General features: G+C 43.4%; 3 protein-coding genes across 8 annotated transcripts; 2 read left to right on the top strand and 1 right to left on the bottom strand.

Annotated features, from left to right (window-relative positions):
- The first annotated feature begins 63,146 nt into the window (after window positions 1-63,146).
- prmt6 (protein arginine methyltransferase 6) lies at window positions 63,147-66,527 on the top strand. The gene has a single exon (XM_056433890.1). The coding sequence runs from the start codon at window positions 63,967-63,969 to the stop codon at window positions 65,074-65,076; it is 1,110 nt and encodes a 369-aa protein (XP_056289865.1). The 5' UTR covers window positions 63,147-63,966; the 3' UTR covers window positions 65,077-66,527.
- Window positions 66,528-76,311: 9,784 nt separating this feature from the next.
- ntng1a (netrin g1a) lies at window positions 76,312-173,836 on the top strand. 5 transcript variants are annotated; one of them, XM_056433888.1, is made up of 8 exons: window positions 76,312-76,978; window positions 83,493-84,138; window positions 125,302-125,945; window positions 146,059-146,231; window positions 157,251-157,277; window positions 163,506-163,673; window positions 165,493-165,627; window positions 172,154-173,836. In XM_056433888.1, exons 2-8 carry the CDS (start codon window positions 83,890-83,892, stop codon window positions 172,384-172,386), a joined length of 1,629 nt encoding a protein of 542 aa, XP_056289863.1. In that variant the 5' UTR covers window positions 76,312-76,978; window positions 83,493-83,889; the 3' UTR covers window positions 172,387-173,836. The 5 variants fall into 5 exon arrangements, with proteins under 5 accessions (XP_056289863.1, XP_056289860.1, XP_056289859.1 ...); XM_056433885.1 differs by lacking the exons at window positions 163,506-163,673; window positions 165,493-165,627 and adding exons at window positions 160,768-160,812; window positions 161,882-161,938; XM_056433884.1 differs by lacking the exons at window positions 163,506-163,673; window positions 165,493-165,627 and adding exons at window positions 160,768-160,812; window positions 161,879-161,938.
- Window positions 173,837-193,324: 19,488 nt separating this feature from the next.
- Window positions 193,325-281,625, bottom strand: LOC130206052 (guanine nucleotide exchange factor VAV3). Of its 2 annotated transcripts, none has more exons than XM_056433753.1 (27): window positions 281,218-281,625; window positions 267,861-267,977; window positions 242,151-242,209; window positions 241,998-242,063; window positions 239,434-239,542; window positions 238,285-238,377; window positions 236,902-236,970; window positions 235,368-235,471; window positions 235,090-235,189; window positions 234,648-234,743; window positions 230,406-230,474; window positions 229,604-229,690; window positions 229,393-229,478; window positions 227,704-227,836; window positions 223,741-223,850; window positions 221,113-221,214; window positions 218,676-218,767; window positions 216,884-216,906; window positions 215,673-215,691; window positions 212,740-212,870; window positions 210,572-210,637; window positions 209,820-209,854; window positions 209,358-209,474; window positions 207,181-207,268; window positions 206,481-206,610; window positions 199,328-199,479; window positions 193,325-196,984 (listed from the first exon to the last, which is right to left on the bottom strand). In XM_056433753.1, exons 1-27 carry the CDS (start codon window positions 281,422-281,424, stop codon window positions 196,940-196,942), a joined length of 2,505 nt encoding a protein of 834 aa, XP_056289728.1. In that variant the 5' UTR covers window positions 281,425-281,625; the 3' UTR covers window positions 193,325-196,939. The 2 variants fall into 2 exon arrangements, with proteins under 2 accessions (XP_056289728.1, XP_056289730.1); XM_056433755.1 differs by having other exon boundaries at window positions 238,285-238,374.
- Window positions 281,626-288,358: the final 6,733 nt, after the last annotated feature.

The raw sequence follows: 288,358 nt of genomic DNA, 5'->3' as shown, positions 1-288,358 counted from the left end.
ATGTGACCGCTGAACGCCATCACACATTATGAATCCCCACTTGAAGAAATATATATATATATATCTCGGGGCGTTCGGACTGAGACGCAGATGTTGAAATCCGGTTGAAATTGCATTTCAAACCCCCTCCACATGAGGTTTGTAACCAACATGCAAAAATCACATTCCATGTGCTTTATGCTGTTCAGACTTTTTAAAATTAATCTGGATATGCCAACATTACACACCTCCTGTTGACACCCTGATGCAGATTGAGTCGACATAAGTGTGTGTTGGTTGTCGTTAAAAAACAGTCCTTAGGGGTACTAACAGTTTAATTTCAAACACTTTTCTCAGTGTCTTAAAAGCTATTTTACGTCTTGAAAACGAAATAATTGGGGATGATAAATACCCAAATTGTATGATTTTCTTTGTATGCGTTAGCATCGACGAGCTGATCAACGTATACACGGAGCAGACACATGTACAGAAAGCTGACAACCTCATAGTGCTCCCTCACATTATCACGTTTCCTTGAGCGTTAAATGATACATTTGAGCCCTGGGATTTGCGAGTCGTGTAGTTGGGGTAACACCGCGCTGTGAACTCAGGGCTCTCAAGTGTCACGCATTGAGCGTGAGACTCACGCATTTCGGTCTTAAGTCACGCACTCCCGCCACACATCATATTTCTCACGCTGAAAAAACTCTCGGCTATTTAATGTTTTAATGTGCCGCAGCGCGCAAACATGAGCTGGCCGCGCTGCCCTCACCGTGGGGGAATCAAGCGCTCCCCTGGAGTTCTGCTGAACTGACGGAAATGTCACTCTTGCCTCTCTTCAAAACTTGAGAGCCCTGGAATTATTGAAAGTAGCTACTTCACTGCGGCGGTCATGACTGAATGTCTGTCGGGTGCGTTATAGTTGTGCTGGTCTAGAGGATCACCTGCTCGTTTACTGAAAGTTAAAACAGGTGTGCATCGTTACACCCTGAGGGGAGGGCCCAGGAGAGAGGAGGGGTTGAAGGAGCAGTCAAAATATTCTACACTGAATAAGATGGCACTTCATGGAATGTGTGTGCTCCTAGGTAACTTAAGACTTCATGAAATAAGTATCATTGTTCTATAATAATAATAATGGTTGTGTAGTCTCTGAAGGCCTGCAACTCATATCTCCCCTGTGCTTAGCTAAGCAGGTGGTTCCAGTTTAAATGAGGCTGAGATGATGGTAGTTTGTAGTGGCAGAGACTGCAGGTTACTGTTGATCTCATTTCTGTGTATGCATATATATTTGTTCTTAATAAAAAGAATTATCAAATTTTAAACATCAATACTCTTCTCACGTTGCTGTGCATATGTTTTGTTTCCTCTGTATATTTAGTATTTAGTATTGTTATTGTGTTTTGTATTTTATTTTTTATTTTTTATTAATGCTCTAATGTGCACCCGCTGCTGTTATTCTGAAATGTACCCACTGTGGGACTAATAAAGGTACCCTCTCTATTGCACATTTCTAACTCTGCTTTCTCCCCGGAGTCCTTTTGACTTCACGTCTCATCGGGTCATCGGACCCGATGAGACGTCATAGATCCTATCTGCCTGATGGAGCATCGAGGTCTGGATCGTGGGATGCCTACTACCAACTACGCCCTGTTGAGACTCCGCCCACTCCTCCTCTCTATCTTCATCTGCCTGATGGATCGTGGAGGTCTCCATTGTGGAATATACCTACTCCCAACTATTCATACACTCTGTCATATTCATAGAATGTATTTTAACTCTAACTCTGTCCTTCTGTACGCATTACATCTATTGCACCTGTCCATCCTGGAGAGGGATCCTCCTCATGCTCTCCTGAAGGTTTCTTCCCTTTTTTCACTCTGAAGGGTTATTTAGGAGTTTTTCCTGATCCAGTTTTGGGGCTAACCTTGTTCACTTTAATCAGCAGGTATCAATAATATCAGGCATCGTGGTAGTGCACCATCACACAATCATCAAGAGGGCAACATGAATAAAGTTGCCAACATATTTTGTGTCCATCAATGAGTTTTAACATTTTCCTTTCTCATACATAAGCTGATTTTTAAAGATAAATTCAGCATTGTCGACATGCATGTTTGCTCACGGTGTCCCTTCACCTTAGGTACCTCAAAGACAACAATTCATCAACAAAATGGAAAAAAACTCCAAGTACCCGATCACACCTTTTTCTGTTATATGCAATATACAAAGACTAGACTCTTTTTATTAGGCCCCCTCTCCCCGGGATCATGTCCTCCGAAGTGCGCCTGGAACTGCTTTCCAAATGAGATTTCTGTCCCTGTCCCCTCACGAATGCCAGTATTCACAAATAGTTTTCACAAATTTCCCAAAAATACTGTGGTGTACTGTAATTTAAAACATTAGGATGTGGTTTAGGGCCTGCTGTTGCTTCAAATGGGCCAGCCCACAATGCGATGCTGACTACAGTACACAACCGTATTACATAAATTCAGCAGATTAGTGTGGAATTGGCTGTAAATGAACAGTGATTGTTTACAGTAGGTCCTAAACATCCCATTAGATTTCAATAGGGGACAGGGATGTCGTATGTGTACAGATTGTAAAGCCCTCTGAGGCAAATTTGTAGTTTGCAATATTGGGCTATACAAAATAAACTGAATTGAATTGAATAGATGTATGAAAAGAAATATGTAAGCAGAATATGTCGAGGAAACTATGCAAAGACTGCTCTCTATTGCCGAAAACAGAGCATTTACTTGAATCCGCAGCATCTTGCTTCCAAGTGAAAGACTTCTAATACCCCCCGCAACCACTGACCACACACACATACATACACACTGAAAATATGAACAATTGTAGGGGCCACAGGCCACATGCACTTTAAACAAGTCCACAACAAAACCGTGAGGTGAAATGAGATGTAAAGACTTACAGAAAGACCGCTAAAAAAAAAATCAATCATGGCCTTTATATCCACAGCTCCAACTCCAAAGTCTCCTGCTGCTTGAGTGCCATGGGCTGTTCTCTCTTTACTTCCCGCGGACATGCCCCCTCCGGGGTGGTAGAATAGTCTGAGTGCATGGCAGAGGTCACTACCTACCCACCTGTATTTCTATCAGTCACAACAGCTCTGACAAGTCTGAGAGAGAGAGAGAGAGAGAGAGAGACCAATAGTTTTAGACATTGCAAAAGATATTGTGGCGACTGAGCGGCAGACGGGTGATGGCATGGGAACGGCGCAACATCTTCATTTCCCCGACGTTACTTTAAATGTCAATTTACATCTCTCGAAAGGATTTAAATCACACGTAGATCATAAGATTCACATGTACACCCTCCATTGACAATGGGGATTTATATTATTTTAATTAACAATCACAGAAAAACACACGTGTGAACCAGGCGGATGCAACCAAAGGCTCGCACCACGTGGGTGTCTCAGATGGAGACGTCGTCTAGATTACGACGGGAAATGTTTCCATCCGACTGAGCCTGCGTACATGGAGGAAGTCCAAAGCAAAAGCACACAGGGGGTTCTAATAATGTGTCATATATAAATAGAAATTCAACATAAGTGTGATTATTACAAATAGCAGCATGTACTGACAGCTACACTGTATTTGAGAGTATGCTGCTGGGCTGTGACCACACAGAGTCAAGAGCACACCGTCTAAAGATCCCAGTGAGGGTCGTGTTCAGCTAAAACATTAGAGACACTTCACGACGGCTGCTTTCCCTCTCCGCTCTTCTTCTTTTTCTCTCCCACAGACGGACATACAGCCGTTATTATCACTCCCGTATACCAGAAATATGCAAACCGGCAGCTCTCGCCGAATTCCCAGAGCCAAGAGCCCGTCACACCAATCAAATGTCTCGGTTGTATCCAAATACTCAGAATAGTAAAAATATGAAAGCCTGTCGATTACGATGCTTTCAAATGTGGAGTAATTTAATAATTTAGAGGTCTAGATATGCAGCCTCTGCCTGCTGTGGAGGACACTGACTTCAAACATTGAATCTTGAAAGAAAAGTTGACATGAAAAGAGCTGTAGTACCAACTCAGTCTTTTGATAACACCAATTACACTTCAACATAATATTTGTTTTTCTTTCTGTTTTTAATTTTTAACCAATGCACGTGGTAACCTGCAGCGCGCGTGGTGCAGACCACTGCACTGACCATTTCACATGCGGTAAATTGGAATCAGGGCCCAGTGAGGGGCCCTCGGGGCCAAACTCTACCAGGTTGCTGGTCTCTTCCTCACCAAGCCCGTCTCATTCGTAACATCGGGAAATGTCACCGGATGGCTGGTTGAGTAAAAGAGGTCACCCTGGCTCACCAGTGGCGCGGTTCTGGGAACCTGCAGCTGGAATGTAGTAATGGAGCGGGCTCTGAATATTGTTTCACAATTTGTTCTAATAGCCAAGTGTTTTGTATTGTTATATTTCTGCTCTTTAGCACAGAGTTGCATTTAAGGAATTAGGCAGGAGCGAACGACATACGTCGGGAGTGGGGGCTGGGTTGGGATGAGGAGGAAGTGAGGGCGGGGGGAAAGTCCTTGAGAAGGATTCTAGTAATATTACATCACTCTTTTTGTCTTCTAATTGTGCTCCGTGAAACACAATGAGAGGAGAGGAGAACTCGGAGTGGTCCACGGCGAGCGACGAGAGAGCGATAAAACGAGGCCCTGGATGTTGTGACAGAGGTTGAGATGAGATGCGCTACCTCCGGAGAGACGGAGAGGACACTTAAATGAATTCCTACTTTACAAAGCTGTCTTCAGCATCTCTCGTGTCACCCGACGAGTGAACGAATCACTGTTTTGAGGCACTCGCAAGAATTGCCGCAACCTGTCGTGCCGAAAGGGGGAGGAAAGCAAGCCCTCTGCCACACGAGTTAGGGAGTCTTTAAAACTGTCACTCGGATGAAATTCTGTCAACACATCTATTGAGCAATAAGCAGCCGTGGAAAGTGCTTCAATATTTTCTTGCAGGTTTGAAGCGGAAAAATAACAGACAATATTGAACAATAAGTAAATGACACAGGGTCATATTTGCTTTAATAAAACCATTTCCAGCACCTGCCATTCAGCTGAAAGGTTTGCGGTGTACGGCCTTGGCACATATCAATTTTGAAAAGTGTGATTGAAATAACATGCGGGTGTTATTGCATCATCCAAAAAGGTAATTGAGCTCCTGTGTTTCTCGCACTCACGGGATAAATGTCAGACTGCCCATCTTTTCTTTACCTTAAATCTCATGAGTTTTTCTCATGAAGTAAAAGAAAAGTTTACTCATAAGTCTACTTTTTCTGAATACATATATGGCGAATGGGGACTATATCTTTATTTTAACACACACCGGATCAAACTGCACTCGACCTGCCAGCAGTCAGACCAGGGTCCAGGCACACGGCACAGCTGGGTTTCAGTGGCTATCGCAATGTGGACAGTGTTGTTTAACCCCAAAATAAAAATAAAATAATTTAGCATTATATGTATTTAAGTGGAAAACAAAATGGAGACAGAAGTGTGGCAGACAGAGATATTGAGAATGTGTAATAACATGTTAATAAATGTATACATATAAAAAAACTATTTTAAATGAGTTAAATTAAACAAATAATGCAAATAAATAATAAAATTACTTTGATCTCTTCTGTTTATAATAGCAGTATTAGTATTAGACAACATTAATGTTGTCGTGTACAGCTTCATCCGAGGGACACAGAACATCTCTTAAATCATCATTACACACTGCTGAAACCGGTCACTGTGCACCTTGTCAGTGTTTAGAGGGTTACTGCGTTGCAGCAGAAATAGCAAAACATCAAAGGCAACTGATTATTACGAAGAAAAAAAGTATGATATTATTATCATTGGTGCGCATTTGTCATTAATTGTAAGAGCAGCTGACAATGATACGTTGATTTCTGGCAACGACTCTATGGGACTTTTGTAAAGCAGGAAAGCCGGTGAAAAGAAATTAGACTTGTGACAGTTCACTCATGCCTGCCTCGGTTCATGTGAACAGATTAAACATATGACGTGTTGGATATGTAAATAGAACTAATCAGCAATTTGTTTGATTTTCACACACAAAACGTGCAAAGGGATTTGACCGAGAGGCTGTTGTGAAACAAGTGGACCACACATTGGTCCTTGGACCATCCCACTTGTTTGTGATAAGAAGAATGACAATTAATATTTACTGAACAAAAACTATGTATGATATATGGATTCCAGAGAAAGTTTCCCAAATTCCGTGTGTTCCGTTTGAATTTTCCCAAATTATGTATTTTACAATTTTAAGCTAATTCTGACATTGTTGGGTTCAATCACTTCGCCAATTAATACAAATTCAACAATTCATGGACCAACGGTTCAATAAAGATGATGTAACACAACATTGCATCATTAGGTTGTTTTTTTAATACAGTCATCAAACTAAATTTCCCATCCTTCGGTAAAATGATATGCTCTAAATTTAGCCGTTGGCATCACATTCCTCATTCCTCTGGCCTCACCACTTGTCTCTTTGGCGGGATCTCCCCGACAGGTCAGATGCTCAGCCGTCTGTGTGATGCATCAGGGAGCCTCTCGGCCTGCGTCTTGGACCAGCAAGCCAACGCCATTTGCCTCTGATCCAAGGGCGGGTGGAACAAGATGTTTTGTGTGAAACACAAGCATAACATCATAGTTTTCAGGAAGAAACTATGTTGTTTTCAGACATTCTATCCGACGTTTGGCAAATTTCCACGATAAACTGCTTTTTCATCAATCATCAGTGTGGTGGAGTATTTTATTACAATCAAAACATCAGCCATGACAAGCACATTTTTTTGAAAATCTGTACATCGTAGCTGATGTACACGACTGACATTTTCTTAGCTTCAGTATGAACTCTTTTCCAGACACGTTCTGTAGTAGTGGTGTCTGCATTCGCTTTAGATTAAAAGGGGGTTTAAGGCATTTGCTGTCACCATGTAAATGAACTACTATGGAGGTGTGTGTGAAATTGGCTCTACTCTGAAAAGAATTGCGAACAGTTTTTTAGTGTTTTTGCCATTTTAAGTTTGCATCAATGGCATGTGCAAACAAATTGGTTGAAATACTATTCACGTGGACATAATTGCCACCATTTCTTGTAGATAGAGCAGTCTTGCACTACTTAAACAGTAGTTATAGTAACCATGCTGTGAGGTGAGTGAACATGTTGCCATAATATACGTGAGACTGAAAAGCCTGTAATAAATGAGTAATAGCTGCATCAAACGGAGGAGGGGAAATGCACCTTCCAAAGAGAAAACAATTAGCAGATTTTGGCTTAAGCCTAAAAGCCTTACCACAATATTACGTGTTGGCTCATGAAGACAATACAGGCCCAGTTGTGTGCGAGGGGTCATGGAGAAGGGTGGGTCTACAGAAAGAAGAAGAACAGCTGTGAACATTTCTGTAAACAGGAAGTATTGCCACATTTAAAAATAGATGGAAACTCACGTTCACCTGCAAGTGTACTCTCTCCATTATCTATTCCCACCCTGTCACATCTTTTCAATGACATCTATTAATGCAGGTTTAAGGCTTCGCACCCATTTCATGAATCTTTTTTTTTCTTCAAATGACTTCTAATGTCATTGTCCAACGTCTTTTATCAGCTTAACTAGCAGAGAACAAAAGGTCAAATCTCCGTGGGTGGTGGCAGGTGAATGTGATTATGGGATGTGTGTGTGTGTGTGTGGCAACATGTAGAACGTGAGGCTTAAAAGCACAGCCTATGTAAAACTCAGAGTCCCTTTTGCTAATCCACCCTTCTGATGTGACCAGATGATGTGGCGTCGCAAAGTCACTTTAATCAGTTCTAATGACGTATGAATAGAAAGGATGCGGCCCGAGCTTCCACCGTCTCTCCAGCTGTGTCCCCACTCCCCAGCACACATCAATGAGAGCGCAGCGATGAACAGAGCGCTGCTGATTCGTCCAATCGGAGACTTAACTCTCACTTTTGTCACTGGGGTTATTTTCAGTGAACAAGGAGAGGTGATTAAGAATATTTCTCCACAAGAAGAAACCGGTATCCAACCATGAGCAGACATATTGCCGCTGGCTGTCTTCACTAAACACTTGCAACCGGATTAGGAGGAAATCATGATCAAAGGTGGGGGGGATTATATTGGCCGTTTGGGGATGATGGGTAGTGGGCCAGGTGTGGGCCTCTGTTTCGCAGTGAGGCGCTGACCTAGATACCGACGGTCAAGTAAGGAGAGAGCCATCAGAGAATGTCGCCGGTAGCATTAATACAAATAAGTAAAGAGATCTTTCGTGACCTCTTTAGGAATCTGTGATGGCATCCCGATGTGACACACACGGGGCATTAATCAAATTGTTGCCAACATGCAGCTTTGGACATTTAATTCCCAAAACGCTTAGATACACAGTATAATTGAGCTGCGGCCTTGACAGACCTCTAGAGCTGTGCCAGGTTTCTTAAATATAGTGAGTGGGTGACTTGTCAGGTCAGCATGACACAATTTAATAGTCTTCAATGCCGGATACAGGCTTTTACTGTAATTCAAAATCAAAGAATAGCTTTGTTGTGTGGCCCGAAGCTTAGAGAAAAGATTTTCCTGTAAAGCTCCGACAAACGTTAAAACAATGTTGCTACTGTACCATCTCCAAATTAAAATGTTACTGCTCCGACTATCCTTTCATCCCCATGTATGGAGAGGGATTAACTTGGCAGAGAAGACTCAGACTATAACTCACCTCAGCCAAACCCCATCCCATCAGTGAAGGACAGGGCACAACCCCCCAAGTACAATACTAGTGTTACATTTGATTAAATAAAGTACATTGTTGCTGCATTCAATTGGTATTTACCTCATTATTTGTTTACTGTAATAAGATATATCCCACTCTGTTTGCGTTACATAAAGACTATGAACAAGGGGACCAGCTGTCATGGTTCTGTCGGAAGGTAACGAAGTCCAAACAGAACCAGCGCCTCTAAGGTTTCACGATTTATGATGTTACACCTGAAACAAAGGGTTAGGATGTCAGGTTGCAGTTTAACAGGGGCGAATGTGCTGAATTTCTTTTTTATCGTGGCCGGGAGCTGGGACTTCCTGAAGTCTTTTCACAGTGAGGTTGCCAGGCAACCAACAGACTTCTATTGCTCTGTAGGCGAATACACGCATGTCCTTAAATGCTGAGCTATTTCTTAGAGGTTCAGTTATTAAACACTCAAATAGATCCGATGAAGGATGTCGAGAGATTACGATTTGATAAGCGGATCCCAAACTGGGTTTGAATTTCAAGATCTGCTTCTGGACCTTGATCCAGCTGTGGGAAAATGGGAAGAACGTCCACTTCACACGCTGCTCCATTCTCTCCATTCAGAATCAGAATCAGAGTCAGAATCAGAAACCGTTTATTGCCAGGAATGTTTACACAAACGAGGATTTTTTTTGGCGAAAGGTGCAACATTAGACATGACAAACAACAATCAACGCGACAGCAACAGTGCAAAGTGTGTATTAACTTAAGTATAAGATAAGATAAAGATAAATAAAGATAAACAAATAAGATAGATAAAAAAAGAAAAAATTATTCAAGCCTGGAGGCGGCAGAATAGAGTCGTGGCTTGTGCCGTCGTGGACCACGGTGGATGAGAGGCGGCTTATCACAATGCAATATTTTACAGTCAGCTGAAGATGGGGGAGGGGGGGGGGGCATTTGATGCAAAGTGAAGCAACAGAACATTAATAAAATATGGTCTGTGCACGAGACGGCGGCTTCTGGAGGGTGCTGCAGTGTTGTCAGGTGATTTCCTAAATATTAAATCAATTCCATTTATGAAATAAGAGCCTTTCAGTGTTGGCAATTGCATGGCCCTGACATATCTGCCAGGACTCTTTGAAAAAAATATATATATATATTTCCTTTTTTTTAAATTCCTACTGAAATAAAAACATATGAATCTGAACCGTTAATTTACTGCTGTTGGCGAAACACCACTGTCAAATGACCGAAGCAACAGCTCTGTCTCCTTAAATTCAACTGCCAGCTCTGCATCTCCTGGATCGGGAACGTTCATCTGTTCTTCCTGGAATTGTGTGTGTGTGTGTGTGTGTGTGTGTGTGTGTGTGTGTGTGTGCATGCATGTGTCCTGTGATCCTCGGGCTTAGGTGACGGATGTTGGGACTAAATAACTGCGATATTTTCCTGGCTGTGTGCACTTCAAGTTATTGTTGAGTCTGATGTTATTTAGTTTTTCTTTGAGGACTTCTCTACATTTGACAGTGCTCATCAGTTCCACTGCATTATACGACCCCGCCGTGCTTGGCCTGCAGACTGCTATTATCTTGATGATTAGCCAGACATAGCACTTGCATCGGGGCCACAGAGTTCACATCCTCTCTCCTCAGACCACAGAGTTGTTTTGCCACTTTGGAGTCTCCTGACAGAATGTCACATGCATGCTTTTTTATTTATGTTTTTTTCTTTCAACAGTTGTCTCTGTCTGGCCACAACAGAATAAAGGCCAGATTGATGGATTGCTGCAGTGATGCTTGTCTTTGTGGAAGGTTTACTCATGTCTGCAGAGACACTCTGAGCCTCTTAGTGGTTGGTCACCTTCCTGACAAAGGACCCTGTTGCCTGGTGACAGAGTTTGACCAAGCAGCCAACTTCTGAAAGTCTTACTGAAACATACCATATAATGATCCACAAGGGCAATTTAAAATGACAACTTAATGTGTCTACAGTTTTGAAATGGACTGTTTTTTTTTCCCGTTCGCGACCGAGTTAAACTTCGATTTTATCTATGCTTCCTTCATTGACTCTATATTGAACTAAAGGGTGTTGGACCCAGCCCCATCTGCTTCCAGCAGGCGAGAGAGTGTCACTTTGAGGTGTGAGCGCTGCTTGAATCACGATTAATCCTTTTTGACTGCTGCAGGTGGACTCTAGTGAGGTTCTAGAAACATCTTTACCATACAAAGTGTGTACAGTATAAGCAGGTTGAATACTTTCTGAAGCTAATACATATAGAAAGAGAGGACACGGATGTGTTTGGCTGTGTGAGAGAGACACTTCAGATCCACCACTTGCACATGTCTTCAGACGTCACAAAGGCAGACATTCAACACATGCCATTATCTGCACCAAAAATTGCACAAATTGTATATAATCTTATTTAAGGGTCCACTCAGGCATATCCTCTGTTATACTGATGTTAACATCACCCTTCTTAGACTGAAACTGAAGGTACCTGTATAACGTGCCTGAGGTAAGAGGGTACCACACCCTGTAAATGCTGCATCATGAAGGGGACTGTGTTGCTCACTGGCTGAATCTAGCCCGTTAAAAAGTAGAAAGAAATCAACAAGGGTGTGTATTAGGACTGGGACAGTTTCTCGTTGATTAAATAGCATATATATCCCCAGGTCTGAGCAAAGTCCACCCACTGCGTGAAAACAAGACGAGGGTAGCAAGATAATGTTAGCTGGCTTACTAGCAATGCCGCTGTGACAGGTTGGAAAACATGCACACCTGAGCAGGTCAGAGAGCATCGTGATGTCATGGTCTGTTGTGCGAACATGATTGTTCACAAGTGAAATTGCGATCTTTTTCTCACTACAGTAAAGCCATTCCTGAGGAGAAGACACCAAATCACTCTCGGGATTATTTATCCCCCCTTTTCAGGGGTGTAACACTTCCTCCACACACATCGTATAGGTAAGCACATTGCCATCGGCACATCATCAGTTTGGAGACTTGATTCACCAGATGTTGTCACGTGCTGAGAGCTTAATGATCAGTCCACTGGAAGGACAGAGCCGACTCTTGCTGTGCTTTGATTGTCATACGACACAGGGGTTAAGTCTACAAAGATGGACGCAGTGGGGAGAGGCGAAAGGGAGATCTGATTACAGGGCGTCAAGATTCTTTAAATTATGATGACTCAATCTCATTATTGGACTGACAAAATTAGGGCCGATATAAAACAGCACATATTTTTTCAGGCATTTTCAACAATGAAATGTTGAAATTTCTATATATTTGGTAGAAATTGTCATTGTGCTGTTATTCTTTAATGATAGAGCATACATGTTACAATGATGGTGAGTTTTACCGTAAATCAACATCTGTATTTGCATGAAACAAATGAGATCATTCATGTTTATTTCTGGCATATCTTGCCCCCGTTCTTATCTTCCACTGTTGATGAGCTGGCCTACAGCTGAACGTTTTGAAATGTTTCTATATCAGAATAAGAGGTTATGCAATAATAAATCTGAAAAACCTACTTCCCAATAACATCCTCACTCTGAAGTGGATGAATGGTACCACAGACTTACTCTTCCTCCTCTCCCGCTCTGTATCCATCGCTCATCTTCTGCGTGGTTGCTTTGTGACTGGCATGTACTGTGATGCCACATGTGTAAAGAAGAAATGATGGTGGAAAGTGTGTTCTCCACCTCTCTGTTTACCAGCCTCCTGTCATTAGGACACTGCACATGAAAGCCATGACAGATATAAGAGGGGGGGAAACATCTCTGAAATGGAAGATTGAGTTTGCCTCCCTCGCCCGTTACCCTTTTGTTTGCCTTCCATTCCTCAAAAAGTCAGCGTAATATCCATCTGGCTCTCCCCCACCTCAGCTGCATCTTCTTCCATCTCGCAGATTTAAAGACAGAACAAGAAATGATTACCTTTGCCCAGACATATCGGGACCTGACTCCAGTGTAAACTCATTTGGAAAGCAGATGCTCATACATCATATTTCACTCACCAGAATACAAACGTGATTACCATGACACCAGCTGAACCATGAGTGGCAAACTTAGTTTGGGGACTTCCTACTTTGTTGATGAACTGCCACACTATAGTGTGTTCCACCTCAAGTACTGTGCAAGCTGGTCCGATCTGTGAAGACAGGACATTGCACTGGCACCCATACATTCCACAGAATTATGAGTTTCTCAATTCAAAAAGTCGCTTATAGCACTGGCTGCTTCCACAGACTAATATCATTCAAATGTTCCTCAGGCTGGATCATGAAACCGTCACTGGCAGCACCTCAACAGTGTTTTATATACTCGGGAAACACTTAAATCTTCGAAAAATGGTGAATTTACAGTAAATTTAAATCATTTGGACTTTGATACGCTTGTAATAATTGATTAATTATTGAGAATAAAAATCTTCTATGACACTATGGCAATATTGGGACTGTAAATATGAAGACACACTGGTGTAGATCCATGGTTTAAAAAGGTAACTTTCCCAGTGGGTAAGCCCCTCTAGGTCACAGATGACCTACTCAAAATGATGGCTTACTATCTGTAAGTATTGGATCCAAATCCATATAGTTTTATTAGTGTCTTCAGGGTTGGTGGGAACTAAATTACATTCAAAAGTCACGGCCAGAATTCCAGTGGTCGTGGCAGCATTGAATGAGTCTTTTCTTCCTTTTATTTCGTCGTTCGCTTCAAATCATGCCATCGTTTTTTACAAAAACACCACTGCCACCAATACAACACTGAAATATATTAATAATACATTCCCAATACAGCTTCTCTCGTGTTTGTTGCCTTTTAAATTTCATTTACACACAGCATTGATCATATCCTGTCCGTCCCTTTACAACATTTGGGTTTGTATGTGACTCAGAATGACAGCGAGCAGGCTAGGCTAATTAGCCGCCGCTCGGAAAATGGAAGCCCTGCTCGCTAACGTTGGGATTGATAACTCTGTGACTGCAGCACTCCATAAATTATGCTGGATTATGAATTGTATATGTACACAGACTCAGTAACATAGGGAGAGTTTAAATCACACATCAACAGACAGTAACATGGGCTCTGCTTCGAGGCTGAACTGAGACCCAAATTATTTGTTGCAATTGTCGTTCAAACTAAATATTCACGTCCGGGTGGAGAACACTTAAGCTTAATTACAGGTTGACTTAAAAATAAATGTGTAAAGTTGCAGGGCTCTCAAGTGTCACGCATTGAGCGTGACAGTCACTCATTTCGGTCTTTAGTCACGCACTCCCGCCACACATCGTATTTCTCACGCTGAAAAAAAACTCTAGGCTATCTAGGCGCGCAAACATGAGCTGGCCGCGCTGCCCTCACCATGGAGGAATCAAGCACGCCTCCCCGAATCCCCTGGAGTTCTGCTGTGAGGTGCCACTTATCAGCCAATCAAAAAAAAGAAATGGGCTAAACAATAGCCAATCAGAAAAAAAACGTGAGATATGTCACTCTTGCCTGTCTTCAAAACTTGAGAGCCCTGAAGTTGTGTCAGAACCAAATTAATCAGTTCATATTATATTTAGAAATATGAAGTTGTGTTAACATCGAATGGTGTCCACGGTTTTGAGATCCACAACGTTGAAGATGATCCTAATTCAAACAGCACTAGACACGGAGGACTTCCCATTTGTTGGGCTTTGTGAAAGAATTTCAACGAAGAACAAAGGGAGGTGAAGAAAAATGGCTTAACCTTGAAAAATAATTGATGATATTTACGTCAGTGTGTCACACATGTGCCGTGGGACTGTGCAGTCGTTCCACGTCCTCTTTAGCGTGTTACTTAATAGTAATCATCATTATCTCACAATGTTTCTCAGTCACCGCTTTCTTCCCATGATACATTTCTTCACTAATTGGAATGTCTTCCAGGATGAGAACACTTTTATCTACAAAGCATTAGTGCAGTTAATTGAACAACATGATAATGATGTTGAAAATACACCAATTTATTCGCTATAACCAGGCATTCAGGCTGAGAAGTAGGGTACATTTATATCCCCTATTTAAATGTTATATACGTATGTACTGACAATGTACAACAGAGCATCCTGATTACGAAGGCATCACTGTCTGGTCTGGTAACACAACACAGGCGGACAGGAAGTCATAAAGACACAACTTCCTTCCATGGACTATGTATGGGCAGCGCTATATATGTATATATATATATATATGTAGATATATATATGTATATATGTATATATATATACGTATATATGTATATACGTATATATATATGTATATGTATATATTAAAGCTCCAGCAACAAACCCTGCTTGACTGAGAGAGGCTGTTGCTTTCATAAAATCTTACGTCATCTTAAATTTGTTCACACGTTGAGTGAATCTGCTTGCGTCGTACCAGTGTGTTCACAACACACATTTGCTTATCGAGTCCACAGCCATTTCCACCAGATGTCAGGAGACGTTTACGTGGGCCATAACGTTTTTAATAGTCGGGGGAACGCAGAGTGTGAGATATGCCTCGACAGGCCGAGGAGAGTTTGAGTCATCTTTGTCAATGATCACTCAGATGTGATACAGAATGTGTTATGTGAGTGGTCATGTGTGCACTCTGGAGCTTTAACAATGGACACAATTTAATCACTCCTTCTTCTGAGTGAAGGCAGATTGAACGACATTAAAAAAAGTAGTAAAAAATCTAAAAGCCCTTTTTAAAGACAAACGTTTAGAAAAACGTGTCCGAGGCCTCGGTTTAGCCATCCATGTCTCTTTCTGTCTCTCAGGCTCCGTGAAGAAGGAATTAAGAGGAATCTGGTGCTCGCGGTGCCTTTGTAGTCGTGAACTAACTTCTATCCGATCCAGAGCAAAGCTCCACTTCCCCCCTGCTCGCCCCGCTCTCCCACCAGCTGTAGTAGCCTGTTAATCTGTACCCGCTCAGAGGCATCACACACAAACATGGAAACAACTTAACTGATGCTGAGAGAGAGAGACACTAACGATGAAGACAAGACAGCAAAATGAGTGTTAGTGAACACACATAGAAACTGTTTAAGTGTTGTGAACCAGTTGGAAAGGAATGAATCTGAAAGGTTATACAATCACCGACAGATGTTGAGGCCAGGATGGAATTGGTATAAGAAAAGTTAATGTGCCCCACCAATCCCCCCAATCCCCCCCATGCTGGAGCCCACAGGCAAATCATGTCAGTGATAGTCACTTATCTAATCTGTATTCCATATTTTTTCGTGCATGGCTGACTGCTATTGGACAGAGCACGGCGTACTGCAGGACAGGCCGAGTCACAACTGTTTCCTGTGTTTGAATCAGCGCTGCACTTTCTCACTGCAGCCACAAGGTCACACGCCGAGGACCTCTTGTCAGTGCCAGAGCTGCCGGGGGGAGGGGCGGGACAGAGAGTGAGAAAGAAATTGTGGCTAGAGAATTCTTATGAATAAGAAATGATACATTCATGAAAGATTAACCCCGCTCCGGCTCCGTACTGAGATTTTAGTTTCTGACTTTGTGTCACTTGCAATGTACCGTGGCCTCCGTGATGACTCCGGGTCCGCTGGACAGGCGGCTTCAGACTTTCTTTTTCTTTTTGCGCCATAAGCAAATGTCGTGGTGCATCAGTGGGCGAGCGGGACTAGCTGATGAGGTGAAGGTGTGTCTGACTCCCTGCTGCAGTGTCACTGGGAAAGGTAAGCCCTTCTTTCAGGAAGCCTGTGGCTCATTCGACATGTCCAGGGTAATGTCTGATATTTTATATTTTTGAGGAATTCAATTGTAACTGATGGAGATATGATGAAGCACCTTGCCAGGGGTTTAGCGCCCAGTTAAAATGAGTTTAGTCAAGGTTAATATATACTGCTCTTAAACAAATGAATGAATTGGCATCCAGTTGAACCTGTAGAATCGGGTCGGTTTTATAGTGAATGATGGAACAAGGCTTCATACTTTAATGTAATCAGCAGCTCCTGCTGTTTGTTGATTGTTCTACAAAAACAAGCCAAACAATATTCCTCATACATTCACCAAACGCTATTGAAAGCTCACAACCAAGAAAAAGATGTATGCCATCGGCCAAATGAGTCCCCGATGGACTGAATGGCTGCTTTTCATTATCATCGACAAAACCGAATATTTTCTATCTTGATACGATGAGAAATCAATAGATCGTCTTTTGTCTTACGCTTTTCCTTTCATATGCATTCCAATGTGACGCTTCCATGAATGTGGCATTGCATCTATCGCAGCTGAGATACGAGTGCACAGCGTGTAGGAATGACACATGTTGATGCAGTGCACCGAACATCCCTGAGCCTTCGCCTTCTCAGTCGGTGTTTATTTTCTTTAATTATAATCATGCGAATATGAAGTGAATAGAATTGAATAAACAAAGCCTTGAGCCAAAGCGTGGATTCTATTTACAGTGGATAATTGGCATGGGTATGTCTAGACTCGAGCCTATTAGACACAGCTTAGCCGACCACGCCGCCGCTGATACCATTGCTGGTATTAATCTGAGCAAATAATGAATGTGAGAATGAAAAGTGCACCTGAGGCAAATCTGCGGGTTCTCCCCGAGAATAATAAGCGGAAAACAAAGATGACAAGCTCTCCGCCGTGATGCATCGAGGAAGGTGCGCCGGTCACACGCTGATATCCACAACATCCGTGAAAAGATAGATGGACACCCCCCTCCCCCGCTCAACTCGGCCTCTGTTCGTGAGAAGGACATACGATTACGTAACATCGAGTCAACCGACTTATGAAACGGTGTATATTTACACAAACGTGCATGGTGGTCCACTGTGTGGCGTGTCAGACTTCAGGCCGCTTTAGTCTCCGCTCTCGATTGAATTTGGGGACGCTTACGCCCCAGTGATTGTTAACTTTGGCAAACTCGTATTTCCTTCTTCCTCAATCCTGTCTCCTTTTTAAACTTTTAAAGGGAGCGAGTCGGACAGCGAGAGAAGGCATGTCAGGTAAGCAGCCAAGCGGCGCTATTTCAGAGCGAAGTAACAGCCCTCCATCCCGTGTCAAAGGCCTTCCGACAGTTTCTCCGTAAAAGGTGAGAAGTGTGTGAAAGCCGGAAGGCTGTCGCAGCCTCAGCATGAACCTCCCAAAGGGCAAACCCCCGGTGCCGGGTGTCGTGGCTTCATTGCCATCACAGCGAGTGCGGGACTCCGCTTATTGACCCCGTGTGTCTCAGTGGGCTTTGTGACTTGTTGGTTTTGAATGGTGAGGCTTAAAGCCTCTCGACTGCCGGCCGGCGTGGCTAAGTAAACACGAAGCTTGTCCAAGTGCCCATGGGAAAGGTCTCTGATGGATCCATTGTTGAAGAGCCATATTGAGCTGTGGATTGGCCTGCGAGGACGACTTAAAACTATTACAATCTAGTTTATTTTTCTATTTCTCGACAAACTAGCACCACGCACATAAAGTGCACTCCTGTATTTTACAAGTGAAAAGGAATTCTGTTTGTTTTCTACAAAATAACATTTGCAGTAATACGCAAAACGTCCCCATCTGTTGTGTCCTTTTGCCTTGAATATTTGACTGCGTACTCAATATAGCACAGAAATGCACTCTTTGAAACACCACATGGAAATGTGTCCTATGACATCTCACGCACTATTTCCCCACAAGCACATGGCAGTGGAGACCGGCTGTGCGTTTGCCTGCAAGGGTCCAGTAACATAAGCAGTCACTTGGAGGGGATGAGGAAGCTGTTTTTAATGATCCCCAGAGACAAACCAATATATTTACCATAATCCCAAACCTGAGGGAGCATCAACTTCTAATCACCTCTATCTTCCATCCCCACTGCAGATAGAGATCAGCGCGCATTATAAACCTCATAAAGCACCGGGCTTTAAGATGAATCTCGCTCCGTCTCTGTACTGAATGGCATATACATACCGGAGGAGACACTGCTTTGTGGCTCAGTGTGTTTAATTAATGTTTTTCACACCATTTGTTTTCAGAGACATGATGTGATCATAATGATGTGGGAAATAAGTTTTTTTTGAAGAACAACAGTCCCCTCCCGTTGTGTACCCATGAAATCTTTGCACGGGTGCGTCGAACACTGAGGAGGGAGCTGGAATTAGAAAAGTATATTTTTTTTGGTCAAAGAACATACTGACTTCCAAAGACAAGCTTTGCCATGTTGTTTCACCCGTTTTTACCTTCATTTATTAATGCTCATTTTGAAAGCGTCGCATTGGAAACGCTGTGTGGAGTGAATGTTGATGAAACACCCTCGATTGTAAAACATAAACAAACATTGTGCTTTCTGAAGGTGTTTTTTGTCTTTGTCGAAAAAGAGTCGGTGTGCAAAACGGATGATGGAATCATTTCTAATGCAGCGAATATTTAACTCACGTGACGGATCGGCTGTTTCTGCTGTCAACGTCTCCTCAGATATTCCCATAATGTGTAGAAGCCTATTGTCTTCGTTCTCCACAACATGAAACATCAGTTGACATGAAATCACAACTACAACTTGGCCAGTTGAAACAAATTCCTGAATTTTTTCTCTCTCATATGGCGCCAACTTCTGGTAAAACTACTCTGGATGTATTAGCTCCAAAACAATTGAAGGAAACGCGCCTAATCTGCTTTTTGCTTAAAATTCACCTGAATATGGAATGGGAACCCATCCATTGTGGTCACTATAGCGACTATCAGTTCTTAACTATTTGCTATTTTGCTCCGCCTATAAATGGCGAGTGATGTATCCATTGCACCAACATCATTTTCAGTTAATAGAGAAGCGTTGGCATCTGTTGCAGTTAACCTCATGTTTGTCAGGTTTTTAACATGAAATATAATATGTTTGTCCGATCACAAGAACCTACATACAGGTGTGTTAATTTACCGGCCTCATCTCCCTCTATCTAAATCCAGGGTTGAGCCTCCATTGGAATTTCCAAATAACAAAAAGAGAGAAGTGGATTAGCTCTAAACCCAAACATCTTGCTTCACATTGCTCCCTCAGAAGCCTGTGCAGCAATGCTCTGACTCTTTACTCTCTTTTTCTGGCACGCAATCAATTGCTGTTTCCGTCATAAACCATAGAATAGATCCCGTTATGGTCTGTGATAGTCTCGTGAGGGTTTCTTCACGCAGTAACGACAGACATCTTTCAAAATTGACGGCATCATAATTTACTGACGATAAAATACGACGCAAATTGCATTTAAAGAAAATCATATTGGCTCGCAAAGTGGATTTTAGTGAGTATTCCATCTTTTTCTTTATTTTTATTTTCCTCCACGTTCACGGAGTCAAACGTGTGACATGAGTCATTCATCAGCGGCTCCGGCCATCATCATGTCATTTCCTTCAGCCTCAGAGCAATGAATGAGTGCCAGCCCCCGCCGGCTCGGATGGACCAATAGCTTTGGACTCGCGGCGCCTCACTTCCGTGCTTACTTTACATATTTACATGTAATTGCCTAAAATATGTGCAATTTAGTTCATCCAGACTATGAATAATTGATCTGGACTTCCTGTCCTGCACATCCACTATTAGCTGCATATTGTGCTCTGTAACTGTCTCATAGTGTGTGAGCGGGGCACTTCAACAGGTGACGGACTGTGGCAGGACGGAGTGGATCAGTACCAGGCCACGGGCCAGCCTTCACATCATGATGGGGACAAATAGCACACAACAGTAATTGGGTTATAGTTTGTATAAGGGGGAGAACATTCCTCTTCCTGGGGGGGAAATTGTTGGTCCACCATATTGGCAGATCAAGCAAATTAATCCCTTCTTTATTTTTAATCCCTTTCCTTATCATAACATTATAAAAATCCAGATCCCTCCCTCCTCTCCGATATTAAATTTCCCCCACAATATAACTCCTGGCTTAAAGAAAAAAAGGGACGTAACAAAACAGACAAAAAACAGAGCCCAGGCCTCCAGCCCTCGCAGATCGCGGCTCGAGTGCTCTTTGTTTTGAATTTATTTAGGTAATTTCTAATTCCTCCGCTCTGTGAGCCCGGACCACTGCAGCATGAATAATGTCAGGGGGCAGCCGGGCCTTGGTATCCAGTCGTTGACAAGCTGCTTAAACAGAAGCACATTGGGGAAAAAATAGCTTTCAAATACACTTTCATTCCTGTGTGCGGGGGAGAGGTTTAGGCAGGGTGTGTGTGTGTTTGAAAGAACTAGTTACTGCAAGTTAATTTAGACACTGCAAATATTCAAATATGGACTGTTGTCTTTATTTTTGTCACACATAAACAGCATCTCGTCACACACGTGATGTCTTGACATGTTTGTGCGTGCGTCCTGACCTCCTTCTCTCTCGTGGTCCTCTCGGTCCCTGTGGGTGTGGCTTCAGCTGCTCACGCTCCTGCAGATTCACTGTAAAAGCAATTAGTGCGTCAGTTTGTTGGTTTTGTGTCATGCCATTTCTGTTCACACGTGTCAGCTCCCACACGGGGGCTGTTCGGAGTCATTAGCTGAATAATTCTACAGTTTCTTTTCATGTTGCATGTAGATTTGAACAAGTATTCAGAGTCGACCAGACTAAAGCCCCTCGGTATGTGTGTTTCCCACGGGGTTTCGGATTCTCATGCCTCTTGCTATGAACTAATACAACATGTGAGATTAAAATTGTCGCTCTATAATTACCTGAGAACTCGAGCGCACAACCTTCAAAAATCACACGTGAACTCACTTTTCACCAAACTGAACTCGGACCTCGAAGATTAATGCCCGTCGCCACCAGTGGGTTCTACTGTTGACAGTCCGTTGGCAGCTCAGTGACGGGAAGAACCGGCTGTACGTCGGATCGTGTGAGCGCTTTCTGCGCCACCTCATGTTGTGGGTTAACTGGGACATTAATTGTTTGACTCCTTACAGAGGGCAGACAAGAGGAAGCCGCAGTACCTGCCACTGGTGGCGTGGGGCTGCTCAATGAAAACACTGCATCATTAGCACATCATTGGCTTGCTAAATGCCACGCGGCCACGAGGGGGGACGCTGACCCACCGGCACTCAGCTGAGATGCCCAGCTCTCATTCTGTGTCAGAGTCCTCTTTGACCTCTCGGAAAGGAACACTATTAACCTTCTGCGGAAAGGTGAAGTCCACGCGTTTCTGTGAGCGACATATGTACTGTACGTGTGTGTGTTACTTGTGTGCATGCACAATGTGACTGAGAGGATGGGGGGGAGGGGGAAAGAGAGAGGGAAAATAAATAAATAAAAAGTGCAGTGTTCTCGTAAATCAAGTCGAGGTTTAGCCAGTTGCTGCTGCCACTTCAATTTGTTCCCCCCCCCCTCCATTTGACGCATTCCATCTTCTCCTCTTTTAATCTCATCAACCTCAACAAGTGCAGCAGTGCGGGGGGGGGGGGGGGGATGAGGTCTGTCGATATCTCTCATCAAACAGGAGCTGCTCAAAGGTCTGCCTCTGCCCATGCAGCCGATGTAGGGATTAAGACACATCGTGCACAACCTCCTTGACAAAAATAAAAAAAGCCTCTCCACAGGAATAAAGAGATTAAGTCGAGAGTGAAATCTAATTCAAGGGGAATTGTTGAAAAGAGGCCGCCAAGTCGAGCTCTACGCTGATGCATCCGTCAGCTTTGTTGCGCGTTAATAGTTACAAGCTGGTGTTTTGTCAATGGGTCAACTCGCTCGATAAAACCAATGGGGGATTGAACACTGCACTTCACCACAGAATGTGTCGAGGTCCTCATAAATATACATTTCGAGAACGATTGTAAAATCTTCGAAACAATGCTGTGTAACAGTTTAGCTCCACGCCTTCCTTTTTGTAGTAGTTGTTTTCATCCTGTCACTAACTATCATGTCATTCCAGATCCTGCTTCCCATCTCGTCAGTCCAACTCCCTTCACCTGCCTCTGATCACTCCCTCGTTAGTCCCTCATTCCCTTCACCTGGTCCTCACGCCCTTCTCACCTGCCTCTGATCTCTCCCTCGTTAGTCCCTCATTCCCTTCACCTGGTCCTCACGCCCTTCTCACCTGCAGCCCATCCCCTCATTAGTCCCTCACTATTTAGCTCCCTCACTTCCACTTGTCCTCTGCCAGATTGTCTTGTGTTTTTCCGACCAAGACCTCAAGCGTTCCATAGTTTGATTATTCTGTCTGTTCCGATCTTGACAAACGCTTTCAGTAAATATTCTTTATTTGAATTATCTGTCTCCTGAGTTGTGCATTTGGGTCCACCCTAATCCCGTCGTGACATTCTGGAACCCCACTTTTCCTGTAATTATTCTCTACAGAAATGTAAACATACTAAATATTTGTCCTGTGTCAACCATATTTAAAGAGACATTGTGTATATATTTAAGTTGTCATATAGGAGGTCATCCTTGGAGCCTCCCTAAGGACCAATCAAGACATCATCCCTACAGGGCCAATCAGCAGCAGGGATTAGTGAGGCGTTGATCCAAGCTGATCTACTCTTCACAAAAGTATTTACAGGCTTTGAATTACCCATCCTGTTCCTGTTCACCTGAACATGGTTGTACAATGCCTTTCACAGAGTAGCTTGACTAACGTGTTAAAGCTTCCGTAGGCCCACCAGACCCGGTCATTGTACTGGAGACGTGGGCTGGAATGCCCTGGGATAGAATTGTGTATGTGTTGTTGTTTATTTGTTACAAAACTGTGTTCAATCTCTATTAGTGCTGAAGGTAAACACAGGCCCCTGACAGGGATGTAATGGGGAGTGAACCCAGAGTCAATGCACCAGATATCAAAGCCTCGCTCGCTTTCTCCCTCATATTCACAACAACAAATCTCCTCCAACCAGGAGCCAAGAGCAGTTGTTTTTGAGCAGCGCATGCCACAGTTTAATATTCGAAAGTGTCACAGAATCCTTTTCTGGATACCTTTTTGTAATTTTACGATTGCACATTTACTCTGCATTTAAAGGGAGTTTTGGTCAGCAGAAAAAAACACTTTGTGGGTGCCGGAAGTGAAGAGAACAGAGGACACGAGACTGGAAACTTTACAAAACCCAAAGACTGGAACACACAGTCATGTTTAGATATGTAACAAGTTATTTATTGTGGCTCCCAGGTTTTGCTCTTTGCTGTCCTTATTTTGTATACGTTCAAAAATGGATGCATACGAAGGGCAGATTTATCTGTATGTATGTGACAATTGAGTAAAACATGATTACAAGGACAGACTGATGACATCATGGCTGTCCTTGTAATCACGTTTTACTCAATCATCCTGATGCAAACATTAATTTTGATGTGAGTATCTTGAGGAAAATGTAAAGTCTGACATTTTTAAGTGACACCTTCCTTTAGTTTCTCCTCATTAGAACTACAACACAACACATTTCTGAAGCCACTCGATCCTCTCACACCAACAGATTGAGATGCTTCACAAGATCCAGATCATATTCTTCTTGGCACATCTGCTAGATAATGTGCAGCATTTACTTTACATCAACGAAGTGTAAACAACAGTCTGCACAGAATCCATATTCTCTTATTCACAAAATATTGGCTTTTGTCCCAGCTGCACTTTGTCAAACATTTGTGCTGAGATGTACTCCGTTCTTCTCGGGTATCTTTTACAGCAGCACTTTACCATTTCTTTTTTTTCTTCTCTGATTTTATCTTTTTTCACTCATCTTTCTATTTCAGCCTTGCCATGCAATTACAGCGCCCATTAATGTCTCTATTCTCTCCCTTTCCCTCGACAAAATGCCCCAGATCAGTGTCAAATGGGGAGGGGGGGGACTGAAATAGTCTCCCTGTGACATGCATGTAATATACCAGCCTTGAAGGATGATTCAATATTTATTCACAAATGTTGGAAAGCAGAGGATCGGAAGACTAGTAATGTTTCAAATGTCTTCTTTAGGTTACACCCGGGACAACGTTAGCTGCACTTTAACCACTTTGGAACATTCAATATATTATTCAAAAGAAATCAGGGCCACACGGTTGGAATATCTGGCAGAAGGATCGGATATTCTTGCCAATGCAGAACAACTCTGAATTTGAAGGGCCTTTTTTATGCAAGATATTGTCTTTTTCTCTCTCTCAGTTTCAACATGCCTCCGTTTCTGTGACCTTCAGAGACACCTTGGCATAAAGAATGTGTGTACATGAAGGGATGTTTACCAGTGACGACCTTATACATGCTGATGGGGTTTCGTGATTCCCATGAAGCTAGAAAATAAAACTCATGTTGTTGTTGTTGTGTGTGTGTGTGTGTTTGTGTACTCACCAGCAGACGCTTGCCAATAGGACTGGAGCCTGTGATCGTGATTCCTCGCACCGATGAGATATAGAAAGCACCCGGCACCTCTGGGATCGTGTCCAACCTGCACCAGTAGACGAGCTCTGGGGTTGTGATTCCTTCTGACCCTTCAGTCGAGACTCGAGAGCGGCGTGTCCTCAGCTGTCCTCGCATGCAGCGTTGTTTTTGTCACGTTATACTCGAGAGAGATTAGCGTGAACGTGAAATTCGAAAGAGACACTTTGAAAGGACCGTAAATCTGTGGTAAATTGAAAGCTTTTAAACGTAGCAGGTATATTATATCCTCTTGACAGTGCAGAGTGTGAAACAATCAGCTCGCTCAATATGTTGTCCACATACCAATGTTGTGCATACCAATGTTGTGCATACCAATCCAGCTGTATCATCTGAGTGTGCGGGGATACAAATGAATAAATAAATAAAGTACAAGGAGCGGAAATATCAACCCACAAGCTGGAATAACCTCAGAATCCACAGATCAGAGATTACTAACACGTCCCTACTCATTATACCACAAACTAGCACTGCACCATCCGGCTGTTATGAACCGTGAAACATGTCAAACATAGAGGCTATAGAGCAGGGGTCAGGAACCTTTTTGACTGGGAGAGCCATAAAAGCCAAATATTTCTAAATATATTTCATTGAGAGCCATATAGTATTTTTAACGTATAATAAATTAAATATGTCTTGCTTTTAATGCGACTTCTGGTGCATCGGCGCTCTGCGGCGTGCGAGACGGCGAGCCGAGAAGTGTGAACGCGACACGTAGAGACGATCAATAACAGACGTTTAGTTTAATAAAAGAACAAAGACGTCTTTAAGAAAAGGTCCTTAAATTACTTCTGCTGTAATCTGGCGCGATAGAGAAAATTACAGGGGGGCGGGTGTAGATTTTTTTTTTTTTCAACTCAAAATTGTCTGGGAGCCATATGCCGTCACCAAAAGAGCCATAGATGGCTCACGAGCCATAGGTTCCAGACCCCTGCTATAGAGGAACATGTGCCACCAGTTCATGGCCGCTGTAAAATGAGAGCATCAACTAAAAGGCATCGAACGTGACGTCCGCCTGTCATAAGCCTTTTTAAAAAAAAAACATTTAACGAAGGCAAACGGCTCATCATGTAAATCCATCCTTTCCGAGGGTGGCTGACACTAATGAGCAGTCGTCCATCATTGTAATACAACTAGCGGGAAGATAATTCCTGCATGTTTCTGTTTGCTGCTGAATGTCCGGTCATCAGGGTGAAGTATGGATGACTCTCTGGTGGCAGCATGGGCGTTCTCGTGACTATTTATCAATCTCTAGGCTCATTGATTCAGTGGTTCAGTATAGTGTTGATTTTATTTTTAGATTGTAGGTTAACGTATGTTTTTACTGTAAATCTCGTGATATGGGGTGTAACGCAATCTTCTTGAAATCTCTCAATTTCACGGCCTGGACGGCCGACTCTGACCAGGTATGGTTCTTTACTCCGTAGACTCTCGTGCAATCGTTCAGGTTGTCCACATGTTCGGGCTGGTTTAGTGGACACTGGACCTGGGTAAACGTTGTTTAAGAGAGAGCTTGGAAGGAATCGACATTGCTGGCACATCGTTGCTGGAGATCTGGACTCGACCAGTTGCACTTTTCTAGTTCCGTTACATTTTTTCTTGGTAACCTATACGTGTCACTGCGGCGTATCTCAACAGTAATCTGCCAGCATTACTGTATATAAAACTCCAGGCAAAACTGTGATGTAAAAAGAGATATTTATTTATCAGTATTTTTGCCAGAAAATCCTGATAAACAGGTTGTAATTCATGACCGGACCAATGTTTTTGAAAGACCGCTTCTTCAAAAGTGTTCCCCCTCACGCTCCGGTTGTGTTCCGCACAGGGGGGGGGGGGGGGTATCAGAGTCACTCGTCTTTCTACATCTGTCGAGGAAACCCAGTGGGATCCTGGGAAAGAGCAATGGCGGCGCTCTCGAGTGAAAGCCATTGCTGCTGCGTTCACAATGAAAAGAGAAGCCTTCGTAGTTTCTGGAGGACACTTTTCTCACTGTCCTAGAGAAATGCCCTTTTGTTTTAGGTCCTTTAAATAAATGTCGCTCTAGATCTGAAATGAGAGTTTAGATAAATGGTGGAACCTCAGGGAATGTTTTCAAACATGAACCCATTGAAATATACATTTTCACTGAGTTTATTGGAGAACAAAATACTCCCTGATTAGCCCATTAGAGTATGTCATTTTTTTATGTAAAGATTAACTACTTTTTGATATTGGTGTTGATGAGTATAAAGACTCATTGTTTTCAGTGCCTTTTTGTTCTTTTGTCTCTGTTGTCTTCCTTTTGAGTTCCAAAACTCTGCTATGAAGTGGGAACTATTTTTTGTAATAATACTTTTTCCGAAATAAATCCAGAGGGGCTAACGAGACTTATTTTTCTTTTATCAATATGCCTGCTGATCTTTTTGTGCGTGGGCCAGTGAATCCAATCAGAGGGCGACCCTCTAAGCCCTTTGATTCCACCAACAAAAGTTGAAAGTCTCCCAGCATGTAAGCTGCCTATCAGATAATAAGGTGGACTTGAATACCAGCTGCAATGTGTGTGTGTGTGTGTGGGGCCCTGGTGTGTTCACCTGACGTCCAACGTGTCTTTTCCGGCCCCGTCTCACCGCTCTCTCCTGGGAAATCTCCCAAGAGCAGCTGTTCTTATCAATGTGCCGGCTCCCTGCTCACTGCTTGCCTGGGCCTCATTCTCCATGACCGCGGCACTGAGGTAGCGGTAATCTGCCAACACTTCGACAAAATTAAACCGCCAACCAGGACACCGGGGGAGAGGCAACGGGGAAAGATTTCCTGCTCCCCATGATATGGCAGCAGAGGCCACAGACATTTGCATCTGCAAGAAAAAGGCATGGCTAAGCGTACAAATCTGGAGCCCTGGGGGCTTCTACTGCTGCTTGCCAGCTAAAAGCGTCGTTCCCTCCCCCTTCCCCTCCCAAATAAACGTAAAAAACTCCTTTCTTTGTCCTTGACTGCTGTCTGCCCATCCAGATATCATTACTGTGACGGGATCGGCTGTGTTTGCTAAACACAGTTTGGTTTGGCGTGCTCAAAGAGTCCAACTCAAGAAAACACAACGTCTTTGCTGCGGTGCCTTGTGTCAATGGTTTTCATTTTTATTCTGTAGAAAGAGACATTATTTTGGGGTTCATCAAAAACAATGAGTTGACACTTTTAACACCGCAAGCCATATTTCAGTGAGCTCTTTTACACAGGTGTGTCGGCCAGCAAAGCAGACGTCGTTGTTCTAAAAGTCAATATACACGTCATCATGTTGAGCATGAACTGATCCAGTTTTACTACTCACAATTATAAATTGTTTATATCAGAGGTGTCCGTTTCCTTTTTATCGTGAATGCCTCATCGCAGGAATGTCTGGACGCCTAGACTCAAAAATGACCTTATTAGACTTTGGAGGTCAAAGGTCAAGCTCACTGTGACCTCACATCCGTCCCATTCTTGGGGATGCCTGGAGGGACTGTCTTCATATATGGCACACACAACGACCACTCGAACTCAAGCCAATACAATAATTAGTATGCTCATTGTGTAAACTTCACACAAATGTTTAATCGGATAATATGATAGGGATGACATTTTGGTCGGACGTGGATGCAAACTGCAACATGACCACGAGGGGTAGTTCTAGTTGTTTGCATGTTTTACATTTACTTTAACATTCTGTTATATTTGATGTTTTACACACTTCATGTCAGGATAAGTCCTCTGGCTCTCCATTTTGTATTCGAAGAGCGGCGCAGTCGGCAGCAGAACATAATCGTTATTATTCACCTGGAAGTTAAAAATAATGAAATACCAAATCCAAAAAGGAAGTTGTTATTCATCGTAATAATATTCAAAGTACTGTAAAAGCCCTGGAGAGGTGTAAATAGAACTTGTATACCATTTGTGTAGTGCTTTTGTAAAATTCCATGTAAGTTAATAAAGCATAAGGTGCAATATCTGATACTTTAACTGCACAGAAAATGTATTCAATTAGTCAAGAAAGCTGCAAAGAAATGTACCCGCCAGAATTCAGAGATGGATGAACGGGATTTGATTTTAACGGCCCCATATTTTTAAAGACGTTGTCATGGAAAATAGTCTCAAGAAGCAGCGAACGCTATCAAAACCACTGGGAATAATTAGAGAGGGGGGAACTGTGAATCTAAACAGAGGAATTCCTCCACTGACGTAGAAAACCCACACAATGCAAAGAGGTACGAACACAGAGCGGCGCTAGCGACTGATACCGTGTTAAAAGCCCACTCCGGAGTGTGTAGTTGCTGGAGCCATTTTGTTCCGCTCCTACACCCTGTTGTGAAACCTGCACACCGCGTCGTCAACATTACGAGTGGTTCGGGGGTGAAATATAGTCAATTATTGCATATGAGACCAAATTCTCCTTCTTCTTATTTCCAAGTATCCTGGGAAAGCAGCGCAGCTCAATGAGAGCTGAAACAAGGAGGGAAGAAAAGCACGAGGATTAGATGAAGTCTGGCTGATACGGAGGCGATATCAAGCGAGGCAGGAAAGGGAGGGGAGAGAGAGAAGCAAACAGATGAAAACAGAGAGGGGGTGGTTATAAAATGATTAAGGGGCATGCAATATAGAATTTCATGATTTGAAAAACAAAAACAGGTCTGTCAGAGGGGTCTGCCTCACCATCTGTTCTCTGCTGCCGAAATGTACAGCGGGGAAAGATGTGTGACGCTTCACCGTTTCAAACTATTACCGTAAACAGAGCTCTGATCCAGCAATACTGAAATAATAGTTGGGCCTCCGAATGTTAGCTCAATCTTTGTACTCATGCAAACACACACATTTAAGCTACATGCAGAATATAAATGTACGTATATATGTATATACATTATATTTAAGTATATATACGTATACAAACACACACATTTAAGCTACATGCAGAATATATATACGTATATATATATATATACATTTATATATATATATTTCTCTCTATATATATATTTCTATATATATGTATATATATACATTATATTTACCTATAAATACGTATACAAACACACACATTTAAGCTAAATGCAGAATATATGTAATATAAGTAAATATGTATATATTTACACACATATGTATATGTATATATATATATATATATATATATATATATAAATGGTCATACACCATTGAATAAATGATCATAGACAATTGAATAAATGGTTAGCAGTGAACATGCTGTAAATACTCATCGGGTATTTTGGCTTCTGGCCCCTTCCTGTCCGGAGCCTGTGAGTCTGGACACACAGACGAAGGGCCAGAGTGCTCCTGGCTCGCTAACACTTCACTCACACACACACGCACACACGCGCGCACACACACACACACCGTAAAAGAGCGACATTTATTTTGTAAAACCATGGCATGTAAAGTGCACTTGGTTTGATCACAACTTCGCAGCACAAGGGGAGGAGACAATATTGACTCACAGTATCATTTAAAAACAATTGATTTTTTTCTTTTTTTACTCTTCATAAGAGGAAGGTGCATTAAAGTAATATGATGCCTGCTCATCTCTGCAGTATGATGAATGGCTGCCGATAAATCCCCAAGCATTTGAGCTTCTGCTTACTCTTTAATGTGCACCGCTTCCAAAGGTAATGATCCGAAAACGTGTTTATTTAAAGCTCTGCGTGTAGCGTTTGAATGTAGATGAATTATTATCACAGTCAGTGTGATCTATCAGTTTTTTTAAACAAGGGGCCGTGAATGAGAGTCATCACTCATTGTGTGACACGAGATTCAAATTTGGAGGAAAAACAACGCACACGACAGGACGAGGGCGTCGGGGTACCGGGTGTGCTGGCGAAGATACAAACACCACCTGACGTATCACAGTAATGAAGGGTACAGAGCCTGAATGACGCTACACAGCGGGGTTATTTAACTCTATATACAAAGCTATTCAGATTTTTGCTCATCGCTACTACTACACGGGTAGTACAGATTTACTCTACAGTCCCTTGAAGTAATTTAGATTTCACTACCATTGTTTTACTAGGAAGGAAATCCACTCAACACATTTGCACAGTACACACGATGCATTCTGGGGAGAAACATTGATTGTAGACATAACTTTCTATTTCCTAATATGATTTCTCCGTGAAACTTAATCATTATTCACATTTTCCCAAAAAATAACAACGATGATGGTAGGAAATTGCCTTCCAAGCAGCACTGCAGATCAACAGAAAAGGGATCTACATAATGAGGCTCGGACTGTTTAAGAAAAAGAGTCGCTCAGCAGTATTAGTTTATAAGAAGTTATAATGGCCGACATAAAAGGGGAATGACTGTGCCCATCATATTACAAGGGCTATTCCGATGCATGTTTTACCTTCATAGTCCTCCTGGATGATTACACCGGCAGCACAGTGGGAGGTGAAATAAAGCTGCCCGGCCGGCTCTCTAGCTAGCATCGGATGACTTAATCAGGCCATAAAGAAGGCCTCACTTACAGATGCTGTGTTGCCCCTGTGCTCCGCCTTTCATCAGCCCCAGGGAAGGGTGAAATATGCTTCCTCTGAAGGTAATGTGCCCTATCTCTGTCCAAGCGGTGACAAATTTATCGCCGCCTCGACTATTTACAATCCATCCGAGCCGTGATGATCAGGCGTGTGTTATTTAAGCTGCAGGGGTACAGCCATGTTGATAATACTGCTGTTGTGAGGCGACAACAGAAGGGGCGCGGCGAAAAAACAAGGGGAGAAGAAAAAAGCACAATATAGGGTTTTTTCTCCCCATCTTAACTGGTTTAGCATGACGTGATTAAAGGAAACCAAAAATGGCATGAGCCGCATTCAAAGAGGTATTGCACCGTGAGTCATAAAAGTCAGTACATAAGAGTGGGTGGGATAATCTCATGTTTCTACCACATTGTCATGGACCTACCCTGTCCAGCCTGGACTGGGAAAAAAGGATTCATGAGAATATTTCAAGTGACTTTCCGCCTACCTTGGTAAAATATATCGAGTTTCCAGAAATCAATTACAGGAGGCAGCTGATTTGTCTTTCAAACACGACACAGGTTTCTCTCTGAGAGCTAATTAGCGACTCACATTTAATGAACCTAATTAGGCACACTCCAAACTACAATTCACAACAGTATAAAAATATTGATTCGCTAACATGTCCGCGATGTATACAACCACAAATCAATAAAAGCTCATTTGCCCTCGCTAAATTATGAATGATCTGTGTCTGCTGTTATGGATTGCCAACGATATTCTCATATAATGAAACGCACGAGATCAAACTACTACTACTTATATCTTTGAATATTATACTTAAGTGCTTAATCTGCCCAGTTATAAAAAAAGGTCCCAAAGACAATACGTTAAATTATCTTCGCAAGAAGAATGCTATCATACAACACGCGCACACAACACATCCTTTGTGAGCCATCGAATAAGTTACAACCTGCCACGCACCATAAAGTTATCCAGGTGGCTGAAGGGTATTATTTGCTGTGGTACAATCACAATCTCCACTGCAGCCCGAGTGGCGAGCTCACCGAATACCACACTGGGTCGACTCGGTTCCCCTCCGGCTCTATCAGGGAAAATCTGATATTTTACATTAATGACCGAGACTGAAGTCTTGATTCAAGACACCAGACACCAAAGCTTTATCAGGTATAGGACCCAGCGGAGACCACAGAGACTGTTTAAACTTCCCCTGGATGGCTCTTTGTGTCTGCTACTCTGGAAACTGTCATCGGATCAGTGTTTCCCGTATCTTCAACGCCGTCTTGTCACAAATCCCTCATTCTCTCATTGTAACAGGACGCCAGCTGGATGTCTGCCATGGGGTCATGTTGTTGTGCTCGAATGTGAGAACATTGCAGTGTGAGCATAACTCAAAGCAATAATATTCCGTTTTTTAAAGGGCAATGTGGCTCCGAGGAAGAACTTGTGTCTTCACGGCGAAAGACCGTGAAGTCATCGGGAGGAAACAAGGAGATCTCACTGCTGATGCTGGCAGCTAGACGGGCAGAGTTTGATGGGGATGCTTGTGCATCAGCAGCACATGTCACATGACCTGCACATTTCCCTTATTTGAAATCATTCCACTCAGGCGGCGACCTCCGGGTCTGGAAAGTGAAGCCACCGCTGAAGTGCCTTCAACCTGCATTCCTTTTAATGGCCAGCAGGGGAGACTCCTCATTGTACAGAAGTCTGGAAGAAGATTACTCGACCTCTCACTTGATTTATGACCTCAGTAAACACGGTAAACACAAGTTAATGTGAGTTTGATAGTTGTCTGTGTTCTCGTTTCACAGCGGTAACCTTGTCACCGTGTGTTTCTAAGGTCATGAAAGTTAATTACCTTCGCATTGAAAATGCGGAAGGTCATGTTTTGATCGCCGTGTATTTGTATGCGTGCGTGCGTGTTATTCGCATAAGTCAAAAAGTATTAAACCGAATCGCATGAAATTTGGTGGGATGATTGGGTATTATTCGCGGACCATTTGATTAGATTTTGGGATCAATCGGGTCAAAGGTCAAGGTCATGAAAAGGTCAACATCTTCTTTTTACCATAGCGCGGTCAATTTATATCCAATTGGCATGCAACTAATGCCAAAATGTTCATAATTCAATGCCCAATCTTGTGATATGCGAAGGTATGCGCTCTACCGAGTGCCCATTCTAGTTGTAACTGTGTTTGATGGCTTGAAAAATGTCTTCTTATCGTTTGGTTGAAATGCCAAATGCAAGGCTTCAAAGAGTCCACAAAACAATGAGTGACGTCACTACGTCCACTTCTTATACACAGTTCATGATTTCCTTGATTGCTGAGGATGCATTTTTTTACATCTGTCAAAAGACTTACCTGAGCTAGTTGCATCCCCTGTGGGTTGTATACTGTATCTACCACACGAGTGAGAGGTGAGGGGACAAAAGAAGCAAAAACAGATGGCACTTTGTGTTACTACTGCTAAATGTGTTAAGAACAATGTAGGCCTAAGCTCTAATCTGCATTTGCCTGTTTGCACTGTTTGTTGATTCTAAAGATGACAGACCATTCGACATATAGGAATGGTGTTGGGATTGCCCCGTTGGAAGCCATATATAAATGTGATATCTGAAGTCTGATCACGACACAGCAAATTGTGGACATCAGGCGGTCAGAAAGCTACCCGTTCTCGAAACCCTTTCAAGAGTTACACTGGTGATGGCGGTACCTCCGGGGACCGCTAACACAATTGTCCGTTTCAGTGGGTGTGAAGTCAGTGAGGGTGTGTGTCATTAAAGCTGCTCTTTCCAGTCTTACAGGTTGATTATGGTGTTAGAACTCGCGGGAAAGTGTGAATTTCTCACAGGTCACACTCGCCCAATAACGGTCCACAACTGAAAAGAAAAGAAGCGGCTCGACACCTGACGTCATGGGGGGGAAATGTCGCCGTTTCCACCCTCAACAGTCGAGTAGAGTGCGAGGACTGTGCAGTGAAGTATACCCAAATAGTTGTGTACGGTGCTTCTTTTGAAATTCAAGTTTTGAAATGCAATTTCTGCCGTGTACTTCCAAGACTATCATGGTTAATTTTCCCTCGTCACTATGTTTTTTAATTGTTTTCATTACCTTCGCATTGAAAATGCGGAAGGTTATGTTTTGATCGCCGTGTATATATTTATTTATTTGTATGCATGTTATTCGCATAACAAAAAAAGTTTTAAATCGAATTGCATGAAATTTGGTGGGATGATTGGTTATTATCCGGGACCATTTGATTAGATTTTGGGATCGATCGTGTCAAAGGTCAAGGTCATGGAAAGGTCAAAATCTTCTTTTTACCATAGCACGGTCAATTTTCATCCAATTGGCATGCAACTAATGCCAAAATGTTCATGATTCAATGCCCAATCTTGTGATATGCGAAGGTATGCGCTCTACCGAGTGCCCATTCTAGTTCATTTATTTTATTATTCTGGACTGAAAAAGTGGGGTTGAAGAAATAAATATAATCTTGACAACATAACTACCTCCAGTGGGTTGAGTGCCAATCACATTTTACAGACCAGGCCCAACGATGTGTTCCACTGTGAACACACGCTCGTCAAACCGCCCAAAGAAAAAAATAGGCCCAACTATAAAAATAAAAATAAACATTTAAAAATCAATGGCTGGACCTTGGTAGAATGTGCCAGTGTTTTAACATCCCTGTTGGTTTGTCAGCCTCTCTCAACACATGGGTTCCCAACATCCTTCGCCTCTTCCCTGTGTCAATACGATTCCCTTCCACTTGTCCTGCTTGCCTACTTCCCTCAGCAGTGGCTTAGAAATTATGATTGCTTATTGTACTGTGACTTTCCCAGCCACTGCCTGTCAGTCACCTACACACAGTTTACTTCCTCTATTGTAGCCTCAGGTCCCCAGCCTCTCTTGCTCTCTCCATCTACACCCCCCACACCCCCCATTCTCTGCTTCCTCTAGCTCCTTCTCTCCATCCTCCACTCACTTCAGTGCCTTTGTGATCGGAGTGACAGGCTTTACAATATGTCGCTGCAGATCTACCTCACCTTTAATATTTCAATAAAATGCCAATGGAGGGTGGTGTAGGACCCTGGGGAATGACTGGTGGAGGCCCGTTCAGTTTTTCTGTCCGTCCCTGGGTCTCGTTCTCTCTCTCATCTACCCTTTTCAGTCAAGACAAAAGGCTAAACAAACAGCCACAACCAGTAATTATCCGAGAATATAGAGGAGAGAGGGATCTGTGTTCGTCACAGCTGAGGATTTAAAAAATCAGCAGAGCCTGCCATCAGAGTTGTTATTGGCCAAAGCTGAGCAATAAATACTTACAACAGCAGAGGCCCTTTAGGGTATTTTTTATAAGTTGAGTCTGAAGTGTTAATATTTGTGTAAAGAAGCCCAAAACTGGAGGTGATTAATAAGTGAAAAACGCATTTATCTCAAACAGTGCAAGTCCCCTATCTGCACAGTCATGATGGAAGTGAAAAGATATACTACATGTGCAATAAGTCATTTGTTAAATGAATGAAATGAAGTCATAATTCCAAAAGGATGACGCCTATTTAATTTGATGTTACAGAGACGTTCTGTGGCTTTAGACCCAGTGTGGCAGAAATACGGGGAATTTGTTTAAATAAACTAGACTTGAGCATATTTAATAAATTACAGGACACACACCATTGCACATTCTTTAAACTTTACATGTTGAATACATTTTGGCAAAACAAATATATGTTATCATTCATTCCTGTTTGTTACATTGTAATATTAGATTTACAGATTTAAGTCTTACATTAACATTTGCATTGCAATCTTTTAAATTAAGGTCATAGACAGAAACCAGTATTGGCTTATTTACACATTTTTAGAATATAAAAAGTATTGAATTATTCTAAATTTAAGAGCAGGAGGATCAAAACATTTTCTTTTAATTTGCACACTAATAAACTACTGTATTGTCAAACATTAAACTGTTTAGTAGTCTTGCAGAGTTGTAGAAAATAAATGGCACCTGCGGTTTATTGGTCAAGAAACACTGTTTATATATTTATTTCTGTATATGTCTCACAATCCAACCACCTTTGTCATTGGTGCCAAAAAAGCATCATAACTGCATGACATCAAACCAAAGTATAATAATGCACACTAAAACATGATCAAAATACCCCCAAGTGCAAAGTCATAATTTGTAATGAAAGGCCCCTAAAGGCAGTTCCACAGAAGAGCAACGCTTTAGCCCATGCAGCTCTCTCTGCTTCTCATATTTCACATATCCTTTTCATATCAAAATGACTATTTATCAATTTTATCTGAGGCATCTTTGAGCTAAATGTGGTTCAAACTCCTTGAGTAAACTCCTGATAACAGATGATATCTGTTACCGTGACTAAAGAGCACGTTTTCTTTTTTCCTCATTATCTTCCATCAGCACGTCTTATTATTGGGTTATTGAAAATGTAATCACAATTTATTTGCGTGACATAGATCTTGTTTTAGTTTTTTTCAATCGAGTCAATTTTAGCATTGATAAGGTCATTTCTTGTTGTGGGTGTGCCTGCAAGACCGAGGGGATGATCCCAGAGGGAGGATGCCTGGCCAGGTCCTCCAGGTATCTGAAGTGGAGGATTTGTCTCCAGCATAATAACCGCAGTGTAAAAAAGCTCCTGTGCAAGGATTCAGGTTCAGTCCACAGACATCATTATGATGCAATATTCTAACAGAGATCTGGAAAACGTGTATGTGTGTGTGAGAGAGAGAGAATCAGGATTTGTGAGAGACGATGCTCCAGTCTCCAATATTAGAGCGTAGCCCGGGGATAATGGTTCGCACTGACGTCTTTGAATTCTTAATCCAGAAGACAAGAGGCATGGATTAATCATGGTGGAAATGTATTTTAGCGACAGGTCCAGTATGTTTGATAGGCAGGCATTTGGGGGGGGGGGGATCACAGAAGCTACCGATGTGGTCACTTTAGAAGGTGCAGAAAACACCGTCGGTGGGTTGATGGCACGCACCTTAGACTGTTTGAAAATGCCACAAACTAAAGCGGCCAGATGAATAATCTTTGGGTTTTAGAAATGTAATATAATAAAAAGGTTCGTCCTCATTCATTTCGCCATATGACACGTCCACGCTGGTCAAGGGTGGACGTGTGACAAGGTCTTACCACCTTGAAATTAGCGATTTAACTACATTTCCAACGAGCTCACGAAAGCATCTTGAAAGTTAAGATAGGAAAAATGTTCATTCAATTGTTGCTACATGTGGTCAATGAATATTGTCTAGTTGCCTCTCTCTGCAGTCGACTTCATGATGCTGGAGGAGTACGGGGGGCATTGTGAAACGAAAAGCATTCGAATAACGACGTGGCTTTTTATCGTGAAGCAATCGCAGGCAACACGATTGTGATGCGTGTGCACGTATGTGTGAGATTGCGGTTGCTCACCAGAAAAGGCCGATTATTGACCTCCTTCTTTAAGAGCAGACAGTCTGCTTGGCTGCACTGTAAACAGATACGGCCTTTGGGGCGTGCTCTCTGTGATTTTCCGACAAACTATCGCTGGGACGTGTATTATTAAACTGCTGTCCCCTAATGTTTTTTTAATTTCTTTATATTCAATATTTTTCAATCTTTAATTTTTCACGTTTTTCAAGACAAGTACTACATTTGACAATCTTGAGTTTACGTACAGCAAAAGAAAAAACAAACTGTTGCGTTGGTCTTCTCGAGAGAATCAAGTATTTGTAAAATACAGGAAAAATTCATTTGTTTTGTTTGTTTAGTTTTATATCTTTTCTATATACTTTAAGCATAATCGTGAAATTTTTTTGAGGCGAAGCGTACTTTACCATCGTCAGCCCGCCCTGCGACTTGCTGCTGAGACCTCGCCGGTATCCAGACGCGCAGTGAGCCTGGAGTCTGTGCCGAACTCTGGAGGAGAAAGAGGATACCGCTGTCGCCTTCCCTTCAGTTCATCAGACGGGAGGTTGATCAATGCTTTGGCGCTGTGCGGACTGGGACCGCTGTTCTTAGGCGTCACTGGACTCGTTTGTGTAGACTGCCCTCCAGCCCCCCCCCCCCCATCCCCCCTCCAGTCTAATCACTCTCCCTCTTCTGAGACTTTTAAAAAGGAGAGCAGTCATTAAAAGACTCGCTGATTCCCCCGATAATGATGTGCTGCGCTCCTTCGGTTCTTCCCTTTGTCTCGCATCCTCTGTCCTGTGTTTCTTCCACACCGTTTTCCACGCTTCCACACGACCCCCTGGCAATATTATGTGTGACCTTAACGCCAAGACAAGCAGCGGCTAGCTCGCCAGCGACTGCCAGTCAATTGTTCAGTGATCGAGCATCGAGATGACATCATTATGCGCCGGAATATTAGCCGAAGTCGACTCTTATCCGGCCACGTTCCCGTCACTTCTCGCTGGCCCCCTTTTTTTACATACAAATCGCCGGTGTGATCTCCTTGACGTGTGCCCGGGGGAATCCGGGGGATAACCTGAAGTGTTCATCTGTGCCCGTGTTTATCTGGGTCGGGGTGGACGTGAGGGCGCAGAGCGGGCTCAACTGGGTGTGTGCATACATGATTTATGTGGCTTATACGCCGAGGCGGGTGGGGTGGGGGGGGGATGATGGTGACGACTTTCCTTGCAGTCGAAAACCAAAGCTCCCCCCCAAACATGCTGGACGGCACTTGATCAGCGCGGGCCTGATGCCATGAGAAATGCCACGATGCAATGTATAAGGTGGGGAGATGTATTGTTTTAAAGATTCTATCAGGGCTTCTCTTGTCGAGCGCTGCTTTCTCCTGCGTTCCATGTCTGGACTTGAAAGTGGTTTTGCTTTAAGAAAAGGTTTACATGTTTGTTTTTTCTGATCAGAAATGTGCATTTTGCTGCTCTTTGTTGCTGATTGCCACACCAGCCATCTAGCTCAGAGTCAAGTCACTCGCTCCTCTAATCAACAACGTGAGACGTGTTACATTCAGGGGAGCAACATCGTCCGCTCAGGTTAACGATCAAAGCGAGAAAGGAAACATTAAACAGTCAGTGTGTTTACATGATGGTGTAATTCGAATCTTGCTTTAGTCGGACTATGCTATCTTTTGGGGGATCTGCTATTATCCCAATATACATGGCAGTGAGTAATTCGAATCATTGGCCGAAAGCATGTCATATCCGATACGATAGGTGGCGCTGTTTTCATTACAACTCGTGGTGATACAGCCATTTCCGCTTGACCTCTTCACCACCACCAACAACAACATCAACATTTCGAGAAAGAACCATGAACTTTAGTATGTTCAACTCCTTCAATACATTAAGCATAAATTCTGTCTGCTCTTCGGTCCAGAGATGTGTGGTGGCTCTTGTGTTCTCCATAGCGTTGTTTGTTTTCTGCCGGCCAGGCTCCCGGCAGTAACAACTTATCGTCTCTTTCGACTTCCGGGTCACGACATGGGAGGGAGAGAGGGAGGAGGGCGGCGGGATCTCAAGCATGCGCAAAGACGCAAAGTCCAGTTCCTAATCCAATTCACCGTTACATGCCGCTAGAGTCGAATTATCAACCGGTTCGGATCGAGTTATCCAGGGGTGTTAATCGGATCGTAGTCGGACCGCACATAGTCGAACAAAGGTGTTTACATGAAACGGATAATTCGATTTTAGTCCGACTAAGCCAGTTATTCGAATGCATGTAAACACGGTCAGTTTCTTCATCGTTAAGCTGCCATCAAACAAAGGCAGACAAGTGACAGCGACTTGTTGAGAATAGAACAGTTCGAACGGATCACATGAGTAAACAGCACTCAGTGTTTTATGTGGTTTGGTTTCAGGAACAGAACAGTAGTTAAACGTTGCCCCATAATCACGTCTGTTAAACGACTTGTGAGCTTGTAATGCCTGCAGGGCTCTCGTGTGTCGTCTGTGGACGTGTTTCCAGTGTCCTCCCTTTGCCCTTGGCTTCACTTTGACTATTCAATCCCAAGAATGAATTGTGCGCTCCACCGCGGCGACTTCTTAACCCACATCAACACAAGGGGGCGTGTAGGAAACGGTGCATTCAATTGTTCTCCTTGAAACCTGGCACACGGCGAGTTCACGGTGTCATGACCGCGGACAGGACCTCGCATTGAAATCTGACATGCGGGGCCCTCGCAAAACATGTGGAGCTTGTCACCTGACACGCTTTGAAAGATTACGACACTGCGTCTGAGCAGGCATGCAAAGTATGGGATTTTCACTTTGCCTGCGCGTGTGTATGTGTGTGTCTGTGTGTCTATGTATGTGTGAGAGTGAGAGAGAGAGGGGCTTCCCAATGTAGCCGTCTCCTTTTGGGCGATTATAAAATAAACTGAATTGAATTGAGTTTTTCTGAACCCAAATCAGCCGCTGATTCACTCGTCGCTGTCATATTACGCGTTTGCTTGAATCTTATTAAACACATAAAACCACACGATTTCACTTGAATGTGGGTAACAGCTTTTTAGTGCCGATTAAAGTCATCCTCCTCCTCAAGGACACTGTGGGAGAAGTGTGTGAAGAAGAAGAAGCTCTTTTACCCGTCAGATGAGCCGTTGCTTATGAGACACATCGGCTACGCTGTATGCATCACGCGCTTGTTTACGTGACGCTTCCATCGCGGTCACAGACCGCAGGCGGCGGGGTTTCCTCATCGCACATCGTTCTGCAGTGGTCGTGGGCGACGTGTGGGACTTTTAATTTACTGATGAAATGCGTGTGTTTGTTTGCCTTTCCTGCCGAGGAGCCGCCGGTGTATGTCGTGTTGTGGCGTACGGGCACGCCGTGTGACTGGACCTTTCCTAAGGCCTACTTTTCGAAGATCGCATGCCGTGTGTTAGCGTTTTGTGACATTTTGGTTAGTTAGATGTTGATTTGATCCTACTTTAGTCCACTTCTGTTCTGCATCATGGTCATAAACAAGACAAGTGGGTAAATTTACATTTACATGTGTTATAATAATTTGTACATTTCTGATATAGGACATCAGAAACCTTGTATTTCCATATTCCTTATTCAGCTTCCAGACCGTCCGTGACTTCTCACATTCTTTCACTCATTTCTTGCACCTTGATATCTGCCTTAATATAGGAAGATCCTTCTTTTAACATTACACAACTTACAGTACACACTTGAGGCGTATAACACGCTTGTTTTCGTCTCTCACACGGAGCGCGTATATTAAATGACCAAGAAGTGACGTCATTTTTACATTTCGTTTATCCAGGTTTAGATTGTTTTCAGAATATAATATTTGCATAGCACAATACAACATAAGTAGCCCAATCAGGTCATATTCATGTTGCTGATTCTTTATGCCATCGTGGAATATGCCTACTATGAACTATTCATACACTCTGTCACATTCATTGAATGTGTTTTAACTCTAAATCTGTCCTTCTGTACACATTACATCTATTGCATCTGTCCATCCTGGAGAGGGATCCTCCTCTCTTGCTCTCCTGAAGGTTTCTTCCCTTTTTTCCCCCTGAAGGGTTATTTGGCAGTTTTTCCTGATCCGATGTGAGGTTTTGGGACAGGGATGTCTATGTGTACAGATTGTAAAGCATTCCGAGACAAGTTTGTAATTTGTGAAATTGGACAATACAAATAAACTGAATTGAATTGAAAAAATGATGCGGCCGTGCAGAGCAAATAAAGTGCGTGGATCAAAAACATAAACAACGATGATAAGAAATGTCGTCCCCCTGTAGAATGTCACGTATAGTCTGTCTACAGACTCCTTAAACCAGGTTTATGTACTGCAGTGTTACCATTGGGTTTATTTAACAACACGTATTTTGAAAGTAGATTGAGTGCCGTTAAATGAATGCCGTTGGAACCAGGAGTCGGTTAGAGCGCGGGGGTAAGGGAATGCAAATATCCACCATTTATGTCCCCCTGACATGCGCATCGACACTTCAAGGTTCTCCTCCCGCGTGCCTTTGCAAGGATCCCTATGCGTCGGCATGCCTACACGAGCACCAAGGCGAGGTCCCCTGCTGCTCCTATCCGAGATGTAGATTCCGTACAGAAGAATCTAATGGGATGCAAAGTCATGTTCCCGGAACCCTATTGCCTTTCTACATGGCTTGGGATCCTTATTTATACAGCGCCGCCCCGCTGGCAGCACCTCCCCGTGTCCACGCGCCACATCTACCTCAGCCCGCTATCGTTCAGCAGCGTGAGACCGACTCCGCGTCAGCACGCCGGTGATTTATATTCACAGGATCACCCTCGGCCAAAAGGCTTCTCCAGAAGTTCAGTCAAAAGTGTGCAGCTTTTGGTCGGGGAGGGCCGTCCGGTAGCGTGCAAACACACACACACACACACACACACACACACACACACAGGCGCGTGCACAGATAGACCCCTAGTGGTGCTCAAGCATCTGCTCTTTTGCCCTGTATGAGAAAAGGGCCCCTTCTGCTGGAGACCAATTTTTTCTTCATTAATAAGTATTTGTAGAAGACAAATTATTTTCTCCGTCATCAATTCCTCCCGAATATGTTTTGATATCTGTCGGGGCATATATTTGAGTTATTGTGAGAATTTCGCCCCGACATGTAACACCCTGTTCTGTTTCTCCTGTGTTCCATGTCTCCTATGTCTCCTCTGTGTCTTCTCTGTCTTTATTGTTTAATTCCCTGCACCTGCCCTCAGCCACTCTTGTCTCGTTACTGTCTGATGTCGTACACCTGTTTCCCCCCTATATATTGTCAGTCTTTCCCTTCTCTGCTGTCGGTTTGTCGTCTCTCGTTCCGTGTCCTTTTCCCGTCCGTATTCCTGGTTCTGCCTGTTGACCCTGAACCTGCCCCTTTTGGACCTTGTTTTTTGTAAACTGTTTTGCCTCATTAAAGAGTGATTTTTTTGTTATTCATATTGCGTCCAGCCTGTCTCTCTGCGCCTGAGCCTCACCCCGTCACAAGAACCTGACAGACATGCTCCACACTCACAAGCCCCCGCCGCGCCCCTCCCTTCTCCTCGCGCATTTATCATATGGCATTTTTCACTCCTATCATTTTGTAATGTATTTGTTAATAGAAAACATGTCATTTAGTTTAGCTCTGTCTTCTCGCGTGTTTTCGTGGCAACAAATTACTTGCTAACTTCAAGTTACAGTGATCAATAGATAAATCAATTTGGCAATGGGTGCCCTTTTTTTCGGTTTGAGCACCTGCCCCCCAACATGTCTGTGCACGTGCCGGCACACACACAAACAAGAGAATACACATGCATAAGCAAAAGGCTTGTATATCCTAAATGTTTCCGAGCGAGGACAAAAACCTGAGTGAGTTAAGTTGTATTTTTCGCAGCTTCTGGGAGGAGAACAGCAGCCTTGAGACTGTGTGCAGCGAGCACTAACAAGGAGTTCCTCTCACAGCGGCGTGTTCTCTCCCATCCATCTCTTCTTCCTTTGCATCCTGCAGCACGAGCAGCAGTAATTACCACGACTAGGAGAGGGGAGTGTAACAGCCGTTTAGGATTTGTGCAGAAAAACCCCAAATCGACTGCACCGTGACAGCTCAGGTTGCATATCAGAAGGTTGGGATTGAAGTCGGCGACAGATGTATTCTTGTTGCATTTAAGTTTATAAATACATTCAAGCCAGAGAAAAGGAAACGAAACGCAACCGACAGATAATTCCAATAATTATCTTTGCACGTTTCTCCTCGTCACTGTGAAGAAGCCTCTGAGACAGCGTGGAGACCAGGATGTGACAGTCAAACCCTCCATTGAAACTAATTACGTTTGACTTTGGATGCTCCACAAGGCAAACTCTGCTCTTTGTCAGTGATACAATCCACCTTCCTCTGAATCTTGAGAGAGCACGACGATCACAGGCCACAAGTTGAACTTTCTTCAGACAGAAATGTTGTTTCCAGCAGGATCAGATCACAACAGCAGCTTATGGATGCCTCGGACACTCATTGGAAATGTTTCCTGTGGGAAGCAGTTGGCGTGTCAGATTTAAATCTGGCAATTTTAAAGTAAAACGAGTACCTTTTTTTTTTGGGACTGTCCTGAAATGAAATCTGAAGTGTGAAGATATTTTAGTTTCATTTGAATTCATTGCAACCCTCGATATCGCAGGTGGAGGAAGAGAAGAGGCAGAGGGAGTTTAGAGTGTCACATTATATAAACATGATCTTGTTGAGGGTGAGAAGGGGCGTGGCATTGAAATACTTCGAATTACAGAGCAAAGAAGCAGAATAATTACAGTCCTCTTCAGACATAAGTACTTTTTGATAGCAAAATAAAATCACATGCATTATTTGAGTCACGAGGATGACCAGCTTTTCAGCTTTTCATCTGATCTCACATCCCCTGCATCACAGAGGAGCTCCAGAGTGGCGTCTGAGTGGTCTGACCGACCCCGCCCAGCTGGATGGCCCAGTTCACGCCGGTCATGCTGTGGATCATAGCGCTGCCAAGGAGATACACGGGGACCGAGCTTTCAGCTCAAATTCAAGAAAATCCGGCTACTAAAAGGTCGTAACCTCATAATGCCTAAACAGTGTCCTGTAGCCTACCTGGATGTCTATCAAGTGAAGACGGCAATATCCATGTCATTTCAACAATATTTGTTAATATTGTTTTATGTTATACTATGTAACTTTGCTTGCTGCTGCTACAACCACATTTCCCCCTGGGGATGAATAAAGTATCTATCTATCTATCACTTGTTAGTATGGCACGTTTAACATACAGATACATTGACCTTGGATGGCATGTATCTTTACCATGTATACAATTAGTCCTGGCATAATTTAAGTCCTACACTTCAAGTAAAATAATATATAATGTATAATTATAATATATCGGAAATCCATGCATCCATTATCAATGCCGCTGTGGCAGCTGTCTCCAATCTGGCCTCGGCTGCTGGTGATTGGCAATCAGTCAGCAGCCGAGGCCGCCCTCATAAAAGCTCCCAGTTGAGAGTGGAGCAAGAGGAGTGAGCAGAGGCGCAGGTTTGCGGTCTGCTGAGTGTCGTGTGCCGACAAATAAACATGTCTTGCAACGGAACCTCTTTGTGGTCTGAGTATCCTTGGCGCTGGTGGGGGAAACCCACGGGTAACGGCCCGGAAGCTGTTACAGCCGCTTTTCCTTCTTTAGGGTCGCGGGGCGCTGGAGCCGATCCCAGCTGACATTGGGCGAAGGCAGGGTTCACCCTGGACAGGTCGCCAGTCCATCCAGGGCACATATAGAGACACACAACCATTCATGCTCACATTCACACCTGCGGGCTATAGTGTAAATAATTAATACAATTATGGATCTTTTAGAGAATTTTATTTTTGATTTTTATATATTTATTAATAAAATTATAGAAGAGGGAAATGGGTCCTGCTTGTAGTTTGAATCTTGGCTTGAATAAAGTTAATGCCATCTTACTAATTCAGACTAGCTTTCTCCGGGAAACATTAAATCACCCGGCGTTCACAAGGCCACGGCAACTCATACGGCACGAGCTCTCTGATGGAGCTTTATGAGGCTGCAGGCTGAGACTCAGGCAGAGGGGGGTCAGACAGTGAGACCGGGATCACGCCTCCCTCCGTCTCACTCGCTCCACCTCTGACTCGCCTCTCTCTCTCTCTCTCTCAGGGCTGCAGAAACAACCTGGCTGAGGCGAAATCGGAGGATTTTCAGTTCCAGAGCTCTGTGGAATGAGAGTAATAGATGTGTAATGGAGTAGTTGCACACGGTCATTGCAGAATCCTGAGTAACATTTGTGTGACATTGCGAGTGATCGAGCCGTGGGATAAAGCTTAAACTAAAGTAGTGCCTCCACATTTTACACTGGCGTGTCATGCACAGGGATCATTGCCTAAAGCAAAACTAATCCCAGGATGGGGAGATACATTATATAGTAGATTGACATTCAAGTCAGCTGAAAGTATCAGAAAGCCCTTTATTACTTGAGTCAGGGCAGTGAGAATGCAGAAGAACTATTAAAGTCGCCACGAGAGGCATGAAGAGAAATGGAGCCGAGGCTTTCCTAATTGCATGCCGAGCCGAGGCACGGACTGCAAATCCAGGGAATTACCTGGCTGTGTGCATCTCATGAGCATGGACATATTTAATATCCTCTCCTGGAGGGAGAGTATTTGAATGATCCAAGGGTTTATCAACCACTTTTACAGTCCATTACCATTCTGGATTGTTATTACTGAGGCTCTTGTTAAAGGCCATGCCTCGCAGCGCCGAGAGGGAATCTCCTGTTCATCAAGAAAGAAAAGAAAAAAGCAAGCGCCGCCGCATCAACTTTTGAAATATGCTGGTAAGCAGACCGATATGTTGGGTCTCCAGGCGAGCGGTTTCCTGAGACTTCCTGTCCTGCCTCCCACGGTGACCTAATGGCCTGCGGAGCTGCAACTGCACAGATATTGTTCCCAGCTCGCGTTCCCTCACCTCCGTGTCTAAAAAGCTGCCTGTATGCGACACTCTAGTCGAGCATTGAGTCACTTCCTGGCTGCTGCCTCTCCCCCTCCAGATGAACAACTGTTGCAGCATTTGCCAGCAGAGCTGTGAAATGAATGACCCCCGTTTAAAGATTACCATCCTATCCTCGTGCTATCAGCCATCGGTGCATTGACTGAGCTCCTTGCCATGTAAAAGAATACCACTGCCTGTCCCCGATTAGAGCCTTATCGCAGGTTAATAAAACCTAATATACCTCGCTGTCACTCGCAGGTTATATCCTGCCAAGAGAATATGGAACTGGAGGGTTTAAGGCAGAAAGATAAGCACGCTGTCATAATGCAGGTGTGGACCCTGACGTGGCCTGTGCTGGAGGATGGGTGCAGCTTGGGAGAATGTTTGCGGCGTTGATGCACATGATTCATATCTGCAGAGGTCCTCTTCCAGAAGTCCGCCGTGTTGCACCCCCGGGTTTCTACGGTAGCCCAGAACGGACAAACAAGGGCTCTAGCGAAAAGCCGGTTGCCTTTTCACGCGACTGGATGGCCACCGTTTAGGTCTCCGACCCGCTGGTGAAGCTGCGGTGACGTGAGCAGAAGAGGACCGAGCCGTGCACAGTTCTTAGAGGAGTGAGCAGAGGGGTATTCGGTCGGTTGCAATCTGTAACCACGTCGCCCAATGTGAGTTTGCATGTTCCTCTTCCCCCTTTTTGCATATCCTTTATGAAACTTAGTTCACATAAGATGACTGACCTTTAATTGGCATTATCAAGTGCTCCTTAATACATTATGGCCTGTAGATATACCAATCATAAAACTGAAATATTACCCCAATCGTGCTTCTAAGAAAGCCATCTTTGACTCATACAGTATGATATGTGTAGTTATTTTTGCTCCGATGATCTGATAATTCTCAGGATGTTAATTATTTTTGGCTATGTGTCGTGGTTCAAAGGTTGGCAACAGACTGTAGCATTTTCATTGAAAAAAAAACACAAGTCAGTAAGTCCATGTGTTCCCTATCTTTTTATTGGCCTGAGCTTTGGTCCGGAATGAGAAACAGAATCGTCTTCTTCCGGATGTTAAAGTCCATTCTCGAACATCAAATACTCGTCACCCCTGCTGACTGAAAAGGTGGCTGTAGAAAGTTCTTCTCAGAAGGCAGCGGCTGTGGTCAGCTTCCATTCACTGTTACCGCAGTTAAAGCTTATAAGTGGGTGACTATCTGACCATAAGGCAGGGGAAGTAAAAGCCTCAAGCCGAGGAAATGGTACGTTACAATAATGAAGACGTCATATCTTTTAAAATAAGACATAATGGTCTTCTTGTTTGTTTTTAGTTCCAGTTAGAGTCCTGACGGTAAACAATGGCGTTCAACCAATTAAATAGCTGCCAGCTCAGCCAAGCCGCTTGTGGATAACTGTAATTACTAAGTGAACGGAATTTCCTAGAAAGGGCACTCTACCTCTGTTTTGCACATGTCACGCAGAGAAATCGGGTCCAAATACTCATCTAGATTGGCTCTATACTGTCAAAACAAATGACCAATTATGTATTATACAAAACATCACGAAATGGGACGTTAGGTTTTGACATGGAACTAATAAATTATCCGTGCAGAGGATTTGCAGACTGCAGAGTTAGGTTGACATATATAATGAAATATAGAAATATTGCTTCCTGGTCATTTGAAGCCATTGTCGACAAATACATAGCCGCGGCAACAAGTGGAACCCCCGGAGCAGGAAAAGGTCAAGGTCGCTGTGACCTCTTGTCAGTCCCATTCTGGTGAACACAATTCCTCAGTCTTCTCAAAGATCCACTAATTGCGAGGCGAACGCATGCCATCCCAGCGTGGCATCGGTTCAATATGAGCTATTATGCGTGAGCTCTCATGGATATTGTATCCTTCAAAAGGTTACCACCCATGTTAGACAATACATTCCAAAGCAAGAACAGAGAAAAGGAACCACTTCAGCTAACATTCACTTCATCATCAAACTGAAATCCAACCTGGAAAACAGATGGAAAATGCATCTGGTGTGTCTGCGTACTAAGAATGAAAACTGTCCCATATGAAACTCTTTGTGCTTTTCCAATGCTAAGTTTGAAGAAAAGCAACCGCTCGCTTTCCATGCACTTTGTGTCCCACGGGCCGCTTGCTATACGCGGCCTGAATGCAGAGCAGAGAAGAACAAAGAACTGTTAAATGTCATTTTCGGTTGTTAATAAGATTTTTGTTGGAGGGCAGACAGCAAAGGAAAATTAATTGCTTTGGGGAATTGTATATATTACATGTGTGGATATCCTTGTGCTCATCATTCTAGTGCAAAGTTACATTTGTAATTGAAGTTGTTGACCATTTGAAAGATCTTTAAAATTACCAAGAATTGCTTGATAGCATTGTTTGTTTTTTTAAACAATGTTAACTGAACATTATTCAACATACCATGGAGGCTTGAAACCAATTTACTTATTAAAGCTGGATGCATCACAGTGAATACCTCTCTTAAAGGTTCCCTTACCACGAAGAGAGCTGTTGAGCAAGTAAATATGGAGATCAACTCAAAACAAGTCAGGATTTAAATGTCATCAAATGTCTTATCACGGAACAATTTAACGCCCCAAATGTTATATTTTGTAAGTCACTCACTTAGCACGATGAGATCGGACGGAGTCCGACAGCACGAGCTCACGTCTACTTTATTGTCAGCGCTGCACACACTGCAAACGGGACTGACACGTTTCCCTTTCACGCCGCGAAGCATTCCGACTGACCCCGTAATAAAGTGGATAATGCTGTACGAATCTATCCAGACTTTCGGGGGACGCCCGATGTCCATCCGCGCAGGCATTCTAAAAGCACTTCAACATATTGTCTGGCAAACCCTGTTTCCGCCCGGCGAGCCTCCGTCACACACTAGGATCTCTTTACAGCTCACTTCACATTTGGTCTGAGAGCCGGGAACAGAAACCAGACGGCTACACTTGCTCTGTTTGCTGCCAGCTGAGGCAAAGGGACAGGAAATCATTGCCATCGAAACAACTCTGGCAAAGGTCAGTCAGATCGGGGGAATTAAATTAGTCACCTTGAAGAAAAGCAGAGACCCTGAAACAGATGTGGAGGGTTGGAGGGGAGGCGGTGACGAGCCGGAGAAACTATGTGACGTGGTGGATTTGTTTGGGGGCTGTGTGTGTGTGTGTGTGTGTGTTTACTTGCTAATTAAGGTGTGTAATTGGGCCATCCCTACTTGCTAATTAACATGACAAAATAAAGGGATTCAAATGATTAAAAGCTGTTGATAGTCTAAGGCTGCATTGGGAAGTCGATCAAGAGACAAATCGACCCATTCACACGTAAAACATTAAACACAATAAACACATCACAAGTGAGCATGGCTGGAAATTTTTTTCCTTCAGATCTGACCATAACTTTTTTATGCTAAATAAGAAGCTGGGAGATGACAGCTGAGACAATTTGGCTGATAGGGTCTCCTAGTAGCGGTTGCATTTAACTTTGAGACAACAGTGCGCGAGCTCATCTACCAGTAAAGGTCGTGAGGAAAAGGTTGAAAAGGTCGCAACTGTCACATGTGCCTCTTTCCCAGGAGACTGCTGGGTCTTTTCAGCTCGGGGGATTCGTCAGACCAGCGACTCATTTGGTTGTTGGCGACGTCTCATTGCGTCAGAGTCATCATGTTTGCGTCGTATGAAATGACGTGCAGCATCGTGGAACACTGGAGAATTTTATCATGCACACAATAACTGTTGTGAAAAAGTGGTTTCACATTCCCACCTTTTTCGGAAACATTAAATACTCTTTGCAGAATGCAAATACAGTTGAAGTTTGGGAAACGACACACTTTTTTACTGATGAGAGTATACCACTCCGTAGATGGACAAGTTAGTTAGTTTGGTTTATAATAATGCAGTTTGTGAACATGATATTTTTCTTCTGTCGTGAACAGGACAATGTGATGACATCATTTCCCAGTTCAGTGGTCACGATTAAATTCGACCTCATGACAGTGGAGACCCCTTTTACACTTTCAACAAATCCACAAGCTTTTCTTATAACACAATTAAATGATTTCCCCAAAAGCTCCTAAATCACGTATTTACGGAAGGTCATGGCGCTGGGTATGATGGCGTTGTTATGAACGCCGCCACTGACAGCTGCATACAACCCCAGAGTATTGAATTAAATTGCAGAGCAGCATTTTGTGTCTCTTAAAAAAAAAAAATAATACCACATGCCCGTTGTCTCCAGTCAAAAGAGGGCGTGTCTTATTGTCCTCCTCCTGCTGCGCGGCGGTCTGATCTGAAGAGACAGATGAGAAACGAGCCAACGTGCATTTTAACAGATAAACTGAAACCACGCAATTGGAAACGTTGTTAAGTTGTAACGTGTAACAGCAAAAAGAGAAAAGGTGCATGTTATTCAAAGTAAACCAGTAAGTGTTTGGTGCCATTAAAGAATGCTACTTTTGTTAACACTTAACGCTACCGCTGCCGTCACAACCTGCAGCGAGTGGTCAGATTGGGGATTGACACATCCACCTTTCCTTCAATTATCAAGATTAGGGAACTATTATCGAAGCACTATTAATAAAGAATGTTTGGTTTGGGGTCAGTGCATCACGCTGAAGAAACACAGCGCTGATGTACTATCACTTCGTAAAAATGTCCTGTAAATGTGTATCAGCGAACAATCGTCCAGCAGGCATGGAGCTCTTAGCCAATCATGTGGAGCTGTGTTTCTGGACGCCTCGCCGCTCCTCCCTTCTGCACCGGCTCTTTAGCAGCTACGTGCTCCACTAGTTGCTAACCGTGTGACTTTACAGGGACGTTGCACTGCGGGTCAGTCGTTCATCAGAGTGATGCCCGACTGTTAAGTTTCAACGCAAAGGAACATTAAATCGCTCCGTAGTGCTTCGTCGGATGGTAATTATCCGCGGATTCGTAAATACAAGCAACTTCTGTCATTTTAATTTGATCTATTATCAATAGAAGCATGTTGATTATTGCAGCTGTTAATAACATATTTACAGTAAGTGAATTAAGAATATGTAAGAAAATAATTTGGTGATTGAATTTAGTTTGAATGAATCCACCAAGCAACGGTTATGATTGTAATGAGTGAAAAAACTGTAGAAATAAAAACGTCCAGCAGCTAACGTTTGTTTTTTACAGAAAACATGAAGATGATTAACATGCAAAACATTTCAAATATCCCATCACAGATATGCATATAGGTTTGTTGTCAGAATTCAGACTTCCCTTGTTCTGCTTACAGTTGAAAAAGCCAGCATGAGTTCAAATTGATTTATTGCAAAAACAAAGGTTCACTTAGAGTGTGCCGAAGTCCTGTTGTCTGTAATTTACAACCAACGCATGTTAAGGTAATGCAAAAAAACAACAAGGGATGCTCCAAGAGGGACTCGTTCCCAACGCCCGTTAAAAAAAAGAGAAGAAGAAAATAAAACGATGTTCCAACCGAATGTTTTCTTATTAAGCGGGAAAGCACCCCGAGAAGAAGAGGGGGCGAAGCTCAGACGATTACTTACAGCTTATTAGCCAGATGCAGCGGGGCATTACTTAGCTCCGTGCTGTGCGGCATGCCATCTTCACTGCATCCAGGGACCTCGCAGCGGAATCCTGTCATCCACAGCACACTGTATGTCTTTGCACTTTCTTCCCGGCAACGGTGGCAAACTCTTTACCGGCTCTCCAGGGACGGAGAATGACCAACTTTAACTAAATGTCCTGTGCAGAGGCCCAGAGTAGCCATTTAGGATGGCGACGTAATGTTCCCTCTGGCACGCGCTGCCTCGCCAATTAGAGGTCAGAATGGAGGTACTCGTGCAGAGAGCGCCGCCTCAGATGAAAGGTGTCATTGTTTTGCGACGGAAAACACAGAGCCGAGAATTAAGAGCTGGGTGCCCACGGGCAACTTTTTCGAAGGCAAATGCTTTTCCAAGTGTGAACTTCTAGATGCCGTAACATCACACCAAGTGTTGTTCCTCGGCAGGGAGAGAAGAGGAGAGCTTCGTGGAAGAAAATCCGGCAGTTCCCCTGGTGGTAAACGGCGCACGTCACGTTCACACGCCTCAAAAATAACAAACCCTACATTTAGTCTGTGACTATAAAACGAGCAGACAGTTGCTGTGGGCCTTCTTTATATGTGAAAACAAGTGTTTTTTGGGGCGGACAGTAGCACTTTGTTTACTCCGCCGGAGGACACTGGCTATATTTGCCCGGGGCCCACGTAGTCACCGTGACAGGTTCAGATAAGGACATGAAACCACCCAAGGCAAGACTGTACATTCTACTTTGGGTCGGTTTGGGCGACGGCACGCTGGGCTAACAACACTCAGGCACAACCCACCCAAGGGAGGGTCTCGGCTCCACTTTTGTGTGTGTGTGTGTGTGTGGCTGATAACAAATAATGAAACTGAGTGATGCACGCTCCAATTAGAGTTCTTCAAGATACTTTATGAGGGTCATATTACGGTGCGAAGGATTTCACAGTGCTTTTTTTATAATTAAACAAGAGCGGGGGAGGGAGGGGGTTCAGGTGCGTCAGTTAGTGCAAGAATGAAGGATTTAAATCACTTTTTGAAGAGTATCCACTTCACAATATTTGTCAAATTGATCTTTTTCTTTCGACACGATTTTAAGATTTCATTTGGAAATGTTCCCTTCAGTGTCCTGAGTGTGCCCGTCTCTTCGCCTGTCGTATCAGAACTCGGCTATTTCGGTCGACTCCCGCCCGTCTCTCTCCTCGGCTTCTTTCAGGTGTAAAGTAATGTTGCAGCGTTATTGGACCACATATTTAGAAACCCTTTGTACTGAATCTAAAATTAAAATGAGATGAGAGAGGCTGGATTAACACATTCGTTCCAGAGTATTGTTGGCTGCATGTGGATGGATTTGCCTTTTTTGTTTATTTCTCCAATAAGGAGAACAGGACGTTTTAAACAACACATGTGCAGCGCAGAAGTGATTTGATGGTGCTTTGTGGAGATGGCACATTCCCGTCTTTGGGCTGGAATTAATCAAGCAGAATTCAAACAGCATGCATCACTCTTGGCTAAAGAGAGCTGAACAAAATCCCCAACTGGCCTGGTAATTTCTTTGCATCATATCTGAACCGTGCACAGGATCTTCTCTCTGTCCACTCAGGGCCTTTCATTTCACAATTCCATTTCAACTGGCGGAGGTTGTGGACGGATCAATGTGTGCAATAAGACACACACAGCATCACAATTAGCAGTTGTGGTCATGTGCTTGAATGGATTTTCTGATCTGGTTGGAAGAAAGCAATACTGTAGCGAGAAAACATTCCCCACCTGTCCTCAGTCAGCGTCTCCATGACAGCACAGGCGGACAAGTCAGAAGCACCTCCGCCGCAGCACAGTGATGCACCTCGCAGAAATACGATTCTACTACTATTCCTGTATATTACAATAAATGTGTGTATAGATGTGTAACAGTTTAGCTCCACACCTTCCTTTTTGTAGTAGTTGTTTGCATCCTGTCACTAACTATCATGTCATTCCAGATCCTGCTTCCCATCTCGTCAGTCCAACTCCCCTCACCTGCCTCTGATCACCTCGTTAGTCCCTCATTCCCTTCACCTGGTCCTCACGTCCTTCTCACCTGCAGCCCATCCCCTCATTAGTCCCTCACTATTTAGCTCCCTCACTTCCACTTGTCCTCTGCCAGATTGTGTTGTGTTTTTCCGACCAAGACCTCGAGCGTTCCATAGTTTGATTATTCTGTCTGTTCCGATCTTGGCGACGCTTTCAGTAAAGAATCTTTATTTGAATTATCTGTCTCCTGAGTCGTGCATTTGGGTCCGCCCTAATCCCGTCGTGACAAGATGTGTTCACCAAAAGTCTCTTTTTAAATTTAAGCCCTGAAGACATTTAGAGCTGCTGGTTTTCTTTAAGATGAATGACGCCGACTGCCTTTTACCTCACTTTAGACAACGTGCCTCTGGTGGGGAGCTATCCTCCAGCCGCGTCCTTTAGCCCGCCTGCCTGACTATCTGTTCAGATAAAACCTCCGCTGACACACACTAACTTACACCGCAGGTTCTCTCTTCCCCCGCCTTGACTTCAGTGGAAGGTGCCTGAATAGAAAGTGAACACTGCCTTCTGTCCTCCTGAAAGAGCATCGATCTTTACTTTGCAGCTCCCAAGGTCAGCACGGAGAACAAGCCGGGAGGATCTTATCACCTCACAAGTACAGGCCTCTCTCTCAGTCTATCTATTGGAGGGGAAATAAACACAAATGAAGTTGAGAACACCGCTGTCTGACTTATCCTGACCTTGCATAATGGAAAAGCCCCAAATATTAATAGCTAAACTGTTTTGAATTCAAAGGATATTGCACAATGCGTTATGCTGTTACATATCTTTTGATGTTATCGCGCCTGCTGTAAGCTAAGCGTCTGTTTTTCTTGTTCATATTCCTCCATGCCCGTTTATCTACTCTCTCAAACACCCTCACCTCAAACTTAACGTTTCCTCGGCTGCTTGTGATATCATTCTTAGGCTATAAAAGACCTCGAAGCCAGTAAACAAGTAATGGGCCTAATCATGGCAGGTGACAGCATTGCCAAATTAATTCTTTCCCAGTGAATGACTTTCACTTGGCCTGAAGTACACGAGTGGAATTCAGACTGACAGCAGAACACAGGAGGTAACGTTGCATCAAGGCGATGCAAATGTTCCCGAACACAAACATTACTCATTACATGATTGTGTTGTAATGGAAATCACCCTCCCCCTCAACACGTACAGTACCGCTATGTAATGAATCGCAGTTTGAACATGTTTTTTCAACATCTTCTTCCCTGTCACAGTCAGACTGATGGAAAAACAGAACTATTGAAAAATGTGTACTATCTGAGAAAATGTGCAATATCCCCACATAACTGTCCCCTTTCCTCTATTTCTTCTCACAAGCTAGGAACAGCATTCAGCATTAGCCTATTTATCTATTTATTAACCTCTGCCCTCTCCTTTTTTATGTTGATAACCTGTTTTTTTTAAAACTGTGCTTTATACTATTTATTCCACCACCTTATGTACAGTGTGTTTTTTATATATATTGTTCTTCTGATTATTATTGTGTGTTTGTACCTCTGTTGACTCGGAGAACCTTGCAAAACAATTCCAATGGGTCTGGACTGTTGGTCTAGGCACAAATGGCAAATAAAAAACATTGAAAAGAACACTTGCTTCCCTTGATGTCTTTGTAGTCAAATTAACACACAATTAACATGCTAATGATAGATTCCACATATTATGACAATACAAGTTGTACTTTTCACCCACAATGAATATAACGTTTTGTTTTTTATTGTTTGACAGTTGCCTGCTAAGCTCACTGGCCAGAAAGTGTTAAACTATTCCCATCATTGACTTATATATGTAAAATATATGTCTTAATATAGCTTCACACTTCACACCTTCGTTGGCCACAGGACGAGGCTCGTCCAACTCTAACGTCCTCGTCAGGAGAAAGTGTGGAGGGGGCTGCAAGAAGCACTTCCACAAAATGTGATCATCCTCTCGGGCCGAATGGATCGATCCTCTCATGGCAAACACAGCCTGCATGTGCATGAAGTTGACTGAATCTGCTCCTCATCTCTGGCCCCTTTACCTCACGTGGCGTGCTTGCGTTGCGCCGCCAGTGAATTACTTGCATCTCGCAGAAAAAGGAGTGGAGGCCAAATTGATTTCTTAGTGGTCTGTAGTTAGTGTGGCTCGCTGGTGATCCATAGTCCTGGTCCTGATGTTATTGTAGAAGTAGAAGAGACAAAGCCTTGCGTACCAAACCGGATTATGAAGCAATCGGGCCGCGTACAGAACACAACTGCTGTGAGCGGAAAGTCCCGGACAGCAAACTACAAACCTGTGTCTGCATATATTAGTCCCACCAGGATTTGAGTCATCCGTCATTGGGAGTTTACAGTAGAAGGGGGGCTCTGCTGTGGAATTATGATTTATTGAAAACTAACCAGTCGTGAAAAGATTTGGACTTTTAACAGACATTTAACCCTTTAAAGTCATTGATGGAGCAGCTTATGTACGCTGTGTGGTACGTTCTGGTTCCTGGTGCACTCTCCATAGAGCTCCAGACCTTTTAGCTCGAGGGATGACCGTCAGTCACTTCAGACTGAAATATCTCAACAGCTATTGGATGGATTATTGGAAACATTTGTACAGACATTCATGGTTCCCAGAGGATGAAGGCCAGTGTCTTTGGAAATGCCCGGAGTTTCATCTAGCACCATCATTAGGTCCAAATTACCAATACTTCGTTGGTCTAATACTTCCATGTATATAAAGTCTATAGACTCTCTGTAACAATTACCTTAGATTATTGTTTTTAAGCAAATGTACATCATGAAGACATGCACACTTGTTTTACTATAACATTGTTTTTAAAGGAATAATTAAACATTTTGGGAAATATGTGCATTGGCTTTTCTACAGAGAGCTGGATGAGGAGATCCTACCAGCACCTCAACAGATTCATTCCACAGATCTATAGATTAACTTCACTTATTTTCACCTGCAATTCAAATGAAGTGCCTTGCCACACCATTGCAAAACATTATCCACGTTCTACGATGGTTTACCAGCCCTGTGCAATATAATGCTATAGGCACTGTCAGTGTATTATAGTTATTATTATCTACCTCAGAATCTACTATTAGGGAAATGTAAAAATGCTGAAACATATTATGTACAGCATTATATAGCTGATGCTTAGGAGATTGTTTTTACATTTGAGTTAAGTTAAGTCCTCATGCTAAGCCAACCAATCGCCTGCTGACTTTAGGTCCCTGTTAGCGTGCGATTGATCACCTGACTGTCTGAAAGAAAGCAAATGAGTGTATTTAAGTGGATTAGTCCCCTAAAGACATGTCATGAATTAAAAAAAATCTTAGATTTTTATCTTTGATTGTGAAAGAAATCATTGTATATAATAGTTGGTGATAATATACCGTGTTTTATGTCTGTATGCTATTGTAAAATATGCTTTTCAAGCAGCATAACTTTCTCATACTTTGAGATTGTTATTTGCAGAGTCCTGATGGGACTATTACAGCATCTCCTCATTTCTGTGCTTATCAAATAACCCCCATTAACGAGCAGACAATATTTCCATTTTAAAAATTGCGCAGTGGTTTTTTTCGTGGAGTCAGCATAATACCCCCCTGACGCTGCCATAACGGCTGTCACATGCAGGTTGTTCTTAGTAATTTAATCTAATTGCGGTGTAATGTAACTGATACTGGGGTGGCATGAGGGAAGTGAGTCTGCAGGGAAAGGGATGTAATTAATGAATTGATTACCGGGTCTCTGAATTGACAAGCCAAGATCCTGTAAAGTGATTGGTTGGGTAATAGGAAGGAGGAAGGCTTGCGGGTGGTGTGTGTGTGTACGTGTGTGTGTGTGTGTGTATGGATGTGCGTGTGTTTGTGTGTATATGAATGTGCGTGTGTGTGTGTATGTATGTGTGTGTGTGTGTCTAGTTCTTGGACTGTACAAACAAGGGGAATGAAAACGCCCGGAAATCTTTCTCTGGCCGTTGTTATGACTTTTCCACTGATAATACTGGCACACACTGTGTCCGTACTGGGAGATGTCAAAGCATGGAAACGGATAACACACACTTGGAGAAGGCATCCAGATGGATCCATGCGTGAAACAGTCTTTTGGCCGAAATTAATGATGTTTGCTGGGAGAAGCGGGTGAATGGGGAAGCTAACAAGCGATAGGAAACTGTGTTGTGACACACCGGCATTCACAGATGCGGGCTCTTTCTCTGGGAGTGAGATATCAAAGCAGCCTGGTATTGATCCCCAGGAACAATCAATATGAAGCCATTGCACCGCTGTATTTGTTGCTCTGCCTTCCTCTGAGATGGGTGATCATGACACCACGACTGGTGGCCGTGTGCGTGCACACGTCTACACAGTATAAGTTATGCACAGCATGTGCGTGTCATGCTATGTGGGTTGAAGTGTCTTGTAGCGGCCCCTGCATGCTGGTTATGCCGGTTGCTATGCATGCGTGTATACATATCTAAGACCCCGTTTACACGATGGGAAAACACATATATTTTCATGCGTTTTGGCCTTTCATTTGCACAAAAACGGAGGTTTTATCACGGAAAACTATCATTTCTAAAAACTCCGGCCAAAGTGGAGATTTCTGAAAACTCAGTTTTTGTGTTTGCGTGTGAACTAGGTCAAACGGAGTTTTAGGTTGTCAAACGTCACAGTATGCGACTAAAAATGCTTCACGTCATGTGAGCGTCCTGTTTACAGTTAGTTTGCTTAGGTGCGCCCGAGTTATTTCCTCCTTAACAGGAGGATACTCCTCGGAGGTCTCGGACGGGTACTGTTCTAAGAACAATGCCAACATATCCCTATATTTAGTTTGGCATGATTCCCAATCCACATTATCGAGTGCTTTATTTGCCTTATAATCTAAGGCGACTCGAAGCAGCAGCTCCACTTCGCTGTCTGTCCATACAAATGAACCTCGCGCCATATTTACTCTCCAAAGGAAAAGGAAGTTGGTCGTGTTTTTTGTAGTTGTTGTTGGTTTTGAGAATTCTGATTGGTTTGCATGTCTTCATCCTTCTCGTTACACTGCCGACTACAGGTTTGGCATAGTTATGACGGCGCCCGGGGGCGTATTTATACTGGTTCATATAAACAGAAACTTTTTTGAAAACGACCTTGTGTGTACAACGTTATTTTTGAAAACGGAGGGGCAGAAATATTCGTTTCTGTAAATACCCGGCTATGTGTACATGTGGCCTTTAAGTGTGTAACGTTGGGTTATTGTGTGTGTGTTGCAGCAGCTGACAAGTCCAGCAATCCTGACAGGACGCAGGCAGTTCCCATGAGGCTGTGCATGCTGACAGCAGCTGGCCAAGAGGAAGAGCAGCTGCTGATGGTCTTCTCGTACAAACAGCCCACACTGCGCTTCCCCTTTATCTCTCTCTCCCCCCTCTTTAGACATCTATTCATTTGTTTATTTCAGTGTCTTTGTTTTGCTACTCATACATCCTCCCATGTTGTCGTCTCACTCTCCCTCTCCCTCTTCACACTATCAAAACATGTCTTCTCTCTATTTAAGACAAACACACACACACACACACACACAGATAGCGTAAATTCATCACTCAACTTGAATAGCTTGAGGGAGGGGGGAGATGGGGTGGGGGGAAACAAAACAGAAAGCTGGTCATCGATTTTGTCATGACACTCCTCATTGGCCGAAGTGATTGGGCTCCCGCCAGTCTCGCCGTGCTTGACCCCCCCCCCCCCCCCCTTGCACAAATAGAGCACTGACACACGCAGACAAGGAGGACGCATGCTTAAGCACTCCATGCCCTTCCTTGGCCCCGTCTGTCCGATGTGGGGCTATAGCCTGAATCCTATAGGATTTAGGTGTGCAAACAGGAATTGGCCTAGTTTAATTAAAAAGGATGAGCTGTGCAAATACTTGGCTTTTATGAGAAAATTAATTTAAAATCTTCCACTCATTTACAATATGAGGAGGTATTCATATTTTAGAGGCAGTGCTCGGGACTGGATGGTAGTCTGAGGGAAGTGAGGTCTGTCCTCTTGTCACGCACTGAACAACAACCCAGTGAACCAGGATCATTCCCTTCAGCCAAACACATTTGTCACATGTAGAGGTTAGATGCAGTCAATCATAAATATTGAGAATTTTTAGAACATTGCTATTGGTTGTAAGCCGGAATTCGATTTGTTGAATCTGGCACCATGTTTGCCACAATGCAAAGTATTCCGCCAAAGCACTGCGCTGGCCAATCAAAAGCACACACGTCTCTGATTACTTTGTAACATGGATTATTCAATAATAATATATCGACCTGGCGAGCGTCATGACCAAATGATCATTGCCGTGATTGTTTTTCAGAAGTTTAAATTCAAATTAGGATCCATTGCATAAATTGTTGACACTAAGTAGTCTCTATGTCAATATGAATTCATTAATTACCTTCTTTAACTTAGCATGCGATGTGGTGTCTGATAAGAAACAAAGAGGTAATATTTCCATGAGGTCAGTTTATGAATCATCAAAATGATCATGAGTGCACTTTTGTATATCAGCATGCCTTTCCATAAGCCCCGAGTAGGGTGTTTTAACCCTCCTGTTACCTTTACTAACATATTTTACCCTCGGGGTCAATTTGACCCCAGCAATTAAAACCTCCAGAAAATTATTAGAATTAATATTGTTTCCCAAGTTTAAGTGTGAGGTACTTTATGTTTGTTTGTTGACTACCTAAATAGCCCTTTAAATATATACAAAAGTTGATATTTCTTATATGTTTGACACAGTGAAAAACAGCCTGGGGTCAAATTGACTCCAAAGAATACCGACGTTAAACATTGAATGGGATCAAATTGACCCTAAAGGTAACAGGAGGGTTAAAGCAAAAAAATAAAAAAAGACGAGTTGTTCAGAGCGCAAGAAGGGCTGTATGTTACAAATTCAAAAGGGATATAAGTAGAGAGATAACACGACCATAACCTATAGTCTTACAAATGAATGCGTGCCAAAAAAGGAACATCCCTCACTAGCTGTGACATAATCACAACATATCGTGAGCTATCGCTTAATCCGGTCACGGGTAGCCAGTGTACCTCCGCATCCAAGACGCTCCGAGGGGCTGCAGCGTTTTGTTTTTGAGAGGGACGCTTCAGATGTTTCAGCCACACCAAGATGATTAATATTGGAAAGACGTCTTAACCTAGTTTCCTGGAACCAGAGTGTGACTCCACCGGGTTATTCTAACCCAGCTGTGATGCACGTCCTGACCTAAACCTGGGTCAGCTGGAAGCACTCGCTTGAGAGCGGAGTCCAGGTGCATTGTCATTTACTTACTTTAAGGATACCGCTCAGCCGTGCCAGGAGCAGTTGGTTGTGTTTGGGCCTGGCAGCAGTTCTACCTGAAGCTTGAGAGGAGGAGAGGACGACGTGGCCAACAGCTGCTTCTCTGTCTGCTATGTCTACTGGCTACGTCGCCTCTTGCCAACTGACTCACAATTTGAATTCCACTCTCTGTATTTCACGCTCCAGTAATCTATGCTATTGTATATTTACGTTCCTCCTTCGCAATTGGTCCAATTGTGCTTTTGACCAGTCGGTCGTGGTCGTTCGGCTTTGATATTTGGCTCGCTTTAGGTTGACGCTGCATCTTTAGATAATGTTTGCCGTTTGTGTGTTTCTGGTTTAAAATAAATCAAAAATATCCTAAAGGAAAAGAACGGGGCTTTGAATATCAAGTCGGTGTTTACTACAAAGGTATGGCTCAGTTCCCATTGATGGCTGCTGTTTCCATCACTCAAGCCGAAAACATATCAGTGCATGCGGAATTATTTCCCTGCTTTATTCTCCATAACGTTTTTGAAAAGGCTGAATTATTAAATGCACACATTTTCCCAGGAGTGCTTGAAAGTCAACATTGGATCCAAATTTAGTGTGTAAATGTGAAGGCATGCACATATACCCACATAACCAGCAACACACACACACATTTTCTAGCAATATTCTCTTCTGATTTTCACAAGGTTATTATTTCACATTACAACGTCTTCTTGCTTTAAACGCATGTCTTGGAAACAACAAAATACAGCATCTCGCTGCACTTCTCACCTCAAACTGCTGTTTCCTTTAGTGCCCCCCCCCCCTCATCTTTATGAAATGGGATACAGCGACTGCTCATTTGTCCAGTATCTTTTCAGAGACAAAAGTGCAAAGGGTCCCATAGGACTGTCATGAAGAGAGGAAAGCTGAGACACAGCTGTGTGCTGCCTGCCATCTCTTATGGGGGCGCTCAGAACTGGTAATGGCCATGCTGTGTTGTGCAGCTTGATATGAGATACACAATGTACAGTAGGTGTACTGTAGATGTTAATTATAGAGCGTGAAACGCTGAAAATTATTCATGGCTTCCTTCTGTAGATTTCCTTCTGAAATATGGTAGAATACATATCCGCACACTTAAATCTATGCAGAGAAAACTTTATTGCTTATCTTTCGGTCTAAAGGACCTTCATCAGAGGGAAAAATCTAAAAGCTTTGCAAAGGCAATATGACAAATACACTATCAATTATCAGATAAAGCGTTGGGCATCAAGTGGCGCACAGTTCAAAGCCGTGCCTGGAAAACAATAATATTATTGACACTATATGCTGTATAAAGACCCAAAGTAAAAGTATATCGTACATCAGGGAGAAATAAATTGCAACAAAATTGAAGTAAATCAAGTTTCAGGTGAAAATTATTGAATTCACTTTCAGATTACTAACACCTTAACGTTATGTAGTTTTTAATTCCTTACATCTTCTTCAACCACAGCTGGGTAGGTTTCTATAAGCACTGTAATATTGTGTCCAATAATTATCCGTAGCCTCATGAACATAAACACAAAGGAACACTTGTGTAATATACAGTAGGTTCATTGATAAAGTCATATAATACGGGAAAACAAACTGTTTCTCAATGTCAAATTAGTGTCAATGAATATCAAAGTATGGGCCTATTGTTCTCAAAGATAAAGCAACACTTCCGGGGGTATTTGTAATAATCATTGGTATTTTATAAAGGCATTACTGGTGGCTTTATTTGCAGCCAGAAAAGCCTAATTAGGCAGGTCCCACATCTTAAACCGATTTAGTAAACAAGAAAGAAGTCATATCCCGCCGCTAAACCCAGTGAGAAGCCTAATGTACCAACTTGTCATTAGACGCAGCAACGTGCGTCACTGGCGCTCTGGTCCTGGGAGTTGTAGTTGACTTAGACATGCGTCTCTCTCATTGCGAGCAGCCGGAAACTACAAGTTCCAGACCTTCTGATGCGGAAGTGGCACAACAAAACACCGTTAAGTTGCATCCCCAGACCCGAGAACATGTCTCATGTCGTGAAGAAAAGAAAATTGGACAAAATCCGGCAGGATAGACTGTATTTTGACAGCTACACCGATGTGACCATCCACGAGGAAATGATCGCGGACCATGTCCGGACCAACACGTACCGGACGGCCATACTGAAGAACAGTGAGTCCATACGGGGGAAAGTTGTCCTGGACGTCGGGGCAGGAACCGGCGTGTTAAGCATTTTCTGCGTTCAAGCCGGCGCTCGTAAAGTCTACGCCGTCGAAGCCTGCTCCATCGCGGAGCAGGCGGTGCGCATAGTCCGACAGAACAACATGGAGGACCGAATCGAAGTCATTCGGGGCACGGTGGAGACGGCGGACCTACCGGAGATGGTGGAGGTGATCGTGAGCGAGTGGATGGGTTATGCCCTCCTGCACGAGTCCATGCTCAACTCGGTGCTCTACGCGCGCGACAAGTGGCTGAAGCCCGGCGGCATCATCCTGCCCAGCAAGGCGGAGCTCTACGTGTCGCCCATCAGCGACCCGGTGGTGGAGGACCGCTTACATTTCTGGTACACCGCCAAAGACCAGTACGGCGTCGACATGTCCTGCATGTCCGACTTCGCCAGGCGGTGCATCATGAACTCCGACATCACCGTGAACTCTGTGACCGTGGAGGACGTGCTCTCCCACCCGGCCCGCTTCGCCGAGCTCGACCTGCACACGGTCACCGTGGAGGAGCTGCGCGCGGTCAAGGGCGCGTTCCGGTGCGAGTCGTTCGGCTCCGCGGCGGTGAACGCCTTCTGCGTCCACTTCACGGTCACGTTCCCGTGCCCGGACAAGCCGCAGGGGCTCGTGCTCTCCACGTCCCCGTTCAACCCGGAGACCCACTGGAAGCAGGCGGTGCTGTACCTCGACGCCCCGGTGGACGTGGTGCAGGACACGGTGGTCACCGGGGAGATCAGCATGTTCCCGTCGGAGGAGAGCGCGAGGCACATATGCATCCACATGGACTACACGATAGGAGAGCAGAAGAAACAGTCCAAGACCTTTTCCATCCCAGACTGGAGCAGTGAAAGCCAGTCCTAGTGTGGACCAACATGTGGTCAGGGATCTCATCACCAGGCCACACTCTCAAAAGGCCTTGTCCTTTTTAGTCTCTCTTTTTATTTTTTTCTCCCGTCACAAAGATTTCACAATGAATGTTATGACGTCACCTTAGGTCTCACTGGGCCCCTCAGCTGTCACCATCTCCAAACACATGCTCATGCAAAGTGTCGGCGTTCACCTCACCGCTCCGGGCTGAAGTCTCTGAACGTGTCGCGTGGCGCTGCAATCTGTGTGGAAACAAATGTTCACCGTCAGATCTGTCGTGTTTGTTCTTGTTTTTATACATAATAAATAATTTGACACTTCATTTAGTACAGATAAAATTCGTAACACTTCTTTTTTTTTAACCTCAATCAACCAGACAAATGTATTGCAAACTATATTCAGTTTGCAGCTCTTGCGACCCAGATTGTAACGCAGCATTGCCGTAGAACCGAGCAACAGACCATTAATTTCTCTATTAATAGGGTTACTAATACTTCCTACTTTCCTTTTCCAGACAGCTGAAAACAGCAAATCCTTTCACTTTAGGAGCCGGGGCGAGGGGAAAGTTTTATGTTTCTGAACTTTCTTTAAAACAGCTGCCAATTGATCTTATTCTCACCAAACTCACAAATAAAGTAAGATCTTATTCAGATTCAAACAGTTTGGTTATTGTCTGGGCGGAAGAGCTTTTGAAATCATATTTGACCATCGCAAGAAACGTAAACCGTGACCCTGACCACAGCCGCAGTGAGGCGGGTTTCCTCTCCAGGTTTGTTGAACAAATTCAAGGCCGAAGCGCCGACGTCTGATATTCTAAAACATTTGATCACACATACTGTGTGAAATCTGATGGAAATGCTGCAATCAAAACGAGGATCAGACCGATTTGGACGAGCCGCAATCGGGCAGGAGTTGTATATTGATTTTTTTTACATAAATACATGTTGGGGTTAACAACGGTGGGACACGCTCTGTCGCCAGAAACCGACGACTTCATCCAAAGTCGTAATTCTAATGCGCCGTTCCTCTAAATAGCAAAGACTGAAATGCACAAAGTACTTCCTTCCACTGAGGATCTCTCCGTCTCCACGTGACCGAGTTGTGAAAATATAAAGACGTTTTGAACATCAATCAGCGATTCATCTTTGATTGTGGCTGATTAAAAAAAAATGTAATTGACGTACATTGTTTGATGGCCACGTTCTCTAATGTGTCACTCATTGAACACAAACATGTTGTGCGAGGACTGATCAGGAATTACATTTTTATATTATTTTGAGTCCTTAATACAATAAATACGCTTGGATTTTCGCGGATTATATTGCAAAGACTTGGATTAAAGTTTGAGGAGCTGAAGTGTTGGTAAGACAACTGTTTACGATAACTGTTGGTTGTTGAACAAATGGGAACCGCACTCTAATAAACTGTTCTGTGTCTCGACTGAGCGCATCGTGTCTGATCACTCTTATTAACTCTGCACCAGGGGGGGGGGCTAAGTGGATATGAATACATATTTAAACTGAGTATCATTTGTATACACTTCTTGAGATGTCTTAGTCTTCCTATTTCGTAACAGTTAATTGTAATCTAAAAAAACCATTGATATTAAGTTTTTAAAAATCTATAGAATAATACTTATTCAAATAGCAGTGATTTAATCCACTGTTGATATGATAAGCATGCCAGTAATCGCATTAAGCTGCTTAACTACTGTACGGCTCTTTAACACTATTTGATACCAATAATGAATCAACTCCTCAGTGATCATTTTACATCTCCAGTTTATTTTCTCTCCGACAATCCCTATTCCTGCGGGTGCATTATTATAATAATTATTTGTGTGCTGCTCCTCCGTCAACCCAAAGCCAGTGTGTTGATGAAGCCTTCCAGTATTTGGAGTAGACACTGGACTGATGAAGTATTTCTCACTGCGCATAGAATTCCAGCCCGCAACACGGGAACGAGTCGTATCTGCATCCTCATTCCACAGCAGATAATAAACGCACACCGACTCCAGTCCAATGTGAGTCGGTCCTCCATCTTTCACACCTGTCGGGGCAGAATGAAGAGGAAGACGCCGTTCGGATTCGGGCAACCAGCTCACAACAAACTCCAAAGAATCAGAGCTCTTAACTCTGAATGATATACTTCTCTTCACGCCACTTCTCCACCGATCAGATTGGAACCATCTGGCCGGGTGTTTACTTACATATCCTCTAACTTCCATTCGCACGTTCTTCCATTTTCCCGTCACGCTGAACAAAAAAGTTCAGCGTGACGGGAACATTGTATGAGAGGCCTTTGTTGGCCTGTCATACAATGTTCCCGACTTCACTTTTCTGGGAAGTGCTCTCATGCCTGTCCTGATACTAGCTTTGAAAATGCCAAGTCACATACACTTATTCTTAAAACCAGCTGATGAACTATTATCTAAGGTCATGATGAATTATAAAAAGGATATTCAACCCCCACATCAAAGCCTCTTGGAACAATCTGAAGCCTGAATCTACCCGATAACTGCCTTTTTCCACGGTTTCTTTGACCGCCTTTCTTTTCCTATAATTTCAACGACCTGGCACTTTTAAAATCAATCACGACCGACTGGGAACACAAACATCCCCCGTAACGCGTCGAGTGACAGCAAAGACAGTGCAGCGGCCGAACCCACGAGGCCCGTGATCCGTGTCCAGCGAGATCTCACAACGGAGGGGCCCGTCAATAACGCTCCCCGTGCACGTTCTTAGTGACCGTGTTTACATGCATTCGAATAACTGGCTTAGTCGGACTGAAATAGATTTATCCGTTTCATGTAAACACCTGTGTTCGACTATGTGCAGTCCGACTACGATCCGATTAACACCCCTGGATAACTCGATCCGATCCGGTTGATAATTCGACTCTCGCGGCATGTAACGGTGAATTGGATTAGGAACTGGACTTTGCGTCTTTGCGCATGCTTGAGATCCCGCCGCCCTCCTCCCCCCTCCCTCCCTCCCTCCCTCCCATGTCGTGACCCGGAAGTCGAAAGAGACGATAAGTTGTCACTGCCGGGAGCCTGGCCGGCAGAAAACAAACACACAACGCCAATAGCGCCATTTGCATTTGCTGTACTCCTATTAACATCATGCAAGAATAGTAGAGGGATGTAGCTTCGCCTTGCTCTCTGTTCGCCATCTTTCTCGAAATGTTGATGTTGTTGTTGTTGGTAGTGGTGAAGAGGTCAAGCGGAGATGGCTGTATCACCACGAGTTGTAATGAAAACAGCGCCACCTATCGTATCGGATATGACATGCTTTCGGCCAATGATTCAAATTACTCACTGCCATGTATATTGGGATAATAGCAGATCCCCCAAAAGATAGCATAGTCCGACTAAAGCAAGATTCGAATTATACCATCATGTAAACGCACTGAGTCACACGCTGCTCCCCGTGGAGCCAACAGTCGTCACTGTCCGGTCCAAACTACCAAGTGCTTCTGGTGGGTCGATAAACGCACATGTCGACGACTGAGTGTGAAGACGTCTGTGGGGGGGGGGAGTCCGAGTTCAGATCTCGGCCTGGTGTCAGATGTGTGTCGGTGTTTGAGTCGCGGAGTGCGTCAGAGACATTGATGCAGGAACACTTGTTTGACCATTGGTCACGTGTAAATATCGGCTCCCGGGTCTGCCTCCGACAGGTCATCGCTGAACTCTGTGTCACCGCACGAGTGACCACTGGTGCGGTTTGCGGTTTGTTTCGTTTTCATCGGCACACTTGAATGAAACGTGGTGTTTATAAAATGGCGTCCAAACATTGTTTGGAATCCGCAGGTTCGGAAGGAGAGACGTCGCAACTGTTCTATCCGGCTGTGTAACCCACGTTGCACGGACAGACTGTTTTCTGTCAAAGGTCAAGCGCGCAAAGACCAAAGGTCAGGTCCTCGTTGTCAAACATCAAAAACAGAGGTGTTGTCCCGGGTCATTGCTCTGTTGTGTACAGTAGGAGGTCTGAATACCTCCTTCTTCAGGTGACTATAATAATAAAAATAATTTTTTTTAAAGCCCCACATACAGTGTGTCCAGAGAATAGAAAGGTCAAATGCAGTGCAGGCCGCCGACTGTTGAGCTCAGAATCACACTCATGCATGCAGGGCCACTCTGAGCTGCTCAATGCTCAAACTCATTGTGTTCCATTCTTGCCTGGGAAGGTTCGGGAAACCGTTGGGAAGGAGAACCGGAACTCTAAATGGGATTATCTGTTTTGTATCACACAGCAATTCATGAGCCAATCAATAGACAATGTGCTTACCGAGGGCTCGCTGAACTGGAGCCTCCGTGTACGAGCGGTTGTCTCCGGTAACCTGTGTTCCAACTGTCGGACTGTGAAAGTCATGCGTTACGAATCATAAAGGACATCACAGGTTCATGTTCCGGTTATATTTAGAGCTTTACTGTTCAGGGCTGATGGATTTTCTCCCATTCTCACTTTTAGATGAGTCCAACTCCATCGAAGCAGGACAGAAAGCATCTGTGAACCACTTGAAGTTATAACACACATCTCCACTTTTCATTCTGAGACCTCCGCAGACATTTTCTCCAGTTTTGTATCCGTCCTGCAGCTGTTCCGGAGTATCTTCCGAAAAGGGGACTCCTATTTCGTGCATTTCTCTAAAGCAAAACCCAGCAACACGCGTCATTGTTCTCTCGTTACGTGCAGACAGTCTTTTTTTCAAAATAAACCTTTGTCTTCATGCGAAAACATTTGATTTTGTGGGATGTCTATGAATTATAGCGCACTCCTTTTCATAGTTACCACTGCTGGATAAGAGCAGCCTGCACAATTAGAGGACAGCAGCGTCTTTTCTTACACATTTCTTAATAGGCTGTTTTCTTCCTGTCAAATCTAGATCTAAAAAATTTAATATAAAAATGAATTGAAGGATTTTAATTCAACCGGGTAAAAGTCTTGTTGGGATTGAACTCTCTTTTTTCAAGAGCGACAAGGCCGACCCTGAAGGCAACATAAAAAGGCTAACGCAGACGCCACATGCTACAAAAGCCTATGTACAATATTGAGTTACATTGCATAAAGAGAGAGAAAAAAAATCATATTTGTCTTTTATGAACACAGTTGAGGAGGAACTGGCCCAAAGAAGAGACTTGTGTATCACAGTCCGCCACTGGGAGCATCCATGCGCACACAGCCACATACACTGGTGTATACACATACAACAAGTAATAACATGAAGCACACTGGTACTCAGTTTATGTTTACACTGCCGGTGCATTGGTGGGAGCAGAGAAAAATACACTTTCTCTGTGGCGCTTGAAGGGGTTCTGACGGACCACGCTGGTCACTGGATGGGAAGTCAATGCATGTTTTTTTGGACACATGTAAACCGGTGGCGATGGATTCTACGGGTCTTTCACCTTCCACCATCGATACCTTGATAGTAAAATAAGCACAACATTTGTGTTGCATCTTCTTATTTCTATGGTTTGATTTGAGTCAGTGGTGCTGGAGGCCCATTTGAATTCCTGCAGTCATTTCCTCCCGTCGATGTTTTCAGTCACCAGATTGAAGGGAAAATGTGCCACTCTTTGTTTGTAAATGTCCAATCAGGGCTGATGAGAAAATCCCAGTACTCCCAGTCCAATACGGCACACTCTGGGGAATGTTTTGCTTCAGTTGACTAAACATTCACCATGCACACTGATTGGACATCCACATACAAAAGGAGGTCATTCCCCCCGCCCCCCTTTTAACATGTGTCCAAAAACTCTCTGTGAGTTGCCCAATATGAATCCTGAGCCTTCCTCCTCACATGTGAGTGTGTGCGTGTGTGTGTGTGAGTGTGAGTGTGTGTGTGTGTGTGTGCGGGGAGAGGGATAGGGGGGGGCTAAAACCTGACTGGACTCTGGCGGGGTGCAGTATCTAATCATGGCCGCTCATTCATCCTTGTGAATGCTAATGACACCGCGAATGAGCCAATAGGGTTCAATTCCCACACTCACTTACAGTAACCAATACTTCTGTCAGCATATCCTGAGAGGACAATTTGGAGGGGAGCTTGGTATTGACAAAAAGCAAATTTGGTGACCAACCCCCAGGGAGCAGGACTTTTTTTCTCCCTGTGGGGAACAGGGCGAGACCATTTGTCATCATTCAGTGCGGTTACATGCAATCGAATTATTGGCTTAGTCGGACTGAAATCAAATTATCCGTTTCATGTAAACACCTTAGTCGGACTATGTGCGGTCCGACTTCGGTCCGATTAACACCCCTGGATAGCTCGGTCCGATCCAGTTGATAATTCGACTCTCGCGGCATGTAACTCTGAATTCGATTAGGAACTGGACTTTGCGTCTTTGCGCATGCTCGAGATCCCGCCGCCCTCCTCCCTCCCTCCCTCCCTCCCTCCCTCCCATGTCGTGACCCGGAAGTCGAAAGAGACGATAAATTAAATTCTCCGCGTACCTTCGGCGACGGCGTCTTCTCTCCATTATCAACTCAGCCAATAGCGCCATTTGCATTCGCTGTACTCCTATTAACACCATGGAAGAATAGCAGAGGGATGTAGCTTCGCCTTGCTCTCTGTTCGCCATCTTTCTCCAAATGTTGTTGTTGGTGGTGGTGAAGAGGTCAAGCGGAAATGGCTGTATCACCACGAGTTGTAATGAAAACAGCGCCGCCTATCGTATCGGATATGACATGCTTTCGGCCAATGATTCGAATTACTCACTGCCATGTATATTGGGATAACAGCAGATCCCCCAAAAGATAGCATAGTCCGACTAAAGCAAGATTCGAATTATACCATCATGTAAACGCACTGACTATCGTTATAGCAACAGGAGCTGACCCCACGTGCGCCTGCTCAACCCCCGAAATAACTCTGTCCCACGTGCATGTGCCACGTATTTCTCCTCGACAGTTATGAAACAGTGCTGTTATTTGAATGAGAAACTGTATTTATTCTAGCCTTGAGCTGCAAAATCTTGGCCACAGAAAAAAAAAAAAAAAAGAAAACCCTCTGCCTCTCACAGACGCATCCAGACGAAAAGCAGCGAGGCGCGACTACACGGACGGACACACACCGCGCACCGAGGACGGATCTGGACGGATCTGCACGGCGCCTGTTAAGAAAGTAAATCCCAAATCACTTGCACTGCCACGTAAATCTGAACGGGATGGCCCGGATTCACAATCAGCCCGGGGCAGAAGGCTTTCAGCCTGTGAGCAGAGTGCAAATCCACCGAACCGTGTGTGTGTGTGTGTCCCCCACCCCCCTCCACACACGCACACACACACGCAACCTCATACTCACGAAGCCCTTTTCAATCATGCACTTTTTGGATTATGCCTCCATGTAATTCTTCGCAGGTATTGTTTTTATAACCTAATATGTTATTTCAATGTGGGCGCGTCGGGTTATGCGGGTTTAGGACACTGTGCAGGATTGGATCAGCAGCACAGGTCTGCAAGCAGCAGATGGGGGGGGGGGGGGTAAACCTTTGACACAGGGTCCAGGGACATAGCACGTGCCCAAAAGTGCTGAGACTGACCCGATTCAGTCCTTCCAAGCCGAGGCATCCCACAATGCAACGTGAGCCCCGCACTTCTCACTCGCCTTCCGAGAGGAGTCGGGATGCTCTCCGGACAGTGGACCGGAGCAACGGAGGCACACAGCAGCTCCGACGCCACTGGCAGGAATGCAGACGTCACCAAGTCACGCTGAGATATCAGAGACGTGATTGCATCGGAAACACATTCCTTTCTTTCTCTGGTCCACGTGAAGACTGAACCCCCTCTGACATGTGAGATGACGTTATGACTGTTTATTGGAACGTTTCTGGGAGTTAAACATATTATTACCAATTCAGCACTTTTTATTTTTAACCCTAAACATTACAGTTTAAATGACCAAGTAGATTAGGATTTGACACACAACATGTATATGATCGGGATATTAAGCTACAACTAACAATATATATAGACTATAGGTATAACAAGATATTTCCACATGCATCAGGAGGTTGCACACCCACACCTCCCCCCCCCCCCCCCCCCACACACACACATGCGTGCGCCCCCCCCATACCCACACAAACACATTCGTGAAAACAAAGAGAAATCTATATCTCCATGGTGTCCGCCAGACAGGGATGTGCAAAAACATCTTTACCCATCAATTTTCTCATAATCATCATGACGTATGACAAAGATAACAAGAAAAAAGAAAAGAGACACTTTACAAACACACAAGGGTGGAGTGATCATCGGCCTTAAGTGAAGAGCCAGCTATTGAACCCACTGATTGATTTAAAGACACACGTGTATTTGCATGTGTGTGTGTGTGTGTGCGTGTGAGACTCATCCTCCATGCACTCTTTGTGCACATCGCACATCTTGTCTGACACATGCATCCTGTAACCCCCCCCTGGGCCTTTTGTGTTGAGTGGAGAGACAGGAAGCTGCGTTAACTGTCTGCCAGTGAGCTTAAATACAAAAATTAAAAAGTGAACCCATTGTGTGTCACTGTGTTGAGTCAATAAGAAGGACATAAATGTGCTCTTTGTGTAGCGTCCCACCATGCATTCCTCTTCTCTGGAGTGAATTAGGGGCGAAAGTAAAGAGAGGTCACCAAGGCTGGGTCCTTAACCCGTCCATTGTTAGTCAAACAACCACATGCAGGCTCCTCATGGTTTGGTCTGGCCTTTTCTCAATCAACTCAATTTCGCTTTTTTTCAGATCTCATATTGTGCCTTTAGCTTTTCGAGGTAATTTCTACTCCTCTATACCAAAGATATCTGCAATATCTCCATTGGCTGTTGATTGAACTCGTGAATCCCCATCATAGGACTTTGTGTGTGTAGGTGTGTGTGTGTGTGTGTGTGTGTACACAGAAGTTTTAAACGTCTCCATCCAATTAGTTGTTCGACCTCTGAGTTTAAGGACTAAAGAGCAAGAGAGTGATGGGGAGAGTGGCAGCATGTGTGGGTGTACACACATTAACCCTGAACCCCCTGAACCCCTCTGCTCTCTGTCTCGCTGAAGCTGCTGCTCCATCACGAGGACATGATTCCTGGAAGCCGGATCTTTCCCACTATTTCGTTGAATACAGACTTTTAAAATCATGCCCATAGATCTCCCCACAGATCCTTCCACTGGGACGATCAGAGTTGCCATGTGACCTCGGGGACTCGTCCCTCATGGTGTGTGTCAGATGTACAATGTGACAGGACGACTCATACAGCAGAGGCATAACCGAGTGAAGAAATAAACTCGAGATGGAAGTCAGTCGCCTCGTTGTGTCGGAGTGAGTCTCTCTCTGCTGCCTCGCGGGCTCTTTCTCGGGGAGCCACTTGGAATCTCCCTGCTATATTTTAAACAACTTTAAACGGTTATCACTTGTATTGCAAGACCCCCCACCCCCTCTCAGCATCCCCTCCTCCCCTTGTCGTCTCCACGTGTGTGCCCAGCTCTAAGTGACGTTGCGCGGGTGCCAGCAGCTCTCTCTCTCTCCTCCATTCCCCGGGAGCGGCGGAGACAAGCTGGTGCGGCTTCCCAACGGCGAGTCCCCCCCTTGCTGCGGCGCGCTAACATGTTCCGTTTTTCAAAGCGGAAAGGATTTATTTGGCGGCAACAGGCGACACGGGGGGCTGGTCCTCGGCGGCATGAAGCACTGAACACCAAGGTGAGAGGCTCCGGCTGCTGCTTTCTGTTTCCCTCTCGTCCTTCTCCACACGAATGCCGGAGCGCGTAAACTTTTGAAGCAAACATGTTTTTGGTCTGATTTCATTCGGCACTTTTCTATGTGCCGGATTGTACTGAGCAGTGACACATGAGATCAGGTGTTGCTCTGGAAGGGAAATAGCTCTTTTACTCCTCCGACTGAACGTCTGTGCTTTTACATTGTCTGTGTGCATAACTCACCTGTCTGTACAGCAGAGGCTACACAGGACTCGTGACGCGCGCAGAGCCAAGGCGGTATGGGCACTGCGTTTCCACACCGAAATGAATTAGACACGCACCGTGTAGATAATCACACACATGATTCTTGGTCATTTGTGGATAACACGGAGGCAGCGCTCGTCCAATTGATTTTTAGATTATTTTTTGTTTTATCACGCTGGATAGGCTAACCATCTTTTATATTTCATAAAACATCCGTCTGGTGACAAGGGAACTTTCTCTCTGTCCTCCCGGCGGTACCGGTGAACGCGTCAATGCCCACAGCACAGGTCGGGGTCAAGAAGTGTGCAGGCAGGTGATGATAGGGCCTCTCCGGGCCTATCGAGGCTGCGCGTGGACCGCAGAGAGAGAGGCGCGTCGACCCGCTTCGGGGACAACCTGCACGCGGAGGGATCGCGACCGGACTTTTGCTCCCGCTCCCTTCTCGTGGTCATCAATTAAGTAGCGAGGAGAAGACGGCGCTCTGCTGATAACATCCACTCGTTGGGGGATTGTATTTGGCGGAGGAGGCTGAGATGAAGAGCGTTAGATCTGAGTTTTCATATGATATTAAGGTACATGAAAAGTGACTCCTTTTATAACGACTTGTTTATTGGCCAATTATTAGCGGCGACTTTCTTACTTCCCCCCCCCTATCTGTAATTTTAACGGACTTTTCCCAGTTCGGAGTACTACTTTACTGAACGAGGCGAGGATGTAAAAAACGATATACACCCACTGTTTTATTTACACAATAGAGTTAAATCACTCTTTCTTTTTTATTGGCGTGTGTGTGTGTGTGTGTCCATATGACATTTATTTGAGAAGATATTTACACTTAATATAACATATGTTTGTCCACACTGTTTGAATGCCCAGAGATTGTCTCCCTTCTTATGTCACCCGGATGCAATAATTATTTTGAGACTATATTAATGCTCGCATTCCTTGGATAATCGAGAGAACATGTTCACCTCCAGGCGATCCTCCTCCTGACTTCCCAACTGGGTCCCGAATGAGGGACGGTTTGCGTGCTTGTGTGTGCGGGCGTGTGTTTGTGTGTGTGAGGGGTTGAAGGAAGGCGAAGCGCACACGTGCAAGAAGGGTGGAGATATAAACGATAGGTGTGTGCGGGTGGGGTGGAGGAGAGGGGGGCACACGCTGAGTGAGCGTCTCATCTACAGCAGAGCCTTGGAGCGCATTATCATCCCCGTCATCTCGGTCTGGGCGGTCGGTGCTGCGCCGCGCCGGGGAACGCGAGCAGGGGAAGGAAGGTGCACGCGCGTATATTCTCTGTCTCTAATTGGTGTGATCCACGTCCCCCCTGTTGAGTTGCTGAAGACTAGTCTTGGCGCGGGAGAAGGAGAGAGTGGGGACAAGATTCACGCAGAGATCCGCAAGCAGGACTGTTTGGAAATGAAGGAAATATAAACCGGACGCAAGAGAACCAAACTGAAGAAGAGAAAACAAGAGGGAAGCAAAGTTTCTTTTGCAGAAGTGTGGGGTGTCTTTCTTTTTCTGCGGACATCGCTGCGCCTCGGATTGACTCCGTGATGGAATGACACTTGGAGAGAGCGAGAGAGAGAGAGGATGATGATGATCATGATGATGATGATGGACACTTTGGCACCGGAGCACCTGCTCAGAAATCCCCCCGTTTACGCCCGGCGCGGTGCTGACCGAGCCCTCTGGACGGCCACCAGTCATTTGTTTTGAAGTGGCAGGGAAAGCCTCCTCTTGATCGTTTTCTTCCTCCCGCCTCGAGACGCACGCATGCAGGCGAGAAGCGAGAGATGGTGCGCGCAGCGATTCCTCCGAGACTGACGTGCGCACTCATCACGTTCCTGCTAAGGAGCGCGTGTTAAAGAGCTCCTTTTTCCATTCACGCTCCTTCTGCTGCTCTGAACTTGTTGAGCGGCGTTCAAGAGCCAGGGGACGGGGAGTACACCTATACACGAAATGTAAGTTGTCGTTGTTTTGTTTCTTTTTCGCTTGTAAAGTTTACTTGTGTGTGTGTGTGTGTGTGTTGGATAATGCTCTCTCTGCTGCTGCGTCAAAGCAGCTGATGGACAGCTGTGATTAACGGCTCAGGAGCGGCCATGGGAGCTGAGGCTCTCCTCCTCCTAAACAGCAAAACACAACAACTTCCAAGCCGTCGCACCAGGGACGACTATTCAACTATTCAACTATTCACATTTACAAAAAAGAAGAAACCTTAAACGCATCCAGAACTTGTCTGCACGTCTTCAGGTCATTGTTTTTTAGAGGCGCCCCCTTGTGGAACTTATAACTTCACCGCGTCCTAGATTTCTTTCATGCGTAATTCCGTTGGTGTCCGGCTGCCGCCAGTTGGCCTCCATGGCTACAGCGACCCGAGCAGCCTGCTGCGGACTGGTTTATGAGACACGCGCGTTCAGCTTCTCGCGCGACGCAAACTACAGGATTCCAATCTGTGTAAGAGCGCGCAGATGTGACTCTTCCGTGGCCTTGTATCGGATCCCACCAGTTATACTTTTACTGAGGGTTACCCTCAACTCGGTGTCTCATAGGGGCCGAGGCACCGCTGAGTGGATGTGAACACACTGAAAGGTGGAGGAGTTATAAATAGATTTCAAGTCACAGTCAAGTGTCATCTTCATGGCCTCGGTATCATCCTGTGAAGTAAAGACAGGCTGTAATGACTCATCCTTCATGTGTTTGTTTGTTAGCAGCTGCCATGTCCGTGTGTGTGTGTGTGTGTGTCTCTCTCTCTCTCTCTCCCTGCGTGCATTTCCAGCGTGCATGCGGGAGCTACCTGGGAGAGCGCGTTTGTTTGGTGCTAAAGTGGACATTTTGAGTATCCAGACATGTCACCGTGGCTGCAGAGCAATGCGCCAGCAGCCTTTTAGGAAGAGTGTCTTTAATAATGCATGAGGTGTTCCCGTGTCGCAAAGAAAGAGAGAGAGAGAGAGAGAGAGGCTTGGTGTCGAGGAGAGAGAGAGGTGGAGCGAGTTAGAGACGGAGCGAGGCGTGATCCCGGTCTCACTGTCTGACCCCCGCCCGGCCCCCTCCTCTTCCTCATGCACTGGCTGCGTACATGGAGCTGGAGTGACTGACGCCCGTGGGAGAGGCGGTGTGGGGGGTGGTGGTGAGCTCGGCCTGGGTCAGCATCGGGCACAGTCAGAAGTGCTGCTCTAGCACACGCAGAGTGCATGTGGCAGCTTCTGCAGCTCCAGGGGGGAGGGGGAGGGGGAGGGGAGGTGGGATGGACGCAGTGAGAAGGGACACGAGGGAGTGATCGAAGATTTTGGCAGCTGCAGCTGGTGGAGGCAAGCGGAGCACGTCCTCGGGCAGACAGGGACGTGCTGGCCTCCAGAGGCCTGACCCGTCTGGCTCCAGCAGCCGGCGGGGGTTTGAAGAGAGGCTGCAGCCTGCACATCCCGTCAAAGGACCCGCAGCAGGGTTCAAGCACGGCTGGTTAATAGCCAGCACTAATGGGGCCTCTTTCAGAAGAAGAAAAAAAAGCTCTCAAATTGAGAATCCCAAATGCCTACACTCGTGAAATCCCTCGTTACGGCTCACATCTGTATGGCAAGCAGGGCCTGGAGTCTATCACATCAGGAGCGGGAAAACAAGCCTCCACACGGGCGCGTTGAGTTATTTATTTGTGATTCCTTCTGTCCTCCCCCCACCCCCCCCCCCCACACACACACACGCACAAAAGCACGACCACTTAACCAGCTGTCAAGCACTGCGGCCATTGCTACCTGCCGTCAGTATTAAAAGATCATAAGCCCGCCGATTGAAGGCGGCGATGTGTTCAGGGAGTGAAGACGGGCGCTAAGTGATGGGCTGCCCCGTGGATGCGTCACAGGCGTGCCCGCTGTTCCACGCCGAGGCTGGCTGTCATGTTTGCGGGGCCACGCTCCGGATGTTTATTCATGAGCGCGGCGGGGCCCTATTGGCAGGTTGTTAACAGGCGAGATTAGGGTTTATGGAAAGGCAGGCGGAGGAGTCTGGTGAGTGGAGACAGCAGCAGGAACTATATTTAATTTTAATTTGTGTTTTTCTGTAGCACGGCCAGCTTCTTCCTTTATCTATTTTTCATCTATTTGCCCCCCTGTCTTTCTGCCTCTCTTTCTCTCTCTCTCTCTGTGGAATATGAAACAGGTAGAGGCAGAAAAGATGAAAGTAAGTATTGAGGCAGGACAGAAGCAGGGTCCGAAATTGCCATTGAAAGTGCATAAAATGCGTGAAAAAAGAAAAAGGTAACCATGTAATTATTATACCTCACTCTGTGCTGCAGGCCCCATCTCTAAGGGCTAAAGTGGATATGCAGTTTTATTAAAATGTTTGGACATTTATAATAACGTCATGTGTTATATTTAGTTTTAATAGACAAGCAAGTGCCAGTTTGAATGTGAAGGTGTGATTTTAGCAATTTAATAAATAGATTCCCACGGAAAGCGCAGAAGTTAGAGGGTTAAAGCGAGAAGGAGCTTTGGGGGGGGGGGAACAGGGCATGATTAGAGGGACATGCTCCTTCAAGTGCTCATTGATGACATGCATGATTTACAAGTGACGCACCAGTAGTAAAGAGCGACTCTGGGCGACGTAAGTGTAACATCCCCCCCCCCACACCCCCTCTCTCACACACACAAACACACACACACACACACTATGATTTGGAGAAACACTTCGTCATGCTCGACTGGCCCCGGGGATGAAATAGCAGCGGACACAGAGGGCTGTGACTGGGGTTGGGTTCACAGGTTAGGGTGTGTGGGGGTGAACTCAGCAGCTTTGTGGAAGAAAAAATACAATTATATATATATATATATATTACAACTAATTTGCTTACCTTTGGTTCCCTGTGGTGTCGGGTGGGCTGTGAGCGCAAACCGGTGTTCTTTCGTGTGTGTGTGTGTGTGTGTGGTGTAATGCCATTGTGTGCAACGAGGGCCATATCTGACCCGAAGCTAAAATTGATAAACATGGATGTTAAAATTGGTCTGACAAACGTGCAAATATCTGGTTTTTCAATCATACATTTAGCTGCATACATATGAGACTAACATTTTGTCTACTTAACTTTCATCTTCAGTTTAGTAAAATATCTTTAAAACATTAAAACAGCTTTTACTCACTTCTTTAGGACACTATACAATAGCTGCTTTAACATTTAAATAAATAAATATACTTCCATTTTTAATATTGACACTTTTCATATATTTTCCTTCATATTTTATTCATAAGTCCTCCTCTGCACTCCAAAATGTGTTTAGCTTATTGTTCGTCCTCTTGGATGTGTGAGCCTGTCGGTGCAGACGGCACTACTTTTGACATCCGTCTGCTGGAGGGGGGAAAGTTTCTCCTTGAATCTCGGTTCAACACGTGTGTGTGTGTGTGTGTGTGTGTGTGCACGAGCAGCGATCCAGTGACATCACAGCCAATCACGGTCAAGTATGCCACTCACAGTGAAGGAGTGTGAAGTGGAGACCAGTCAGGCAGACGAGTTGTTGAATTGGTCATGCTGAACCTCTTTAATGACATTTCTTTTTTTTTGCATATTGATAGATAATGCATTATCAATGAGGGAGAATATGTAATACAAACAAAATGTATGCAAGTATTTGAACATTGCGGTAGAACAACCACATCAGCACAAACTACTATTCAAAGCATTTTTGATTTCCTTTTTTTTGTCACACATTTTTCAATTCAAAATTAATTCATTAGATTTGACCCCCGATGTGACTTTCCTCACATCTTACACGTTTAGAGTAACGCCGCTGATAAAAAGGGGGATGACAAATGTGTGGTGACCAGGCGTCATTACACACACATTATTTATTGTTGCAACAAAAATCGTTCCGTCTGGTCGTCGCGCCCCCGGCGACCTCCCCCCTCTTACCGTACACGCGTTGGTCGCTCTGTGCCGACGGCGCGGTACACAATCCTGGATACTCGCAAGAATGTCTCCCTTCCTGTGGGCACGCCTCCTCTGATGTCCTCGGACCTTGATCGATGGTTGGAGGAAGCGACCTGCTCTAAAATAAATCCCCCTTTCCTCCCTTAAAATGCACATCCACACTTCTCCCATCTGCTCTCCCCGCCCCTCCCTCCCCTCTTCCCTTCGGGGGCGACGGAGGCTTGTGAGCAGGGATTAATGAAGGCAAAGGGGGCCGCTGAGTCCTGGGCGGGGGGGTGATAATGACCCCCGCTTTTGTGATCTCTATTGCTTGTTATCCAAGCCTCTCCACCGCTTGTTGTCTCATTACCCATGACTTGAACCTCAGCACATGCACACACACACAAACACACACACACTTACCGAGACACTCTCCGGCCATCTCTTTCGCCTCCCCCGTAACACGGTAATATTATGTCTCTTAATGGGAACAAGGAGCTCGGTGCCAAGAGTTCCTCTGGATAATTGGCTGCTTCCTCACCTGCTGACATCTCCCCCATTGACATTCTTACATTTTACATTTAAGGTGCTTCATTTCTTTTCCCCCCTTAACGTTCGTCCTCCTTCCTCCGTCCTCTGACTAGCAAGAGCTGCCCTTGTATTTCTTTTGCACTGATTCTACGTTGCCTGTCTCGATCGGCTGCCGCTAAATGGAATCCCGGCTTCCGGCCATAGAGATGTAACAGAGCTCGATTTTTCCCGAGAATTACTTTTTTTGTTGCCATTTGTAAGATTCATCTTGTCGTGCCGTGTTCTTGAATTCCTCACCTCTACCAATTTTGTTCTGCCTCTATTATCTTGTTTCCAGTAGAAATAGATGATGTTTTTCCCCTTTGTGCACTTTATATATTTGTATGCCGCTGAGCCTTCGTCCCTGACCTCGGCCGTTCCTTAAAATGATGATGTACATTCGGTCAGATTGAAATGTCTCTGAATGGCCCAACACAGGTGCAGCTCCAGATCTCCTACACTTCGTTCCAATCTATGACATGTGTACTTTGAAGAGGCAGATGTACTTTTACCACGTTCCTATACTTTTGTACACGTGGAATCTCTTGGATCTGTGACACTCTGTCCCCATGATCGAGAGAAACATCTGGAAGGCGTCCCGTCTCCAAGCTTCTGGTGTTCCGCTGTACGTCAACACAACTCCTGCCCTGGACATACAGTGCATTGTTTTCCCCGTATTGTCTTTCTCACATTACACAGGTCACCTCGACTTGTTCTCGACCTATAGTGCTGATTTCTTATACATCTTTCGAAACACAGATCAGTTTGTGGTATGCTAATATTATTCCCCCCCCTCCATTTTTTCTCCTGATACATTGTTATTTCATTCATTCATTTAATGCTGCTGTGACCCGGTCTATCGTAAAATCTAATGATACATTAAAATGGGATTTAATTAGCAATATGTGTGTTAATAACACCGTTTTCATCCACACCAACGTATACACGCAGGTCGTAGACGGCCTGAAGGCAAACCTGTTAAAGGTCATTTCAAGGACAAAGACCAAGAGACGTCCACTGGAAGGAGCAGTAGTGGGAGAGCAGACTGAAGCTCAGCTCCGGGAACTCTAGACAAAAGGAAAAGTGAGGCCACCGCTCACAGCGGTTGACAGATATAAATGGGCGCCACGTAGCCTGGGAGGTAAATCACAGTACGTGACGGAGTGCAGCGGCTCCCGCCACAGACAGCTCTACCCCAGAAGAGAAGAAAGGCGAAAGCAGCGCGAGCCGCAAGATATTTATGTTAACGGACGGACGTTTTTATCAAGAGTGGCAACTTTATCCCGTTTGAGTAAACCGTCTGGCGCTTCGCTATTTCCCCTCGTTCACTCGAGCGTAAAAGCAGCTGTAATCCCAATTGTTGTATTAACCGTGGTTCAGGTGGAAGGCGTTGCCCGTCGCTGAAAACTCAAGAGCGGCTGTTCGCTCGCGGCTCAGCGGCACTGGGCTGAACGGGACAATGTAGAGATGTCGTCATGGCAGTCCACGAACTGCTCTCATATATCCATCCGCCACTATACAGGCTCTCTTTCCCCACCATCCCTTTGCTTATAAAGAATAGTATTTCGATAGCAATGCGCCACACGGAGAGTTCAACTCCTAGATTGATATTCAGTGGAGCGCCTCGCAGTTCTGCTCCCGATTAGGACGGCGCCATCGGATCAGATCTTGACGTCTGCTCTCCATCATTCCAGCTCACGCAGTAGGGTGTGTGTGTGTGTGTGTGAGAGCTGAACAGTATGTAACACTGTACGCTTGACACCGCTGAGTGAGATGAGGGTGAAGGCAGCAGGATCCAATGTAACCCCCGATGGCCTCTCTTACCGATTTTCTGTGTTTTGATGGACAACAAACACCACCATGGCACCCCTACCTTGCACCCATCCAACTCTCTATTCTCGCCGCAGCATCGGCTAATGTTCTCTCACTGTCAAATTCTGCTCCCATAAGAGAGGTATATTCATCACCCACTTCCTCTCTCCCCCTCCCCCCAACCTTCTTCTGTTTCTCCGCAGCACCAGAAGGAAGAGGACCATGATTGACAGCTGGGCGAGCTGAGGAGATCTGTCACTCATCCTCCTCTCAGCGTGTCAGAGGGCTATCTCCATTCTGCCTCCCCCTTCCCCCCTTCCTCCTCCTCCTCCTCCTCCTCCCCCCCTTATCTTCTCAATGGGCTGGTAACCAGGCCATCCCTCGTAGTTACCCACCACCCTGAGAAACCTCAAAAAGGGGCCAGAAGTCGTGACGATAACACCACGACACGACTCTCACTCCACCCGAGGGGAGTTTGGCATGCCTCCTCACTCCAGTTGAGTGAGTTGGAATAAGTGGAAGTACAAGAGGGATCCCTCGTTAGTTCCCCCCTCAGAACGAGACACAGGCCCCCGAGAGGGCGCCGAGAGAGGACCAGTCATGCGCTTCCATTTTGCGCTGACGCTGCAGGCGCTGTGGACCGGGGTTTGCCAGGCGGCCATGCAGCACTACCCGGCGGCGTGGGGCCACTACGACGTCTGCAAGTCCCAGATTTACTCGGACGAAGGCCTGACCTGGGACTACATGGCCTGCCAGCCGGAGGGAGCTGACATGACCCATTACCTGAAGGTTTCTCTGGATCCCCCAAACATCACCTGTGGAGACCCTCCGGAGACTTACTGTGCCCTGGTGAGTACATGCAAAAGTGGAGAACATCCCCCATATCGTTCATTTTATGAATTGCACGCACGTATACAAAACACCGGGTCGGCTTTTTGTTTTCCGAGTCTGCGTCTCGCGCGCATCTGGTCGTCTTGTTCGGACCCGGTAGCCACGACAGACACACTTAAAGCCCGCGTGACTCGCTACGTTGCCCGGGCTGAAGAAAACAGAGGCTGGTGCCCATTGACGTCACATTCTGCTCTATAGAAACCACTGCATTGCTTCCCTGGTTCATTTTGATTTTGGCTCCTCGGTTGCGTCGGCCTCTTTTTAGCTGAGTCGGATGAGTCGGTGCAGATTCCAACTATCTCCGGGTGAATGGTTTTTTGCACAAAAACTTTTTTTAATGTGCGTTTGATGTTAGAGATTCTGTTTTTGGAGACAGAGTTTCTTGCTACTATTCCCAGTTTTTTTTGTCGCCAGAGAACTTTCCGGACTTTGAATAGTGCCATCACTTTCTCCAGTTGGGAACCGCGCCCGTCGATGATTCTTAGGGATGGCGAGGACCGAGCTGGCGCACTGGCCAATAGTGGGATCACTGCAATCGGCCTTAATTTGGACACCACCAGTCACTTTACCCGGAGCAGGTTCAATTCCACTCAATAGCTACAGGCTCGCACCCACAATCACCCCACACTAACTGATTTGGACAATGGTACTCGGAGAGGAGGCTCGCTATGAGGGGGGGACCGCAGCAACCAGCCATCGCAAAGATTTTCCGTCCATCATCATCAGGAAAGAATCTTTCTCTGGTAAGCATGGTGTGGACAGGATCTACTCAATTTCAAACAGACTAGTTCTGTTACAACTCCTCTCTCTGGATCTGTTCCCGATCGCGTATCCTGACCTTAGGTACCTAATGCTCATGTGTCGACCATCAAAGCTAGTTTCTGTCTCAGTACTGCTCTAGTGTGTGCTGTGTAAGAATAACCTCAATAGCTATCACGAAGACATAGTCGAGAAGCAGGGAGGAATTTGTACAGCGAGCCGGGAGTAAACCACCGGGGATTCTAGCTTCCAGGAATTTCAAGCAACAAATGAACCCGAAGTTCATTGCTCAAGGCTACTGGGCACATGGCGAGCGAAGGAACAACAAAGCCCTCCCGACCACCGCTACTCCCCTTCCCGACATCCAACTACTCCTCCCTCCACCCGGCCGCTCCCAACTACCCTCCAACAAGGAAGAAGAGCGCACCCCGGACCAATCGGCCTCATAACAACAGGACTCTCTTGAAAGAGCTGAGGCAGCAGGACAAGTTCGCGTCCGTACAGGAATGTTCAGGGTCAGCTGACCGGGATCCCATGTTCAGAGGTCGGATGGGAGGCACGGTTCATCAAGAAAGAAGTCCTATTGTTCGGGAGTACCAAGCATGCCGTGGATAAATGGCGCCAAGAACTGCATCGGCGGCGTCAACCAGAAACCTCCTCCGCATGGCAAACGCGCCTTTGTCTCCGGAATAATCACCAACCAAAGAGAAATAAATACCCTCGGGAAGACCATCACATTGACGGAAAGGAAACCATGACTGCCGTGAGAGGAAGGTCAAAGCCGCCATGACGTGCTCAGTGTATGGGGGGGGAAAGACACGTGAGCGACTACAAGAGGTCCACCCTGAAGAGAACCTCCAGCTCCTCCCTCTGTGTGGCGAAGTCTTCTTTGCTCCGGAAGCAGCAACGTGAGTTAGCGGTGAAAGGGCTCTCTCACCTCCCGGCCAGCCTGCTGAGCAAGCAGCAGAGAACGCTCGAGCGCGGTCGTGACAAGCCCGGGCGGGTGGACATCCCGAGTGCGGCAGCCCAGGCGCACATCCAGCGCCGCGGCAGGTGAGCACCAGCATCTTGCGGACTTCTGTCCCAGGCTGTTGTTCCTGTCCTCCCCTGGACAGGCTCCTGAGATTCCCTCCCCCACACCACCCCAGAACACCCCTCCCTGACCTGCTGAACCATTGGAACCCTCCCCCTCCACCGTCCGTAGCTCTCTGCCTGAATGACAAACCATTCACATGTGTTATTGGTCATTGATGTTGGACCCGTTGACCCTTGTCACGCTGGATCAAAATCCAATGCATAAGCGGACCCATGGCCCACTTTTGTACTTGTCTTCCCACTTCTACCGGAGGTTGTGACCTACAGTGAGGAATGTGGTTGTGACTACTGCTCATTTGCACTACAGCTTTGTTCCTGAGCAGAGCCCACAGCATTACCTCTACCATGTGCTGAGCCAGCTGGTTACTGCAGTGCTGGTCTGGACTCTGCCTCACGCCAGGTGGTGAGGATGGGCTAGACACCACAGCTAACCCGACCAACACGAGCCCCTCAGGGATGCCCCTGGCCTCCCTCCTCACTCACCCTCCTCCACTCTCTGCACGCACGCAGCTTGCTCATCATACAGCCTCATCCTGCGTCATCATGTTTGGAAAGCACAACGGTGTTGTTTGCTGACGACACAACGGTGTTGGGGGATGGGAGGGAGGAGGTTGGATCGGCCTGGGGCCGGTGCCAACAGCCTCAGCGTCAAGAAGACCAAGGAGCTGATCGTGAAGTCAAGAGGGACTAGAGGGAGCTGACACAGACCACCCCATCTCCATAGGCAGGCAGGAGAGAGGAGCAGGGTTGCAGTATCTCCGGAGGACCTCTCCTCGACCTGCATGGACCCACCACCCGCACAGTGGTGAAAGCATAACTGCCCCCCTATTTCCTTTAGGGCGACTGGAAAAATTCAACTGCCCCTCCCCATCATAACATTACATCCTCATAACATTGATAGAGAGTTCTGACAGGTTGCATCACGCAGGTTCTGCCACCGTCTGACTCTGGGCGGCAGGGGGCACTACAGGGGGTGGAGAGGGTGCACAGATGGGGTTTGAGGTGAGATTCCTGGTCCTGGACCATCCTGACATATACACCAAGCGGTGGCCAGGGCCAATGGCCAGGGCCAAAACCAGACAACCACCGGCCTTCCTGTTTACAACTTCTACCGTCAGGCCGCAATGCAAAGTGCCGTGTCAGTATCAAGTGCCGCACAGCTTCTTCCAGTCGTCAGCCATCAGGCTGCTGGACCAGACTGAGACCCCTCCCTAACTAACACACACCTGTGATTATCTACCTATCAATATTATGGTCATATTTATTATTATATTGTATATATTATATATATATATATATATATATATATTATATATATATATATATATATATATATATATATATATACATTGTTTTATATATATAATATATATATGTATATATTATATTATATTATTATATATATTATTACTTTTTTTTCTTTTTGTTGTTTTTGTGTGTAATATTTATCTCTCATTCTTATTTTTTTTTAGTTGCTGCTGCTGCTGCTTGGTTTTGCACATTTAAAGAATTAACAACCGATTATACTTGTATAAAAGGGGATGTGACAATAAAAACTTGAAACTTGAAACTTGAAATAGTGCACCGGTGGACTGAAAATATGACAACATGTACAGTATGAGACATGAAGTGGATCGCTCTTTTAAGTTCCGGTACATTAGGCTTGAGCAACGCTTTTGCACGTGTCAGTGTTCACCGCGACCCAAACAATGGCCCAGTGTTCACCAATATGGTCATTGTGGGAATCCGGTGCAACATTTTGACAATTGTGTTGGTATATTTGTCTTCCTCTGACTGCGTCAGATTTTCTAGTTGTCAACTAACGTAGCAGATAACTCTCTCGTGTCTCTCCGGTGATCGTGATCCTGCTACGTTAGCGTTTAGCTCAAAGCACTCGCGGTCCCGTTTCTTAAAGGGAAACACACCTGCTGCCATCGACTTGTTGACGAAGGGGTTCCAACACTGTGCACGCTGGGTTAATCGAGGAATACTTAAAAGTGATATTCTGTTGGGCTATTTGTTATTATAGTTATTTCAAAAGCTAACGGCTCTACAAAAAGCTGATCGGTTGATTGCCTTACCCTTTGAAGTTCATGTGGCGCTGTTGATTCTGCTAATCACATCGCAATCACGAAAAAATGACAAATTCTCGGTGGAGCTGAAAATAAAATGTGGAAAAAATATGCATATTAGGTCAAGTATTTAATTAGCAAACCGCCCTCCTCCTTATTCCGGCTGCTTTTCACTTTGAAACTCACAGCTTGTCGCCTCAGATTAACATTAAATGATGAATCCATTGTGGGCCGGCGCGTGTTACCAAGTCATCAAAGATTCTCTCAGAACAAATGCACTCCTCAACAGCTTCAAGAGCCCTTTCGATAAATAGCGAGATGTTCCAGGAAAAGTATACACTTGAGCGGTATGAATAGACGGTCTCCATTAGCAGAACGCCGGCTGAGAGGAGGCGCAGAGGAGCAGACAGGGATTAACAAAATACAGATGACAAAGACCGTAAGGGAATGATCAAGAGAGAAGCGACACGGAGCGAACATGGGGAGACGGAGACCCAGAGGACTGTGTGCAAAAGCACACGGCGAATATCCTAATATCTCCTGCGTCGGGACGGAGGCTCTGAAATGTGAATAATTCAGGGTGTTTTGGAGCTAATGTTTTTTATTCATAGGACACATAATTCAGCCCGACATCTCTCAGGCACTTTTGCAAAACGCTGACTGCCGTGATCGGACAAGGTTGGTGGAAGGTAAAGGAGGTTGGGTGGGATGAGGAGGGAGGTGTGGGGGGGCAAGAAGCCATATCGTCAAAATGGGGTCACCCTCGGTTCTCCCTCCGGATGACTCCTCCGTGACCTTCGATTGATCCCCTGGCTGGAAAAATCCGAGGTGTGCTTGCCGGAAAAAGCGACCGATGTCGCGGATGGAGTGGACGAATGCCGGATGAGCAGCGGCCATCCCCCAGTGGAGCCCGCTCTATTTGTGGACGCACGGTTGAAGGCGAGTTTATCATTACTGTATTATCGCCAGCCTTTTAACAGGCTGATGAGTGCTTATTGAATTAGTGGGAGATTGCGGCGCACTGCCCGCCCTCATGTCTCCAGCATTCAATGTGATACGAAGCGCTTCAATTAAACAGGCGTGGTTTGCTCCCACATAACCATTTCCTCTCTTCTGCTGCTATACGGTAATCACACAAACTTGAGTGAAATATGACCCCCGCCGCTTGCCATAGAGCGCAGTTCTCCGCAATCGGTTTCGGTTTACCCCGGGCAGTAACGTGGCTCTGAATCAACATCGGAACAATTATTATTGATATTCCAGCTACCGTGGCCTGCCAATACGCCGCTGCAGTGCCAATAGTGGTTTGTATCGTGAGTCAGATGATTGCAGATTCCGGGCAATTATCATTAGGCCGTGTTATCGGAGAATTTCATCTGTCTGGTAATTGATTCGGCGCTCGCATACGCGGCTGTATTCCACAGGCCTGTGACTGCTTCCTGGAGAGCTGAAGGGAACGGACACCAAAGCCGAGAGAGAGAGAGAGAGAGAGAGAGAGAGAGAGAGGCTTATATGAGCATGGTTACCTCAGGTTGCAGCCTTCACACACACACACACACACCACTCTCCCCAGTGAAGGCTTTTTATTCCGCTTCTAGCCCGGTGACCTTTTCGATAGCAATAAGCTGGCATTCACTGAACTCTGGCACACACATCTGCCATCATATGAGATTTCCCTGTCCCCTCCAGTTTGACTCAGACGAGCCTTTAAGAGCCGGGACAGGTCGCATGAGCCTTCAACCAGTTGATGAGTGACTCGGTGGCGGATATCGGGGTGGGGTGGCTTCTACTTCATACAAAAGATTTGTGCAGTTGGGAAGAAGCTGAATCGCATTAAGCGACTTGTCCAAAAAGACTAATTATTGCGTGTTATCAAAACGTACGTTGAAAGTGACAAAGTAGTGAATACAAATACTTGTGTTCCATGTAGACCAGTCGGTGCTCTGTTGAACAGTCTGAGCTTTCCTCATTTCATTCCCCCGTATATAGAAGGACAATTTCATTTTCTTTCTGCTCAAGGTTTAAACTGAACTAACACTTCATCTTAATTAATTCCTACACACAATGTAGCAACCGGCATAACCTTGCGTGTGCTGGTTCCTCTCGGATGCATTAAACATAGAAGAAGACCCTTTTCGAGTGCGACCCCATCATTTATGCCAACCATGCCTGCGTGCGTGTCGACGTCCCTATGCATCCATGGAAGTACTGCACGTCTCTATTTGTGCCATCAATTTGCAACCAGGAAATGCTGATGAATACTGAAACCTGAGTCCCGGCAGGCCGGCGCATTTCATAACTAATCAAATCTAAATTAGGAAAGGAAGGAGATTATTAAAAAAGGTGGTGCAGCATGTGGCTCTTTTTTTTCCCTGATGAAAGGTCATTAAATCTGTGCCGTGATATGAGAAGGTAGCGCACAAATTCTGTCTTAGGCCCTATTCGAGCAGGACTAGTATTACCAGGCAACCGTGTGATTTAGAAATTTTTATTATATTTGCTTATTTATGTTGATGTAATACTCACAATACCTCTTGCTCTGAATGCTGATGAACCTCAGGCACTTAAGATGCTCTCAAAACCTGCCAAGCAGCCTCCATAATTGTTGACCAGGAACAAGGTAAAAAAAACTAAAAACCCTTGCAATATAAAAAAAATAGATACAACCCAAAATTACAGAGATGCCGATCTGCACAGGACTAATATTATCATTTGATCTCTTGTGTTTGTCGAAAATATGGAAGGTTATTGCGGTTGAGTATTTACTTTACAAATTACGAACATGGCAGATTTGCACAGGATTAAGACGATGTCGGCAATTTTTGGAAAGTACTAGAGGTCCCTGGGTAATACTAGCAGTTTGTGTGAATATATTTGTAATCGTTTACTGATGTTGGGAATGTTTGGATGCCTTACCTGGAGTTGATACAGAAAATACCCAACAGTACAGTACGGTTAATGGATGATGCAGTGTGAGCTTATGAAAATAGAGCAAAGTATTTCAGGGAGATGCAGCGATGGAAAATCAACAGAGCAATTAATTTAGATATTATTTCCCCCCTCTGTTTTACAGCTACTTTTGGATTATTACATGAGTAATTCTAGCCCTGTGTTTTGTCAGTTGCACGTTTAATGCATCAATGTTAACAGTCAAATCACAGGGTTGTTTTAAGGGGTGTGGTTTCGTCGGGGAAGCGTTATCAGAAGGTTTGCAATACTGCGCTGAAGGTCAGACGTGAGGCGTGTTCCTTTCCTTTTTCTCCTTCCTTCTGCTCGTTGGCGCTGCGAATCATCTGCTCGTTTAGTTAAAGTGAAACCAGGTGTGCATATAACCCAGACAGGTAGATGACACTATTACATGAGGTGCACACCTGTCTTCTCTTGTGTGTAATTATAGCCAACTTTAAACGTGAGCAATATTTTACCCTCCTGTTACCTTTACATTTACTAACATATTTTACCCTCGGGGTCAATTTGACCCCAGCAATTAAAACCTCCAGAAAATTATTAGAATTAATATTGTTTCCCAAGTTTAAGTGTGAGGTACTTTGTTTGTTTGTTGACGACCTAAATAGCCCTTTAAATATATAAAAAAGTTGATATTTCTTATATGTTTGACACAGTGAAAAACAGCCTGGGGTCAAATTGACCCCAAAGAACACCGACATTAAACATTGAATGGGGTCAAATTGACCCGAAAGGTAACAGGAGGGTTAAAGGGTACCTGTAGTGCAAAACAATATGTAGCCAGATCAAAAGATAATGTGTTTCTAAAGGTTATTCATGCACTGACGGTCCAGTATTCAATAACAATACGTAGTTTAGGCTGTTCAAAGTCCTCAACTCCGACATGCGACATTGCACTGGTGCTTGAATATGTCGCGGGTGGTGTGACGTCAGATCGTTGAGAGATCGACAGCCAGCCACAGCGGTTGTGTTCAGATACCAATGTAAACAACGTCGAGCGCTCGCAAACAAATGCTGAGAGATTGATAATATGGACGATGAAAGATTGTCTGATTCAGCAACTGGATACTTGTTTGAACCTTTAAAAGCAGACTATCCCCATTTAGTGAATTGTGACAGAGATGATAGCGATGATTCTGATGAAGTTGATGCCGAAGGACCGCCGGTCCAGATGCTTCACCGTGCGGGCCGTGCACGCAAGTCGGCGGACGTTTGGTGCAGTTGTGGGAAATGTGTGCCACAGAAAACAGACATAGAGTGCATTTGTTGTAAAGAGCACGAACTTATGTCCGATGATATAGCAGGGCTCTCAAGTTTTGAAGACAGGCAAGCGTGAGATTTCCATCAGCACCCGATACAGCTGACTGTTACGCGCCGCATCGAGCGAAAAGAGTTGTCGACGGGGGTGCTAGTGACTATTTCTACTCAACAATTGATCGGCGTATTGAGCACCCCTGCATTCAAGCATTAAATAGCCGAGAGGTTTTTTCAGCGTGAGGAATTAGATGTGTGGCGGAGTGCGTGAGATAAGACCGAAATCGTGAGTCTCACGCTCAATGCGTGAGACTTGAGAGCCCTGATATAGTGTCATTAGACCTCATCTGCTTCACACAAAGAGTGAGCTTGATAGCTACATCGCGCATAAGCCAGCGCTGGAGATGTCTTTCATTGATGCAATGTTCGGCCGACATGTTCGGGGTGCTCGTGACTTTTCTTTGCTCCGTCCGTCCCGATGCGCGCAAACCGGTGTCGGAGCTCCGCGCGCACGAGACGGCGGGCAGAGGACTGTTAACGCAACACGAGAGACAGAAATGACATGCTGCTGCTGTAATGTGGCGCTATAGAGAAAGTGACAGGGGCGGGCCAATTTTTTATGTCATGCGATCTACCAATACTACGCGCGATCGACTGGCAGGTCGCCGCGATCGACGTATTGAGCACCCCTGATATAGATTGTGTAATTCTTGAGGCCACCGATCTATCCCAAGAAGCAACGCGTGTAGAAGTGGCTCCGGATTGGCTGAATTCCTTTCAACGACTCTACGTCATAGTTAGCTTTGAGCTGGAGTAAATAACTAGCAAAATGGCTGCGCCCACGGACTCGGAATGTTGACAAAGAAATGTAAATCCTCGGGCTATGCGTGACTTGTTGACAATAGCGGCGGGGTAAATATGATTTATTTGATGCGCCGAATGGATGTAGCACGTTGTTGTTTTGCACTACAGGTACCCTTTAAGTATCTCAGGTCTGTGTTTCCTTCTTGTCATTTTGCAGTTTTTAAATACCACATGCTGAAAACGTGTCTAAGGAAGGAGAGCTGCATTTAACCGACTGTGAAGAGCAATGAACGATTCAGAGAGTCACAAAGGCTTGCATGCTTAAAATACGTGTCGATGGTAATGAAGCACCACAGCATGTTCAATAGGTGTCTGCATCGTTTCCAAGAACCCACCCCGAGCACCATTCGAGGGGCTTTTCTCTGCGTTTCCGCCAATAAATGCAAGTGGCCTGCCATGATTTTTTACGTAACGATCAGACCTTTTTCTTTTGGCCAGCCGATCCTGAGTGGAGGTGTCGGACAAACAAAACAAGCCACCCCTTGTACCTCGCATTCTCCACAGGCTCGGCGCTGAGAATCGAGTGCGCCGACTGCAGCAACACGTCTCTTTCCATATTGCAACCGTCAGTGCGAGGGTTATATATATACACAAACCTGTCCGGCTATGGAGAAGGCGAAACAAGCACAACGGTGGCTTGTTTTAGACCTTCGGATCGACTTTAATGAAGGTCAGAGCCACAGACTTAGTAGCGATTAACCAGCATTGGAAAAATAATTATTCATTCAATAGAACCCAGAACAGCAGAGAAAGAAGTCGGCTTGATGCGTTTCATGTGTCTTCTCTTCATCTTCGCCGGAACAAATCAAATCAAAGGTTTATTGAAACTTGTGACAAACCAAAACAAGCTGAGAGTAAAAGATGTGTGTAATTCACTCCATCCTGCAGCGCAAGTCATTGTTCTTTTGTTTGATCCGGAGATGGCCATCGGGAGTGCAAAACAAGAGTGATTATTTCTGCATAACTCGCCAACAGGCAGCGTTTGAGACACGACTGATTTGTGCACAGGTCCTAATCTCTGCTCAAGGGAATTATTTCTCCCTTTATGTGATTTAATTAGTCTAATCAAACAAACAATTTCAATTTGACGTTGCAGTAGCACACACTACGTCGTATTTCATTGTTCTACTAAACGGATAACACTCTTTATGGGGAACCTTTCATCATCCGGGGAGCCATAAAAAACCCTCTTGTAGCATTTCAACCTAAGTGAAGCTGCGGCCACATTAACGTCTTTAAAAACGTTGTTGTGCAACAAGAACAGAGTCTCCCAAATGCACGGAAATTGTTGAAAAACAATCTTTATTAAAACATGATATGTGGTAAACCTGTATTCATTAGCTCATGTTGTTTTATAGCTGGTCAAACCAGACGCAAACCAGATACCCTCTTATCAGAATAATAAGCTCAAGTGAAATCATGAATATATAAAAAAAAGTTGGATAGATGGTGTAATCGGGCAGACTCATCTTCAGGGATCAATGTGACATCTGTGTTTCCCTCACACACATTTTAATTCCCAAAGTTCCCACGCTTGACTTCTGGTCTCAAGTGAGGATTATGGATACATTTGAGTGGAATAACCCGGAAGTATCTTATTGGCAGCCGTGATAAGAACTCGTCAAATTCTCTACAAGCTGAGGAAAGGTTCCTGAAGGAATCACATTTTAATTCATTTCATTCAATCATTTTCTTAATCTCTGCATGTGATGCATTTGTGATTTAGCCAATAAGACCACTTCCAGATTTACATCATGCCCTTGCAATATTGTAATATTGCATCTTAACAGCATCATATTCCATTTGGTCCTGGAAACAATATGACTGAATAGAAACAGCATCGTGAAGAGAGATGGATAGTTTGAGTCCTCACGATAACTCCTGACTCTGACAGCAAAGTGCTGCTGTAGGTTGAGAGCTGAGTTGAACTATAGTCCGTTCACGCTCGAGAGGCCGGCTGAAACCGGTCCAAACCTTCCTGCTACAGCAGATCAATGTTCCCCCCAGGCCAATAACTAACAGACACTAAACTAAATTGTGTTCGGAAGCCACCTGGAAAGCTCACGCTGCTCTCAATAATTAGTGCGACGTGACTGCGTGGAACCTGCTCGGGTTTCCATGCAGCACTAATTAACCAACACCAGTACCTGGTCAGCGGATGCACCACTTGGTCATCATCGTGATGGCTTTCTTCTTTCTTAAAGATCCATCATTGGGAGGCTGAAGTGTGCCTAGAGGGGGGTCAGGCATGGGGTCCGCTGTGGGAAGGCAATACCATTCATTCATATGAAAATATTAAATAGGAATACACTGATGAGACTTCTTCAGTCCCGATACGGTAGTGTTGCATGCCTCGCTATATAAAAGCGACTGGGAGCGTTTTATTATGTGAGGCTGAACATAAACATGGCTAAATTAACTTTGTCAAACAAAATACAATACATAGAAATTAATCAACACATTCTGAATACAAATATAGGTATCTGATACCGTGAGCGTCCAATTACCACCAGTAGCCCTCATAACTGAAACAGACATGGCATGAAAGTCTTCTAAAAAATAATCCGCTCCAGGTTTTAGCTTTAATCATGAGTTATTGTAATCTACCCACCCCCCCCACACTCTCCGTTCCCCTAATCTGCACCCATAACAAGCTTTCATATCGTAACATTCATCTGAAACACAGTGCAGTGAGAATAGGGTGAATATTATCTAACTGCATCTCTCTGCCCGATGTGAAGGTCATAGCTCCTCACATCCTCTCTGACCCATCCGGTGCCACACAACGTTGCCCGAGTGTCGGCCACTGTCTGGATTCATATTCTCTTTGCCCATTTCCTCCAACCGCTGGTTGACTTCCGGCATTAATAAACAGGCGTTGGCAGAGAAAGCCGCACAGACATAGTTTTACATGTCAAAGGCTGTCAAGGAGAAACAATAAATACACCATTTCTAGTGTACAGTGACATAAAAGTGAGAGGTTTATTTGCTATTATAATCATTAACATTGGCATGTTTAACACAACCGCCACATCCCTCTTGTGTGATATGTTGTGCCTTTACGTAGGAATGGAAACGAGGGAGTATTGTTTTAAAAGAGCAAACAGCGAGGACATGTTTACTTCCAGGGAGGAAAGTTTGAAAGAGAAAAGTTGGAATGCAGACAACATTAGGTGTCGCTGTGATGTTGTGTGTGACTCGTCTATCTGGGCTCCATCAAGGCGCTCAGTGTTGCCTCACCGTTTACGCTGCCACAACAAGATAACAGGGGGCCTCCTTGACTCCAGCTCCCCACAGGGTTTCTGTTGACTTCCCTTTCCTTTTTTTTCTCTCTAAGTTTGAAACAAATCATTTCTTCGTTTGCCATAAAGTTTGGAGAGGAATGAAAAATCGTTAAGTCGTTTCAACCGTGTATTTTATCGTGAAAAGCTGGACTCTCGACACGTATGAGAATGACGCCAGTGGGAGAAAGGCTAATGTTTCATTTTGGGAAACAAAAAAATTGTATCTGACTTTCCTCTGGCTTTGGTTTCCGGATGCTGACATGATGAATTCCCAGAAAATTAGTATTGAATATAAGTCAAGGGAGGAATGATCTCTCATAGCTCAGATTTATCCTCTGAATATCTCAGAGGCTCTCGCTATTGACTGCCAGTCACCCCGAAATATCACATTGTCCCATTGTTAAAAGTTATTCACTGGATTTGAAGACTCGTGCATAATATGAACCACGCACATGGGCCTTCAAAGTCAGAATTCTTGACAGACATTTTTCTTCCTCATGTATTTTATTTGATGAAGGCTTTTTTCCCTTCTTTTAAGAATTTATTTTTTACTCTCTCCTCTTCAATTCATCTCTGGGATTCAAATCCCTCTCGCGGTAATGGGGGTCTTTTGTTGCATTTCACAGTTCATCACTCATGGAAAATTATGGTCTGGAACTCCCCCCGCCCCCCCCCCCCCAACCATGTACAAGGCTCGGAAAATAGGGTGAGGAACCGGGCTTGCCTGCTGGAGAGATCTGTTGACTTTTAATTGCTCTTAGACCCTCTGGGGTGGATTTCCCCTCAGAGCTCACTTGCTAGAACACTGATTCCCCCCTTCCCTCTTTGGGAAAATCAAATGACAAGCATGCACACACACACGCCAATACAGACAAGCTTACAGAGCCCAAAGCGCGACATACGGTGGCATTCATATTTAGAGGCACTCGTGATTTAATTCATTTGGGTTGGGGGGCTTTTAATGTTAATTGCCGCATTGTGAATGGAGCAAAGCCAGTGATCACATCTCTCATTTTAATCCATGGTGGGTGGTGGCAGACGCTCTCCCTCCACTACTCAGCATTTCAAAGCAGCAGGGGCTCCCATCCTTTATAAGCTCAATAAAACCTCTTATTTTTTATTTTCTTAACAGTAACGGGTGTTTATGCGCCTTGTGTGTGTGTGTGTGTGTGTCTGCGTCAGTTTCTATATGCATCTGTATCTACATCCACACCACAGGCTTTCATGAATTCTGAACTGCAGCTCACACCGTGTTATTTTAGATGAATGTTCACATGTATTTTAGGATGTAACCTACTGTATGTGCCGCTAACGTTAACTGCGGTGATGTGGAAAAGAGCAAGGTTTTTTTGTTTTCAGAATAACCGCACAGGCCTTCAAACTCTGTGTTATTCTCACCTGTCTTGCTTTCCTAAAACCACCGGGTTCAACCAGTCGGCAGCGCTGCCATCGTGCTCTTCATTTTCAGAGGTTGTGTAGGTTCTGCGTCCACAGTGCACTGTTTTTGTTTTAGGATTGCATTCTGAACACAAAAAAGTTCTCCATCCAAATAAGGATGGATATTCATCTCCACACGACCACGCCTGAAAATGCATTTTGCACATAACCCGTCGTAACCCGTTCTAAAACAGAGCAGCGGTGTGGACGCCGGGCAGAAAGGTAACAAAAGTTATGAGTTTTAATATTTTTTTAAACATAGCAGTGTGAATGCAGCCGCGGAGAACTAACACGGGAACTCTTCTTGTCAAAACCGTGTGCGGAGGAAGAGGATACCTGCTGAGGAAACATGAAACGACCCACTGTTTTGAAAGTCACAATGGGGTATGACCCGATGCTAAGCGCCACGTTTGTTTATGTTGTTGTTGTTGGCCCAAAGCATTAATGCGTGCCGATTTAACTAAAGTTAATGCAAATAAAGTGAAAGCCACATTCACAGAAGTTTAGTGTTTTTCCTTGCCGGTTTGGTCTGGCTGTCTTTCCTCCCCACTCAGACAGCGTTTTAGGCCGATCCCTCCCCCCCACAATGTTCCCTTGTATGAGAGGAATGTGAGGCTGTACGCTTCACCCTGAGAGGCTCTGAAGGAGACTCCTGGATTCCCTTGATTGACAGCTCCCAAACCACGGGATCTGTTGTGTCTGCCCCACGCCGAGCACAGGCTCACTCTGAATCAATAGCAACGCTATCAGTGATGGAAATTGAACGCTGCATCCGAACGCCGAGTCCCCCCCTTTTTTTCTCCACTGCTCGTCTCAGGTATTTTTTCCCTCCCTGACAGATACGAGCACAGCCACAGCCAAGAGAAAGTGTAACGTTTTGTTGGGACGTGCACCTTCTTTTTTCTTCTTCTTCTGGAGCATCATAAATAGAACTTGGGGAGATGAGACGCCACAGATGGAATTCGCTTCAAAGTCCAGATTCGACAGTCTTTTAAAGTGATATTACACTCCCGTAGAACATTTCCATTTTGCCTGTGCGCTCAGCTTGATCTGACACTGAGAAGTAATTTGACATCCGCTGCCATGTATCACTGCGGATGACTTCTCATTTTTTAGTTGCAAACAGGCGGAATTACTGGCTCAAAAAGACAGCAGACGACAAAACATGCAAAATAAAAGTGACATTTTCTGCTATAAGAAACCCTCCTCTCACACGCATACAGGGATAAACAGAGTTATAATTATGAGGACATGTCCCTGGGATTCGTAGCCTTCTGGACTTCTGGGAGATCCCTAACATTGCTCCTGTGTGTTCTCCACATGGCTGAGTTGCTTTGTCAGCTAACATCTGCTCAGCGGAGGGAACCGGACCGGTCAGCGTGCACGACGCAGGCCTGGAGAACACGCTTGCTTAATTAAAGCAGGGGAAGAGGGAGAGCAGCTATTTACACCTAATTCTGACATGAATCTGTAGTTATCGCACTGGCGAGACTCTCCTCTCCCCCTAATTAAGGAAGTACCCGAGAGCTTCTCCTTAATAACTTATTCCTCCTGATTAGGCCAAAGGCAGGAGTTACAGTCTCGCTCTATGGGAAAGAAAAAAGAGAATCGGAATTTTACTAGAAGGGAAGTAGTTAGTAAAGTGCCGTCATTGTAACACCCTGTTCTGTTTCTCCTGTGTTCCGTGTCTCCTCTGTGTCTTCTCTGTCTTAATTGTTTAATTCCCTGCACCTGCCCTCAGCCACTCTTGTCTCGTTAGTGTCTGATGTCGTACACCTGTGTTTCCCCCCCTATATATTGTGTCAGTCTTTCCCTTGTCTGGTGTCAGATTGTCGTCTCTAGTTCCGTGTCCTTTTCCCGTCATCCTGTCCGTGTTCCTGGTTCTGCCTGTTGATCCTGCCTGCCCCGAACCTGGATTCTCTGCCTGCCCCGTTTGGGCCTTGTTTTTCTGTAAACTGTTTTGCCTCATTAAAGAGTGATTTTTGTTGTTGTTTATATTGCGTCCAGCCTGTCACTCTATGCCTGAGCCTCACCCCGTCACAAGAATCTGACAGTCATGGATATTGAGATTGTTAGCATTTTATTAAGCCCAATCAGGACAGAGGGACTAATTGCTAAATTGGGTGTAGACTTGCAGTGTCTGCAGGACTTTGGCCTGAGGCTTCTGGGATGTAGACACCTGGCATTTTACCCTCTACATCCACTCAGGCAACGCTGTCCGCCCGGGTCCATTACTCCCCTAATTAGCCAGTTGTTTTATTTCCTGTGGCTGCTAAACTAGTTTCAGGCGTTCCCCCTTGGACTGAGACGTGCAGTGAAAACATCTCCCACAAGGTGCCAGGCACTTGAGAAGTATCGTGTGACGGCGGTGGCGGAGGAGGGGGGGGCAAACGGTAATCTGTTCATTATGTTCACAGGGACAGCGAGCGGTTTGAGAGGCTTGGCGTGCAAATGCATTTTACATCCCCTCTGTCTGCACATCAGAGGCTCTAAATGAAATGATTTAGTTAGAGGTGCCAGGCATTAGCTGTTACTCCGGGACACACCATGTTGTCACTTTGAAGGCGCTCTTTAAACGACATTCAGATTATTCCGGGGGGAGATACGGCGAGCTGCAGACACGGTGCCGGGGAGCGTCAGCGTTTGATACGAGTCCGCTACCCCCTCCTCGCCCAATTCCCTCGCATCTCATCAAGGGGATTTTTTCTACCCATATTATTAGCCGGCTGGATTTCTTGCCATCACCCTGTTTGCTTTAGAGAATGTGAGACACCAGTTGTGGTTGTATGAATACCTGGTTGTATATATATATATACACAGTGGTTATGGAACAGCAATTTGCTAAAATCAAAAGTTAATTTTATTTCTCATTACCCCATCTTGACAGAAAAAAAACAAATGTAGAATTCTTTGCAAATTTATTTAAAAAGAAAAACTGAAATATGACATGGTCAGAAGTATTTAGCAAATGGCTGCAATGAAACAAAGAGTGCACATTTTAAAGGGGTCTGAATACTTTCCATATATGTATATATATATACACTACCGTTCAAAAGTTTGGGGTCACCCAAGACAATTTCGTGTCTTCCATGAAAAATCACACTTTTATTTATCAAATGAATATAAAATGTAGTCAAGACATTGACAAGGTTAGAAATAATGATTAACATTTGAAGTATTCATTTTGCTCTACAAACTTCAAGCTCAAAGGAAGACCAGTTGTATAGCTTATATCACCAGCATAACTGTTTTCAGCTGTGCTAGCATAATTGCATGGGTTTTCTAATCAGACAGTCTTCTAAGGCGATGATCAAACACAATGTACCATTAGAACACTAGAGTGATAGTTGATGGAAATGGGCCTCTATACACCTATGGAGATATTTCATTAGAAACCAGACACTTCCACCTTGAATATTAATTTACCACATTAACAATGTATAGTGTGTATTTTTGATTAATTTAATGTTATCTTTATTGAAAAAACAGTGCTTTTCTTTGAAAAATAAAGACATTTCTAAGTGACCCCAAACTTTTGAACGGTAGTGTATATATTATTGGGAGATTGATCTCACATGTGATCTTTTTAGCATGTGATGTGGTATCTCACCTATCCTATTTTCTTCTTGTGTGGCTTTGCACAATGGACTGTTTGTGTGGGGACGCATCTGAGTTCATCTCCATAGTTGTTATATAGTTATTAATTTAATGCCACTTCAGGGGGCCGATCACACCCTGACGCGTCGCAACAGGCGTGACCCCGTTAAAAAAAAATGCCACTTTGGCGAAGCGCAAAATGAGCCTGTGGAGCGGGCAGCGAGCACAAGCAGGCGGTCAGGTGTCGATAACGGGGGGAAATGGATCCAATGTAGACGCAGCGTTTCTAGCGCCGCCTCTCGGTCCCTCCGCTCAAGGCTGCACCGATGGAATTAATAACCCGAGTGCTGGCTGCAGTCCATTTAGGTGAGCCAGCTCCAAGAGTATTGTAAAGGCTCGCCGACTGACGAGGCATACTGGAACCCCTAATGGTATGGAGCCATTGTTATTTCCATTACTTCCATCTGTGCTTTCCCCGGCTTTAACAAGCTGTGAAAGGGTCTGTGATTAGAGACCTCCGCTGTGGTAATGATGTCAAGTAATTTCATTTCATGTTTAGAGCTGCTGATGAGGTTTCACAAAACAGTATTTTGAACCACACGTGACATCACTGGTGTCCCGCGACCCTTCTGAGGTCCAGGCATGGAGCAACATTGCTTCTCACAACACACACCAGCTTTAAAGAGAAAATGGGCAAGTGCACTTTGGCTGTCAGTAAGTCTGCACTCATTTTCAGCAATTTGTTTTAGTCCCAGCTGAATAAAACCACCCTGCTAATAATCCTAATTGACTCCACTAATGTACTCCCCCCCCCCCCTTCTCTAAATACTCCATCTGGTGTGCGATTGCAGTTGGAAACCATTCAGCCCTGCCACCACCTCTCAGCGCCTGTCGGACTGATTGGAAAACCTTCTTTTTTTGTTGCCACTGTAGAAGGTGAAACTAGTGGTATTGTTGGAGGTTTCCATCTATTTGTTCCCATCTTACCAGTTAGATGTTTGGCACTCATGCAGGAGCGATGCCTATTATAACCAGTGCTTCTTCTTCAGGCACGGCACTAATTTGGTTTAAATCCTATTTATCAGATCGATCTCAGTTTGTATTTGTAAACGATGACGCCTCGATAACCACCAACGTTAATCACGGAGTTCCACAAGGTTCTGTGCTTGGACCAATTTTATTTACCTTATACATGCTTCCTTTGGGCAATATTATCAGGAAACACTCCATAAACTTTCATTGTTATGCAGATGACACTCAACTATATTTATCGATAAAACCAGAGGAGAGCAACCAACTCTGTAAAATTCAAGCATGTCTTAAAGACATAAAACATGGATGACCTGCAACTTCTTGATGTTAAACTCAGACAAAACCAAGTAATTTTAATCGGCCCTGAGCACCTCAGAGATCAATTATCTGGTGATGTGGATTCTGTAGACGGCATTGCCCTGGCATCCAACACCACTGTAAAGAATCTTGGCGTTATCTTTGATCGGGACTTGTCCTTTAACTCCCACGTAAAGCAAATCTCAAGGACTGCATTCTTTCATCTACGTAATATTTCAAAAATCAGGCACATCTTGTCTCAAAAGATGCAGAAAAATTGGTTCACGTTGATTACTTCGAGACTGGATTACTGCAACTCCTTATTAGCAGGCTGCTCTAATAAATCTCTTAGGTCCCTCCAGTTGATCCAGAATGCTGCAGCTCGTGTTCTCACTAAAACTAAGAAAAGAGATCACATCACTCCTGCACTAGCTGCTCTGCACTGGCTCCCAGTAAAATCAAGAATCACTTTTAAAATTCTTCTCTTAACCTACAAAGCCTTGATTGGTGATGCTCCATCATATCTTAAGGAGCTTGTCGTACCATATTGCCCCACTAGAGAGCTACGCTCACTAAATGCGGGACTACTTGTAGTTCCTAGAGTCTTAAAAAGTAGAATGGGAGCCAGAGCCTTTAGTTATCAAGCTCCTCTTTATGGAACCAGCTTCCAATTTCAGTCCGGGAGGCAGACACAGTCACCTCGTTTAAGAGTAGACTTAAGACCTTCCTCTTTGACAGAGCTTATAGTTAGGGCTGAATCAGGTTTGCCCTGGTCCAGCCCCTTGATATGCTGCTATAGGCTTATAGCTGCCGGGGACGTTTTAGGATGCACTGAGTACCTATCTCCTCTTTTTCTCTCCTTAAGGATGAATTTTCATCTCTCAATCACACGTTACTAACTCTGCTTTCTGCCCGGAAGTCCTTTTGACTTTACGTCTCATGGGGTCATCGGACCCTATGAGACGGCATAGATCCTATCTGCCTGATGGATCGTCTGGGTCGTGGAATTCCTGCTCATGACTACGCCACTGTCCTGTTGAGACTCCGCCCACTCCTCCTCCCCACCGCCATCTGCCTGATGGATCGTGGAGGTCTCCATCGTGGAATATGCCTACTATGAACTATTCATACACTCTGTCATATTCATTGAATGTATTTTAACTCTAAATCTGTCCTTCTGTACACATTACATCTATTGCATCTGTCCATCCTAGGAGAGGGATCCTCCTCTGTTGCTCTCCTCCAGGTTTCTTCCCTTTTTTTCCCCCTGAAGGGTTATTTGGGAGTTTTTCCTGGTCCGATGTGAGGTTTTGGGGCAGGGATGTCTATGTGTACAGATTGTAAAGCACTCCGAGACAAATTTGTAATTTGTGAAATTGGGCTATACAAATAAACTGAATTGAATTGAATTCTACCCACCACTGTGGCTTTTATCCTTCCAGGAACATTTCCACTGCGGTCAGAAAACACAAGGGAGTCATGCAGCTGTAGTCATCCAACAGCACCACAAATTACTTATTTATATACCCGCAAAAACGACAAAATCCTATTTTCCCATCTTTTCATGTTGATGACATCATAAAATATGACGACAGATATTCAAACCCTCGTTCCAAAACCTCAAGTGAAGCTAAGAAATGACAAATGTAAATAATGACACTGCACTGCTTTAGAAATATGGATTCTGCTGCTTCAGTGAACTGTGACGCTGTTCCTCATTTCTGCTCTACATTCCAGTTTGATTTAGTTTTCTCTGGTCTTTATTTCTATATTTGGTATTGAGCTTATCCAAAAGTAACAGATGTTAAATTTGTATTGGGATATTTAGATTAGGTTACTTATGACTAATTACATGGGATTACATTTTTATTGTAATCCTCCCACCCTGTCTACGAGTTTACAAACGGGAAGCTCAGCCAGATTTAGATCGGATGACAAAACCAAAAGAAAACAACAACATTTCCATCTTTTAACCAGATATAACAGAGTAAAACCTGGCTACTGACTCTTTTGAACCTATGGAAGTGCTTTTGGGGAACAGATCATAAGAGCCAACGTGTCTCTGTGTGTGTGTGACTGTGTCCCGCTGCGTATCCGGGTGCCATGTGACACCGAGCGACTCGGCTTTGCTCTGCCAAGAGATAAGAACACAGGGTAAGCCGCTCGCTGCGCCAGCCCACTGGATTTCACCTCTGAATCGTCTTTGTTGGAAGTTGTCGGGGCTGCTCCATTTCTAAAGCGACGACTCTTGCCGAGCGCCATATTGACTTTACGCGCCGTATACATGCTCAATGTGAGAGCCTATTTCAAATAGATTATCAATGGCGAAGCACATGAGAGAGAATAATAAAAAAGAAGTGACATTCTGCAAGGGATGGAAACTGAAAGGCTGATTGAGGATACGTTTCACATGGTGATTAGGAATATGAGCATGTAATCTGACGGTCTAATTGTTTCGATTATGTAAACCCTCTAATTTTAAGCACTATATTGTCATCGCACCACAACGATTATGTGAGTGACGCTGCTTAATCCACTGTGCTACTGAGGATCAGTGCACACTGAAATAAAGGGAGACTGGCTCCTGAAGTCAAAGGTGTTAGGCTGCTGTGCTCACTGGATGCATGTCTTGCAGAAGATTTCTGGCAGGGAATATTGGCAGAAGTCAGCAAACAGGTCTGCGACGAGAGGGCGGAGCCTGCTGGGAAGTGTAGGCGGAGGCTGGCATATGGCGGCTGGTGCTCACAGGCTTTTGCCTCACCAGCCAGCACTCGCCCTCGATAGGCTGCCTTATTAGCTTGTTTCAAGTGTTCAGAGTGGTAACCCAATGTCTTATATTGTTGGACGAAGGGGTCTGTGACCACACAGTGTCATGCTAAAGTGTGTGTGCAGGGTAGGACATTTATATATATTTTTAGGGGGCAATTGTTGCCCCCACTGACTGAAATCCAGGGGCATTTAAAAATAAATTGAGGGCACTTTTTGAAACTTGTGAAATATCATTTTACCTTTGTTCAAAAATAATAAATATGCTTATTTGGGCTTACAGTATATGAGCAATTGTCATAAAAATGGCAATAATAAGACTATTAGGCAGTAGTTATTACATTTTTTAAACCACTATAAACAATAACTTATTTCTTTGTTTTTTTGAAATTCAACATTATTTTTACTGTTTTTTTTGTGTACAGTACAATACAGATAGGACAGACAAAACAAAGAATACAAAAGAAATGCTATTAAATTTTGATAATTCTTAGAGGAATTCATGGGGGCATTTTTTGCCCCTCTCCTCGGGATATCGGGGGCAAATTTATATTTCTTAGGGGCAGTTTTGCCCTTTGCCCTCGTGTATTTCTGACGCTGTGTGTGTGTGTGTGTGTGTGTTACTCTCCTGCTGCCATAATCCAGATGAGTGAAGATGTCAATGTTGATACTAACATGAGTCGCCTTCAGTTATCCCGGGTAACACAATGACCCGGCTCTCTGGCTCTGATCTCACCATCATCAAAGACACGGACGTCCCCGGAAACTCAAACGCACGCGCACCCCGCCATATCGTGTCCATCTGTCCCTCACCGCCGTCAGCTTGCCTCACTGAAAGACGATCCCCCCCCACAGGCCTGGTCAACCTCGACAGTTAAACAAAGTCCTCCTGCCTCAAGCAGCTCGCCCCTCTCCAAACCAGATGTGTCTCTTTCAGCCACTTGGTTCACCCCTGAAATTTCATCTGATGAAATAGCAAAAAACAGGCAGCTTTAAAATAATTTAAAAAATCAGCCTCGCATATAAAGAAATCTTGCAGTGATACAAAGATGCTCTTAACACAGCACCCTCGTCCATTCCGGATCCCCCTGAGCCTTCACACCCTTTTCTACAAAACGTCACGTCCAATAAACAGTCTTCTTTCATTTGAAAATGAAATAAACCGTCTTCCTTCTCAGCCGCTGAAATGCTCAACCAGACATTCGTCGCCTCATTTTTTAAAGACTGCTGTAGCATCATCACCACAGTTCAGCTCCCCGTCTGCTCGTCCACTCCCACACCAGAGATCATGTCCCTCCCAGTCCATCAAGTCAATGTTCACCTTGAAATGGCAGCTTTCAACACAGTTACATTTAATACAAATATCTGGTCATTTTCTGCTGTCCATTAAACTTCGTAATCTCTGGGTAATTTTTGATAAATCCTGAACATTTGATCACCATGTCAAGCAGCTCTCAAGATCATGCTTCTTCCACTTAAGAAACATCAGCAAATTGAGATCTGGTTTATCAGCAGCTGAATTAGAAATGATCATAGATGCTTTTATCTCTTCTCGTATTGATTACTGTAATGTACTTTTCTCCTCGCTCAATAAATCTGAGATTAACCGGTTGCAGGTTAAACAGAATTCTGCTGCCAGAATACGGACCAAGACAATCAGACGGTCTCATATCAGACTCCTTCATACGTGGCTGAATTACTTCACACATATTTAACAGCCCGCCATCTCAGATCAAACCTCCAGAACCTTCTGTCAGTCCCTCAGACTCGCCTTAAAACTGGTGGTGACTGAGCTTTTGAGGCAGTAGCACCAAAGCTGTGGAACGCTCTGCCTGCACCCCGAAGGTTTTCAGATTCATTAGTATCATTTAAACTCCATCTCAAAACATACCTGCTTACACTGACATTTGGTTGATTTGAACATTTTATGGCCTATTTGTTTATTTATTTTATTGCACCATCTGTTTACTGTGTATTGTGCTTTGCTCTTTAATCTGTTTATGTTTTGGCCCCTGTTATTGCCAACTTGTTTTAATTGACTTATGTACTGCACTTTGTGACACTTTGTCTGTGGTAAGTGCAATATGAATAAACTTTACTTACTTACTTTCCTGTGTTGTCTTGGTAACGTAAATATTCAGGGTGAGATGACTAATAGGCAAATGCAACGGCCTGACCTCCGTGTGTCGGTGTGTGTGTGGGTGACGAGGCATATCGTGGAACCACAAACAAATGGGCTCATTGGCAAAGCTCATTATCCGATTGCATGCGCTGGTAAAAGTGTACTCTGGCTTTAACATTTCAAGTTCATTACTTCCTCTTTACAATTCACAACAATTGATTTCAAAAGTATTCTGTTGTTGTTGCTTTTCGTACTGTACACTGAACCGGTGTTTACCTTTGTTATATAATTGCTTGTGGCGCAGCTCTAGTTTTCCCCTTTTTTCCTTGATTTGTTCACTTCTACTTCATGAATATTCAGCATCGAAACTTTTACATAAAGGCCCGGAAGAAATAAAATATATGTTTGAGTGACAGACACTAAACATTCCCCCCCTTCCTCACAAAACCTTGTCTTTTCAAATCCCTTCTGGACACCGCCTGGCTGCCTCCAGTATAACTATTTAAATCCCACCTGATAATACCTCTTGCCACACTGACAGCTGTCATCAAGTTAGCCGTGTTCCCCGTTTAGTTTGTTTTTCAAATTAGCGAGTGGATATTTTCACAATGGTCTTTGTTTTTCCTCTTCTAAGAAAGTGAAAAATACACCCTGAGGGAATGCAGCCAGGCATAGAGCGGGTTTTGTTCATGACACTAAAAACTGTCGGGTGGTTTTAATTTCACGTTTTCTTTGCAGTTTTCTGCGGCAATTATTGAAGTTCTCCGTGTTTCAGTTTGGATGACTTCTGTTGTACAAACAATTTGCTGCTCGGTCTGAATACATCCATTTCATTATAGAAGCTGTGAAGCTTTCAATGATGCTCTGGATTGCCGCTTTCGATACGGTTTCACAAATTAAAATTGGGCCGAATTAGTGAATTTGACCAGGTCTGATTAGAAGCCCCGCCTTGATGCAGGTCAGTAAGGTGTGGCTTTGCATGAAGAAATACAAATAAAGTATTTGGAACCGAGTTGAGTTGTCATATCAGCATCTGTTCGGCATCAACACACTCACAGAGGAGTCGAATACCACAGCTGCATGTAAAATTGAAAAACAATCATTAGGTTGAATTACACCGGCATTATGGCAATGATTTAAGCTTATTGTCGGCCATAAAACACAGCGCAAGTGGAGCCTGTGGAGCAATCAGCTAATGCTCTGAAAGCAACACACAATAATATTTGAAATTAAATATTGGTTTTTGCAGAATATGTCGGCATTTGGGTCCTCTCTCTCTGCGACATCCGTGACACATCATGACACTAACAAGATGTGTACAGTTTTATTCAAGTGCAGGTTTATACACAAGGAGGTCAGGCTCTTTTTGGCAGAAATGTAGGACGGTGGCCGTGCTTTGACCCCACTTGCACATCCAGGCTCACACATATGTTTCTCAGTAACCGCAGCGGTATACTTAGCATTGAGCTGGCTACTCAGTCCATCCTCGCTCTTGCACACATTGTTTACCCATCTTTTTCTCTCCCCTTCCACATCTGAATTCCTCCGGAGCACAAACGCACACAACCTTTAGTTACCTCTCTGAACAACACACAAACCTCTCTCTGGAGAACTAAGCTTTCGGAATGCAATCAGGTCGTCGTCCTCGACCCGTTTCAGCCCGACAAGGCCGACCGAGAGAGAAATGTAGGGAAGAATGCTCCAATCACCGTAATCCGGAAGATATTCTTCTGTATTGTATATGTTTGTATGAACCTTCAATACAAACCGTACATATTTAAGGCTTTTACAAACGAGGGGGGGGGCTGCTGTTTTTTTCATGTATATTATGCAGCGTCAAAGACACGTATTTTCTTTCCGGGATCAAGGTCGTTTTTTTCTGGGCTTTGGCACCAAGAATAAAGGCTTCAACCAACCACGTTGTGCGAAATGGACATATTTTAAACATGCGTTATAGTGTTCAACAACACGGAGGCTCTGCAGACTGAACCAAGACTTTATTACTCCTTTCAACCGAAGGCGGCACCTACCAGATCCACTCCCTCTGTTCTTGCCTTTTACAATACACGGCTCCGGCATGAAGCCGACACCGGGTGACTCAATTTAATACCGATGCCTCCGTATGACCTAGATAAGTGAACAAGACCATCAGCAAGAAGGATGTGGCTATTTCTATTGCCAATCGCCTTTCTGTGCAAATTTCTGATGAAATCCCAAAGGTTCACCCGAAACTTCTCCAAGTCGGACTCCATCATGTGTTCCTCGGACCAAGATACTCTTTGATGTGTCTGTGCCCATTCCTGTCTCCTTGATACGACCATGACCTTTTGTGTTTGTGTCCATATGTCACATACCAAGTGCATAGCGTAGCTGTTTGCCATGGACTCCAAGGCCTTTACACTAAATGGAAGATGGATGATACACCACCTGTACACAGTCGTCTATATTTCCCCCACATGAAAGCGCTTGGCTGCGTTTGAAGCCTTTTAAGTTCTTCTGCGCAGCTCACGCCCAAGGTCAATACACCACATTATGCCAACCCTGAGAATGTCATTCTCCTATTCTAGAAAGCTTCAGAAGAAGCTCCGCAATGGCAGCTTACCAAATGCCCTTCTCGCCCGAGACTGCAGGGTACAAATCTCAGCGCGCCTGCTGTTGAACCGTTTCAAGCCTCACGGTTCGTCTGTTTACGGCTTGTTTGCCCAAATTGTTTAATTGTCAGAGGAAGTCTTCGATGAATGGAATGCTGCGTGGCCAACTTGGAAAGCTTGTGACGTGTGACCATTTCTCCAGTACTAGAACACAACGACCGAGAGTATCGAGGAACTGAACTGTGCCTCTTAAAGTGGTGCCAGTAGTACCGCCTGACTGCCAGTTACATTGACAGTTACATTTTCCAATGAGGGTAAACTTCCACTCAGCGCCACGGCTTCTTTTCAGGGGCTTATTGATATTTAGGAGGTTTATTAATTCAGGTAGATTGGCTGTCATATCCCCATTAAAAAGTTAAAACTGGGAGGAGGTTTGGCAAGGCTTCTCTGTCTTGCTGCCAACAGGCTCTCTCTGAGGGGTTTAAGCCTCAGTGTGTGTGTGTGTGTGTGTGTGTGTGTGTGTTTGCGTGTGTGCCAGAAGCTCCACAGTGTAGAGTCAGTGAAACGAGACTGCTTTCACTGTGTCTCTGCATGTATCAGAGTGGGCTCAGGCTTTGTTTTGTGGATTAACGGAGTAATATTACAACTCAAACAATTTTAGAGAATTGTCAATACACATCCATTTAGCTATTTTGTATTCAGTCAGAAGTCAGAGTGTCTGGGCTTTGTTATTAGTTCCACGTCACAAGTGCATGAGGGAGGTCGGACATTGATGTTGTGTCATTACGATGCTATACCATACTGTAATAATACTACACTATTCCTTGCTCCCAATTTTGTCTACTGAATTCTTCAAAACACACACATTCATGCACGTGTTTGTCGTTTGTGTGCGAGACAAGGTCTGGGATCACTCTGATCAACATCTCTTTACTAACCACATCAGAATGTCTCGAATGTGACTGTATCCATATTTTAGGCCCAGTGTGTGGACAGGACTGTGGATCCAAGATCATCTTTCTCTGTTTTGTTTGTTCATCAAACTGAAGCTAAAACATTGTCCAAACCAACAATGGAATTACAAGTGGTTTGCACACACAGACATACACACACACAGACAGATTTTTTACAAATCCAGGCGGTGGTCTGATAATGCCACAGATAAGATCTATAAGGAAGGCTGAATTACAGCCGGGCTTCATTTCTGCCGGGGCTGTCGAGTCCGAGGGAAGATTGAAGTCTGATACTCGGCCGTGATACGCATTAGGCGAACTTCATTTCTTCCGCCGCCGCTTCACTGATTCCTTATTTACATTGCAATGAAACGCCGGTTTGAGCGGTATTGACGTGGTGGATCCTGTCCACCGTGTCATAAAGAGCCGCTGCTATTTGCTTCCTCCTCTGATAACGGGCCTCGTTTCGCAGACGGTGTTTTACGGTTTTTACTCCAAACGAACAAAAGGCCTTTTTAACCAAATCCTGAACTGTGCTCACTTGGTTTCTGCATCACGCCGATGAGCCAGCTCTACCCTCCCCAGTATCCAAACTAGGCCAGCTGAACGATGGGGGCACAGAAGAGTTTGCCAGCGTATGGTTGAAATGAGAGGTAAAGCCAGGCGGGCGGCGGCGGCGAGGCAGCGTTGCCGATTTCCCGAGCTGCATCCGCGAGCTGTCGAGGCGTTTGCTTCCTGCCACGTTTAGCGTGGTGACGGAGCACTTGTAACACCAGCCAGCGCCCATGGCTTCCACAACTGTCACGTCAGATGAAATCAACTTTCAGAGAAGGAGAAGTAAAGGAAGAGGCGGTAGACGGGAGGGGGGGCGCACCACAGGGGAAAGAGAGATCTTTCTCCTGCTTCGCGAGGAAAGGTTTGAGACTTCGTCGGGGATGAATCACAGGCGATGCGCCCTCGTATCGCTGTGCATTGTTATTGTGTCAGACACAGGCAGGAAGGTCTCTCTTTTTTTCGGAGCGTGTGGAAGCGGGGATGATACTGAATAGCTGAACAGGAAGCAGGTTGGGTTCCTTCGAGATTTAAACAACCTTGGTGTCCATAGATACTGAATACTGTTCTGAATAAAAACCAATGATAAAACTGTCCTTCATGGAACCGGGTTGAAAGCAACTGGAGAAGAGGGCCATCACTTACCGAAGCTACACCGTCGGTGTGTATCGAACATGCGGCCACAAGACGTCACGGGATGAACGACCACAAGTCTGATCTTGTCACGTACGAGCTCATATGTGCAAGGTGACGAGCCCCGACACGGTTGTGCTTTATAGCCGATGCCACCCGGTACATGTTGGAGTCTCACATCTGGAGAACAACACATGTGGCAACTTGCAGAGAAAATGCTCCACCTTGCAGTTTTCATTGTACAAATACAAAAGTTTGCAAACTAATTTCCAGCGCATCTCTCTTTTTAATAAGCAAACAGTCCTTAGTATATGTAAAGCAAGGTGAAATCTCACTGCCGTTGCACAAATTCAGTTTTGATTGCACATGTTCATAAATAGTCAAGTACCAAAAATAGGAAATGGAAACCTGCAGTCAGCACTGTTATTACATATCATTTTACAAACCCACTCTGCTTCTAACACATCTACAAACAAGGAAAGGAGATAGGCTTCACTCATTGGCCCAGATCGTACTGTACACTGTCATGTGCAGTATGAAAAAGTTAATTCTCAGGACCTGACTTCTTTAATCTTAGAAATAGTAAAAAAGCCAAATGATGTTGGTCACGCTGCTTCCCCCAGGGTCACCAACTCTAAAACACACATGAATAATATGTGTCTGTAATATTAGACGTGCCTGAAAGCCACCAATCGGCTCTCCCCGTGGATGTACACCCAGCAGAGCAGTTAAAAACAATAAATGTAAAAAAAAAATGAAGTATAACACATCTCAACTTTGGCTTTCTTTCCCAGCCATGTTAAATGTATACAGTACAATACAGTATTCAATTATACATCTTTATGATAATTAATACAGTATGTAGATATGAACATAATGTGCATCAAGACCTTCCACGGTGCAGATTTGCCAACATGTAAAGTAATAAATAGGAGCCAAAATCAGGCGGTTGTAGATCAATATATTAAGCGAGTCTTCTTCATCCTGCACATGCACAAGTTATTCCTGCATTAAAAGTTATGATCTTCTCCACGTCTTATTTTCAACTTGTGTTTCTGAAGTCCCATATGTTTATTTTCGGGATTACCAGTCAATCATTCATCCCCTCCAGAGCAACTTAATTAATGTGTTAGTGCTCGTCCTGCAACCTGAAACAAACGTTTCTTTATGCTTCATCATTTGCTTTCGTACAAAGCTCAACTCCTGAAGTCTGCTTTACCCACTTACAATACACATCTGTAGTTCTCTGTGAAATAAACAAGGCAGCTTTGCATTACATCCTTGATATGCAGATATTTAGATTTACATGAAAAAAGTATAACATAAAATCTACTGAATGAAAGCACATGAAATACAATCAAAGGTCGTCGTCGTCCTCGTCCTCGTCCTCGTCCTCGTCCTCCTCCTCCTCGAAATCGTCCTGTGAGTGTTAACAAAGAGGCAAACCCGCTAACTGGTGGGTTGCAGCCTGAAGCCGAGGTCCGGGCCTCCCGCTCTGCTCTGTGTGGTCCCGTTGGTTAACATCTCCTGGTTTCATTCATCACTGAGTGCCTAATTCATCTATAATTTCAGGAGAGTGGCATTACTTAGTTTAGTATTTCCCGCTGGCCCTGTTCAAGTTTCTGATTTCCTTTTCTGTATTTTATTTATTTTGAACCAATCCCCCCCCCCCCCCCCCCACACACACACACTCTTCTCTCATCTTTTATAATGGCGGCTCATCAAGAGCTCAGACACAATCAGCTGGCGGAGTACCCTTAACTCCCTTTTGAGGATTTTTGATTACGGTGGCGGCGGATGCTTGAAGTTATTGTCGCCCAATCAAGTGGAACCACTTGTAGTTCCTTGTTGCTGGCTGTGCGCCATTAGAGTCTTCCTTTTTAGTTTTCAATTTGTGGGCCGCTTCCTATTTTAGCCCGACAGGTGGTTTCAGAGAATCAAGTGTAGAATTACACATTTCTGAATTGTTCACAGGATTTGCAATGGATGCCTTTGTATTAACTGTTGTACTGTTTTCTCTCGCTAGGCAACAGTGAGATTTATTTTCTGTAGTGTCAGCATTGAGATATTAAGCTTTCTTTCATTTTAAATCTGAAAAACAAATATCCCAGAAATCTGGCCAAGTTTAGGAGTTTTATAAATTTCATTAAAATGTATCAAGCTGTTAAGAATCATATAAATATTGCCAAGTCGGTGTGTGTGTGTGTATTTGTCCATATTTTTCTTAAGAGGATCCGTCTGACTTGCCTTTGAAATTAGTGTGTGTGCCCACTGCCTGTCAGTGTGTTTGAGTGTCATGATCCTGAGAGCTCTGAGAGAGGAAAAGGCCTGAGCTCTTTCTCCCAGGAGTCATCTGCCAATCATTTCCTCAGAATCCGTGGTAAGAAGAACTGGAGGGGAAGGAAGGAGACAGAGAAAGCAGAAGAAAGAGGGAGAAAAGGAAGAAAGCCTCCCTGTAGAATGACTAAATAGACCTTCAGTGATCTGACGGAGAGGCCTGGAGCTGAATCCCAACGACGCTCTGAACAGTTAAATATCCACACTAGGAACGCTGAGCTTTACCACACTATTGATTTTAATCATCTCTTAAAAGCTCTGAAGAGAAAGAGAGAAAGCCCCTAAAGAAAATAGAAATCTTGTGAATACGGAAATATGACGACCTGTTGGACCCCCCCCCCCCTATCCCGCAGACCCCTCTGAGATAATCATAACGTGTTATTTCACCGCCTGCTCTGGCCGCTGCTGACCGTGTCACAGAAGCGCTCATTAACGGGAATAGATCCTCCGTGTTCTCACGGCCGTCCGCAGAGCCATTGAGGGGTGAGGCCCGATGATGGGAGCTTGATTTGAAAAAGGCATCGCGACCCGTGACATGTGTGTAACACCCTGTTCTGTTTCTCCTGTGTTCCGTGTCTCCTATGTCTCCTCTGTGTCTTCTGTCTTAATTGTTTAATTCCCTGCACCTGCCCTCAGCCACTCTTGTCTCGTTACTGTCTGATGTCATACACCTGTTTCCCCCCCTATATATTGTCAGTCTTTCCCTTGTCTGCTGTCGGATTGTCGTCTCTGGTTCCGTGTCCTTTTCCCGTCGTCCTGGCTGTGTTCCTGGTTCTGCTTGTTGACCCTGCCTGCCCTGAACCTGAATTCTCTGCCTGCCCCTTTTGGACCTTGTGTTTTTGTAAACTGTTTTGCCTCATTAAAGAGTGCTTTTTTTGTTATTACCTTCGCATTGAAAATGCCGGAAGGTTATGTTTTGATCGCCGTGTATTTATTTATTTATTTATTTGTATGCGTGTTATTCGCAAAACTCAAAAAGTATTGAACCGAATCGCATGAAATTTGGTGGGATGATTGTTTATTACCTTCGCATTGAAAATGCCGGAAGGTTATGTTTTGATCGCCGTGTATTTATTTATTTATTTATTTGTATGCGTGTTATTCGCAAAACTCAAAAAGTATTGAACCGAATCGCATGAAATTTGGTGGGATGATTGTTGATTAGATTTTGGGATCGATCGGGTCAAAGGTCATGAACAGGTCAAAATCTTTCGCAGAACTCAAAAAATATTGAACCGAATCGCATGAAATTTGGTGGGATGATTGTTAATTATCCAGGGACCAGTTGACTAGATTTTGGGATCGATCGGGTCAAAGGTCATGAACAGGTCAAAATGTTCTTGAATCACATGAAATTTGGTGGGATGATTGGTTATTATCCGGGGACCATTTGATTAGATTTTGGGATCAATCGGGTCAAAGGTCAAGGTTATGGAAAGGTCAAACTCTTTTTTTACCAAAGCACGATACATTTTTGTCCAATTGGCATGCAACTAATGCCAAAATGTTCATAATTCAATGCCCAATCTTGTGATATGCGAAGGTATGCGCTCTACCGAGTGCCCATTCTAGTTTATATTGCGTCCAGCCTGTCTCTCTGCGCCTGAGCCTCACCCCGTCACAAGAACCTGACAATGTGAGGACTCTCGTATGACTGTCGGAGCTTTCGGGTCAAACATTGCGCGACGGAGACGACGCTTCTTCACTTCTTCTTCAACGGTAGCAGACTACCACGACTGTACCTCGCCGTCGGCCTGAATGTGTTGGAAACACACGTTACGTGCTCTTTGATCCGTCTTCTTCTCCGTTCATCTTACACTTGTGTACATTTAACTTAGTGTGAACAGGATGACTAACACAGTGGGAAGTCAGCTAGATGTATGGAGATGTCCGGCTGAGCCCCCGCTGCCTTTCACAGTGGCAACAAAGATAGTTACAGAACCAAACATGAACATTTCTACTGCTTCGGGACACATGCAAACAACTGGAGAGGCCAAGGCGCGGTTGCTCCCACACTTTGCCGTACCGATTTTAGCTCAAATATTCACTGTGTGTCGTACCTCCTTCCCCACTGACATCAGGACAGCAAGTGATGCAGCACTAATATGTGTGGTAGCCGTATTGTCGCAGGCAGGTCGGGGATTTGTTTCCTCGGGGGAGAAGCCGAGGCAGCTCCCTGCGCTGGGGTCAGCCTCCTAGCTCGGTCAAGGAGACAGTGATCCATGTCCCTCTGGAGGGCTTCTATACAGGATGTGTGGCATATTATACCATTAAAAAATAGCCGTGAATGGAGGGATGGTTAAAGGGAGAGGAATGGGGAACGGGGGGAGGGGGTGTGATATAGCCTCCCTGCCACATGATTTCAGCTCCCGAGGGATTTGGCAGGTAAAAGATGAGGGGTGATCACGGCTACAGGCTTGTTTTCAAGTCCTAACGTGCAGTGAAGAATTCTTTGCGTTATCGGAGCGGACAGTTTGATTGAGGGATGCAGCATTGCAGCAGCCAGCAGATCGATGATGCCCTGGTGCATTGGCTCATTGTAGAAATGTCATCTTAATAAACGATGAATGACACATGGAAAAAATCTTGTCATCCAGCCCCGGTTTGGTGGGGGCAGCAATGGAGCCGTTTGAACATATTTCTTTTATCCTAAACTAAATGGAATATAATGTACTATATGCCCAGAGGCTTAGCAGTTTTCCTCGTGTGAGTCACACCTTTATATAACAAGCATAATGACCAATCCAAGTGACCAGTTCCAGACAGCTCTACCAAAAATGTAAAAGCCTACTGTATGTTTTATCTATTCAGTTTAAGTTCCTTATGAATTAATGATGTTCATTTTGTTCTTTTGTAGATTTGAATACAGGATTGGGATTTGATTTGAAGTGGTATACTTTTTTCTCTTTTTATTTTAATGCACTCCCACTATAGCACTGGGTATTCCTTATATATTTGTGACAAGGGAGGGGGGCTTTTGAAGTTGTGTGGAGGATGGAAAGCTTTACATATTCATTACATGTAGTTGTTTGGTCTAGTTTTATAATATGATCATATATTATAGTGCAGCTGTAACAACCTTCATCTCACATGTTGTGGTTTGGGCAGAGCGTGAACATCATGAGCTCGAGAGTTCAGAAGTCTACACAGTTTGCTCACGGCTTGCTGAACATGGTTGGATAAAAGTAATGGATACTAGGCTGCAGTAAATAAAGCAAGCTAAACTAAGTGCAGTTGAAAAAGTAATGGCTGAAAAAGTTGAAATGGCCTCTGCCACTCCAAGTCAACGGAGTTGAATTTAAATAAATATCTCAAATTTGAACTGTGAGCTGCTGCACAATGTGAGTTTTCTTTTCCTTTGATCTCCTACTGAGATAAGGAGGAAGTGAATTGTACATTTCCTCAACGTAGTGCTCAGTGCTGTGCCAATGCACTGCAGCATCAACCGGTGAACTTAACTGCCCGTGTTAAAGCTCTACGTACTCACCGCCCTTGGCTGTCGCTCTTGATGTGCTCGCTTTGCTCTTAAGCAGCGGAGGGTCTGTCCTCCAGACCACATCGCGGTGGCACCCGTTGGGACTCGCGCCATCATATAAAAGATAATGGAATATGAAATTGTTTTTATATCCTCTGAATGGGCAAAGGCTTTCCCCCACCATTGTTTTAAGGCTCATGAATCTCCTCAATCGCCACCACTCAGCGCTCGGGGACATTTACACATCGTCTCGCCTCATCACCTCCCCACAGTCGGCGGGACGCCCCGCGGCGTGTGGCTTATGGCGTTTGAACGGTGCGGCGCGTTGCCTCCGATCCCCCCCCCCCCCCCCCCCGGTGCCACAATACAGCATATTTTATGTGTTGGACCCTTTGAGCTGTCGACCTGTGGAGCAACGCTACTCTTTGTATCTCTGTGTGGAGCACATCACATGCCGAGACTACCTTTATAGGTTTGATTCTTGATCTTGTTCATTATTTCACAAATCATATATTATTATTTTTTTGTCTCACAAACAGCCCAATTATTCCATTTCCTGTGATTTTTAATGAAACGGATAACAAACCATTCCATTTAACTATTAATGATCCAAATTGTTGAGACACCAATTAATTAAGAATTCAGAGCAAATGATGTAAATAAAAGACAGATATCCATTACCAATGGTGCATCCTAATGTAAAAGATGAGTGTGTAAGAGACTGTTGATAGATTGTTAATCCTAAATCAAGGTTTAATCTCTAAACGTTTCCTTTAGCTCATTCTAATCATTAATTTATGTTCTGGTGCTTTTTAAAATGAAAGCTTGCTGTACAAACAGCTAGTATTTTCAAGAAGCTGTATTAAATCTTAAACCATGCCCGTTGTAAGACAGTTGGCCAACTGAACCTGCTGTGTGTGGGTTTGTGCGTATGTGTGTGTGATTTCAGGTCTCCTGTGGCCTTGTTGACCATGGTCCAGGGCGGTTGACCTCCAGCCGACCCTGAGACATTTGAAAATATGATTGTAATCCTTGTGAGGATTTGGCCCAGGTGTCTATTACCACTGTAATCTGTCACACTGGCATCCAATATTCATTCCACGTCTCGGTTAAGCCCCTCTTTCTGTCTGCACCACCCATCACCATGTGTGAGAGAGGCAGAGAGAGGGAATACAGTGAAGGTGTTGGCATGACTGGAGAGAGAGGGAGAGGGAGGGAGAGAGAGAGAGATTTTGAAATTGAGAGAGCACTGCTTCAATCAAGCCCCTGGGTCGGGGGGAAGAAATCTATTGTGGAACACAAGGTCTCATTAATGCAGCAGGGATAGCTTTAACCCCCAGCCCCTGTGACACACACACACACACACACACACAAAAGAGGTATAGAAATGGAAGAGAAATGGATAGATGTAAGGAAAGAGATTATGCATGTCTGGGGAATAGGTGGGAGAAAATCTATACTTTTGATGCAATGACATGCGTGCGCACACACACACACAGTTGTAATAGGAGTATATGTAACAAAAATATAGAATGTATAGAAGCACTTTTTGCTTTTGCCTGCGTTGCTAATTTCTGTACAAACAGCTGTTGAACTTTTCCTCCGTTTCGACTCGCCTATGAAGTGATATCGGTGGATCGATATTTGGATATGATGATGAATGGAGTGAAGCGAGCATCTGGTCCAATGCATTGACCTTGGACAGAATAGAAGATGGAGGGATGGTGGAAGTATGTGCAATTACAATAAACACATATTATCTTGATATATCATACAAAAATGATGGACAAACAAGAAGGAAGACTTGTTATTCAGTTTTGTATAATTTTTTTATGCCAGCACTTATGCCATTCTTTGAGAATCTCCATTAAATAATTGTTGTGATGATGGATCGTCGAACTGCGTGACACGATCTTTTAATCTTAGCATCTCTTTAACCTCTGGCAAATAAAAACACTCTCTGAACAGAGTGCTGAAGCTTCAAAGACTAAGAGTGGGAGTGGGATTTGGAATTGTTTTGAATTGATATCTAATAAACCGTCGCGTGGAGAGTGTTTCTTCCCAAAGCTGCAAAGGCTGCATCATGTGGTGGGGAAGCAATCTGTTGCTCTCATTAGGAGCTCCTGCTCTGGTATTGATATGTGTTTATAGATAAACTCCTCCAATCACTCTCCATCTGTCTGCACGCTACAATAACAGCAAAGACCGGATTGCATGGGTGCGTTGGTCGGATGTTTGCTTGCCAGCATTGTGTGGGTCCAAAAGGCATCTGAATAAACAAAACATATTGGCTCCGTACTTTAAATATCATAAAGCAGAAGGAACATTATTGGAGCCGTTCTTTGTACGTTTTGTTCAGAAGCCAACACATTCTCCTATAGCAGAGCTTGAACCCTACATGATTGACAACAAATAAACCATATCAAAGTCGATATCATGGATTGTGTACAATATGGGAGGAGACATCTTCACACAGAAACTCGCACGGGGAGATTTTCACAATATAGTTAACTTTTTGGGTTAATTTTCAGTCTAAATGAATACTGTTTTGCAGTCACAGATGTTATAGTAAGACCGCTACTGGTTTTAAATGTTTTGACACTCTGCATCTTGATGCCAGTGCTCCTTTAATCAGAATGCACTAAAAGGTCCTTCTACGTCATTTTCCACCGACGAGTTACGAGAAACAGGCGAAAAATACAGTATTCAAACTAAATATTGCCTGAGTTGTGGCTATGTGAAGAAAAAAAGAGGAAGTGGAAGCTTTCTTAAAAAAAAATAGACCTTAAATCAAAAGGCTGTCGTGTACTATTTCAGTGGTGTTGTACTCGGGTTCGAAGTCCAATGTCCTGGCAGGATTTACATTGAGGTGGATTTAAATGTCCAGTTCAAAAGCAAACATTGAGGAGTGCATCAATCGGCATCTGCTTGCTTTTGGTCAACAAACAGACACACAAACAGGTGCATCGTGACACTGATACACCTACTACCTTTCTCATTTCACCCAACCAGTGCTTGGTCTTGTGCTCGGTGCCCCTGGTATCAACAGCCTGCGCTTCCCGATGCCAATCCCTCCGTGTCATATCTTTCTTTCAGTAAAAAAAAAGATTGGATTGGAAATGTATTTGTGCAGGAACGGAGGGAGAGGCAGAAAGAGGAGAAGACGCATGGTGGATTCAATTTGCTATCTGGTTTACAAGTCCAGGACATCTGTCACACAAGCGGGTTGTTTGATTGGTGGGAGACCATTTATCGCGATAGCTTGTCGGCAGATAGCAAATTTATATCCCCCCCGAGTCCCATCCGCCATCAGCGGTGACGGCGTGCCAGCCACCATCTTAAATTAAAACTAGACACGGTCAGGATCTCAGGAACTTTTGTTACAGCTTTTCACATAAAGGTTTCTTCATTTTTAGTTGAAGTAACGGATGACTCGTGTAAAAAGAAACACCTCTCGTTATTGATATGAGAGCGGGGGAGGGGGGAGAATCGATGCAGCACGGTGTGTCAGCCGGTAGTGATTCATATATTAAAGTTGAGTTATAAATCATAGGAATGTGCATACAAGTAGGAAGAATATCTCAGTGGATACAGTTATGGTGCTTTTCTCGTATATCATGCTAATGGATGAGTGCAGCAGAGGAGCAGGTTTTCTTTTTTTAATCTTTAAATGTAGAATGATCAAGATGATTAACCATTGTTACTTAAACTGTAGCAGTTATGGAAGCATAAGGAAAAAACGTCAATATCCATCCAGACTTAATTTACAAATGTTTGAGGGTTGAATTGCTTCACACAAATAATATGAAGTCCAATGGTTCTATCTGCTCTCCATGTCCAAAACGCCTCGGTTGGCTGAGCCGTCCAAACGAGACAAATACTGCTGGTCCGTAGAGTGCAGCGGAAAGCAGTCATTATCGCTCATTATCCTCGATGCTGCTGCATACCCACACACACACACACATATACACACACACGCGCGCGCCTCTCACTTTACGGCATCACAACGCTAACAATCGGATTAGGCCGCTGTGTTTTTGGGGGATCGACGCCATCTCTATTAGCAGCAATGTAGCGTGACCTATCCGCTCCGGCAACCTCAGCGCTCTAGTTTGGTAATCTGCGCTGGCTGCTCCCCCCCCCACTCCGACCCGGCCATTTATCATCACACCGGGATTAATAGAAACATCTTTAGTAATTACAGAAATGCTGCGTTGCCGTGCCGGTCGCTGACAATTATTTTAATGTGTGCCGAGCCATTAATCGGCTAACGGAGCCCTCAGTGGCGCCCCCCAGTAAAAACACAGAAACTCTGCCATTGATTTTCACGAGGCCACACTCAGCATTTCATCTCGTTTCTCTTCGGACCGGCGAAGGTTATTGATCTTCATAAAGGCAGTATTTTGTCGTTAGGCGAGAAGCGGAGCGGACGGTAATGAAGGGTGTTTAACCTGCGTGTTCGGGGAGCGCCGGGCGACCGGCCCAGGTCGCCCGGCTGCTACACGCAGCACATTTCCAGCTGCTCGGACGCAGGGATCGATAGGGATCCGTCTTTGTCCGATTACAGAGATGTGCCGCAAGGATGGCAGATTTTGTCTGTGTGTGTGTGTGTGTGTGTTTTACAGTAACACCGATCACTTGATCTGCCCGATTTAGACGTAAAGGAACAAAAAGCTTGACGCAGCTGCTCACATCAACACACCCTCGGCTTACTTTTACTCTTCAAGCCGGAGGCTGCAGCTGGACTTATTGTGGCAGAACCGTCGGCGTATTATCGGTTGACGATGTCATCAATGCATCTCCAATCTATAAGTTGTGCTTGAAAGACGTAAAGTTCTATTTTTAGAGTATTGTCCTTTACTTGAGTATTACCACGTTCTGCTACTTTATAATTCAACTACATTTATCCAAGAGCGACCCTTAAAGAGTAACTCAACAGCTGGCTGAAAAGCAGAGTTTGGCCCTCCTCTCTTTGGGTCAGTTGAGCCCGTAACCACACCCAGCAGTGATGTCATGAGGTCCTGGAGTCCAAATCTACGTCACTGCTGCAAGGTGAAATGTTAAATCACTGGAGTCAACAAAGACAAGATTCTCAGGAGGTGATGAGCTACTCTTTAAATATGATTCTTTTACTTATCGAGTATTTCTACATTGAAATAACCTTCATACTAACTTCTACTGAAGTAAAGAATCTGAATATTGCACTGTTTAATTGTAAGAACGAAGCAAACTTCCAGTTGAAAAGTCTGCCCTTATGAGTATCAGGAGATAGCTGCTCCATATAAAAATGGAAATATTATGCAACTGAAAACCCGATTTCATGGCAGAGATTTAATTAAAATAGAAATGTCTCTAACAGCATTTAATAGGATTTAGGAGTACAAGGACACCCTTAGAGCAAGAATACGCATGAGTAAGAGGACTTCTGTTGTGCAGTCAGTATGACGCAGTACAAACACAGAATAATTAACAGCAATTCACGGGGGCAATTAAAAGAACATGCCCCCTCCTCCAGTCTACACCTGCGCTCCGAGCCGAGCACTCCACCGCCATTGAGTAACAGTTTTAGGTCTCCCTCGATGAATGCACATTTACGACGAGCCACAGCAACACAGGCAGCTCTCCTGCATGCCAAGTGAGCTTTTTTGACACTGTGCGCTCCCCCTCAGCAGGCATAACTGTCACATATGAGTTATCACACATCTGTCTTTGCACCAGATGCTGCACTTAATGACACACCTAACCTCACACCACGAGGCGGTACACTAAAACCTGGGTGGAATTTTCCACTGCCAGTCGTCCCGTCGTCCCCTTCAGTCTCCTCCCAGCCACCGATGTCCAGTGCTGGGAGAAGCCCATAGGGGACGGTCCAGGCAGGATATTAATGGGGCCCTCCAACAGTCACAAGGCCTGACAGAGCCCTGTTTCATTGTCACCTTGGCTTGCAAGGCGAGGAAAAACTTGCAACGCTTATTAGCCGACTGGAGCTGTTTCACTCTCGATCTTACATCTTGCTCCTCTCCCGGTTTCCTCGCCACGTTGTCACACTCACACACGGGCACACGCACAGGGTGACATCGCCCACCTAATCAAGTAGTGGATTATCTTGTCCTGATAAATTGGAGCTTGTAGCACTTGAAAGGTCCTCTTGGAGGAGTGCCTCCTCCCCCTGACAGCTACATGGAGCCCCGAGGGACAAAGGAGAGAACATCGGCCGGTAATGACTTGTGGTAAATCGGACAAATGTTTTTGGAAAGACCTCTTTCAAGCCCGAGACGTGAGGAATCTAAAGTGAGGAATTTAAAGTTTTTTAAAAAACCAAGTCAAATTTGGACGCGAGGGATTCAAATAGACGTCTCTTCTGCCTTTGAAATGATGAAACGGTCCGAAAGGTTGAGGTGAAGTCAGGTGCACAACCTGTGAAGAGGGAATGGGCTCAGTGTTAATAAGTTGTGTTTAGGGGAAACAAAATGCGACAAGAGCAGCTCAGATACTTGCAGACAAAAGTATGACTATAAAGAGACGACGTTTCTTTCCATTTTATCAAATCGCACCAAGTGAATCTGTGCTGCTCTGGGCCACTCGACACGTGCAGCACGCTACTCCTGTGAATCCAACATGTTCCGAGAAAACACATCTTATGTTCAGTGCTGGGAGTGATGTGACATTTGTAGTGACGCGGTGTGACAATGCAACAGAGGACGCCAACGTGCCGTAGCGACGGGTGTCAACGGAGGTGCTGCGTACTCTTTAAAGAAGGATGTGCAAACCATAAATGAAGCTCCGTGGCTTCAAATATAGAAAAAAATGACTGCACACCCCGCTCCAGCAGAGCGCACACGATGCCCTCCCGTGTGATTGAGTTTCAGACTTCACGCATCCCCAATGACGTGGTGCGACGCCATTCTCACCTCGAGTTCTTTTCACAAGCAAAACCATTTGTTGTTTTTCTCCAAGACTAACCTAACCTTCCGATTCTGTGTCTTCCTCCCTCTCTGTTGCGTTTCCTCTGGACTCTCTCTCTCTCTGTGCAGGAGAACCCCTACATGTGTAATAATGAATGTGACGCCAGCACGGAGGAACTCGCCCACCCTCCAGAGCTCATGTTTGACTTGGAGGGCCGCAACCCCACGACCTTCTGGCAGTCCACGTCTTGGAAGAAGTACCCGAAGGCCCTCTTGGTCAACGTCACGATTTCTTGGAACAAGACCATCGAGCTGACCGACGACATCGTCCTCACCTTTGAGTCAGGCCGGCCCGAGCAGATGGTGCTCGAAAAGTCGCTGGATTACGGGCGGACCTGGCAGCCCTACCAGTTCTATGCCACGGACTGCCTGGACGCCTTCACCATGGAGCCCAAGACCGTGCAGGACCTGACTCAGCACACCCTGCTGGACATCATCTGCACCGAGGACTATTCCCGAGGTTATGTGTGGAAGTACGATAAAAACGTGCGCTTTGAGATCAAGGACCGCTTTGCGCTGTTTGCTGGGCCCCGGCTCCACAACATGGCTTCGCTCTACGGCCAACTGGACACTACCAAGAACCTGCGGGACTTCTTTACCATCACAGACCTGAGGATCCGTCTGCTCCGGCCCGCGACAGGAGCTACGATGGTGGACGAGAACAACCTCTCCAGATACTTCTATGCCATTTCTGACATCAAAGTCCAGGGCAGGTAAGCATTGAACTGAATTGTTCTTAAATCATGCCGTCTAGGTGGGAAAAGCCACCCTAGCGCCCCGGAAACCTAGAAAACCCAAAAGTCCCACGTGTGCCTGTCAATTGGTTTTGGAAACTGTATGAATTCCAGAGGGAATTTGCACCAAAATGACCAATAGGGGTTCAGCATAACATGTTAACTCTGGGGTGCCATACTGAGTTAATCCAGCTTGGACTTCCTCAATGGTTGTCTGTCGGTTTATTGCAGTAACAGCACAGCTACCCAATAGTGAAGAAAAATGCGTTTTGCGTTGCCATTCTTTCCAATTAGGCAGCGGATCCATAATGATGTGCGGAGTTGACCGCGTTGTCAGCGCGTCTACATTTACCAAGCTCCTTACGGCCTGCTGAAACACTCCGTTTCGGACACCAAATTCACTCAGCTGTCTATTAGCCCGTGGACGATATTGGAGGTAGCATTAAAGCCGCCAGGTCACGTTGTAATTAGGCGTTTGATTTACGGGAGCCACAGACGGTCATATAACACGAAAGCGAAACGCCATTATGCTGTGAGAGGAAAGGTCGACCAGAAGCTTCCCCCGTTTCATGACGCCACTACAAGAGTCACTGGGGCATCGGCTTAAGTGGGTCTGTTTTACACTGTGTGGTTTTTCAATTTAACAGATGCGAATATGGCTGTAGGGGTGAAATAATGAAGATTTAATTACTCTTGTTTTGCTTTTCACACATGAGAGGCTCGCAGCGGAGAGGAGCAGAGGATTGGAACGTCACAACAATTCGAAGTCGGGGAGATGACATGCTCAGCCCCAGCATCGTTTGCTCCGACTAACTACTGTGGTTTTGTAAAAAAAATTATGAATCCAAGTTTTCTCTGCTGAGTGCAAGGATAAGCATCAGGGAACAATTAAAGAACCTCAACTGTTGTCATTCTCATGCGCCGCTGGCTATAGTCGCACTGTAACAATATGTTTGTTTGCCGTGACATTATTTACATGAATATTGTCAAATGTCTTCGAGCTATTTAATGCATTTCTAATTAGTTTGTTTCCTCAATATGTCTTTTAAAATGGAGTACAGTCATTCTGCAGAGTGGACACATGTCTCCAACGCTCTTTAAATGGGCAGGTACCCTTGAGCACAATGATAATGAATGCCTCGCTCAGAAATTGAATTTGTGACTTTTCTCATGATTGAGAAGGTCATCCGGCGAAAAAATAACTGGAGGGAATTTACGAACACAAAAGAGTTGGGGCGCCCATTCAACACTCGAAAAAAACAAGAGGGGGCTGTCACAGGCGGCGATTATTTATTCTATCTGACTAATCATGACCAAACTCATACATCCCTCTGGGGCTGGGGCTTTGAGTAATGAATGCGCGCCACCAATCGTGGCCGCTGTCGTTTACCAGGCCGCCGCTTTCGGACTGACGCCCGCCTGAGAAATGCTCCCTACTGTTCACCAAAGGTAACACAGTTCAGCCGTAATGAGAAACACTCTACAAAGAGAGGCCTCACTCTCTCCCCCCCCCCATGCCAAATCACTGCTCAGCCTCTTTCTCCATGCATCGGACACGAGACATAAGCTCCTTAACCCCCGGAATACAGTTGTGTGAGACTCGGCGGGAGCGATTTTGCAGGGGCAGTGAGGTTGAATCGGGTATATTTCGCTGTGCTTGGACTCTGCTGTGAGAGGGAGGTGTGGACGGAGATACAGTAGGAGAGCCCGCAGATGTTCTGCCCTTGCCACCACAGTACGAGAAAGACAAAGAATGGAACATAAGCCCCTCGCCAAAGTAGGTCAACCTAGAAATGGTAGAAGAGGGAAAGGAAGAAGTCGAATTTGCATCTGTTACTTGGAGCTGAAGTTGCTACAGAAAAGCCAGAGGTGTCATGTCATGCATGGTCATATCCTATTTTGGTTGATTACGAGAGGGGACCGGACTTAAAGCACTGGGGAGGGTGGGAGAATAAATCAATTGAGAAGAATTTCAAATCAAATCGAGCATGGAGGTGTTAGATGGATGTGAACAATGCGTAATGTAGCTCAGCGAAAGTTCAGACAGGAAGACATTGGGTACAGCTGGTTCATTCACAAGTCTTGCAGCGATTACTCCATTAGCTGATTGGGGGCGGGCCCGATGAATGAACCAACCATTTAGAGCCAGCCCAGTTGGGTAAGCCTATCAAAGCGTCGTTGGTAACACTTTAAAGTTGTGTTCTCTGCTGCTGTCAGTTGTGTTTCAGCTGGCGTCAGTTCGACCCTCCTCCACCCCAGGCTCCTCCAATTGGCGGCAACGTTTCTTCGACACCACCACCAGTGTCTGGACTCCATGGGGGGATTCTGCCTGCGCAGATATCAGCATCTCTACCCCTGGTTTATCCTACTTCAGGATGGAGTCCAATCGCCAAAAAGACTTTGCACTATTGCAATATACTATTGTAATAAATGATTGTTAAACTCTAAATACCCATCTCTCCTGATTGAACTGACGGTGACTTAAATTAATTTGACACCCTGTCCGTGTTATTGTCTCAGCAGGGTGACATGGGCGTGTGGAGAGAGTAAGTGCTGGCAGGATTTTCTAATTATCTACTGTATGACTTTGGCATAATTTCCAGGCCTATCTCTTTCTACGTGCTTTACAGTAACTAGCAATTTGGTCAACTGTCTCCCCCGCACCCCCTTCAGTCCGCTCAATCTCCTCCACCCTCCTCCTGCTCCCTGCCGCTTGTGATCAATACAGTGTAATTAAAGCTGGACAGGATTCAGGCTCTGAAAGCATCTCTCTCCGGCTCTCAGCTTCTCTCTGCCGGCCTCTGTCCCCCCGCTCCCTGTCTCGCTCTGCTTCTCCTGTGCAGAGTCGGCTTGTCTCTGAAGGGGCTCTCGGCCCCTGCCTTGAATCATGTACGAAGACCCTTTCTATTCCTGTAAAGCCCCGCAAGGGATGAGCGCCAACTACATACCTACGGAAAACACAACCCACCACGAACTAAAGAGTACACCTAACGGCTGAAGGTGGCACTAATTTGTATCATGCCACTGTCATGTTTTCTAATTGCCAAAACTGACTTTCTATGGCCCGAACCTTCTCAATCTGGCAACAGTTCCCAACCTGTTCCTCGCTGTCTGTGAATGAAAAATCAATATAATCCCCATATCTGGAACTAGAATGTCTTCCCTGTTTGCGTACAGCAACAACAAGAAGATTGGGGGAAGTAAAGTTTGTTTCACCACTTTGTCCTGGAGCCTGTGGGAGTTGTGGTTCTATTTATCTAGTATGTGGCGCGGGGCGTTATCAGGCCAGGTCAGAAACAACCTCAAGGGTTCACAGTCACTTTGGCTGCAGGGTGGTCAGGAGATTCACTTGAAAAGGCCAATTGGTCATTAGATGCATCAAACGTTTTCTTCCAGCGTGGATTCCGCCTCACAGAAAGGGATTTCTGTTCAGTCCCTGTAGATCCCAACACCGACCATGTCCCTCATCGTCTCAGGATATTGCCCTGGACAACTCCCAGTTTGGCTTTAATTTTCCCCGAGTCGGCTATGGTTGAGCTCACGTGCAGCATAACTTATAAACTACTGGAAATATAATTTGGATGTTAAACACTCTTTTTTTCTCTTCTTACTTTTCTTTTTTTGTTTTATTAAATCATTTGCAACAACAGACTTTACCCCAACTACAGACCACTTGACAACACATGCCAATGGTGGGAAATAGCATATTTGTATGAAGGTGATGTGCACTCCGACAATGAAGACAAATATCTTTAGTTCTGCTCCATCAATTGTGATATTTGTTGACTCATAATTACCAACACATAGACATTTCTGATTCTAAGTGTGTTTTCTTTGTATATGAAACCATCTGGATGTTACAGCGAGGGAAATGTTTGGACTTTTAAAACAATGTTTGACTTTAAACAATGTTTGACTTTAAACAATATTTGACTCTAGCAAAGCTTTTGAAATATGTTCCAAAAATGGTATGACGTCCATTCACAGAAGCGTGAATGCCCTCGGCAGCAGCAAGACGCTAACATTGGGCTGTAAACTACCGACACCGCGGTCGCATGAATGCGAGAAAACGCAACGAGGCTGTAAAGGCGTCTAGTCGGCGTGATTACGTTTTGTAGTCTCATTTAGCCACTTTCTGTTTTTTAAGACATGTAAAAGCTTCAAAATTCGTACATTTGCGATAAAGTGTGTCGAGTGTTTTTTCTAAGCCAACCATCTGCTGGCTGGAGCTTCATTCACAGCGTGCAGACACTAGGATGCTATTGATCCTCTAATCCTGCTCTTGTTCAGAAAGCAAACTGTCAAACTCTTCCTTGAAGCATCCCGACTCCTCTGTCACATTTGTCGGTTGTAGTTGTGCGCCGTGTTATCTGAAGGTACGACAAAGCAGAGCTTTCAGCAGAGGCATTACACAAATAAAACAGATGTCAGAGATTAGACGGTTGCTCTCTCCCACAGTGCGCGGGTCATACCAGTGTGCGTTCTAATTGCCGTGTAGTTCAGTGCATGTGTGCTTTGGATGCAGCTGTTTCAACTACAGATCAGCAATTTGGTGAGTGATGGCTCTATCGGATCTCCCCTCAAACAACAAACAAGAAGTCAATCTGCTTTTTCCCCCTCTCCCTCCACAGTGCTTGGCTTGCTCTTAGCCTGCCTGTAGTCGACAAATAATCTATTTGTGCTAATTTCATGTTTCTCCCTGCCCACTTCCCCCTTAAATAAGTATTCCACTTGTCTGCCCTCCTTAGTCTCTTTCTCTCTTCCACCATAAGCATCTATTCACCTTCCGCTGTGCTCTGCATTTCAGCTTCGAAAAAGAAAAAAATTCTGCATTAGTCATTGTGTGGGAGATCGTGGGCCGAGCCGAAAGGTGCAGACAACTTGGACCATCTGTTGGCATCCACGCCACATGTTAGTTTAATGGGGGTTATTAAACGTCCTACAGCTTTGTGTTAGTCCAGCAAAAATGACTTATTCAGGTATTTGAGCGTCAATTAGTCAAATCTATGTATTTGCCATATTTGCTTTATAATAATGGGAATGGAAGTGGCGCATCCAGGGATGACTCATGGTTGCCACTCAAAGGCCAGGGATATAGAGCGGTTGTCATCATGCTTACGGTTCATTCAGTCCACATTTATCAATCTGTCACGTCGCCGTTCCGGCTCATACAATATTGTAAAAATGAAATTGTTCCATGGCCTGAGTTCATCCATTGACCAGTGTGCCTTCTCCCCTCCCTGCTCTTGTTCATCTCCCTTCTCACTTCAAAGTGTGCACAGAAATGTGCCTTTTTTTAATTTCTGGTTCAGATTGAAGCCGTGAGCTGCCTTCCTCCACTGCATGTCTACTGGGAGAGGAAGCGTAGGATGGTTTATGAACTGGTGACCTCTACTTTGCAACTGAAATACAATCACTGCTCTCAGTGAAGGTTCATGGTTACCTGTCAAGACTTTGTGTCGTCATTTGAAGATTGCATTCAGCTTTGACTGGAATTACTTGAAACGGTTGTCCTGCAAAGGTGTTTGACTGCTTGGCTGATGTCACTGAAGGGTCACACACCTTTTCTTTTTCTTCCCTCCATCTCCCAACAGTGCAGGCTGTCTCTGTTTCCTTTGTCTCTTTCTGGCTTCTTCCATCAACACCCATATCACCTGTCGCTCCTGACTTCTGTCAAGGCCATTTCTCCACCTCTCCACCCTTTTGATCCTCCTGCTTTGGTTCCCCTTCAGCTGGCGCCTTCCCTGATTCTGATTAAGACTGCCAAGCTCAGAATTGTTTCTTTTCTTTCAGTTAGGTCAGACACATTGTACTCACCCTGTTCCTATATTGTGGAAGTGCTTGATACAACATTTTAAGAGGCACAACAGTGCCAGTTTTTGGGACCAACATCCAGCTGCAGAGAAGCATGGGCAAGCTGGTGGAGAGGGAAATATCTGAAAAAAAACAAAACGCCCTAATATGATTTATTAGTTCCATTTGTCCTTGTAGAGTTGGGACCGGCCCCTAACACCTGCAGTGCCCTTATTGTCCTCGTACAGCTCCTGGCTTGACTTCCCACTTTTTGAAATGCTTGCAATGAGAACAATAATGTATCATTGTTTCCAGGGATCCACTTGTGTCGAGCATTACCGCTCACAACCATTTACTCAAACATGTCCCCCCCGAGAGGCGGCGGTGGAGGGTGTGGTTCTGTGTCAGGTGGTATTAACATGGAAGCTGGTCCCCCCTGTGCAATTAATTTGATATTCCCAGCTGCAAAGACATCCCCGAGCAGCACACATGTGACCCGTGAAGGTAAAAAAGAAAACGTGAGGGGCGGATTTGAACAAAATGTGATAGGCGGAGGCAGAATATGAGGTGCATGGCGTTGGCAGCAGTAGAGCGTAGTGCGTCACAACCAGAGGCCACAGCTGCCTGCGCTCAGTCTTCTGCACATGGCTGCTGGCAAGATCGGCCACCGTCGCCACGTCTGCGTGGCAATGTACAAACATGGGGTTTATTTCTGGATGGTGGGACAAAATTAATCTGCCTGATGATTTTTTTTCCTGTCAATCAAACTTTGAAACAGATCACTAATTGACTCTCAGTAAGGAGAGAGGCCACATGTGGATGTCAGCCTGCCGGTCCACCACTTTGGTCACTTTTGAATGGATTAGCATACAAGTTGGTACAGATATCCATGGACTACTATTGACGTTACCTTTGGCCGCAGCTGTACTTTGTTTGTCACTATTCAATATGTCACGATTTATTGCAATTCTGTACAATACATATTGCAATACTTTTTTTTCACTCAAAATGTAAAAATAGTGCTGAAAATATAACTTGCTGTGCACCCCCTGGATAGAAAACTACTTCAAGAGGTATGTGCATTCTACCATCCCGCTTAAAACCGGATACAAAATAAACATGTATCATTACTGGTCGCGGACATATCGATACACTATCATCAGTTACGAGTCGGCTAGATTGAGATTTTCGCACAGCTCTATTAAAAAGAAAAATATAAATTAACTTTATCGGAAAAAGGTGACAGAGACTTAGTGTTGCTATTGTTACAATCCTTAATACTACAATAAATGTCTCCATTTCCTTCCAACAGCGTTTTTAATCAGGCCGTGGGAGCTACGACTTTTAGCCATTGACCAGGTTTGAACTTGTTGCTGTTCAGCAATATGTGACACAATATTCTGCATTCCCAGCCTATTGGTTTACTTTGTGATTAAATTCCTTATTAAAATATCATTTTCCAAGTCGTATGCCGTTATCTAGTGCACCTTTTGTCCTAAGGTGCAAAATATAAATTGAGCTTTAAAAGGGGATGTAGCGTCAAACACATTTGAGATGTTTTTTTAGTTGCATCATTCAATTATTAATATAAGCAAAAAAAAGGAAAAACAGATTATGCAATTAATCAGGAAAGTTAAATTGCATTTAATATTCTTCTCCAGGAGAGTACCACATCTCACAGGGGAGCTATTGAATCACTTTTGTCAAATTTAGCTGAAAGGTGATATGTTATTTCTGTAGAAGTAAGGTATATAATACCCACATGGGGTTTAAATAGAAAAAAAGCTCAAAATATATAGAAATAAATCTAATATAAAAATAATCACATGCTAATAATTCAGACTCTATGCATTGAGGATTAAAAACTTGGAATAAAAGGGACAAACACGTATCCAAAGCCGTCTTAGTCAGAAAATAGTTCTCTGAAGGAAAACCAGTGTTCCGGGTGTTGCTGCAGTCCGGATCAAAATATCACTTGAATTGTTTTACTGTTTCTGCAGCTAACAAAAACATAATTATTTTTGTTTAAAGCCATCTGTCTGTCGCACATTTTATTCATCCAGTGTCTACAGAAGGTGAATATGAGTGCGAGTGCTAAAGTGGACTTTTGAGTCCCAGAATCTTCCCATGTATAAACCGCCGTTTTCCTAACACAGTTCTTTCTCACTGCTTTTAAAAAACCTCCTGCCGACGACCACTCTCACATTCAAATGGCGGCGGGATGAAAGCAGGACGTACTTTGACTGCTTAGCCTCCGTTTGCTGAATTGACTCTTTCCAAAGACAACCCAGCTTAAAACTATTGTATTGTACTTTCATAAGGTCCTTGTTATCTCTGTTTGTTATATTCCCTAACACAAACAGCGGAGGGCTGGCGATCAGCTGTTTCCTGTGTGAATAAAGTTGGTGCATGCTGGGATAAAGGAGGCTGCCTATAGAAACCACTGTGGGCGTACCGTAGCTGTGTGAGCAGAGGAGAAAGTGTGAGCAGGTGAAAGTGACAGTCTTTGCTTTTGAAATAGATAAAGCTGCTGTAAAATAAAAAATATAATCTTTTACTGCAATAAAAATTATACAAGTAACACTTTCTAAACACGAATAATAGCAACAGTCTTCTTTGAAACTAACAACGATTTAACTTATCAGTTATTGGTTCTACAAATACAGCTGAGAATGTTTTGTTTTTTTAGCTAAAATAAAGATAACCAGATGCCATTTTTGGAAACAAATAAAAGCAAGTATAAATATATATATTTAACCAAAAGGTCGAATAAACCTTTCCCTCAAAAGATTTGCAATGCCATTTGTATATTTGTAATCGTGCATCTATGTTTGCTAGCGTGCAGTGTTTCTAGCGTGAAAGAGCTTGTCATAATAAACTAAATGGGAAACCAGTCATTAAAATCAAAGTGTCCAAAGGATCCCCGAAAAATGAAAAAGTACACTTTTTTCATATTCACTTTCTTCTCGTACCCGAAACAACTGATGTTGGTATTTCCCAGTGACGGCCGACATGAAAAACAAATCCCTGCTACAGTGTAAACGGTAAAGAGCAGCTCAGTTGTGAGATAAAATCAAGTACACAGAGCTTTATGTACAAATAAAATCCAGCGACTAGCAGCAATGTCACTGACATTGAACCCCCCAGACGGCGGCCAACCAATCCCTTACTATTTATCACCGGCGAGAGGAATCGACCGAGTCCAGAGATATGAGGAGCACAGCTACAAGTGACATGAAGATTTCTATCAGTGGCGCAGAGGACAGGAGGCGCGTCGCCTCAACAGATCCCTTTCCCGCTCTCAGGAATGAAGCAACATCCATTTCTCACTTCAGAAGGCAACGTTTACTCTTCAACTTGATACGCTTGTTTTCTTATAGAGGGCTGCATTGCTAATAATACAGATATTATATTCTGTGCATTGATTTCTCTCCCAGTGGCTTCCACGTTATTAGTAGCTGCACACACAACAGATTGGAACGTTATGGACCAGAAGAAGGCACTGCTGATGTGCCCTGCATGACAAGACAACGCACGCTTCACCGGCTCATATAGAATACGGTCATATACAGCCTTTGTGCCACTTAGGCTTTTTATGTGTGTGTGTGTGTGTCTAAATGGCCTTGCATGCATGTCTGCATATCCTCCAGGCAATATCCATCCCTTATTTGTTCCATAAATCCAAAATCTAGTTCAGCAGGAATTCAATCTAAAATCCCCACATACACACACATAAAGATAATTCAGGCAGCATCTCCGATTCTTGTCATGATCCATGCATTATTACTCCGTCGACACCAAATGATTAATTACTAACTGTTTACTATGACGGCACATTAAAATCCTGAGGATCTCAAAAGGGTACAATGAGGCATTTTCCGATCCGATTCCTCATAAAGACGTTTTATCTCCAAGCTAAGGGAGCCACTTTCCTTCCTTTGTGCCAGAAAGGGGTCTCAGGCTCAGAAAGCAGCCATGTCGGAGGCATTGCTCTCTTCCTCACTGTCGACAGAGCACATTCAACATTCATGGGGTGACCCATTTCGTTAATGGAGAGGCCTTTTTCCCGACTGCGTCTTCCCCCTGTCGTTGCCGGCTACAGATGCCCTCGTAATGGGCCCTCCTGTCGGGGCTTCATGACGAATCCCCTCATTGACCTCTCCTTCACTTGCAGCCCCCACCACCACACTGATGATTTGGTAACTGGTCGAGTGGGGGAGATGTTGGCAACACTTGTAAAGTCAATGCCATGAGGAACAGTTGTTTTCTGTGAAAGAAAAAAAGAGTTGGAGAAGACCAAAAAGGAGTTTAAAGGAGTTTAAACATCGGACCTACATTTACCAGGTGGCACGAAACTCACAACTACGGATGAATAATAATGCCGCTCATTACCAAAACTGGCCCACAACAATGTATAAGTTTAACCAAGTGGCTCCCATACTCATGTACTAATCATGGCTTATTTGCCATCACCACAATATTTTCCTAACCATATAGTTGTTTACAATATCTACAAGTTAATATTGTAGAAAGCAAGAGATTAAAACACCTTGGCTTTGCATGTAACAAGAAAGTTAAAAGGAAAAATGAAAATCCCGGGTTTTGCATAATTGTCCAATTCTGATGTTTTGTTTGACAATATGATGACCTATTATGTGCAATAAGGACATCTCCTGTCATTTTAGTTGGGCCTCTTCACAGTATGTTGTATCGGCTGTAATGCTTGATGGAAGAGTTCCTAGCTATAATCTTAAAATGAATGTGATGATGAGTTAATATAAGTAATATATAATAAAACATACCCCCAAAAAACAAAAAAAAGAGTTGGCCGCCTGCTCATCAGTCAGACGTCTTAAACTGAGCCAGCCATATCGGCATGGGTGACATTAGAAGAACTGAAGAACACACCATATGGCAGTATTTCCACATTCATAAGCTGAAGCAGATATTACTAACAGAGGGAGAAGAGTTGAAAGCGTCAACATACTGTTCCTGTTTGTTTAATTCAGCCTGTGCGCGCACACACACACGCACGCACACACACACACACACACGCAGTGACATTGCGGATCTGGTAAGATCCCAAAGCTCCCCAAGCGAGATATTTGATTCTGATCCGAAGACGACAGGGAGTAATGAATAAAAACGTCTTGATAATGGGATCATTGAGTCATGAAAAGCGATTCTGAGCGAGTTATCTTTGGGGGGGCGATGAATGCAGACGCTCATTATGTACGGCCATCCGACGGCGCTTTAGCCTTCAAGCAGAACAGGAGCATATAATAGGAGCTGCACCTGACAAAAGAAAGGGAAAGAATAACAGGCAAACAAAGAAAGAAAAGTGTTTCTTCGAAATTGTGCAACTTTGCAACTTGATGGAGTCGATTGCTTCGTGGTGGTGAGAAGGATTATGGTTCGAGAGAGTCTGAGCCAAAAGTCCCCGGTGCATGTGCACGATATTTGAATCCAGTGTGGGAATGCAGATCCCATGCTATTGCAAAATAAATGCCAGTCATTAGTAGTTTAAAAAATTGGACTTGATATTAATAAGCGATAATTTAAAATGTGTATTGTGTTGCAAAAGTTTGAGGTCATCCAGACAATTTCGTGTCTTCCATGAAAACTCACTTATTTATCAAATGAATTGAAAATTGAATAGAAAATATAGTCAAGACATTGACAAGGTTAGAAATAATGATTAATATTTGAAGTATTAATTTTGTTCTTCAAACTTCAAGCTCAAAGGAAGGCCAGTTGTATAGCTTATATCACCAGCATAACTGTTTTCAGCTGTGCTAACATAATTGCACAAGGGTTTTCTAATCAGATATTAGTCTTCTAAGGCGATTAGCAAACACAATGTACCATTAGAACACTGGAGTGATAGTTGATGGAAATGGGCCTCTATACACCTATGGAGATATTTCATTAGAAACCAGACGTTTCCACCTAGAATAGTCATTTACCACATTAACAATGTATAGAGTGGATTTTTGATTAATGTTATCTTTATTGAAAAAACAGTGCTTTTCTTTGAAAAATAAAGACATTTCTAAGTGACCCCAAACTTTTGAATGGTAGTGTATTTTGGAAGAAACTGAGCACAAAAACAAGAAAATATCATTTTTTATTTAAACGCAAGATCCTGTGGAAAGGATTAACTTTCTGTGTTATTTAAGCAATTTTAGTGCCTTTATTCTTTCCACATATTCAGAATGCCAAATGATCTTACTTTTTCGCTCCCCTTATTAGTTCTTACGGTTATCACTGCTTCGTCTGGGAAGCCTAATTCGACTGTACTGTTCAGTTACATTCAGGTGAGTTCTAAAAGGTCAGTAGTTAAATTAAAAAGTCTTTATGTGAAAGATTTCTGTGATTCCTAAGTGTTAAAATATTTTTTCAGACCACATTTTGGTGTCCTTGGTTCGACAAAACTGCTGCTGTAAAAATAGAAATATGTGATTGCTGTTAAGCTTTTCTGGCTTGGGGTGCTGAACAGACAACTCCCATAGACTGCACTATATCTTTGCATCTTTTGCTGCTATACTGTGTTTTTGTCTCTCATATAACTTATTTGTTGGCAATATAGCTGGTTTATAAAACTGTGTGTCTCTCCCTCCTTCTCTACCCAAGCAAACAACTATATGCCAGTTTTAAACCTTCTTTTTCAAGATTAAAAAAAATACATCTGCCATGATGAATCAATTTCAATGACCATTTATATAAAATCTCTTTCTAAAATCTCTTACATTTTTCATTCATACTTAAAGCCACCCTCCAGTATTGGACATGCAGTTGTTTAGCCCTGCTGCTTTGCTGGGATTGTGCCAGCTAAAAAGGTTTGTTGTGACTGCACACTAAATATTATATTTAGTCCTCAGCTTTGTCTGAGGACCGCCCTAAAAACGAGATGATGCATCTCAAGGGGTTTATCCTTGAATAAAACTAATTTGAAGAAAGCGCCACATGTTTAACTGTCTTGCCATGACGCAGTGTTGGCCTGTCTGCCTGTGTTGTGGTCTGTGGTCTGTGGTGCTGAACGGACAGCTCCCGGGAAGACGCTTAGTATGCGCCTTTTACTTTGCTACACGATTCTGTCACTTAGTTTGCAACGTGATCCAGCTGCTGCTGGAATGTTCAACGTACAGTTTCTCCATTATTTCTCTTTGTGTTCCTCTCTCTCTCTCTCTATCTCATGAGTCAATAGAATAGATGTTAAAGCATTTTCCTTGCTGCAACGGTCAATCTGCAGCAGTATATTTGCCTAATTTTAATATTCCCTACCATGGTTTGCAGTCTGCACACTTGGTACATATTACATTAACCCAAACAAGCAATTGCTTTGTGGTGTGGTATTTCTGTTAATTTGGCTGTACACAAGTTAGACAAAAAAGCTTAAAAGCCACAATTATTGCCCAGATGTGAACACACACCAACCAAGTTCTTCTCTTTCTGGATATCCGTCTCTGTTTTCGTGCTCTCTCTCTTTCACACACACACATGCACAGACTCCTGCAAGCAATTATTGAAGTCACATGCCTTTCTTATTAATCAATATGCAAACTCTCATTTAATTTAGTGTTGAGGCGTTGGTCCGACTGGTTTATCAGAGGCTGAACACCCACGCTACTGTAACCCTCGTCCAGGGTTTAAGAGGGAAAAGTGAACTTCTCTGCTATCTGGGAAGCTGCCAACATGTTGTGTAATTACACCTGCTCTTTGGGTCCTTCCCTGGTTTCAGATTCCGGCCCCTGGTGGTCACAGCCATGCGAGATGTCTGCTCCAGACATTGGGATTATGTAACAAGGAATAACGTTGCCAAAGTTTAATGGCTGGTGACATTAGCCGGCAGCAACTAGATTACAAAAGACAGTTATAACTAGAGGTGGTCGACTCCTTCAGAAATCATTTTGTTTCATTTGTTGAAATTCTCAGAACATCTTGGCCACCTTTTCGCAACTTCTTTTGGAAAATAATTGGCATCAATGGACTGGGTTGTTTGGTTGAAGTGTCTATTTTTTTATTTTCTAAATGTCTTCATGTTGAGTCAATTCAATAGTTCAGTACTCTTCGCTGAGATATAGCTCCGATAGTGTATATTTTTGTTTTATTCCATACCAATTAGAACACAACATGAAACACACACACACACACACACACAGAGGTCAAATGCAGTCTAACATCTCGCAGTCTGTCGACTAGCGGCCGACCCAAGCGGATCAATGCTGCAGGATCTTTGGGGAGTTACTTCCTTTAGGGGCTCCGTCAGCGATGTCGCTTATGAAATGACAAGATCGCTTATTATCTCTTCTCCACCTGACCTCTGTATGGCACCTTGCTCTCTCTCTCGTGCATTTTCTGTCGCCGGGTCCAACAGTCTTTAGCTGAGAGCAGTATCAGTGAGGCCCAGCATGTCGATTCTATTGAGCAGGCGGTGCATGTCACAGGCAGTAAAGACCTCCTGAGTGACTCCTGCTTGGATAGCATGTCCAACTGCATACATTAGTAATGCTGAGCATTCGATGGATGGATGCCCCGGGTGGATTGATGCAGGCAGATGGCACATTTAGCTCAAGGCGGGGAACAGGAGATGGACCGAACTCATGGTGCAAGGATCACTACATATGTTGCTCTGTTAACCCGGCCGTGTTGGACTGGTTTATATTTTCATCCCATTTTAATTTTGCAACATCATTTTTGGGGATTTGTAATGAAATATTTTTTAGGGACATAAAACAATCATGAACATATTTTAAAGTGCTGTATTTTGATTTTAGAGCTATCATCTGGCTTTAAAAATGTGAAAGTTACAAATGATTGAGATGTTCCTGTGTGATTAATATCCAAGAGGGTTTGCGTGCCAGCGTTTTCAGCGCTGTAAAAATGGTGTATTCGGTGCTGAGGACCTTAAAGTGAACTCTAACTGTGTTCAGACAGATAGATTTTATGCCTCACAATATTCAGCCAAAACCACCAATGTACAAACTGTTGATAGGTCCACGCTAAGGATACACTGAGCTGTTTACTGAGCAGCTCAGCCTCTAAACTTCTTATACATGTACATTATTCAGTATTCAATATCTGTAATCGTGCACAAGTTGAACTGCATATGTGTCCACTGAATAAGATGTCTCTTCATGCAGTAGCAGTAAATCTTTTTCTCAAACCTATGAGTTGAAGAACAACTTTACGGAGAAGACGAATACAGAACTTTCCCCGTGATATTCTTACAGCCTCCGCTTTTCTCTAGCTGCCCACTTGCTAGTGAGAGGAGAAGGAGGGCTGGCAAAGAAGGACATAATTAGAGGGAGGTTGGGGTTTTAGATCCATCCCGGGAGAGCTGGTGCTGATATCTCCCTCCTTCCACTTCCCACAATGCACTGCAGGCCGAGGGGGAGAGAGAGGTTGAGGAGGCAATTAGCAGGTAACACGTTAGCAGACAGGCTGATCTGTTTTAAGCCAATACAGACGTCCGCTGCAAGCTACATGTCAATGGGTAAGAGCTATATCGCTAGAGGGGTGTGTGTGTGAATAAGTGAGTGAAGGGGGTGGGGGGGGGTAGCCATCTTGTGGGGACACAGTCACATTGTCGAGACTCGCCTTCCTTATAAGGACAAAAGGGTGTTTGGGGAGATCAGGTGGGACAAATGTATTGTACATTAGATTTAATATTGTGTTTGTTGTGTAATCATCTCTTCCACTGACAACAAATTGGCTGCACACACACACACACACACACGCTTCAAGGCCTTTTTAACAGCCCCTCTTGTGTTTTCTATTTCAATTTCATCATTCAGCCAGTGTTCTCTGAACCTCTCGCCCTCCAACAGCTTTAAAAAAGTGTTTATGAACAAAGTGTTTGACCCAATTGGCTCGCGTATGCAAACACCTGGGCGTTAGATTGAAATGTAATTGCTTCACTTAGTTAACCCACTTAAGGACCATGTTGAGTTTAGTCTGCTCAATTTGTCGGGATCAGCAGCTTTGTGCGTCGGGGATGTTGTGGGCTTGGATTATGGATAATTACTATCAATTAGTTGCTGATACTCTCGGCTTTCAAGCCGCACCGAGCGAAACGGAGCCACGTCGGGGAATGAACTCGGCTGAATTGAATCATGCAGATAATGCTGGGAGTGATTGAGAGGAATAGGATATATTTTCTTCCTGAGAAACGAGGCATTGTGTCGCTCTGTTTGTGTTGCCGGCATCATCAGAGGGAAGGCGCGATGTGTCGTCTGCACCCATGGTGTCAATCAGAATCCCATTACTGCAGAGGTCAGAGACACACTGCTCCAGGTAAGCTAAAGTCTCAGCGGCCTCACATTTCCACCGCGATAAAGAACAATAATAAATTCAAGCCCGACAATATATTCTGTCTCCCACATTTCAAGGAGAACTTAAAACTCTTGTCAGATATGAGAATGTGTGTCGTCTTCCCTCAGACAAAATGGAAGCCAAACTTTTTTTTTACGATACTTTTTCATTTTTTTTGACAGTCTAGCAATTTGAGCTCACAGCCTAATGGGTAATTTTATGAATACATATCAGGACCTTTAGCTCCCAGGCGGTGGCGGGCTCTCTCAATAATGCCTCGAGCAATATCACTTTGAGAGCGCCACACGAAAACAAAGATGCCGTAGCTCCATGAATATTTATTAATTGGAAATGCTGGCGTTAACAGTGACAGACGACTAGGTGGATGGAGAAGAGAGTTGTGAAGAGAATGACACAAAGGCTGATGGGAAGTCGGGAGGAAAAAACCCACAGAGCTTTCAAAGTGACGCGGGCCCAACAGGAAATGAAGACACAACACTCCGCACAGGGAACCCTGGAGGAAATGTGCTATGAAAATGCCGTTAAATACACGTTTACGCGGCCCCTTCTCTGAAGCCGCTGTTGCTGGTGCAGCAGTGAGGGAGCCCCCCCCCCCCCCCCCGGTGTCCACATTCAAGAGCCACTGCTGATTGGCAGCAAAACAACACTGGTGCATATGAGGCCCTCAGGGCCTCACTGGCAGTCTCCATCATTATGCCGGCGGCGCGATCATTTCTGGATGCTGATTAAAATGTTGCCGATGTTAAAAGAAGCTGAAGGTTAAACCAGAAAGGGCTCCGTGTGAAGTCCTTTCCCACCACATCATCGTCTGCCCAATTCTCTCTCTCCCTCCCTCTCTCTCTCTCTCTCTCTCTTAGACACACACACTCTAAAAATGCAGACTTTTTATAACAGAAGGAAAGAAAGCTCTTTGAACTGGGATGTTGGCCATTAATGGACATGGACTCAACTCCAGCCACTTGTTCTCAATCAATTCCCCTCCACTACGTCTCAGTCTCGACTGGATATTACTGCGATAGCTGTGGAAGATGTCAATTCAATTCAATTCAGTTTATTTGTATAGCCCAATTTCACAAATTACAAATTTGTCTCGGAGTGCTTTGCAATCTGTACACATAGACATCCCTGCCCCAAAACCTCACATCGGATCAGGAAAAACTCCCAAATAACCCTTCAGGGGGAAAAAAGGGAAGAAACCTTCAGGAGAGCAACAGAGGAGGATCCCTCTCCAGGATGGACAGAACAATAGATGTAATGTGACTAGAAGGACAGATTTAGAGTTACAATACATTCAATGAATATGACAGTGTATGAATAGTTCATAGTCGGCATATTCCACGATGTCGTCTTTAATACAAAAGAATGTCATAGTGGAGCTCTTCAAAGTGGGTTCCTTGAGAGACTCCAATGAAATGAGCATTTCTAGAGTATACACTAGTGCCCGTTTGTTTTGTGTCTGGTGTTGTGTTCGGTTTTTCGGCCTTTGTGATGTTTTGTTGTCCCTGTTTGTACTCATACACGCGTATTTAAAATAACTTTTACCTGCTGCCGATCTTGACCAGGACTTCCAGGCAGACGACACATGGCATCTCAAAGGGACTTCTCTGGTTACATTTAATTATTTAAAAAGATAGTTAGAAGTACAAAGGGCCGTCTGCATTGCAGAAACACTCCAGTTGTGAGTGTGAGCCGCATGGCTGTTCACATCCTGTCGCTACAACTTGGATCAGACATGAGCAGCATGAGATATGAAAATGATGATTAAAAATGTATCTGGCATGAGGAAATAGCAGGTGTTGCCTACTTACTCTTGCATGCCTTTGTTTAATAAGCTACTTCAGAGCTAATGTGCTGATTAGCGTGGAAAAAAACCAATATGATATTCCCAAAGAAGAAAACACACAGAGCACTCATGTTCATAGTGACTTTAAAGAGCGGTGTCTCCTCTACATTTTCATCAACCTGGACCCACATGACATCTATTGCGTCTGTCCATCCTGGAGAGGGATCCTCCTCTGTTGCTCTCCTGAAGGTTTCTTCCCTTTTTTCCCTGTGAAAGGTTTTTTTTCTATTTCTTGGGAGTTTCTCCTGATCCGATGTGAGGTCCTGGGACAGGGATGTCTACGTGTCCAGATTGTAAAGCCCTCTGAGGCAAATTTGTAATGTGTGATATGGGGCTATACAAAATATACTGAATTGAATTGAACCAGATATCAGACGCCAACCCGAGTCAGCACACGGCCCTTGTAATTTTGAAGAGAATAGCAGATACATTAAGGTTAAAGAGTGGTGGGGGGTTTAACCCTTGGAAGTCGACGCCCGCAGCACCGCGTTTTTCACTGTTTCCGTTTTTTTAAATATTTATTTTTTATTTTACCTTATTTCTCAGTCCCATTCTTATCATTTTGGCGAATGGTGTGTCGGACCACATCATTTCTACTCAAAAAACGATAAAAGAAAATTTGGTTTTAGACATTTGTTTCCATGTATCTAGCATTGTATTCAGATATTTCACTGCTTTTGTGAACTTGAACCTTTGGTAAACCAATTTCAAACACCAAAACAGTTCGTCCACATGAGTAAAGGTGTGTTTTCACAAGAGATGAAAAGAATTTATGAAAAATCGAACTTCAATTTTCAGCTTTAGGGCCATATTTTCTCTTTCCACTTTTGCCTGAGGACAATTGGGCCTCATTATATAGAGAGCTGAGAATATTCTGGAATGTTTGATGTATAACACATGGGTATGTGTCATATGCAAAAGCCTTTAAAAGGTGAATTTAATTTATTTTGTAAAATCGAGAAAATGAGCCCAGACTCCAGAGGGTTACGGACTGCTTTTCCTCCAAGTAATTATGTTTCTGCTAGGATGAAGCTAACACAGCTGTCGGGTATCATCTCCTCAAGACAACAAGATAATCATCTGAACTACTAGAATTGTATTATTAAAGCAAGATCTACCATATTTATGACAGTTCCAACCATAGCTGCCCTTTTTGTTACCGTAACAATGTTTGCACTTACAGTCTGACTCTGATTATTTTATCCCAAATATCCAAAGCTACAGCTCCGTAATTTGAGGATGACTCGTGTGTGTCAGAAGTCCGATTTCCAATTGTTCTTGTACGGCGTCAGTATTTGATGAGTCGGTGCTGAGAATGCGTTGATTGCAATGTTATACAAAAAGAGGTCTTGCAATTCTCCGTATTCCTCCGAGTACTTTATGCTGCGTGAGGATCATAAATTAATTGAGCAGATGTATTACCCCTCAATGCACATCTAGCCACAGCAGAAAATGAATCTGCTGAGTTTATTGTTAAATGAATATTCTGATGAGCAGGATGCAAGGGATGGATTTCGTGCACCTTGAGGGAGTCCCTCTCTCCATAGTGAAATAACGCTGCTGAGATCTCATCTCATATTAATTTGTCACAGCAAAAGTAGCCGTGCTGTTGCTCCATGGGCCTCTGGCTAGCTCTGGGCCATTCATCGCCACGCAGCGCTAAAAGCCCGGGCGCCTCCATTCTCCCAGCACTGGTTTCACAATTTAACTCGTCTTGTTTTCCTCAGCCTCCGCTCGCACCTCTTAGTCCCTTTCTCTCTCCTGATATTCCCTCGCCCATCGACTGTGACCTTATTGCAATTAAGCATCCTCCAGTGGGACAATTAAAACTGAACCACCTTCCTCGAGTGGAGGGGGAGGGGGGGAGACAAGTGAGGAAATAATGATGCCAGATTTTTTTCGTGCAACCGTCTGCCTCCCTTGAACTAGCTCCTCTTGAAGTTGAAGAAGCAACTGTTTTAGCCGCTCCGACTGTGTTTCAATGCCACCGCTGGTCAAGGACACGCTGCCCTTCAGCCGCATTGTCCAACTCGATAAACGCTCTCGGTTGTTCAGTCAGAGCCAGAAAATGCACTCATGTTGACGCGGTTGTCCTCTTTCCCCATTCTCCCCCTTTGACAGGTGCAAGTGCAACCTTCATGCCAACAGCTGTGTATATGACAAAGAGAAGTTGGGCTGCGAGTGTGAACACAACTCCACTGGGCCTGACTGTGGTCGCTGTAAGAAGAATTACCAGGGGCGAGCATGGAGTGCTGGCTCCTACCTGCCTATTCCCAAGGGCACAGCTAATATCTGTGAGTACACACACGTACACACACACACACACACACCCCTACACACACGAAAAGGCAAAGTGATAATAGTTAAAAACCCAAATGCCATGATCCTGTATGTCATGTATGAGACGTTTAGCAATCACCACGTTAACAGTCAGATATTGAGTTGTGAGGTTTCAAAAGCCCTACGAGGCAAATTTGTAATTTGTGATCTTGGGCATGATAAAATAAACTGAATTGAATTGAATATGAAGCAATTAACAATGTTTAAATGAGAAGCAAAGACAGTGGAGAGACTTCTTCTCTCTGCTCTGTAGGCCTATGTATTGGTAGTTGGTCACGATAGTGAAACCACACAGCAACAGCACAGTCGCTAAATATATCTAAAGAACTATAAATAAAACTAGACACTGAAATAGTTACTAAAACTTGTGCAGATACAAGGGAACGCCCTGCGCTATATTGGCAACTAAATATGCACAAAAAAATGCTAAATGCATAAATAATGCATGTTTGCAGTGTACAATAGGTTTATAGCATCTGGGAGACACTGAGTCCTCCTACCTGACCTGCACACCAACACAGGTGTAAGAAAGGGCTGCCCAGAGGCGGCAGCAGCAGATAACCTGTGTCTGACTTCACTCGTTGTGAGCGTCTGCCGATGCTTTACTAAACACCCACGACATGGACTCAGCACTTTGAATGGAAGGACCCAGCACACGCTCTGCTCTGCATGGACAAAACAGAGTGTGCAGGGTCATGGTTTCACTTCACTTTAGGCTTTCAATTACCAGCTTGTTTCATCTGCATTTAAGGGAAGGAGACTTTCCAGACACAAAGAAATAAGCATCGCATCTGCTGTAATAAAAGCAGGAGGTATGACATAACAATGAACAAAGAAATCAATATAATATTTTTATATACACTACCGTTCAAAAGTTTGGGGTCACTTAGAAATGTCTTTATTTTTCAAAGAAAAGCACTGTTTTTTCAATAAAGATAACATTAATCAAAAATACACACTATACATTGTTAATGTGGTAAATGACTATTCTAGGTGGAAACATCTGGTTTCTAATGAAATATCTCCATAGGTGTATAGAGGCCCATTTCCATCAACTATCACTCCAGAGTTCTAATGGTACATTGTGTTTGCTAATCGCCTTAGAAGACTAATGTCTGATTAGAAAACCCTTGTGCAATTATGTTAGCACAGCTGAAAACAGTTATGCTGGTGATATAAGCTATACAACTGGCCTTCCTTTGAGCTTGAAGTTTGAAGAACAAAATTAATACTTCAAATATTAATCATTATTTCTAACCTTGTCAATGTCTTGACTATATTTTCTATTCAATTTTCAATTCATTTGATAAATAAAAGTGAGTTTTCATGGAAGACACGAAATTGTCTGGATGACCCCAAACTTTTGAACGGCAGTGTATATATCATGTGTAGTGTTAGAATTGTCCTGCTATTCTCCTGACTCAATCTGTACTGTCATCCTGAAAGTGTTTGGTTGGACAAGCTGTGATATTACAGACCTGCCTCAGCATGTGAACTGTGATGGACATTGTGTCACACTTTGTGACACTTTTGACACAATTTCATTTTTCTTATTGCCTTGCTTTTTATTGCCTCCACTTCATTATATTTGTGGACCGTACGTCCTTAATTCAAATTGTGTTGGTCAAAGCTCAAGGCACAAGGTCACTGTGACCTCAGGTATGGCCTTGTCTCTCCGGAACGCTCTGAAAGAATTTGTACAAATGCGTCCCAGATCTCACTAAACGTTCTGCTGATTATTACAATTCCACACAAATGTCCCGACTGACAGCATCGTGGTTGAAGCGTAGCTCCCACCTTTGGTTTCCCCCTCAAGTAGACGCTGTTACTGTTAGCGCCGTTAGCACCGTTAGCTGCATGCTGAGTCATGGGGAGAAAATAGATATTTGGATTTATCAAGCTTTAAGCTACGTAACAAACATACTCATTTGGACTGACAAGTAGTTGTGCAACCTAAACCTCTGGGACGCCAAAGGTGTACCCAGTGACACCAAGCAACGTGTGTGTGTTGGTATGAGAACAAGTTGCATGACGAGGGAGAAGAGTACCGCTGCTCTACGTTCGGGTGTGTATCCTGCCCAGTCCCTTTATTGCATCCGCTGTGATTTCTTTCTCTGCGGTGCTCGAGGACTCTTAGCCACTGGCTGATGACTTATTCTGCCTCCCGGAGGATCCGCGTTATGAGACTTAGGGAGGGTTAGTGAAATGGCCATTCCCAGAGCCCAGATTGACAGGACATTATTAAAAAAAGGTGGCCCCCACACACACACAAACCCACACACACACACAAACACAGGTGCTCATCTAAACCTCCACTTCTCAAAGCATTCACACACACATTCATAACTACGACACAAAGACACACACACACACACACACACGCATACTCCTGTTGCCCTGCAAGTGATGAAAAACAGTCTTAGTATAAAGTGCATTATTATACTTTGTCTTGGAGGGGAACAAATCCATAATGTAATATCGCAGTGAAAAGTCTATAAGAATGCAATGTGATCCCTCCTGAATAGAAAAGAGTGGCTGACAGATAATGCACCTTGTGCTGTTTTGCAATTTTCGAGTCCATTCAACTCCAACTCCAATAGTGTCCTTCCCTCTCAGTGTTTACCCCCAAACCCTGTGAGCATATGGCAGCTCTTCGGAGACAAATTTGTCAAAGATGAAAATGTAATTAAGATTTAATTTATTTTTACTATCAAGACGTCTGATGCGATAAGGAGATCGATGAATCATCATCCAGTGTAGGTTGAGACGGGGGGATTTGGTCTGACAATGGCACGAAGAAGAAGAAGAAGAACAGGGTTTAAAAAGTGATGAAGAGAGAAAAGGATAGCGTAGATAGAAGGAGGGGAAGTGGGCATCACTCTCTGTCACAGCTAACTCAGCCTTCTGGGGTGTCTCCGTCTCTCTCGTTTTTACCTTTCTCGATCTATGTCTCTCGCTCCCCCCGCACCCCCACCCATCTCTCACTTCTCGCTTTCTCCCTCTGGAGACAGAAGGAGAGGGATCAGTTTGAGAATTAACCATGGCAGTTCATTTCACTGTCGGGCTGAGGACACGAGGAAGACGGGAGCCGGCGGTGGAGGAGAGGTGTGGGGAGGGGGGGGGGCAGTAACGGGTGGCCTTTGAAAAGTTGATTTCAAATAGTAAAAATGTATCCTGAATGTCACATTGAAAGGAACACTCCTTAAATGCACTTTGAATTGTATTTGAATTGTTCTTCTTTGCAACCTGTATGTGTGTGTGTAGTATGTTGGAGGGATTAGCTTAGCTTAAGCGCGGAATGTCGATGGGATCAGGAGCAAGTCGGCTTTAAATGAAGGTTTCAAGAAGCTTCAACTCAAACAAGTACAGACATGTGCACGCACACACACACACACACACACACACACAGCCTCACAAGCAGAATGTGTGCTCCAATGGACGCTGAACAGAACAGATACTGGAAAGCAATGGCAGTGCGTCCACGCCCCTAGACTGCAGCATCATTACTCCCCGCAGGTTCACATGAGATGTGTGGGTGGAGGTGGTTGCTCGAGGTTGGGCATTGGCCTCAAGTAGTTAGAGTCATGATCCCTCAGCAAGCATCGACGCCTGGTCAGTCTCATCTCACAGTGTGGCCACACCACCACGCTCAGGACAGGTTGTGTTATCTAAAGGGAGATGACCCGGGGTCTGGTCTTTACGAAGGTGGTCATGCTTATCAGACGCCAGCAAGTCACTGCTTCGGTCTCTATGCCAGACTTAGATAATCGTATCTTGGCTGTTGCTTAATATTTAGCAACAATGGTATCACTCTTCTCTTCTCAACACACGCCAATTATTGTATTTTCCAAAATGTGAAAAATTCCATCAAAAGGAAAAATGTTTGGTGACATTGAACTCATCAAAAAGGCTCATCCAGAAAATAGGTTTGGGGGGGGCGCCATAATTTAAAACTCCTCGACCAGTTTTACGTGACTGATTTCTAATGAAAACGGTAATTTCCCCGAATGCACAGAAATGTATACATTATTCATCATGAATTTTCAAATGCCTCTACAGATTACCAATTTAATAATGTATCCAATTAAAAAGGTGCATTCTGACCTCACCTAGCGTACAGGTTATTTCTTTATTCATTTGCAAATGAAAAAAATGCCACCGGTGAAAGGCCGGCAGAGAATATACGAGAAAGGACGAAAAGCAGCTGTTGAAGGTCGTGGCTCGTCTGCATACGGTGACATCACCGGTTAAATATAAGTTCTATAAGAGGACCTTGTTGCATGGGAATCCTTGTAGATGTTCAGTCGACTTGGATGATGGCGGAAATAAGTCAACGACACATAAAATATTCTATACAGTAATTTCCATGTTCTGTTGGTGACACTTGAAATGGTCATTTAAATCAAACATATGCCCATCTATTTGAACTAACCAGAAGCTGTATTCATTACCTTCGCATTGAAAATGCGGAAGGTTATGTTTTGATCGCTGTGTATTTATTTATATATTTATTTGTATGCGTGTTATTCGCATAACTCAAAAGGTATTTAACCGAATCGCATGAAATTTGGTGGGATGATTGGTGATTAACCGGGGACCATTTGATTAGATTTTGGGATCAATCGGGTCAAAGGTCAAGGTCATGAAAGGGTCAAACTCTTCTTGAATCGCATGACATTTTGTGGGATGATTGGTTATTATCTGGGGACAATTTGATTAGATTTTGGGATCGATCAGGTCAAAGGTCAAGGTCAAGGTCATGAAAAGGTCAACATCTTCTTTTTACCATAGCACGATACATTTTTATCCAATTGGCATGCAACTAATGCCAAAATGTTCATAATTCAATGCCCAATCTTGTGATACGCGAAGGTATGCGCTCTACCGAGTGCCCATTCTAGTTTTTATATGTGTTTATCAATTTAGCAAATCAGCATATTCAGTGAAATAAAAATAAACATCGAATTAGTTCGGAGCCCCTTTTCATTCGTTCCGCCTGCAGCTTGAGGAAATGAGTAGATTCCCTTGTCAGGACAGGATGAGGAGACACGTGTTCAGAGTCAGCTGAAGCCGGCCTCGGCGTTTACGGTTCTCCTTCGATCAAAGCGGTCAAAAGGTGCGGACATGCGGTGGATTTCTCTGTAATGATTCATCCTCCGCCCGGAGAGAAGATCCTCATTGCCTCACCTTGCGGATGAAAATTAAAAAGGAGCACATGTCACATCTGGAGCAGACATTCACAACAGCAGCAAATATCTTTTTAAATGGCATACTTTACAAATGATGTATATTTTTTCTGCTGTTGTTTTCATTAGTGCATTCATTTCAGAGCTACCAGATGCTACACACTTATTACCAGTCCTCTGCTTCTACTGGAAGGCGCTGATTGTGGAAATGTGACAAAACACACACATACACACACGATGCCGCACACTCATTTGCGCAGACATATACAGTATACAGTATATAAACAAGCTTAGGCTTTCCTGATTAATCTTAACTCACTGTCATTTAAATATGTATAGAAACATTCTTTTATGCACGAGAGCAAATCCCACAGGAACCGATAACGCCAGGGTAGAATAAATCTCCTTCTTCAGTGAGTGAAGACGAGCAACCGTTACTGTACATGGGTCTCTGAGATGTGATGTTTCTCTTGCTGCACAAGCATAGCAAAGTGTCTCCAAAAATGAGTCGTTGAAATATTCATTATAGGTATTAAAATGGTTTAATGAGCCCTGCGTAGCACATTCCTAACACAAATGTAATCACGTTACTTTACTAATGAAGCACTCGTGTAATCGCATCGTGCTCATTTGCCAATAAACTTATTCCATTTTCAATCTCAACAAAACGAATGTTTGATGTTTTTCTTATTTTAAAATAAGATCTAATTTGAGTGCCGCTCCTCTAAATTGTAAATACAGTGAGACAGCTTGCTCTGTGTACATTCTGAGGTTTTTATTCAGCAGGCTCACAGCTCTGCTGTGTATTCATTTAGCGCCATGTGTTTATGCATCTACACAAACGTTGCACGCGCATAGCCTCACTTCCATCGTCTCTCTTTCTCATACACACAACACCCACTCATTTAAGCTTGTTTTCCTTTCTCCACAGCTATTTGAAATTCCATTTTACCCCTTTTTTTGTCATCTGTAAACCCCATTGCCTGTTGTTTTTTGCAGCCCCTAGTTATTTTGCTCTTTCTGTCCTTCTTGCCCACAATCGTCTTCTTCTTTTTCTTCTTCTTCTTCCTCTGCCTTTTTCTACTCCATCTCTTGGTTTTGTTTCATGCTGGCATATTCTCTCTCTCTCTCTCTCTCTGTCTCTCTCCCCCACAAAACCCCCAACCACCCCAGAGACCGAACTTGTTTACTCTGTCTTTTCCACATCTCGGCTCTGTGCAGCTGTGACGGTAATCTTCCTTTCAAATATTTGTTTCTTCCATCTCCAGATTTTTTCCCCTTCATTCCTACCCCCATAGCTACCGTCACCGACATACACCTCATTCCTTCCCTTAAATCTTAAACTGTCTTAAAACTTCCAACTTGGCTCCTGGGCACTTTAAGAGTTGCCACCTTCAATTCAGATCTACAGATTGAGAGCGAGTGAGCCGGGCACTCCGGCGAGGCAAGCCGTAATTCTGCTCCTGAGGAATTCAATCAAGTTGCATGCCGAGCGCTTGTGTTTTTGGCAGCCTTTCCGCTGCTAACCAGTTAGCAATGGCTGTCACCATCCCTGAGCTCTATATAGCCAAAGAGCTCCAGATGATGATGGATTGCTTTAAAATGATAGCAGCCAAGGAAAGTAATTCCCAACTTTGCCTGCGGTGGAAGTTCAGCAGATAAGCAGAGCAGACCAGGTAGCGCCAAGGCAAACAGGTGTGACACATTGAAGGTCAAAGCAGAATGGACACTGACAGAAACAATGTAATGACGCCCACACACACACAGTCTTACGACCGAATGTGCTCTCGACAATAACATCTTATATGGCAAATGTGACTATAGGGTGAATAAAATGACAGATTAGTTTGCTCAGTGAGGAAATAGGATGTATGCCAAAGAGTTAGAGCCCACGGGCCTATGGGGGGAACATTTCATCATTGGTTTCTGATAATCCATTTGCAAGGTTACAGTGATGGTCTTGGATGCATGCAATAACTGGAGCTGAACCAGTGAAGGGTGAACATCGAGCACTGGGACATCAAGCTCTGTGATGTGACACTTATTGTACATCAGTTGATGCTCCACATGATTGTGTGTGTGTGTTCTGAACCCAAATGTGCACGGATCATGTTCAGTGAGTCGCACACCCCTCAGAGATCATGTTTACCACACAGTGGCTCGCAACCATGATCTCGGCACAACTCATGAAAATCAATGGAGCACATCGTCAACATAAGCAGCTCTTAATGTTCTTCCTGTGTGATAGGACACAATTAGATTTTAGCCGTGCCCCGTAATGCCAGGCAGGTGAAGGGGATTGGAAATGACCGTGATTGAAAATTAATCTAATGACCCGACATGGGATCCTGGACATCTGCTCGAAGCCCACAGGTTGTTCATAAAGCGGCAAATAATTGCACTGACAGGTACTGGTGTTCAAATCCTGACCTAGAAGAAAATAGTGTTTGGCCCTGAAATAGACCAATTGACAGAGGGTCATTTCTCAGATGAAAAGTCATTTTGACTTTGTAACATCACTTTTCCTGACAGTGGTGTTTCAACACGTCCAATGTCTGACATTCAGCTGAAAGCAAACATCATTTATTACAGTTGGCACTATGCACCGCAGTGTATTTTCCCTGTATGAATGCCGCTATGAGGTATTTTCTTTGCTCAAACGGTAAATGCACTCAAATAGAAGTCACCTCGCTCGCTCTCTGGTTTTTTATTCATAACCCCTTTCCCATTTAATGTAGTGAGTCCTCTGCTAATCTTCCAGATTAGATGTATATAGCGCCTATGTGTCAGGTACTTAATAACTAGGTCTTTTTGAGCACTGTGTTAGGCTACTGTTCCCCCCCCCCCTTTTTTCACAGTTCATTTAAACAGCTCAAGCACTTGTATTCTCACATTAGTGACTTTGTGAGAAACTGGTGGAACCTTGTACAATGCATATTTGGCTCAGAGGCATGAATGCATAGAGTTTGCGGTAGTTGACATTGGTTTGCCACACCTCTCAAGCTTCCAACAATGATGACCCTGTGGAAAGGATGTGAAATATGAACCTGATGGCTACATGCACGATAGCGTTCTAAAAGACTGAGGTTAAAGATGAACGTACCAGACAAAAAGTCAGCGTTCCCATCTGCCGGCGGTCCATAAGACATGTAAAATGTTCTTGTGTTGCAGGAGAGAGCTAGTTAGTCTATGTAAACGAAAGGTCTAAGATCTAACATAATGTGTGTCTGCTTAGCTTAACTGTTTGTGACAGTGTTGTTTGTGCTTTAGGTTGAAGACTAACCGTTAGCTTTGGAAGCGATGCTGGGTTCGCACTGTCGACAGAAAGCTAGCTACACGGGGATGCTAACGTACATCATATCATGTAAACAAAGTTATTTTTCCTCGTGTTTTTGTTTGAAGAAAGACAATCCTAGTGTAAACTGTACACTCAGACTGTGGATCTTATTCGCCACATGCACACTGCCTTGGGAAACTGGAATAGTTTCTCAGCTATGATTCCGTTTGGGGAACATGTTGAGTAAACAGTCTCTGATGTAATACATTACATATACACACATTTCATAGACACACATTACATAGACACGCATTTGATTGAAGAATGTAGGCTATGAGGCACTATGTCAATTTCATTGAATTCAAAATCAACCTGATTCCATAGAAGCATGCTGCATCTGGTCACTTCTTAATTAGTAGTATTAGCACCAATGGTAGAATGTACAGTTATCTTCTTTTTGACAGAAGTGTTATGGTAGTTAATGTTTTCGTCCAACCTGAAATAATTTGTTCAAATGACCAATATAAAAGATTCAGATACAGACAGCTGTATTCCTACTAAAACTAGCATCATCCTTCACAATCCCTCGTCAAACACGATATCATGTTTGTAATTGACAGTTTCCAGTGGGCAGTTTCCAAAGTGAAGTTCTCACTGAGTGTGTATTCTGACACTCGGGAACCAATGCTGCCAAATCAAACTGGACTTTGTGGATAAGGTGATTGTGATTGTTATTGCCCTTGTCCCTGTCTGCTGCTCAGCATCTGCCCACCCCCTTGAGGCTTGACATCCATTACGCTCCTCCTCCATATGTCCGCATAGCACTTCACAGCTCTCAGACAGGTCACAGATGTGGCTCCTAAATACAGCTTGCAGGCAGATATCAGAGGAATAGTGATTGAATGGCAGGAGTTTGATCAAAGTCCACATACACAAGCAAACACTTGCCTGAGTTGCCCACCGAATAATCAGCACAGATTCCTCCTCAGGCCAAGTCGTAAGCTCGCCGGGAGCAGGAGAGGAAGAAAGCCCCTTTTTCATTTAATATCTTCCTCTCTAGTTTACGTGGGCACATATCTCCTATCGCCCTGCATGCGATGGGGTTGAGAGGGGGTTGTTTGTTTTCGTGGGCAGGCTTCCTTATTGAGGGCAGGCGGTAGAGCGAATGGGAGGGAGGGCCTCCGTTCAAACAGATGATTAGAAATATCGGAGCTGGCCTCGATGTCCTGAAAGCAAATTCCTCTAAAAAGTGTGTGTCCATGTTCCCTTTGGAGCACACAGATGCAAACAGTGAAACATGGCAGAGAGCTTTCTCAAGCCACCTGCGCTTCATGGTGTCCTAATTAATTCCCAAACCAAGATGTCAGTGGTTAAATCAGATGGAGAAATGATCGACGCAAGGAGCACATGGACATTTCAATCTCCTTTACAGCCAGCCGCTGTCCTGGTGTGGGAAAGATCTGGTCACCATGGGGGATGAGACAGCCTGTATTATCTGCTTAGTGGCTTTCTGGCACAAGGGATTGCTTGATGGAGAGATGGACAGGCAGGAAGCAGGATTAGACATGTCCTCCTATGGCATCACAGGCAGAGTTTTCCATCTCTAATGTCATTTGATGTTATGATGTGGTGCGTCTAAATGAGAATTCTGTCTCGTGCTGAGAAGTGTCGTAAAGCGGTACGCCACTTCGTAAAGGTGCTCTGCAAAGGTTGGGGAACATCCCAATTGCCTCCTAAGGCTTTGAACATGGCAGCGGCTGAGCCCGCAGCTTGCTGCTAACGGTGCAAACGATAACGCCGGTGCTGACAGAGCTAACAGTGAACCGGACGCTCGGTCTGGAACGCCGCTATCGGCTGTGCATGAGAGCAGCGCAGAGCGGCAGGCCGAGAGCAAGCATGCGGGGAACGCTCAAAATCACAAACGTGCAAGGAAGAACAAAGAAGCTTGGAGAACAACGCACACGGAGCAACGACTCTGCTCGAGGAGTCGTTGCTCCACGATATCTTTTCATAGCTGGTTGCCGCTATATTAATGCTCTGAATATCAAATTCAGCACCTCTAACTTCAGAATAACTCAAATACGACTCCGTCTGTGATCCTGTCGTGGTTGCTCTAATTGGTTTTTAGGTGTGCACCTTTTTGCCGTGGGAGTGGACAGCAATGACCTTTACTGGCAACATCAGGGACATCAAAGCAGAAATAATGGAGGGAAGTGAAGAACCGTGGAGCTAAACGTGCAGCAGACAACACCATCAAATCATGGCGAAGACCTGCAGCATTGTTTCAGATGCCACGGACTCACACGGTGTCATTTCATCAAGATGTATCACGAGCGTTGGGACGGGAAACCAATCAAATGCTCCGGAGGATAGCAGGACTAAGAATACACTGCTAGTCTCAAGGAGAAATGTTGCAGTTGATGCCTTAAAGCCAACTATATGCCTTAATGTAAGGTTTGTTTTCTATTTCTCTCTCTCTCTCTCTCTCTCTCTCTCTCTCTCTCTTGCAGGTATTCCTAATAACATTGCTCCAGTTAGTAAGTACTAAATACAAAGGAACTATTATGCATGCTTGATGCTTTGCTTTGTCTATTGTGCCACTCTTCACCACACATCCCTGAACTTGGTGCCAAGTGTTCATTTCTGATTCAAATCTTCCAACAATAGGATCAATCAGCTGTTGATTGTTTTTTGAAGAGACAGAAGCAATAGCTGGGGGCTAAATCGCCATGATATGGGCATATTAATTTACTCGATCCAGACTAATCTACACCAGATAACACTTGCCTGGCTCTGCATGCAGAATTTTTTTTCTTTTCTTCTCTCCCATGCATTATGAATAAATGGCATCTAGACTTTAGTAAAGTGCCGAGACCTCTCTGGCAGTATAATGTCACAGGAGGTCATTTTAATATGAGCCGCAAGCGCCTCGGCTGGTATTATCTTCGTCAACCAGTAGCCCCTTAGGAGGGGGAGGAAGAAGAGAGGTGCCATGTCTCAAGTTACCGCTGCCTGGAAGGCTGTGTGACGCAGGAACCATGGGATTGTATTGAACAAGTCAAAGTGCATCCAAAGCATGGCTCAATTCTCTTCATCTTCTTACTCATTGCCCTGTTTGAAGCAGGTATCCTCTGTTTCCGTGGTAACAGATTGATTTACACATTTCCCGCTCCCTGTTTGACATAGACTGGCCGAGGGTAAAAGAGACATGCAGGTTTACGATAAATGAACCCTGATGATCAACTTACTGTACCTGTTAAATAACGATAAAGAAATAGTGTGATGCCCTGCGCTAACACTTTAGCAAATACTGGAATGAGATATGAAGTCTATATCTTCATCCATCGTCAATTTACCTTTTTAGTATATATATAAAATGAACAATTGAATGTTGAATTCAACATTCTTAAAATAAACAATTTTTAAAGCTTTGTTATTAGTGCTTATTATTAGATTCTCAATATTCGATTTAGTATCTTACTTGCACTCAACATTTAGTTCATGCTCAAGTGTTACACACCAAGGGACCCTTGGACGCACCATGCAAACTTGTTTTCAGCATTTAAGGGTTAAGACGATTGCCGGGCAAGTTTCCCAAAACGTGCGGTGCGAGACACGGGTTAAAAACAGAATATTCCCAGGTGTTTTTTTAATGAAGCTTTAGGGTGGAAGTGAACTCTGGTTGTAAAGTCTGCTGCTATGAGATGAGTCAGAAATGGACATGTGGCCAAGGAGACCAATCCAACTCCCCTCCCCGTCTTCCAATCGTCCACAGCTTCCCTCTCTCACCACCTCCTCTCACTCTTACACACTCTGCCTCGAAACCATGCATGGCCTGACGAGAGCTCAGTGTGCGTGTGCACGCTCCGCATACTTGCTGTATACACATGCGTACATTTTCACGTCAGTCCTCTCCGTCCCATCCAGATTCCAGGCCAGACCATGTCCAAGGGCTGTCCTCAATTCCTTCACGGGGAGAGTGTGTGTGCTGATAAGTGTGTGGTTGAGTGTGTGAGTGTGTGTTTGGGGGTGAGAGTGGGGGGGTACACTGACAAAAACAAAGTCTTCACTTCCCATCCAGATTGGCCCACAGGGATTTAGAGTTCTCTCGAATGGCTGCCTTGTCACGGCAGCCTCCCAAAGAACCGGCATGACACTAAAAGAACTGAACACGCTGGAGAGGAGGCTGTTTTCAAACACTAACCAATCGTATGGCTCGGGTATTAATAAAGTAAGAATAGAGGGGGGAAAGGTTTGGAGGTCCTTGAGGTTTGTTAAACGGACTAGAAGCAAAGCTGTTGTGGAAAGAGAAAGAAAGCGCAGCACCTCTCATGTTGTTAAAAAGGTAATTTAATTCCTTATTGACTTTTCTAAATTCTATTTCAAGTTGATTAAGCCAGGCAGAATTGCCTAATGCGGACCATTAAAGTAAAATTAATATTTTTTCAAGACAATTCTGGCTCCACAAGATTGCATTTCATTATGGGTAAGGCATTGATTAAAATCCGTCACCACTCATTTAGCGCGTCTTACCCGAATATTCTCAATGACAAAATAATGAATGGCACCCAGATGTGTACAGATGTTACATCCAGCGCAGAGTCATTTTAAGTGAACCTACTTTACCAATCAGACGTTATAGGTCGGGACAGAGTGGTTCGCTCCCGTGTGTGTTGTCAGATGATGCACACTTGGGTTTTTGTCATAGATTAATTGCTCACGTCCTCGCACGTCAGTTTTAGTTTTCAGCAAACAGCTTCACTGCTAAAAAAACAACCCGGAACAGACGATTTAAATTCAGATCAGAACAACAAGGGTCAATCTGAATTGGAATTTTGAAAAGATGTAAGACCTGGGTTTGAGTGGTGATGTGGTGTGCCCTTCTCTTTTCCATAGAGCCTCTCACCTAACTTTAACCGACTGAGGATGTCGCAGTAGGCACCGATGCCAGAATGCCCCACGGTGTCCATTGAGATAATTCTGGGGAGAAATAAGGAAATGAAAGAAAGAATGAGACAGGGCATACTCCACGAATGTCTATTTTGAATGCAGTTTTGAAATCAATGACTGGTAATGTAAGGGAGGATTCAAAATAATTTTTGAGTTTGTGGACATTCCAAGCTCAAAGCTAACGTATTATTTAATTCCAATGCAGAAGTAAAAAAAAAAAAACTAAATACAATTAATCCATGTGACAAAAAGGAATTTCTAAAATGATTAGCCTGGATAGGAGTCTTGCATTGGATTTACACATCGTAAGGTTAATAGGATTCTTACCAAGACACCACTGGGCGTTAATTACCCAAGATTGCATGATTCATGGAGTCAATAGCATAAGGACAGAAAGATAAAATGAGGAGATGAAGGCGCATGAAGAGGAAACTTATCCATATTCCTCCCTCTGCTTGAGTCCTCTCCATTTCCAATCGCAAAGTATTTCCCGGACACGGAAATACGGACTTGTATGTAATTATGAGGTTATGCTACCCACAGCAGTTCGTCATTCCAAGTCCCAACACCTGCCATTATTTATACATTGTTATTCCTCCACCAGAAATACACTGTAATTAGATATTGATTGCATAGCCAATGCGATGAATTAAACAAAATGACCCCTGACTTCTTAATTTGCTATACATAGTTTAGACTCGCTCGCATAGATCATACCAAATTCAAGAGGGTTTTTATAATTTCTTTTTTCCTTTTTTCCACTCATCATTGCTATTTCCATAAATATACACATACACAGCAAGCCCATGGAGGTCACACAGATTACATACAACGTCTCACCAATGTCCTTAGCGGGTCTTTGGATGCATTCTCTTTGCTCGTCCATGTCAGCCCTGCCCCATTGTATTTGCTTTCTTCCTAATTTACTGATTTGGGTCATGCTGGACATGTCCGTGTCTCCAGTTGTGTGTGTACACCACCACGTAGTCCCCCCTCCCACCACCCTCTAGAATATCTGTAAAGTGCATCCCACAAAGTGCACATGAATAACTCCTGGTTTCTCTCAATTGCACGCAGTTCGGCCGAATGTGTCATCCCTAGGTGTCGCTAACCGAAAAGAAGGTAGGCATCTAAGAATATGGAGCAACTATGTTTATGCACAGATTAATATATCTCAGGATCTTTGCATAGAAGCCAAAAACAAAACTCTTGGGTGGCTATGAGTCTTTGTGGGTAGTATCTTCCCCCCGTTTCCAATCTGGGTTATTTTTTCTGACAAACCCCCAAAAAAAGAACATCCTCCGCCTGCTTGTCTTGCTCATGATAAAGGGTTTTGGCTCACACAGTGGAGGCTTGTGCATTCACAGGGCACTCATGTTGCAGGATGCTGCAGTGCCGTACATTATCCTCTCAATGCGTGAAACGTACATTAATACACATACACTCGATATTTACTAAGGTGCAGAGCTTCCGGGCATTCTCGGTCCCATCTCAGCGTATCAGGGAGAAAAGCAGGAGAAGTTTCACTTGGCTTTTTATGGAGATTGATGTTAGGCTCATCTCAGCTTCATCCATGGTGCAAATGTGATGTGCAGCCACCTCGCAAACAACTTGCACATAACCACTCAGCTCTGCGTTTCCATGACTGCAGCCAAGCGCACACATTGTATGTGTCAGGAGCTTATGTCACCCAGTACAATGGCGGAGGCCGGGCCTATTATTTATTTTTCCCACTGTTTGTTTTATGACCGTAAAGGAATCGTGGGATTGATGTGTTCACTCGCCAGCTTCCCTGCCCACGCTCCTGTGCACAAATTTATATGGTGAGAATTCTTGGCTGGCCTCCACGGAGGCAGAGAGTAGTTTGTCTGGGGAAACATACACAGACGCGTTTGAATTATACAAAGCACTTGTTAATGAAATGAAGCATAAAAGAAGGACCATTTAAAGTGTTCAAGGCATTCGTAAGAGATGCTGCTACATGCAGCCAACTTCACTTGGAAATATAACTCCATATTTCCCAAAGCCATCATTCATATATTTATTTCTTCTTTCTTTTCTCTTTTGTTTGAATTTATTATTCGGCATGATGCTCAGTATTCTTAATTATCTGACATTACATGTTTTATGTTTAATTGCAATATCATGTTTTGTTTATTTTGTTTGTTTCGTCTTTTAATTTGTCTAGTAGCTCCTCAGGTTGCATTGCCCACTGCCCCTTCTGTCCACGTTGCAAACAGCAAGCGAGGTAGGAGCTGGAATTCATACATTGCCCCCCACACCCCCACACCCTACAGATAAACTGATGTCTCTGACTAACTTTAAGCCCCTAACCCTTGCAGCACTAACCCAATGCCAGAGCACTGTGTATCCTTATCTCCAGCTCTGAACTGGACCGATGGCGTTCACTGTACATTGCACATTGTGGATTCATTCCTCTATGCAATCGTTTCTAAACACTATAAAAGTCCCTTGGAATCATATATTTGTCAGAAAATATAGCGGGTGCTTGAGACTACAACGTGTTTCAGAGACTCAGGAGTTTTCCCCCCCGTGTGCGTGCATGAGTTATGACCTTAGCCTTATTCTGGAAAAGAGAGATTATTTGTCTTCTGATAGTTTGTTTGCGAGACTGAGCCATATCCAATTTAGAAGATTTGAACTCGCACTCCAACCAGACTTTCAGCTTCAGGCGAAAGGTTGAGAGGAGGAGGAGTCTTGCTGTTCCTTAATTTCCAATTCTTGTCGGGTTGTTAGCGGCCGGACAGAGAGACCTGACCTCAATACAGATCCTTAATAACCACAATCCCTTGGATGAAAGCCCCCCCCCCCCCCCCCCTACTCTGGATCTGCGCGCTTTCTGTCCAAGCGACTGCCAGTGAGGCTCAAGGGTCACATCTGTCTGCGCTGTGACACATGGTGTCAGTGGTCACTCAGCGGGGCAGGCCGATCCTCACTCGGAGAGAGCCGAGCTGCACCCTTCGCGTCCTGCACCCCTCTAGGCCAGTGCGGCCAGTGAGCATCACAGAGTGCAACATGAGGTTTTCCAGTCCAGCTACGGCTCCATGTATCTAATTTGGCATGACATAACACTCCATGGCAGGTGGTGACACACTCTACTGGTGGACCTCAGCATGTGTCAACTTTCCAAATTGACGGGTATTTTTTGTACAGCTTTTGTTGCCAAGTTTATAAATATAACTATCCAGTGAATTTAGAAATATTTGTTGGACGACTTACTGGTTGGTCAAATTTGGAATGTGTCATGCATTCCATCAGAGGGTGGTGTTATGAAGCGTCATTGAAAGTGTCATCCTCTTAGCTCAAACCATATCAACCTGGACACTCAAGAGATTAATTAGAAAACAAATTCAAAATGTCCCAACACAATTCCCTGAGTTGGAAGTTCCACTTCATTCATGGTTTGACCTGCCTTCCCACTGTGTGGTGTTCCCAATGTGACCGTGTCTCTGTTTCATCATTGCGGAGCCTTTCCTCATGTTGTGCTGTGCTTGACGTGACGTGACCTTTTCGAGTCTGACCAATGCCGTGCTTTTTCGTGTGATGTCTTCTAATTCCGGCTGTGCCCATTGTCAGACTAATCATGAGTTATCCTCACTCTCATCGCGTTCCCAACATCTTCCCCCTTCACAACGCAGTCTCCATTTCTAACCTTGCATGCCATGGTGCCTCACTCAAATTCTTGCTCACCCCACCGCCGTAGCACTCGAAGCAAACGCTACAATGCCAACACTTCCTACCGCGTCTCTCTTTCTCTTTCTCTCCTCTCTCCAACTTCACACTCTCTTTGCAAGACTGTGAATGCTTCGGCCACTCCCACCGATGCAGCTACATCGAGCTGCTAAACACCGTCATTTGCGTGAGCTGTAAGCACAACACTAGGGGCCAGCACTGCCAGCTATGCAAGCCGGGCTACTACCGCAATGCCTCGGCAGAACTGGACGATGACAATGTTTGCATAGGTTAGTCCCCCTCCTGGCCCCTTTCACTGCCACCTTGCTTTCACACAAACACTTTCCTCGCCTCACCTCGTGTCTTTGACTCGTCACCAGAGAAAGTGTCATCTTTCATCCCCCACCACTTCATCCTCCTTACATCCTCTTGTCTCACAAGCTAATAATGGAAACGCCTAAAACAGACTCATGTCTGAACATGACAAATGAAACCAGCAGCATTTTAGCGTAGCTTTGCACGGACTGGAAATAAGGGGAAACAGCTAGCCTGAGTCTAATGAACAGATTCATCTGTATAAAAACTGAATTGTCTGATGGTGCCAGGCTAGCTGTACCTATACATATAAATATATTCATTATGCTAATATTTCTCAAAATGTCATCCGTAGTTTCTGTATAATTGAGCAAGGTGCATGTGATTTTACTATTTGGCTTGTAAACTCATAATACAGCTTTGATGACAGATGAGCACCCTTGTGATGTCAAAGTTAAAAGGTCATTTTCCTCTGGTGTTTCTCTTATTTTGTCCATGACCTTTATGCAGGCCTTCATACACTGCATCATCTGTTTTTCTAACTTGTGAAGATGTGAAATTGCATTTCACCTAGTTCCCAAAGCAATCGTTTGGTTCCCTATTGGATTCTTTAGCAAGCATGTAGACTAAATTACCAGTGCTCAGTGCCAGGTGCATTCGCGAATCCTGAGGAGAGAGTCTGACAAGCAACAAGAGTTCTCAGAGAAATGTCGCACCGGCAGTCGGAGGTGCCACACAACGACACAAGTGCATATGTCATATACATGAAATGGCCTCAAGAGAAGCAGCTGAAACTCGACACAAGGCATTAAGAGTCACCGAGGCGTTCCCTTGTGCCAAACTCGGCGTCACCCTGCCCCCCCCCCCCCCCCGTCACACTGACCCCCCCGTTTGTCACTTGGCGTCACCTCTCTCCTCTTGCCTGACCCCCGGATGTCACTCGGGTGCAGCCACGTGCAGCCAGCATAGAAGGTGCAATGTGATGGTCAGGGACTGTCAAGATAGGTGTTACTTTGACTGCTGAGTAGTCCAGTCGCTGTGGAAAGTTTGAAGGTCAGTTGAGCGTAGAACACCAGAGACTTGACAGGTTGTTTTTTTACAGAGAAAGTTTTCAAAGAATATTCCAAATTGAATTGAGGCTAATAGCCGTTTTCTTCTGTTAATGACAAATAGGCATTTGAGGATAATGCCAAATACCGTGACAATATTTACATCCATTTGAAAATTAGAGAGAATTAAAGAACATATTACAACAATGCCCATTTCAATGAAGTGTACTCTCATTCTTTTTTTATCCAATCTCTCTTTCTTGTCATTATTCATCTTGATACCTGCTCATCACATTTCATCTCTCCTCTTTTCATCTTTTTCCCTTCATGAATGTCTACGATCTTGTAAATCATGTTCAGATTAGCTCTCTTTGTTCATCTTAAATCAAAGCGACTGATACAATTTTGCATATTTGCTCTTTGCATGTTGTATAGCTATATAACAGTAGAATAATTTCTATTTTATTCACAAATATGCTGTAATGACTACAAAGTGTTCATGCATCTAGCATCAGTCATTCTTTTTTCATTCTGTCTCCATTACCGTTGAAATGGTAGCATTTTTTCTGTATGTCTTTAAATCTATATATTGTATAATTCTTTTTACCAGTTAAAGATTAGCAAGCTTCTTTTTGTAAAAGTTGAGCTCAGGGAATGAGGTCGGCGCTGTGAAAATCCTAGGGAAGTCAAAAAGCACCACCCTGTTTCCAGCCTGTGTGTGTGTGTGTGTGTCTTGTTTTTCCAGAGTGTAATTGTAATCCCTTTGGCTCAGTCAGTGATCGCTGTAATGGCACAGGATTTTGTATATGTAAGGAGGGCACGACAGGGCCTAAGTGTCAACAGTGTCTACCCGGCTATTTGTGGGACGATGGCTGCAAATGTAAGTAGAACCTCAAACCTCCCCACTCAGCTCACGACTGTTCTCTCCCTCCAATCTGTCTCTCTCTCTCTCTTTCTCTCTGCTACCTTTCTCTGATTTCTTCTTTCTCTGTGTGATTCCTGAGCTTTGCCTGGAAGAATGTGCTGCACCTGTGCAGGACTGCCCAGCTGCCTTAACCCATAACATGATCTAACTCAATCTAGCAACTGAACTGGACCTCCATTTCACACTTGCAGCAGGCCCAGTTAGCGATGTAATACCAGCAGGTGCCCTGTTTGGCTCCAATAGAGAAAAAGGCAATGGCATGGCAGGTGCATGCCGCTCAGTAACTCAGTTATCCAGCCGTGTCGCACACCAACAAAAAACAACAGCTGAGTCAATGTTGACTGCTTGACAGGCTGCCTGTGATCTGTTTGAGTCGCCATCACCCCCTCGCCAGCTCACAACAGGACAATGTCATCCAACACTAACATTTCTCAAAGGAGAATACAGGTCATTTTGGTCTCCAGCACATTTATTATTGTCTACTGTTTATTTCCCCCCCCCCCGGTCATTTTGCAATGCATACCCAATGTAGTCATTTGTTTTCAAATGTCACCAATATTTCAATTTGTCTTTTTCTTTCACGTCAAACTTTCATGACAAAACTACAGGAAGTAGCCATAATAAAGTACTCGCCTAATGAGGAATGATTGTAACTCTTTCTCAGAAAGAAAGAGGCAGAAATCACCATCACAAAAGCCGTTCATGAAGCACATGTTTTTTCACAAATTGACTTGCAGTTTGGTCACAACTGATTTGTCCTGTTTGGAGCAATTACTTGTCTTGTAACTCACTTATTGTCAGACGAGCTAATAATTGCTGCCAATTAGCATTTTACCAACCATTACGCATCTCTGCGTCACCGCTGGTAGCTGTGAGTAAATTACGTCAGATTTATAGACCTTTTTTCACACATGGTGGTGACATCTATTTGCCTTCCTCCTGTATCTAAACATTAATCTCTGTCCTAGCTAACAAAAGGCATCCTAAATAAGGTGCCTCATGTGTCAGCTGCCGTAAATTTGAGGGATTAATTTCTCGTGGCGGCCTCTATTTCTTCCTGTGGATTTTGCCAGTGTGCTATTATTATGACAAATGTCAGCAGTTGGTCTGCTTCCTATGAGGTATTTATCCAACCACAGAGCCTGGAAATACGTTATAAACCAATCCGAGGAATGTGAATGGGACCAGTCCTACGAAAACACCCCATGGCGGCACAATAAATGCACAGCATAAACTTTGAGCGGAGTTAAATGACGCCTTTATCTGTTTTGTGATGAATTATTCAAACAAATAAAAAGAGGTATTTGCTAAGGAAAACAGGAAGAAAATAAAAATGAGAAACCACTTGGCGAATGGCACACAAAAAAAAGGCAATAGTTGTATTTTTTGTATGAATAATAAATAAATAAGGCCTTCTATAATTTAGCCATATTCAAAATCCAACATCACATTATATATAATCCATATAACTAATTGATGGAGCTATGGTTCTTTGTACATGACAGGTTGTGATGTTAGTCCCTCAAAAAAACCGCAAAGGCTTTTTAGGAACTGCTATTGATGTAAAAAGAGAAAACCATCATCAAAGATGCCAAGAGACCAGAGCTTTGTGCTGCATGACCGCAGCCACAATAAACCACAACGCACTATTGAATGCAGTGAATGCAGCTCGACACAAACATGTACAAACTAATACCAGTACCCTTGTTTTGACTAATACTATTTAGCCTTCGTTAGTTAGCAGCATGTCAATGCCAGTGCTTTAAAGTCATGAGCATGTTTTAGAAGTTGCGGACACACAGATGGATGTTCATTTATAAGCAACGCTTTTGCTTCATACATTCAGCGTGAATACATTCCTTCCTACTCAAACTGTAGAGGGGAAGGCATGCACTGGTACGGTTCACATGCCAACATGTAATAAATGCATACAAACTCATTTCTCAGTGTGATACTGACAGTACAGCAGAACATAATTGTTTACAAGAAACAAGGAAAGTGAAAGTGGAAAGAAAATGTGTCAAACAGATGGGAAGTCACCGAGCACAGAATAAATCGGTGGTTTTATTTGTCAGATTAGCTATGAAGCAGTGATTAGAACATCAAACAAACATGATTGTGTGAAGTATTTGTATGTTCTCACAACTTCAAAGCCTCAAACTTCCATTCTTCCCGCAGTGAGAGTAAAGAGGTTTAAGAAATACAGCAACACTTGATCACAGGCAAAATGTAGAAATCCAACTCGGGGACGTTTTATTTACATGAAAGATGAGTGTTCTTTTGTGATTAAATTATAATGTATTCTGTAGCGGGCCGGCTGCCCTTAAACCTATCATTCTAAATACATTTCCCAGAATGCCTTTTACGGACTGAAGGTGTTCCCTGTGCGATAAATGTGTGATTATAATAGCAATATCAGAAAGAGAAAAAGAAGAACAGTGGTGTGGTGTTATATTTTCTTCACACCGAGTGCAAAGTGAGCTTTTCACTCGTGGCCGACCACTGATAGATGCAAGTTCGCTTGGTTTTACGACATAAGTGATTATATCGACCATGATGAATGAAATGTTGTTATTTACACAGAGGGACAAGCCCTCCTCGTCTTTTCAGTATGTCTTGCGCAAGTGGAAAAAAACAACACTCAAATGAACTCGCGGTTCAACTGGCATGAGAAATGTAGAGTTAAATGTCTTTGTCTTTGGTGTGAACACACCATTTTATCTGGCCCTGTTCAAGAGTGCACCCGGTTTTACACTCTGCTTTTCTGACAATCTGCAAAGATGAAAGCCTCCGACTGCATTGCATTCTGGTACACTGAGGTGGAAGAATGAATATTTTTGCCTCGGTTATAGATTTCTCTATGCACTGTGGTAGATGTTTGAGAAGATAATCCCATAATGCTCTGGCGATAACTTAAAAAGCAATTTTTCCACAGGAATTATGAATATTAACTAAAACAAGAATGGGGTCCAAAGTGGAAAACACACTATTTAATATTGAATTTGACCTCACATTGGCTTCACAAAAAGGTTTTCAACAAAATGTTTAAAGCAGAAAACCATGGCAATGATTCCTGCCCAAGGAGAGGCTAACACTCGAGTTATTATGACACGGCAGAAATAGTTGGAAAACTTCTCCGTCTTGACTTCCCCTTGCTTCCACCGCTGATGCAGTATTTATGTGCATGGACGAGACTCGATCTGCATGGAGACTGAAGAATGCAATTAAAACTGAAATCTCTCGTCAAACACATCACCGTCCCAGAAAGGCACACCTAGTGCATCGGTCCCCTCTCTAAATATTATCACTCATATCAAAAGCAAACGCTACAAATCTTGTCATTTACTGCGCGTGCGGGCTCTGTTTACATGCCGAGAAAATGGTTAATGTGAGAGATTGAAGGGAGATAAAAGGTGCAGAGCTCTCAGAAGAATTCATCCTCCTCCAAATGAGTTTTTCAGGCTTCCAACATAATTCCTCACTCATCTTTAGTGTATCAAAAACACAATGCCCCATGCCGGTGCTTCGTGTGCCCTCAGGTGCTGCTCTCTCCTCCACACGGGGTTAGAGAACCCTTCATCTCATGGACCCTATTCTAGTTTACATCTTCAACAAACTTGCGGCTGCATGTTTAAAAAAAAATCTATATCTCTGTTTTATTTTGGACTTCACCGTTGCTTTATTGGCAGCAAGTGAAGCACTTTTTGCCCGCAGGGGTCGGCCACGACCTGAAGTTTACTTTAAGGTCCAGGGAACGTTCGAGGGCGTGTTGAGCATCCTGCAGAGTTAATATTTAAAAGTAGTGGTTCATCTTGAAATTAAGATTTGCTTTCAAGATTAATATTAATATAATATCCAACCTGGTCTCTCAGAAGTGCGTGACACACCTCGTGCAGCCTGGTGACAGTTTCTCTGCTGCTGAAGATATCGCACACAGCTATCGTCGGACAACATTTATTCCTAAACCAACTCGTCTGAATACTGGTAGTTAATATTCCTGCTGAAAGTAGTTTGCAGCGACAATAAAACAATTCAACCAACTAGATTAGGAGATTAAAATTACTTCTTTTATATCACCCGACAAGTATCATAACTTAAAGCTCCTCTTCAAGCTTCTGTAGGCGTAATAAACAAGTCAGGGTGTTGTTGTCTTCCAAGTATGAAATGCCTTCCTTGAGGAGGGTGAAAATATTATATATGTTGCAAATGTCACAAAGCTCTTTTTGTCACAGGCTGCACTTTATTAAAGCTGCCAACATTTGTGCTTGTCTTATCACATTTGCATCGCTTGAGCATATCCTGCAGGTCCCTCATGCTCTGCCCTGTTGCTCCTTGAAACCTTGAGAAGGTTTGCATATACAATGCTGTCTTGCACATCATCTCAAGTGTTTTTTTATGATCTATTTAGAGCACAGAAATAATTCAAACCTCGATGAATATCTTTAGAAAGACATAACACATAACGAGGAGAGATAAGATGGACAGGATGAAAGGTCATTGTCTAATTAAAGGAGTCTCGACGGTGAACTGATCATATCAAGGCATCGAGGGGGAAAACATGACTCTTTAATTAATACGTTGTTCTTCCTTGTCATCTTGAAGGAGATATTTTATTACCGAGTTTAGCTGCTTCACCGCGAGGAGAAAACCAACAGAACAATGGCTCTCCGCAGGAAACAAACAGTGGTCGTGGTTTTATTGACACATTACTGTGTTTCCTGCTGAGTGGTTGAGTCGGTCATGAAATTGATATGTCAGTCGAAAAAAAGAAAGAAAGAAAAAAGACAACGCTGGAGTTCAGATGTCTTATTTGGATCGAGATGCGTATGGTGATTGGGGAGCTGTGGCCTGGAGCAGAACGTACCGAGCCAAGCAGCAGGTCCCCTTTCTCCGGCAAAACAGACGGGGTACAAATAGGATTCACAGAGTCAATGTTTCTTAACAAGCCTCCCATCAAAGCCCCATTTGGCGATTCCTGGGAGACAGCATGCGTCCAATCCCCAGTATCAGGAGAGAGGCCGGATATTTGTTATTGTGATATTTATGTCCCGTAGAGTTCGTAGATTGCTCACCACATTGTTTTCCTCTCCCATGAAGCACTGGAATGGGCAGAAGTGGCCCCTGTGTTTATCACTGTTTATTTGTCTCTGTTGGTTTATTAGTTTGTGCGCCGCCACTTTGTTTGCCTGCAGCTTGCCTGACAGCTTGCCTCCGCTGGGAATGGAGTGGCCTCGGTGTCCCAGCTCGAAAAAATATACACCAATTTTCACCTGACGTTGGGTTTGTCTAAAGACAGTGCTGTTTGGGGGGAAGCCTGTCAGGCTTTGAGGATTTCTCTGCAGCCACAGCGCTGATGGGACGAGGCTTTCGGCAGCTTTGTTATGAAAGAAATGTAGACGGAAAGGAAATGTACTCACACAGCAGGCGGAATGATTACGTTTACATAACAACAAATTATTATTATTATGAATATTATTATTCTGCCATACTGTTTGATTGCATGTGCAATATAAGGAGATTTTCAAATGAAAAGCACACTAGAATACTAGATGTGATAAGAGTTATTTAAACCCACTTTGTCTAAGATGTTATTATGCCATCTTTGAGGTTATTGTGATGGCATGTTTTTGTATTAAAAAAGAGAAAATCCTTATGAAAACCAATGTATTGTTTGGTATTACCACAGGTAGACAGTTTCAAATTCTACACATAGTGTCTCTAACATGTGTTCTTAATGAAATATTTAGACTAACATTACTAACCTGCTATAGTAAAATGTTTACTGATGTAATTAAGATGCATGCTTGAACTGCAGTTTGCCTTGCAGAATAATTTACATTGCATATCAGGGATTTTATTTTATATAATATAATATAATGTCAAAGCAATAGTTCTACATTTTGGGAAATCAGCTTATTTGCTTTCGTCTCGCATCATAAATGTTAAATTTGCCTTTTTAGAGGTGAGTATTTGCCCATATGTGACCATTTACTAGGAGATATTACCAAGCAACCAGTAGAGATTTCAGGAAGTTTCTGGCACAAAAACCTACTCATTAAACAGAAATGTTTTTTTTACACTTGAGATTTTGTAGTTAATAAAATAGTTATTAACTCAGCTAACTGACTGCTGTCTCAAGCGCCATATTGACAGCGCATAAAAAGAGTTTGTATTGATCTTCTCTTCAAACTTGCAGAAAGAAATCGAATAAGCCCGTTTCCCAAAATGCTTCACTCTCCCTCTCGAAATTGAGCTAAAGCGAATAAAATCCGGTACCACTTTACTTGAAGAAAACCTTTTGAATTCCTAAGTCCCCCTTCAGGGATCACTTTAATTTCAATGAGGATTAGATCATTTAATGATATGAAATTGATTTGATAATGACGTGTTTTGGATGCAGCACAGGACGCTTCAAGTAAAGGGTCCCCCACACGTGGCGTTGAGTGTTTGATTGTCATCCTCTCTCCTGTCTTTGCATTAGCCCGGGTTTGTGACAACGAGCTCCTGCGCTGCCAAAATGGCGGGGTGTGCGTCAACAACGTCCGCTGCAGCTGTCCCTCAGACTACACAGGTCTGCTGTGTGAGAGCCCCCGCTGCGAGACGGAGTTGGGTGGCTGCGGGGGCCCCAACTCGGGCCAGGCCCCCCTGACGCCCCCAAGGCTGCTGCTGCTGCTGCTGCTGGGCTCGGCAGTGCTGAGAGAGGCCTGCTGCTGAGAGACCCATGACCTGGTGAGAGTGATAAACTCCACGCCTCCTCCACTTTAACCTCCCCCCCCTCCCTTTAAGATAATCAACAACCATTAAACCAGAACAACCACGAGCTTTCTGGACTGTTCTGAGCTTCTCCGCCGCCGGACTCAATGGACACTCGCGCTGCCGATGAAGGGAATGTGCCAGTCGAATGAGTGCAACATATTTTTTTTATTTAATTTCAAAGAATATATAGAAATGAATACAACATACATATACTTCTAAAAATGGCAGATATTATAAAAGAAAAGAGAAAAAAAAGAAGAAAAGAGCGTTTGCCTAATAAGAGTAAAATGTGCAAAGAACAATGAGGCCCCCTCCCCCTCTAAGCCATACCAGGTACCAGGAGCTCCTTGCAGCTTAACCGAAGATGGCGGACTCGTTCACTTCCCCTCTTATTGCCACGGCAACAACAGCTGCGACCAATCAGCACTCGAACGAGCCGGCAGTGGCCGCCGAGCCCCGCGGGACGCTTCTGCGAGTTAATGTTGGCTGGACTGACGCTGAAGAAACCTCAAAGAAGTTGTCCGCGCTGAGCGGCTCACCGGTTGGCCCCCGAAAAAAGAGAAAGAAAAGAGGAAGAGACACGTGAAGCATTCTTTGCTGTCAGTGCATTGTAGATAGAAGGAAATCTGTCCGGACTGCCACTTTGTGACACATAGAAAGTAAACCTTGCCCACATTGATCCCTCTCTAGCTTTCTGTCCCCCCCCCCTCCTCCTCCCCCCTCCCCCGAGCTCTCTCATCCGCCCTCCTGTTCATCCTCCCTACACCAAACCCCCTCGCCATGCTGCCACAGACCTGTGCTTTTTGTGAACGTTACTCTGTAAACCCTCGTTGGTTGAAAGATTCTTTTGTCCGATGTTAGTGATGCACATTGTGTAAAGAAACCCCTCGCCCTCCCACCCCCTCCTGCAAAAAGATACTCCAATAAAGCCGTCTGATTCTTTTTCTATCTCAGAGCCGCCACGCTCCCTGCGATTATGGTCCGAGGATAGTTTTTTCACCCGAGCAGACGAGAAGTGCAGAGAAAAACCATCAAGTTCTTTTCTCGACAGAGCAAAATAAATTACAATTAAAACTGATGTAATCCTTTTGTATCTTTGCCGAACTGTGATTGAAAAAAAGGCAACCTTTAATGTATCTATTTAAAAAACATCCAAATGCAGAAGCAATTGTTTATGGTTTTCTTATGATTTCCATTTCTTTCTTTCACTTATTTTATTTGTCAATATTACTTTTAGTTGTGCAGTTGATTTTCCTTTGTATTGGCAAACGTGCTGGCATCAAAGAATATCAGTTTACATATACAGTATTAATAGAGTGTAATAAAATCCCACCAAAGGACATTATAAATGTTTTTGTTCTTGCTTTAACACTTGAGAATTTAAGTGAATAAAAGTTCAAAAATGTAACTGTGTTGATTATTTATTGATGTTAATTTAGATGTTTCTGAACTGAGATGTGAATTTTAGACTTTGTGTTCTTGCCTTGATTGTGTTGATAAACCGGAGTCCTTTCATTCTAAGCATCTGCCAACTCATTCCAATTCTTTCCTTTCCTTATAACTTCACGAAAATAATGATGTTATTTGGTGAAACTAGAGACCGTGTTGTTAATATTATTATAGAATTTACAGAATTTAGTTCAGTCTAACTGCTTTAACCCTCCTGTTACCTTTAGGGTCAATTTGACCCCATTCAATGTTTAATGTCGGTGTTCTTTCGGGTCAATTTGACCCCAGGCTATTTTTCACTGTGTCAAACATATAAGAAATATCAACTTTTTTATATATTTAAAGGGCTATTTAGGTAGTCAACAAACAAACATAAAGTAACTCACACTTAAACTTGGAAAACAATATTAATTCTAATAATTCTCTGGAGGTTTTAATTGCTGGGGTCAAATTGACCCCAAGGGTAAAATATGTCAGTAAATATAAAGGTAACAGGAGGGTTAAACATTGAATGGGGTCAAATTGACCCTAAGGTACCAGGAGGGTTAAGGCAGCTGCAGGGAAACTTTACTTTTTAAAATGTAACCAGCTTATAATACTTTACAGTTTATGTCTTATTTACTTTTGCCGTCATCTTACAGCTGCACAGCATACTGAGGCTACATTAACATTTCAGTAAAATGAGTAACGAATCTCAGGACATCTTTGATGGTGTTCTGTTGTATTTTCTCCAGCGTGTCGTAGCATTGAGCCTCTTGTCTGTGCAGAGGAGGGTCAGTGTGGATCAGCGGTGGCAGCTCTTCTCTGGTGGGAACTAAATACTGCAGTTTTTGTACCAACTGCAGAAACTGAAAGTTAAAGAACAACATTAGTTTACGACTTTTATACCAAAAAAACACTCCCGGTACTTAGAGAGCCTTTCCATAGTGTATTGTTATCGCATTCACATCTGCACATATAATATGAGACAAACACTTGAGGGGGTGCTTGAGAAGCGCTGACACGTCGGATAACCTCGCATGTGATCTGTGGAACACAACCCCTCGACGCGGCCGCCCTGACAAAACAACTGCACGAAAGTCTGTGCATCAGCGCTGGGGATATTTCCGTGCCATTTATCTTGAATTCAATCCGGTAAAGATTTATTTCAGTGGCATGCATTGTCGGAGGCACTGAATTAAATATTTACAACAATCGATGTCTTCTGGAGAGCCTGTGTTCAAAGTTTATATAGTGGCTCTTGTCAGACACTCGACATTTCATCCATAACTTGAAATATTCAAGCCGCACCTTCAGCTAAACAGACCTGTTTTGTTTTTTTCTTGAAGTTTGACTGTGAGGACATAAAAGGAACTTCGAAGTGTATATTATGTTAAAGGCTAGTTTTCAATAGGACATAATTAATTACCAGAGAATATATGCACATCCATATGCCACATGCAAGTTTGCTTTCTTCTCTATGCTATTCGTTAGAACAATGACATCCTTGAGTAAATGTTCAGCTGTTGGCCTGACATTCATTTCAGAGTATTGAAGTCCACATTTACTTGGCATTGTCGGGGGTCCTTGATTTGCAATTAGAGCAGCCCAGATTAATATGGGCTGAATTAAAAAGTGTTGCAGATTTGCCAGATTAATCAGTCTGTAAACTCCACTTCGGAATAGTGGAACAAAAATTGGTAAATCAATAATTCTTGATAACTGATGTGTTATTGTTTAAGAATGATGAAGACAGTAGGATACATGAATACAAAATAGGATGTTGGATATACAGGATGAGTTAGTGCCAAAATATATTATATAGTTGAACAGTAGTGCATGTATCTTCCCTAAGTGGGTAACAAATCTCCACGGGGGAAGATGCCCTGAGCCCACCTGGGTTTGAGCTGAATTAAACCAACTTAATTGATTTTGAGTTTCCATATCTCTGCGACTGATCGAGAGCAACCAAATCATAAAAAACAAATTAAATTCAAAACTTCCTAAATCTTCAGTGCACTGCACCATCTTTACTGAAATGAAAATAAGAGAGACAATTTATGAGACTGGGTTTGGGGTTCCAGCTGTGAGTGCTAGGATTGCTTTGCAAGTCGTTTCGAAGAATATTTGTTCCCGATATTTTTTCCAGGTATTAACATATTTTCTGTTTTTCTGTGTAGAAGCAGAAAATCTCAGCATCAGTTCAAATTTAAAACATGCAATGAAAATCATAGATACATTTCTCAAGCGGATTTTACGGACATATTTATGCAAGAACATTTTAAAACTAGCAATGGCGACTGATAGATAACAAACTAAAACAAAACTCAATTTCCTCCACAGCTGTCTGACTCCAGGGACGCCCCAATATATTCAGTCAAAGTCACTTGTTTGTCAAGGTCCCCTGCAGTGGCCCTAATTTTAACCATGTGTTCAGCCCAGGTGTCACTGCACCATGCTGCGTGGAGAATTAAAATAGAGTTGATGCCGTTTGGGGAGGGGACTTTATCCCAGATATCTCACCTCCAGCAGCTGTTGGCTGACCCGACCATGAAGCATCACCAAAATACCTCAGAGCAAACCCTGCACTGCCACTGGATTATCTCCCCCTGTAATGGGCTTTGTGAAAGTGATATATATTTTTTATTCCTGCCCTGTGGCAAAAACTGTGTGGAGCCTATCTGTGGGGAATCAAAACTCAACAAAGGCATTTCAGTTACAGAGGCAATGAATGTTTCGTTGGTTCTCCGCTGTAATTAGCCTGGATTCTCCTGAAATGTAATAACCGTATGTGTCACTCACAAGCCACCGTAGCTCAAGGGGACAATGTTTTTGGGCAGATGTGTGCAGATTAAAAGGTGACACAACTGGAAAGTGTTTTAAGAGCGCAGACCTCCACAGAAATGAATAAAAGCTTTACACTTTGAAGGTGGACTGTGTTGTTTCCATTTGCATTCAATGAAGGAGCTAAACTATTTTCAGTTCTGAATAGCAGACCTAATGCCTCAATCATGCGCCGTCCGTTGAGGCTTTTCCCGTTTGTTCGGGCGTCAAATTGCCATCCGATGCATCCTTGTTTCTCAAGCAGACTTTAGGGATATTCGTCATGCATTGTTTTAGTTTGTATATTCATACTTCAGCTGTTGGATAGTATGCCTAAAGCATTACAGATGACAATAAAAACACAGAAAGACTTTTTGAAATTATTTTTAAAAATGATAGAAAATAAAAAAACACTGCATGCGTCACCTTAAAACCAGGAGCAGAACGACGCCTTTCATGGACAAGTCGTCATGTGATACATTGTTCATCTAAGAATATTGATTCTAGCCACTTTAAAGACATACGAATCGGGGGAGGAGCCAGACAGTGGACACATTCAGGGATCGGGCCAAAGCAAAAGAGGGTAAGTGGACATCGTTCATCCCGTTTATGACAGTATATGTACTCCTGTTCAAGCCATTCGAGGATACAATACAGTCCCAATCCGATTCCCCTGGACTTCACTCATGAATACAGATAATGGCTCCATTTGTTGTCCCGGACCCCGAATAAAAAGTCACAGCATTCGTATCCTCATCTATCGTGAGATGCGTCATGATTTGAGTCGACAGTATTTAATGCTTCGTGTGAAATGTGTGGGCGTCAAAGGATACATGTGCATCGTTCATGCCGCCTTTCTCCCCCTTTGCCTGCTAACATTCTTTCACTTTGCGTGTGCTGACAATCTGCCATAATCATGGAATATAAATCATCCTAATTCGAGACACAAAGCGACAGCGCACACGTCTCACATGTTGAACATTTGGTGCCAGCATGTTTCGCCGTATATGACTGATCCCGTTTTAGAGGGCAAGCGAAAACAAGCCCAGGCAGACTTGCGTTGGGTCGGACTGAAAGGTATTGACCTTGCCCCAGCACTCCAATTCCCGCTACGGTTGTGATGTGTGTGTTTGTGTGATGATCAATGCATTTATTGAACCGCGCACAGCACTTATTGATCAGCGTTTCTTTTTCCTACAGTGGCGCTGAGTGGTTTCTCCACACTGGAACTAGACGTACAGTATGTCCATAAATGGATACTAAAGCTGCTGCTCAGCAAGAAGCCGTCGCAGAGCTCGACTGAAATAGTTGGACTTTGGAAAAAGTCTTCTTTTTTTCTGGCCCACTTCTTTCCTCTTTAATAATCACCTCAGCATTAGAAGGGTCATCTCAATGCTTGGCTAACTAATGAATACTTTCAAGGCTCCATTTTTCAAAAGGTACAGATTCCTTTGGAGACCAGGACGTTGGAGTTTCCACGGTGATGTTACCGGGGTAATACGTCTCCCTGCTGGAGATTAAGTATGTCACGTCTGGGATCCTTACCTGGCTGGAACACATTGGTGTTGTATCCTTTTATTTCCATGGGGGAAATGTCCCCGTCAGCTCCTGTAATGTTTGGAAACGCAGGTAATTATTAAAAGAAAAAGTAGACCGTCTTTTATTGTCATAAAGAAGAAACATATGTTGATGTTTTTAGGAAGTTAAGTTTGACATGTATGAACAAATAAATACAATAAAAAAGGAACAGGGGATTTACAATATAAACCAATCCAACGACAAGCTCAGAAAAGAGTTATTTGGCTCCATGAAGACGGTGTTTGTTGCAGTGGGTGTTGTGTGCATATTATATTGTGACCCTGACTGGAACATTTGAATTTTTATTAACACATGCATCTTTTCTGTATGCAGGGCCATCGGTTGTGTAGACTTCTTCAGCATCTCGTGAGTCCCGTTTTATCATCACGGTGCGTTTTACGCGGCGTTGGGCCCCATCACATCAGCAGAGTGAGACACCACAAGGGAGACAAAGTGATTGAGAAGTGAGACCGAGGGGTGACATCTCGCTTAAGGGGAAACATTGTGCCGCGGAACGAAGTTAAGCAATTGGAACTCAAGCTTTCCTCCCCTCAGTACTTTAACATACTTGACACTCATGATGATTTTCCAGCTGTGAGAAGGGAACGTTAGAGATGTACAGCGAGTGAAACTCCACCGTGGCTCAACGCGGTTGATGGATGCCAAACACGGCTCTCATGCCAGCGAGACTCGGGAGTGACACCAGCCCTCCCCATCACATGGGTACAGAAGGTTTGAGGTGACAGTTTGGCAACAGAGAATCTTTTCCTGGGCCGTGGAGCGATGCACCTGCATCTGGGAACCACAGCCAAATGTAACCGGTTATTCTGTTAATGGATTTAAAATAGGAGTGACAAATAATCACATGTAAAGACTACACGGCTGGCTGGAATGCCTTAGTAATGCTGTAGCAGCGTATCCAAAGCAGACAGGACAACAAGCCATGACTCAGGCTGAATTAAGAAATCAATAAAAACTGCAGTATGATAAAAAAAACTACATTTGAACCAGGTATGACTGACACGTTCTCTACTGGCGACGCATTTTTAATTTGTCATTCAAACAACGAGTCAGGGGCTTTTTCCTTTCCCCAGAGTGGTTTACACAAGTAAAAGCTGCAAGTCTCACATGTCTGGAACCATTTTTTACACATCAGGTGCATGGCCATGGGCATGGCACTGAATCAATTCTATTTCTGACGACACAGCTGTCTCCGGGTCTTATTAGTGCAACACAAGCAACAGGGAGCATTGGTAGAACGGCCTTTAAAAGACGACATGCGAGCCAATACCTGGTGCACGGAGCGATTGCCGCCAAAGCAAATTCACCTTTAGGGGACAATAATGTGACAAAGATGACCGCCAGTAACATCTTTGATTCATTAAATGTAGCGGCTCAACAACCACTCTGAGATGAGAGGATGACACCTGTTTTATAGTTGTTGTTTTTCTAAACAGCATTTGTTTGGGCATGTGAGCTTTGTGACTTTGTATTTGAACCCACGTTGGTTCAGTCCATCAGGATTGTTAGCACGGCGGTTGCAGTCTGCGTTTGTCCACAGCACACACACACACTCACGTGGGAAACAGCCAGTGTGTACTCAGGTTGATACTACACACACCGCAGTGACACAGAAAACAAACAATCTGTTAGTCCAAATCGCTGCACTTCTATATTCAGTCGTTTGTATTATTGAGCCGGCGGGACAACGTGCCATCATATTCCACCCCTGAACACAACAACCTCCGCTGAGTTCGTGCTTCACTGTGACACAAGCATGCGAAGGTCTGTCTGAAAATACTTCTGGGCTTTATTCTTTCTTTGAAGGCTCTGCTCATCTGTGCTCCACACAGGAATTTTCACTTGTACCTGTGTAGACCTCAGGACGCTGTGGGCGTGTCTTCCTCCCGCTGCTGTTGCTCACACAGGTGGCATCATCTCAGTTCAATTCTCATAGAACATAAATCCATTTAAACACTGTTCTAAAAGTCTCTAATGTCACACTATATTTGAGAATATGTTACATTTTAACATGGCACACAGTAAAGAAGCACAAGCGATAAAATGAATGATGGCTAAAATAATTTTAGCCATTATTCATTTTATCGAGATATCTTAATTTTAGTAAAATTAAGATATTTCGCATTAAAAGTTTTCTTTCACGAAAAAGATGAGTGGCTGATTACCTTCCTTAGCTTATACAAATATTACAGATTGTTCTAGTCTATAATATGAACCAATTTAAATCTCGAGGTGTCTTAAATCACACAACATCATTTTGAATCAACTGTCTATTTGAAATTTGGCAGATCAGATTTCACAGCCTGATCACACACATTGTGTTGTCATATCAGGATTACTCGTCAAAACAACAAATACTTATATGTCCAGTTTTCAATCCGTAATGCCAGCTAAATAATCCATCCTGTTTCCTTTGTTTCATAAAAAAACAAGAACACTCTTGACAGATAGTGATGTGATTTATTTGAAGTTTTTTTTTCACTTGAAAGAGAATGCGATGGAGGTTAGAGATTTACTATCACTGTGCCATTGTTCACCTTCAAAGCAGGTACACTACTTCCTGGTATGTTTGATGTTCCTGCAGGTACACCATGTAGTGGGAGACGGGAGGGAAAGGGTGACGGCCTGAGGGAGAGAATGATGACTCACGCTGCCCGCTAACTACAAATGAGGGACAAGATGGACAAGAGGGTCATCTGTGCCATCATTAGCCAACATTCCAGTACCTTCCCTTTTATTGGTAGAACGAAAGAGCATCTCTGGGTGCTGTGAATACAGTCCACTGCTAAGAAGGGGTAATCAGCCGTATTGTGTCTCGGGCTGGCAACTCAACCACTGGGCAACCTCCAGAGTTTGGGTACCACAGTGTGGTGGGTTGGCAGCTCAACGAAAACCTCCCTCTTTGTTTCTCATGTACTGGAATTAAAGTTCCCTTGAGCAAACCAAATTCCAGCCCGCGTCAGCTAGTCTGGTCATGTAGAGGACAATGCTGAAAAAGATGCACAAGTAGAATTGTTCAATACATGAAGAAGAACAATGCCGAACATTTTTGAAGAGAAGCCTGTCTTAGAGACTGGAGGAGTTGACACCGGAGTGACGTGTTATCGTTGAAGCCTCTCGTGAAAAGGGAGAATGAGTATAACAGTATTTGTTTCCTGAAACTCTCGCCAACCACCGGAGAGTGGCCCTTCTGTCTGGTCGGTGCTGATGAGCGCATGCAGTCGGTAACCTAGAATCTAGATTGTTGCCGAGGCAGACCTTCATTAAGGGGCGTCTCTGAGCAGCAGAAAATGCCTTTTCTTGCTTTCGTGAATCCCCAAGGACACAAACAGGTGTGTGAGTGAAATAATTATGCATGCCATACTTGCTCTAAAGCCTTCTGAAAATATGTTTGTTTTGCTGTGACTTCAGTGATGAAGATATAAATATATTGTATATGAAAAATATCACTTCCTGTTTTTTTTTGTCAAAACGAAAAATGTTTGTGTGGTTAAACAATGGCTGGTTCGGTCATGATGGTGGAAAACTGTAGCTGAATGTGTCCTTTAGCAGCTACAGGAAGGATTGCTGGGCCAGCTGTAGTGACAGGAGGCACCAGGACGATGCGAGGCAGACTATCGGACCCTGCTGCAGTGAAATGCTCAGAAGCACTACCGCGTCTGTCCACAGGGACCGCCAAACACACAACATGGAAGTTCCTCGAAACTGTATTATAGACAATGTAAAGCGTCTGCAAAGAGTGGGACATCAATGTAATGTGATTTCATTTTAAAGTATAACAGGAAGTGGGAAAGTGGACCAAGGTCCTGCGGGGTTTCAAGCTTGCTCAACTGTTATTGGAGCACAAAGCTCAAAGGGACTTAGGAAAGGCAAATTAACACTTTTCAAATACTGCGACACCACACGTCCATTTCCTCACAGTTTGTGTTCATGGACAGTACCACAGAGCAACGTATCTTACGGACTCAAAGTGAAACAGTTACCTGTCTCCATGTCATCCAGCATCCACACCAGGTACAATGTGTCCAACACTTTAACAAACCAGTGACATTCCCATCTGCCTCCGCTGTAGAATGTGAGCACATTAAACTCAGATGACCATAAACATTATCATACAGTGGAATCATCTCATAATGAGGAGTCTGTGAGTCAATTCATTTTTTTAAGCAAAAAATATATTTTCAAAAATCAACACTGAAAGCGGACGACTATATTATAATTTATCCACCAATAACTCTATCCCAAACAAACCCAGATCGACTATATTTGGGCATGTCCCCGGGCAGGGAGAACACTGTGCAGATGAACATACTTTGGGACACTGTGCTGCTCCCATTTTAAATAAAAAAAGAGGGATGGAGACCGAATAACCCCTATGCACGTTTTGGAATCGCTGCCCATGATGTTGAATGCAATTTGGCAACTTGGAGACAACAGCCTGGACTGTAATGGGTAAAAATAGCATATGCTTACATGAAAACGAACTATACTTGTGTTTGTATCAATGCAAAACAAACAGGGTTTAGGGACCTGAGGGTCTCAAGAGCAGCCAAGAGGAAGTGGCATGAGGAAGTACGTTTGACCCGAGGAAAGGAAAGTGAAGATTCGCCACGTGGCCCAGAACAGATCCTGAGGATGTGTACCAAGAACAAGTTAGAGACACAAAGCATCGAGTGAAAGTCCAGCTCACTTGCTCGTGAATACAACAGCGTACCAGTACAGCGCTGCCGGCAGCTCCAAGACAATATGTGCATTGTTATCCTGATGATGAAACTTTTATGCTTTCTGGATGGTTCCATCTATTCTCAATAACCTTGACCTGGGACAGCAAAAGATGTTCAAGATTGTTTTTAAACACATTCGTCCTCTGGGAACTGCAGAGTACAAAAAACACACACAACAATGACCGCTTAGAACCATGGATTGTAAAAAATACATGAATCTCATATTACCACTTGAAAGAATTAAAGCCGGTAAGAAGTCGTCGGTGCATTTGCATATGACCTTGAGGAGTGTTTTGGTGTAGGACAGAAAGGTGCTTCTCTGTGGGCGCATCTAATCAGACAGCTTGATTAAACCCCAACAAACCCCCTCTGCATCAGGGGCTCACAGCTCACGTGTGCGAGCGTACAGTCATTTAAGAATCACTCATCATGGTGAATGAGTGTCAGTCGAGGTATCTGTCATGGTGTCCTTCCACAGAGCCTTTTCTGGGTCTTGGTGGCTATGTGTGCCTGAACATTAAGAGTGGTTTTTTTAAATCATAATAATAACGATTAAACTTATGTGTCGAAAAATAATAGAGAATATCTTTTCCACTTTTAGGTTTTACCATGAAGTACAAGTAGTGTTGTTTTTTTTATGGGAAAAGTAATACATTTGTCAAATGTTTGCACCGCGTTGTTGAATATGTCAGGTTCTTGTGACGGGGTACGGCTCTGGCGCAGAGTGACAAGCTGGACGCAATATAAATAAATAAATAAAGCACTCTTTAATGAGGCAAAACAGTTTACAAAAAAACAAGGTCCAAACGGGGCAGGCAGAGAATCCAGGTTCGGGGCAGGCAGTGAAAACAGGCTGAACCAGGAACACGGACAGGAACACGGACAGGACGACGGGAAAAGGACACGGAACTATAGACGACAAACCGACAGCAGACAAGGGAAAGACTGACACAATATATACGGGGGAAACAGGTGTACGACATCAGACAGTAACGAGACAAGAGTGGCTGAGGGCAGGTGCAGGGAATTAAACAATTAAGACAGAGAAGACACAGAGGAGACATAGGAGACACGGAACACAAGAGAAACAGAACAGGGTGTTACAGAATATGTGTTTATGATGATGTTAGGAATTAACTAATGGGGTGAAAAATTGTTTTTTTGTTTGACTGCCACTAATGCGTCAGATCAGCCCCCCAGTGTACACAATATCAGCTTATTAACTTCTCTTCCCGGCCTCACTCGGGGCTCTCACGCCCTCTCATCCGTGCTCTTTTGCTTCACTCTCTTTTATCACAGCTCCACCACCACCACCACTAGTCCTCCTCACACCTCACCTCTGTCTCGCTTCTCCTACTCTCTGTTGTCCTGTTTCACTCGCGTTTTCCATCTTTGGTAATTTGGCCCAAGTTCATCTTGTCACCTAACGGATTCGTCTGCAAAGTGAAAAATGACATTTTGGGTCAGGGACTTCAAGGATGGTCAAGTTAATGAATGGCCACCAGATGGCCCTTATTAGGCTAATGTGTTCCCCCTCTCTGCAGCCCCAGCTCTCGCCTGGGGACTCGCTAGCAGCCAGTGTGTGTGTGTGTGTGTGTGATTTATCTATATTTGTGTGTGCCCATGTAATGTGTAGAAGGAGGGCTTTAACATCCTCAGTGTGTATTTGTCTTTTGTTGAGATAAATCGGGTTAACCTGAGAGGATAGAAGGACGCCACAACTCAGCCGCTCAGCGTTTTGATGGGGGCAACGGTCCACTGCTGTCCCGGTCTCTCTAGCACCCAGCTGACCCTCAGCCCTCCCCATCTGACAGCCTGACACTAGCCGCCACCGCTGCACTCAAGTCTGAAGTTTACATGCAAAAAGAAAAAATTGGATTCAAGGAAGGAGCAGGAGGATTTTTTTCCTTTCCGATCTGACAGCATGTTAATGGCCTCATTTATAAACCCTGCTCATCAAAATGAATAATTGTTGTGATACATACATCTAGCACAAAGACCTTTTGTTAAACTCCAGAATTATGCTAAACATGGTAATTAATTGAGTTTAATTTATTAGATCTTCCTTGGCGTATGCTGCCACGGGGCCTGTGTGTTTCCATAGGTGGATGCTGTATCTGCGGGTGATGAGAACAAGGCTGTCGAAGCGGTTTCCAAGGAGGCCCGCCCTGAGAGCTGCTCAACAAGTTACTGGAGGCCTCGTCATCTTCGCTCTCCAGATGATGGGATTCTTCATCACGTGAAAAACAACTCATACAAATTACACCCTGTGTTGTGAGCAGAATCAGTGAGACATCTTTGTCACTACGCTTTGATGACACGTTTATATTTCCAACTTAATGTGTTGGCTCAATGTAAATCATTTAATGTGCTAGAAGAACGCCTTTTTCTTCTTTGTCATTTGAACTTCATGTAGTTGTTGCTGACTGTCAACAAGGGCCGATAACATGTGAGACAGATCACATATTGTGGGCAGAATGGGAGGCATGTGTCAAATATACAAATCAATATGAGATCATTATTCAAGAGTGGTGTCCCATTTCAAAAAATAAATTTTCTTGTGACAAAGTTTTTTCCTCATTTTAGTTTGTTTACATACATATTTGACTTAGTTCCCATTGTTATTTCAAAACCAAATCATAATGTTTTTATCATGTTTTATAATGTGTTTGCTGAGCATGAATAAACCTGACTGCGGCCAACGCTGTCGTTTTTCTGCCTGAACATAATCATAACAGTTTTAAGATAACCACATGGTGTGAAATGACGTGACGTGGAAAGCGGCACTGAAACGCGCGATAACGCCACGTAGATATGTCAGACATGCTGTTAATACGCCTTCCCATGAGATCAGGTTGGTACTCTTCATCTTCAAACATTCAGCACTACAAGACAGTACAGAATGTACTCACCAAGGCTACTGAAAAGTAAGTTATTTTAGTGAAAGGCATTTGACCCATGCTTTTGGATAGTATTCAAATTACACACATGTTGCTAAAAATGCTCTATCAACAAGAGCTTTCAAGATATTTCCACATTGTTTTAGGCCCTGTGTATTGTGCGTGTCGCTTACTTGTACAGTCAAATTTTTTTTTTATTTTGTCATTTTTACCTTCGCATTGAAAATGCCGGAAGGTTATGTTTTGATCACCGTGTATTTATTTATTTATTTATTTATTTATGTATTTGTATGCATTAAAAAAAAAAAAAAAAAGTGAACGAAATCATCAAATTTTGTGATGGGATTGATTGTTTATTATCCGGTTGTTTGATTATTTTTTTGATCGATCGGGTCAAAGGGGGGTCAAAGGGTCATGAACAGGTCAAAATCTTCGCAAAAAAAAAAAAGTATTGAACCGATCGCAAGAAATTTGTGGGATGATTGTTTATTATCGGGGACCAGTTGATTAGATTGTGGGATCGATCGGGTCAAAGGTCAAGGTCAAAGGTCATGAACAGGTCAAATCTTCTTGAATCACATGGAATTTGGTGGGATGATTGGTTATTATCCGGGGACCATTTGATTAGATTTTGGGATCAATCGGGTCAAAGGTCAAGGTCAAGGTCATGGAAAGGTCAAAATCTTTTTTTTACCATAGCACGATACATTTTTGTCCAATTGGCATGCAACTAATGCCAAAATGTTCATAATTCAATGCCCAATCTTGTGATATGCGAAGGTATGCGCTCTACCGAGTGCCCATTCTAGTTTTATATTGTTTGCATAAACTAATTACAAAAAAAACAAAAAGATTAGTTCAAAAGGGAAAATTGCGCCGTGATTTCCGCTCCGGCTTTGAGTGACGCTACCAGATCTAGGAGCAGTGAGCCCACACGTAAACGCAATGCAACTGAATGAGCAGTTGACGCGTGAGTGCGGTTGCCACAGCGGGCTAAATAGGGCAACAACATCATCATTATCCATCACGCTGAAGGTATAAAACTGTAATAAGGGACTAGGGTGACCTCAGGCGGGGCTGGAACTCCTCGTAGTGGTGGTGCGGTGCCATCAGTGGAGGTTGGGACATAACTGCTGACGCCACCACATTCCCAGGAATGACAAATGGGAGCTGAATACATCTGGAGGTGCTTCAGGGGACACTGGGGAATGGGCACATTGCGAATGGCACGATTGCCAGTTGAGGTGAGGAGGGAAAGAGAAAGGCAGAGCGAAGAGCGAGGCTGACTCAAAGGCCCCAGAATAGAAGCTCCGGCTCACACATCTCCATCATCCCTCAGCTACGGGAGGAAATAGGGTTCTGCATACATAATATAGAAAGCTGTGTGTATACTATCAGCTAAACTCCCTCCAGCAACAGCCACGCTTTTGAGTCACCGCACGCATGGAGTTATGGAGTTGTGTGTGTTAAATAAGACGCATCCACATATTTTATGCAGCTGCATTTAAGCTTGGTTGAGCTTGTGTAAAAGAGCATGAACACATTAGGGACTGTTGCTTTCACGCAATGCTTTTAAACAGTTTGTGTAACATATTCGGCAATATGCGCCGTCCTCGAAAGCTGAAATGTTGAAACGACATTTGGTCTCATTAACGTGTCCTTGTGGGCACAGAGTATTCAAAACTGTAGTTACAGTTGGCTGGTGCGATAGCCTTAGCTAAAGCTAAGTTACCCACAATTACTGGTTTACTCTTATTGAAAAGTAAATGTTGATGCTTACATCCTCTTAGTTATGGCGTTTGTTAAACCACCTCCAGTAAATAATAACACATTAGCTAAATTATGAAGAGAGAACATAGTCCTGATAACTAAGCTAAGCAATGACTGCTATCTCAGCGGGCTCTGTCTGTAGCACATTTCAATGAAATAAGTTTAAATTATTGATGAACATAGTTTAAACCTAGAGAGGCAGCGTGAAGCTCTAAATTTAAACACACTTGTACGGTAAACTGCAGTCCATATAAATAATGGATGTGAAGCTTCCCAGCAGCACCTAAAATAAACCTATCTAGCGATTAGACAAGACGCACCGGGGAAACGGGTTGAGCTCCCATTTACTGTACCGAGCAGTTCACACGGACCGAATACTGCAGCGGGGCGAACACAAGAACAGACGTTCAGGCGGTTAACGTGCCAAACAAGAGGTGCGATAGTCTTGGAGATGATTGACGTGTTTGTGATATCTGCGTCATGTGGTCGCTGTGTCTGTAAGCCTCAGCCCCACAAGGTGTGATGAGCTCATGGAGGCCAACGCGATGTAACGCAGACGGTGCTGAGCACACAGAGGTAGCTTCACTCGAGTGGATCAGTGTGAGGTCCAGATCGGGGGAATAAAAGGGCAGTCGAAGTTCATTTACCCCATTTTGAACTTAATGTGACCGATAATGATCTAAAGTGTCACCTTTGAGGTTGCTTCAAAGTCAGAGGACACATTTCCACACTGTTAACCATATGTCTGGCCATATGTGGATCCTGCTTAATTCAGTTCCCCAAGCCGCGATAGCTCCAAGACAAAAAGGTGCCCACGTCTGTGTTCTCCTGAACACACAGCTCAGTCTTTTACCTCGTTTTTTACATACTGCTTGGTGACAGTTTGTACATTTTCTCTTCCGATCCAAATGGCCGGGCATTAGCCTTACATCCGTTGTGCTTATCTCTCCTGGACATGATTTCTCCTTTCAAAACCAAACCTAAAGAGCAAACTGAAGCGTGTCTTTTTTCTGAACAAAATTATATGAAACACATCAGTGATGGTGTTAATGTTGACCTTTCTTACCACATTTATACAAATCATAAGATTCAAAACTGTTTCAAATCTTACATGGCCGATTCCTCGTCATGAAATACATGCCCTCTAATCAGACCCTCCCTCCTCCGCCCTTGAGAATACCGAGCACGGTATAGAGAGGAGTATAAACTTTTCATGGCTAAGGCAGAATAATTAAAGCCACCATTATATGCCGATATTTGCTAATGATGTGCACAAATGACCTCTCAGTCATATCATGTGAAGAGTATTATACTGTCATGTTACCATGGGTACTGATATGTTGAAGAATTTAACTGATATCGGCCCGGGGAAGAATTTTATAAAATCTGTCCGTGCAATAATACAAAATAAGTAGAGTTTACAAGATGGCATCACACCCAGGTATTTATTTATAGCAGCAACTGGATAGAACTGCTGCAATATCAACTACACACTGTAATCAAGTGTGTGTGTGTGTGTGTGTGTGTGTGTGTGTTTCAAACTGAACGTTTCATGGTTCTGAGCTCACTCAGGACAATGACATGTTCAGTCTGAAACACACACACACACACACACACACACACTTCAGCTCAGCAGCCACTGCTACCTGTTGACCTTGAATGTGAATTTGCGAGGACAACAGGGTTAAGTCTTTATGCATCCTCTCAAGGAGACACAAGCAGAATATGTTCAATAATAAGTAAAATGTGGAGAAATGGAACTTGCAGTCAGCCTTTCAGCACATAAACAAATACATATTGAACTGTTTATGATGATAATTATTATTGAAGGCAGTGGTTGTGCCACCATCTGTTCCCCACGTGTGCGCATACATATGTATGTGCTTGTACAATCTGTGTGTGTGTTTGAATGTCTGTATGTATGTATGTGTGTATGTATGTATGAATGCCTGTATGTATGTGTGTATGTGTGTATGTATGTATGAATGCCTGTATGGCTGTATGAATGTCTGTATGTATGTGTGTATGTGTGTATGTATGTATGAATGCATGTATGTATGTATGTATGTATGTATGTATGTATGTATGTATGTATGTATGTATGTATGTATGTGGGTATGTATGTATGTCTGTATGTATGTATGAATGTATGTATGTATGTATGTATGAATGCCTGTATGTATGTATGTATGAATGCCTGTATGTATGTGTGTATGTCTGTATATATGTGTGTATGTATGTGTGTATGTATGTGTGTATGTCTGTATGTATGTATGAATGCCTGTATGTATGTATGAATGTATGTATGTATGTCTGCATGCATGTATGTGTGTATGTGTATGTATGTATGCATAGTATGTATATATATATATATGTATGTATGTATGTATGTATGCATGTATGTATGTGTACGTATGTATGTGTGTATGTATGTATGTGTGTATGTCTGTATGTATGTGTGTATGTCTGTATGTATGTCTGTATGTATGTATGTCTGCATGTATGTATGTGTGTATGTCTGTGTGTATGTATGTATGTGTGTATGTATGTATGTGTGTATGTCTGTATGTATGTATGTGTATGTCTGTTTGTATGAATGTCTGTATGTATGTATGAATGTCTGTATGTATGTATGAATGTCTGTATGTATGTATGTATGAATATCTGTATGTATGTGTGTATGTATGTATGTGTGTACGTATGTATGTGTGTATGTCTGTATGTATGTGTGTATGTCTGTATGTATGTATGAATAAATGTATGTATGTATGTCTGTATGAATTAATGTATGTATGTATGTGTGTATGTATGAATGATTGTGTATGTATGTCTGTATGTATGTATGTATGAATAAATGTATGTATGTATGCTGTATGTATGTATGAATTTCAATGAAGTCAAGTCTACAACGTAGAACTGCAGCCCCTGAAAAGGGCACTAGAGTATATGCATGAGTATGTGTCTTCATTGAATGCAGGTCCCAGCAATCACACTGCACACACACACACTCACACACACACACACACCTTTTGCTGCTGAGAAATGCCAGAACATGTCAACATGCACACAGGCTGTAGAGGACATACACTCATTTGAATCAACACTTCAGGACTGCATCACTATGTATGAGAACAAACTAAAGGCTGGAATAATGTCGCTGCAACCTCTACAGAAAAAGACGCCGATGCAGGAGTGTGTGTATGTGTGTGTGTGTGTGTGTGTGTTTTCTGATGATGAGCTGTCTCAGTGTGTTCCGTAGACGGCACCAGTGTTTATGCTGTGCTGATAGTCTCCGGGAAAACAAGGAGGAACGAGTGCTGCTTGATATTTACACACAGAAGCCACACCGTCTGGCGGTGATGATGGCTCCCTCACGGCCCCAAAAGGCAGCAATAAACCCAGAGAAAGCACGAGCGAGACGGAGCGCGAAATAGACCGGGATATATAGAGTGCAGTCGAAGAAGCCAAGACATGACGGATTAGATGAGATGCAGGGATTTGGAAAAAGGAGATGGAGAAATAGACAAATGAATGAACAGGCTAAACTGAAACAAGAGAGATGCTCAGTTAACTGCAGGTCATCTGGATTCCATCATCCTCACTGGTGTTTTGCCACGTTCAAGACATTTAACCATGGTATGAGAAGTATTTATACAACAGGATTGACAGTTAGGGGGCCATGCATTCTGCCAGGTAACCTTTTATTTTTATTTATTTCCAGGCTGAAAGAAAGGCGTAAAATTTGACTGAAATAGGAAACTAACTTCTTTTTTTTAAACTGCATTTGGCATGGCACTGAGAAAACTGAGAGTCCTCAGGACCAACTATACTCAAGTGTAACTCCAGGTTTGATCTTCTGACAACATCAATAGGGTATGATTGAAAATCACTCAATCAATATAAAAAAGTATCCAGAAATCCAGAATCTCGAAATAGAGCTTGAGTTAGTCAACAGTAAGTTACGGTTGTGCCCGGGACTCTCTGATTTTGGAACAACCTCACTATAACTATCAGCCACCCCTGCTCTCTTCTTGCATTTGTCACAAGAGTTTCTCGTCCTATCCTGTCTCAGCAACACACACCTCCTTGCTCATCTTCAAAATGTATTTTACTTCAAAGAGAACTGCAGTAGTCCGGTAAGTAGGTCCGAAACAATATCCGAGTGCTTCGAAGAGGGGCTGATGTCACTGGCTCTCGCCGGCCATCTGTCACGCTGGTGGTCCGGCCTCAGCTGGAAGTGAACCGGCAGGAGATCCAGACAGGCCCGGCCAAGGCAAAAAGCCCCCCGGTGGTTGTTTAGTGCAGCGTCTCTCTTCACCCCCGCAGCGCCAGCAGCACTGGCTGCTACATCCCGCCACCACTCATCCTTTTGGTCTCCGAGCTTCAGTCGAGCTCCAGTAACAGCAGGTAGTCGGGCACCAGATGGCCGAGGAGACCACCACCCACACAAAGACACACACACACACACACGCACAACCTGCACATGCATGCACAATCATTTTTTGAGTAGGAAACCAGCAGTGAGCAGAGACATATGGTATGCTTCTTGCACACACTTACACAACTATTCCCTGCATGTTTTCACACTCCCACAGTCCCGTTAGCACTCATGTTTTCCTTTTTTTTGCATCCATTTAAACTCACTATATTTAGAGGTACGGTTGACGACAGATAGCAGCAGATAACAACAACACAAACCCACCGTTTATCCCCACATTCATTCACACCTATTAGCCAATAAGCCAGTGAGAAGCAGCACGCTACTGGCTGCCGGTTATTAAAGTCCTGTGGAGGGAACAGACACCAAACGGGGACATTTAATGAGCACTCCTATACTTCAATGACTCCTTATTTTATCCAGGAAGTCACTTATGCATGCTGAGACTGACCATACATTAAAACAAACAAGACTGGATTACACTCTTTTGATTTCCTGATGAAGAGTTGAGAACGATACGGAGTGAGCTCCTTCGGCTATACTTACTTTCATGGCATCAATGTTAAAAAATCCCGATATTTGAATTGTTAATTATTGAAGTTCATCTAGAGCTATTTGGAGGCGGTTCTCAAGTGTGAAAATGTATTTTAAGTCTTCATTATTGTTACGGATAAAGGGGTTTATTCAATTAAATATGTTATTTGAAAGTTACAATACCCGATAACCCAAAGTGATATATCACTGACTCATCACACGGTGATTCTGCAGTTGCTTCATGTGCACTGATTTGATCATCCACAAGTTTAAATATACAAAAATAACATGGTACATCTCACAAGTTAAATAAATAGTATGGTGATTGAATGGTTCTCGTTATTTGCTTTGGAACGTGTTTGTAGCGGTGGAGGAAGAACACAGATCCGTAACCAGAGTTCAATATCACACAATACATGTACGACTGTAAGTAGAGCTTTAAGTGAGTGTCGAGTTGATTTTATATAGCCCAATATCCTACATTGGTCTAAGGGGGTTAGCTAATGTCACTGTACTTGGAGTGTAAAAAGTCAAACACATTGGGAATTGTTTCTGAAAAGCAGAACAAGTATAAAGTAGAAATAAATCTTTGTTTTTACTAAATATTCATAGAAAGACGACACATTTGAACAATGCTGATGTTAAAAATCACCTCCCACGCAGCATGAAATAACAACTAATTAGAAGAAGCAATGTATATCTTTATTATGGGCTATGTACATATTTTACAGTATGATACAGCAACAATACATGGTAACGCGACAGTCGAGATTGCACAGTTTTAGAGTTAGGCCACAGCGGTCGGGTACCGTGGTGCCGAGAACAAACATGTACAGTAAGTACAGCGTACATCTTTGGCTTCAGGGGGACAACGGGACACGGGATCACAGAGCGGCATGACACAAGAGAGGTGTGGATGATCTGGAAATGGATTAAGGATGGATTTTCGGCCCAGAGAGGAAGGAATAATATATGACACATTTTCTTCATGTATGGGTGGTATTATGTTTCTGTTCCGGTGACTTCACATTTGTCCCCTATGTTGGTTAAGAAGATTGGATCCTAAAACCCCCTGCTGGCCTAAATCCTGTCGAAATGTTTTTCCACACGTACACTCTGTGTGCCAATCTGCACGAAGTCGTGATCTGTGCACACAGTGCACGTTATATGAAGGCATCACAGTGGTGAGAGCCAGCGTCTAATTATTTCTCTGATTGGCAGCATTTCTCGAACGTGAGGCAAAATAAAAAAATTAAATTAAAACGCTCCTCAATTTGCTGCGGTTGTTGATAGAGCATCCGAGCGCCTCCCTCTCTCCTGATGCTTCTATTCTCCTCCCGCCAACGTACAGCAGAGAGAAAGAGGAGACAGAGATTGGATGATGGATAGAGAGAGCGGGAGAAGAGAAGTGACAAAGGGAGAGACAGAGAGAGAAGAAGCCGACAGAAGAGATGGATTCAGCGGGGTCGTCGGGGTGAGGAGATGCTGTAATGATTAGATCACAGGTACCCTTGAGCCTTCCTCCCGTCCCTCCTGCACGCAAAAAAAAAAAAGAAGAAATCTGGAAGCGAGATCGGAGTGGAGGAAGGCCGCTGTCAGAGTTCATCTGGGCGGAGGAGGAGAAGGAGAAGGAGTGGATTAGAGAGAGCCTGCTCGGCCTCTCCCGCTCTCCCAAGACGGGAGGGACTGGATGGCAGCCGCCTCACTGCAGATCTCCTAAACATGTTATGGATAACTGCTCGGAGACTGCACACGCTTTGGGAAGCAGCAGGAGGAGGGGGAGGGGGGGGGGCGTATCATCATGAGCACTAACCAGACAGGAAGTTCCTGGAATATCAGGACACTTTGAAGGAAAGTCATGACCGAAGTTTACGACCGTTCACTTCTTTCGAGAAACTTCTTCCATCTATTTAATTCACTGTTTTGTCTACGAGGCGTCTTTGTTCCCTCTCAGTCCGAGCTGCGGGTCTGAGGCTCGATGCTAAACGCTTGCTGAAATATTACTCCCATCCAAATCAGATGACGTCGTCTCCTAACTTCAAAGCAAGTTGGAGGTGACTGGCCTGGCAGCGGAGGAGATGTGTTTAGGATGCTTCCATCTAGTGGTCACTTGATGACACTGTTGATCGTTCGGAAGCAGGGGGATGACGTCACAATGCAGAAATACATTAATGTGACTCTTTTTGACACATTTCTTCCATCCAGTATTAAACAATATGACAGAGAACAAAAAAACATTTTCATACATATCATAATGGCTTGGAGTGGCAGGGCCGTCAGGGGGTTATGAAGGATTTTCAGACATAATAGCTCCATTATTAAGTGAATACAAAAGCATATTTTTTTACAATGAATTCATACTTCCCAGAGACATGGACACAATGAAGACATGACAGGGGAGGATGACAGCTTTGAATGGAAGCGGTGCCCCTGAGGGCTGTTACCAGAGGCTGGACCCACAACGGGGCCACAGAGAAAGTTCAATGTCCGATACATGTTTTCACTTGAGGTGTCAGCGAAAGAAAGCGGCCTCTTAGTAAACGACCCCAATGTGTGTGTCAGTGACAGATAACTCATTTTATGTACACTGCATTATCAGTTACCCTGCGCGGAAAAGAGATGGATGTTGCTTTGTCTTTTTTAAATGACATGCTTCAGCGTATATATGTGAAAGTACTGGCGGAGTGAGAGAGTAACATGAGAACTACAGCCAAAGAAAGAAGGGCTAGATCGAGGGGTTAGCCTGCCTTCTGCTCATTGTGTGAACAAACAATCACCAATCACACATTAAATAAAGAAAATAATCAGTATATACATATATGAAACATGTGAGAAACATGTCGTTTGTTTCTCTCTTTATGAAAGATAGAATATACGTCCTGGCTGAGATTAAAACATCGCTGCACAAAGCCGAGCGCCGGGGATTTTCCTGGTCTCAGCTCCAGCCGCTCTTTGTCCACACCAGACTGCGACTGCGTTATGATGCCGCGTGGGAACATGGTGTGCAGCATGTTTTGCTGTAAAGGTATTTATTCCCCTTGAATGTGGTCAAATCCTCTTTCACCGTGGATTAAGCAGAGAGTGTGCATAAAGTACACAAGGGGTGAGGGTGAAACACGGGGAGGAGGGAGGACACTTAGCGGGAAGATATGAGCAGTGGAAACATTTTTTTATGTTTTCTTGCCTGAATAAAGTCCATCAATAAATAAAATGAAAGTGTTTTCTGCACAAATGTTCCTCGAGTGAAAAAAAAGGAACAGAAACCCAGTTTAAATACAGAAATAGTAAAAGATTCACGGCAGAACTTTCCATCTGCTTTTCTTCTCTTCTCCATGTGAAGGGGACAGGTGGCTCCTAGGTAGTGGCTTGTTCCCCCGACAAGCTCCTAATGCCTCCGATAAGATTAAACCCTCGGCGAATGGGCTGCTGTCCACAGAGCTGCCACTGATAAGAGCGGATCGCTAACGGCCACGACAACTGAAAACATGAGACGCTGGACCGGAGATAAAGAATGTAGGAGGCGGGAGGAAAACAGGAACAACAGCGATCAATTGCTGGCACTGTGCAGCGATGCTATCTGACGCCATCCCTCTCCCCCGTCTCCTGGAAGGGTGCGTGTGAGGCGATCATAATCTGAAGGGAAGGAGAGGTGGGTCGTGTGTGTGAATCTGGGTCATCAAGTCATCAATAACCACCCGCATAAGTGGAAGCAACACACACAGGCAAGGTCAAAAGAGAGAGACGGGGATGGACGGAGGAAACAGTACAGCGCGGGTCTTCTCCGGCTCAGATGACTCTATTCTCACAGGGGGAGGTGGGGAGGATGGATGGATGGGGGAGTGAGTGTCTGAATTGACAGTGGCATTTGAGAATCTCCTTTTTGACGGACTGGCGACGGCAGACTTGGCAAGCAGAAACAGGTGGGAATTGGGGGAGTGCAGGGTGAATTATGGATGGCGGGATGAAGTTGGGGAGGGAGGAGGGGATGTCTGGCGAGGGCTCGTGCCCCGCTGACAGGCAAGCTGCTACTTGGTGGAGTCACTTAGCCACACGGAGTCGACCAGGATTGATGGGGCATCTTCGGATCAGCGACGTGGCCAAAAGGCCCCTGGGGGCATCGCGGGCAACAGGACCCCGCGGGGGAGAGCAAAGCCGCCCGCTCCGCTCGTGGAAGCAACACTCGGGCGTGCAGCGGTGCAGACTCTCACTCTGTGTGCCACGGTTACGCTCACAGTTTGCTGACTCCACCGCCGCGGCTCTTCCTTTGTCTTTTTCTTCTCCCCGCGTTGAACCCTTCACTCCTCACTCTCTTCTACGTAGGTGGAGGGGAACCAGCCGACCTGATGGGGGGGGGGGGGGGAGAAATGGGAATAAGTAATCGCACGGCAGTAATTCACGGTGTAGGCTACTCACATAGCGTTTTCTATTTCAGATATTGATTCCATAAGGTCTGTTGGAACATTTATTAGTCACGATTTACATCATTGGCAAAATTAATATGATAAATCAGGGATGGATTTAAATTTTTGGAAACGCATCAAAAATGTATATGAAAAAAATGTTTTGGCAAATCATTTTTGAACCTCTTAGCATCTCCTACATGTCCCAAAAGCATGAACAAAATGTTGATGTTACATGGCAAACATCTTCAATTAGACAGATATCGTCTGATTAAATGTCCATGTGGATAAATAGAATACATAGTTCCAGTTATTATCCCTGCCAGGTGATGTGTGTGTGTGTGTGTGTGTGTGTGTTAGGGTGCACATCTCTCTCTGTCTCTCCACAGCTACAGACTCACATCCTCGTGAACCGAGCGCTAACCGTCTTCTAACGCCGATGGGAGGCGAGCTAGATAGTGTGGTGGATAACATTTTTCAAATTGTGTGCTTCCGCAACATATACATATATATATAGCGTGTGTTAAACTTTTCCGTTGTATTATATTAGGCTTAAATTACATCTACAAAGATGATTTAGAGGGCACACACAGCTCTCTCCTTGAGACGAGGTTCCAGAACGGCAGACGTAGATAGACACTGCTGGTCCAGTATGAACCGGTGGAGAGGAGACTGTCGACCAAGGACCGAGATGCTGAGACACAATCACGATAAGAGAGAGACGAGGGGGGAAACGTCCCCACGAAACCTCCACATTTCTTAAAGTAACCGGCCTGAACTGGGTTAGGGGTCAAACTAAGTGACGAGAAATCATATGTAATGAGGGAGCGGACGGAGGCGGCACATGCATTGAGTGTGATGGTATAAATATGATGTCAATATAGTTGGGAAAGACAGATGTGGAGGAGGTTGTTGTCTAATACCGGACCCAGCTCAGGTTTATTTGTGAAACTGTTGGTTACAAATAAATCTACGTGAATTGAACTCTGATCCAAGCTCTGTGTTCTGTGGGTGTCTGATTACTGAGGTCCAGTGTGGCGTCTCACCAGCAGTCAGATAGGAGAGAGATACACGTTTATATGCATCAGGGTAAGAGATTAGTCAGAATGGACCGAGAAGGAAGAAATCCAGCCACAACAGCAGCCGTTAGCAGCGAACAGAGATACCGGCTGCTCACTAAACACGCGGCAGGGCTGACTGAGGCGTCGAACCGTCAACATGAGGCGCGACCCGGTGAGCCGCAGAAAGCTGCATTCATGAACTGAGAGCATGTCTCAGACGATCGCTGCAGACGCACCTGGAGGAGATCTGCCCTCTGATGCTGCAGCCATGTTGGACAATTTAGAATAAGCCAAATTATTAGACCCATATTTTTTTCCACCACTCACATGATAATAAGAGTCAAGCTTCGTATTGAAAGGTTTTAGTGATATAATCCTAAAGAGTTTTATCAATTGACAGAATTAGCCCCTCCGCCCCAGCCAGCAGTAGCAATTGTCTTTACCGGTCGGAGGCTCTGAAGAGAGTCTAACAGCTCTCGACAGACTCGAGGCGATAAAGAGTTTAGTTTTCACCAGAGCGGCATCAAGCACACATCAGGCTGAGTTAAAGAGAAAAGCTTCTTCATTTACAACAGCTGTTTACAAAACACACTCACGGCCCCGACACATTACCGAGGGCTGGAGGGGGTGCGCACACACACACACACACACACACACACACACACACATGCAGACACACACAGGCTGAATTTGTCAGTCAGTCTATCACTCTCTACCAAGCTAAAATGCAGTGCAAGGGAGGGTGGGAGTTAGTACACATATATATCCCATTTAGAAGGAGCCTTTTTCTCAACGCTGCATGCTTGATTATAAAGTGCTTTTGGCTTTGGATGGGGTGTGTGTGCAGGGGGGGGGGGGCAACACATCCTGGTTAAAACAGTTGGAAATGTGTCCATGACGGACTGAAGATGAAACATAGTTGTCTCTTCCAGGTAAATGTAGACAAAAATATCTGCCAGATATGACTTCTTTAAAGAGGCGTTTTTTTAGCGCTACCAAAAATGTAAATCAAGGATTTACCAGCTAGAGCGAATAAACTATCTGACAACATCTTCTGACAATTGGAAAAAGGGCAGAACAACAACAAACAACGGGACTGTGTGAGGCTTTGGGCCTGAGTGGATAACCTGAAAGCCGACATCAGCCCTCAGAAAAGATAATTTCCCCCCTGGATTTGAAGAGGGATTCTGCGCTTTATTGGCGTCTTAAGGCCGCCACTTACCCTGCCGTTGACCTCGCCCCTCCACCAGCCGTTGGCTCCCGACTTTGTGTAGATCTTCACCACCTCACCCTCCTGCAGCGAGAGCTCCCGCGTGTCTCGAGAGCTGAAGTCGTACCTCGCGATCGCCACGCCGATCACTTTTGGAGTGAACACTTGAAATAGAGAGAGAAAGGAGATCCATAAAATAACCGATTTCCAGTTCTTTCGAGGTTCTAGAAGATGCGTTTGAAAGACATAAAATAAAACACCAGTTGCAGTGACAACACATGTAGACACACATCGGACACACAGGATGATATGGGTGATCGTTTTTCATTCACCAAGAAAAATCTTCCGCCATCTTCACATAAAGTATATTTAAAACGGTTTCTAATTGCAACTACTGTAGTGGATGTCGATTCGTGTATCTCTCCTACCAAATACTGAGTTATAGAAGCTATAGAAAGGTGGAGCAGGAGGCAGCCTGAGCAGGTTGTCATGACTCCAGCTCTCCGTTTTATTTCCTGGCTCACGTTCCTATTCATGGAAGTACAGCTTGTTACGCTGCGGTGACTTCCTGTTCAAAGTGAACGCCTCTTTAATTGTCCCCCAGGAACCTTTTCACAAGCCAAGCCGTTTCCCGAGTTTAAGAGGTGACGCCACGTTTAAATGTAATTTTAAGATAGAAATGAGGCCCAGAGGAATTAATTTGCCATTCGTTCTCACGTAATTGGGCAGGTAATCTGACCAGAGACATGAATCAGACATGTGTCTGCACGACATGCGCATGGGGTTTATTGTAAATTGCCTGACTAAAAGAGAGGAGTGGCCCCGACAAGTTGTTGTAGTGCACTGCTTTAGTTGAGTCCTGTGTGCGTGTGTGTGTGTCTGTGTGTGTGTGTGTGAGAGGAGACGGCAGTATGAGAGACAGCTGTGGAGACGGTTAGCTCGTTAGCTCCATCCCACCCTGCTGGCTTTCTACCTTCTCCAGACACTGACTGGTGGGTCGGCCTGGCTATAAGCTGACAGGTGGAAATGGAATGTCAGACCTCTACAACCTGGCCGTGGGGAGGGCATATCTAATATAGAGGAGCTCTGTGTGTTTGGACACCTCCACCTTTAACTTTGACGGACAGAAACACACAGGCAAACACACATCAAACTCAGCCACACGTATGCCTCCGAAAACACCTCACTCCCCCCCCCACCCCCCTCTTCCTCAGCAGCTTCTGCCTCGCGCTCCGATATCCACGTGCAGACCTGCCAACACTCACAACGACGTGCATTACGGAAACAAACAGTCCCTGCTCTCCACACGTAGGCGCACACAACTGTGGAGGAGGTGAGATGGTGCGATGGGAAGCCGGGCGGCACGTTGTAAAGGAAGAGATTCAGACGAGGACGTGAATGCACTGAGCGACAGCCAGCATGCTAAGCAGCCTTCAACATGGAGAGAGAGGGAGAGAGAGAGAGGGAGAGAGAGAGAGAGACAGAGAGATGTAGAGAGAGAGAGAGACAGAGAGAGGGAGAGAGAGAGAGAGAGAGAGACAGAGAAAGAGAGAGACACAGAGAAAGAGAGAGAGAGAGAGAGAGAGATAGAGAGAGACAGAGAGAGAGACAGAGAGAGAGAGAGAGAGAGAGAGAGAGAGAGAGAGAGAGAGAGAGAGAGAGAGAGAGAGAGAAAGAGAGAGGGAGAGAGAGAGACAGAGAAAGAGAGAGAGACAGAGAAAGAGAGAGAGACACAGAGAGAGAGAGACAGAGATAGAGAGAGAGACACAGAGAGAGAGAGACAGAGAAAGAGAGAGAGACATAGAGAAAGAGATAGAGAGAGAGACAGAGAGAGAGAGAGAGAGAGACAGAGAAAGAGAGAGAGACACAGAGAGAGAGAGAGGCGATACCTGTACCTGACCAGAAGGGAGCAGAGGAAGGAGGTACAAAGCTGTAGCCGGCAGGAGTTACAAAAGAGAGGCCGCAGAGCAATGGGGCTATGGCAGCGCAGGCCAGGCAGGGGGCGACGCGAGAGGGGAGAGGGCATCGAGGGGGGGATGGTAGAAGGAGAGAGAAGCAGAGGAGAACAAAATAAAACATGTTTTTCAAAATCCAAACACTTGAAGTAAAAAGAACACAGCTGCAGTTTTTTTTTTTTTAAATAAAGAATGATGACAAGCACAGGATGCGCTGTAGCAAGTGTTACTTCATCTGCACATCCCCCGTTAGCAGTTCTTTCTTGATGGTTAATTCATACCAGTGTTATTACCCAGGATTAACACGGTTTGGCCTTACAGTAATTAGTAACAGTTTCCTTTAAAGATGTGTGATCAAACCCTTTGTGGGGTATAAAGTTTCAATGCTAGTGTTTGACAAAGAATAAATAGAGAACTCCCGTTAGTGAAAGGCTGTACTTCTGAAACTGAAACACAATCTCTACAAAATGTACATGGTTACTCGAATCAGAAGCATTTGTGTAATTTCTCACGAATGTCAATTTTTTAACTTAAGAGAATTACAAATTTTTTGTTCCGGTGTTGGAGAATTTAAAAAAAAGATTGTCTCGACTGAATTAAATGTCAAACATTAAAGGTCCATTCACACGTCACTGCTGAGATTTTGTTTAAAAAAAAAAAAGGAAGCAATGACATGTCTTGTTTCCAGTTTGCTGAAAGGAAGTCTGCATCACTAATAGCTGACGACAGCTTCACTTGTGCATTGAGAGGAACATGCGGCGTCTCACAATCACAGCATTAGGAATACGTGTCTATTTGCATATTTATAAAGACATTCCTTCAGCAACTGCAGATACACACAAATCCCTCAGTCAGACATGTTTAACTTGATAACCTATAAGACAATAGCATTGCTTTATTTCATATTATATTATTATAGTATTATTTTTCTATGTCATCCTTCTGAAGCTCACATGTGCAAAATGCAGTAGGCTGTACTTTTGAAGGACTAAATGTGCCTTTACCTTTAAAACAACCTACCGGAGGCCCACTGCTTTTGCATTTCTATCTCTCATCTGATTCCAACAATGTCTGAGAGTTGGCCGTGTTGAGGCCTTGCACTGGGGAATAGAAGTATTATACATTTGAGTCCACTGGGTTATTTTGGAATGTCAACATAAGTGCGTATGGCCCATGTAAAGTCAATGGAAGAAGATGCTCATGCCATAAAGATATTCATCAGTGGAAACAAGAGAATACAAAGTACATTTACAAAGGTCCTTGGCTAAATTGAAATGTCAATGAGTGATTTTGTTTGGAAAAGTTGAACTGGGTTGAAGAAAACATCCCACTTCTGATACAGGCCATGGAGAATACATTATATAGCAGAAGTCAGAAGGTAAGTCGGCGTATTAGTACCGTGGATGGATTTCTGCGTGAGCCAACTGGGCGCAGACCCGGGGTTGCAAGTAGTGACTTTTAACATTTCTTTTTGGCAAATCAATCACACAACTATACAAGAGATGGAAAATGAGAACAAGCCAATGAAACCCGACCACACAGACGCTGCAGAGGACCACACAGAGACACTAAAGGACTCCAAGGACAAACCAAACTGCCAAGAGGACACAAAGACATCCATGGTTGTAGGCTGTAGGAATTACAAATGGCAGCTATTAATTGAGACATATGTATTGGGCTTATTGGCTTTTTATTTATTACACTGAATTAACCATGTAGGGAATACCTTTTACGATTGTTAAGAACATGTGCTTTAAAGTCATTTGTATTCATTTTACAAATACCCCCTTCCCCCACGCCTTGTTTCTGCCACCAAGAATAGAACATCTAATCCCCACTATGCCAGACGAATGCCCAAACTTTATGAAAAGTGTGCCGCTCCCAACAATACCGCCGGCAGGTTAACTGTGCGGGTTTATTGATATGCTGAAAGGAGAGCAGAGCTCCAGTGGTTTTTAAAATGAATTCTAATCAGGGCACTGAGAGACAGCTCAGCAACCCCTAATGGTGTATAGGTACAAGCAATATGAAGAGGGATCGCCCTCCACTTCAAACAGCCACCAAAACACCAGCTGCATTTTACATGCTCAGTCCGAGTTGTGTAACACTCTGGAATACACAAGATGGAGCTGACTAATAGAGGCGACTGAGATCGAGGACACGCGCAGATGACGAGCTAAAATCCAATCGGCAGCCCAGACACGATGTCAGCCGAGGTTGTTCCCTTTGGTATTGTTGCTTTTGTATTTAGCGTATTGGTTAAACAAATAATAATACTATCAATCAATCAGTTTTTCCTTGTGGCAAAACTGTCCGAAAACACATGAAACTGGAATGGGCACTCGGTAGAGCGCATACCTTCGCATATCACAAGATTGGGCATTGAATTATGAACATTTTGGCATTAGTTGCATGCCAATTGGATACAAATTGACCGTGCTATGGTAAAAAGAAGATTGACCTTTTCATGACCTTGACCTTTGACCCAATTGATCCCAAAATCTAATCAAATGGTCCCCGGATAATAACCAATCATCCCACCAAATTTCATGCGATTCGGTTTACAACTTGTTTCGTTACGCGAATAACACGCATACAAATAAATAAATAAATAATAAATAAATAAATACACGGCGATCAAAACATTACCTTCCGCATTTTCAATGCAAAGGTAATAAATAAATACACGGCGATCAAAACATAACCTTCCGCATTTTCAATGCGAAGGTAACAAAGCCCGAACACTAATTAGCTGCCTTCCCGCAGCGCGCGAGGAGGATGGAAGTCAAAAAGAACGAGTCGTTTAGAAGTTAGAGAGAGTGAGAAGGAAGTGTGCACACCAGGAGGAGGCTGCTCACGAGACAGAAGAGCACACCGGGGCAAAACTCATTTGGATCGGAGCTGTCTCGACTTGTGTTCTGAAGCAGAGTTTGAACAACAGGCCTCGTCTCGAACAACCAAACAGCTCCGAACAATCTGTTCACATTTCTCCCGCTCGGAACGCGATTGTCAGGTTGTTTTTCTTTTTCCCCATCGCACGCAGTGGCACACATGGCTCAAATGAAATCTCATTTTGCCACTGATTGTCTTACATTCTTTCCTCCATTAACCAACTGATGGGCAGTGTTGCTTTGGCAGGCTGACAAACTGTTAACTACTTCTTTCTTCTGGCTTGGCTTGAAACATTCAGCTTGTGTGAGGCGATCTCGGCTGACAGTGCGTACGCATCTCTTGATGGGTTTTTACTTTTTGCTGATTATAACCGACAATGGACAAGCCAATAAAACCAAGGATACAAATCATTTGACATTTCTTTTCCCCAAAAAAACACTTTTCATCACCCAACTACATTAGAAGAAATATTGTTTGTGTCTCTACTCACTGCACCATTGGCACTTGGCCAATACCACACTTTACCCGTTGCTTCAATTCAAACCCAAACATCCATCGCACGAAAACTCCCGTTCAAAGGTGCACACTGTACATGTGTAACAAGTCAGAAAGGAAAACCGTCTCCCTGGATGTGGTGTTCTCTAACATATGACCTGCTGGACAACGTGCCGCACACCTGAGAGCTGAGAGGAATCCGGTTAGCGAGGGTAATGACGGACAATAAAGCAGCGGTACTTATTAATAATCACCAGCGCAGTTCTGCTCCTCAGACGGCGTTGGTGACAACAGATGTTTTTGTCTTGAGGAGCTGCCAGGTTTGTTCCAAACAGCTCATTCTTACACAGGTGTAGGAAACATCACACGGAAAAGATCTTCACCCCGACGAACTGCCAGACGGCACACAACAACATCGACAAGTACAAAAAGTTCTGTACTTCTCGAGTCGCGGTGGCTAACAAATCGCGTGCCGTCTGAAGTGTAACATGATTGCAGAGGTTGACGGCTGAATTATAACCGGAATCTGCTGGCAAGCTTCCTTTTCACGAGCATGCAACGCGTTGATGATTCAACTCAATCTGACGATCACTAAGTTCAGGCTCTGACATATCTTTAAGTGGTAATGTAATATTAACTAATATATTAATGGTATTGCTATTTTACAAGGTTCAAACTTCAAATCATGCTATAAAGTATTTTTACATATACTAATAACTAATACTAATAACAAGTAGCAACAAACTCACACGAGAAGAAATGCTACATCTCTGATGTGAACATTACTGTTTAAATAAAACTGAATGGCCAGAGTCTCTCTTAAAACTAATTTCACTTTTACATTAAAACATTTAGAAACGGTTGTATTATATATCTATATCTATATGTTATGTTCATAATATGTCTATCAAGTGTATCTATTAATGTGGTAAAAAAAAGACATTCAATTTAAAGGGAAAAAAGTACAATTTCTTCTTAAAAAAGTAACAAACAATGGAAATTATTATTATTTGTTGTCTTTCCTGTAACACCCAAGAGGCAGATATGAATATAACTCAGATCTTGATGTTCCTGACTTTCACTTGTTGAAGGTTCTACCAGAGTATCACTCTCTCCTGTGCAACTCAAATCAAATATGATCCTCAGTAAACATCCAGAGTTATCAAATCAAAAACCTGCTTCGTAGATTCTCCAACCACCATTTGACCGTTACATGAAAACCAATTAAGGTCAGAACGAGACCAGTTTCTAGTGTCTAACAACAAATGTCTCCCTTCTCTGTAAAGTCTTTAAAGATGCTGCCAAGTGAATCAAAGGGTGTGTTCGAGAGCTGGAAAAGATGATGGTTAAGAAAACAGAAAAGGGGGCGAGGTGGGAGACATAAAACAGCCAGTGATGGCAGCCTGTTGCAGGTTGAAACAAAGACTATTAACAGAATTAGAAGTGGTTCCAGACTGAACAGGGGGCCTTCAATGGATCCAAGCCAACAACTGCCAGTTTGTAAATTCAGCCCCTGAGAGGAGCAAGTATCACAAATCACTGATATAGTTTGAAGTAGTATATATCATCAGCTCATACTATTCAAATACAGATTTCTCCATTCAACTAGTTATTAAACTCGAGCTGTAGTTGTACATGTATTTCAAGGAATACAATATTATTATATTAGCAAATTCTATGAGAAACTTTCCTTCTATCCTTTATCAGTTGTATTATTGTTTGCATTGTTCGGTTGCTGCATTAGTAGTTGCTGCCACAACTGCATGGAAGTGTTTTAACGTTGGACTGTTCCTTCCTCATTCTTCGTGAACAGATCTACTCACTGTTGCTCCCCGACCGGTTGAGGCGCTGCACCGCAGCGTTCTCCGGTTCCTGGTAAGGAAACTTCAGCGTGGTGTCCAGACTCCTAAATCCTTCTCTCAAGGAATGGTGTTTGTAGTACTCAATCAGCTCCTATAGAACACACACACACACACACACACAATAAGTAAGCTAGATATGCAGTTATTTGCATTTGTGTTTAAACCATCTGACATTTATTTTGAAAATCCCTTTGTAAAACCAGATACCCATGTTTGTGTTTTTCAGCTCTTGTGAAGAAACATTTCTAGGAAGTGTCTGCTTGAACACTAAATCTTATTGTTGACACTGTACCGACTACTTTCAACCTGCTGTAGAGGTGACATATGCTCAGATCAGGGTTTCTGAATCTATGAAGTGCCGTGAAATCGTATGCTTACAAGATACTGTTTTTCAAATATTACACTCCAACACCTGTTATTAGAAAATCGGAGAAAATACTGTGTCGGCATGAAGAAAGCCGGTGAACCTTTCCAATATGCACTGGACTGATCTATAATGCTGAAGCCCTCGGGCCAGTATAAACACGTCTCTAATCATGGCTATTTTTGTGCACACTGCTAAAATAAAATTCAGCTTTTGACACTTCATTAAGCAAACACAATGATTTATTTATGAATTGCAGTGGTGGAATTAGAAAAAAAAGAGGCTGAAAAAACTCACTAATATGCTCCTGAACTTCTTGTTCTCTGCGATGTAGAAGCAGCCGTCCTTTGTCAGGATCTTTATGTGCTTCACGTCGTTGTTGTACCTGTGGGCCATTGAATAAGTTATGAGTCTAATTTCCGTCTCTGATCACCGCCATCGATCGGTGGCCGGCCCCTGGCCCGTGCGGAGCGCTCGGCCCCGCGCTGTAATGCATGGAGTCCCAAAGGTTTGTGACACATGAATGATGGGTGGTCAGAACGATGTGTGCATGTGTGTAAGCCCCCCCCCCTCCACATACTGGGTGGCGGATGGGACTCTGTGGTTGCAGGAGTAAAAGCTTTGGTCACAGTGCGCACACAGGATGTCTGTCATTTACAGTGAAGGTAATCAGAGAGGATTCCACTGATAAAGGGCCGACTGCTGCAATCTGCGTTTTCCCCGTCTCCAGAGTGAGCTATGTTGAGTATCCGCTTCTTGAACCTGTTAAAAACATCCTCAAACCAACATGCGTGAACTACTTACAAAGGAGCCTGAAGATAAGTAGACCCAACTCTGAACTGTGATTGAGCCAAACAGACCCAAATGGAAAGTTCCCTCTTTTCCTCTGAAAGCCCAAGAAACTGAAATGATTTTTTGTGTATGTTTAAGGAATAGTTTGATATTTTAAGAATGTTTTCATGTCGAAAGTGCTAACAATGCCGACAGCTTTGACCTGAGGGTGAACTGGAGCATTATAGGCTATAGGCTTCCGCGACGACGTTATCATCTGTTACCGATTGCATGAGCGCAGAGCGGCGGCCCTGAGCTAATCAGTTGGGCGTGGTCACGTGCACGGACAGCCGGGCTTTGTCAACAATGCTCAGATTACAGTACACACAGAGGGACGGTGACGTCGGTCTCTGCTCAGGTGGACGTTGCTCTAGTATAGATTATAACAGAGACACTGGTTGTTTGCCGCGTGAACACAGTAGAACCTGTACACAAGACGCTACCGCCAGCAGACAGTTATCTGAGCTACAAAATCCAGTCTAGCTTTCAAACCTTTTAACAATGTATTCATCTAGTTTGTTTGAACTAGCCTAGTTTAGCTTAGCCTACATGCTGGCTAAACTAACTGACTTCTGGTAGTCATGAGCGTGATAAATCTCGCTCTCTGCCGAACAGCCATTGAGTGCATTTCCTAGAACAAAAACAAGACCAAACATTTTGAAATACATAATAGCATACTAACGACATGAAGATGCCCACTCCACTGCGTGTGGCCAGGATACTCCACGGTCAGTTGAAAGGCTGGAGCCTCATTTCTACATGACTGGGGTCTCTTGGTTATTTGGACATAATCATAAAAAAAATGATTCTGCCAGCTCCACTCTGAGGAGCAGATATGGAAAAGAGAGCAGGGGGCACTTCCATCTTTTTAAATTCCGTTCCCACAATGTAGGCGTTTCTTTCTACGCTCCCTTTCTCTGTCATGAGGGGGAATGGGGGGGTTAAATAACGTTGATGCACTGCACACAAGCAATTAAAACTTCAGCGCAGATGGAACTTGAAGGCACTGAAAGCTACCCATTCCAGAGGAAAATAAATGAAGGATGCTTAAAAACAGTTGCATGAGTTTAAAGGAATGTCTTCGTGCTCGAAGACGGCGGTCTCTTTACTGCGTGCGCTTCCACCGATGCCATTTATTTTATGCGAAGAGATACGTTTCAAACAACGCCGCTAACACCCCAAGGTTCTGAAATGTGCTTTGTTGATTTTTTATCACCAAGATTAACATGGCTTTACAAGACCTAGCTTTTAAGATCCTGCTCCGTGACTATAGCATCTGGTTGGGTCAGATTCACACACATCGCTGTGGGACACCAGAGCCCGAAAGCAAATCATCCCGCAGAGGAGCTATAAATGGGTCTGTCAAACTGTGTTGTTGAGCCGGGAGTTACGTCTGGTCAATAGTGTGGTTTGGCTCAAGGCAGCGGATGAATCTGGCAGAGCAGATAAACAATAGCATCTGATGACCAGACCAGACCAGACCACTTCTCTTGTGAGTGCAACTTGTGTCTCATTTTCATTCATGGTAGAATTTCATTTTAAAGCAATCAAATCCAAGAAATCTAGTCGTATTCAGAGGTGGGGACACTGACACTGTCTGTGCATTAGGTTCTTGAATGACTTAATTGGAGTGTCAGACTTACTTTATACTGACGGCGTACTCCGTGTACTCTCTGCTGCGATGGCGGACCAGGTAGGTGCTGTTGACCCTGTTGATGAGCTCTGCCTCCGCCTGGAGCCTCTCCATGGGCCCCGCAAACCTAAAAGGCCAAAAGGTAATCGCCTTTATCCGACAATTTAAAGTAACCAATGGTATGCAGACAATCTGTGTGGCAGCGAATACATTTGCGTACACTACCCAGGTCATAGCTGCCTAGTGTAATTGCTCGGGTGTGTCTGTGTGTGTGTGTGTGTGTGTGTATCTGAAATGGAGATAAATTCCTATTTTGTGAAGATTTGACTCGGCCAAAATGACTTATCAGCCTGTAGCTGGTCTGTGTCTGTATCTGCTGTGTTTTGCTCTAGCCAATCAAACTCTTTCCAGCATGAGTAAAACCTTCTTTAAGTGATACATTCAGACTGAGACAGCGGTTTTGCGGACATACCAGGCTTGAGAGGAGTAGTCGACGGGCTTTGGGACCTGGAGCAAAGAGCAAAAGTGTATTGTTGTTATTTTTCACGGAGCTTGAACTCATCCGGGCTCGATACCACGTGCACCACCACAGTAAAGCACTTGGCGCCAGTTCCATGAGACTGTTTTCGCAGCTGATGTTTTGCCCTCCAATAAAAAATAACCTGTCCAACAACGCCAATAAAACAGCGTAATGCTCTTCTTATCTTTTGAAAAAGTGTCGACATGGTGATAACGGTTTGTTATCTACGGGACGGCTCGTATTCCTGCAGCAGCTGGACAGAGAGTGAATTTAATTTCATCAAATGGAACATGACAACGCGGTGGTCCGGAGATTTATAGGAGGACGAAAAACAAGCTATCGAAACGCAGTTAAGTCAATGAAGACAACTCAAACCACCATTCCTCCTCCCCAGCGCTCCAGTCTAGTTTGTGCTATACAACATGCTGCTTGTTCCTCATAAGACATTGTTTTCTCCTTTGCGTCTTAATGATGAAGTGAATCAGACAGTAAAGTACTTTTATCTCATAAGACAACACAAGTTCCTCGTGCGCACAACAGAAAGACCCGGGGGCTGTTTTTCTCTTCTCTTGCCAGGTAAAATAGCTCACCTCCCCATTACAAATCCCTGAACATCCTCACATCACTGGCCTGCTAGTAAAAACATGCAGCCAAACACGGGCTGTGACAACAGGCCCTACTGGAGCGAAGGAAATGCTGCTTACACACGGGCAGGGCTTCACCGCGTCGCTTGGAAAGAAACCAACGTCTTTCGTCGTCAGGACCTTGCCCTGAAACCACAGAGAGATAATTGTGTTATGTACATCTGACTTACTGTCTCCATTATTCAGAAACAATTAGCTTGAACAGTGTCAATTTACAGCCCTAGTTAACCATTCGCTGAAATAATGTCTTGCAGGAAGAAGGAAAGAGGAAGAGTTCCTTATTCCTCACGTGGTGATGACTCATTAAACTCAGTTGATTTATCAACAAGGGTGGAACTCGGTCAGTAAAACAGGGAGGCTGCAGAGCAGTTATCGTCTTCGGACTGAATCGGGAGCTCTGGGTTGATGGTGATGCTTTTGTTCTGTGCACTGACAGGATATTTGATTCATGTGGGATAATAATCCAGTTATGGATTCCGCAGCTGAACAGAAAATGAGGCTCAAACTTTTGTCAGATTAAGAGATTTGTGCGTATGCAGACGGCTGTTGTAATTCAAAATGATGCAGTAGTAGATGCAAAGGGAATTGCAAAATGCATATATATATATATATATATATATATATATTTACACTCAAACCTATAAAGAGACACTAACTAGAGTGTCTGTTTATATACTGCTGTTATTTTACCACTGTCACATCTTCACTTTACAAGTCCATAACCCCATTTTCCTACACAATACACCATTTCTTCTCACCATTTTTTATATGTCCACATATGAATGCAATGGGTATGAACATTACATAAAATGAAAATCCCAAAGCTCAGCTGTTACCTGCAACATAGCTATGTCTGGATCAGTTCTAGCATTTCTGTTTGACAACCGGCCTCGTCCACATATGTATCAAGAGACACCAGTCAGCCTTACTGCCAAATAGTTATTTCTATATTATCATTATTTAATACCAGAACTCTTTCAAAGCAGCAGGAATAAAAGGGCTAATGCTTTGCGGGGACGAAATGCAGCCGATTGGACTTTAAAGCCATTATATCGGTTTTTTTCAAATATGAACAATTTATTCAAATGTATTATTTAGTTTGATATGGCTTTCAACAGGGGATTGATCCGTGTGTTTTCATGGATTAACTGGGAGCACACAACCGGCTCAGCCCATTCTGATGGCCCCCGCTACCTCGGGACACTTGATGGGTCCTTGATGGGCCCCGCTCGCTGCTGCTTGCTAAGGGTGAGATAATGAGTGTGTCTGCTAACACCGACAGAGTAAACAGATGGCTGCTGTTGGATGAAATGAAATTACAGTGATCGATTCCATTTTTCCACGCATCCCCGGAACAGAAGTGATGATGGTCTGCTGGCTACAAAGGTGATGTATATTGAATGTTTGCCAACTGTGGGGCTGCATCCCCCTCATGTTAAGCTTTTATTCAGGGTTAATTGAATTAATTATCTATTTCATCTGTTTTGTATTTAGTGTTTAGAGATTGGTTGGTTCCCTCATTACATGTCTGATTATTAAACAATAGTACAGTAGTTCATGTCAATATGCAAAGCCCTTTTCAGGCCTCATGCAGGTAATGTCACATTCAAATTACGATGACTTTAATTCAGCCTCTGAAACACACAGACACACACACACAAACACCTGAATATGACACAACAATTCATCAAAATCTCCAAAAACAGCACATTTTTCCTTCCCCCGTTGAGGGTTGAATCACTCGTGTTGTTGTCACAATGTTATGTCACACAAACAACTTGTTCCAGTGTGTTGGAGTTTTACTGCCCTAAGAGTGAGCACTCTGCTGTGTGTATAATTATCTCTGAGTGTATAAATGAACAAAACGAAATTGTCACATGCAGATTGTTGGCAAGAACAATCCAAATAAACTGGAATGCTATGTCGACGAGGCACCTGTATGACATGTCCAACTTAACGTGAGATGTCTTCAGGGAAACATCCTCAACCGATGAGGAAGTTCATACACAGGACATCCATTTGATAATGACCATGCAGACTAAAACCAGATCTGGCTTATAATAAAAAAGGCAGCGCTGACCGACATCATTCGAACCCTGTTACTGAGTATGAGGTCAGTACGAGGGTGAGATGGTTTGACAGTGGAGGAAATGAGAGATTTAAATACACTCGGTTCATTTTTCCCCCTCTGTGTTGTGAAAGACTTGATTAAGAGTGGAACCTCTGACCTGCCACCAGGGGCTGTGAAGGTCGGCGCAGATTAATTCGATGATGTCACCCGTCTGGATGCTGAGCGCTGGGCCAGACGCTGGGCTCGGCACACCAAAGTAGTTCCTGATTACCAGCATCTTGGGCCGACCTGCAAGAGGGACACAGTTAGCTTTACCATTTGGGCTTTGAACTGGTCTTCACTGTGTCTGAAACTACACTATACCAAACAAGTATGTGTAAATTTAATTAATAAACAATCAATTTGTTGTCCTTATTTTTCTTGTTTGCTTGTATATCATTTAAAGACTGATTTATAGAACATTTTCAGACATCCAAAGTCCCCTTTGTCAAAACCTTTGACTCTAATATGTCAACATAAGTTTTAACAAAGAGAATGCCTCATTTGTATATTTCAACATAAAATTACTTGAATAAAAACTTTAAAAGGAGTTCCCCTCTGTAAATAATGAATGTCTTACCTTTCCTGTTTGTAATTGTCTACTTTATATGTGTTTTTTTCATTATCGATGGGCCACAGTTCTGAAATAATGTGAATTTAATGAAAGTGAAAGACTTTTGATTCACATAAAACATGTGAAACATTGAACCAAAATGACCTCTTTTAAAAGTAGACTTGAGTACCTGTACGATTAGAGGTGGACAAATATCAAATGTCGTAAGTCTTCTATGGCTAGATTTCTTCAGTCGTAAATGTGTGGAACTACCGGAGTATGTCAATGCATATATATACATATATATATTTACATGCATATATATACATATATATATATATGTATATATATATATTTGTGTGTACTGTTTAGCCTCAGGTCTAGAAGGTCATGTTTGCTATTCTTAAAGTGTGTCTTTGCTGGTAATGAGAGGGAGTATACATGTGTAAACACGCACACACACACACACACACACACACACACACACACCTTGTCACCAACGTACTGCCCTTGCACATCATTTGGACCCATTATCATGTTACAGATAAGCACCATTAAACTCTGGTGCATGGCTGGTTATCAGCTTCTGAGATAGGAGATAAGCAGTGAGTGACGCCGTTTACTGCTGTACAACGTATTCTGGCCTGAGACGTATTCTGGCCTGCCGTTTAGAATATAGAATTAAAAGGAAAACCATTCTGTTATTTTTCCGTCTACTACTATCAGTAATAATATTGTCTTTGGGGACACCGTCGACATTCCCCTCCTTGTTCTTGGCTATTCAATCCAGTGCATAACTTCCCCTCACCTGCAACAATGCACAGACGAATTGAAGCAGGTAATATATGACGGCATAATAGTAAGGGTTCGCACTGGCACTTGAAGAAGTACATTTTAATCATGTTTGTTGAACTGACCTCAGTCCGCACTATTTGACTTTGCACAATGGCACAACTTTGATCCCATTATTCACCAAGAAATCACTGACATTGAATTATTACCCGCCTGTTATGAAGCACCCACCCATGCCAAACAAATCCAGAGATCGTATCGCAGAGGCAAAATAAAAGTGCATATCTCTCTGCCCTGTGTGGCAATAGTGTTGTTCAGTAACACAATAACTTCTAGTGAGAGCATGGTCAACAGGGTTGAGCTTTAGGCAAATAATAGAGACGTCAACAACATTGTATTGAAAGCTCATTCATCTACATCGGCCTTTCCCTTCTTCCAGGGTCTGTTCCAGCGCTGCGGCGCTGCGGCGGGCAGCCTGACATGTGCTAGCTCGCCTGAATAGGACTTCTAAAGACAAAGGGCCATGAAGAATTGAGTCTTGGGGGCACGAATTGCATTCCTATCCACACAAGGACAAGCCAAGTGTTAGCTCACATTTGAAAACAGACAAAGAGAGTCGTGTCGAAATATTATGAAACGCCAAGGGCCGGAGCAATCAAATGCCTATTGATTTGAATGTGTCTTTAGTCAGAAATGATTTTCTGCAGCATAATGAATGGAGGGGTAGAAAAAGAAGTGTTGAAGCCAGGTTTATGCGAGATTATAGGCCCTCTGTGCAGTGTACGTTCACACACACACGCACACACATGCACACGCACACACAATTGAAAGGATGCTGCATGTTATTCATATTCTGTTGGAGAGAGATTGAGAGACAGAAAGTTGAAGGAGGGAGGCAGAAAAACATCGCCTCTACAGTATTCACTGCATTTACTTTCCACGCCTACTAACATTTTATGCATTCCATTTTGGTTTTAGGAAGTCTCTTAGCATGAGATGTTCATGTATAAATTGAGTGTCAACCGTTTCTAAAGTCAGTTCAGAGTGACCAGGTAAACCTTCGTCCCCGAGTGAACCAGGTTACCGCTGACAACAGGAAAAACAATCATGACGCCATGCCCGTGTACTCCTGTTGCCAATCCAGACAAACAACAATGATAGAGGGAAGTATGGAATAACTAAAATGACGGCCAACACTTCAGCTATAGTTTCACAAACGTGGAAAAAAGGTGGAGGTTTTACACAGAGTTTGATCTCATTAGAAATGGAGTATTTTTGGACCATTATTCTGAAGGAAAATCTCTGTAAAGAAGTCAACTGTGGCTCTTTGAAATTCTGAGGAACCTTTTTTTAATAAACATTTTCTTGCATTTGCGTGCATGTCTGATGAAATATTAATGAAAATAAGTGTTAATTGCGGCACTAAAATGGTTTGATAATCACAATTATAACATAAAGCCAATGAGATACTTGGCCGGTCTCCAGGGGGAAATCAATGCTGTCAAAGCCGATACTGGCTGATGCTGGCAGCATGCTGATAAACAGTATTAGTGCATAAAAACTAAATTGCGTTCCAAAATCTGGTTATTTGTCTCGATGCACTTCAACATCTTCAGCGAGAAAGAAACAGATCTCAGTGGAGGAAGAGAAGCCAGAGTGGGAGGTGGGAGGATGTCTGATGTAGTGCTGTGCTCTGAATTTCTCACCTGCATCTCGATCTTTGCCCTGAAAAAAACACACACACACGCACAGAGAGTTACAGACTGAAACCAACAAACACGAGCACATTGAGACACGGGCGACTTGTTCTCCTCTGATCACGAGTTAATTCGCCAGTTTTTCCATCCCAAGCACACAGATGTCTGAAGTCGATATCGTCAAGCCATCCAAACTCAACTGCATAATCCTTTCTGCCTTAAATCCAACTCAATCAATTATTAGCGACACTCAGGGGGGTGAATGTGTTCAGTGCTTCCAATAAACCCCTCTGCACACACATAATTCATATTTTAACCCCAGCCTGCTATTTCCCCTCTGAAGCCCTCACGCAAGGGCCTGACGTGAACGTCACTGCAGAATATATTCAAACCCATATCGCATGCACCGACGCCACAGGCGAACTACTGTGTGTTCCGCTGCAGCAGAAATATCTTTAGAGCTGCAGAGAGCGAGAACATTGCTGTGTTTTATAGGGGCAGGCACAGATAGTTCAGCCTTTTAGTTCGATGTTGTGTTGAAGGTGGAGAACTGCATGAAGCCAGTGGGACATTCGTAATACTTAATACTTAAGAATGTCCCACTGGCTTTAGTATTCCACACTAAATAGTAGTACTACTATTACAACAACTATCCAACACACTGTACTCTTGGAGTCTTTTTGTGTGCAAAGCAATTGGTGGAAAAGTTTCTTTCAAAAAGATTGTGTGTTGCATTTTCAATTTCTGTTGAGCACGTTTTCTGCACTTCTCATCGCAATACAGCACCTGGCACCAGCTATAAAATCAGAGCAACGGGAACAGTTGTCAATCCCCCCCCCCCCCCCTCCCCAAGCCTTGTGTTTTTGCAGATGAGACAGGGTCATTTTTGCATAAAAGTCTTACCTGCATAATGTTTTTGCCACAGTTATTTGCACCATTGCTGTGAGCCCAAGTCTAATTTAAAATGTCCTGCTTGGGGATATTTTTGAGCATTGTAGCAGTAAAACACACAGCAGTTTAAAAAAAACCCACACAGGTTAAAATCTGCAACAAAAAAAAGAATATATCTTGTTTGTGGCTGCAGCAGGTAAAGTCAATTGGAGTCTCCTTGGCAAATAGCAGGAAAGAGCAGTCTTCAAAGTGCAGCAACGCTTTGGAGAGGTGGCAGACACGAGACAGTATACACACACACACACACACACCTACACACAGCAGCTCACCTGAGTTCTGACGGAGTCAGGATCTGAAAGAAGTTTGAGAACAGGCATAGTGAATGACGGGTTAGCAGGTGCACGCAAACACTTGCACACACTCGTCGGTACAAGGCAACACTCCCTCATTAGTGGAGAAGGCGGACGCTTGTGTCTGACCGCGGTTCGCTTTGTTTTGCTGCGCTGCCACGACATGACAGCCGGGAGAGAGGAGGTAACGAGGCGGGGGGGGCGGGGGGGCCAACCTGAGAGTTTTGCTCCACCGGTTTCTTTCATTGGCTCCCCTGAGGGACGGGTTACACCCCCAAGACACACACCAACACACACGACTACTTCTGTACCTGTGCAAACACAGCAATTGCATAAACACACACGCACTCACACACACGCTAGCAGGCAGAAAGCCACATATGCATTGTCCCGACACACACACACACACACATGACTCTCAGCAGGCCTTTGACCTGTTACGCAAACACTAGCTGATAACAGAGACACATTCAGGTAAACAATGGCTTATCTTTGACACACACCCTTTTCCTGAGATGCTGTGATTGTGTGTTTGTGCAGCCTTGCCTGTGCATTGACAGTATCTGTACATGCAGACATTGTGGTGGCTGAGCTAATAAAGTTCAATGCTGTCGTCAAATCGGTGGAGTATCTTTCTTCTTCCACTTTTAAGAGGACTTTCTTCGTTTTTAGTCGGATACTAAAGTAGTGGTCCTCGTCCCTGCACAATTCCCTGTCCCAGCTGAGGGCGGAGATGCTGTGTCGAGTAATGAGAGGGGGAATTTAAACCGACATCCCAGTCTTCATCAGCTCTTCTGCCGCCGGTGTCGCCCAAATCTACTAAGGTCCGCACTCTGGCAGGGTGGGCCCTGCGACCCGCCGGCACCATGACAGACGCCAGACCCGACAGGAGCTGGCAGCATGCCACGGGGAATACGGACAAACACACGCAAATGTGACACCCAGTGTTACGGCTTGTAAGAGTCAAAAACAGAAAGGTCGCTTGGTTTGTAAAAAAAAAAAAAAAAAACTTCAACTTACAAAACGTGTGACTTTTTTTCTTCTTTTCTCTCTCAATCTCTCAAACACTCACACACACACACGCACACACACGCACACACAGAGGACATGCTAAGCTGGTTTCTGGAGGCCTTCTTTTTATTCCACCTCTGAAGTTTTCCTATCCTTGCTTTCAGAGCTGTCAGTGCTCCTGCACAGGGAGCTGAGTGACAGATACACAACAGGGGCATAATAAAAACAAGTTCGGAGTTTCATAAAACTCCTCAGTAAAACTACTATTGAGCTTTGGGGATCGGTACAATGAGACACAGTGACATTGCCTTTAAGGTGCTCTGAAGTGTCAAAACCACCCGGGGAAGCGGGGGAGCTTTTGAATGAATATCTGCAATTCTGATCGAATACTTGGATGACCTTGGTTTGTAGAAATAAGGGCACTTATTAAATTCTTATATATTCAATTCGCACAATTACACTGTTCAGGATGCGACTGTGTGCTTTAAACCAGCCAATAAATCTCCCTCTTGATTATAATTAGTCACATAAGACACTCATACATTGGATTTATGTCCATCACCTGTCATTACTGCTCGTACTGCTACAGTATAAACGTGCAGTTGTGTTCATACGGTTACATTTGATGCGTCCCTTGAAATCGTTTTGTTTAGTGACTGTTAACTGCGGACATGTTGCAGACTAGATGTGACTGGTGGGTTTGTGCAATAAAGCGAGAGACGTTGGTTTTATTTGCGTGTGTAAAGCAGCAGACTGTTACCTGTTTTTCCACAGCTTCCAAAGCGGGCCAGGCATTCTTTATGGGCACCTAAACCACACTTGGAGCACAGGTATCCCTGGTTAAAGATGCCCCTGCAGACAGACGGACAGGGAGAGGCATCACATGCATTACACACAATGGTAACGGGAGATCAACGCAAAGAATAGCAACAATCCTGTGATGCCGAGAGGAAAGAGATCCAAGTTAAAGAGGTTTAATGGTATGGAGAAATGTCCGCTACGGTCTCTGACGTCATATGAGCAGCAACGGTTTGGAAACCGACAGTCAACCTCTCTTCTGTTGTTAGCCATCATTTAGCCAGCAGAAATAATGGTATTTCAGTCAGCCTCATCTGTACTTTGAGTTTGGTGTTTTTTGGCAAATGTTAGCGTGTTGAGATGCGAAAAATAGACGGTGAACACATCATCGAACACGCCGTATGACAGCGTTGTCATTCCGGGCATGTTCCTGTCCTGAAGTGAGCTGGCTTTAGTTTGGCTAAAGGGAAGTCCTTCAGGTCCTCGGCGTTCAAACTAAGTCTGTTACAGCAGCTCAGCAGCACAAGGACAATAGATTCCAATACTTTCTACCAAAGCCACAACAGGTGTGTTCATTGTTATTTTGTTAAAATACGGAAGGTTTATTTATTTATTTTATTTATTTGTATTATTATGTGTTATTAAAATAAAAAAAAAGTATTAAAACCGAATTAAATGAAATGGATGGTTGGTTATTATCCGGGACCCATTTGATTAGATTTTTTTGATCGGATGGGTCATCAAGGGTCAAAAAAAAAGAAAAACATCTTTTTTTACATTAGCCGTCAATTTTTTTATCCAATGTTGGCAACTAATGCCAAAAAAATTCAAAAAAATGCCAATCTTGTGATATGCGGCGGTATGCGCCTACCAAGTGCCCACTGCGAAATTTTTATGTTTTCGTGTTTTTTATTATTTATTTTATTATTTTATTTATTAATAACATTAAATTACAAAAAAATGAAATGAAATTGGGATGGTTGGTGGTTATATGTGGGGTTATATTTGATTGAATTTTGGGATCATTGGAAAAGGTCAAGGTCATGAAAAGGTCAACATCTGTTCAACATCTTATTTTGTCAATTTAGCTTTCAATTTTATCCATTGGCATGCAAAAAAAAATCAAAAAAAATCAAAAATCATCAATCTTGTGATATGCGAAGGTATGCGCTCTACCAAGTGCCCATTCTAGTTATAAGTTTCATTTTGAACTCGAGACCAACAACAACAAAAAATGGGCCTCAGCTCACAAGAGAAGACCCTGACATTGAAGCAGCAGCAGAGCGTTGCTCAGTTTTCATCAACCATCTCAGAGGCACTAATTAAAATGACATGAAAGTAAAGGCGGCTTTACTCTTTGAGAAACCTGGCATGGCGTTCACGTGCAGGGACACTATCATATTTGTTTTGCGCACATCAGAACCGCCGGGTGTTGCATTGGGGGAAAGAAGTCATAGCGGTGCGTTTAAACCATTCGGACGCCGCTCTTGTGAAACCTTCACAATTCTTATGAAATAACATGAAAGGATGGTGATTTCTCTTTGAAAATAAAAATGTAAAAGAAAACTTCAAAAAGGCACGTTCCTCATTTTCTGATAACGACACAATGCCTCAGCGAGGCCTGTGCTCTTGTAAATAGCTTATCAAAAAACATCATGGGTATACTAGATCTCAGATTGGATAATATGCAGAGTAACACTTGACACATTAGGCTTATGATTCATGAAGTAATTTGATCTTTGGTGCCGGTTAGATGAGAGGTTACATTCCTATTGCATCCTTTCAAAATGGTCCGTTGTTCCTTTACAGACACTGCCAACACAAAGCCAGAGCACAATGGTCGTGATGAAATATTCAAAGGGACCAATCATTATTTAAAGGAACACTTGAGAAATAATCATGAAATCAATGACACACTGCACCTCAGAGGCTTCTCCAGACTGCACTATTCGGAGAAAACATCGGGGAGTTCAGCGCCTGGCTCTGTATATTCAGTGTCGCCTTAAAAAAGTGCTGAAGTGTGACAGACACTTTCTTTTCTCCCTTTACTGTCCTCGGTAGGTAAAACCACTCAGTCGCTCCCACTGTGAGAAAGACCATGAGGCCCGGTCCTCTGGGTGCCGATACCGTTCAGCAAATTCAAAAGAAACTTTGAGTAACCGAGGCACATGTGCAGAGGAAGAGACGAGAAAAAGGGAAAGTGACGCATATATTGTGAGGGTACACTGGAGAGGCACAGGAGGAGTGGAGGTCTTTCAAAGGAGTCCTGTCGGGTGTTTGAAGGGAGAAGATCCACAGCTCGTCCTCAGTCTTTATGTCTGACGATAGCCTTGAATGTGTGTGTGTTTGTATGTGGGAGTTTGTGTGTGTGTGTGTGTGAGTAATAAATGGCCTCTTACCTCAGCAGCATGTGGCAAGAGTTGCAGGAGGTGATCTTTTCAAATGTGTGCATATTAAACTCGTGGAGGTTGTTCGTTGCATTCTCTGGACGAATGTTGGATCTAAACACACACAACAAACATCAGATAATGATAGGTTACGATACAGATTATTATTATGTGTAGTATTATTATTATCATTAGAAGCAGTAGTTAGAAAAACATTTCCTAAATAAAAGACCTTTCTTGTGTCCTACTTGTAAACATAAAGATTAATTTCAATCCTGAGTGATGAAAGACGTGTTTATATATATATATAGCACTAAATATATATTAATCTTTATGTTCATTATTTGCTATTTACAGCAAATTTATTGAAAATGTCGACGATAACATAATAAAGACAACTTGTTTCCACTGGGGTCTGATTTGAGGCGGAGCTGCCAGATCCAAAAGAGTTCTGCAGATCTGCTTGTTTCTGGCATTTAAAGTGTCGTGTCAGCTGAATCGCTCTAATGCACCGCTGAGTCTCTGCTCATGTGCCTGCCGTACCACATGATGATGATATTAGATGTGACTTGTGTTATAATATAAGAAAATCACAACATGACGTGTCGATATTTAGGGTTCCGGTTGAATAATAAAGCTCCATAAATCATATGTAACCCTGACCATATTGAACAGGATGAACTGATCTGTGGTCCTGGACTCATCTGTTACAGACGATGGAGGAGAGACGACTACAAATCAGACGAGCAGTCGGACTAAACTGTATAATAAACGCTTCCGAGTTGTACGATGAGCCAAAATGACTTTGTGCCGGTCTTGTTACAGTTTTCAAAATGCTTTGGTGTTTGATGAAAATGTTAAAGCCCAGAAAAAAAAGGTTCACTTATAGTTGCAGCCAACCAAACTCTTCCAAAAGCAACAGAAACATTTCACTGATACGACTCTTTGAAGCCGGAAGGAGGGAATTACAAAGAGACGGGCAGAGTCGGCTTGAAGTGAACACAGAAGTATTATTGGCCCCTTGGGACGTGGGAGAATGTGTGTGTGTGTGTGTGTGTGTGTGTGGGGTGGGGGCGCAAGTTTGCCCGTAGCACTACGGTCTGTTTATTTCAAATTGAAGAGGCCTCTCCTTTGTTATGTCAGTGTTATGGTAGCGAGACATGACGGCGTTGTTGCGTAAGCTCTTAATATGCACAGGTGCTACTTTTGGAACTCAAAGGGTTAATCCAGAAGAAGGCTTTCGAGGGACGATCGAATGCCGAAGCGTTTAAAGATGTCCGATGCAACTCTCCAGGACTTCTGTGTTCAGCCTTCTTCTGACTCGCTCGCTGCCGTTCGCAGATCCGCTTGTTAAGCGTCGCCGCGGGAACGTTTGTGCGTGATTGTCTATTAACGACTTTCTATTCTCACAGCTAGTTAAATCATCCCCAAAAGTTAATCAACCAAAGCCCCTTCTTTCTCCTTCACTTCCTGTTTAGGCGTGTTGCTTTCCTTTGTCGCGTGACAATTTTATTTTGCAGTTTCTTTTTTGTTTTTTTATGTCTACATTTGTAGTGTAATAGCTCTTAACTAATTGTCATGACTCCACTGGCGGTTCACCCAGGGATCCAATAACAGGTATCTCAGCTACTGCAAATGGAGATGCTAGAGGATGGGAGGACATTTTTTGGGGGGGTTATTGGCACGTCAAATACCAGGAATGGGTTTTTCTAAAGATATTTCCCATACTGAAAAGGTTTTCTGTTTTTCTATAAATATTGCAATCTCCTGGACCAAACTGGCAAAATTCCTAAAAACATCACAAGGACGTTATTGGGGTTATTTTTTGTAGACTTTACACAGCTTCTCCAGAGTCACAGAGGATATTATACAAGTGCCTCTTACTGCACCTGTTGTATTCTTTGTAAGCACAAGACAAATGCCTGTTCACGTTTTGGTGGTGAGGAACGCCGCAATTATGATCTCATTAAAATGTCATGTTTATTTCATGGCTTGAAATAAAGGAATGGAGTTGTGTGTGACTCCTGACCCCCTGACTGTGTGTAGACGACAATTCAGCTTAAAGACCACATCTTCACAAACAGTCCAGTGGGATGAGATCTTTACTGTTTTCTAATCATATGTACACTTTTGTCCAATGTTGAATTGTGTTTTAGACTTCAGTTACTGTCGTAATATTATTATCTATAAATGTAGAACCGATACAACTTGACTGGCCCGTGAACTCTGCGAGAGACGAGTCCTCCCTGCCAGTCTGTGGAGGTGCATGTGGATCCCGGTTGATGCTGTTTATACACTACACACACATGTTGCTGCAATCAATTCAATCACTTGTGTTCTCTGAGTGTACACAGTGTCAAATGTTGATATAAAACTGGATTCTAAAATGAGTATGTGCATGTTCAGTTAGGTTGTGCTTTTAAAGTAAGTGTGTGCCTTATAATCGGCTCATCATTTTGTCACCTCAGTGTCGCATGCCTCATAAATTATCATGTCACCAAACCTGAATAACAGGATAGACAATGTGTGCGTTTTTAATGTTGTGACTAAATGACAAAAACACACTCTTATCACGCTGGTGCGCATGAACATGCTCACGCACACGCAGACACACACACACATGAAAAAGCAAAGACTCACATGGCCATGCCAAACTGCTCCAGCCACTTCTTCTTCAGCTCTTTGGTCTTGAAGAAGAATTCAAAGCCGCTCTGGCCCTGGTTATGGGTGAGGTAGAATCCGTAGGACCACTGCAGCACGGAGGGGAAACACACAGTTCAGACAGAAGAATACAACAACGGTGAGTCAGTAAATGGAGGGTTTTGAGTGAACGGAAAAAAACCTGGCGGGGGGGGGGCGTGCAGAAGCCGAAGACGACGTGATGCGGGGAGACAGATGGCGACAAAGAGATGCAAAATGAAAGAGGGATGCTCGGGGAGAGCAAACTTAAAGGCTGAAGGGCAGAAGTGACAGACGGAGACAAAACAGAGGAAGAGCATGAAGGAGCGCAGGAAGAGGCTGTTGGGTTGCTGTGCCACATAACCGCTGGGCATCAGACAGCGGGCACAGACCACTGGGCCTGTAATCAACCCTCATGACCCACTTCAAAGCCCACATATTAGTCTCTTAGCCTCCGGTCTTTTTCTCGATGACTTCACGAAGCAGATGCTTGTGCGATGCACTTTTCACGGCTCCTCGGTGGGGTTTTGAGTTCTAGCACTCAACTGTGAAGGCTGAAAACAGGCCAATTTGTAAAAAGAAGGAAACGGTGTTTGTCCATCTGTCCGTTTAATTCCTTTTCACTTGTTGTAGCGTTGGAATCGCACATCCAGACGGATTATATAAAGCACAATGCTCAGTTAAATATAAACCAATGTGACCCTTGCTCACGGCTCGCACCATGTCGGTCAATGAGTCCAAGTGAACTCTGCAGTAACAGTGTTTTGGGCATTTGTGTGAAGCGGAACCATGTTGACACAACGTGTACACATTATCACCTTTTTGAATTGATGTGGTGCACTTGTTAGCATACACATAACTATGTGCACATGCAACAGACACTGAACAACTTTCATTTGGAAATCGTCATGGCAACCACCTGGCAAATGTAAGTCCAATATTCATTCTCCCTTTAGCTCTGTTTTGATCTCCACCAACTCCCGGGGGAAATATTTAGCTCTTTCGCTGCTAAATACTCAGAAGAAGAATAAGAAGAAGAATAAGAAGAAGAAGAAGAAGAAGAAGAAGAAGAAGAATAAGAAGAATAAGAAGAATAAGAAGAAGAAGAAGAAGAAATCCTTTATTGATCCCTGTGGGGAGATTCTTCTCTGCATTTGACCCATCTTTAGTTATCCAGGAGCAGTCGACTGCAGTGAAGCGTCCGGGGAGCAACTGGGGGTTCAGTGTCTTGCTCAAGGACACTTCGACATGCAAGTGTGGAGACTCTCCCCACAGGGCATCGGACCGAGTACCTCGTGGTTGGGGGACGACCACTCCCCCCACTGAGCTACAGCCGACCCCCAAATCATCACAGGACCAACAACAAAAGTAAATCTGCGGGCCGAAGAACCAAAACAATGACCTGTAATGCTCCATTTAGCCAAGTGGAGCCGCAGAGTCTGGTAACAGTTATCAGTTGGTTTGTCACTACAAGCGACACTTCACAGAGTACACATATTAATTGGATCTTTTGTCATTATGAAAATAGTGATTACTTCAGCTGAATAACATGTAAAGCTGCAGAATCTCAAACCATCAGCTCGAGCGTGAACAATGGTGCATTAAAGCTTCCCACTGCTGTGCACATCATTACACTTTGAGATTATTTTGGTTTTACTTGCATTTAAATGTGATTATTCTGCTTCTATGATGAAGTTTCTTATTGCTGCTTCTGTCCGACAGCCACTGTCATATTTGGCATTTCCATAATAAATATGTAATCCAGCAAACTGCATCATATCTATTATTTCAGGGGTGAATGATACTGAGGTAGGTGAGCTTTCATAAAAATATATAACTCTAGAAACCCATATGGGGCTAAGCCTACTAATGTCTGCTATTTACAACATCATTATTACCCCCATCATTGTTTCCTGGCACGCCTTAGATATCATCCCTCATTATGATTGGCAATATTTTTCACCACTTGGCACTTAGTATTCATTGTGTGTGTGTGTATGTGGGGGGGGGGGGGGGTATAATGATGACACCATCTGGGTAGAAGCAGGCTGCTCTAGTCTGACACGTTCAGTATTGTGCTGGTGAATGAACACGAGAGTGTAAAACATGTGCTGGAACAAGCGTTTATCATTTTATCTTAGAATCCTTTCTGGTGATTATTTTCTTGTTTGTGTTATGAGCTGGAGAGATGTTTCCATGCAGTTCATTTCAGCAGAACATTAGGGATCCGGGGCACAGAAGGCAGCCGTGGGGTTAAGATGTTTGGTACAGGTGCTTATAAAATACTTTTGTTCTCAATTTTATGAACCTGCGTTGATCTGATGTATTGTTATGGCTGTTCGTTATGCTGAAGTAGCACTGTTAATTGGTTTGTCAGGAGTCCAACGTGGTTACTGAGCTTTGCTGACTTAGTCATAAAGAGGCAATAATGGACTCAACAGTGCAAGACTTCCCTCCATTAGAGCTGATTGGTTGTTATGTGAGATGCCTGTTTTGTTCTTTTCATTTTACAGAATGGTAAGAAGTATGTACTGTTATTATGGTTATACTTGTCCATGCTGTTTTTTACAACAACAGTGAAAGAGTGAAAGTAGAATTCCCTCGCCATATTGTTCTAGACATATTCGGATACAGCCCTTAGTGAAATAACAATTTATCAAAAGTTGTTTTAGCTGTTTTAAAATCACTGTCAATCACCAGTTAAACTAGTTTATCGCTGTTTTAAAATGGTGATCCCGGACTATGAAGTAAAAAACTTAATGCTCAAGACTTCAGTGTGAATTCCACCAATCAGACCTGAGAAACTGCAGCTTCCTTATTCTATTAAAAAATGTATAAAATTAGACGTGTGCTTTGCATCTTCCTCTCAGCTGTGATGTATCTGGACTTCGAAGTGTGAACTGTGAAAATAAAATATTTGGCTGCCAGAATTACTGAGACATTTTGTCCTTGGATTAAAATGTAAGAGTGAGTTCCATTGTTAAAAGTTCTCATTTCAGTGTGCAGCACAATAAGGACGTCAATATTTTACGCAAATATGAGCAATAAGTGTGATGTGCAAACCTGGCAGATTAGAAACCTACTTGTTTTGTTTTTGTTTCACTTCAGCTTCACGTAATTACCTTCGCATTGAAAATGCAGAAGGTAATGTTTTGATCGCCGTGTATTTATTTATTTGTATGCGTGTTACTCGCATAACACAAAAAGTATTAAACCGAATCTCATGAAATTTGGTGGGATGATTGGTTATTATCCGGGGACCATTTGATTAGATTTTGGGATCAATCGGGTCAAAGGTCAAGGTCAAGGTCATGGAAAGGTCAAAATCTGGATGGTCAAAAGTCAATTTTTATCCAATTGGCATGCAACTAATGGCAAAATGTTAATAATTCAATGCCCAATCTTGTGATATGCGAAGGTATGCGCTCTACCGAGTGCCCATTCTAGTTGAGGTTAATGTTGCTGCAGCTCGGAGGTAAAACAACATCTTTGTGGCCTGGCCAAAAGTGAAATTGACTTCCTGTCTTGGTACCGAAAGGGAAACTTTCACAAAAAATATGTGTTGCTGCCTTGAAATGTCTGCAAGATGTACCATATCTTTTCAAAGGTGATGGCAAGATCTGAAACATGAAAAACATGTTCTTTGGCATGTACATGCTGGGGGAGTAATTCACCTGGGAGACCTACTCATGCATTCTGAGGAGATCAAGACCGAGTGAGGGGTCCCCCCACCGCCGTTCACGTGCCGAGTAAACATTGACTTGACTCTTGTTCGCTGAAGTTGTTGTTACCTTCCCCTGATGTTATGTAAGAAAGTCAGATAAGGATGGTTGTTGTCGAGGATAAGCGGTTACGGATAACAGATGGATGTGTCTCAATACAAACCATATGTGTGTGTGTGTGTGTGTGTGTGTGTGCACGGACCTTCCGATTCTCCTTGTCGGATGTGGGGTTGTTGGTGATCTTGAAGAGGTGCAGGTCGATCACTTCTTTCATCTCGTAGTTGTCCCCTCGCCGCTTACAAACGATCACCGCGGCATCGAACAGGAAGATGTGCCTGTGATTCAAAGAGGACCCGGTCTCATTACGACTGCATCTCTTTCAATGAGTATTTGGTTACATCCGTTAGAGAACTATAGCATCTCATGTTGATACTACATCCTGCTGCCCTGCCTGTTTCTTCTACTACATCCGATAAGTTCTCTCTATCAGAGACCACACAGTGGAACTGTGAACTGTCTGATGTTTTTTTAACCAACATGCTTTTGATATGTACGGTTTGGATTATCCTTTTTTTAAAGAACCATCCTGAGATGTATCAGGCTATTTCCATCCGGTTGGAAAACATTGAGGATCCAACTCTTGTCATGGAACATCCTCCCCGATAACGTTTATATGGGGGTTCCTCAAGGCAGCATGTTAGGTCCTTTACTCGTTCTCCTGTATGTCAACGACCCTCTCAATGTTATTAAATACTCCAATTGTCTACAATATGCCGAAGACACAGTACTTATTCTTTTGGCTTCAAACCCTGAAAACTCTGCACAATTTAGCCGTTTGACCAAAATCATCTCAATTACAAAAACTGGATGCGTTTCTATTCCCCTAAGAAATCAATATCTACGTCAGACTCCATTCATCACACACTTACAAGGGCTAGGCGGGATGCCCAAAATCTGCTTTCACAATCTAAATAACAATATAAATCATGATAAAGAGTGTTTTCTGGTAATTCAATGAAAAAATTGTCTTCATGAAATAATCACATGTTTTGTTTTATTCAAAGTAACCATTGAACCAATAGGAACACATTACAATAGAGCTTATAACATCCATGGCCGCCAGCCCCTTTAAACTTACCACTGCACTTTCACAACGCCCTGACTTTCCACAACTACAAAAACAATTTGACTTTCAGATCCAAAACCACAATTCCTCTCCAACACACACTGCTCTATTTCCAAGACACAAGACAAGGTAGGAATGCATCACTAGATTGATTTAGCATGCAAATATTCAAGTACCACCAGGTACAAGAGATCCTTTTATCAGATGAACCCTAAAACTTGCCGTACATTTCAAGCACCCATATGAATACCATTTGATGGAATGTATATGCAACCACTGACTCAAATGACATACACCATCTTGCTCAATCCACCCAAGTCCTGGATTCTGACGTTGATGTGCAAAACAACAGAACTCTTATGGTCACCAGTATCAACTGAGTCCGGCCAGTTTGACTATAACATGTCATTTAGCTCCTAATCTTTTCCTGCGCAGTAAATAAATGAAATGAAATAGAACAAAATGTGGAAGTCAGAGAGAGCATGTAGTCATGTTACTCTGCCCACTGCATTTGTTTGGAAATCATTCACTAACTTAAATCTACAATGTCCATTGTTTCTAAAAGCAACACAAACAGCCTGTTTGTGTGCAACTCTGTGAGGTCATAACTACATACCCTTGTACTTCACTGTATTTTGTTCTTCACCTCCAAGACACACAGGTTATGTTTCTAACTGCACTTTGGCTTCCAGCCACACATACTCAGCTGATTGCAGTCAGTCAGTCAGTGTTTCAGCCAACCAGCATGTCAACCTGACATCTCACCTGTCCTGTTTAGCTCGTTTGTCCACCGAGGACACCCGTACCTCGCCATCACCTTTTGGTCTCCCGTAGTTACTCAGAGGCTGATTCTACAGGAAAAGAGACAGAAAAAGATTGGCAGGGATTTTACAGGAATTAAATTAATTTCAAAGAAAGCGCTGCGACAGAAAACCAAGATCAGAATCTAATTATTTGGATGAAACAGGTGGCTCACCAGGTTTTCGATGGATTTCTGATACTGATCTATTTCCCGCATTGTCTCATTGTCTCGCTTGACTTCGTTGACGTACTGAGCCAAGTCCTGTAAACAAATCATCAAAACACAAATGATTTCCTTTTTTCTTCCACTTTCAGATATTCTCCCCTCTGTGCGAAGGTTTTCTTTCTTTCTGTTTTTCTCTCCTTCAGAAGGAGCCATGACTGATGTGTGCTTGTAAATTCAAATGAGACGCTGTATTTGACAATAGGCAAGTGAGCAGCCTTTGAGGGCTATGAAATAAGCAGGATTTATATATGCTGGATTGTATTGGAATAATTATTTATTCATGTGTAGTCAAAAGGTGTGGACATGCAATGTGTTGCAATGAGGTGTAATATCTTTTAGTTGCTTTTCGGACGTGATCCTGTTAGTTGGTGAGCCGACACATTTATGTCACTGGAGGGAAAATATTTTTTTCCACAGACTTTCATGATTATTTCATGGTTATTATGATTTACATGGCCTAAATGAATGGATGTCTTCAGCAGTAAGTTAACCAAGCAAAAGAGCCCATTGCTTTAATTTTCACATATGCTCTATATGAACTGTCCGTGTTACTGTGAGAAATTGCAGATTGTAAACAAAATATTCACTTTTTTATAGATTGAATGCAAATGTGTGTGTTCTCTATAAACTCAGTTCTTCTGAAAATTATATTTAAAAAGATTAACGTAATATATTGAATCGTAAAACCCTGCATACATAGCGTATTGCCTGATTATTGCAAAGCCCGAGGGGATATAAACTGATCATATACCTTCATGGCATCCAACGCCGTTCGCAGATTAAGCTTGTCTGTGGCATCGTGAGTGTGTTTCACCAGCTCCTAGTGGACAGAGAAAAAAATAAAAAATAAGTTAGAAATAAAAAAAGAGGAAAGCGAGGCTCTCTGTCAATCATGAATGAAAAAAAATAACCATGTAAAAATGTATGAACATTGTTAACCTGCTGCGTACAAACACGACAGCCACATTCCACACATGAGAACGCAATGCTTTGGCTCTAGATATGAAATGGAAAATAATCTCGTCCTGAAATAAATCAGATAGTGTGTGTGCGTGTGTGCGTATGTGTGTGTGCACTGAACTATAGCAGAGGTGTGCGTGGAAGTGTGTATCTAAAATTGCTTGCCAGTGCATGGCTGCAGCGTAAACAAGACATCTAGACCTCAGCAGTGGAGGATAAGGAAGGATGCCATGCATGTCCTTCATATAGGCCCGTACAAACTGCGTCCCCACACACACACACACACACACACGGATACGCACACACACACACTGAGCCGCGAAGGGAGATATATATATACAGGACTCTCAGAAAATTAGAATATTGTGATAAAGTTCTTTATTTTCTGTAATGCAATTAAAAAAACAAAAATGTCATGCATTCTGGATTCATTACAAATCAACTGAAATATTGCAAGCCTTTTATTCTTTTAATATTGCTGATTATGGCTTACAGCTTAAGAAAACTCTAAAATCCTATCTCATAAAATTTGAATATTTCCTCAGACCAAGTAAAAAAAAAGATTTATAACAGCAAAACAAAATCAAACATTTGAAAATGTGTTTCCAGGTGTTTCGAGTTAATTAGACGATTCAAGTGATTTGTTTAATACCCTACTAGTATACTTTTTCATGATATTCTAATATTTAGAGATAGGATATTTGAGTTTTCTTAAGCTGTAAGCCATAATCAGCAATATTAAAAGAATAAAAGGCTTGCAATATTTCAGTTGATTTGTAATGAATCCAGAATGCATGACATTTTTGTGTTTTTAATTGCATTACAGAAAATAAAGAACTTCATCACAATATTCTAATTTTCTGAGACAGTCCTGTATATCTGCTTGGCACTGCTCAAATCCCCGGTGTCAGTCAAGCTCAACCTGGGCATTATTATCACTAGCAAGGCGACAGCCCTATTTATCAGGCCTGGCTCCCACCTCCACCGAGATACACGGGAAGGGAGTGGTCACACCAATAATCGGGACCCTACATGATGGACTCATTGAGGGAAAGTGTGGCGGTGTGTTCAGGGGTGTGGGGGAAAGAAATGATGAGTGGGAGTCAGTGAGGTAGAGAGAAAGATTAATGACAAAAAAGGAGAGAATGAAAGAACCAGCGAGAGAGAGGAACTCCGGGATCGAGAGGAAGTGACACAAGGTTTGTTGTACAGATTCTGGCTGTCATCATGTGGGGAAGTTACCCAGGATGCTTCAGGGTTTTTGTCTATTTTATGGGATTTTAGTGCTGTAAGGATTTCCAGATCCAATATTCAATACATACTGTACAGCAAATCAAACACGTATATAATGTACACCTTTGGAAGCAAAGAAAGGCCAAATATTCATTTACATTTTTATGAGCAACTGACAGATGTAAAGTGTCGAAAAGTGTGCAGGTCTCGTCTGAGGGATGGATTGCTCGTCGCCAAAATGTTCAAGTTTGAATTTTTTCATCTTTAATTTGCCAATTAAAAATGTAATTAAATTTGTTTAAATAAAACCTGAGTTCTGTATTTGTGCCTTGAACCAAACAAAACAAATCTAGTTTTTCATTTTGCACAACCTACTGAACATTCAAAAAGGAGAACCTACAGAGAGGCAGATGGGCGTTACTAAAAGTAAAATATTTTAATAATTAAAATGTTAACATTAAGTATTCAGTAATAATCAAATTTGAAAACTAGAGTTTCAGTTGCTTTTCCTTTTGGGGGTTTTGTTTTGTCTTTTTTTCTTCCATATAAAGCTTTTTAAATCAGACCATTCTGTGCTCATTGCTCTGCTGAGGTTCAGCGGTTAGCCTTCACAATTAATACAAACACAATATTAAGGTAACAAAACACTGAGACCATAAGCCCTCCCAATGGATGACGAGGAGGAAGAGATGCTCCAGTGACCTCCAGACACACACACACACACACACACACACACACACACACACACACACACACACACACACACACACACACACACAGTACATTCACACACATCTATTCATTGGGACAAAATGCTGCTGCTTCTCTTTTTTATCAATGTCCTGAACATGTCGCACACAGACCACCGCAGCCCCTTTAAAGCTTCCTGGGGGTTAAATGTCTTGTGTGTGTATGTGTGTGTGCGTGTGTGTGCTGTGTGTGTGCGTGCGTGTTTACGTGTTTGTATAGAATAGAAAATGGATAGGCCAAGCTCACACACATACATGCATACGCATGATGTATAGCTTTAGTTATATGACGTAGCTATATTACATATGCTTTTACATTTTAATCACAAAAGTATAATGTACCATCGTCAACTCAAATTTGACTTAAGAAATAAAGAACTCTGAGACATTTTGAATCTATTTTAATATTCATACATATTTATATTTGCTGTTTCAGTGACGCGTTAACAACTTTTCCCTGACTGTGTATTGAGTTTCCACAGCTTCAGTTCAGCTTCACATTCAGATTTGGAGTCTCACTGCCATGTCTCTGTTTAGTTGTTTGTCTGGTCCTGTCTACCACCCTTATCTTTCAGTTCTCACTTTGCCGTTTCTATTTTCTACTTCTTAATTGGTTCGATCAGATGACAATCATGTGCGGGTCATTTTAGACTGAGAGTCATAAAGATGCTACAGAAATAGACGACAGGAGTCTCAGAGCCTGAAGGACGAAGGCAGGGGACAGGAACCAAACACGGTCAACAGCACCACCTCGAGGCCGCCAGTCCTCTTGCTCATAGTGACGAACCTCTGATGCATATTAAATCTCTCCAATGGGGCTCAGTCACTGAGAGTCATCTATAAAGACTTTGGATTTGTTTTGCTTTGGTGTTTTAACGACAATGACAGATATGCTAAACATAGATGTAAATCCAGGTCTGATATGAATGTCTGGTGTTGATTTATTTATTTCTCAGTTTAATATCTTTTATATTTATTTATTTATTTTATTGTATTTTGTATTTAATGCTTATCATTTTTTTGTATTTAGTTTGACTGTTGGGTCCTTCCCTCTCTCCTCGTTGGGCCCTCCTCTCGGAGTGTAGATGTAGGTATCAGCATGTGGGAGGGGAAGGTTGGGAATGTTGTGCGGGTGTATGTGTGTTTATGGATGTCTTAGTGCATGTATGTGGATGGTTATGTGTAGGTGTATATGTAGATATGGATGGTTGTGTGTAGGTGTAGATATGGATGGTTGTGTGTAGGTGTATATATGGATGGTTGTGTGTATATGTGGATATGGATGGTTGTGTGTAGGTGTGGGCGTTTGTTGAGGTGGATGTTCGTGTATGGGGAGATTGGCATTTGTACCCGGGGTGGGCTGGACTATGGAAACTGATACTTCCTACTTTTGGATGAGTGCTGTTTGTTTTGTTGTGTGTATTTATTTGGATGTCAAGGATTACTTTGTTTTGTTGAAAATGCAAAATAAAAAGTTATAAAAAAGAAAAGTGAGTTTTGATGGAAATATGAGGTCAAGTGCTTATAGAAAGGTACAAATATTGAGTTATAATCACATAGAATATTACTATAGTACAGAACAAATATATGTACTTTATGTATCTACAATTACAGCAGAAAGAATGGAATAAATAAATCTATAATATAGTATATCTATATAAAAAGTTATTTATTCAAAAAATAATAATGTTGGTTTGGGGGGATTATTAGAAATCAAAGTATTCCTGTAAATAACAGGAATACATAGAAAAAGTGTAGGAAGAAAATGAAAAAAAGTGTATGGTCTACAGATAAATTCAATATTGTGTGATTTTTACCTAGTTTGTCTCCAAATGATTTATAAAAAGATTTCTGTTACCATAAATAGTACATGCTCAGTGTATTCACAGATGAATAGGCGGTCTCCAGAGGAGAAGAAATTATCTCGAGTTCCCTGGCTTTCCAACATTCACAGCATTTATTGGAAGGCAACAGCTTTACACCATGATTACATGGCAAGTGTTTGACTTCATTTGTATAGAAATGCTGTCGGATAGGTTTGAGTATTGTACCTGCAGGAGGAGGTGATACTTCAAGATGCGCTGCATAGGAACCACGAGTAGATCCCTCAGTGTGAACTTCCCATAGTTAGCTCTCTTTGAACATTCCTGGAAGACGACAATGAGGAATCAAAAACAATAGATTCTCTTAAAAATCATTTAGATATTTATACAGAACATATAAAGAAAGACAGCAGTGTTCATCAGGAGTAACCTGAAAGGATCCAAACTGTTGGCTGATTTAAAAAAAAGCTTAATTAAACTCTTGTATTCCCTTTTCAAAAGTAGAAGTAATGGACTAATCTATTCAAGCTTAATAGATACTTTTACAGGAAGGTATGCTGTCAGCCATGGTGTCGTCCCCTACAATGCCTCAGATGCACACTTGAGGGCATTCTCTGACTATTCTGAGGTGATGAGAAATGAACACGGTCAATTTAGTGACACCGTTTACCTCGAGCTTCATTCGTACATCCTCCCTGTCTTTGCAGATGTCGTCCAGACCGGCGATGGCTGTTTCCACATGGCTGCAGTACTTCCCATAGATCAGCAACCTGTGACAGATCAAACACATGCAACCATAGGAATATAGAGAGCCAGGGAACAGGCACTTTACTGAAAACTGTAGACTTTAAAAGATCATTTGTAACGACTTTTACATCATTCATTTAAAGAGCGGTTTATGTACACAGCGGAGGAGAATAAATAGAGATTACAAAGTCCATGTCCTACCTCTCTTTGAAAGTGGTGAAGATCTGGTAGAGGTTGTGGGCACTTCTGTGGTGGACTGACTCTTGGATTTCCAGCAGTAAACATTTGTGAACTTTAACCAGGTCCTGAAACACAACAGCAAAGATTCTTGAATGTTGATGTTTATCAAATGCCTGTTACTTGTATTCATCGAGTAGTTGTATCATCAATCAATCTGCAGGATATTGTCTTGATTCATCCAATTATCATTTGGTCTATATGTGAAAAGTAAAAAACAGCCCCAAACCAAAATATATACCTGGTTTATTTTCCCATGGGACAAACAAAAACTGCAAATCCTCACAATTGAGTTGGTAGAATATTTTTTTTAGGTTTTATTAAGATAGTAAAATCTCTGCTAACCAGCTACTTGATACTAATTCCTATGGAGCCCCAGAAGGGACAAGGGGCTGCCGTCAGTTGGGCATCAAGAAAGAAAACACAACAATGGAGCTTCCACACACACAGAGGTTGTAGAGGTTTATTATATATATAAATAAAAAATAAAAAAAGACAAATGAGATAACAATTAGCGAGCGCAAAACGTGGCCCCTCCACCTCAATCCCAGCTGCTTGGAAACTACTTTGCAGAAACGGGCCTTTGGTTAGCAATAACGCTATTTTCTAAGCGTGAAAACACAAAGGTTTCTTGGAAGGAAAGTATTGTTTTTCTCCCCCATGTCCCCTTAGGATCTTCGTACATTTCAGCTCAACTCTCATTTGGAATGAAACCTTTTAAGGGTGACAGATGGCATGATATGAAACATTTTAACAGTAATGTGTTGTCATTGAGAGCATGCTGACATTAGCATTTCCCTAAAGATACAGCCCCACAAAGCAGCTAGCATGTCTGTAGACTCTTCTCTCTTAATACTAATTTAAAGATAGTTAATGCATGTTTAATGTTGCATGGACATTTGCTTTTCAATTTGAAAAAGGTTTGGAGCCTGTGACTGTCCTACTGTGACATGTCAATATGTGTTCAATGAAAAAAGGCCCTCAATAAAGACCTCAGTGACCTTGAGTTGACAACCCGGTTGGATCGTTACCATGTAAAAACTAGAATGGGCACTCGGTAGAGCGCATACCTTCGCATATCACAATATTGGGCATTGAATTATGAACATGTTGGCATTAGTTGCATGCTAATTGGATACAAATTGACCTTGCTATGGTAAAAAGAAGTGTTTGACCTTTCCATGACCTTGACATTGACCTTTGACCCGATTGATCTCAAAATCTAATCAAATGGTCCCCGGATAATAACCAATCATCCCACACAATGTCATGTGATTCAAGAAGATGTTGACCTTTTCATGACCTTGACCTTTGACCCGATCGATCCCAAAATCTAATCAAATGGTCCCCGGATAATAACCAATCATCCCACCAAATTTCATGCGATTCGGTTTAAAACTTTTTGTGTTATGCGAGGAATACGCATACAAATAAATAAATACACGGCGATCAAAACATAACCTTCCGCATTTTCAGTGCGAAGGTAACAATGACTTACCGGGATATTCACAAACACCTTTTCCATCTCGGCGATGGACAGAAACATGGTGAGGGGCATCATAAAGTGCTGCAGCAGAGATGAGGAAAGAATATGAGAGAATGAAGCTCATCTCCTCCGGACTAAGGGTGGGAAAGACATTGTGCGTGAGAAGCTATTATATTATGGGGCTAAGATGCAAAGAGCAGCAGTCAGCGAAAACAAGGAGCTCTGACTGGGTCACAACAATAATCTCATTTTCAGAGTCGGCAATTTCATGATTTCCTTTCAGAAAACTCCCTGCCGCATGGTCACCTCTACATCTCAAGAGGAGGGGGCGAGCCCAAGCTAACTTCCATCATCCCCTTCATATAGAAAGTCATCTCCCCAGTACTCCGCTGGGAGAGCAAGCACGGCCTTTTTCCAGATGTGAACGTACACAAGAGGGAGAAGATAAGTAGCCGTGAGAGACGGCGGGCCTCCTTCCCACAGTTCTGTAAAGTGCAGGTAAGATGGAATACATCCACACCAAAAGGTCTTTTCTTACAGTTTGTTGCTGGGAATACATCATTTTTTCCATTATACCCCAAATTACAGTCAGTCAGTTCAGCAGTCCCGTATATTGAGAGTGATAAGGAGGCCAGATTGATTTCTAGTGCTTTGGTCATGCATGAAATCAATGGAGCGAGACTATTTTCACCCTAAGAAAGTTCACTGTACTTTCATTTTTTACCGACTGTAGTTGAGTGTGGTCTCACGTAAAGAATAATATGATTTATATCTAGATTTAGGCTGGAAATAAAAATTGTTGATTGCTAATTTGCCTTATTTCTGATACTGAAATAATGTAGTCACTATGTTATTATTTTAAAAGCTGGTAAAATAAATTGTGCAGTAATACATTGATGTGTTTTCCCCATTGATTGAGAGCAGTTTTTTAAGTCATGATGTTAGTTCATATCACTCCCGTTAATTTACAGGACAGATGTTTGTTTTTTTACAGACTTCTGCTTCTCAACACACTAGACTCACAGTGTGGATAAATGTATTGCAGCTTGACGACTGCAGAGGACCCACTTGCTATAACTAGTCTCAAATCACCTCAAGACTTATGTTCTAGGACTCTCTTCCCAGCCTGAGAGTCGTAATCTTTAATGGGGTTAGGCGATAAATCAAAAGGCAATGTGGGATTTTTAATGTGACAGGACAGTGAACAAAATATTGTTGAGCTACTCAAATTTATTGTTGATTCTTTTTTTCCCTCTAAATTCTCAAATATATTTGTTTTCCATATAAAGTACTGTTTTGCCTCTAATGATCTGTATTAAAAAACATTTTCACAAATACACAGCAAAAATGTTCAGCACAAAACCTGACAATAACGGGCCTTATAGTGATTCATACCTTCTCAATAGACTCCAGGGTCTCCGTGTATTTCTCCTCTGTCTGCTTGATCTCTGTTAAACAGCAACTCCTGATGTCAGTCTCTGCATGCTTCTGGAACGCCGACACACACACACACACAAAGACACACACACACACACTTACGATGTGTCAGCGTTGTGGGCTGACAAACTGTTGAGTCTTCAACCAGATGTAGTCAGTGCAAACCTTTGAGCGAGGTCAGTCACACATGCTAGCGAGATTGTCTACCAATTATGATATGAGTATTAGGTACCATCATTTGTTATTGAACTAAGCATGTATGCGTTCATGTAAATTTACATTGTGTATCAGGTTAAAAAGAAAAATGCTAAATTTAAGCCTAAATCTATAGAATTTAGAAAATAGAATTTCAAAGACCAACAGAAACTTTGAATGTCAAAGTTGCTTAGTACAGTTCTGTTAATTCATTAACTTGGGATCTTAAAGCTAAAAGAAAAAGGCAATTTCACACACTAGTAGCCCAAAGAAGGCAACATGAGAGTATTTTTGGGACTTCAATGCCCAGATTTTACTGTGACACAGTGTACATTAAATATAAAGCTAAGACTAGCAGCCTTGCATAGCACACAGACTACTAGACAGGGGAGTGTGTGTGGGGGGGGGGGGGGGGGGAAGCTAGCCTGACTTTGTTCAAAGAAGCCCAGTAATTAACATTAATCCAAACTAAAACTGTAAAATGTACTTGTTTTAATGTTATGGGTTACCGGCAACTTCAGTGGGAACGTTAGCCCATGACTGAACTGAGTCGACCGAGAAATAGTTAAGCATAACGTTGAGAACAACTTTTAAAAAACAGATTAAATAAACAAGATATTATGTAAATAAGATTGTATGCTAGGTTATGCTAATCGGCCACTGGCTCTATGGCTTCACGTTTCATTAACATACCGACACGAGAGGAGTATTACATTTTCTTATAGCTCTCTCTCATTTGCATATTTCATGAAATGTCACACTATATTTCATGAAATATCACACTATATTTCATGAAATATCACACTATATTTAATGAAATGTCACACTATATTTTTGATGCAGATGGTAACTAGATACGTCACGTGCCAATCTCAGTAATGACAAAGCAGTGAAGTCAGAGAGAGGACTGACCGGAGGAGGGACGGCTTCCGTCTTCATCAGGTCCTCGTAGATCTCCCCTCCATCTTCGTCATCATACACACAGTCATACAGATCCTCCTCATCCTCCACCCCGTTCTCGCTGCACCACAGACGACAGAATAAGACACAGGAAGCACATTACGTCAGACAGCTGTTTGAGTGTGACTGCTTTGTCCCCCTCATGACAGCCAGATGAAAGGTTGACGCAAACAAACACACACTTTGGTTTAACAGTCGTGGATTTCAACACTATACTACAAATCTTGTTAGACAGGGACATCACCTAATCCATCGCTGTGAAAGTACACGCACACACACACACCTCTACACACACACCTACACACACGCGCGAGTAAAGACTGTTATGTGTGGCGCCACCGGGACTGTTCTGACTGCTCGCATAGGAGCCAATTACTGCGCCTTTGCAACTCCACTAACACGACACGACTCAGCAAGTTCTTGCACTTTGTTGCCTGTGTACCTGGCGTGTTGTTTTGAACAGCAGGGAGTGATATTCTTAGTTGCAGGATACGATAGCACTCATTGTACTCAAGTGGCGAGATACCCCTGAGATGAATACAAGAACAAACACGGGCCAACGATATTTCAAGACACTAAAAGTAAAAAATAGATGAATCAAAATGACTTTTTCTAATTTATAATCCTGCGTCCCTTTGTTAATTGTTCTATAATTCCTTAATATTTGAGTTATACACAGCATGTGTTATCTAGACAATCAAATGAGATTTGGGAATACCTGCTAACCCTGGCCAGTAGCTGCTGCCACGTCAATGTCACAGTAGGAGGTGTGTGTTTGAATCTTAGTAAACTGTGTTTGCATTTCCTAAAGGGCATGGCTAATTTCTGTCTCAAGATAAAGACACTCTAACTGTTGTAAGTTTAGTTTTAGAGTTTTAAGGCTGTGGAAATTATTAATCCACTTCTTACTACGAGTGAAAACTTGAACCGTTTTGTTTTGATTTCTCAATAAGACATTTCTGTATTTCTTTCCACTTATCTCACTGGTGTTAAGTGGGTAAGGCTTCAACATCTTTGAGTTATGTTCACCCTATGGTATGTAAATGTACAGGAGGGGGAAAAAAGGTTGAATTTAATATCTGTTTAATGGATTACATATAATAAAAGTTCTGCATATACCTGATCCATTTCTTTTGTGGAGCGTCAAGCCACCTTGATGGATCTTCTAAATAATGAGATTTTCTCAAGGGATCAAGAAGCAGCTCGTCACTGAGCTGCTGTTGCATCAAAGTAAATTAAGCCAATGATGAACCAGAAAAGAAGCATGACAGGCAGCATACAGAACATGCTCTTTATCTCATATAATAGCCTTTGAAAAGCCTAAACATTTATGTGTCGGCCGTGCCTTCTGACTAGTGTTAAGAGTTCAGACAGTTGGCTCCAGATGGTCAACGGAAGGGGAACGTTTGCTGCTGGACACCGAGCAGACGGGAGTTGAGAGGTGACCTGCTCAGTGTCACTCCCACCTCCGATCCACTGCTGGCTGCTGTCTGACTGCTGTTTTCCTCACTGTCACTGACTAGTGGGCCGCTTCCTTCTCCGGGAGCTGTCAGCGCTGAACACAGACCAGAGCACCGCGTCAGCGTTGGCCTGCCCAACAGCATTTGTACTGTAAGATGATCCGGATGCACTGACCTTTATTACTACACAAGCTTCAGCTCTGCTCTTCAAATGTAACTCAAAACCAACCCCTATATTTTCCCATCAGTGTTAATGGTTTGTGCTTCTGTCTTGAAAGATCCATTCACCATTCTCACCAACAAAAAACAAAAAGTATTATGAATCAGAAGGCGACTTCACTGGCTGACGAAGACATTCGCTTCAACGCGTACACACTTTCGGAATCAGCTTTTAATGCTGCATTACATTTGGATAAAAGGGTGTGTGTGTAGTTGTTTGTGTGTGTGTGTGTGTTTGTTTGTATTGTGACTTTGCCTACTTATTAGCTTTTATATTTGTTGTTTTGGTGAAGTTCTTTTAGAATAAAATTGTCAAACATCGATGTTTAGCTCTCACCATCCGTTAACGGCATCCGGCTTGTCAGCAGACTGCAAGACTTCAAATGTTATGAGAAAACAATGAATTTCAGTTCATTGTTCAGGTTAATCAGATTCCCCTAAAACAATTCACTCTAGTTCAAATGGGCTTTAGGGGTATTTGTATATGGTAAAATATTTCATTTAAATCTGCAACCCTTTCATATGTGCGTGGGAAACAATATGGTGTGAAAACTGGCTGAAAACAAAACGACTCACGGCTACACTCATAAGAGAGTGGGGAGAGCGCATGCTGAAAGCTTTGGGAAGACGTGGCTGCCTTCCAGTCCACACTCAGGGAGCAAATGTTGTCTACGCCCACAAAACAGCCTGTAGATATTTTGTTTATGTGGTAATGACGCGTGGGAATAAGTGAACAAAGAACTTTTTTAAATGAAATTCCGGTGAAAATCTTCATAAGTTGGTAAAAGAGAAGTGTGGGTGTCACGCACGTGGGCGTGTTTAGAAGAGGAGACGTACTCTATAAGGTCCTCCAGGTGGTTGTAGATATCCTCATCTTCGACACTCTCTTCAGATGGATAGGGCCTTTTCAAAAGGGAATCAGAAAGCATCATCATAGATTACCTCATGGATTGTGTAGTCCAACAGTGTAATGGTCTCACTTCCACATACCTAATTCCAGTTTGTTGTGCGATCGCCGTGTGGGAAAGTTTAGAGAGTGTGTCCATAACCTGCAATGGGAAAAATAATATTATGTTATCTCACGAATATTATTTACATCGTGAAGAACATTCAGAGGCTGGAAGGCAAGACGTGTGACTGATGAAGGTTTACTGCCTGGCTCTTGGTGCTCTGTGGGTGTTGCATTGCTGAGCGCGAGCACATGAGGGCAGCATTCTCACACGCTCAGGCACACATACTGCAACCGTCTGCGGATGTGAGCGCCATAAAACGGACACGCTCACGCTGCATGGGAGCTAATCACTAGCTGTATTCTGAAATATAAACAATTCATACATTTATAATCACACATGGGGGGTTTGTTTGTACATTTGAGCAAATGTTAAGTTGCCTATTGATTCACAACACGCATACATCCCCTTCAGATACATTACGACATAGAGGGGAGCAGTGAGAGAGAAGAATGACTCATTGGACACACAGTCGCAGCAGATCAGAGTCACATGAGCCAATCAGCACTTGATCGTGCTGTGAAGTTATCCACATGCACGCGTGGGCCGACATGATTGCTATTAGTATGTCATTTCACGCTGCTGTGCTCAGTCCTGCCTGTGCCCTTGACCCCCTCTCTGTGTGCGCTCGGGCGTGTGTGTGTTTGTCTTGTTTGACTAATCACCGGTGCTGCTCACCTTCCAAACGAGTGATACACTTCAAGTATGTGAGTCGAGCAACGCTCGTTCCCGAGTTTTATCTGTAACCTGGAAAAAACCGCCCCCTCAGAGCCTCTTTGTGGGGGTCATCTGTCCGCTGACATAACGGCGCTGACGTGCCTGATGAAAACAGGCCTGCATGTTCACACACACACACACACACACAGATGCAAGCGCAGATACATCTGGCCCGGAGCACAAGCTCTCAGAGATCAATATTGATCACACAATTGGCTTCCCCTTCCCCCACTGGAGAGCAGAACACACGTGAAGACAAAATGATGTCCTTTCCGCTCTAAACTATGACACTGCTCCAGTGGAACTATGAATGTGACACGTGGGGCGTCAGTGATTTAAAACAAATGTTTGGCTAATGGTGGACCGCTGACGATCGATGGACTCGAGACATTGTTAGTGTCAGTATTTGGTGTCTTTAACCACAGGGAGTTCTAATACATAAGCAGACGAGTGCTCGTCATTTGCACAATATGTGATCAATCAAAAGGCATCACGTGCATTGAATAGAAAGTGGACGACAGAGGCGGCGGTGCATCGAGTTAAGCGGTCTCTGATCAGAGGGGAGAGCAGCTGAACAGCAGCGGGATGGTTACACATGGCAACGACGCACCGCCGTTACCTGCCTCAACAGCATCTGAGATGTGACGTGATGAAGGTGTCAAGGAGAACACACACAGAATCGTATTGAATATATTTATTGTTGGACTGTGAATGCTGGGAGCCATGTGCACGGCTGGGACAGAGTTGTTCCTCTCTTCCTACCTGGGAACAAACGGATAGAAAAGTGAAGAGTGACAGATTGAACAGATCGAATTGTATCAATGTCTGAATGCGTGCATATAAATACACATATTGCCAGACTAAAGATTGCAACGACTTACCTCTTCCTGGCTCTCTTCCCAAGGTGTTCGGGCAAAACATTTCCCCAGGCGCTTGAGCACCCATTTATAGTTCCAGGAAGTACCAAGGTGGGAGGAGGGAGGTGAAGCTATGTGTTACTTTGTTTATTTAGATGAATTATGTGTCGATCATTTATTATATTTATAGGGTTTGTAAATATTTGTAAATTATTATTGATATCTTTGTGTTGGGGAAATCATGTAGATATGTATTGTACAAATATGGTTGATATATATAAATATATATATATATATATATATATTAGTGCTGTGAAAAATAACGCGTTAACTCAGTTAATTCAATTACAGGTTTAACTAGTTGTTTTTTTTAACGCATTTAACGCATGCGCAGAATGAGCTTCCAATCCGTCTGTTGTTGGTCGTCAGGACGAAAAAAAAGTCACTTGCAAAATGAGCTTCCAATACACCTCTTCAATCTGAACTATGTCCGCTCTCATGCAGACGGTCGTGCTGTTCATCGGTAATGATCCTTCCGCAGGTTCATTACTTTTACTTCCTGTAGATCAGGGTCTCAACACGTCGATCGCGACCTGCCAGTCGATCGCGGCGTAGTGTTGGTAGATCGCATGACATTAAAAAGATTGGCCCGCCCCCTGACATGTTCTCTATAGCACGTCTTTGTTCTTTTATTAAACTAAACGTCTGTTGTTGATCGTATCTCCACAGCAGCATGTCATTTCTGTCTCTACGCGTTGCGTTAACACTTATCGATCTCCGTCTCGCGCGCCACAGAGCTCCGTGCGCGCGCATCGGGACCGAGCAAAAAAAAAGTCACTTGTCAATCTGTCCCCGTGTCCGGGCCGGTGAGGTTTCAGCTTTGCAGCGGTGTCCCCGCCGTCCCTTTCATCACGGCCCAGTTCATGAAGAAAACCCACACAGTCAGTTTGCCTCAGCAGCTGCTAGAGGAAGACTAGAGGCCTTTAGATTGTATCATGGTGGAGTTAATGGTTGACAAACAAGAGAAAAATGTTCTGTTTAACCCTCCTGTTACCTTTACATTTACTAACATATTTTACCCTCGGGTCAATTTGACCCCAGCAATTAAAACCTCCAGAAAATTATTAGAATTAATATTGCTTCCCAAGTTTAAGTGTGAGGTACTTTATGTTTGTTTATTGACAACCTAAATAGCCCTTTAAATAAATAAAAAAGTTGATATTTCTTATATGTTTGACACAGTGAAAAACAGCCTGGGGTCAAATTGACCCCAAAGAACACCGACATTAAACATTGAATGGGGTCAAATTGACCCGAAAGGTAACAGGAGGGTTAAACATTCTGTTTAGGATGAAGATGTATTAATGTTCCATATGGAAGAAAACTGCTAAATAACTGCTGAGTTGCAGCACCATTGTATAGAAGAATGTATAAATGCATATATCCGTCTTTTGTCATAAATCTCTATGTTCTCACAAAATATACCGAGAATATCGGTAATATGTGATTAATCATGATTAATCCACAAAAACCTGTGATTAACCCGATTAAAAATTTTAATCGTTTCACAGCCCTAATATATATATATACTTAACGGTAGATCGGTGCAAAATGAATGAAGCTTCATCTGTAACCTCGTCTGGACTCCTGATTACATTACATTACATGGCATGTCATTTAGCCGACACTTTTATCCAAATCTCGGTCATGTTAACAAACATCATGAGACGAGGTAGCACGAATGTTTCAGCCCTGCATGAACACTAAGGTCAGTCTGGCTGATGCACCCGGACAGTGAGACCAGCGTCCCAGTCCAGTTCATTCACACTCAACTCAACACACAGCGCATGCTCAGGAGCCTCTTGTTGATTGGTTGCAATCCAAACACAGGCGTGAATGAGTGCACTGACTTCATCATCTACAACTCAAAGAGGGTCTTCCTCCGTCCGGTTATCAACAGTTATCAGACACAGTTGATAGAGTTCTCCCTGCAAGAACAAATGAAGGGCATGACATCCGGAGGCCAGTTGGCAGATGCAGCGTGTCCGACAGCTCCAGATCCACTGCACGCTGAACAGAGCTTTGGAAGCTTTCCCGTTTTTAGCTGGCAGGCAAGTTTGGGCGACGAGTGGAGCGCTTTTTGGCTTCATTGGATACATGAGTCACTCTCATTCGCAATAGAACTGGCCATCTGCAGACTAGCAAGAGGCGTCTCTGAAGACTCACGTGTTACACCCACCAGGGGGGTCGCACCGCTGTTCAGAGAAAACAACGACCACAAGGGAAATGAGAGGTTTGATTCCAATAGGTTCATCATTTTAGCTTGGATACAAAAACAAATATATAGACGATCCCTGCAAAAGAATTAGCTGCAAAAAAATGCAACCCTCGCAAGGACTCCAGTGCTGATCGGGTGCAGCAGCTGTTCTTTGAAGCCACTCTGAGCAACTGTGTCATCATAGAACAGCAGAAAGCAGCCCCCCTACTGTAAGACATTATCAAAGACTTCAAAATATGAACAAGTTATAAAGGGCATGCATTCGCTTTGGTGTCCAGAGAGTGCACGTAAAGGGGAGGGCACAGGCTCAGAAGAGTGCTGATGCAAGGGGACACCGGTCCTCTGATGGAGGCTAATAAACCCACCCTGTACGACCTCAGCAGCACCGCTGGAGCTAATGATCCACACCACAGCAAATTGAAACAGTAGATAGTGTGTCAGTCTGTGTGTTTGTGTGTGTGTGTGTGTGTGTGCTTGGATGGAGATGCGTTAATAAATCTCTGTTTATTTATAAATTTGATAGACAGTGCAAGTTTGCCCTGTCTATCAAACTAGAGCTATTTACATTTAACTACAAGTGTAATCATACTATGCAGAGAAACCTCAAGTGAAATCCCAGATAATATACTGTGCATACAATGTTTTTGCATGTTTAATTTTGCAATCAATAAACAAAGATCAATATTGGCCTCATTCATCTGTCCACATGGAACAATCTGTCCTCGGGAAGCGAACAAAGAATATTTCTAATGTCTGTGTAACATCCTGTTCTGTGTCTCCTGTGTTCCGTGTCTCCTATATCTCCTCTGTGTCTTCTCTGTCTTAATTGTTTAATTCCCTGCACCTGCCCTCAGCCACTCTTGTCTCGTTACTGTCTGATGTCGTACACCTGTTTCCCCCCCCCCTATATATTATGTCAGTCTTTCCTTTGTCTCCTGTCGGATTGTCGTCTCTAGTTCCGTGTCTTTTTCCCGTCGTCGTATCTGATCCTGCCTGCCCTGACCGACGATCCTCTGCCTGCCCCTTTTGGACCTTGTTATTTGTAAACTGTTTTGTCTCATTAAAGAGTGCTTTTTTTGTTATTTATATTGCGTCCAGCCTGTCTGTCTGCACCTGAGCCTCACCCCGTCATAAAGACCTGACAGAATATATAGGGGGGGAAACAGGTGTACGACATCAGACAGTAACGAGACAAGAGTGGCTGAGGGCAGGTGCAGGGAATTAAACAATTAAGACAGAAGACACAGAGGAGATATAGGAGACACGGAACAGGGTGTTACAGTCTGACCACCTCGTTATCTATTGTCAGACCACGCATCTCGTGCTGGAAAGCACCTCAAGAAGATCGGTGACGCATGTTAGACATGCCAGCAGTTCTGTTGGTTTCACACACGACCCAGCACGCTGTCCCAGTTTCCTAAACTCTTTTATTCCTCCTTTGTCTGGCGTAGCCTCCCAAACCAAGAAGAGGAATGCTTTATTCCTGTTTACAGATTCTAATTGAGGTCACCTAATAAAATCAGCCTGGAAAGTGGCGCTTAACTGCAGCGTTTTAAAAAGAAACGGTATGAACTGCAAGCGGTGTCAAAATGGCAAAAGACCCACTTAGCTTTATTAGTTCGTCTGGCACATTTAATGCATCCTAAATAAAAAAGCAGAATTGTAATTTTTCACTGCAGTCTTGGGTAATTTGCCAGAACTCATCACTCTGTGTCCGTAATCTTGTCCCAACCAGTCCGAGTTTCACGCGAGTCACTCCGTGATTATCTAACTGAGGCTGACCAGGGATCAGCTGTTTGCTGTAGGGTTTTCTCACCAGCGCATGAGACAAACCAGTAGGGAAATGGGTGGTGTGGTTGATCCGACCACAGCAAAACAAGCAGGTGTGAGAGCACCTTCACACCGTGTCAGCATCATCTGCAGCCCCGTGCTGACCGTTATTCCGTGGGATTTTCCCACTTGATGCTTTAGAGCAGTTATTTCAAAGACTTCCTCACACTGTTCAGTTCACTGAGGTCTTGGGAGTTGACGGCTTTAGTTGTCTGCACAAAAGACCCTTAAGTGGACGAGTGTGAAGGGTTTCACATTCAATGATGTTCCACGCTTGTTTAGCCTGATAGAAAGTCCTCGCTGCACCCGTGAAATAACTAAAAAGCTTCAACTTTAAAAAAGAAGATGTTGAATAAGGTTGAAAATAAAATGTGTAAATGTCTTTTATTTCATCATGAATATCATTCATCAAGATTTGAACATGTTCACAGTTCACACTCAATTAATCTCTCTTTTTTTGAAAGCCAAGGCTTTGATAAAACTTTCATGAAAAGCAGGAAAGGAAGTCCAGAATGTGGTGTTTGTGTTTCAGGGAAAAAAGTGAAAGGCTCTTCACACACTTTCAAACTGTTTCTCTGTCGAAACACGGCATTTAACAGCCGTCTCGCTCTGTTATTGTGCCTGGTGGCAAACAATGGATGTTAAATTCACATTAAAAAACACAACATTTGCTTAAAAACACACAACGGAGAAAGCAAATACACAAGTGTGTCTGTGACTTTAGATGGTTTTGCACATGAGGTTGATGGTTGTTATTCTCGCTTATATGCATGTGTGTGTAGTTGTGTGTGTGTGTGTGTGTCATTTTAACAGATGCAGCCGGTGTATAAAATTCCATCCACATACAGGGTAGCCAATAAAAGCCTGATTGGCTCGGAGAGAGAGACTAGCTAATGTTTGGCAATCAGTGCCACGGCTCATTAACGGCCATAATACATAATTAGTGTGCTTGGATTACACAGACGTGTGGCTGTTTGGAATGCGACACACGCTTGCCACTTTCTCTTTTCTCTCTTTTTCTCAGTCTTCATTGCCTGCACCACTCAGTGCTCATCAAACATCACTTTACCTGCTTCCAGCTCAAAGGACAGTGGAGCTTCCCTTTTCCTGCCTACAGATCTTTTTCTCTGGGTTTCGATCTTTTTCTCTGGGTTTCTTTGAAAAGCCGTCCGCATGAAAGAGATTTTAGGGTGAAATTAATCTGTAAATGCCGACATCACGCAGATGAGGATAATGGGAGAAAAATGGGACTTTCGGAAAATAAAGACACAAGCCCACTCAGATACAGTGAGAGGCTGGATGGTGGTAAACTTCAGAAGCTTTCTGCCTCAAACTTTCCCTTTTCCACTCGTTTTCAAAGACCAATAGATGTTGTCATTAATCTGTATTAATGTTTATGTTGTCACAAGACAAAATTCGACATCGCGATCGTGGCTTCACCTCAGGTCCTTGTGAAATCAAAGCTCCATTGTTCCAATATCATCTGAAGTGATGTGATCACAGCTGTGCACGACTGCTTGCAGCTATGGGGGGTTCTTGTTTTGTGGACGCCACGGCACTGCCTGAATATATATAAAACATGAAGTCAAACGGGACTCAAAGTGATAACTGGAGCAGAAGTCAGAGTTTTTCTGCGCCTGGCGGCCCAACTGATGACATCACTCACAAACTTGTGCTTTGGAACAGAATCTGTCCCAGAGGAGGACACTCCCGGTCCTCCTAACTATGTCGCACTCTTGCTCCTCCTCTTCAGTTCGGGGGTTTGCTCCGCTGCAAAGAAAAGTTAACGCTTGTTTGCATGCTTTGAGTTTCTGCCTTCATCGCTCTGCCTCTTTATAAGGTCAAGAACAAGGACATCATTGCTGTCCAGGTAAATCACATCAACCTCCAGAGAGCTCAGCCCCTCAGGAAACACACACACACACACACACACACATAGACACACCCTGCTCAGCAGGCTGCTCACAGCTGACCGGTAGTCCACCAGCAGTCATACCATACAAACAAAGAGCTACAGTATGTATACGTGACATACATACAGCACAAGTGGCTGTCAGCAGGCTTTCCTTGTTGGATTGTTATAGCACTTATTGCTACATCAAAGAGAAACTACAATCAATGGAGCTGCTATACTGTATTATATGAACGAATGTGTTGGTTTTGGTTTATGCATGAAAAGTTATAAAAGCAAAAATGGGGTTTTGAAGGGATAGTGCCGCGGTGTACTTTCATTTGACTTACAAGGGACCGATTTGATTAAAGGAGAACTGAACCGATTAGTCGTTTAATCAACTTGTAAACAAACACAAACAATAACTCTTGATAATTAATTCATCGTTTATGCTGTTTATCAAGCAACAATTTTCTAAACACATAATTGTGTCTTTTCTTCATCCTACGTTATGTGAGAAAAAAACTGATCTTTTGGGGGGTTTGGAGTATTGGTTCGACGTAACAGGCTAATCAGATGACGTCTCTTTGGGCTTTAAGTAATTGTGGTGGCCATTTTTCACTGCGTGTTATAGGCCAATCGATAGTCAGTCCTCGCCCCAAACAAAGGATTGGTGCTGCAGCAGAGGAAGAGATATATCCTGGATCTTACAACTCAAATAATACAACCCAATAACCTTTCATTTGTACCTCCCTTGCCTGGCAAATGGCAACATTCTTCAAGCTCCACATCTGGAGTTCTTAACACAGAATTTCTGTCCAAAACGCTGAAGAATTGAAAGAAATGTCTCAAGCTCAGGATAACTGTGATGACACCACTATGACATCATATGGTGACATTTTTCAGACTTCAAAAAACTATTTTCAGAACGACACAGGACATTAAACAGCTATTTAAATAGCTTAAGTAGTACATGACAGAACATCTTTCAGTCGAGAGAGAATCTCTGTGTGCCTTGTCTGAACCGCAGCGTCACAGACTGAGGATCGATGATAATTTTCTCTTCCTTCAGTAGAAACCTGCTGATAACTGAGGAAAATTCTCCACTCAGAGATAAAAAGAGGTGTCCCACAGCGTTCACTGCTGTTATTATCGTTGAATCCATTGTGGCAGCCATGCTAAAGACATAACCTCATCCCTCCGCCCACTCCCAAAACCAAACCAATTGACAATACAGTCTCCATTGTTTCATCACGTTGACATGACGATCTCGTTCCCTCGCCGCTGAAACACTATCCTGCCGTTAACCGAGGACGAAATGAGGCAACCGGGAGGGAAGGTAGTCTCCCGGGAGGGTGTTTCAGCTCGAAGATATAAACTCTGCTTTTAAGAGTCCCTCAAACAACCAATGTAGTGAAGTTATCGGGATGCTGTTTAAAAGCTGCACATTTCAGCTCCTTGTAGACTCGTTTGGGGAGCCAAGACATGAAAGGCTCTCCAAAAGCCATTACCAAGTGTAAGAGTGAGTTTGAGTGGGTTGTCTGTGTTGTAAACGATGTCCTGAGGCATCAGTGAAAATCCATATGGACATTCCTCAGGATTCTTATTTTCTTTCTTCCCGGAAGCCTTTGATGGCTGTCAGTCATGGACCCCTACACTACAGGTTTATTTCGCCCTGCCTCGCCCCATGGGACCTCAGGATTGACATGAGGGGACAACTAAATGCTAAAATCAGGTCTGGGGATTTACTCCCCTATTGCATCAGCAGGAGGACATAAAGAAGATATGGCCACACTCTATACGTAGTCAATCTAGGCAGGCTTTGAGTATGTTGTTGAACTTTCGTCAACTCAAAGGTGTCATTAGGCTCGTTCCAGATGAACTGCGCTTCACCTGGAAGATAGACGCCAGCAGGGGGCGTCGACAAAGAAACTGCAGACACAGGAAGAAACAGTTACTTCCTGTTAGACTCAATCTGTTTACAGGTCTCGTTCATGATTTATTCATATGCGTTTATGAATATATATTAATGTAGAATTGTGCGTGGATCTGCATTGTATGCTGTATTTTTGTTCTGTTTATGTCTGTCTGTGAAACACTTTGCTGCTCGATTGGAAACGGGTTGTATAAATAACCTTTAGATTATTATGTGACACAAATCTAACCAGCATGCATTGTGCGCCGATCGATTCTGCGCAGAATGAGTCTAATATGTGTCGGTAACCTGTGTGTGTGCTGGTGGACATTGTTCAACAGTGCAATGTTCAAATAGAGGCCAAAATGTATTCAAACATTTAAAGATAAATTCGTTGTGAGATGTGGGAAGAGAAATCCACAAAGGGTTTAGTTTTAAGTATCACATTTCTGGGGGTAATCGTACCCTGAAAACTCATTACAAAGTCATAGATTAATGAACTGGTTGTTTCCCATGTATCGTTTACTAATATACTAAATGGTTAAGTATGTTTCTTTTCTTTTTTCTTAAAACTACTTTGAAAACAGCTGCATGATGATGATAGCAGCATTTGAATGTCAGAGGCAGAGTAATGTAGCCATTTTTAAACTATAGCTGTATGAAGTTCTGTTCTAATTATATTTAAAATGCAATTCATTGAAAGTGTTTTTTTTCTTTCCAGCTGCTGAAGTATTGAAAGAAAAGTCTGCTGTTTTTTTTTTTTACTGCAGACATCTAATCAGGAAGTGATTAACACCTGGGACACCAGGTGAATGCAATTAACTCCTTGAGAGGAAAGACAAGCCAGGAGGTCTGAACAGTGAGAAGCCCTCGGTGGAAACGGCACTTAGCCGGGTTGAAGAAACCACACAGAATAAACCCCTGTCTGTTTGGCTAGTTGGATAAATTAATGAGAAAAAACTTCTCTGATATATTTAGATAAGCCCTGTACAGTTAGTGCCACCATGATCCCCGGCAGCTCAAGCGCCGTCGTTTCCCGGCCAACAGACGGCACTTACAGCATCTGTGGCTCGTCTGTACTTGCGCTCTGATTTATAACCTGCGCCGGCTGGAGGTAAACAAAAGCTGAAGCGGGGTTATCCATCTTGTTGCACCTCGCGCCACTATTCATCATGGTAGTTTACATGTCAGCCATTTTATTGCTCGCCTCCGTCGATGCTGGATCATAGCGTTGACCAGAGCCATAACAGGCAAATACTCAAAGAGATGGTGCCATAAATATAAATCTTCATTGGAAAAAACTAAACAAGTAATTTGTGTTATTGGCTCAAGACATTGAAAGCCTGGAAAGTGAATTGAGAAGTCCAATATTCTAATCCTTTAAATCATGGCTGTCAGTCCTGCACGTCTTATGAATTTGAGGTCAACTTTCTTCTTTATTGGCTTTTCATTTATTTCATTTATTTATATATCTGGTTTAGCGTATTAAAGATGCAGTCTACAGGACTAATAATATTAATAATGTAAACTCCTCTGATCACTGGGTCAAAACGCAGGGCCGCAACAGCAATATGAGCGTTCACTCATCGTAGTCGTTATATTCTGATGTGAGTTGTAGTTAGTGTGGGAAATCTTCTTTATGTACAAAATGTGGCGCATCAAAAAACGTCTGATGAAATATCAAACTGGCTACAAAACAACGACAAACAAGCACACAGACAAAGAGAGAGAGAGAGAGAGAGCGAGAGCTCCGGCCGCTTATAGCCAGCATGTCACATCTACTGTGGCAGAAGAGGGTTAGCGTCACTTTGCATTGCCTGAGGAGTTCCCGTTCTAATGAACAATTAAATACGTTTCAGTCGCTGTGCACATTCCTCACATTAGTCATGCGGTTGCGTGTGTCTCAAATATGGCACTTTGGAAGCCTTTTACATCCATTAAATAAAGCTTAGAGAGTAACACGAGACAGAAGCATGAAATAGCGGCTGATTGAGTTTCACCGGCTAGGGAAAATAATGTTTAACTAGAGGGTGGAGTTCACGGTCTTTATGATCTTTATGACTCTACACTTTAAATCACACGGAAATTAACACGGAAGGAAGCAGTAATATCACTGTTTCATTCCAAAGATGTAATTTGTCCTACTTTGGTTTATTACTTTGAAAACACAGGACATTCCCATAAGCTTCAGCTGTAGCTTGCCCCAAGAGTGAATCTGGGGTTGACCACCCACTGGCGAGCACCCTGATCCGCGTTGAGCCGAGGAGGTGGGGCCAAGTGTGTATGCGTGTGTGTGTGTGCGTGTATATAAAAATAAAAAAAATAAAAATAAAATAAATTGAAGGTGATATCTTGCTTTTCTGTGAAACTCAAATCTCTCAAAACAATCAAAATATTAGTATGCGCATCTCATTGTCATTTACATTGATGTGCAGAAGCACAGAAAACACCACGAGATAAACCTATTGCACGGTATTACCCTGCAGGCCAGCTGGAGATCTAACATTGATGAACACTTTCCTGAAGCCATGAGCTGTAATGGATAATACGTATTATCTGCCTCTGAAGATTCTCTTAAGAGGGACATTAGAAGTCATTTCACGAGGCTCGTGCACAGGCTGTATTCAAGAAGTGGTTGAGTCACCGTGATGCACCCGTTGGTTTGTTGACTGATGTTTTGAACCGTCTCCCTTTTGGTTTCTTTTGCAACCAAGCGGCTGGAGCTACAAGTACTACCGGTCGCAGAATAAGACATTTCTAGGCGACCAAAATGGTTCCAATTAAATTGAATGAACTAAAAAACAGTGTGAAAGGGTTCAAAGTTCAAGTCGCCCCGATGGCCATTGGAAATAATTCAAGTTTCCACATTGGCTTCACCTTTCACAACATCCTGTGTCTGTTCACATTAAAAAAATAAAAATATGTCACTGGCCTGTTAATAATGTTTCTAGATACAATCTGCAGTGTCCATTAAGTCGGTACACAAATGCGGTTAAAATGATCAAATTCATGTCAACTGTTCCCGTACAAGGCCGAATGGACTCATTCTAGTTCCTGTCGTTAAACATCCAGTGGGCTTCTCATTGACTCAACTGATACTTGCTGCAGTGCTGTGATCCTCGTCCGTATGTTTCTCGTGTATTTATGTATTAATTACGAGGCTTCCTTTCGCCACTATCTATTTATATACATATTTAATCTACTGCCTGAATCCAAACTTGTGTCTCCCAACAGCCCACGTGATTCCAGCTAAACGTCACCTTTTTGGGATATTATAGAACACACAGCAGTTGGTATGATGTGCGATGGGATCTGATTTTCTGAGCGCAGAGGCTGGAGATTAGCTTTTAGAAATGCCTCCACTTTGAATGACAGCGCATCCATCCACCCACTCCACCTCCACCTCTGGGAAGCAATTCAGAGAAGAAAAGACCCCCCCAACCCCCTCATTGTGTGAGCCTTGAGCATCTGGAAAAAGCATCGTTGACATACATAAGGTCGTCTGCATGGCTTCTGCACAATCTTTACATGACAGAAAAACCTCTCCGCGAGATCGGAAGAACATGAATGTTCCTGTGAATTTGCATTCGTTGCTGTTAGCTCTGCTACGTTGAAGAGATGACAGATGCTGCCTCTGGCACCTCATGAAAGAAGTTTTTCAGACAGGGATTGCACTTGTTGAAAAAAAAAATTATAAGAAATTTACATGAAGCCGGCAGGTGCCTGAGGGAGAATTTGCATTGCCACAGGGAGAAAGTGGACTGAAGAGAGTGAAATAAACATGCAAGTCTAAACATCTCGGCTCCTGGTTGCCCATCTGGAAGACATCGCCGACTGTGGGCCATTCATGTTCGGACTCTAAATGCACCGAGTACATTCATCAGTAAGCGGGATCAAAGTTGTACAGCTCGACTCTGTAAGACTTTGAACTCCACAGTGAGCTTTGTCTGCTGTGTTTTTGAAGTCCAAGACATACGGCAGCAGTAAAAACATCCGATATCTGATGTTTCAGTGGACTGAAGAACTCTGCAATTACTAGAACTTGACAGACATTTCTGGAGGCTGTTCCCTTTGGATGGCAGAGCCCCTGAGCCGTGGTCGTGTACTCGGTATCATGGACCTACCGATATACAGTTTCTCCCTGAACTCTGACATTTCACAGATCCACAAATGTATTAAGTTTATTGATTTATATACATTAACTGCACTGTTAACTCTTTGTAGTTACCCACTAACTTGTAAAAACCGATGTCACACCAAAACAATTAGTAGAGTCCTCATAAAGGAATTGTTATAAATACACTTACTGCCAAAATTAGTGCTGTGTTCACACTAAAAGCGTTGCGAATATTTGCAACGCTTTAATTTGCAACGCTTTTATTTGCATCGCTTTTATTCTTGAACGCAGCATAACTCTGCAGCGTCTCTTTTTTTTACACTTTTATTTGAATCGTTTATAGTGACTTTTATGAGCCCCTTTTCTATTGGAATAAATCATGTGTTTTGTTGGCTGTTCGGCCACCTAACGTTATTTCCCAGCGTAAAGGTACAGAAGATTTCCCACCATCCAAATTGAAGCTGCAGGCAACAAACATTTAGTTGATATTCGAGGCGTCTTCAAGCCTCCATGTTTTCCTCTCGTCAAGGTTGAAAAGCCTCCTAAGTACCATTTGGACCATTAAAAGATGATGAAAATAGCAGTGAGAATAAACCGGTGCTATATGGATACATATTTCAGTGGAATCCAATTTGTTGTTACACTCGGAAGGGTTCAGCTTTAGGTCAACACATGGGTTAAATAAAAACAATACATCATGTCTCGGTTATAAAGGGATAACGGGTACGTCATTTGATTACATTGGTATGTTTTTTTCTGACAACCGCATCATATCTGTCAAAAACAGGTCAACAACACTGACTAAACCATCTGACTTTTTTAATAAATGGCTTGCAATATGAATCTGTATGATTGAGTCTATACTTCCAGGTAGCTCTGTATTGAAGCTCGGGGGGGAGGGGTGTGTGTGTGTGCACTTCAGTCTTTGATCCTGACCACGGTGGCTAAGCTTCACATGCTCTCTGGCTGGCTCCGACTCAGCAGTGGCCTATAAATACCTGGCATGTCTGTAACAAGGTAACCTCAAAACCCAGCGACGCTTTAAGATGCAAAGCCGTCACACTAGCAAGCAGTTACTGATCAGCTTGCACTATCAGCTCCTAGTGCTGTCAATCAATAACGAAGCAGGACGTATTCAACATCTATCGCATCTCAAATGAGAGTTATGACAACATGGAATCTGTCTTTAATTTAAACAAAACGTAGGTTGTATATGTTGTTCTGTGGTCCTGTTGACTTTGCTCAATTGTTTGCAGTGGAAAAGACTTAAAACCCCATTTATATTGTTAACATGCCTTTTCCTTTTTAATCTTTTCACTGTCAGACTACCTGCAGTGTTTATGTGTTCCACACTCAATGGGAGGCTCCCTTTGAACCGGTATGGGGCAAGGATGTACACTCTCTCTCTCTCTCTCTCTCTCTCTCTCACAAACACACAGTAAGCCACAAAAGTGGCGAGCATACATGTTGTCCATCTAGTTCCCGGAGCGCCCTTTGAAACTCTTTGTTTCTTTCGCTCTGAGTTTTTCTCAAAGTCAAGAATTTGTCCATGCTTCCTTCTTTCAAACTTTCAAGTCAGAACATTACCATTTCAAGCAGGAATATAGATTTTGCTTTCTTCAAAACAATTGAGATAAATTCAAAATGTGTAAAAAAAATACATAGAATTAACACATTTTGGACAATTACTAATGTATTCATGTACACAACATACCAGTAATGTGTTCTCCTTATAGCCACCTGTTGTTATCCAAAAACACTACTTTTACCTCGCTGATTGTAAAATACACTTAATTCAAACAACAGAAACTATGAAGACTTCAACAAGGACCAACTCTGGTTTGGGCTAAATAATCTCTTAATTTCTCCGGTTACTAATGTTTTTCCCCGACTCGTCTCTCTCTCTCTTTTGCTGGCTTCTTTGTTAGTCCTATTTAGCTCAGTCTGCCGCTGAGCGATCAAAGTCATGCCCAAAACCGTGGACAGGAAATGCATTGTGGGTCATTTAGCAGTGCAGAGGATACAAACGTGCATCCTCAGAAGGAGTTAGTGCTCGGTAGAATTCAATGACGTGTCATCCTGTGATTTCAGCCGTTTTAAGGATCTTTCCTTGACTTTAAAAAAAAAACCTCTATGTTGCACACACATACTGGCGTGTTCACACACACACACACACACACACGCACACTTTCAGGGGCCTGTGCCCGGTCACAGGAAGAGTGGGTGCTTGATAGAGCTTCTGACAGGACAACATAGAGACAAGCTCAGATAACTAGGGGAAGTCCATTTCTGTTGGTTAAAGACAATTACGCACGCACGCACACACACACACACACACTCACACAAGAGAGACTTGTTACAGAGAAATACGCCACAATATGGGAGGTAGTTTTGATTTTGACAGCCTGAGGAGGAATGGAGGACATCACACACACACACACACACACACACACACACCACTCCTTACACATGGTGTAAATGCACCATTACACCTGAAGCTACATCTGAATACAGTATATATATATATATATATACACACACACACTGACACAGAGAACCAACTCCAGAGGGGCTCGGTGGTGACCGTTTCCTCTTCCTGTTTCCTGCTGCTTACTGAGACTTGAGATGAGTCAGTCCTCAGGGGAGTCACACACATGCACACACGAGCACGTAGCCACTCACAGACGCAAACGTCTTGTTCCCACATTCTCATTTAAAATGTCCGAGAATCCCCTTCAGAATAATTGCTGTTCCTATGTGTACCACATGTAGATGCAAGGGGGACATGACTAGTAGCCTCTGTCTCCTTTCAGCCGTACTGGTGCCAATACTTCTCCAATTTCAGCTAATTTCCTAGAAACCTTGTTACAGTCGGGAGAGCGTGGCACCTAATGCTTCTCGTCCTGTCTTAATCTCTGTTCCCAGTCTTGCAGTCACCTATCTGACATCATAAAGAGAGGAGCAACAGGATGGTCTGAAAACTTAGACCACAATATGAAGTTATCAAGGACGCATGAGAGATGAAATGCTTCACTGATGTATCAGTTCAGCCCAACCTGAAGTTGAAGGGTGATTGTTTTGAACATTCTTGTGGGGGTGAATGATGGCTTCGACAGCTGGTTTATCAAATCAAGAAGATTCTCAGAAGACTTTGACCTTGTGTTTATCAGTGTACAATACAATGTAAACTAGAATGGGCCCTCGGTAGAGCGCATACCTTCGCATATCACAAGAGTGGGCATTGAATTATGAACATGTTGGCATTAGTTGCATGCCAATTGGATAGAAATTGACCGTGCTATGGTAAAAAGAAGATTTTGACCTATCCACGACCTTGACCTTGATTGATCCCAAAATCAAATCAAATGGTCCCCGGGTAATAACCAATCATCCCACCAAATTGCATGCGATTCGGTTTAAAACTTTTTTTGTTATACGAATAACACGCATACAAATAAATAAATAAATACACGGCGATCAAAACATAACCTTCGCATTTTTTATGCGAAGGTAATAAACGCTTTAAAAAGCGAGCCTACTACCGTTGTCGTAGTGTCCCTGTGCCACATATGTGATGGTTGCCGCGGCTAAGAGGTCCGGCGTTGCTCACACACGGCACAGACAGATGCCCACAATCATCCAAGAAGTGTTTTTTCTCTGACACCCTGAAACAATCAAAGAGACAATCCATCTCCCCTGCAGCTGGAAAGCAGGGAGGCCCAGAGCTCTCCGGTGGAGCAATCTTCAGCCGCCAAGGGTTGGGTCTGTGTGAGTTTTAATTTTTTAGGGGGGGGGGGGGGGGTTGCACATGTGTGTGTGCATTCACGCTCAAGTAAAGCCCGCTGATTTGAAATGTGTGATTCCAGTGGAAGCTGATGTCATGCAGTCAGTCACTCGGAGTCCGTGGTTTATACATCAAGCTTTCGAGCAAGTTCAATTGAAATGCTGTGGACTTTTCATTTCAATTCAGTTTATTTTGTATCGCCCATTATCACAAATTACAAATTTGCCTCAGAGGGCTTGACAATCTGCACACGTACGACATCCCCGTCCCCTGGACACAATAATAACTCCAAATGCATCGAGTGGAAGTAAGTAATGCATGGGAGCTTTCTCAGGCACAAACATTAAGTGGAGGTATATGCACTGTGAATTTAGAGCACACTATTTGAAAGTAATCACAAGTTGGATATTTATCTACAGTGCTGACCGAAGTATATGGTTGGTGTTGAATCACAGTAAGAAGTATGACGGTTTGATTCTGAGCTTTGACACCGATTAAACTACACACATACACACACTTTGCATTTTGCACACTGTCTATATTTTATATTTAATATTTTTATATTTAATTTAATTGTCATTAGTATTGTGTATTGTGTATGCATATATGTTATATATATACATATATATTTTATTTTATATTTTACTTTGTATACTCCTATATCTTTCATCCCTGTTTTTTTATATTTTATATTTTATTCTTGTGTGTTTAGTCTATTGGTGCTGCTACTGTGACGACAAATTTCCCCTTGGGGATTAATAAAGTATATATCTATCTATCTATCTATCTAAACCTCAGTTTATTCTCATATTTACCGGTAAATAGAAAAATGCAAATAAACGTGACAGTCTGTTAGCAAGAAACGACTCCACATACACCCTTTGACTTCCTCGCTCCAGCTACACGGTTGCAGACGATACCTCTGTATTATTGATCAGAAACAATTCAGCTCCCAGAATAACTGATAATGGTGTGCCAGTGAGCCAGCGTGCACATTACAATTGGAATGCAGCCATTATTAATATTCGTGCTTACGCCTGCATTTGAATAAAATGGCAGTCAGAGAAAGATCAGTTGAGCCGACAACTGCCAATAAAATCAAACAGATTATTGTTGTATTTGTTCATCCGAGCAAACAAACTCGCTGTGCACAGCTGCAGAAGTTTCTACAAGTAGGTCATTTTATTTATTTATGCCCAATGCACCACACACTTGCAGACATTTTTTTCATTGTCTATTTGTATCTTATTTCATGCTTTATCTGAATAGAAAGGCAATCGAAGCCGCATTTAGACCATGATGGGAAAGTAATGCTCTGCACTACAAGCCAGACGAATAGAGCTCCAGTAAGTGAGTTCACAGCTCCTTCTGAAACGGTAATTGAAGGTTCAACCGACTGACACCTATGAGGCTATAACGCTAAACCTCTTACACCACACTAGAACGACTTCTCTGGTAATGCACTTGAGGATAGCACCTGTCTGGGAGGAACCTCCAAAGGCCAACATGCTATTTTCTTAATAAAAGACAAACATGATCCGCACTTCACACATTTAATTTATTTACACTACACACATACACACACATTTCATTTTCATTTACACTACACACATACACACACTTTGCATTTTGCACACTCTGTCTATATTTAATATTTTTATATTTAATTTAATTTTACACTGCAGTCATTAGTATTGTATTGTGTATGCATATATGTTGTATATATATACATATATATTTTATTTTATATTTTACTTTGTATACTTTGTACAGTCATTGTATTATGTTTGTTTGTGTATATATATACATATATATTTCATTGTATATGCATATATATACTTCATTTTGTATTTTATATTTTACTTGTATACATCTATATCTTTCATCCCTGTTTTTTATATTTTATATTTTATTCTTATGTGTTTAGTTTATTGGAGCTGCTACTGCGACGACAAATTTCCCCTTGGGGATTAATAAAGTATATATCTATCTATCTATCTATCTATATTGACCATCCACTACACTTTTAGTCCTGAAGGCAGCTATCGAAATCCTGTAGCCCACTGTTACTGCAGCTCGGCCATGCAGGACTAAGACACACCCCGAGTATCCATTAGCTGGGAGCAGACATATGATATCTGACCACACAGATCTGCTAGAGAGCGCATGGCTGAAGGACAAAGGACGGACAGAGATGATGGAAGGGCTGTTCAGGAGATGCCTCAGCCTTATGTGGGTTTCCGTGGTTAAATTTATCACAGTCAACTGAGGAGGAAGACACTAATCAATAATCCCTCTCTGTCTGTCTCCCTCTTCCTTTGCATCTTTGCTTTCCCCTCCCCCCGTTGCTCCCATTTTCCACCCCCCACCGAAATAATCAGCATCTGCATCCACCTAAAACTGCGAGAGAGCCGGTGGTAGTTTATGGTAATAGACAAGAGCCCACTGGGACTGAGTTGACACTGTCTTTGTATGCAGAGGTTAATGGAGAGTCACGCATGAGGCTTTTAAACACGTCTGCACCTCGGAGAGATGTGCCGAACTTCTCTCACTTCTAACACGTGCCCTCGAGAGCCTCAACAAAAAAATTAACACGATTAACATCTATTTTATTTGTGTTTTTCCCAATAAGCAGTTTGTCTTGCAGAACTGTGTGTGGAGGCAAACCGACTTCAAAACGAGTGAAGACTGGAAGGAACATTTTAACCTTCATCTGTGTCTGATTCTTGGAACTGCCACACGGTATCTGCAGCACACGTGGGGGAGAGCTCAATGCAGATGGATGAATAGAGCGCAGCTGCAAAAACAAGAGCATGCCGTATCGCTCGCTTATTGCGAGATTATTTACATATTGTACGGCTAAGCACATGCAGGTGGGGCATCTCCTGGCCCATCTGAAGGAAGTTGCGGCGCGTCAAAATCTGAATAGTATACACAGAATGTAACGCAGATGATGATCTGAGGTGACTCCGCTATGGAGGAGTCCAGCCCACATGAAGCCCACAGAGCTCATCAATGACCCAGATGTCTTTGAGATCTTTAGTAGGGTCTTTAATCATAGTTTTTAAGTACATTTCAGGATCTGATCTTGCATTTTAAAATGAAAAATGACCATAGTATCATATGTGTATATATATTATGCAATTTCACAGAATAATATGAAATTCTTGAAATGAAAAGTTCAAGAAATACGCTTATTTGCCTTCTTTCTGAGAATTGTGTGAAGAACACGAGCACATTAGCATGCATCAATTGTGACACTTGAAAAGAAATGCTGTAATGATTGATGACTCTGAGATTGCTTTATTGTGTTAAGTACATTGTGCGTTTATTGGTTGTCACACTGTGACACACTGTTTGAGAGAAGAAGGTCCTGCTTGAGAAACGAGATTCCAGTGTGTGACTTTTTTACAAGCAGTTCGGTGGTCAGCGAGCACAACAAACCACAAGCATAGCAGCAAAGATGATGTGCTGCTGTTGCTGGTTTCAGTGTTTCAGTGTGCATTATTTAATAGGTCAGTCCATGACACTCAATATTTCCAAGTACTAAGCAACTGTCCGTCACGGGTATGGAAAGCTCCTGTCAGCACTTTGATTCTATTTTTGAAAGAAGCTGATACGAGAAGACCGGAATTAGCAATAAACTAGAAGTGAGACAATTAGTCATTCGCTCTCAGGGATGATGATGGCAGCATGTGTTGTTCGGTCATGTCACAAAAAAAGGATGCATGACGTTACCACACGACATCAGAGGGGTGTCTTGGTTGGGTTATGTCAGCAGAGCTATATAATCTATTTACCGTCAGTAGATAATGTGTCCTCTAGAGCAAAACTAGGTATGCTTACGGTGAAACCCCCTGTTTCGCCTCCTCCATCATATCGACACTCAACAAAAACAACAACTTGAAACAGCAGGGGGATATTGTCCATCTCCATATCCTCTCTAAATACCACCTCACTCCCTGCCAGGTGCACAGTATATGAGTGAGCATGCCCTGTGCAACCACGTTTCTGTTCTCCTTCCAGAGCTCACAACCCTCCATGTGTCTACAAGACAGATGTGCAAACCAGATGTTCCTGCACTGAGGGGAAAGGGCCACAGACAGACCCTGCTCTATTTGTCAGTTTCCCCACCGTCGCGTCGCCGACAGGCCGCGAGCCGTTTTGTCGGATGTATGAGATGTTATCACACATTCAAGTGCACAATCTCATTTTCAGTCTGGTCATGTTTTCTTAGACCTGAGTCTCATCAGGGACTCGTCCTTTACTGCTGGATTCCTTCCCGGCTTTGAAGGTGGAGGAGTCGAGTGCAGAAGAATCTCCTGGGCTGCCTGGTTAAGGTTGCCTCATGTGAGCTCAGATCAAAACGTGTCCAGTGTAACGGCAGGCAGAACAATACCGTAAGAGTACAACGGCTGGACCCAGAGAGAGAGAGAGAGAGAGAGAATATGTTTCCTCACACATACTCCATCAAGACAACCACAAAAAAGGGCTACGTCAATATTTTATTCAGTCGCAGTCCGGCAGCTTCTTTTATTTTTAAACAACCCCCCTCCAAAAATGGAAAAGAAGCTAGAACTGCAGGTGAGTGGCAGTTCCTCCCCTCCCCTCCCCTCCCCACTCCATTAGCCTCTGCAGAACCAGCCAAGCGAGGATTACGGGGCCGGCTCGCTGTCTGATTTCAGAGATGTTAAATTCTCTCTGGGCAATGTGGGATTCACTCAAGAGAGTCATCAAAGTGTTGTGCTTGAGCGAACCGAAATCACCGAGGGAAATGAAGGAGATATCGCCGAAAGGGAAAAGAGTTTATCGTCTCATCTGAAACTGCTCCAAGGGAGAGAGAGAAATTGGACATCGAGCCGATTAGTTTCGCGTTATGATGAGAGCTTTCCAAAGAAGGATCGAGGATTCAATGTTTGGGGTTCCAGTAATCACTCTCATCAAGGAGAGTTTGAGTGTAATGTTCTTTAAAAAAGGATTTGTTTGATGGAACTTTGATTAAAACAAAGTGCTCAACCAGCTGGAGACAATGTGAAAAGCTCAAACTTCTCGCTCGGAGAGAGTTCGATGATTCCACTCCATTAAATAGGAAAAGTTCATCAAGCAGCCTGTTAGCTTAGCATCCCGGAAAGCGCTAAATAAAGGGGGATAGCTAGCCTGGCATTGCCAAGACGACATTAGAATACCAGCACCTCAAATGTTCACTCATGAACACTTTATAATTAGTTTGTTAAAACTGTGCAAAATATAGTTTTGCAGAAAACTCTGCAGTTAATAGTTATTACCCTTAGCTAACCTAGCTGACTGAAGCTACATATGGATTTAACTATTTCTCAGATTGATCACACATTGTGTTCTTGTGACTAAATATATTTTTATATACACTACCGTTCAAAAGTTTGGGGTCACTTAGAAATGTCTTTATTTTTCAAAGAAAAGCACTGTTTTTTCAATGAAGATAACATTAATCAAAAATCCACTCTATACATTGTTAATGTGGTAAATGACTATTCTAGGTGAAACGTCTGGTTTCTAATGAAATATCTCCATAGGTGTATAGAGGCCCATTTCCATCAACTATCACTCCAGAGTTCTAATGGTACATTGTGTTTGCTAATCGCCTTAGAAGACTAATATCTGATTAGAAAACCCTTGTGCAATTATGTTAGCACAGCTGAAAACAGTTATGCTGGTGATATAAGCTATACAACTGGCCTTCCTTTGAGCTTGAAGTTTGAAGAACAAAATGAATACTTCAAATATTAATCATTATTTCTAACCTTGTCAATGTCTTGACTATATTTTCTATTCAATTTTCAATTCATTTGATGAATAAAAGTGAGTTTTCATGGAAGACACAACATTGTCTGGATGACCCCAAACTTTTGAACGGTAGTGTATATACATGGGCTTTTCCAGAAGCAGCTGCGGCCTATGAACCCCTGTTTCGTGACTGTTTTGGTTTTTTTACGCTTAAAGGGGCTAAATGTAATAAGAAAAACACATGAATGCAAAATTACAAGGATGAGCAAATCTACAAAGCATTTTGGGGGGGGGGGGGGGGTGTTCAGGATTGAGAATGAAGATTTGTATTTGAATATCCTGCAGTAATTCACAAAGCCACTGTTGGTTCTTCTGTAGATTTCCTCTCAAAATATTTCCCCAGGCTATAAGGGTGAAGAAAGGAACTTGCCAGCGGTCTAAATGCGTTTTAATTATAGGCGACATAATGAATAGATTACTTAATTTCATCAGCTTCTTAATTCAGCTCGACACGCCAGCAGAACTGAGCGTTGCAATGAGGATAAAAAAGTGCTGTTGACTATCCAAAGCCTTTCTCATTCCCCTTATCTGTTCTTCGAAATATTCTTCATAAGATCTACGGAACATTGTACAGTAAGTGTCTTTTTTGTCATGTATCTTACATCGTTAAGAGGTCACCGGAGGGACAGTATTAACATATCATTAAGTCAGAGCCTTCACGAAAGCTTCTACAAGGAACTTTCAATTTGTGTCGCGTTTCCAAGCACCGGAGTCCCTTTTTAGAAAAGCTCTCATCAGAAGGCGGCAGCAAAGCAGGGACCTGTGTTTGTCGGAGGAGGGCGGGTCTCTGACGGAGGTCCTTAATGGAGTCGGCGCTGAAGGACTTTCTGGTTACTCTGCATGTTTTCATCTGATATTGAATGTGTTGTAACTCTGTAATGTTTCCTTCTGGTCGCATGATATCTATTGATCTGTCCATCCTGGAGAGGGATCCTCCTCTGTTGCTCTCCTGAAGGTTTCTTCCCCTTTTTCCCTGTGAAAGGGTTTTTTCTATTTCTTGGGAGTTTTTCCTGATCCGATGTGAGGTCCTGGGACAGGGATGTCTATGTGTACAGACTGTTAAGCCCTCTGAGGCAAATTTGTCATTTGTGATGTTGGGCTACATAAAATAAACTGAATTGAATTGATTTTGCACGCATCCTGACGATGACGAGCATTAACAAACAGCCACTCGTGTTGCTGATGGTCTTGTTTACATATGATAGAGAGGCATCAGTATCATACCCAGGTAAATGTTCTGCGTAGTACCTTTAAGTGAATATCTTTCAGCAAATAGTAATAAAATATTTTTTGGATGTCTTCCAGATCACAAACACCAAAATGATAAAGAGTCCGAACACCCCGATGAGGCAGAGAGAAGTTGAACGGTTTACTGTAGGAGGACGATGTGGCCGATCGACGCATATCCAACAAAAAGTTTGCCAACTTTTCAGAAACGTTTGGTGTGTTTTCCATGAAAAGGGAAGTTCAATAGACACATATTAATTGTATTTTTCCATTCATCATGAAACATATATGAGTTAATTCATGTTAAGTTGTATATATAGAAACCACTATTCATCTTTTCCACGATAAAACAGAAGTTTCTCACTTCTGGTTGGATATGACGATGGTATCAATTTTAATTATTATGGGGCTGATTTAATGCAAAGAGTGTATTTATTTTCTAATCAGCTGATATGAATCACTGATGTTGTCATAACGACTGGTGTAACTGGATTATTTTTACAATCCATGATGTTCTAGATGCCCACTCCCCAGATTGTATGGCCGTCAGATGTAGGACGATGACACCTAGTCCATCAGTACGTCTCTGTGTTACTCCCACTGACACGCATGCACACAGTTAAAACTAAAGCATACTCTCTCTCTCCCTCTCTCTCTAGCTCTCTCTCTCGCTCTCTCTGAACTCCGATTTCTAAGCAAACCTCCTGTGGACTTCACGAGGGCTGTCAAAGAGCCGCAGACAGTTTCACAGCACAACAAGCGGAGTCCTATCAAAGTAATGAACCAGAGGCCAGACTTGTAACCCCTCGTAAAGTCTGCGCGCTGAGGCGTATTCACTCTAATGAGGGGAAGTGATTAAACTGCTGGGTCATGTTGCTGACTTCAGCTGTAGTTTGGAGTTGAGGAGTGTGAGGAAAGTTGTGTGTTGATTAGCACCAGCAATGCCAGTAAGAACATCCACTAATGACAGTGAAGGCCATTAAAGTTGCTGTCACAGTGAGGGGGGGATATATGCACCAAAACCTGCATTCTAATTTAAAAACCCAAGTCAAATATAAAGGAGCTCTCTCTCCCTTTTATGTTAATCATTTTGACTACGTTCCATATCTTCCACACAAGGACGAGAGTAGGCGTAAAAGCACATTCGGCTAATTCAGTTCCACTCTCAGCTGGCACACGCCGTGAGGGTGGATCGTCACAGGGAGCCGAGCCTCCACCTCGCTCTGCGTCACCGGGCGGAACCGGCCTTACCTTTCCGAAGTCCCTGACGTCAAACAGGTCAAAGGCCTCGAACAGCTCGCTTTTCTTCATGCCGAATGCGTCGTTGCACGCCGCCAGGAACGTCCTGATGTTCTTCAGACACAGGAACTGTGTTCGGGAGACAAGAGAGGGGTTCATCTGTGAGAAATAAACTCGACATGCACAGAAAATCCTTCATTTTCATTTCCAAAGAAAAAACGCCACAGGATGGGCTCCCATGCTGCTGTTCCGCCTGCTCTCTCTATCTATATCACCAGTGGGTACGGAAAGTATTCAGACCACTTTAAAATGTATGACCAGTCTTGACTGGTCCAGCCAGAGCGCTGACCTAAACCCTATTAAACATCTCTGGAGAGACCTGAAACTGGCTGTCCACCAACGTTCACCGTCCAACCTGACGGAACTGGAGAGGATCTGCAAGGAAGAATGGCAAGATCCCTAAATCCACGTGTGAAAAACTTGCATCATTCCCAAGAAGACTCATGGCTGCATTAGCTCAAAATTCTACTCAATACTAAGCAAAGGGTACATAAATACTTATGACCATGTGATATTTCAGTTTTTCTTTTTTAATAAATTTGAAAAAATGCCTAGATTGGGTGCTGAGTGAACATTAATGAGAGATAAAATGAACTTTTTTGATTTTAGCAAATGGCTGTAATGAAACAAAGAGTGAACATTTTAAAGGGGTCTGAATCCTTTCCCTAGCCACTGTATATGAATAGTTATAGCTTTAACTCTGGCTGTCTAATCAGGGCATGCAGCTGAGGACCAGCCAGACACACTATGGGACCACAGCTCTGAAACATAGATGAATTGCTGTTTACAGGCACCATAAGCGGCGTTTCATTAATATGATGGATTTCCTGGTGAAATAGGACAGTGGATTGAAGTGTAATTAGAAAGAGATGATTCATCATTCAGCATGGAGAGAGATCTCATTTACTCCTATGATAAAAGTATGATGTAACTGCAGTTTGACGGTGCGGTGCATATGTCCTTTCAATGTCTCACCTCTCTGTTAAGAGATGGCCACACATAATTCACATTAAGACTCCTTTAATTTGGCATTTCTGTCTTTGGATAACCAAAAGTTTGTTTTGGTTTGGTTTGTTCTATGTCAAACAAATTGGAGACAAACGAGATCGAAAATTGCTCCCCAAACTGCACATTTAAAAGATTTCATAATAAATTGAGGGAATTCTGTTGTCTGCTGGGGTGAATTGTGTCTCTAACCTCATCATGATGTTATCACAGATCAATTTGAGCCTAATTTCCAAAGATGGGAACGAGGTTGTTGCCAGGAATAAAGTCTCTTCACAACTCTTCCTCAGCTACTTTTTATTCACTGCAAGCTTAACTACAGGCCGAGCTGAGGGTGCACCTTGACCTGGGGAAATTGAATCAAACGATCAATAAGCAGCTCCTCTAATAAACAAGGACATTCACTGACTGTGTTTTCAGCCTCGTCTACATCCTAAATCTAAATCTCGCTAATGATGTTAATGTGGCTTCATCCAGAAATGATTTATCCAAATTAAGCAGCAGTTAGCGCTGAATGCTGCCCAATGAAACTGAGAACACTGAGGGTGGCGAGGAGGGAAGCCACAGTATTAAGTAAGGCTTTCTGAGGCGGTTCGCTCTCTTTATGAAGAGTGGTAGGCAGCATATGGTGGTCGGCCAACGGGCAGTGCCTTACGCCAATTATCCTTCCTGGAGTGGACACAGGACGGAACAAGAGAGGGTGCTGGTGAAAGGGATGTTTCGGAAAGGGGCTTATTGGTCACAAACGACCTCACATGTGCATGTTACTGCATTCACGTTGCACTGAAAACTACCTTGTTCATCTTTGTTGAACTTTTTTTCGATGTTTGAGGGATTAAATGCTGCTGTGCAAATATTTGCAACATTTACGATAATCACCTGTCACAGCCAAAATAAAGTCGACTGAAAACACTAAATTCCTGGCAGAAAGATTTCATAATATTCTTTGAAAAAATGTAAATTCTTAAAAGGTGCGTCAGTTTTATTTGCTTGGCATCACCACAGGAGGAACGCAGCAGCGGTTCAAGATCAACATCCTTCTGTTTTTAGATTATTTTTCACATTTAGTATAGGAACTGCATCTCTAGCACTCACTGTCTAACCTTATTTGAAATGATCCAGAGATGCATATCCATATTACAATTCCTCATCATGATCTCCTTCTCCTTTTTCAATTGCTTGGGTAACGTGTTTACAGGAAGTGGATTTCATTAGGCAGTTCCTGTTTCTCAAAGGGAACACCACCCCCTGCCATTCTACCAACACGTGGAGTCCATACTCAAAGGCCTGACTGTAACCATGTTTGACAACCGTAACTTAACAACCTTCAAAAATAGTCATTTTCATCTTTAAAAAAACAAATATCTCTGGCTGAAAAGAAGCTGGAAGAAGGACTTCTTCTGTTATTCATGACACACCGTTGCCTCAAAATCAGATTTGTCTGCATGACGCATGTCCATGCATCAAATATTTAAAAAAATGCCTTTCCACTCCAATTGAATTAGGCTTTACAGATGGCTTCACAAATAGAGAGAAAAGCCCCAGCCAGTGGGCTCCAGATAAGACGCAGCGTAAAGCAGCGGGTGAATAATATTGAATGTTTACACTTGTACACATCACTTTCTTTTATCAGACGAGCACATCTTGTCTGCCTGGAGTCTCTGGAGAGTCCCGAAGGACCTCTGTATATTATCTGAGGGAAGCAGCTTCGCAGAGCGCATATGAAAGACAGCGCCTCTGCTACACTGAGCTGGAGACAGTGGAGGGGGAATTGTATTTACAAGAGTGGAGCAGTAACTGTTCGGCTGGCAGCTTTTCTTCTGCATTACTGACTCTCTGGGGCTCAGGTTGTGAATGGCCTTGTGTGTGTGTGTGTGTGTGTGTGTGTGTGTGTGTGTGTGTGTGTGTGTGTGTGTGTGTGTGTGCACATCTGCATGCATGTCGCCAATTTTCACGCCAAAACAAAGTCCTTTACATTCATGGCTAGTTGTTTCTTTATGCTAAGCGAGGCAAACTGTCTGTAAATGTAAAAGAGTATCAGCTATCAATATTTCCATCGACATCCAACCCTCATTATAACATCCAAAATTACTACAACTAAAGTCGGACCTAACAGATAGATTGGCTGGTATGATACAGCAGTTGGTGGGTAACAATAAATTGCAGTACATAAATCCCCAAATGATGTTTTCAGAACTTAAAATAAGTGTCCCCCTAATATGGTCACAATTCTTTAAAAAAATAAATGTAGGTGCTACTTTATATGATCTGTTTATTAAATAAAATGAATACCTGAATATATTATATTGACTGATAGGATTTTTACAACTAATTAGAATCCTAAAACCGTATTGGTTGGGCTCTGATTATAACCAAAGTATTTATAAACGTACCAAGTGAAAGTGCATTAAATCCAAGGTCAATATAATCAGTGTCAGTGTACCTATGTTTGCATTTCAATAAACCTGCCAATACCCTCATTGTGTAGAATGAGGACCTAATTATGGATTGTGCTGCAACATCTCAACAGGAAGCTCCAAACACACCCAGTCAACAGCGTACACACAGCCAGTGTGAGGAGGGTTTAGAAATCCCACCAGGCCAACCATCTGGAATATAAGGGGGAAAATATTCCTGTAAGACAAGCCATCTCGCTGCCGCGCTTCTGAGATGAGGCAGGGCGTGCTCTGTATCCACAATAAGTATCACATTTCTGCTCATGTATTCCGGTATAGAAGTGAAAGCTCCATAGCAACAAGCTGGAGCCTTTTTATGGCCCCTGTGCGTATCGTGGAGCTTAATGAAATCCTGCTTGTGTTCTCTCCTCGATGTACGTAGTGAAAGACGGCCAGAGTTTGGCCGTCTTTCTGATGAAACCTTGCTGAGCATTAATTAATGGCCAATTCATCTACTCATAATCAAATAGATGAGTCTCATGAAGAGGGAATACAGGGAATGTAAAGAGTCACATTCGGTAATTAAAGATTTTCTCTGTCTGACTCTCATATGTTATCTGACGACAGTGTGGGAAAGAAAGGAGGGATATCATTAAGAGGAAACCGGGCCTTATACTACATGTCTGCCAGTTTAAAACCCCTGCTGGATTACGTCGCTGAGATATTGTGTCTGGAGCGAATGGCACAATGTGCACAGGCCTGGTCTGTCAAGACTCAAGTCGGAACCAGTGGGTGACACACATAAGCCATCAGGTCACATCCATGTCATGTTGGAGCTTCTGTCAGCTGTGTGGCCAGGAAACGGGAGGTGGGACGTAGGCGAAGGTCTGCTGGCACCGGTAAAAGCACCGCGGCTCCCTCTCAGACTCGGAGGTCGGGGGTCACTGCGGCGGCCAGACAACCATCTTAATGGATCATTATAAAACATAACACTGGTCAGCGGCTTTTTAATCCAGAAGAAGAAGAAAAGACAATGGTAACTGAAGGCATAGCTCCTCCTCTCCGGTTGAGCTGAAATGTGAAATGAGCTGCTCGTTTGGGTTGGAATGAAAAACCCACATGATGTGAAAAAGCCCTGACCCAGCATGCAGATGGCCTTTCCACTCACTTTTTCCAGTCACTTTCGTGACTCCGAATATCCCCTGCTAGTTAGCGACAGCCTCTTTTATCACCCCTCTAACGGCTCACGTTTCCGGAGAGGGGCTGTTCTGTTTTGTTTGGCTTGTTGGACACCTCTCGCTTTGGGTGAGGAGAGGACAGCATGACAGGCATCTGTGTTTCCAGGAGATAGCTCCGTGCGAGGCTGCTGCTCATCCAACCAGTCAGGGTGGCATCAGTAACTGCGGGAGACGAAGCATTGTCCTCAAGAAAATGAGAAAGTGTGGCTTTTTGAAGACAAAATGTCAAAGCTGCACTAATAAAAGAAAAATGTTTTAAATTCCTTCAACAATGGATCTCTGGATGATCACATGACTCTGTTGTTCCCCTCAGCTCTGCAGAGCGTTTCAGCGTCTTTCAGCTCATTCACGGCGTGACTGTTTTGGTTTGGTTGCTCTGATAAACGTTAGCGGCTAGCTCATGAACGTCGGGGGCGGCCGTAGCTCAGCGGGGAGAGCGGTCGTCCTGCAACTGCAAAGTAGTCGGTTTCGATCCCCGCTCTCCCCATTAGTTGCATGGCGACGTGTCCATGAGCAAGTCACTGAACCCCCAGTTGCTCCCCGGGCGCTTCACTGCAGCCCACTGCTCCTGAAAGATGGGTTAAATGCAGAGAATTCATTTTCATATATGTATATAACTATATGTTTTCAAATGTCTTCTTTCTTCTAGCTCATGAACGTCGTGGAGCATTTATGGCGTGATCTTTTTGTCCTTGCAGAGTTGCTGCAGAGCTGTATCTTCTGACAAAGGCCACCATATAAATTACGAGACACTCGTGGGCTATCGCCCACGAGATTACTGTACACACTAAAACCAACAGCAATAAACTATTTCACCGTTTCCTACTTTTTGCTTTGGCAAACAACAAAACTACATCACAGCCACAGTCGGTGTCTGTGTTTAAAATACAGACAAACATACAATGCAGGTGTTTTACCGGAGAGGACAAACACACACACACAAACGCACAGACTCAAGATGACGACAACACCAGTGTCGTTGGTAATAACCACTTCACTTCCCTTCTTTATGTTCTCAAAGTCGTTGGACAACATTAACATAAATGAAGGTCACTCAAGCTGCGAGGTCAGCTACAGTGTCACTTAAAGTGAGCAATCGCGCAAAGAATTGAAGATGACAGAAAACTGTCCTCCTGATATGTAGGCAGCACATGAAGGTTGTGGGAGAGCTTTGATTCCTCCGTCCCCCTCACAGGACCAGATGACAAAGGCATGGAGTTCTTTTATGTCATGACAATAAAGGCAATAAGGGGAAAGCCGTCTCCCTTCTCCTGTAACTCCCCCCACAACACCAATGAGTGTCTCAGAGGCCATTTTTCCATTAAATCCTGGTTTTAACCCCGGTGACCCCACTTATACACAACACTTACTCCATCCCCCCACTGGATAAGGGAATTGAATTAGAGCTACTGTGTGAGATACAAACCTTCGTGGCTACAGAAACCTTTCCAAATAGTTGCACCTCAACTGTGTGCGATTGGCTCAAAACAATGTCTTTAAAGATATGCGAGGAGATCGGAAGGTTGAATGTCATATGAAATGTGCACTACACTAAATACAATGTCCACACTGAATGCACAAACACCGGAGCAAGAAACCTTTTCCTCTTCCTTCCTCTCCCCCTGATGTATTCCTCTTGGAAGATTGTGTTAAAAAGGTGGGAATAATGCTCCGTTTGTGTGTGTGGTTTGAGCGCTCTGGCTGGTACAAAATCAGTGCTGATATTTTAAGATTTAATCTGCTGAACGTGAAACAATACGGATTCAATTCATTGATTTTATTGCAAAAAGTAGCTTTATCATAAAATTGTACACACTGTTTTGGTCATTCTAGTAGTGTATAGACCCTCACATGGCCCTACATTTTCCTTTCTCCTCTGTGTGCTCTGGCATACATGTATGGAGCCACTGCTATTTATATTCCATTATTTCCCTCTCTGGCTCCATTAGACAAATAAAGACACCCCTATTTCCAATAGACTACAGTCATCCATCACTTCCACCTTGAGTCGCACAAAGCAGGACGCCTGATGCAGACAGTGAAGGGCTGATCTGCAGCAGGCGATACTGTATGAACAGACGTGTGAACAGAAGGCATCGAGGTCCATTCGAGTCTATTTGGGCAGTATTGAGAGGTTTTAGGATGTTTTTAGAGCAGCTTTCCGTCGAGCTGGATCCAGTGCTCTCCACCTCGCTGGGTTTCCACGACAGTGAAAGGTTGCAGGTGCACCGCTGCCGGCCATGACCCAGGTTGTAGGTTGGCATCATCTGGATTAAACCTACAATCCCTCGCTGACTTCCAGATAGCGTTTTGACATTTCCCACAAGCTCAAAGAATTCAAATGAAAAGGGCAAAACCTCTATTATCATTTGGGAGTACGGCCATTGAAACGTTCACAATCACACTGTTTGCTGTGAGGTCTCCTCTGGCTGTCGAAGCCCCTGCCTTCAATTAAAATGTCACTCGTGATGGTGATTGTTTCCCAGTAAAGACAACGGAGAGTATCGACTAGCTCCGAGCTCTCAGAGCACTCAACAGTGATTAACTGAACCATCCACGACAGAATTGAGTAACATAATAAACATTGATTGCAGGTACATTCTCCACAGCTGAATATCTCCTCATAAAATCAGCATATACATTATCCATACTTTAATGTGCACTGGACCATAGCCTCTACCGGTTGGCTTTGGCGCGGGCTTGTTTCCTTGACGACAGAATGGAAGGTCAGTTCGCTCTGCGCACGTGTTCCTGCACCAGTGAGGTGCATCGCAATCGAGCCTTTGCACACGTCTGCCTGCGCACCCTGTACATGAAGCGGCACGTGGAAATGCTCGTCGTCCCGATGACCCGAGGGATCAAAACGGCTAACGTGAACCGGGAGGTCGTGGTGCCGGCCTGTTTACGCTCTGGCGGGTGCAATCCATCCTTCGAGGTGAATCAACGGGGGGAGCCAGGCCACAGTAACTCAGGGGTTAGTCATCAAGGCCCCTGCATCCGATGTTCTCACATCGTGCATCTAATAGCATGCGATGAGAAGAGCGCGCGTGCGATATCTGGATGCTAATTCCGTAGGTTAAAGGTATCGGAGTATGCGGACGATGCCGTCTAGGGTGGTTAACCCTCCTGTCGCCTTCGGGTCAATTTGACCCGATTCAATGTTTAATGTCGGTGTTCTTTCGGGAGTCAACAAACAAACATAAAGTACCTCACACTTAAACTTGGAAAACAATATTAATTCTAATAATTTTCTGGAGATTTTAATAGCTGGGGTCATATTGACCTCAAGGGTAAAATATGTTAGTAAATATAAAGGTAACAGGAGGGTTAAACATTGAATCGGGTCATATTGACCCGAAGGCGACAGGAGGGTGAAACATTGAATCGGGTCAAATTGACCCGAAGGCAACACAAGGGTTAAGTGTGGTCATGGAAGTTGGACCCATAATCCTTCTCATCCCTATCTTGTTCATGGAGAAACAACCCCAGTATACTATAGGGGACATTTCGGTGCCACAAACTGCACTAAAAGCTCCACATGTTGCGCCGCGGTTCGACACCGCCACAAAACAGGAATATTTCAGATATTCAGTAGTTTCACTGCGGGAACAAATCACAGTAAAGCAAGGCTTCGGATTAAGGATGGCTGCTTTAGACCGATGTGCGCTACACACAGACTGGAGGCCGCAACTACTGCTATAAAATAACATACAGTGCATGTCATCCAAGAGTGTGGATGTATACGGATTAGAGGGTATGTGTGTTATGAGTCTGTGTTCACGGACGCTCACATACAGACATCCATAAAGTATTAATAACCCCTTTTAATGCCTCACGTGGTTACACCTCACTTATCAATGACCCTTTTCTGCTTCATTGCGTACTACCTTTAAATTGCAGTTGCCATGACAATTCCACAATGGCCTTTATTATCTCTCTAATAATTCCACGTTAACGCATTATCGGAAGTCTGACTGGGTAAAATGCACGGTGTAAGGTCTTAACATTTGGGCCACCCTGACACACAATCTCAACCCGAGCCCTTATGACTTGCAGAGGTGTTATTCTGCAAAAACCAAAAGAAAATCAAGACATTTCTCTCTCTCTGTCTTTCTCTCCCACGCTCTCTATCTCGCGGTAACTTTTTAGTCTCTGCGAGTGAAGAGAGTGTCTCGGAGCCTTTGAAGCAGGCTGCATGGAGTGTCTGTGCGTGAAGCCGCTCTTTTCTCCTCATTGTTTGACATCACAGAGTGTGGGTCCGGGCTTGACAAAATATACAATGTACCATGTATAATGGATAATAGTATTCTCTTTGCTATTCAGCATGTACGAATGCGATATGTCAAAACTAAATAAAAGCAAATTACTGCTATTTATTGAACAGTCACTCATTACTCCACATGATGACTGCTCAATAAATAGCTGTAATAAATCCATCATATAAGTATCAGCAGTGGCACTTGTATGAGCTATACCCAACAGCCTAACATTACTGTTATACCATACATAATTAACTGAGAATGAATTCATAAATGTGTTGATAAAGTCTTCATGGCATCTTGGTTCTGAATCTGCATCAAACTTTTCCTCTGGTCTTTAGGTTTACTTTATTGCTCTGTGAAATACTTTATGAAGCTTGATGCTCGTTAAAATTAGAAACTCACTACATTTTTCTCTTACTTTCACTTTACAAAAAAATGAAGTGAGGTCTTTTGATGCCGGCTTTTTTTTGGTTTTGCCGCACGAAGAGAGTGCCGGCGGTTCTCCACATTGTGTCTGCCATCGGCACGGCGCTTTGGTCTGAGCGCGATCGAGGGCATGTTTAGTTTCACTTCCTTCCTCTTTTCCATTTCCTGATTTCCTGTGCATGTTGAGGCTCACGGCTGGTCTGTGTGAGAGGCTTCAATGTGCTCACTCTTGAATCCACAGCTCATAATCCTGTGTCATGGACAACAAGGCAACAGTAGGTTTATCAAGTCGGGGGCCCATTTCCAGATTAAAATTTCAATCCAACCATAAGAGCCCGGTTTACGTTTTTTCTTTACGCAATTGTTCGTTTTTGTTTGAATAGAATGCATCAAAGGCTGGCTCATTGTGTCAGCCTGTTAGCCCATTTGTTTTTAGCACATGCCTTTTCTAGTAGCATTATGACACACACACACACTCACACACACACACAGGGAGGTTGGTGTTCAAACGGTGTTTGGAATATATTTGTTAAAAACTGAGATTCAGCAGAATTTTGACCCGAAAGCTTCTGGAAGCTGAACGGTTGAAAGACAGCCTGCTGCGTGCGTGACCACGCAGTCAGTGAATTGCGCCACGACAAGCATTGCAAAGTTCCTCTTAGCGCTAAACCGCTGATTTTCACAGAGTGAGACAAAAAACAACCACTGATTCTGTGGTGTTTTCTCTTGTCGGGAAGCAAAATCCAGCAGTCGCTGTGACGGCGCTGTGCCTCGGCTTTTGTAATCACCTCATTACAACCCTGTTAAAACTGTGTTCAAAGAGGGTGAACATTGTGCTTGACGCTGACTTTAAGACCCTGAACTGGAACTTTGAGCTCTTTACTTTCAACATTATGGTGAACCGTGTATCCACTGAGCAAACATATGCAACCCATGCATCATTCTTCATCTTTCACCGCAAGAGCGCAGATCATTTCATCAGTAAACAGTCTGATCCAAGCTACACCATAGTATCTGTAACAGTTTAGCTCCACACCTTCCATTTTGTAGTAGTTGTTTTCATCCTGTCACTAACTATCATGTCATTCCAGATCCTGCTTCCCATCTCGTCAGTCCAACTCCCCTCACCTGCCTCTGATCACTCCCTCGTTAGTCCCTCATTCTCTTCACCTGGTCCTCACCTGCAGCCCATCCCCTCATTAGTCCCTCACTATTTAGCTCCCTCACTTCCACTTGTCCTCTGCCAGATTGTCTTGTGTTTTCGTGCCAAGTTCTCCAGCGTTATTAGAGTATATTCCTGACCTGCCTGTTCTGACCTCTGATTCTCTGCCCTGCCCCTTTTTGGACTTGTTTGCTTCTTCGACTGATCTCCCGGTTTTCACCCCGCCTGTTTTCAACCAAAGACAGTCATCTTTGTTAATCCTTTCTGAGTCGTGCTTTTGGGTCCACTCTAATCCCCCCGTGACAGTATCACTTCTTTGGCCTGGCTCTTTGTTTCCATACATGGGCACAACTGACTTTATAGCCGCTATAAAATCTCCCAAAACACAGTTAAGGTGAATGATGAGCAGCCCGTCCTAATTCCAACAACACACATGTGGAGCATTGAGCCTTAATTAAGCAGCCAACACCGACACAGCGGGCGAGGCCTTCAGGGGCCCGTTATGTCCTCTGACATGCGTCTGCGGAGGCCGGGCCGACTCTTTGTAGCTCTCTGTCCCTTCACTGCCTTTGTCTTTCCATCGCATGGGTCCCATGGGTGAGTCCACAATGGCATCCCATGTGTTATTATTGGCCAATGATAAAGTAGCTGCCACGGTCCTCATGAATTATGCAGTTCAAAAGGGAAGCGACTCCGCCCTCAGTTATGTAAATGTCACTTTGAGGAGACAGAGGCTGGAAAGTTGCTCAGGGAGTGTGTGTGTGTGTGGGGGGGACCAGGGAGTTGTTATCCTGCCTCACATGGTATGAATGTGTGTGAAAGGAGAAGCCCCGAGTCATGATAAAGTAGTAAAGTGCTAGAATATTCAATGTTTAAAAATGACATGTTGACACTATGTATCACAACAGTGGGATCTGGTTGGTGAAGACGACCGGCAGCAACTGGTTATCATGAGAACGTGTATATAACCACGGTGGTTGATCATGGAAAAACCTCATACTTTAACCAAAGAAATATTCCCCCCTAGACACACTGTTCAATTGGCAGATGACCTCTGGGAAATACGGTTCCAAAACCTTGTAGAAACCAGCCCAACACAAGTGAATTGCACATGTGTATGGGACTGCCTGAGCCTACTACGCATGCTAATTTAACCCCTGAATGTGGCTTCATCAGTGCCTTGTGTGAGTAAGCCATCCAGCCATGCATAAAACCAACTCTGCTTATAAATAACCCAGTCTACTCGGGGTCAGGCCAGGCACTGAGCAGCCGGTGTGGTCACAACCTCTCTTATGCACAGCAGCCAACACTGACCTATTGATGACATTTAGTCAGCAATTGTATTGTTGCTATAGCATAACTTCTAACAGCAAATGGACCAATTAGCTTCTCCTCTTACGGGCCAAATCTAGTTTCCTCTGAAGTCCACGAGTAAACAGATCCTTTGATAGTTGATTTCCACTGCCATTGATGACATTACAAACCTCTGTTTTTTTGTATATTGTGCACTCGACCTGCGTGGTCAAGCCAAACAGTGGATATCAAATTAGATTGTGAAATAACAGTAACTGCATATTAGACTAACTATCCCTCTGTGACATTGAGTTGTTGTACTTTTTCCAGGAAGCCAGCATAATCCCCATCTCCCCATTGTTTGTGCAATACATCAATAGGACTGATATGCATACCTTAAGCACCTGCTCTGCATCAGATGAGAGCATCGGGGAATCAGTTACATACAATACTGTAGTCCACCTGTGTGTTACTGGTACACAGTACGTTACAGCACAGCCTGGTACAGGCTCAGTGTCTACCTCACTGTGTGTTGACACCGAGCCAGACACCCAGATCCACTGTTATGAAGGCGAATATTCATCTGCTCATAGCTCCGGCTGTCCTGTTATTGAAACAGATGGTATCTGACAAACAGGAGCCACGTGGCCACAGCTCTTGCTACATATATGTGAACATTAAAACAATATATACAAAGACATACTAAAATAACCAATCAGGAGATTGTAATAATATCTGTTCCTTCATACTGCCCAGGATAGACAAACTAATAACCTATTTGCATGAATTCTCACCACAAATGTATTATCATAAGATACCTCATTATACATGTTGTTAATCCTATGAGATACGTCCACTTCCCTGCTTGTAGTCTCCAAAGCCTTGTCACCATTTAACCTCTAGGGCAGATAAAGCTCTGTATACATGAAGCTGATAGAGAACTGTTATGTATAACTGCATGCTAGCCTACAATACGTGACCATTAGTTACCTATACAACGGGTTGTAGTAAAGTAATCAAAGAAAGTTCCACGGAATAGTATTAATAATAATAGCTATTCCGTTTAGTGAATTGTCTCTTTAGTGTTTCGTTTCTGTAGAACATGTCCACGTCATAAAGCAACAATTAAGAGCTCCTCAAAGTGCAATAAGGATCACCACATATTTCATACGCTATTACTAAAGGCCTACTAGAGTGAAAATCATTTTAATTTGTATCAATTGTTGACTTCATATTTGTCTCCTTTTCGCTGTTTTCCGCGAGCAAAATATCCACTAAGGGGCGTAAACGAGCGGCAACCCCATTTTTTAAAAGTTAAAATGTTCCTAAATCCAAATTCGAAGTCGTGGATTCTGTCAAGCCGAATTTGATATGCAGCTCTTCTCATGTGTAACCGGCTCCGTGTTTCTTCCCGCAGCCGCGCTCTGTGCGCCGACACGCGGGGGAACTTCACACCAGCCCTCGCTCTCCCGGCTGTGGGCTGGGGACGCAGCGGGGTGAGGGTCGGCACGGCTCGGCTCGGCTCACCTGTGACATCTGCGGCCGGAGGTTGATTTCCTTCAGGTTGATGGACTGGGGCCGCAGGTTGTTGAGCAGATGGCAGAGGAGGACTCCATCCCGGAGCGTCTGCGCCAAGTCGAATACCTGAGCAGACTCCCATGTCACCCGGTGGTTCGCTGGAAGCACCTTGCAGTTTATTAACCACAGCGCGCATTGCCTCCAGTACTCCATCATGATTCTGACTTCAGCCGGAGGAGCGGCAAGAGAATGTGTCCTTTTTCTTTTTTTAAGCAAGTGAAACTGCTGACTGCTCGGCGCCGTGCGTCTCAAATCGTCTCCATGTTGTATCCGCCAGCTGTGAAACCCGATGAAACCCGAAGGGGGACCACGGCGCAGACCTGGTGGAGGATGACAGCCCGGCGTACTGAGGCTGTGGATGGAGCTGTCCCCGCACGCTTCCTCTCTCGCCCTCTCTCACACACACACACGCACACACACACATACCCTCTCTCTCTCTCCCTCTCTCTCTCTCTCTCTGGATGTGTCTATATGTCTCTCCTCCCTCCCCCTTACCCACTTCTTCCGCTCGCTCGTTGTGTGTCTGACATTACAGTCAAACATACTGAACAAAACAGGGACTGAAAGTTAAAAATGATATCAATGAACATGCTAATGTTTACAGCCTATAGTATCAAACACCTTGGCCAAATTCCTGGCTCTATGCAAAAACATCCCAGCTGCACAGGGAGTGTATTGATGGGGCTTGAATGTCAATTAATGTACAAACTAAATGAGTGCGTCGCTCTAGAGATATTTTGCTGTTATGGTTTCCAAAAAAGTTTGACATTAGCTGATAGATGCGGTCATAATTTATGACTCATGAACCCATTGACAGTCTTCATTTGACAGTAGTCATCACTCATCAGGAGGTGAGGTGAGGTAGCCTCAACAGCAGTCGTTGTATTATAGGTGAAAGGCTATGCACTGTGTAATTGTCCACATATCTTCTCTATAATTAATGCTGTATCAAATGTGTCATACCGTATCAATAAGTTGAAGATAATGTGACGTCTTTTATTTGTATGTATTTGATATTTTTGCTTTGCACTTTTATATGTTAATAGTTGGTTGCATGTTCTTGTTGAGTGATGTATTGCAGGTGTTTTTACCAGAACTTTAAACATTTAATTTGCACGTGTAAATTTCTAATAATTACATCACTGTGTGTTATCTACAAATGTTTTAAATGGAGGTTTTGGTAGAGCAGGGTTTAACCGTGCTGATGTGTTACTGGGTGTGAGCTGTAATTATACTCCCATCCACAGACTTACGATAAGAGCCCTGTCTTGTGATTTGCATCTTTTATTTAATAGTCATTTGGGTTTGTGGTGGGGAATTTTCAGAGCATCGTGTTTCATTGTTTTGACATAATAGCAACAAAAAGGATGTGTACATATCGGTTTTCGAAAGAAATTTGTTTTAAATAGCATTTACTGACTGGATGTTACAGTAACATGTTCTGCCTCTTAGACCCCCCCCCCCCCCTCCCATCAGCCAACCACAAAGTGTCTCCTACACAGTTATAGTATCCCTGGCCAAAAGACTGGAACAGACCCTCCCCCAAATTATACATCATGACTAGACTGGCTTTATCTCACAAAGACAAACCCACGATAACATCAGGCGATCGCTGCACATACTAAACCACATCCAACAGAACAATCTTGAAGCCTACCAGTCAGTCTGGATGCTGAGAAGGCCTTTGATTCAGTGAGCTGGCCTTTCCAAGTCCTTGAACGACTTGGCATGCACGACACTTTCATTAAAGGCATTCGTACACTATATACTAAACCCTTGGCCTGGATTAAAATAAATGGACATCTCTCGGACACCATTATATTAGAGCGCGGAACAAGACAGGGATGCCCAATCTCTCCACTGCTTTTTGCCCTCTATATAGAGCCTCTGGCGCAATGGATAAGACAGACAGAAAGCATTAAAGGCATTTGCTTAAATGGATCAGACCACAAAGTGGCCCTGTATGCTGACGATATCCTGATTTACTTAACTACCCCCTCTAACTCCCTTCTTGAATTAATGAACCTGTTAAAAACTTTTGGTAGATATGCAGGATATAAATTAAACCTACAAAAAACACAAATCTTGACCTTTAATTGTACACCCCCTAAACACATTAAAGATAAATTCCACCTTAACTGGGACCAGAAGTCCTTGAAATACCTAGGAATACACCTACCAAGAGATATCTCAACATTGGCAGAGATAAACTACACTCCTCTCTCAACAAAAATTAAAGAAGATACATATCGATGGAACTCTATTTCTTTCCTCGGATTAACCCATAGAATTGACTCTGTAAAAATGAACATTCTCCCATGATATATGTTCCTATTTCAAGCACTCCCTGTAGAAATTCCCCCGAAACAATTCTCTGAATTGGATAAAATCATTTCAAGATTTATCTGGCAAGGGAAAAAACCAAGGATTAAATTTAAAACTCTACAACTTCCAAAAGAAGAAGGAGGCTCTACCCAACTTTAAAAATTACTTCTATGCTGTTCAGATTAAACCCTTAATTAACATGTGTACCCCATCTTACTGCGCCAGGTGGAAAGATATTGAACTCTCTATTATGAATGACCCCCCAATTCAAGCAGTATTAGCACACAAAAACCTGAGAACATTTATAGACAATTTACAAAACCCATGGATCAAATTCAATTTAAAAATCTGGAACATGATAAAAAGAGAATATAAACTAGATCATAAACTACAAATACTTCAATGGTGTGCCTATGACCCGGGGTTCAAACCAAATGAAATGGATCATAGATTTAAATCTTGGATCCCAAAAGGTATAACGACATACTATTCTTTGACAGATAAAGGACAACTAAAGGACTTTGAACACCTAAGGGAAAAATATCGTCTTGAAAAATCTGATTTTTATAGATATCTACAGATACGCAACCATTTTGAACATAACATTAGAAATACAATAGACTTTGATGAACCAATACTAAGAATATTTCTCGGTGCCTACCAAAACGAATCAAACAGAGGTATTATCTCTAAATCCTACAAGGGCCTTATGACAAAAAAAATCCCACACTGCAGTATATGTAAAGGAAAAATGGGAAAGAGATGGCAACCTCTCAATATCAAACGAAGACTGGTTAGATGTGTGTAAATTCCAATGGAAATGTACCAACTCTCATAAGGCGGGAATTTGCATGGAAGTGTGTTATTCGTTTCTTTATTATACAGAAGCAGAAGGCACGCTTCGCGGGAGGGGATGCCACATGTTGGAGACGGTGTGGGGCTCAGGAAGCAAATCACTGGCACATATTTTGGGAGTGCCCTGTCATAAGGCCTTTCTGGGCAGATTTTCATCAAATATTGGAAATCATACTTAACACTGACTTGCCCCTGGAATTTGCAACTTTATTCTTAGGAAAATTCGATTTTCAAACAGGGCGACAAGATAAATACATGTTTGGCATTTTAATAACCGCTTGTAAAAAAGCGCTCACCAGACGCTGGCTGCTTCCTGAGCCCCCCACGATTCAGGAGTGGATAGACATAGTAAATGGCATCTATGCTATGGAAAGGATCACCTTCTCCCTCCGCCTTCAGAGAAGTATGTTTATTCAACTCTGGGACAAGTGGGTGAAATATGCTAATCCAATACGGACAGATCCTGTGGAGATAATAAATGAATGACCCTGCAACGCTGCTCTAGTTTAGGAAACCTCTCCGACCTCTATCCCTCTCCCTCCCTAGTCTCCCCCTTGTCTGATGTATTTCTCTGTTTGTATGTACACTCTCCCAAAAATGTTCAATGTTATTTAATTTGAAAGACTGGATGGTATATATTGAATACTACACCTGTGCTGATGTATACTTTATAAATTAAGATACTATCCAAAAACGAAAATTAAAAAAATATTTAAAAAAATAGTATCCCTTTTTACAATTAAAGACCAATTGTTTTTCTTCTCCCCCATCTAAATAAGCCTTTTCCAGTTTATGACCATGACCCCTGCCATTGCGTCATCTGTTGTGGTAAAAGTAAAAAGAACTACTTCTGTTTTGACAACTTTCATTTCAACATGAAATTGCACAGGTGTGACCTTTAGAAGAGGCCGTACGTCATGATGCGTTTCACTGTAACAATAGTACTGAACTAAATACCTTAATAATAATATAGTGTGAGAACCTCTTTTTTTGTTAATGGAAATATTTTCACACAAACACCCACAGAAAGAATGAAATATGTGTTGAAACATACTTTTTCCACGAAGCATTAACATTTATAACATAACCATCATGCAAATGCATAGCCTCGCTAATCATCTCTCTTAGAAGCGAGCATGATTGGCATGACTGAGACTATATATGGTCTAACTGAAGCCGGTTTTATCTTTTATTGCCACTGTGCTGTATGCCGGCTGCTCGATTTATGAGCATCAAAGTCAATGTTTTAAATTGCAATAGCGATGGGAATGGAAATGATGTTGAATCATTAGAATATGGGCAGGCTGTTTTTTGCTAAATCTTCACCAAATGCCAATATATTATGTACAGCCTTAAAGTCTATACGCCCAGACATAAAGTGCCTGGAATTTGGCCACGCATATGAAATAGTGCAACAATCTCCTCTGTCACTGTCAAGTTGCTGCCAACTGATCCAGAGGAGCCGCAGAGTGAGAGTGCACCTGCAATACAATTCAGATTGATACAAGTTTTTAATGATTCCCGTTGGACTATTACGACTTAACGTACTGGGCTACATGAATACTTTTGAGTAAACGTAATTAAACAGATAAACATTAGAATCGCGATGTGCGAAAGGGGATTTGAGCATCGGAGCGACGCAACAGGAGGACGCGATAAATTTAGCATTCTAAATTGAAGACAACAATGTATGCATCACATAACAAAGACAAGCACGGGAGAGGATGAGAAATCCAATATGTGAAAAGGCAATTCTCTATATAGTGCAGGGTGTGCTGGTAATCACATTAACAGCGCTAAGAGGCTGCTCTTATGGTATGTGCAGATGGTATTGATGGAAGATCAGAAGAGGAGATTCACACACTTACAAGATTCATTTCCTTTTCCAGACGGAAATGACATTCACAGAGACCCTAAGATCTGCAGAGGAAGGGCCTGACGCAGGAGAAGAAGAATGCATGCCGATGAATCACACGGTACATTTACATACACAGACTAAACACAGGCATGTGCAAACAATGCTGTGAAGATCAGTCTCCAGCATTTGCAGTTGTAAACACTTCTGTGACGTCGACCGTCTCCACTTCTTCAGATGATTTTGGATGAATGTCAGACATGTCTTCCACTTTTTCGTTTTTCCCACATTGTATTCAAATCGGGACTGATCAGAAGTGGAGGGAGTTTGTGGACCGGATGCCATGGCTGGCATAGTGCAGATGACGGGAGAGGTGGCTAGTGGCCCGATGCTGGCATCCCTCTCGGCACCCTTCTCCCGTTTCAGCTTCCTCCTCATCCATGCAGCCAGACAATTATCAGCATTCTTCGAAATAAAGCTATGCAGCGATGAGGCGAGACACACAAGGGACACAAACACAAAAGTTTCACACAATCATGTATTTTGGAAATTGCTCCCAGTTATCTTTCAAATCGCAATGTACCCAATAATCCCAACAGTTTAGGATGTTTCGTGGCACCTTGGCATTCGCATCAAAACATGTTGTTCATGCTTTCAGTTGACATCAATGCACAGATGAATGACTTGCCTATTTCTGGGTTATTTCACCGAGAATATGACCAGAACTTGAAAGTAATGACTAACCGTGTGGGCTTCCAAGAAACAGCGTGATTCTGTCTGGGCACATATGGCAGATTTGAGTTGACTGCCAGGGCTTTTTTTCTTCTTCTCATCATCACAACACATCGAACGGGAGATAAAGAAATAAAAGCATTCACTGAGTCACTGATGAAAAGCAAAAACAAGAATATGGCAAATAATAAGAGGGTATTGAATGTAGAAAATCTAAAAAGTAAAAGATATCACATAAAAGCAAGTCTATAAATTGGATTAAGAGTGGCTCTGTGTCATCCCTAGAGCCCTGAATGTCGTGTTACTTCTCATCATGATTAAAATGTTTCGTCCTGTTTGATTGGTTAAAAGATCTGCCACCAACAGGTTTACATTTTGGTGTTTTCATGAAATGTCTCGACAACTATGGGATGAATTGCTCACCACTTATCCATTCCCAATTAGTCACAAAATGACCCAGTGTCACTCAGGTTTAGGCAACAAACCTGGTTAGATGTAGTAAAAGATCTTGGTTTGGGTTGGAATAAATATGTGTGTTACATAACTTCAGTATTGTATGTCACTTACTGGAAATGAGTTCAAATAGCATTGATTTTTTGTTTCATATGGGACACAGCCGTCAGTCTCTAAAGTGAAAGTCCAGCTACTTCCAAGCGTAAAGGGCCCCTTGTGCGTTTGTATCAGATACAAAGGGCCGTGACAAAACACCTGCGTTAGACGACCTGGGAACGAGACAGGGCTGGCTTGCTATGACATTCTATAGCATGCATGCATTGCTGCAAGAGGATAAATCCTCATGTTCGCCTGACTTTCCATCAAACTCCGTTATCAGATAAAAGTTGAAATGTTTTATTACCAATTAGGCTTACCGACTTACCTGGTTTTTAGTGATAACTAGTTAACGCAAGTATGGCAGCATGCTAAATAGTGAATATTATAGGCGACCTGCTTAGCATCAGCAAGTTAGCAGTGTTATTGCAAGCATGTTAGCATTTAGCATAAAGCACCGCTGCCTCACAGAGCCACGAGCATTGCTATAGACGCATAATATTCTCGCTGTATTTTTTTCCCGAGCAGGATTCTGAAAGAGGAAAAGCCCCCCCACCCCCCAAAAAAAGAGAGGCATCCCGTCCAGTCAGATCCTAGCCCCCCAAAGCTCAGCAGCTCCCCGAACATGCAGGCCCTGCCACACTGCACGCAGTTCATCAATATCTTCTTGCAAATTCTGCCTGGCTTTCATTTATAGACTTTCACCCTGCTGGTCACTTGATCTGATGACAGTGGCTGATCTATTTGCGCAGCTCTTTCATATCCTCGGTGAAG

The sequence above is a fragment of the Pseudoliparis swirei genome, chromosome 16 (assembly GCF_029220125.1).
Source record: "Pseudoliparis swirei isolate HS2019 ecotype Mariana Trench chromosome 16, NWPU_hadal_v1, whole genome shotgun sequence".
Taxonomy (NCBI): domain Eukaryota; kingdom Metazoa; phylum Chordata; class Actinopteri; order Perciformes; family Liparidae; genus Pseudoliparis; species Pseudoliparis swirei.
Note: the sequence above shows the minus strand (reverse complement) of the source record. Positions and strands in the feature narration are given on the sequence as shown.

Bases quoted from the DNA above. Each gene is read 5' to 3' on its own strand.
- LOC130206052 (XM_056433753.1), bottom strand. From the start codon at position 281,424: ATGATGGAGTACTGGAGGCAATGCGCGCTGTGGTTAATAAACTGCAAG. The intron at 236,971-238,284 runs GTATGAATCACT...TCTCTGCTGCAG, and splicing joins CCCTGGAGTCTATTGAGAAG to CACTTTATGATGCCCCTCAC. The intron at 221,215-223,740 runs GTGAGTCTTTGC...GTGTGTGTTTAG, and splicing joins GAGCAGTTTGGCATGGCCAT to ATCCAACATTCGTCCAGAGA.
- prmt6 (XM_056433890.1), top strand. From the start codon at position 63,967: ATGCGGAAGTGGCACAACAAAACACCGTTAAGTTGCATCCCCAGACCC.
- ntng1a (XM_056433888.1), top strand. From the start codon at position 83,890: ATGCGCTTCCATTTTGCGCTGACGCTGCAGGCGCTGTGGACCGGGGTT. The intron at 157,278-163,505 runs GTAAGTACTAAA...TCTCTTTGCAAG, and splicing joins TAATAACATTGCTCCAGTTA to ACTGTGAATGCTTCGGCCAC. The intron at 163,674-165,492 runs GTTAGTCCCCCT...TTGTTTTTCCAG, and splicing joins CGATGACAATGTTTGCATAG to AGTGTAATTGTAATCCCTTT.